This window comes from Mesoplodon mirus, assembly GCF_964341445.2.
Source record: "Mesoplodon mirus genome assembly, chromosome: 4".
Lineage (NCBI taxonomy): Eukaryota > Metazoa > Chordata > Mammalia > Artiodactyla > Ziphiidae > Mesoplodon > Mesoplodon mirus.
Window position 1 is genome coordinate 35,594,900 of NC_138979.1, and position 288,358 is coordinate 35,883,257.

A 288,358-nucleotide genomic window follows, 5' to 3' on the forward strand; every position below is an offset into this window, starting at 1 on the left:
ATGGTGCCGGAGGCTTGGAGAAAAGGAGCCCTTGGAGGCAAATCCTATAGAAGTTAGAGCTGACTGAAGTAGGAACGAAGGATGCATCAGGGGAAACGTCAGGTGAGCATGGTGTCTTAGGGGTGCGAGATTGCCGAGGGAGTGCTCTCACAGGAAAGATCTGTAAGGGAGCAAGGGATACAGGATAGGGAAGGGTGGAGAGCAGGGCAAGCCCGTGCCCCAGGGAAGGTGTAGCCCTCTCCTGATCCTCAGGGATCCTGCAGCCGAACCTACACCACAGAGTTGCCCTGTCTCCAGGCAACAGGACTGGGTTGTACGCACGTGACAGTCGTTGCTTCCACTGGATCTGGATGGCGGTGGAACCTCCTAAGCAGCTCTCATAAGCCAAAGGCAATGCTCCAGAGCAGGTCTCAGGTATAAGCCCTGGGCTGCCACACTCATGTAAGCTGGGAGATGGGGGTACATGTCAATAATGAGGGTCCGGACAGGGCTCCGGTACCAACAGCATCTACCACAACTGGCTTCTCAGGTGTGCCCCGCCCCACATGGGAAACAGGCTCAGCCAGTGGTGATAGTTTTCTGCCTGTCCAGAGTACTTCTTTGGAACAAAAATTTGCTTTATAAAACGTGTTCAAGGCTTCTGCCTCATAAGCAAAAATAAAAAAGCCCCTGGGAGGAGGTGTGACAGGAGTGGTTCTACTTGGTGAGGGGCTCTGTGTGCTTTGGCACACCCCCCTTCCTGGTTTTTCCTCTCATCCTGCACCCAGATCCCCAAGGAGCTGGGGATCAGATCATGCCAGATCCGTGATTTCACGCCTTCTTAGAGGTGCCAGATCCATCATTTCAAGTCAGGAGGCTTAGGAATTATGACTGCTGCAGCACTGGAGGTCTGAGCCAGTTAAAATCTCTGTCAGGAGGGTGAGGTGGTGTTAGACAGACTCTTTCTAGAAAGTTCCAAATCTTTGGGATTGGTCAAGGGAAAGCTATAGTCCCCCAAAGTGCTGCAAAGCTATAGTCCCCCAAAGTGCTGCAAAGAGTTGGGATTTGTTGACCCTTCTCAGGGCCAGAAAATTCTCCAGGCCCCAGACCCAAGGCTGATTTTCATGTGGTCTCCAGGGCTAGGAAGGTGCTGACCTTAGTTTTATGTGCATCTCATACTCTGATAAACCTGTACATATACACAGACATATATGTGCACATAGACTCTACAATGGAACATGAGCAAACCATAGGTACTCTAGGAAGAGTGGATTTACTAGTGCCTTTGAATTCATCCCCTTTACCCTTGACAAGAACCTTATCTTCTTCCCCTCAGAGGCACAAGGCCAGTGTAGAGAACACTGGAGCTGTGGTCGGGAAATGTGCTACCTGTCCAGGCTTGGCCACACACTGGGGGACTCCAGGTAAGTCACTTCACCTCTCTTAGCATCACTTTTCTCCATTATTTTGTGAAATATAAAAATCAGAAAGTTCTAAGAGGTCCTTCCACTTTAACTTCTGAGATTGTTTCTATACTTTGCTTGTATAACATAGAAACATCTTCCTAATCTAGAACCCAGCTCTGGAAGTCTCTCCTCATTTCCCCACAACCAGAACAAAAAAGGCCTCTGAGCATCCAACTGACATCAGATTTAAGCATATTGCATATAAGCAAATACTTATGTCTCATTTGAGACTATTGATTCTTTCTTTGCACATAGTTCTCACATGTTTGTCATCTAGTTTTCAAGGGTAAATTAGAGGCTATAATTAGAAAGGGACAGAATATCTCCAGAGAAAAGGGATACTAACAGCATGAAGGTGCTACAGAAAAACTGTAAAAGGCACAAAAGAAATAAAAGACACCGTAAGTCTGGTACAGTTTTGTTCATCTTGGTGGGGCCTGAAAGTATCACAGTATCATTGTACAGGGCTGTGTTCATGCTCATGAATCCAGGTTATCTATGAATTCACTTGTTCCTTAGATTCTGTTGATGGATGTATGGAAGTACAGGCTACATTTTAGAAAAATATTCACTCACCAAAGGGTTAAATTGTAAGAAAAGGAAAACAAAAACAGGCACCATATATTCCTTTAACGATTCACCCTTAGCTTCCTGAAAAATTCACACCTAGCACATCATCTCTGACAACTCTAGGAGTCCAAGGTTTTTTTCCCAGAATTGATTAATTTGAGCAAAAATAACAGAGTGCAAAGTACTCTGTACACTTTTTTGTTTAAAAATGTGATATCGGTTTTCTTACAAGTCGTCAAGAAGAGTTGTACACAAAAGCATTTTCTCCCATGCTGCATGGCATGTCACTCACCCTGCACCACAAAATGAGACCCACTTGTTTAGTCTACTTCCCTATGTGTCCCTTACTCTGTCAGACTGGCAATATTTGGGTTGGAAACACCACAAAGAAATACTTGAAAAATCTTTTTTCAAATATAAGTTCAATAAAAACATTTCTATGTATCAAGTTTTGCAAAACACACTTAACTTTGGGAGTTTGGATAGCCAATTAAGCATTTTTATCCCTTCTTTACCAAGACTCAGGCAAGAAATGTTCTATGGATGAGTGTGAAGAACCAAATTCCTTCAGATGCCACCATCTATGTCCAGTCAGCTTTAGGCTTAGAGAACAATTCAGTTCAATGCAGCAAAATGCAATATATATTAACTGACAATCTATTTTTGCCAGGTTATGTTCTAGGTCCTGGGAATACAACGGTGTGGTAAGATACAGCCCTGCCTGAAGGAGCAAATGAGATACTGTTTTCCACAATGGCTGCACCAACTTACATTCCCACCAACAGTGTAAGAGGGTTCCCTTTTCTCCACACCCTCTCCAGCATTTGTTATTTGTAGACTTTTTAATGATGGCCATTCTGACCAGCATGAGGTGATACCTCATTGTAGTTTTGACTTGCATTTCTCTAATAATTAGCGATGTCAAGCATCTTTTCATGTGCCTATTGGCCATCTGTATGTCTTCTGTGGAGAAATGTCTATTTAGGTCTTCTGCCCATTTTTTGATTGGGTTGTTTGTTTTTTTGTTGTTGAGTTGTATGAACTGTTTGTATATTTTGGAAATTAAGCCCTTGTCGGTCACATCATTTGCAAGTATTTCCTTCCAGTCTGTAAATTGTCTTTTCTTTTTGTTTATGGTTTCCTTTGCTGTGCAAAAGTTTGTAAGTTTGATTAGGTCCCATTTGTTTATTTTTGCTTTTATTTCTATTGCCTTGGGAGACTGACCTAAGAAAACATTGGTATGATTTATGTCAGATAATGTTTTGTCTGCCTGTATTTTTAATAATCCAAGCAAGAGCTCATGATGGCCTAACCTGGTACTAGTAGCAGTGGACGGATTTGAGACAGTTGTTAGAGACGTAGAATTGTTAAAACTTGGTGAATGACTTAAAGGGTAGAGAGGCCCTGCCATGGGCCGTGGGTGATGGCAGTGTCATTCGTGGACACTGGGAACATGAGGAAGAGGAGTATATTGCCTGGAGAGAGGCAGTGCAGAGATGATGGGTTCACCTGGAACATTTTGAGCTGGAAATGCCTCTGGGTCTAGAATCAGGAAGACAACCTGGGCTGGAGATTTAGATTTGTGACTCCTCAGCATATGGTTGATACTTGAAGCCATGGAAGTTGATAGTTTGGGTGAAAACAGGCAGCTAGCTAGCTCATTCCCCATCTATCCATACATCTGTTCATCAGGAAAGGAATTTCTAAATGTTCCCTAATGTGCATGTAGTATGTCTATAATTTCTCCTAACAGTGAAAATATCACACGTTTATTTCTTTTTCTCAAAAAACCAAAACCAAGGAGCAATCACTGGGAGCCACTTTTGATTTCTGCCTTTGTCTTCACCATTTGCTCTTATGGTTCAGTGGCTCTGGCCTGAAGGATGTTTTCTCAGCTCTGTTCTTTTGCTCTTTCATTGTGAATTTCCGCCTGAAAGACACACCCACCCCTGAATCCTCCAAGGCAAGTTTGACATTCAATCCGAGCCTGGGTCTCTGGTTTACCATCAAAGCAAGAGAGGGACTTATTCAGCCTTTCCCATGAAATTGCTAAATGCTATTTCATTAAATATGTGCCAGAGGGCCTCCCTGGTGGCGCAGTGGTTGGGAGTCCGCCTGCCGATGCAGGGGATGCGGGTTCGTGCCCCGGTCTGGGAGGATCCCATATGCCGCGGAGCGGCTGGGCCCGTGAGCCATGGCTGCTGAGCCTGCGCGTCCGGAGCCTGTGCTCCGCAACGGGAGAGGCCACAACAGTGAGAGGCCCGCATACCACAAAAAAAAAAAAAAAAAAAAAAAAAAAAAAAAATGTGCCAGAGCAGTGTATTTTTATTGTTTTTAAAAGCCAAGAAAGAAACCAAAAAAACTCCATGAAACAAGTATCCCCAAATTCATGTATGGTGTCAGGAAGATTGAGAACAAAATGACTAGTGTGCTGCAAAGCATAAATAAAGAAAATGGAAAAGAATTTTTCCTTTCAAAAAAGACCCCTGATATTGACAAGAAATGTCAGGTCAGGTAGAGACTTCTGATCCAAGATGATCTGAACTCAAATGTTTCACTCATCCTACCCATTCCCCACTGAAATCACTAAATGGATATTATATAAAATTCTATATGAATGCTGGAAACTGAGGAAGGGAATTATCCCCACAACTGAAACTCAGCGGGTTGATGAGGTACACTAGTAGCCATCGCTCTGGCGACAATGGCCCTCTTGATGAAGGAAGAGAGCTGTGCACTGTGAATGTCCTCCGTTCACCCGGCCAGGAAGCTAAGGAGACCATGGGTATCTTGTGGGAGACTCAGCATCACCTGATTCTTTACCACGTCTGGCCTGGGACCTCACAGGAATGGTCCCTCTGTAGGTGTATCTCCCTGTGTGGTACCCTCCTGGCTGCCTCTTGCTAGCCTCCTCCTCTGGCTTCCTCCTGGCTATGTAAACCAGAGACTATGGTTTTTAGAATGATCAGTTTAATGTATACAAGATGTGTCACCTTTCTGGTGAAGGCTCTGGGGAGCACTAACCCCTCCATCTTTGGAATCTCAAGAGTCACAAGAGCCTTTGAAGAACGGTCATTTTCTGAGCTGCATCCAGATGCATTGGGAGAGCCAAGAGGCAGAGGCAGTATAGCTGAGAGCAAGGCAGCCCCGCGTCCTCTCATTGTGGGCTCTCAGCTATTACCATTCCTGTGGCTTCACACTGACAGTTATAAATATGTACATATAGATCGAATAAATATATGTAGACTAAAATGGGATTAAATGGTAGGATAATACACCTCACTGAGATGAAAAGTATAGTAAGTGTTGGTGTTCAAGGGGACCAAGAAACAGAACTCCTCTGTCCAAATCTTGAACCAATGGAGCAATAATAACAAAGTGTAGGAAGACCACACATCACCTTTATTCCTGGGCTTTCCGTGTGCTCTCCACTGATGAGCAGCTCCCGAGAAGGGGAGCGGAGGGGCTGAGCTACATTTGCTCAGTTCTTCTTTCTAAACTCATCAGTCAGATTAAGTTCCCCCTGGACCCAGGGCTCATGAGCTAGAAGGTGTAAAGAGGGCAAGAAAGTCATACGAAAAGAGCTGCGTCTATATGGAGGAGGCATCCCAAGTGGAGAAGAAGTGTCCACCACACATACCCCAGCACTCTTTGGATTTTTCTTCCATTAATCTCTTGGGCTTAGTCATTAAGCCTATGGTCAACTGGAAGAAGACATTTCCCATCTTCATGAGGCTACTTCTGCCTTACCAACTACTACATTTTTGGATGTCCTCATTGACATGGTGGATTTTGCCCCTAGAAAGCTCTGAAATGAGTTGAAACTGTATAATAACTAAATGAACACCACTGTATTAGTTTCCTAGGGCTGTCGTAACAAATGACTACAACTGGGTGACTTAAAGCAACAGAAACTAGTTCCCTCACTATTCTGGAGCCCAGATGTCCAAAATAAAGGTGTCAGCAAGTCCGTGCTCCACCTGAAGGCTCTAGGGCAGAATCCTTCCTCGCCTCTTCCTTGGCTTCTGGGAGCATCACTCCAATCTTTCTCTGCTTTTCCCATGGAAGCTTTCCCATGCTTTCCCCATGGCCTTCTGCCCTGTGTCTGGCTCTGTGACAAATCCTCCTCTCCTTCCTTTTATAAAGGCACCAGTCATTGGATTTAGGGCCCACCCTAATCCAGGATGATCTCATCTTAACACCCCATCTGCAAAGACCTGATTTCCAAATTCACATTTTCAGGTACTGTAGGTTATGACTGGGACATATCTTTTTGGAGGCCATTAATCAATCCACTCCAGCCACCAATACTAAAGTTTACTATATATTCTATTTCCCACCTGAAATTAGGTCCAACGATGTTGTCCAACATAGCTTATCAGAGGTTCTACAACTGAGACCAAACAACATTAAGATACTCTAAGAACAACATACTAATATAAATATAGACATATAGACATATACAGAATATATAAAGAATTCTCACAAGTTAATAATAAGCAATTTAAAATGGTCAAAAGATGGAGTTCCCTGGTGGTCTAGTGGTTAAGACTCCACGCTTCCACTACAGGGGGTGTGGGTTGGATCCCTGGTCAGGGAACTAAGATCCCACATGCTGCGTGATGTGGCCAAAAAATATATAAATAAATAAATTAAATGGTCAAAAGATTTGAAGACACACTTCACATGACCAATAAGCATATGAGAAGGTGCTCAACATCATTAGTTATCATCAGGGACTGGCCCATGGGAGGCACCAAGGGGGCTTAGACTTACAGTGCTGTACACTAAACAAGAGATCTTCTAGTTGCCAGGGTAGCCACATTCCCAGAGACATTAACAACGGTGGGGCCTTGGACTAAGACACTGACCACCTAATTTGTAGCAAATGGGTTCTAGTTATCACTACTGAAAAAGAAACAGTGGATGCACATCCCTGGTCCAATCAACTGTGGCCAGTGGATAGGGTCATAATGTTCAGGGTAGCTGATGGGTCCCTCCACAGTGGGTAAAGTAGAAGTTATATGTGGGGCAGACACGCTAAAAGATCAATCTGACAGGTACAGAAATAGCACGGCCTTTAGAGTTGAGCTCTGTGATATTCATTCAGCAAGTCACTTGCCTTCTCTAAGTCTCAATTTCTTCACCTGCAAATAGGAACACTGCAACTTGCCTTAGTTTTTTTAATGAAGATTAAACTAGAAAATGCACATAAAGCAAATGACACAGCTGGCCCAGGAAGGTGGTCTTTCTTCCACCTCCATGGAGGTGAACATAACTCATTCTTCCTGCTCATGGGGTGGGAAATGGAGGTGGCTCCTGAGAGGAACACTTTAAGCCTGAATTACTCCAAGTCCAAAGGAATGTCCCCAAGAACCCTTGATCCCAGGACAATCCCAGGAACTGGAACAAGTTTTCCTAAAGGAGCCATAACATCCACTTTGATTCTTAGCCCCCTTCCCACGGTTTACCTCTGAGGCAGAGAACCTTTATGTCAACGGAACTTGGCTTGAGTTTGGGGGCTTCTTCTAGGCAGATAATTCCCCATGCACCTTTCTACTGGACACTTCATTAGGGCTTGCCCTCGAATACTCCCTTGATTCTATGTTCTGACATCTCTCTAATGCTCCTATTTCGGCCCTCTAGACTTGGCCTTGAGGTTAGTATTTGATCTCCTTCGCTGATCTCTTGTTATTTCTTACAGACTCGGCTTTTTATTCCCCCTTCCTGCTCTTTGTACTTTTACTTACACTGAGTAGGATCACATTTCCCTTGTCAGCCCATTGAGACCAACCCTTAGTGCCGCCCAAAGGCCAGATCTCAAGCTGGCCTTGCTCAGTACCCCCAAGGGGAGATTTGAACAAAACCCAGTTATCCACTGGGACCTAGACCATGCACATGGCCATGTGTGATCTCATAAGGACAGACACTGTGTGAGTCTCCTGGGACTCACTCCATTTGCCTCTATAGCAAAACAAGAGATGAGGCAAAAGTGAGGAGGGATCCCAACTTGAAGCTAAGCAGTGTCCATGCTAAGGGTCAAATACACCTAGCAATACCCATTGAATTGAAAGATGTGCCTGTCAGGAGTCCATTCGTTTGAGGGATGGAGAAATCTCAGAAGAACATATCCTCAAGGAAGAGGAAGCCACATAAATAAACTTGATCCATTTAAGAATATCTAGTACTTATTTATATTTAGAACTGTAGTAGATTAGTGTCCCTGCTTCCTCACCTTTGCCCACAGGTCTGGAGGTTGGCTACGGTAACTCGGTTCTGGTCCATGTCTTTCTCCAGTAGGCTAGCTTGGGCATGTTCTCCTTGTGAAGATGCAGGTGCAAGAGCACAGGTGGGAAGGCTGAGTGCTATTTCAAGTTTCCGTTTGTATCCAGCCTGCTACGATCTCACAGGCCAAACAAGTCACAAGCTGGACCCTGAGTCAGAGTGGGCACAGGAGGAGTTTGCAGCTGTGCACGACTGTCTTAAAAATCAATTCAACATTAAGAATAACCAAGGCCTTTTTGCCAACACAGTGTGACATGTTTATTGGGCTATTCACAAGTCAGCTAAAACACCATGAAGGGAAAAGACTGGATGCCATCAGTAATGTCAGGAAACAAAATATTTAGCAGTTCTTAGTTTCAAGTGTCGCATTCCATCACAGCTTGAGGAATATGGGCAATTCACTAACAAAACTGCAGTGGGTGCCATTTATTTTTAGCAACAACAAGCACAGACATTTATTTAACCAATGACTTTTAGGACAGTCAGCAAAAAAAAAAATGGTATTTTCATGTAGCTAAGACAAGAAAATCATTTATACAAATTAAATGGATACAAAATACATTATAAAGAGAACACACATACAAAAGTCATTAAGCTGGTCAAAGAGCAAGAATGCCATAGAACACCACACTGAGAGAACACTGGTGTGAATTCATTTCCGTTATGAAAGTACGTCCAAAGTTTGAGTTACACATTTACTGAGGTAAAGGCACAATCACTTCCACGTAATTAATGGGGAAGAATCCAGATTCCCCATGGAGAACTCCTTCATACCAGTTTTCATCTATCTGATTGGTTAATGTAATGATATCCCCTTCTTTAAATCCTAGTTCTCCTTGGTTTTCTGGCTCAAACTCATAGAGACCACGACAGCAGGGCTGGTCCATGGGAATGTGAGAACCTGTCCGCATCACATGGAGACAAAAAGCACAGGTTAACATGACAAATCACCCAGGGAGCATTGCAAAGGTGGAGAGTTGCAGAGACCATGACAGCAGGCCCCTGCCTTCCTTCCCAGGACAGGGCCGGCTCAACCCACCTCACAGGTGCTGTACTTGTGGCCTCTGCCCTCCTCAGCTCTCCCAGCTGCCCTAGATGACCTCCTGGGCCCATGGCTTTTCTCATCAGTTCTCCCAGCCAGAGAATTCAGGCCCAGCCCCTGTCCTTGAAGCAGCTACTTAGCTCTGCCTGGAGCCCAAGGGAGGTACAGAATTACAAGGCCCAACCCCTGCCCTCAGGGAGCTCATAGTTTCTTTCTGGAGACTGGAAAACACATGGGAAACATTTAAAAAACAAAGATGAGGTACTGTATCACCTATAGCTCAGAGAAGAAGGAAACAGGAAAGGCCTGGGTGGTCAGGGACATTTTCCTAGAGCTGGTGACCAGGAGCTGGAACATGGCAGGGCGTGCGACTGGAGAGGGATGAGGAGAATCTCTACAGACCAGCCTGCAGTCTTGGGATTGTTGTACTAAGCCAGAAGTTCTCAGAATAACATTTTTTAAATAATTGCTTTTTAATTTCAAAACTAAAACTAAACATGGTAAAAAGAGAGAAAAGACATGCAAAATTGAGAAAAGCTAGCTGTAAACCACTAATGAAGAGGTAACCAATGTTAAATTAACATTATGGCATAGAAGCTTCCAGATATCTTTATGAATATGTTTGTGTATGTATTTACATATAGCTCTTTTCATAAAAGAATTCCTATATGTATTACTGTGAACCTCTTTCCAGGTTACATTTAATTACTGACCAGTTGTCAACTGTTATCAGTATAACATAATTTCTTTAACCGATCTCCTATTATAGGATATTTAAAGGTCTTCCTTTCTTCCCTTTCCTCCCATCCTTCCCTCCTTCCTTCTTTCCTTTCTTTTTTTCTTCCTTCCTCTTTCTTTCTCCCTCTTCCATTCTCCATCCCTTCCTTTTCATTTTCCTGTTTGTTTTCTCTTGGCTTTCATTGATAACTCTTTGAAAAATATACTAATGTATGTGTATTTACAAATATGTACATTTAATTCCTGATGGTAAACGTCTAGAAGGAAATTGGCTGTTCATAGACATAAGTTTTTCCAAGACTTTCAAAATTTACTATCAATGTATTTTTTCTATGATTTTTTTGTCTTAAAAGTACTAGGAGCCCCTAATATATTATACACATTTATACTATAAATATTAACCTTATATCTGTCATGTTTGATACAAGCAGTATTCCCAGCTTATTATCTGTTTCTTTTTTTTTCTTTTATTTTGTTTTTGGAGTGTGTACTGGGGATGGGGCAGGGATGGGGGTTTCTGTTTTATTTTGGCATACATGCAGACATTTTACACAACATAAGCAGTCAAACTGATGAAACTTTTCATTCATGGTTTCCCTTCTACAATTATATATGAATATTCAACTAAATTTATCCGAGTAATTTTTTTTAATTAATTTTTAATGTTGAAAACGTTTTCTTTCAACCCGTTTGGATTTTTGCAAATAAAAGTATTATTTGCTTTTAATAATGTTTAAGCAGTTATCACAACACGATTTATTAAATAACCCATTCTTCTCCACTGACTTCAAATACTACTTTTATCTTTATCAATATCATACATTTAATTATCATGTGCACTTGGATCTATTTTAGGATCTTCTACTTTGCTCCACTGATCTGTTTCAGTAACTGTACTGTGCACACTATTTTAAATATTGTAGCTTTGAAGTAAAGGTTAGTAATTAGTAAAGCACGTTCCTCATTATTACTCTTCTACAGGCACATGTTGGAGATACTGCAGGTTTCGTTCCAGACCACTGCAATAAAGCAAACATCTCAATAAAGCAAGTCACCCAAATTTTTTGGTTTCCCAGTGCATATAAAAGTTATGTTTATGCTAAACTGTAGTGTGTTAAGTGTGCAGTAGCATTTTGTCTAAAAAAAACAATGTGTATACCTTAATTTAAAAATACTTTATTGCTAAAAAATGCTAACCATCATCTGAGCCTTCAGTGAGTCCTAATCTTTTTGCTGGTGGAGGGTCTTGCCTCGATGTTGGTGGCTGCTGACTGGTCAGGGTGGTGGCTGCTGAAGGCTGGGAGGCTGTGACAACTTCTAAAAGAAGACAACAGTGAAGTTTGCTGCATCAGTTGACTCTTCCTTTCACAAATGTTTTCTCTGTAGCAGGCAATGCTATTGGATAGCATTTTACCCACAGTAGAACTTCTGTCAAAATTGGAGTCAATCCTCTCAAACTCTGCTTCTGCTTTATCAACTAAGTTTTATAATATTCTAAATCTTTTATTGTCATTTCAACAGCCTTCACAGCATCTTCATCAGGAGTAGATTCCATCTCAAGAAACCAGAAACCACTTTCTTTGCTCATCCATAAGAAGCAACTCCTCATCTGTTAAAGTTTTATCATGAGATTGCAGTAATTCAGTCACATCTTCAGGCTCCACTTCTAATTCTAGTTCTCTTGCTATTTCCACCACATCTGCAATTACTTCCTCCTCTGAAGTCTTGAACCCCTCAAAGTCATTCGTGAGAGCTGGAATCAACTTCTTCTGATAATGTTGATATTTTGACCTCTTCCCATGAATCATGAATGTTCTTAATGGCATCTAGAATGATGCCATTCTGAGAATCCCTCTCAGAAGGTTTTCAATTTACTTTGCCCAGATCCATCAGAGGAATCACCATCTGTGGCAGCCATAGTCTTACAAAATGTGTTCTTAAATAATAAGACTTGAAAGTTGAAATTACTCCTTAATCCATGAGCTGCAGAATGGATGTTGTGTTAGCAGGCATGAAAACAACACTGATCTCATTGTACATCTCCATTAGAGCTCTTGGGTGACTGGGTGCATTGTCAATGAACAGTAATATTTTGAAAGGAATCATTTATTCTGAGCAGTAGGTCTCAACAGTGGGCTTAAAATATTCAGTCAACCATGTTGTAAACAGATGTGCTGTCATCCAGGCTTTGCTGTTCCATTTCTAGAGCACAGGCAGAGTAGATTTAGTATAATTCTGAAGGGATTTAAGATTTTCAGAATGGTAAGTGAGCTCTGGCTTCAACTGAAAGTCACCAGCAGCATTAGCCCCTACCAGTAGAGTCAACCTGTTCTTTGAAGCCAGGCATTGACTTCTCCTCTCTAGCTATGAAAGTCCTAGATGGCACCTTCCAATAGAAGGCCATTTCATCTACATTGAAGATCTGTTGTTTAGTGTAACCACCTTCACTAATGATCTTAGCTTGATCTTCTGGATAACCTGCTGCAGCTTCTACATCAGCACTTGCTGCTTCCCCTTGCACTTTTACATCACGGAGGCAGCTTCTTTCCTTAAACCACATGAACAACTTCTGCTAGCTTCAGACGTTTCTTCTGCAGCTTTCTCACCTCAGCCTTCACAGAATTGAAAAGAGTTAGGACCTTGCTCTGGATTAGGCTTTGGCTTAAGGGAATGTTGTGGCTGGTTTGATCTTCTCTCCAGATCACTGAAACTTTCTCCATATCAGCAATAAAGCTGTTTCACTTTCTTATCATTTGTGTGTTCACTGGAGTAGCACTTTTAATTTCCTTCAAGAACTTTTCCTTTGCATTCACATCTTGGCTCCTGTTTGGTGCAAGAGGCCTAGATTTTCACCTATCCTGGCTTTTGACATGCCTTCCTCACTAAGCTTAAGCAATTCTAGCTTTTGATTTAAAATAAGATGTGTGACCCTTCCTTTCACTTGAACACTCAGAGGCGATTGTAGGGTTATTAATTGGCCTAACTTCAATATTGTTGTGTCTTGGGGAATAGGGAGGGTGAGGAGAGGGAGAGAGATGGAGGAGTGGCAGGTTGGTGGAGCAGTCAGAACACAGACGTTTTTCAAGTTCATCACCTTACATGGGCACAATTTGTGTCCCCCCCCAAAACAATTACAATAATAACATCAAAGATCACACATCACACATCACCACAACAAATACAATAATAACGAAAAAGTTTGAATTATTGTGAGAATTACCCAAATGTAACCCAGAAACACAAAGTGAGCAGACACTGTTGGAAAAATGGTGTCCATAGACTTGCTCGATACAGGGTTGCCACAAACCTTCAATTTGTAAAGAATGCAATATCTGCAAAGTGCAATAAAACAAGGTATGCCTGTATTTAAAAATTTCCTATTCCCACAAAATCATTCAACCAGGTAAATTTTAGTATCAATGTATTGAGTTACCCTCATCTTGACTTTAACTGGATCATATTTTTTGAGTAATAATAAGATTAATGTTACAAGATTATTTTTAAATGAATGATCATTGCATGCCTTGAGGAAACCACACTTGTTTATGTGTTGTACATTTATCCTACGTCTAGACTGGGTTTGTTACTATTTTAGATTTTTACCTCTGTATTTTAAAATGAAATTACTTCCTTTTTATATTCTGGTCATGTTTTGGTATAAGTGCATTTATAAAATAAATTAAACTCTTTTCTCTATTCTCTAAAATTTTCAAACTTGAAGACTTGATTTTAAAATGCTCCTAATTATCTAGGCCTATGGATTTCTGAAGACAGAAGGCTTTCTAGGATAGCTTATGATAGTGGCTTAGTGTGTCTGGGAAGGACATATGGTCACCCCAGTCCAGTTCCCTACAGATCCTAAAGGGGACATGTGGCCCCAGTGGTTCCCATGGTTCCATGCAGAGGAGCCAAAGGTGAGAGCATGGGCAGGAGCTGAGGGGCTGCCCTGGCCAAGTGAGGTGATGCCCCTCGCAGAGGGGGTGGAGAGCAAGGACCACCGGTGAGTTCAGAGGGAGACCTGATTGTCCCAGTCAAGATGGAGGTAGAAGGAAGCTGAACCCCACCCCAGGAAAACCATACACTGCATCCACATGAGGCCACCACATGGACAGAGGCCACCACCAGTGGACGGAACAGGCCATCCAGGAGGAGACCAGGGAAGCCTGAACACCACAATAGCAGACACTTGTTCCTCTTTACATCACCCGAGCAGAGTGAGGTCTGCAAAGCGGGGAAGGCAGCACCCCAGAGCCAGACCAGGCCAGTTTCACGGGTTTTGGCCTTTAAGAGGAGGGCTTAATCCTTTCCCATGATTGAAATATCTGCACACGTGTGACCTCTGCCATCCTATGTTTTCCATTTCTATTTCCTTTTTCTATTATTATGAAACATTCTTATTTCTCTCCCTGTCCAGACTTCAACTGAGAGTTGAAACAAGTTCTGCTAGAGATTGTGTTCCTTCCTCACCAAGTCTTTTCCATCCAAGTAAAGAGAGAAGATAGATTTGGGTTGGTCAAATGAGAAGCCCCTTTGTCCTGGGGAAGGGCCGGGAGGTGGCAGCAAAATCACCGTGCAGCACCCCTTTCTCTGGGGGCAGTCCTCCCTCGGTGCCACCCCACTGCTAAGCTTCTGCGGACACTGTCCACCCCACGTGGGAGTGAGAGCCAACCCCCCGCTGGCATAAGGAGCGTTTCCCACCTACTGCCTTCCTGCTGCAGTGGTTCTCAACCTGGCGGCACATTAAAACGCCCACTGCCCAGGCTGACCCCAGACCAATTAAATCAGTAGCTCTGGCAATGGGACCCAGACAAGGGGGAAAGTTAAAAAAATTTCTCAGGTGTTTCCCATTTCCAAAGGAAGTTGCGAACCACCAGACTCACGGCCCTCTTTCCCTCCACTTCCTTTGACCAGAGCCCAGGAGTGTTAAGGAGCTCGTGGGGAAAGGGAAGAGCGTGGTGGCGGGTCGGCCGGGTCGGGGGAGGTTCTTCTTCCTCTGCAGGTGGGAAGCTCCTTCCCCGGTGGTGCTTCCAGGTAGCTCAGCATTTTAAAATCTGGGCCCCCTGCACTATTATCTCTAGAATCTACCTGATGTTTCTGGCATGTAGATGGCTCCTTCCATGACAGACGCCCCCATCCCACCCCAAGTCTGTATATTCCTCTTGTCATAATGATGGTAATTGGGAAGTAGAAGGATTTAAATAGGGGGCCCAGTTCATGATCTTGAATATGAACAGAATAACCTTCAATGATTTCAAAACATTGGGGAATTGTGCGTTTCCAAGCAGAACTTTCCATTTTCCTTTGGAAATACAGCTCCTTTCTGGGTGGGCAGGGGGGCTGGGAGCTGGGCACTGAAACCCTGCAGCAATTCAAGCCTCTGAGTCAAAGTCAATTTTATTAATGAATAACTGTTTCCATGTGGTCTATTAAAATGATTAGTATTCTTTTATCATTTCTCCCACTGTCAGTTTTTAACAGAGATGGAGTCAGGTGCCAAAGTACATGGTGGTCTTGGGAAGCATTTCCTTGAACACAAAATGTCAATGCTAGAAGGGTCTCTGGTGGTCTTCAGTGAACCCTCCTCTTTTTGAAGAAGAGGTCACAGCAGCCTGGCCCCAGAGCTAATGGCAAAGGTAGAAAGAGACACCAGGGCTCCAGACCCCAGCCCATGACCTACCCTCCTGATGTCACCTCCTATGTGATCTATGCCACTGCTAAGGGTTGCCAAGAAATTTCACAGGCTATCACACTGACTACAGGGCTAATTGTGTGTGTGTGTGTGTGTGTGTGTGTATTTTCCCCTCCCATTTACTTTGTAAGCTACCTACAATGACTAAAATAAATACTAAATGGCAGGCATGCACTTATCCCAACCGCCACCTATGTGTGCATACATGTGCAACCCCTGCACACATGCACTGAACAGATCCGGGGTAAGACACATCACTCACTTCTCACTTCATTTATTCCAGGCGAGGGACCATTGCCACACTGCAATTTGATTTCCTAAGAGCTGGGAAGTGACCAAGCACTCACATCACACTCCATCAGCAAATGAACCCAAAACATGGCATCTCTCCTGAGACGCCTGAGTGGAAAGCCCCTGGGCAAGAGTTCCCTGACTCAGGTAATAAGACACGAGCACCGGGCTCTCCCCCATCTCTGCGCTGCGTCCCCTCCACCCACTGAACACAGTTCTCAACAGTGCGGGCACCAGGCAGATCCACACCCACCAGAGCTTGGTCTGGCTATCCTGAACTACACCCTCAGCAGGACAATATTCTGCAATATCGTCCAATGCATTTGTCACGCTGGGTCGTTTTTGCCATCTGGGGCCCTCAACCCAAGTGGCCGTGGCTGCCCTTACTTTAGGGAGAAGGTGGAACCTGCAGACGAGCAATCAATGTTTAGCTGGTAAATTCCAAAATAATGCCATTTCAGTTGTGAAATGGTCTGAACGCCAAGGCTTTCAGGCTTTCATGCCAGAGCCAGGTAGGCTTTTATGAGATTTGAGAAGCGCGGGGGCGGGGAGACTTCTGCTTCCAAGGAAGCAGAGCTTGAAGAACTCCAGAGCATAGAGGTTTGTATTACAAGCTGTGGGGAGGGAAGGGCTGTTTCCTGCCACCCAGAGAAGAGATAGGAGCTCTTTCTGGAGTCAGGGAGGAGGCCTGGTGAGAGAAGAGGGCAGGGAAGAAGGCTGAACTGCTCCCTGGATTCCACCCTGGGTGGGGGGTCTTAGCCCCACTTCCCACTGGAACCATGGGGGAAGGCAGGCCCCCAAAGTGCTCTAGACTTGGGGGCACTGAGCACAGTGGAAATGGTGGGTGGTATAATTAAAGAGAGAGGGCGTCTGAGGGGGCCACCCTTGGCTCCCCACGAACTGTGAACATGTGTCAAGTCCTGGCAGGAAGTGAGGAAGTGCTGCAGGGGCAGCTGGACCAGAGATGGCCTGGGGGTGGGTACACAGGCTCCGAATGCAGAGATCCAGCAACCCAGAGGCAGAGACTCAGGCCCCGGACCCAGGCCTGGACCTGGAGTGACAAGTTATCTCAGCTGTGGAAGCAGTTAAGACCCCGACACGCTTCCCCACCTGCCACTGTGATGTTGCCTAAACTCCCCCTGCACCCAGGCAACACCTCGGGGTACAGAAGGAGGTAGGAGAGAACCTTGGAGGAAAACCAATAGTCCTTGCAGGAAATTTCAACCGAATGACTAGATTTAAATCCTGAATTGACAAAGCAATAAATGGATAGTCTGCACTTTCTATTGGAAGAGACTGCATTACCTTGAAATGGCAAGATTACATTTTTTTCCACCATTAGAAGAAATGGAAAAAAGATTAATTTTTTTTTTTTTTTTTTTTGGCCAACAGTAGAAATGGAAAAAAGATTAAGTTGTTTCCGCCATCAGTCTAAACGGAGGCTCATAAGCAAGTTCAGTTAAAAAGAAAGAAAGTTTGTGCCCATTTGCGTGATGGTGTGTGAATTTTCCCTCTCCACAAAAGACAAGTCAGTGTCACCACGGATGGAACCCAAAAGTGCAGGCAGAAAAGGTGACATGTCCTCAGTGGGACCTTTTCAAACTGGACTAGGCACAAACGTGGGCGAGGTGCCTGAGTGCCCAGCTTCCCTGGATCAGAAGCCGCACCTCTGCCCAGATCTTCCCGTAATAAAGGAGGGGTCCTACCCAGCACCCCATCTTTGTTGAACACCCACTCCCCCTTCCCCTTGGGTCTTGCTCCACCACCTCCATCTCTATGCTTTCTCGTGCTTGGTAGTTGGCACCTGAAACTGCTGAGAATTTGTGCACGTGAGCTCCTGGCAGCCGAAACCCCAACCCAGTCTTACTTGTTAAGGCACTAAAACAAAGATTATTTTAACAGCGAAAAGGGAGTGTCTCTGTTAAATATTTATTATTCAAGCTCTGTTCCACCCCATTTGGGGGAAGAAAAAAAAAAGAGAGACCTTACCACAAGAATTGTAAGGTGGCCAGTCAGTCAGTACTACATCAGCAACACATAATAGGTCAGGAAACCCTAAAAGAAATTTCAATTCCCTCTTGGCAATAATGTGGACCGGCTTCTAACAATATTGGGCCCCCTCTTGTTTTAACAGCAGGAAAATTCTTTGGATGCCCTTCCCCCAACCCCGCCTTTTGTTTCCCAAAGTCCCTGCTGCCAAGGGCTACTCACGTGTACAGAATTGCTGGGCACACTTTATTCTGGTAGTGATAGCCCCACAGTGAATTAATTCTGCAGTCCCAGTCAGCTATAGGGATGAAATACTAACCCTCCGTTTTTCAGTGAACACCATGTGCCAGGACAATATTCTAAGTGCCTGTTAGCAGATTTAATTCTCAGAGAAACCCTTTGATGAGGTACCATTATTTCCCCCAATTTGATGGATGGAGAAACCTAGGTTCAAAGCAATTAAGCAGCAGGGCTGATATCTGACCTCCATCTAGGTCCAGAGTCTGTGTTCTTGATCGCCACTTCATGCATCCACTCTGAAAATTATTGGCTGGTGAGTTTATGCCCACTCAGTTTCTGAGCCAACCCCAGCCAAGGGGATGGTCCATCACCTAGGTTGGAAAGAGCCTGTGGGTCCTCAGCTGGGCAGGCTCCGGGAGTTCCCGTGCCTTGGGATGCTCTTTATTTTTTTTTTTTGAGAAAAATATTGTTTAAAATCTTTTTTAATGAGGTATAATATATACAGATAAGTGCGCATATCATAAGTGTATAGTTTAATGAATTTTCACAAACTGAAACATCTGTGCAGCTAGCATCAAGATCAAGAAATAAAATTTTAGTAGCATCTTAGAGCTCAGTCATGTTCTTTCCTCCAATCAGTACTCCCCCAAAGGTAATCACTAGCCTGACTCCTAATGCTATACATTAGTTATGTCTGTTTTTTTAGTTTTATGTTAATGGAATCATACAGTATGCATTCTGGTGTCTCATTTGTTTCACTCAACGTTATGTCTGTGTGGAGTGTGACTAAGTTCTTCATCTTGTTTAATTTTGTATGTGTGTGTGTGTGTGTATCTTTTTGATGTATATAACAATACAGTTCAGTATTAGATCCATATAATCTATAAATAAAGACAACATTTTTGGGGGATGTGTGAGGAATGCTCTTTAGCAGCATCCTCCACCTAAATCCTTCTCTGATCCTGGAAGGCCTGCCCACAGCCCAGCTCACCCTGCCAATCACTTGAGGGATGTCCTTCAGGTACTTATTCTCTGTGCTGCTTCAAAGTGAGCAACTCAGGCTTCAATCAAAAAAATAATAATAACCAAACAAAAACAGGTGTCTACTCCAGGTGGTGGACGAGACACTAGAGTGGAGGTGGCATCAGCTAAGGCTGGCGTTTCTGCAGCCCGGCCATCTCCTGTGCTCCCTCCCTCTCTCTCTCTGCCATGTGCCAGGACCTGGGAGCCTGTTCTACAAGGCTGTGTTTCTCATCCTGACTTTGAAGGAGATAAAGGTGGAGGTAGGAGTGGTCCGTGGGGCAGGGGACATCCTTCTCTCCGTAGCACTAAAAATCACAGCTCTTTTGCTGTACTTGAACTTGGCTAATTTCCAGATCACCAAAGGAGCCCACTGTACTCTCTTCTTCTCTGCTGGCCCTGACTTTGTGGATTTCATTACCTGGAAGCATTTGGTCAGAGCATCCCAACTGAAAGGCAAGCTACAACCCCCACTCCTATTTTTTGGGTTGGGGTGGGGAAGGGGCTGGAGAGAGAAGGAAAATTCACACAACTGCTGTCCGCATGAGTGCCTATCAGGGTACAAGGTATGGAGTCTATGGAAGCTACTGACCTGAGGAGGGCTCTTTGTCTTTTAGTAAATGCCCCAGACGGCTGTGCCTTTTGAGTTTTTGTTCCTGCTTTTTATAGTTTTTCTCTTGCCTCCCTTGTAGTCAGGCTGCGACCTGTCACTTTTTCCTGCCGACAGTGGGCCTTCCGAAAGCAGTCCCCCAGGCCTTTCTAATCTGCTGCTTCCAGTCTGCTGTAGGCTGGGAAATCAGATAACCAATTATGTAACATTAACAGCTGCTGTGTCGTGGGCTCTTGCTCTGTAGCAAGTACCGCGCGTGCCCAGCACCTCTTATTTATGTGATCTAATTTAATCCTTAGAATAACCCCATGCAGTTGGGGTGATACTTCCTGTTCTTTTGATGACAGAATTTTGACCCAGAGGTGAGAGCTGGGATTTGGCCCTTCCTCTGACTCCAAAGCCCACTTAACAGTAAGGCAGGTGACACCTATCTTGGCTGGGTGAGCTTGTTTTCTGCTCACTTCCTGGTCTCAAGTCTGGAATGCAGAGGTATTTCCATGACTTCTGCTACCCAGGGGCAGTTAAGGAACAGAGAGGAAGGTACCTGAGAACAGGTGGAATCGGCAGTCACCCTGAGACTTACTATACCTGTACCATCTAACTAGAGAGTTCATCTCTTAATGTGTTGGGGCAAAAACACTAACTTGGAACTTTTGAGTCTATTTCTGGTTCACACTCATTCTCAAACACCGAGTGTGCACTCTGGGCCAGGCACCACACCAAACTTATTAGCCACTATCTCTCTTGAATTAGAACGAGCATATCTGGTTCAAGTTCCCTTCAAAAGGTGTCATTTTTTTTTTTCCGATCTACAATCTCAAGCTCTTGTAGCAAAAATTTTTTTGAAGCTAACACTTTTCCTTGAGCTGACCCAGACAAAGAATTGGTATATAACTCTGATAAATAGCACAAAACCCATTTTGTTCAACATCTGTAAGTACTATTTTTGTCCATTTGGGAAGAACATATGGGACAGAAACTTCAGATCCCTGGGTTCTAGCTCTGGGTTAGGTCACCTCTGGGCCCTGATTTCCTTACCTGAAAATTTTAAGTATTAATCTATGGTTAATGCTATGGACTGAATGCTTGTGTCCCCTCAATATTCAGATGTTGAAGTCCTAATCCCCAAAGTGGTGGTATTTGGAGGTGGGGACTTTAGGAGGTGACAAGGTCATGAGGGTGGAGCCCTCATGAATGGGGTTAGTGCCACCCTGTGTACAGACACAACGAGAAGACCGCCATCTGCAAACCAGGAAGAGGGCCCTCACCGGACACCGAATCTGCCGGCACCTTGATCTTGAACTTCCCAGACTTCAAAACTGTGAGAAATAAATGTTTGTTGTTTTAAGCCCCTCAGTCTAGTATTCATTATAGCAGTTCAAGCTAAGACAGTTAAGTAATAAACTAGTAAGTAAAGTCTAGTAAAACTCTATGAACTACCTTTCTAGAAATAAGAACTCTGTATTTATCCATAGGAGATGTGATTTATGAAAATGACTTGTCAATGGAACTCAAGCTTAATCATTAAAATCTATAAAAATAAGCATGTGTAATTTGTTTTTACCTTAATACCAATCCACCACTTACACAGGTTATATGAGATGGGTTTAACTAGTAAAGTTTGTGCCCACCCCCCTTACAAAGCTTCCCCTTGTGTACGGAGATGACTTTTGCAGATTTCTCAGAAGCCACGGCCCATTTACTTAACAAAGTTTCCTGGGAGGTGACTCCTCAACTACAGCCAGGTCCAGTGCTTGTGGGTTGCCTTTGCCACTCTGAACTAAGGAAAAAGGGAAAACAAATGACAGCCTTAATCAGAGGTGGCTTCCTGGCCACTGGCATGGGGATCAGCTTGCAGATGGTGTTTTGCTTGGCCTGCTCCTTGCTTTCTTTGTACAGTGTGGATTAGCTGACAATATTTTAAAAATAAGGAGATTGCACATAAATATATGATTTCTGGCTTCTCTTGGAAAATCATAAAGGCTGGCTATCCTAGGTCCACATTCTCAGGCAACAAGCAGCTGCTATTTGGACAGGGCAAGTGTTCTCCAGGTGGCTACAGATTCCTCTGCCTGTGGTGCTCCTGACTTGGAGGTCTGTTGTCAGACATCTTTCACTGGCCTGGCACTGTTTTCTTACACTTTCCTATGTCTCTCATTCCCATGATCTGGCATTAGGGTTTGCACCTGAGGCCACACCCACTCGACAAGTCCAGGAGGTATCACAAACAAGTCCAGGATTCAAACGAAAAGTCCTCTGGAATTGTGGTGCATGGCTGCCCTGTTTGTAATCCCTGGAAACTGACTTCTACTGGCTATTTTTTAAAACGTAAGTACATATATTACTATTTAGATAATGGTATTTTAAATTTTAGCTTAAAGATCAAGCATACCATTGTAGAATATATACTGAGATTTTAAAATATGCATTTGAGACAATATAACCATTTCAGCCAAGAAGTATTAAAATTCCTACAACTAAGTTAGAAATTATGTCCTACAGGCTTTTCAAAAACTCTTTTTACAGACTATTTAGAAGAGTTACAGGAAACCATTCCCTGCAGCAAGAAAACCTTTCTCTCTAAAGCTTCCTTGAGATGAAAAATAAAACAAGGACTCTTCCCCTTTCACACATCAATGGCTACTGATCAACAATAATAATCATAGTTCACATTTTAATTTTTAATAATATTTTTTAAAATACAGAAAATATAAAAATGTTCAATCTGCACTTTTCAAATTTTTAAGAATGCTGAGTACTCAGAAAAGATAAATATTGCAGCCACAGAATTTAGAGCTGGCAAAGAAACTTGGAATGTATTAAGTCCAATCACTTCATTTAGTAGAAATCAGTCCAGAGATGTTAAGAAACTCTTCCCAAAGTCACACAGCGAATAAGTGCCAGAGTCTGAATTCCAACATGGGACTCCTGTTTTTTGCTTATTTCTCTTTGTCTATAACTCTGACTCTGAACCACTACTGATAATATACAGAAATGGATGTTGGGGGAGGGCTGGTGGCAGGGGGAAAAAAAACCAAGAAAAAATTGGAAAGAACAGAAGACAAAAAATGAAAAATAAGCTGCTGACTGAGCAATCACCATTGTCACTGCTGTGTGAAATTTTAATTTCCTCTTTGGAAATTTAGGTTAAAAATACATCTATTTCTATTTGCAGAGTGCTCATCTTCTTTAAGTTTCACACTTCACACTTTACTTTCGAATAAATGTTTATTTTCTAATGTAATCCTAGAGATTTCACTCTGATGAGGGGAACGACTTAGGCTCTAAACATTATATCCAAGCCCCCTCAGAAGTGTGAAGGAATTTATAAAAGTCTCTTTGTACCTACAGGGAGTTAGAATGTCTTAATATAAGCCATTTGAGAGATTTATTTTGCCTCGCTCTGACATGCCTGTAGCACACATTTGGAAACCACATTTGTTCACTCATCTCAGCCTTCCACATTCTTAACGTCCATCTCAGTTTGGTCCATATCAGTCCTCAATTGTGATTATATAAAGCGGTGCCCTCTTTAAGAACAGCAGTGAAAATGAAAAACTTCACAAAGAAATGAGTTGATTAAAAAAATGTAAAAGATACCCTGTCTTCTAGTCTTTACATTTAGAATTCAGCAAGTGATAACTTACCCAGGGTAGGGAAGATACTTGAGCATAGGTCACAAGCTCCTATGCTATTTTCCTCAAAACCAAGGGTTTTCTGGGAACGACCCAGGCACGCATTTTAGCACGAAGACTTTTCTTGGCCTCCCTTTCTCTTTGGGGACACAGAGGCAGCACACGCTGCTGAGCCGTCATGACCCCACACTCAGGGGCTTGGACAGGCGGTGGTTTCTCCTAGCCAGGGCCTAAACTTGGATTTTTGTCTGCAATCCATCATTTCAAGATGTGATTTCCACCACCCCCCGCCCCTTCTCCATTTCTGGCTCACTTTATTCATTCTCCTAAGTACCTAGAAATGATATTATCAAAGATTCCATCTCAGTCCCAAAATGGATTCTGCCTAATTGATCTATGTCCTTTCATCTCCCTTTTTTTTTTTCTTTAGAAAGAAGAAATGATGAAGAAAATGTTCTTGGAATTCACTTCTGGCAGAGTCCTGTGAGCTTTGCTTTAAATTGTTAGTGAAATGCTTGACATTTTTCCTTCACTTTATAAACACTATGTGCAAATCATTCAGAATCCTAATGGAAGGTAATTTCCCATTAATGCAGGCTATAAAAATGCCATTTTCTTCTGAAACTGTGCCTTAGAAACAAACAGTACAAGATCTCTTCACACTTGCAAATTCTCCCCACAAATCAACGAAGCCCGATGCTGGAAATGGGGACGAACGCTACCACCAAGGGAACTTTCTAGAGGCAGCCTAGAAAAGGCAGAGGCATGTCATGGAGTTTGCCACAATGGAGAATCCAGTTGTGGACACTGAGCCTTCTTAAAAGCCATCTTTGGCACATCTGTGATCTCTAGCTGACCATCACCCTTCTAACAACTTAATCTGCCTAGGGACTGAGCTACTGGCCAAGAAGGAGGGGACATAAGCACTGACACGCACAGTCTGGATGAGGAAGCCAAGGAACTCACTGTCCTATCAGTGTTTTCTTCTTCCAAGTCAGATGCATACAACAGACTCCCTTTGCAACCACTTGCTGGCCCGATTCCCTCTGATCAAGAATCTTGGAAAGAAATCATTCCCGATGCTCTTGAACATTCGCTAACATTCCCCAGTATTCTTTCTTAAAGATATAAAATAAAAAATCTATAAGGTGAAGTGCCCAGACTCTGTGACCTCAGGGAAATCTCACTTAACCTCTCTGAGCCTCCACTTACTCATCTGTAAAATGGGCATAATAATGGTACTAGAAATGTGTCTGAAGTATTTAATACATGACCTGACCCCTAGTAAGGACTCAATACGTGTAACTGCTATATTGTTAAATTATTATTTATTACTGCTTTATTTTTTATCACTTCCTCGCAATATTCTTACGAGGATGAAATGAGTTATGTATATAAAGCATCAAATAATAATACCTGGCTTATTTTTGGTACTCAAGTGCTATGTCCTTATGCCCTTAAATGTTACTTTAATTAAAAGACTTTTTCATTTTTATTTTATGCCAGTCTGCGAGGTCAAATTCAGTATAGGTAGATGAAAACACCTTCATCAAAGGAAAACTGAGTTCTCTCTCATAGCAAATGAGAGCATGGTATCTTGGGAGCTTGACTGGAGGCCTCATCTCCAAGAACTACCCCCCTGTTTGGATGCAGGCTGTAAGGGCAGAGAAGGTGGGGTAGGGATTGAGTCCTGGGGTCCTGGGGTCTGCTGATTCTGCTTCATTCAGATATAATACAGGGAGGGAGGTGGGCTGGAGTTGGGACTCATTTTCAAAGTTTTTAGTTAGTTTGTTTATGTTCAGCTTCTTTCTAAACAGAAATTTTGAAATGGATTACAATGACATATGTATTCAGAATAGAGGTTTTACAAACCAGAAATAGAAAAGTAAAGCCATCTAAAGTAGGGAAACAACATATTTTCATCCAAACATGAGAAACCGTGAGTAAAGGTGGGAGGGGACTATTAAAAATGATACTAGAGCAACAGACATACACTGCAAACTAGGATGCATGGTCGCCCTCCACAAAGGGGAGGAGGAGCACATGCACTAGCTGTGGTCATTTTAATGACTGCTGTGCTTGAACTTCACATCTGGCATTGAGCTTCCTGGGGGCAGGGAGAATAGAGAATATAATGGGGTACACAATTTTCTTTAAAGAAGGAAGTACACCTATTCTTCAAAAGCCATCAATTTTCTCATTATGAAATACATTTCTGTTTACTCAAATATTCTTACTGAAATACAATTTAGAGAATATCTTGAAAACAAGAAAATATTGCCCATAATCCTACCATTTAGCCTGGTCTACATGCAGATATTGATTTACAAAGTTGTAATCATAGAACACTTATAACTCTGTGTCTTTCTTTTCAACTTAATATCAAACCATAAACATTTTTATGTTGCTACATAATTTCCATGTTAGTAAGGTTGAATAGCTGCATACTACCCCATTTGATATACCACTGCCTACTTAACCATTATCCTACTATTGACAAATATATATAAATAAATATTGGTCATTAGGCTGTTCCCACATAACTTTTTCTTCCTCTATATAGTGCTGTAATAGATAGAGGAATATGCTTTTGCTTAAATTATTTCTTTAGGATACATTTCCAGGAATGAAGCCACGGAGAGTATATAAACATTTTTCTTAATTTTGATAGATACTGCTAAGTTGATTTCCCAATGAGTCACCCCAGGGGTTGGCAGACTATGGCCTTCGGGCCAAGTAATGTTTTAATGGAACACAGCCATGCCCATCCATTTTCATATTGTCTACGGCTGCTTTCACACCAGAACAGAGTTGAGAAGTTGCAACAGAGACCATATAGCCCACGAAGTGGAAACTATTGGGCTGGCCAAAAAGTTCGTTCGTGTTTTTCGTAAGAAAACCCGAACGAACTTTTGGGCCAACCCAATATTTACGACCTGTCCCAGTACAAAAAGAGCTTGTTAACCCTGAGATTATCCTAATGTACGTTCCCGTACTGCCTGTACATGGTACCACATTCTAACAGAAATGAATTATGTGGGGTCAGACATTTTCTTCCACAACATATTTGTAGTAGATGTTCGTGCTAGAAACTGCAAGCTGGCCATCAAAACCCTCTCTTTCCTTCTTCACAGTAATATAATGTTAGGATGTGGCTCTCCAGCTAACCTCCCCCGCAACCTTTGCAGCTAGTTGTTGTCCTGTGACTAAGCTCTCCCCAGTGGGATGGCAGTGGAAGTGACGTGAACCACCTTTGGCTCATTTCCCTAAGAGGAAATCTCTAGCCCTGGACTTCCATTCTTAATTTCTATCTTGTTTGAACCATTGCTCTCTTGAGTTTCTGTATGACAGTAACTACTATTACCCTAACTACCATGCAAAACCTGGTACCAGAAGTGGGGTATTGTCATGATAAAAGCTAAAATTAGTGGCTCTGACTCAGTGGCCAGGTAGTGATGAAGAAGAAACAGATATAATCGGTGTGAAAGCCGGTGACCCTTGTTAGGGTGTGGAAAAACATATGGTAAAACTTTTGCCTATGATAACTTTCAAAGCATACCACATACCAGGAGCTCTAAAGGAAGGAACTGGAGAAAACAGAATATTAGTGGATGTTACCTCCCAGCCTTGGTACATCTAGCAAATTATTATAAGAAGGAGAAGAACTGCACAGTTTGCAAGCAAAGATAAAAGAGAAGAGAGAAAAATCAAGACGTTGGGTCCCAGCATATTAGAAAAGCTTCTGTACCCCAAGGAACAGAAGATAAGCAGGTTGTGCTCCAAATCATTCTCAGAGACTTCTCTCAACCCAGTGAAGGCACCTAGTTCCACAGCAAAGATTAATCTAAAAGTATTGCCTTCTCACTCAAGTCTGCTGTTTCAGATGGCCTCAAGGTAGCCTCAATAAGCTAAGAAAGGTTAGACAAGAAAGGAAAGAAGTAAGGCAGTCTTAAGAGCTATATCTAAGAAAGAAACGTGGATGTGATTACCCGCACATGGAACTGCCTGGGAGATACAGATCAGAAGCCATTCCGTTTTTGGAGGCACTGAATTGTGAAAGGAAGTGCGGGTCTAACCTGAAAACATCTGCATCTATTGAAACTTGAAGAACCTCAAGGCCCCCAAGCAGCAGTAAGCACAATTCTCACAGGAGGCAGGTTTCCAAAGGCCACTTCAGATGTGAAGTGAAGATATGGAAGCCATGAAGGACTTCTGAGAAGGCAAATCTAAGTACCTACGGGATAAAGGACAGGAGCGATTCCTCCTGCCACCTTCCAAGGGAGCAGAACCAGAGTCTAATCTTCTTTCACTGACATAGTCCTTGCCATTCCTGTCCAGCAGAATTCCATCATTTTTATAGACTAGTGCCTGCTTTGTATTTCCCGATGTAACTAGGTATGGCTGCCCAGCTAGAGACTGCACTTCCCAACTTGCTTTGCCACGACCTGTGGTCATTGGATCTGAGTTCTCATCCCTGGAATGTGAGTGTGTCATTCCTGCCTGGCTTAAGAGGAAATGTCTAGCCTCGCCTTCTGTTCTTTCTCCCCTTCCTTCTGGCTGGAGTGGCAACAACTAGCACAACTTGGAAGCCACAGGATGATGAAGATGGCAGAGCTACCATCAGCTGTGTCTCCTGAGTGACTCCACTGACGAGAACCACCCATCCTCTTGGAATATCCTCCCTGGATTGTTGCATGAGTGAGAAAATCTTATTTTGTTGAGCATTCGTTGTACTTTGGGTGTCTCTTCTTTTTTAAATAGAAACTAGTGTTACCCTAATACAATACAAAAGAACTTCCCAGAGAACTGTATCTGAGTATCCTCTTGATAATATTTTAATGAAATCAATTTTATTCAAATAACTTTGAATAAAACTTTACATCAAAATGTAAATTGAAAAGCAGTACTACATGCTATAAAGAGACTGTAACCGTGAGCATAATTATGATGAAAAATAGACAATTTTTTTAAATTCAAGGTAGGTACTTTTGCCTGCAGAAGACTTTTAGCCTGAGGCCTATCTTCTCTGTTAAAACTGGACATAAAAATATTCCAGCACAAAGCTGTAGCTTTATCTCCTTGAAATCAGAATAACTAAAAGAGAATTGAAAAAAAGAATAATTTTCTCATGATGTGATTCAAGGTTCTCTAGCTCTATATCCATTTAGCACCTAAAGCCATCTTGGGTAACAAACAGCAGAGAGATGCAGCCAGTGGGACGTATGACACTGAATGACTTGAAGTTTGCATTAATCCAGCAGACTGAGTGCAAGATCGCAGCCTTCCTTTCATGTATCGAATCACTAATGATTATAAAATAGGTATGTCTTTAATTCCAAACAATGAATGAACAAGAATGAACACTGTTGGTAGACCATAAATTATGAGGAATATAAGGAATATCTGAAAGATGGAAAGCAGCAGATGGAGGAAATGAAGCTCAAAATGGTTCCCAAAGAGAGATGCAACAAAAGTGGATTTGGAGGATGCCCAAAACTCAGAGTAAGCGGTATTGGGAGCTGGATGACTGGTTGGCATTCTGGGAAAAGAGCAGTTTGGTAAGTCCTCCCATCCTGGCTTTGTACCAAGTACCTGGGAGCCCAGGCGTCTGCCTCCAGGAAGGAGTATTGAGTGCAGGGACCTGAAAGAGTGCCATGAGGAATGTAACCAGCCAGACAACTAGAAACCAGTGCACCTCACCCAGTGGAGCATCCCTAATCCCTGAAAACCATGGAAAATAGGCAGCAGTAATAGCACTATGGGCAAACTAACATGGAATCTCAAATTAACAGTTATGCACAGAACCAAGAATCATCGTTTATCCATTAATGCTTGGCAAAAATTGAAGTCTAATGACACAGGTATGGGGAAGCATGTATTGCTCCATTCATGGTAGTGTACCCGTTTTAGCAGGTAATTTGGAAATATCTATGATCACTTAAATGCATTCACTCTAACTCAGTAATTTCATTTCCAAGAAAGACTTGCCCATCAGCATGTGGAGGCAGATAAAGGACATTCTTTTTAGCAAATAACTGGAAACAACCTTAATGTCCATTAATGGTGAAATGGTATATATAATGGAAAACTATGAAGCCATTAAAAACTAGTGGGCTAACATATATACAATGGAATATTAGTCAGCCATGAAAAAGAATGAAATAGTGTCATTTGCAGCAACATGGATGGACCTAGAGATTGTCATACTGAGTGAAGTAAGTCAGACAAAGACAAGTATCATATGATACCACGTATATGTGGAACCTAAAAAAAATGGTACAAATGAACTTTTTACAGAATAGAAATAGAGTCACAGATGTAGAAAACAAACTTATGGTTACCAGTGGGAAGAAGGCGGGGGAGGGATAAAATGGGAGATTGGGATTGACATATACACACTACTATATATAAAACAGATAACTAACAAGGACCTACTGTATAGCACAGGGAACTCTACTCAATACACTGTAATGACCTATATGGGAAAAGAATCTAAAAAACGGTGAGTGTATATATATGTATAACTGAATCACTCTGCTATACACCTGAAACTAACACAACATTGTAAATCAACTATACTCCAATAAAAATTATTTTAAAATAGTGGGATAGATCTATATGCATGACATGGAAATAACTCCAAGAAATAGTGATACATTTATAAAAGCTAACCACAGAACAATACATCTAGTATGATCTTGTATTTAAAAAACAGCAAAAAATCTAAAACGGTGTGTATATCGTGTATCTATCAAATGTGTGCACATAAATAGATATGACAGTGTTCATACCAAATTTTTAACAATGGCTACTCTTAGAGAGGGGCTTGGGATGGAGTGGGTGATCATAGGAAACTAGAGCATGATTTATACCACTTGAATTTTATTTTTCTCAGTTTGACCGTTTTATTTAGGAATATATTTGTGCCATTTGTCTAATTAAAAAATAATGATGCAGAACTTAAGGCAGTGCCTGCTATATAGCAGGTGCTCAACATATGCTAATTCAAACTTTTTTAAAATTAGTAAAATATTTGGAAAGTGTTAAAAATGTAAATATAAAGGATAATGTAGCATGATGTTTCTATGGCCAAGGTTTGACACATTAGAAGGCAATAAGTGAAGTGATGGAATTCTTCCTTGATATAGGTACTCGAAACAAGGAAGTAGGAAAAGGGGCATTACTAGAGGGAAAAGGGAATTCACCAAATAACCTAAGAGAGAAATCTGAGGTCTCAAGGTAATCACACAGAATACAGCAATAAGCAGTAAGCGAACGCTTCCAGCAGAGCTGTACTGAAGGGCACACAGCACCCACAGAATGGTCATCTCACCTGTTGTCTTTGCTGAAGAGGTGGTGGATACCCCATTGAGCTCACTAGGACTCCTTTTTATGGGCCGTGGCTTGTATTCTCGTTTGGGGATGTTGGATGCAGCCGATATTCTGTAATACAGATTTGAAGGTCAGTCAGACAGCTGATGAAGAAAGCAAAGCCTCCAAGCCTATGTTTGCTCTGCTGTGATAAGCCTACAAATTTAGGTCCTCGGTGATGGTCGTGAAGGGGGTGATTTTTACACATTGATTCGTGAGTAGCCCAAAGTGATAGCTTTGATATCCCGAATGTAGTTTTTCAACTATATGCAGATATACCTCATTTTATTGCACTTCACAGATATTGCGTTTTTTATAAATTGAAGGTTTGTGGCGATCCTGTGTACTATAGGTGCCATTCTTCCAAAAGCATTTGCTCACTTTGCATCTCTGTCACATTTTGGTAATTCTCAAAATATTTCAAACTTTTTCTTTATTATTATATCTGTTGTGGTGATCTGTGATCAGTGATTTTTGATGTTACTCTTGTAATTATTATGGGCCCCACAAACTGCGCCATGTAAGACGGCAATCTTAACTGATAAATGTGTGTGTTCTGACTGCTGCAGCTACCACCTCCAGCTGTTCCCCCATCTCTCTCTCTCTCTCCTCAGGCCTCCCTATTCCCTAAGACACAACAAAATAGAAATTAGGCCAATTAATAACCCTATAATGGCCTCTAAGTCTTCAAGTGAAACGGTCTCATATTGCTCACTTTAAATCAAAAGCTAGAAATGACTACGCTGAGTGAGGAAGGGATGTCCAAAGCCAAGATAGGCCAAAAGTTAGGCTTCTTGCACCAAACAGCCAAGTTGTGAATGCAAAGGAAATGTTCTTGAAGGAAATTAAAATTGCTATTCCAATGAACACACAAATGGTAAGAAGGTGAAACAGGCTTATTGCTGATATGGAGAAAGTTGTAGTGATCTGGGTAGAAGATCAAACCAGCTACAACATTCCCTTAAACCAAAGCCTAATCCAGAGCAAGGCCTTAACTCTCTTCAATTCAGCAAAGTCTGAGAGAGGTGAGGAAGCTGCAGAAGAAAGTTTGAAGCTAGCAGCTGTTGGTTCAGGAGGTTTAAGGAAAAAAGCCGTCTCCATAACATAAAAGTGCAAGGTGCTGATGTAGGAGCTGTAGCAAGTTATCCAGAAGATCAAGCTAAGATCATTAATGAAGGTGGTTACATTAAACAACCGATTTTCAATGTAGATGAAACAGCCTTCTATTGGAAGATGCCATCTAGGACTTTCATAGCTAGAGAGGAGAAGTCAATGTCTGGTTTCAAAGCTTCAAAGGACAGGCTGACTCTCTTGTTAGAGGCTAATGCAGCTGGTGACTTTCAGTTGAAGCCAATGCCCATTTACCATTCTGAAAATCCTAGGGCCCTTAAGAATTATGCTGAATCTACTCTGCCTGTGCTCCAGAAATGGAATAGCAAAGCCTGGATGATAACACATCTGTTCACAGCATGGTTGACTGAATATTTTAAGGCCACTGCTGAGACCTACTGCTCAGAAAAAAAGATTCCTTTCAAAATATTACTGCTCATTGACAATGCACCTGGTCATCCAAGAGCTCTGATGGAGATGTACAATGAGATCAGTGTTGTTTCATGCCTCCTAACTCAACATCCATTCTGCAGCCCATGGATCAAGGAGTGGTGTCGACTTTCAAATCTTATTCTCGAAAAAATACATTTTATAAGGCTCTAGCTGCCATAGACAGTGGTTCCTCTTATGGATCTGGGCAAAGTAAGCTGAAAGCCTTCTGGAAAGGACTCATCAGTCTAAATGCCATTAAGGACATTTATGTTTATGGGAAGAGGTCAGAATATCTACATTATCAGGAGTTTGGAAGAAGAATTCCAACCCTCATGTATGACTTTGAGGGATTCAAGACATCAGTGGAGGAAGTAACTGCAGATGTGGTGGAAACAGCAAGAGAACTAGAATTAGAAGTGGAACCTGAAGATGTGACTGAATTGCTGCAATCTCATGATAAAATTTTAACAGATGAGGAGTTGCTTCTTATGGATGAGCAAAGAAAGTGGTTTCTTGAGATGGAATCTACTCCTGGTGAAGATGCTGTGAAGATTGTTGGAACGGCAACAAAGGATTTAGAATATTATAAAACTTAGTTGATAAAGCAGCAGCAGGGCTTGAGAGGATTGACTCCAATTTTGAAAAAAGTTCTACTGTGGGTAAAATGCTATCCAATAGCATTGCCTGCTACAGAGAAAACATTTGTGAAAGGGAGAGTCAATCAATGCAGCAAACTTCACTGTTGTCTTCTTTTAGAAGCTGTCACAGCCTCCCAGCCTTCAGCAGCCACCACCCTGACCAGTCAGCAGCCATTAACATTGAAGCAAGACCCTCCACCAGCAAAAAAGATTAGGACTTGCTGAAGGCTCAGGTGATGGTTAGCTTTTTTTTAGCAATAAAGTATTTTTAAATTAGGGTATATACATTGGGTTTTTTTTAGACACAATGCTATTGCACACTTACCAGACTACAGTTTAGTGTAAACATAACTTTTATATGCACTAGGAAACCAAAAACTCTGTGTGACTCACTTTATTGCAATATTTGCTTTACTGTGGTAGTCTGGAACCAAATTCCCAATCTCTCCTAGGTATGCCTATATTTGTAAAGTATTTGTCTCTCATAAAGTCTCTGAGGCATCTAGCAAGTTACAGGGATGAACTGGGCACTCAACAACGTTAGCTTCCTTCTCTTTTTCCTCATATAAAGATAGAATTAAGAAAAGATGCTCATGTGAGCAGTAGATGAACTACCTGCCTACAAAAGTGGATAGTTCAGAGACTGTACACACCTTTTGTCTTCCCTCTATAATTACTGCATTGATTTAAGCAAAAATCCCTCCAGATTTATTCACTATAATCATCCTGTGTAAAACAATTTTCTGTTATCAAACCTGGTCAAAACTTAGGGTAGTTTTTTAACCCAGTATTTTAATTAATAGGTTTACCATGAACACTACATATATCACTAATTTTCAGAAAAGTAGAGGATACACTTATCAGTAAAGTCACAGGGAACCCAGCAATGTTTCTTTGACCATTCAGAGGGTATTTTTGACTCTTTCAATATCTTTCAGAGTCAATGTTATGAACACGGGCTGGTATTTGTGCTCGTGAAGTAAAAACACATCTTTTTTGAGACATTTTTGAATATCATCTCACTCCTCTCCACATCCCTAGATGTTGGGGAGGGAGTATATGCCATCCCACCCTCAGCTAAACTCTCATCAAGTCAGCAGTGAAGCCAGGACAGCTCTGTAAGGGCTGAATTCGAAGGCAAGTGAGCAACTTTGGTTGCCCTAAACACAGGTCATGAGTAAGGGCTTGAGTGAAAAGAAAAAGGAGAAAAGCTGCCAGATCCCTTTTCCCAGTTCTGTCCTATTGGCCAAAGCCATGTATTTATTATCTCAGTGCTATCCCACACCCAACCATGAAAGCCAGCTAAAGAAAATTCAAAACAGAATGGGGCAGTGGGAAGGGGAAGATGGAGAGAAAGAGAGAGAGACTGATTTCGATTGATTTTAACTCTGCAGCCCTAAGCTTATAATGAATGTGAAGGTTCTTACCGCATCTGTAGCTTGCTCTGTAGCTCCTGCAGAATCTCTGTGGACTGTTTGTGATAGTCTAAAGCTGCCTCTATAAACACGGCCAACTGGCTGACTTGTTCTACCTGCAGCAGAAGTGGAAAATTACTCCATGGAGGCCAGCGCCTGTGTAATGTTCAGAAAGAGAAGAGACCAGCAACAAAGACCCAGCTTTGCAGGGAAGCGTCCTGTCTGCCTGGGCTCTGGTCTATTTCATGTCATTTCATCACAAAGTAATGATCACATAGATCATGGTATAGAGCTATAAATGCTGGAAAAACATGTTCAAATTTATTTGTGATTATGAAGTTGATTTAACTCAATAAAAAAAGTCTACTTTTCCAATTAGATGATCTTCTCAGGAGATGTTTACGCTATAAAGTTCATGGATCTGAAAACGGAGAGATAAAGCTTTTCCAGTTACAACTGAAGCCAAGGTTTAGTAAATGAACTGCTTCCTTAGCGAAGTGTCTCTACGGGCACTTTCTAGCTAAGTCACATCAAGAAATTAAGTAAATTAAGCTGTTCTCGGATAAGAAGGGAAGCCAGGAAGCAGGGCACACACCAGGCCAAGACTTGCCAGCCCCCTATATGTTTTTGTTGCCCCCTATATGTTTTTGTTGCTATCAGCACAAAATCATTTCCCTGAAAAAAACAGCCCAAAGGAATAAACTAGAAAGACTCTGGCAGCTCTCTTTCCCATGAACCAAGACATTCATGAAATTAGTGACCAAATTACAGTGGATGTAAAAAAATAAAATGAAAAAGTTATGTTACATAAAAAAGCCTGGAAGGCCTGGGGATGCATAATTTGAGGAAGAGCCATCTCCAGTAGGGCACTGGAGCTCCATTCCCTGCTTCCCTACATGTTTGCGGGGCCGCTACAGAAAGAATGATTCATTAAACTGATTTCCACAAGCCTCAGAGGCAGGACCACTGGGTTGAGGTGATGGGACGGGGAGGGGGTGGGAGGCAGCGTGAATCCCGTGAACTCCAGAACCAGACAAAGGCACAAATCAAAATCAATCCCCCTCTTTCCTAAGCTTCCCCATAGTCTATGCATCACCTCCTTACTTCATTTGCTAATCAGCTTAGCGGAAAGTCTGCCTGTTTATTCACCCTTACACCCTCACCCTGCAAAACCAATCATGGACTCCTTTGCCTTCAAAGATCCAAGCTATTTTCATTTGCTATTATTGACTGCATTTTAGCTGTCTATACTTTCATTTTCCTTGCCCATGTACACCATTTTAAACACGGGTTCATGTTCATGTAAGATATACATGGACTTCCACTTGGGCCATACTGTGATCAGCGTCTGCACGATGAAATCCCACTGTATTACATTTACTTTACCACACTCTGTGGCTGGAAGAGCAACAAGCCTAGCCTTAAATTTCCAAAAACTCAATAAACAAAACAAAGACAGCCTGGCCCCTACAAAATCCTAAGGATTTCTTAAGTTTCACCTCTTTGGCTTTTACACATACTTTTAAATAAGTCCAGCACCACAGCCTAACAGGATCACAGTAGAATCTGCTATGGATTCCTTACAGTGTAAGAGCTGTGTGCTGGTTAAAATCTGCACCACACTTCTCTATCTTTAGTAAAGTTAATTTATATATTAGTACCCACTTCGAAATATGTTTGACATCTTATAATTTTTAAGGGAACAGTGAAAGGTAGTTGAATGAATATTCCTTGAAACACACGTGGTGTTGGGAGGGGGCATCGCCAGCTATCATCTCTGATGTGGCTAGAACACTAGATTATGTATTCCAGAGAGGCATTTGGATTCATTGGATGGCTGACTTTGGGAAGGAAATGGATCTTGGGGTCCCTTAAAACCTGGAAGACAACAGCAGTGCTGTACATCGCCTGCACATAGTAGGTGCTCAATGCAACTGCTGAAGAGGTGGTTATGAAGCTATAAGTCTCTTGTTGACAGTGAAGCCATGTGGTGCCCCAAGTGGATTATCTGCCTTTCCCTGCCAGAAAAATGGAAGCTTCCAGCTGTCCCCAGGCCATGAGCAGTGAGCTGTATGCAGGCGGCCTCTGCTTCCCAAACCCCAATGAGAATTCAATACCTGGACCGGCAGAATCAAGGTTGCAATAAACCCAGGCCTGGCAAGAGTCAAAACCTGTCCAGAAGGTAAAACATTTCTTCCACTGGCCACACCACTCAATTTGGCAAATTCATCTATTGAAGCAGGAAACGTCACCTGGGATGAGAAGAAAAACTTAATTCCACTGCCACCTGAGACCTGTGCTGCCACTTGGCTGGTGCCGTCTTGAGAGTAAAGTGTGACCTCACACCCCGGAAGGGTTCCCATGACACACACAGTGGAACAGAATTACCAGAGAATTAGCTCCGGTCTCTGAAAGTAAAGTGCACTTGCTGTTACAGATAAGGTCACACCCAGCTCAGACGCCTCAGGTGAGAAACTCGTGATGCAAACAGACTTCCCTATGGGGCTAGAGGTGAAGGAGGCAGAGACCAGACAAAGGCAATGCTGGCTGACAAAGGGGCGGGGTGAGGACTATGACACTACCTGGGAGGTACATGGAACCATGAAACCAGGAGCTTTTGGTAGACAGAAAAGTGGCCCCCAAACACGTCCAAGTCCTATTTCTCCAAATCTGTGAATATATTACTAGATGGCAAGAGGGCCTTTGCAGATGTGATTTATGTAAAGGATCTGGGATTAGGAGATTACCTGCATCATCTGGGTGGGCCCAATATAATTCCAGGGTCCTTTAAGAAGAAGGCAGGAGGGTTAGAGTAAGAAAAGGAGATGCGTCAGTGGAAGCAGAACCAGAGTGAGAGATTTGAAGATGCTTCACTCCTGGCTTTGAAGTGGAGGAAGAGGCTATGAACCAAGGGATGCAGGTGGCCTCTAGAAGTTGGAAAAGACAAATAAATGGGTTCTTCCCTACAGCCTCCAGAAGGAATTCAGCCCTGCCAATACCTTGATTTTAGGACTTCCAACCTCCAGTCTTTAAGATAATAGATTTGTGTTGTTTTAAGCCACAGATTTGTGATGATTCAGCAGCAATAGGACACTGCCATTTCAGAGCTGCTTTGGCCTATTCTCAAATGAAGCAAAATCTAACAATGGGACTAGCTCTGGTCAGGGACCCCTGTTTATGGGGGATGGGAGTTGTTACCTTGAGACTCATAGGAACCAAACTCATGGGGCTAATGAACCCACTGAGGCTGCTGGAAGTACCTTAGCCCTGGGGACGGGGGCAGAGACTAAGAGCGGGAGAAGTTCCCAAGAGCTGTGGAAAGCGTCCAGGGACACTTGGGTGGGATCTGAGCCACTGGGGGAGCCTGTGGACCAACAGCCATTGAGGGGGCTTGTGGAACTTTGGTTGTACCAAAGGAAGAATGGCTCAAAGGACTACATAGTAAAGGCCCTCTAAGATCAACTCTGCAACAGGGATATGGAAATTGGGGTGGCAGAGAAGGAGCAGGGCTGTGAAATCTCCTCAGACCCTCCAACAATCAGTTACCAAGGGACTGGTCGGTAGCCAGGTAAATGGGCACAGAGGCACACTCTGAAGACCACGGAGAGAACAGAGAGAACTTGACGTGAATAGGTAATGCCCCGCCCAGATCCTTGGAATATACAGTACACACAGCATGCATGAATGCAGAAATGTGCATCTCCCGGGACCTGGCAAGCTGTCCCCTTTCACAACTGAAATGACGTACTTCCAATGGAGGCCACCTTCGATGTGAATTGTGATAATCCAACTGATTTCTGGCTCTGTCATATCAAAGACTCCACTCTTTTTGGATTCCTCAGAGAAGCTGGAGGAAAATTTCTCAGGAATTTTGCAGTCTGGTCATAAACAGATGCCTTTTCCAATAAGGCAAAGGCCTTTATTTAGAGTTTCTGAGAAAGTTTGAGTCAGGCCATTAAATTCGTATTAAATTAATAACATGGATAATAATCCTCTACACTCTTATTCTCCACTTTATACTTCTAAAGAATTTCTTGCATGCAGGGTTTCATTTGCCTGACACTGTAACGGTGAAAGTGACTTTCTAGGGGCATATAGCTGAACAGAGGCAAAACCACAACCATATTTCAGGTCTTTCCCTCTTTGTCGGGAGTGCTTTCTTTCTACTAGTCCGATACTTCCTAAATGCCTTATTCGATATATCACAAGTCCCTCGATATGTCAATAATAAAATAATAATAATAGTGGTGTGGAAGAGTTCTATTGTCAAATAAGTTTGAGAAACTGCCTTGTGTATCCTCTTTTAGGAATCTCCCGGAGATTAATTTTTCATATATTCATATAAAGACTCTGAAAAGTCTTGTGATAAAGCAAACCTGTTTCATTTTGGTTAACCCAGGCTTTCCCAAACTTATTTGACCATAAAGACATCATTCACGCAACACACACTACATCCCATGGAATGAATTTTGGGAAACACCACTCTAGACCAATGGAAAGAACCCAGGAATCTGGAATCTAGTAATTCCACTTGTTCTGGGAGCCCATGGACAGAGGGAGGGTCCCCAGGCTGGGGATTTGTATCAGGAGAGCTTAGAGGATATTGCAGGTGCCTGGCCTCATCGGACTGAAATGGCATCTTCTGTGTGATATTTCTGGCCCCTGCCAACGTCCAAGACCTACATTCCATTATGTCGTGTTGTGAAGAATAAACTTCTCTGCGAAGACAGAAGAGGAGAGTGTTAACAGGCCTAGGGGTGATTTAGCATTCCCAAGAAATGGCAGTGGAGACGGGGAACCAACTGCTGAATATCCTGTACCCCCACCTCAGAGCTAACTGTCGGGGACACAGGGCCCCCTCCCCTAGGGGAGGGTTGCTCTGGGTGCCTCATCCCAGCCTGGCACAGCAGAAAGAATCAGCCCTAGACCTGCCCCTCTGGGCTCCTGGAAAATCTCATGGACCAAAACACCTCCTGGCTTGCATCTGCGTGTAGAATAGGAAGCTACTCAGCTCTGGACAAGAGGTGATGTGATGCTCAAGGGCTCCAATCCAGCACTTACTGACAAGACCCCCAAGGACGACAGCATGGTGCCAAAGGAGACTCTTCTCTTTGATTACCCCATCCCCAACTCTGCCAAAAATAGGTAGAAAAACAGATGCCACTTTCCCTTAGGAATGAATGTTGGAGTAAACAATTCAGGGCCTTCTCACCACCCCTTCCTTCTTTCCACGTGATAGGAGGAGGAGTGATCCGTCTGATTGATGAGATTAGGGGACCCTGACACTCAGGGCGACTGGACCCTGTGCTGGAAAGGCAAGAGGGGCCTGGCCCTGGGGTCTGTATTCTTGAAGAAAGTGGGTTTGTTTGTGAAGCAGCTTTTCTGCTCTGCACACCTCACTCTCCCTGAAGGTGGCTCTAAGATCTAGACGAGGTCTGGGGTAAGTAGTTGGAGGCCATTGTGGACCCAGACCCAAGCTGCCCACTCAATTTTCCAGACAGTCCTGTCCTCTAGGCAGGAGGCTGGTTTGTCATCCTTGTTTGGCTGCCCTGTTTGTCTCTCAGTTGGGAGAATGCAGATGTGAGGACAGATGAGCCACCACATCCTGGAAACCTCCAGAAAATCCCAGGAAGAGTTGCATGATCTGCATTTGGAGACCCGGGAAAGACCAAGCCTGTTAGTTCCAGTTGGAGTTCTCCTCACATCAGACAGATCTTTGGCAGACAGATTTTGTAGGCAGTATCTGGTGAAGCTTTTATCGTGTCTTAGCCAGGGCTATAGAACATGAGGGCTGGAGAAGATACTGCCTGTTCCCTGGAGAGCGAGACTTTGGGATTTGCATTGTTAGTGCCAGACAGAGTTGGGCAGGTGGCCCCAGAGCTTCAGACACGCCACCTCAGATGGTCTCCCTTCCTTCACACTACTCTGCTTTTCACTTTCTCTTTGGAGGGAACACTTGCAAGCCCTTTCCCCAGCCCAGCTTCACTCCTCCCGCTGTGGATGAGATCGAGGAATGTTCATTCATTAGTAGGATGGGTTCTCTGCTCTGCATGGCCAGAGGCCATGGGTCTCAGCCTGTGTCTGGGTGTGAGAGTCAGGCTGGCTCTGCACCGGGGAGGCTTTTGCCAATGAGGGTGCAATGAGCAGAGAGTGCAATCGGGACGTGGGTTGGCCATGCCAACCCCTCCAACACAGGTGACGAGGAGGCCGGTATCTTACAGTCATTGGGTATTCTCATCAGTTAAAAGGGCTTCCCCTTGATTCCAATCTGGTTTTTGTGTCAATGCCTCAATCAGTCCGAACCCAAAAGGATTATCAGTTCTGACGGATACCTCAAACCTGTAACCCACAATAAGAGAAGCATGTCCCACTTGTGTTTGGAGAAAGTGCCAGGGCCTCTGCTGCCTGCCACCATGTCCCTGAGGCCATGTGTTTGACAGAGTCTGTCCTCAAGAAGCAGGCATATACCTGGTCTCTAGCAGGTACCATGTCAGATGGAATGTCCAATCCATTGGGCAAAGGCAGGGCCTGCAGACCCACTGTGTTTAATCTGGGAATTAGACAGATCTCAGCCATCTTTAGTTCCTGGAAGAAAATTCAGCCATCACCAGCCATCCTGAAGCACAGCTCTTCATTCAGAGCTTCCTCACCATGAAAAAAAGCAGACATGGATACAAAAGTCTGAGTGATGAAGGATGGACATGAGGTTGACCCAGAGGGAGCAGGAAGTCAGGGTTCTGTGAGCTGCAGAGCCACTGGGCCTGGCCTGGTTGCTGGAGAAGGGCCAAGGACAGGCCTGAGGGTTCAAAGCATGCCTCATCCCACCATGTATTGCTTCTTTGTCTTTCCCCCAATAAGTCACACCCACTATTTATCCCCAAGCACCAGGCAGTTTCAGTATTAGCATGTCAGATCCAAGGGGAACTGGAGAACATTTTCTAGACCTTGCCTCACCAACAGGACTGCCAGACCACCTGGATATGGCCAGACACTGTCATGGGAAAAGACAAGGTTGTCCTTTTCTAGGTCTACTTGCTGTTACCCCAAGAAGAGAAAGAAGGCAGTCTTCTGGAGCTTCCATGATAACTTGTGAGTCTCCTCAACTATAAACCTGGGAGGGGCAAAGGTAAGAGCAGCCTCCCTATCATAAGTCACTCAGTAAATGGTAGCTTTCGTCACTGTCATCCTCATCTCACCACCATCAGTCTCCTTAGCACTGCCATTATTTTGAGAATCAGCAACCACAGCACGTAGGGTAACCACTACAGTTGAAAATGGCACTAGGATAGGTGGGAAGAGAAAGAGGTGGAGCCTATTTCCAAGGCAGCCTTTGAAAGTCCTCCACCGTTTCATTATTCTGATCTCCTCCCATCTCGATGGCCAGTTTCCATGGCTGCCAGTGAAGATGTGGACCCAGGCCCTAAAATGAGGGAGCAGCCCATGCTCCTCAGAGCTGAATGAAGGCACCCCCCACCCACCCCAGGAAACTTTAGGGGAAACACTGCAATTCATGCCTCTGCAGGGCCAACACCAGGACCTCCGTGGGGCTTGAGTTATAAGCTAGCTCTTACTTATCTCAGGGTGGGGTGGGCAGGGGTTAACTCATTTGTGACAAGCAGAACACTGTCAACAAATGGACAAATGACTGAGTTCTTATAAGGAAGGGATCATTTCTGATTTTGACTGATACTGAAGGGAAACTGAGGTCTCTTGAGTCAACTGCCAAGACCAGAGCAACTGAGACAGGCCTCCCTAATGGAGTACTTTGCAATAGCTCATCACAGAGCATGAATAAAGGTCATGAATAAAGCACGTGGGTTAGACAGCACGTCTGACACATGAGATTCAACCTCAGAGTTTAAATCTACCTCTAAAGTACCCAGGACTGGAAGGGCAATGTTTGCCGCAGCCTGATAAGGAATACATGCATCTGATACCTCACACTTCAAAAAATCAAATATGGCAATCCAAGACAAAACCAAACCAAATGGCCTATTGCTAGGGGATAATTTCAAGGAAATTTCTATTTTTAAGGGAAAACAAACAACAAAGAAAAACAGGGAAAACTGTTATACCTCTTCTCATTTCTCATAAGATGTAAAAGAAAAAAACCTGATAAGATATTTAAAGGAGAAACATAATAGAATGCACTTTTTGGTACTGAGGCTTAATGGACATGGGGATTTCACATTGTTTCCTCCAGGGTTAATGTCTTGTCAATAGTGGACATAATTCTCCCACAACACCATGGCAGATAAAAGGTGCTCAGTACATTTGGTTTGACTAGACTTGAAAGATGCAAGACCTCAAGGTACCTTTTAATCAATTATTAGAAGTAGAACACAGTGTTGCAGAAAAATAAACCCTCTGACTTGTTCCAACAGGTTTGAAAGCCCAACAAATAGGTCCGAAGCTAATGTTGGGCTGAGGTGGCTCGTGGCATCACAGAAGCTGGACTTAGGGTGGGAACTCTGAACGGGGCAGGTGGCCAAGGGCTCTTCCCATCAGGCAGTAAAAAATGCCAAATGACTTCTCATTGCCAAGGCAAAGAAGGGTGGCCTTCAGCCTTCACGGTGCCCAGTTGGGGGTTACCATCCTCTTTAGTTCCATTTAATCTAACTTTACTTGGACAAATAAAATAAGAGCTGGTGGCAGGAGTCACAGTATAATAGGATGTTAGCATTTCTGAGGGGTATGTGTCAAGACCTTCACAATCCCCAAGTTCACAAGCACCACTATGGTACAGCTGAAAAACTTAGGTCATGCTTTTATATCCCAAAGGTTCACTATGACAAGTAAAGGCATCAGAGAGCTGGGTGATGAATGAGGCTCTCCCACTAGCCAAGAGAGCTGCTCCTCCTCAAACATCTGCCTCACTGAGCGCTCTTCACAGTCTTAGCAAAACTGCAAATTACCACATGACTTGGGCTTTCTATTCTCCTGCAAAACCACCAATGCTATGGCCTCAAATACAAAGGCTGGTCTACGATGCACTTCACCTAAGACAATCCCACCTCCCCAGGGCCAACCCGAGCACATCTCTGAAGCAATTCTAGGATCAACAGGACTTCTCCAGATCTGAGATTTGAGTCAGGACTTGCTGGGTAGCTGAAGCTATTTCTTAGGCAGGAGATAATGGTTATGGAAAATTCTGGAAACTTTGTAACAACTAAGGCTCCAGAGCTTCTCAACATGCTGACCCTAGTCATACAGTCAATGTTTTCATTCACATTAAAGTCTTCTGTTTGGTTTAAATACTTACATCATTTTCTAAAAAATTAAACATGCTTCTTTCAGCCAACTCCTTTGACTCTTCAAATTTTTCTACTGCTTGTCTGACTTCTTCATCTGGTATCTTACCTACTCGCTTCTTTTTATAATCGTAATCCAGGCGGCGGCCTTCCAGCTTTTTCAGGTGGTGCTAAGAGACAAAGGGGTCCTTCAGAGAACTGTGATGCTCAAACACAGCATAAAGAAATATTCAGCATTTCTGTGAAAATAGTCATTGCTTTTTCTTGGCATAAATTCTAGGGGGCAGGATCCCACCTTACACTTCTTTTGCATGCACTCAGCATCTATTAGAGGCTCCCTCCACTGCCGGTCTACAAGGGATATTTGTGGAATGAATGAATGGGTAGATGGATGGATGGATGGATGGATAGATGGAAGACAGAATGAATGAGTGTCTATATGGAACATAAGGATGCAGTATCAGTATGCAGATTAATTTTCCAAGGTTCCCTATAGGACCCCTCACTTAGGCTCCATTAATGTCCAGATAATTTCCAGCCATATTAACTACACCCCAAAAAAGTATGTTTCTTTTGGTACTATTGTCAACTCCTCACTAAGAAGTAGATTATAAAAACACAAATTTCTAGTATCCTCTAGAATACTTATGAATCTTCCATAAAGTTCCCAAACAATTACAGAACAAGTTGAATAAATGCCCTCGATGAATGTGATACAGAGGACAGATGCTCACAGGCAACCTCTGAAATGATGGAATTTCTTTTTAAAAATATGATCTCTTTAACAAAGTAAAACAATTATAAATATTAGAGGTGTCCATTCGTGGAATACAGTGCCTTGCTTGGTAGTAAGTTCCCCATCACAGTTTGTGTTCAAGTAGAGGGATCCCATGTCAGAAATACTATAGAAGGGATAACCACACAGAGCAAGGGAGTTTATGACCATAACCCCTGGAAAACAGATATTTGATATTGAAAGTGTATGTGAAAACAGATTGTCCCACTGAAGCATGTGGGTAACTTGACTATTCTTTTTAGTGGGAAGCACTGGTTCTAACCTCCATAATGATTGGGTGAAAAGAGTACATGGGACAAAAAGTCAGAATCATCTCTCTTCTGACATGTTCTTCTGACTCTGGGCAAGTCTCTGAATCCCTCTGTGCCTCCACATATGTGGCTGTAAACGGGCACAGCCAGGCTTAGTCTGGCTACTTATGGGTGACGAAACATTTATAGAAGCCCTTTGAGACCACAAGACCTTTTACAGATATGTCAGTCATGTATTAAACGAACAGGCTCTCCACTCCAGATGTCCAAGATATATACAGCACAGCTGAGACTATGAAAAGCCTTCTGAATATTAGACGCTTAATTCTTTTTTTTTTTTTTTTTCGGTATGCGGGCCTCTCACCATTGTGGCCTCTCCCGTTGTGGGGCACAGGCTCTGGATGCACAGGCCCAGCGGCCATGGCTCACGGGCCCAGCCACTCCGCAGCATGCGGGATCTTCCCGGACCGGGGCACGAACCCGTGTCCCCTGCATCAGCAGGCGGACTCTCAACCACTGCGCCACCAGGGAAGCCCTAGACGCTTAATTCTTGATCATCTATAGGATTTAAGTTTAAATTTATACAGTTTCTCTATCAAACCAGAGTTGAAGAACAGGAGACACCATTTAGAAAATTATTTTTTTGCATAGGGAGAAACATTTAAGGATATGTGTATTTTGTACATTTCTCCCACTCATTGCTCAGGATCCACATTTGCTTCCATGACTAGCTACCCTACTGAACCAGGTCAAGTGGAAAAGCAATGTTGTCCAGTGGACTTTCTGTACAGCTTTCTTCAAGGTCAGCAACACAAGAAGAAATGGCATATTATGTATTTCAGCAAAGGAGGTATTTGGTTCTAAGGTTCTGCATTTGGGAAAGATGTTTTGGCATCCCCACAACACAGAATGTCTCTTCTCTAGAATCATCTGTTCAATAATAATCTGTGAGCACAAAGGCTGCGCTAGTCATGCGAAAGTGAACAAAACATGCCTCCTTACTCCAAAGCACTTGCTGCCAAACAATAGAAAAAGAGAAGCAGTGATGCTCACAGCACAGGAAGCACAGAAGGAGCACCTGATTAAGCCGGGGAGAGAACAAGAGCTTCCCAAAGGACCAAACATCTGAGCTGAGATCTGCAACGTGAGATGACTTAGCCAGGAGAAGGTGGAAAAGGAGAAAGACAAAGAATAAAAAGAGAGCACAAAGCAAAACATCCCCTGGGGACTGTAAGTAATTCATTGAGGCCAGGCAGAGAGTTCAAGTGGGAAGGGGTGAGCGATCAACCCATAGAGAGAAGGAGGGGCCAGGAATTAGGGACTACGGTGCTGGATCTTTACCCTCAAAGTCAGTGGGCAGCTACTGGGGGCTTGTACCTTAGGAAGACTCTGGCTGTGGTGTGGAGAGTGGACTGGAGGGGCCGAGATGTGAAGCTGGGAGTCAAGGGCTGCTGTGCTGATGTGTTTAAACGTTAACCCGAAGAAGCCTATAGAGAGAAAGGGGAAGAAGGGAGATTCCAGAGAGAGGATGCCGGTGTGGCAAAGGCCCTGAGGAGATGAGGATAATGGACTCTGGGGCCCAGTGGAGGACTGGCCTGAGGGGAAGAGGGCAATGGGAGTAAGGAGCTGAGGAGGGTGCTGGGGGGGACTGGGGGTGGTGGTCAGGTAGCAGAATGTTCTGGGAGTTCCTGAACGGTTGCTTTCATTTTTCTTTCAACCTTCCTGAATTCCCCTCCATAGCCTCTGGTTTTGGTATAAATTCTAAATGCCTATACGGGCATCCAGGACTTTGCATTAGGAAGCTCCGGAATAGGGCCCAAGTATTTGCATTTCTAACATGTGATGCTGATGCTGCTTAGGGACCACATCATGAGAATCTGGGCCTGAAGAAAGGAAAAGGGGACATCCCCAAGGCTTGGATGACTTCCAAGCTGGCCCAGGCTGCATTCAGATCACTCCTCAAGGCACCACCAGGAAGGTCTTCTGGGCAGCTTCTCAAGGGGGTGCCCAAAGAAGGTCTCGATGCAGCCTGCCCCTCCAGAGTAAGGTTCCTGGCAGGGTAGAAGTCTCAAGACTGTTTCTGCATATCTGCAAAAGCACCACCAAGCAAGTGGCATGTGATTACCTACAGGTCCCTGAAAGTTCCCATGTATGCTCTGGAGGGCCATTTTTAACATTTTCCAGATACAAAATGTTGATTCATAGGTACTGATTTCCTTAAAAAGTAATGGAAAATAATGATCACTAGTGCAACGTATCAAAAGACGCAGCTAGGGAGTGTTCTAATTTCATGTAGCTGTCCAGTAATAGCCAGGACATGGAAGCAACCTAAGTGTCCATCGACAGATGGATGGATAAAGAAGATGTGGCACATATATACAATGGAATATTACTCAGCCATAAAAAGAAATGAAATTGAGTTATTTGTAGTGAGATGGATGGACTTAGAGTCTGTCAAACAGAGTGAAGTCAGAAAGAGAAAAACAAATACCATATGCTAACACATATATATGGAATCTAAAAAAAAGTTCTGAAGAACCTAGGGGCAGGACAGGAATAAAGGCGTAGACGTCCATAGAGAATGGACTTGAGGACACAGGGAGGGGGAAGGGTAAGCTGGGGTGAAGTGAAAGAGTGGCATGGACTTATAAATACTACCAAATGTAAAATAGATAGCTAGTGGGAAGCAGCCACATAGCACAGGGAGATCAGCTTGGTGCTTTGTGACCACCTAGAGGGGTGTGGGATAGGGAGGGTGGGAGGGAGACACTAGAGGGAGGAGATATGGGGATATATGTATATGTATAGCTGATTCACTTTGTTATATAGCAGAAACTAACACATCATTGTAAAGCAATTATACTCCAATAAAGATGCTAAAAAAAAAAGATGCAGCTAATATGGTATGATTTTGATAATCAAAAATCCAATACATGGAATTCGCTGGCAGTCCAGTGGTTAGGACTCTGTGCTTTCACTGCCGGGTTCGATCCCTGGTCGGGGAATTAAGATCCCACAAGCCGTGGGGTGTGGCAAAAAAAAAAAGGTATTAAAAAATAAATAAAGGTTGCTTTAAAAAAAATCCAGTACAAAGTTATGCAGTCATTTTGTTATGCGAGAAATGACTGTAGAAATATGTATCTTGAGCTTGGCTTCTAGCTGGTTTCAATAAGGTACAAAATAAAGGCCTAATTGATCCTGGGACTCTTTCCCAATGAGCCAGGTAAACATAACTGAGTTATTTTTTTACCACCCACAATAAGATGATGCTTTCACTGAGTCGCTATAGAAATGTTCTAATGATTTTAAATAGTATAAACATCATACTAAATAGCAACAGGCAGATCAGATTTATGGCCTAGAAAACTTACCCCAATCTCTTTTAAATCTTTGTCTTGTAGTAACTGAAGTGGATCAATAAAAGTTTGCTTTACATTAATATCAAGAGAGTCTTTCACCTCAGCCATTAGCTTCATGGATTCGCCAACTTCTATCAATGCATTGCCTTCAACAGAAAATACAAATAAAAAACATTCTTTAGCAGACCTAACTCTAAGTTAACAGTGATATTTATTTAATTTTTTCCCAAAAGTTTGTGATGATCAATGGTGTGTAACAAGGTCCTCAACTCTGGGACCTTTGAATCTTGACCCAGAGAAAAGAAAATGTAAAAACGAGGAAGTCTTTCTAAATATTTTCCACATTTTCCTCACTACTTCTGCACTTTCTCCACCGCATAGAATAAAACTCTGAGGCTCAGACAGACTGAGGCACTTACCGTATCAGCCACTAGATGGGGTTAAAGTTTCTTTTTTTAAACTGGTAGTTTTGTGAACTGGCACCAAGGGTTCCTTAGAGGCGCAAGAACAAAATCCGTCTTTGTAAACAATAAAAGGATTCATTCATCAGGGATTAAGTATTAACCAATAAAGATTACAATAGAAATAAATGAACAAAACCTCATCTCAGCTTCTAGCTGCTAGGTCTTCTTGAGGCCACTCCTTGTATTCTTGAGATGGTTCTAAGTTTCCCTACCCTTTCTGATGTCAAAGAAAGTCTGGCAGTGTCACACAGGACAGCCTTTCAGCAGGGTGGGAAGGGTCTGCTCTTGCCGTGAGGTCCAGGCCAGCCATGCCAGACTTGAGCAGCGATGGGCAGCTTAGCTGGATTAAATCCTGGTATTCGGCACCAGCTAACCTGCAGTAATTTGCAAGCAGGCATCCTGGTAGCTGAGCACTATGAGGGTTGCAGGTTTTCTAGAAGACATCTCTGGGAAATGCTGCACTAAACTGAACTCTTTTTCCTGTAGTTGGGGTTTTCCAAATCAATCTCATAAAAAGTTAGAGCTTGCGGTCTCTCAACTCCCAGGCTTGAAGAAGACCTGAAATCCCAGCCCAAGAATTAGCATTTCTAGCTAATTTTGACCTTCAAGTTGTTTCACCTACAAGTCATAGGCATGTACAGTTTATTCATCTGTAAAACAGGGATAGCAATATCACCTCACCTCACTTTTTATTTTTTTTAAGAAACAGCCTAGATAGTGTATGTTATAGGACCTTGCAAAATGTAAGTGGAAACCATTACTCCAAACCACAGCTGACCGAGACTCCGTTTTGGCGTATGGGTAGCTTTGTTCCTCCTGGGAGGCTATGTCTCCTTAACTAACTCCCCAGAGTCTGGTTCTAACTCATTCTGAGATGGAAATGAGAACATCCTTTCCTGGCCTGGGGACTCTTTCCTGCCCAGCTGGTCAGAAATGGAGGATATGGCTTCTGACCCCACTGCTCACTCTGCCACCAGTGCCCACACCCCAGAATGTCAGTTAATTTAGCTTTGACGAAAACATTTCTAAATATGTTTCTTAGAAGGCGCCAAAGGTGCATTCTGAATATTAGCTGTCACCTCCATGGGTCTGATATCCCCTCTCCTTGCTCAAGATTCCAAATCCACGAGGACGTGGGACTCAGCCTCCACCGGTGGAGGTCTCTGCACTTGAGGAAGGTTCTGTGTGGCCCCAAGAAGAAAGCATCCGACAGCACAGTCTCTTCCTCAGAACAGCAAGCAACCCCTCTGTTCCTAGTGTCCTCCTGATGTCAGCTCTCTCTCACTGGGCACCTAGGAAGCTACCAAATTGTTTGCCCTTCAAATCCCCTGCCCTGTCACCTGACCAGACGCACTGCAGGACTGTCCATGGATGTCAGGGCCTGCCTGGCAGTCTCTCCTGTTCCCTCCACTGGTCAGCCTTCAGGACAAGGAATAGGCCATCTTGGCCCCATTCACCCAGGAAATAAAATAAAATTCACATTATACTGCTCTGAAGGATACTGTTACCCTCTGTGACTAACTAGTGTTTTAACATACAGGATTTTTTTTTTTTTAAGTTTTCAAAAGACTTTCCCCCCACTTTCCTAGATGAATGACTATGGCCTAATACCGGAATCCTCAATTTCCATATCTTGCTTTGCTACCACTACATGAGTAGCAAACGTGCCAAATTCTCCCAGAAGATTTAACATATCAAATTCGACTCATACCCAATATAATTTAAAGTAATCTCAATCAAAATTTAATAAATTTTTTGGGGATTCCCTGAGGGTCCAGTAGTTAGGACTCAGCGCTTTCACTACCAAGGGCTTGGGTTCAATCCCTGGTCGGGGAACTAAGATCCTACAAGCAAAAAAAAAAAATTTAATTAGTTTCTTGTTTTTTAGTAGAGGGGACTTAAAATGACTCTAAGTTTCATCTGGAAAAATAAAACAGATGAGTATGTCCATGAAATTTTTATAACATCTAGGGGAAATTTTAGTTAAATATATTAAAATATATTTTAAAATGACAATATTTAAAACAACATGACACTTGATCAAAACAGGGTACAGATCAAGAAAACAGAAGAGAAAGACCAGAAACAAACGTAAAATATATAAAATTTTATAACAAAAAAGTTATAGAAAATCAGCAGAGAAAGGTTGAACTTTTCAATAAAATGTTAGGGCAACTAGCTATGTATTTGTGAGAACACAAAATTAAAACCCTATTGCACAGTACTCATCCATTAAATTCAGGAGCTTGGGAATTTAAAGGTAAGAAAAGAAAACATATGTATGAAAATAAAGTATAAATAAACATTTACACAGCTTATTAGTGAAGCGGGGAGGAGCGGAAAAGTTTTTCTAAACATGATACCAAAGCCATAAACCATAAAAGAAGACCAATGAGCCCCACTAAATAAAAAGCAAAAATCTTGTTCCATTAAAATGACCTCCACCTACAACATCAGAAGGTATATGCCTACCTGGGGCAAAACTTCATCAACATATGAGACAGACAAAAAGCAAGTATCCTGACCACTGAAAAAGCTCATAAACCAGTAAGAAAAAAAAAAATGAACACCTTAATAGAAAAATAGGCAAAGGACACAAATATACAATTCACAAAGATGATGACAAATGTGAAAAAAAAAATCTACCTCACACATAATCCAAAAAATAAAGTTAAAACAGCCCCCAGATATCAGTTTTATTTGCTATAAATCAAATTATCAATTATTTAAAAGGAAACTAAAAAGATAATTCCCAGAGTTAGTATCTGTGCTGAGAAACACACTCTCATACCTTCCTGGCAGGAGTGTCAATATGGTATAACCTTTCTGGAGGGTCATTTGGGACTATGCTTCAAACACCTGAAAAATAGGGCATACTTTTTTTTTTTTCCTAGTCAAGCACTATGGGTTTATTTAGTAATGTAAAATCCAGTGATGATTAATTTTTCATAGCTGCCTACATATACAAATTTTCATGGCATGCAGATTGTCAAGAGAGCTCTTTAGGTTACAAAAGATACTTGTTACCAGATTTTTTCTGCTAAAATAATAACTTTAATGGAAGATATAAGACAAAAAAGATTAGATAAGATTTGGTACAGTATAAGACACCAGCAGGGTACAGTGCCAAATTAAGAACAGAAAAAATGTCTTTAGAAGATAGCAGGTTCTAATATGTATATGTATAACTGTTTCAATTTGTGTACACCTGAAACTAACACATATTGTAAATCAACCATACTCCAATAAAAATTTTTTTAAAAAAGGATAGTAGGTTCTAGCTATTTATCAAACTATATAAACTTATAAGTAAAGCCTTACCAAATTAGTGTACCAGAGGTACCAAATTAGTATACCAAAGGAGTGGGACTTAGAAAGACTGCATTTCTTTTTTGAAATTCAAAGCATCTCTAGGAACTAGAAAAGTTATTTTACAGATGACTACACTAAAATTTTAAACAACAACAAATGACCTACTAAGGCAACGTAAATATGTTTCAAGGCTAGAAAAACTATCCCCATACTTTCCTGACATCACTCTAAACATAAGAATCGTAGTATGCTAAAATCTCAAAGCTAATATATTAAACATATTTGATATTTGGGGCTTTCTGAAATTATTTTTAGAATTTTACTTTACAAGTGGGAAATGCACTATTAATTTTTTAATGACATTTTCCTCCTAGAGATAGAATTTAGACATTTATATCTTTTCAGAGCAAAAAAGTCATCAGGAGACTAGCATAGTACCAGCCTACAGATAATGGTTACACACGCATGTGTCTTTATTAGTCTCCAAACCATTAGGAATTTATTTCAAACAAGGTTCTCTAAGCCTTCATTACTTGTATGCAAAATCCAGAGAAAACCAGTTTATCAAATTACGATTTCGTGGTCACGATCTGGGAAAATGATACTCTTCCCTGTGAAGAAATACATGTCAGTGGTTGCAGAGGCAATTTAGACCTCTTTTATTGTCTGTTACCCAGGACAAACCTTTGCCAATATCTAATTACCCACGGAATCAAATTTAAATAAAATAAAGTATTAGAAGGTAGCCCATATGATGGGTATAAAGTAGACGATCTTAGCCTAAATTTATCTTTTGCTCCTCAGTAAAGCACACTGCCTCAGATATATGTTCCACAGATGATATGCTTTTTCTTAATCAGTGCAGAAATATAATTTGTACATCCTGAAAATATCTTTATCTGTCTATCCATGAAGAAAGCTTCCTCTTATTTGCCTCTGTCTTATTTTGAATATATAATTCAGAGGTTTACAAACTTCCAATGACTGTTTTTCAGCTTGTGTTTCATCAGGAAACATTTGAAAGGATGTTTTTATTTTCTAGATTTACTGTTTGAAACTCATTGCTGCTCAAGTTAGTAGTAGTGGGCAGTTTTCCTGTAGAGAGCAATTCCAAACACAATGAGTAGATTCCTGCTGGCTCTAATCAATAGGTTGTACCTCTTGCCCTTTCCCTGTATTTGACCACACACTATTCTGTTGTCCATGGCCTCAGGCAAATCAAATTGGTCCTTTCTTCCCACCCCTCCCAAAAGGCAAAAAACAGTTCAATGGCTAAGTTTTAAATAAGATTTATAACTGCCTGCAATAATCCTTTGAAGTTTTCTTACTAGAATATGAAATATGAGTTTTAGGAGAGTTTCTGATTTAGTTGAAGTGGGAGGGTGGGGGGGGGAATAACAAGCAATAGTCACACTATTTTTAAACAATATAACAATTCAGTGAAGATTATACATCAACTGATGTTCCCCTAAGTTTTCTCAGTTTTAAATGATTTTCTTTTTAATTGCTAGGGAACAGGTTTAGACACAGGAAATAAAATACAGGCCAGTCCATTATTTACATGTTCTTCATCTTGGCCATGAGGTCTTCCAAGCTTTCACCAGAATCTTCCACTGTTACTTCAGGTACAGAATCTTCTTGCTTTGGGGGAACTCTATATACCACTGTAATTCCTTCAGGTAAGTCAGGAATTGGACCTGAAGACTTTTCAGTTCCTATTCTGAAACCTCAGGTACCAACTCAATACCCCACACATTGTTGTCATGTATTATCTCTTCCTCTTCTTGAACAACCTTCTGTGTGGGCAGTGCTGCTACCTTTTTCTTATATTCTTCCTGTTGCTTAATACAATTTCTGTCATCACACTGAGGATTTGGCTTCATGGACATAGTAGGGAAAAAATCCTGCATTGCATTGTATCCAAGGTAAAAACTAACAGTACCAAAATTTAACAGAAACTTTAACACATTTTGTACCAAGATCCCAGCAACCACTCCCATAGTGGTAGGAAGACTGGCTGCACAAACACCTTCTCGTTTCAGAGTCTTCTCATCAATAGTTGCAGCAACTACAAGCAGTGGAGCACACGCAAAACAAGCAGATTCTCCAGGAATTATGAGCTGTATATGCCCTGAAACTGCATTTTCACTGACCCCAGACTCCATCCATGTTTGTCCAAGCTCATTACAAGCTGTATTTATTGTCACTCGAGCTTCAAAATTGTCCACACAGCTAAGAACTAGGTCAACAGGTTTTCCTTCTTCTAATCCACCATTACTTATTCTATTCATGAAACATTCAAAGCTTTCTACTGTGGTTATATTGTAGTTGTGTACTTCAAAAAGAACATCAGGATTAATGTTCCTCAAAGTATGTTCTGCTGCTTGAACTTTACTTAATCCTGCTTGATGAGGTTGGAAGAAAAGTCTATTTATATTGGCCAGTTCCACCTTGTCATAGTCAAAGAGTAGCAACTTACCAGTGCCACATCTTGTCAGCATTTCAGCAGTCACACTGCCAACTCCACCAACACCTACTATTGCTACAGCAAAGGCACGGATTTTCTCATAGTCACTTACAATTCCCATTCATTTCAATGCCATCAGGAGGCTGTAAGGGTTGGAATTCACCACTTCGGGGCTCATCTTTTCGATGCGGGCCCGACCGCCTCCTCCATCGCCGCCCCCCAGGGCCCGGCGACTTCTCTCCTGGGCCAGTTCCTGCTCCAGCTCCTCGACCCACTGCTGCAGCTGCTCCACAGACTCGGCCATGGCTGGGACCCTGGCCACTAGTGCTCCCAGCCCCGGTCATCGACGTCGCAGCCGCCCCATGCTGTTGGCCTGCTGGGCCTGTGAGGGGTATGTGAGGAGGCACCTTGCGGTGGTCTTCCTAGCCCACAACCCTGAGGAAGCCCTCCCAGCGCCTCCCGGACTGACAATCTCTGCTGCTCCTGTGGGCCTCCCAGACGGGCATACTCTTGACTCAGCAACTTCACTACCAGGAATTTCATCTAAGAACATAATCTTGGATATTCCCAAAGCTTTATCCATGAAAAAAGTGCCTATCGTAAATGCTATGTAATTTTTTTTTCACATAAAGAAGAAAAATCTAAATATCCTTAATGGGATTGATTGAAGAAACTGTGGATACATGGAATATTATGCAGCCTTTAAAAACAATATGGTAGAAGACTGTCTTATGACATGGACCATGCTATAGCCAGTGGGAATAAGCAGATTACAAAAGGGAATTAGGGTATGTATACTATAACCCCATTTTAATTTTTTTAAAGGTGTATGTGAATATATATAAGAATAAACAAAAGGTATAAAGGATATACAGCAAAGTGTGTAATTGGGCCCATCACTGGGTAGGTAACTATGGGTGATGCTGGCATTTTCCTTTATTTTCCTTGCCTATGTTTTCTAAACTTCCTGCAATAAACATGTATTACTTTTCTTTTAATTTTTATTTATTTATTTATATTTTGGCTGTGCCACTCGGCATGCAGGATCTTAGTTCCCCAACCAGGGATCACACCCGCGCCCCCTGCATTGGAAGCAGCAGGGTCTTAACCACTGGACCGCCAGGGAATTCCCGAACATATATTGCTTTGATAATATGAAAAAAATAACAAGCGTTGTTAAAATGAAGGTTTTGTGCATAACCTAAAATCGACAAAGGATGCATTCTCAGCTCTCCCAGGTGATGTGGGAATACTCACCAAAAGTGGAGCCTTCCCCGAGCTCCTTTCCGTATTTCAGCATGCAGTCGCCCAGCAAGCCTTCCGTCTGTGGGTACCCCGTGGTTTTCACCTGTCCTCGGATCTTCGACACAGTGTTCAGCATTCCTAGCTTAGCTCTGTATGCTTAAAAACATTATCATTTGTAATTCCTTAAAATGGCACGGCGGAGAGACAGGTACATAGCATGTAACAAACGGGGCTGGAGAAATCAAGGTCACCCTAGACAAAATGTCAGAGCCCTGAGACAGGAAGGTAACTTGTGTGACCAAGTTACTCGCATGGTTTTCTAGATTCTTAACCAGGGTGGGTGCTAAGGGCACTGTTGCACAAACATGATGAAAAATAGAAATTATGGCACACACTGTTGACTCCCAAATAATAGTAACTGGAGCTCTCATTACCCCACCCACCGCTTACCCACTGAGTCAGACACTGACATCTGGGCAGACAAATTTTCCTGGGGAACAATTGCAAACTAAGAATAGAATTGCTGAGGTGGATGTTGCAAACCAACTGGTGGTTAATAGCCCCCCACCCCCAAGAGTGTATCCAGACTGATGATATTTAACTTCATGGTACAGGGCCACTGCGCTGCACACTCCTGTCTAGGAAGCCTAACCAGTAGGAGACAGATGCCCACATGGAGAACCGGAGTCCATGTTGATGGTCCCTCAGGTGCAGCTCCACTCCTGGACCCAAGGGAAATGATAGGTGGCCACTAAGTACTTTCTCTGACTTAGGCCATGAGTGTTTACTAATCCCAGCTCTGTGTGACACACCATGCTAATTACTGGGACTCCAGAGAGACCTAAGACAGCCTCTGTCCTCAAGGAGCTCGCACTCTAGTTACTGGAAGGCAGAAAATATAAGATGTAATTATGCAAATAAAGTCTTATGTGGTGTACAGAAAGAAAAATATAACAATACACTGAATAAAGATGGAAAGATGCCCCCCAAAAGTGCAGAAATAGTGTAAGATGAAGAAGGGGGAATGCTTATTATGGTTTATAACCAACAGATAAAGAGTAGGCTGCTTTGACCAAAGAAGAAATTAATATAGGACAAATCAGGAAATACCTAGGGGGAAATGTGACTATGAACTGAACACCAAGCTAAGGATTTGGGAATTTATTCTGTAGGCTAGGTGGTGTTTGAGATAATTTTAGGTTGTAAAGGGGTAAATTTTTATTGTCTCTTATTTTAATAATTACATATTTATTTTAAAGTATTCTAGACTAGTGCTTCTCAAACTTTAATGTGCATGCAAAGCACCCAAGGATCCTGTTAAAATGCAGAGCCTGGTGCAGTCAGTCTGGGATGAGCCCACGTTTCTGCATTTCCCCCAGTCTCTCAGGGGATGCCGATCCTCCTGGGCCATGGACCACACTTCGAGTAGCAAAGCTTTAGACACTCACAGTGCCAGTCTTTTTGAATCTTGCCGACTTCATCCTTGAAGCACTTATCCTCCTGGTCCCCAGGCACACAGGCTTCACTCTCCCGCCACAGACACACACACACACACACACACACACACTCTGCTCCTCTTCCCCACTGTCAGGGCGGGATGTGGGATGCAGCAGTCCTGTGACTGAGGGCCACTAAATGGAATGAGAGGCTGCTAGGCCTCCCCTCCTCTTCTCCAGGAATAACCAGAGGTGTCTGGCCAAGTGGACACTTTCATTGTTGGCCAGTACCTCCCTCCCCCATTCCAGTGTCAGCTCATTGAGGGCAGGTTCCCTTCCAACTCAACTGTATATCCCAGGACCCAGGAAACCCCCTTGCCTAGAGGGAGCATTTGCTAAATATGTGTTGACTGATTCATCAGGAAAAGGGACTTGTGTGGTTCAATCACTGACGAGGCCCAGGAAAAGATATATAATTATGCTTTTTAAAACTATAATCAGCTGTACAGTTTTAAAGAATTCTATACCTGCCATCCTGCCTGGACATAATATTTTATTCAATGTATGTTTTTAAATTTATTTTCTAGATTTTCAGATGGTTGGATGTGTGCTGATTCCTACAGCTGAGGGAATCACGATAATTATGTGCAAATAATAAATTCATACAAAGTAAAGGCAGATTTGGAAAGCCACAGAATTCAAAGCTTGGACGCCCTCTATTGGTTTCTATAGTTTAGAACTTAGGAAAACTTCATCAAGGGATGCTGCTTCAATACCTAGCAGTGAAAGACCTCCTGTCCAGAAGCTGCGGTAACACTGGACCTTCTCATGTTCCTCATGTTTATCGTACCTCACTTCATCAGCATTTAAGCCATGAAGTGAAAGCCATTTCAAAGTCACAGGCACCGTTAGGACAGGATGGCAGAAATTTTAAAAAAAAAAGAAAAAAAAGAGGAAACAGCTGAATAAGAAAACACGGACAAAATATTTAGTGGGTTTCCGAAGCATCTCATAAAAAATGTCTTTGCTTAGCAGTGTCTTGCTGCTAAGACCAACACTCCACCCAAATAACGTCACTATAGTTCACAGAAGTGTCTGCTCTGTTTGTCATCAGCTAGGATTCACTGCAACTACCTTTAGTCACTCAACTTAAAAAAACTGAATTTCATTATTCGGACACAGAGGACATTGTTTCTAGATCACGTCAACCATATGCTCAGTAAACCTGGGTTATTAGAATCTGTGACAGCAAATGAACAATTGAATATTTCAAGACATTTTCTAACTTTACCTGGATTCGGCTGAAGATATTCTGTGGCTTTTGAAAGAATTTCTGCAACAGCTTTATTGGTAACATCTATTTTCTTAAAAAAAGAGAAACACATGAAGATATTGGTAAATGACAAACAGTGAATTCTACAGAAGAACAGAGAAATAAATTTGATCAATTTAATATATATAACACCCTTATAATGATTTTAATCCAAATGGACATTTTCAACATTTTTGGAAGAGGTAATATTTTCTTAACTTTTTGATTCTGGGACATCCTTCCAATAATTGCTCCTCCCAATGATGGTGGAGAAGACTAACTTCTTATTCAACATTAAAATGAATATTAATGTAATATTTAGGAAACTTGGACAAGTTATTATGCTCCACTAGATTATTGGTTGTGCGTGAAGGTCTCTCAAAACCAAGACTAGACATTTCTGAGCCAAACTTTCCTTATTTGCTGGGTGAACTTGAATTTCTGTACTTGTACAAGGATGCCATAATAAGGATTCATATGAGAAACTACCTCAGTAAGCCAACGACAAAAGAATCATCATCACTTGTATCAATATTATCACTGAAATACATATTCTTCTGTTCTGTGGGCAGAAGATGCTAACAACAAAGGTTTCTCTGCCAGGTTAAGACTGAATCTTTCCTTCCTCAAAACCATTCCTGGATACTCTGTTGGTTAACCAGAAAATGAATGTGAGACTTATACAATAAAAGTTAACTATGCACATTTCAATGGCTTTACTTTATACCATCAATAGCCCAAAAGAAAATGTTTTAAAGGAAAAGGAGATCCCATTCACAAGAGCAGCAATTAAAAAATAAGCAATAACGAGGAAGAAATATTGTGAGAAATGTACAATACATACTTGAAAAGCCGCATTCCTAGATGGGAAAATTCAGTTTTGGAAAGATGTAAATCCTCCCCCAATTAACATGTAAAAGTAACTCAAAGCCTATCACACTTCCAATTTTTTCTTTTTTTGGTTAAAACTTGGCAAATTAATAATAAAGTTAGATTCATACATCACACTACATGCAGAATTAAAAATATGGACCTAAAAACAAACTGTAAAAGTACTAAACTATGCAGGAGAATATTTTGAAATACTGGGGTGGAAAGGATATTCCAGGCATCACCAAAATCCAAGCATCATAGATGAAAAGACCAAAATTCTGACTCCATAAAATTTCAAATGGAACGGTGAAAAGACACAATACACGAACTTTGATAAAAGTGGTGAACAGAAACTAAAATGCAAAAAAAAAAAGGGTTAGTATCTATTATACTCCGTACTCCCATTAAAAAAAAAAAAAAAAAGCAACCGACTAGAAAGAAGGCAATCTACAAAAGAGGAGAAATACAAGTTGCTTATAAACATTGACAAAATATTCAGGAAAATTATAAATTAAAAGGAGATACTTTCCACTCACCAGACTGACCCCCCAAAAATCTTAATTGACTAGACCCCATATAAGGTATTATACAGGTGTGGAGTAATGGGCCCTTTCATATACAATAGGAGTGCTAAATGATACAATCTTTTTGAGATCAAGGTGAAGTACCTATTAATGTACCATCTAGCATACTTCCAGGGGCTTAGCATCTAGAAACATACCAATAAACTGCACGGAGGTAAAAAGATGTTTCTTAGAACATTTTACATAGTCATAAAAACTGAAAACAACTTAAATTACAATCATAAGAGGTTGGCTTGATAAATTGTGAAACATCCAAATAAGGAATACTCTTTAATCACAGAGGGAAAATACAAAGAAGATCTATAGGTACTGGGAAGACGTCCCCTGTGCATTGCTAAGGAAAAAAGCAAGCTGGGAGTGATGTCTAATACAAAAAAACTCTTTTTTGTCATTTGATCTATGATCTGTTCAGGGTCAGAAGCTTTCAACGAAGCACTCTCATCCAACCTGAAATTGTATTTGTTCCCCTTAGCTGAACGCTTAAATTTGGGGCCCCAGGAAGGTTTAACAAGACAGAACAGAAATGAAGAAATGAATCAAACCCATATTACTGATACACGTGTGCTAGCTGTGTGTGTGGGAATGTGCCTGTGTGTATGTGTACTTGACTTGGTAACGAGTTTTGTAAACTTTGAACTCTCTTCAGTATGTTCAACTGTTTATGAAGATCTTCGAAATGTTTAAGAAAATTTGATAACTTAATGTTTATATTTTATTAGAGTTACAAGAAATGTAAGTGCATAGGAAAATCCTGTTTTAGATTTGATGTTAAGTTTGAGGGACTCCTATGCACTGCATTTGTATTGCAGGAATTTGCATTAAGGGAATTTGCTTAATTATGTAACTAGTTTGTGACAAATGTATAAGGATTTCATCTGTTCAGCTTATGACTTAATGGAAACTAAAATGAAGATTAACTAAAAATGATCATCACTTTTACACTGGAATTACTAAATTTATAAATAAAATCCATATGTGCAGTTTAAGGCTTAAGAAGAACTAGGTTTTTTATCGTATAATATCGCTTATATGTGGAATCGAGAAAAATGGTACAGATGAACTTATTTGCAAAGCAGAAATAGAGTCACAGATGTAGAGAACAAACTTATGGTTACCAAGGGGGGAAGGGAGGGTGGGATGAACTGCGAGATTGGGATTGACATATATACACTACTACGTATAAAACAGATAGCTAATGAGAACCTGCCGTGTAGCACAGGGAACTCTACTCAGTGCTCTGTTGTGACCTAAATGGGAAGGAAATCCAAAAAAAGAGGGGATATATGTATACATATGACTGATTCACTTTGCTGTACAGCAGAAACTAACACAACATTGTAAAGCAACTATACTCCAATAAAAATTAATTTTAAAAAAAGAAAAAAAAACTAGGTTTTAGATTTATAACTTTATATATATTCAATATTAATTAAAACACAACGTAGAGTGGTCATTCCATGTATACAACCCTCTTTGGACATGAAAAGCCACCAGGTATCTAGGAGTCACCTCTGAGGGGTGAGGATGAGAGGAGGTAGAGGCGGGAATACTTTCTACTTAGACTCTTCTATTTCTTTGGGGAAAAAAATGCCAAGAAACAAATGGCCTAAAACTCACAGGCCTTGATGTACACATACTGGTGGTGCTTCCAGGACAGCCCAGGAATCAATACAAGGAATAAACCCTTTACAAATTAAAGAGGATGCCACTAAACATGCTGGCAAAAATAAGCAATCAAGTTGAACACTGAAAAAAATAACTCACGTAGTTTAAAAACAAAAAAACTAAAAACAAAACCTCCCTTCTAGAATAACTGGGGACATCGGGGGGTGGGTATGTGTGTTCAGGTTAAGAAAATGCAATGCAAATATCTCAGCAAACCATCAGGACAAACAGGGGAAAGCAGAGAGGTGAAAATTATTTTTGTAAAGCCTACCTGGTGTGAGGACTTCTTTGTTGGTAGATTAAATCTGGAATTTCCATCTGTGTTGGTACCCTACCCCTGAGGTGCCCAAAGCCTGTGCCACTGACGCTCCCAGACCTCAGCCCTTGGGTTAGAGAGCTGCTGGCAGCCCTGATTTCTGACACCTGTTTATAATAATCTTTTTTTTTTAATTTAAAGAATTGGGAGATTGGGATTGACATATATACACTAATAGGTATAAAATGGATAACTAATAAGAACCTGCTGTATAAAAAAATAAATTAAATAAAATTCAAAAAAAAAAGAATCCACATCTGTCATTATATTCTTCTTATTCCTTGTGTAGTTTGTGTTTTCCCTCTTCCCTCTCTTGCTCACACTTAGTAGAGGTGGTCTTTCAAAAAAAACAAACAAACAGTTCTTGGTTTTATTTATTGATTCTACCTTTTTGTTATTATTGTTTTATATTTTATTAATTTCTCATTTATCTGTATTGATTTCTTCCTTCCACCTAGAGTGATTTACTTTGCTGTTATTTTCCTAGCTTTTTTGCTTGAATGATTTATTCACTCTCTTCCAACATTTATTTTCTATTAAATGCATTGAAGACTTAGCCATATATCACGGGTTTTGACATATAGAGTTCTCATGACTAAGTGATCTTTAATTTTACTTTTCATTTCCTCTTGAAACAAGAATTATTTTCACATGTTCTTCCATTTCCAAACATCCAGAATTTGGCAACTATACCTTCCTTGTAATCCTTGTGTTCTATGATTTTACTTTGAGAAATTTGTTGAGTTTTTTTCCCATAGCCCAATAAATAATTGATTATTGAAATTGTTTTAAAGAAATTTGAAATGAATTCTCAATTTGAGGAATGCAGATATCTATATTATTTACAATCAAAGTTGTCATATTTTATGAAAATTCTCTATGAGCCTATCTATTATTTAATTATCTGTTATTTTATGAGAAAGGTATGCAAAATCTACTCTGATTTTTGTCAGTTCTCTATGCATTGACAGCTTTTACCTTACATATTCAGATGCCATGTTAAATGATGCATAATGGTTCATAACTGTTATAATTTCCTGATAGATTACATGATACATCTTTCTATAATTTTTTAAAACCTTCTTTTTCCTTTTAGTGGCCTCATATTTTACCTAATTCACCTCTTCTAGAAAGTCCTTAAAACTTCTTGACCTATTAAATATTTCCATGCTTTTCACTGCTGTAATAAAACAGATATAGACTTTCTTTTTGTATTTCTTCTGTCACTCATTCAGGTTTTGGGAGGGAAAGGAAGTAAACAAGAGGGGTCTCAGTCCAACAACCGAAACTAAAATTATTGAAATGTACTTTTAAACTTAACATCTCAACTGAATCATTTTATTAGTAATACAGTTACACAAATATCTTTATTTATCAAGAGATTTTTAAAGTAATTTTAGGTATGCCAATGATGTTTAAATGTTCTATGTTTTGCAATCTTCAGAAACTAACTTTTTCCAAAAGCAAAACAAATTAAGCTTTCTATCAAGGCCTTAACATTTCTAGAAAATTAATTGTGCTCACCCAGAAAATAAGAAGCTCCCTGGAGGACACTGTGGCCAGGTCCAGGGTATCCTGAAGACAGTAACCCCTACACCCCCAAGGCACAGTCTGGGGCTGGATTTCCTTCCCCAGAATATGCTGAAAGCTCTACTACCTGCTATAGCCTGTATCCTCCATGTTACACCTGAGGAAAGATGCTTTGCTTTCTCTCTGCTCTCTCTCACCTGGGGACTCTAATTATTAAAACTAGGCTATGTTTAAAGGTCCCAAAACAAAGGGGAAAGGACCTGAGGAAGCTGATAATTAGTGATGGTCCCACTTCTGCCTCCACCTAAACTACTTCACACAGTTGACCAGGAAGCTTGTTCAGGGACTGAGACTCTACAGTCTTCCTTTGTCATGTGTTAACAATCACGTCTGTAACGTGCTCATTGTATTTTTTAAATGCTTTCATACACATTAATTTTTCTGCATAATTCTCAAAACATCCACATGAGGCAAGCAGAGCACACATTATCATCCTTGTGTCACCCGTCAGGAAAGTCTGAAACCAGCTTATCCAAGTTGATTGACATGGCTGGTTCCAGTGGATAAAAATTACTTTTTATGCAGCTGCTGCAACACGTGGGAACAGGGTCAGAGTCTTCCACACATTAAATCAATATTTATATATTAGAAGAGCCTCCTCCCCGTAATACATTTCGACTCTCCAAGATATTAAATCACAATCACTTTGGCCTAAACTGTTTGCCAAGATGGACCATCTTTTGAGCATTCTGACTCTTGTCCACTAGAGGGAACCAGTTAGCCACATCCCATCTCCCAAGGTCCAGGGTCTTTATTTGGACCTTGAAGAATGAAAGAACTGCCTTTTGGATTCCATAATCCACACATGAATTCAAATATCCTAGATCCCCACTCTAATATCCTTTACAGTATAAGTATATCTCATCACAATGAAAGTCAAATTTATAATTTACATTAAAACGTTCTCTTACCCTTTCCATGTCAAGAAATTCATCATCTAGTTTCGTTCCTTCAACGCCACTTATTTTTTCACTAAACAGCTGTAGAAATAAACACAAGTAATTGTACTGTACAATCATTTGTTATCACAGTATTTTACCCAAATTATTACAAACAAAAACAAAAAAACTCAGGTTCAGCTTGTTGGATTTTTTTCAATTAAGTCCTTTAAGAAAATTGTTGGAAGGAGTAACCATAGCTAAGAACATGGGAAGATACACATTCCTCACTCATTCAACAGATATTTATTATGCACCTACTATATGTAAAACACATGGTAGTTGCTCTAGTAGAAACATAAATAAGATTAATCCTGGTCATCCAGGAGCCCACAGCTCAGCAAAAGAGTTCATATACCAACAGTCAACTAAAATACAAGGAGAGGGCTTCCCTGGTGGCACAGTGGTTAAGAATCCACCTGCCAATGTAGGGGACATGGGTTCGAGCCCTGGTCCGGGAAGATCCCACATGCTGTGGAGCAGCTAAGCCCGTGCGCCACAGCTACTGAGCCTGCGCTCTAGAGCCCACAAGCCACAACTACTGAGCCCGCAGGTCACAACTACTGAGCCCACACACCACAGCTACTGAAGCCCACACGCCTAGAACCCAGGCTCTGCAACAATAGAAGCCACCACAATGAGAAGCCCACACACCGCAACGAAGAGTAGCCCCCACTCGCTGCAACTAGAGAAAAGCCCGCGCGCAGCAACAAAGACCCAACGCAGCCAAAAATAAATAAATAAATTTATAAAATACAAGGGAGAAACAATAAGAATACAAAATAATAGTACAGAACACAAATTGTTGTAAACATCTTAAGTGATAAGCATTTCAGTGATTCATAGAAAGGATTCTGTGAACCTACAGTGTAAAGGGTAAGGGTGGGGATCATCCAGGACTTGTTTCCTAGAAGGCTTGGCATCTGAACTGGCTTTTTAAGGACAGGGGACATTTCAACAGGCAGGACTGAAGGAAGGCCTCTGGTGTGAGGCAGCATGAAACAAGACCCAGAGGCAGCAATTTGTAGGGCAGTTTCTCAACCTTGGCACTCTGATATTTAGATCGGATAATTCTTTGCTGAGGAGACTGTCCTGTGCATTGTAGGATATTTAAAAGCATCCCTGGCCTCTACCTACTAGAAACCAGCAGCACACACAACCCCACTGTGAAAACCAACAATGTCTCTGGACAGTTGAGAACTACTGGTATAGGACCAAGTGTGCTCAAGAAACAGCAAGAAATTTGGTTTAACGGTAATGAATGGTACTCAAGGGAGAATGAAGGAAAATAAAAGCTGAAAGGTAGGCAGAGGCCAGACCACACAGATTCTCAAATGCCAAGGTAAAGTGTATGATTGAGAAGTCCCTAGAGTTTCTTCATCAAACAATGCAGTTGGAAAACCTTTTAGAAAACCAACTTTGGCTCCAGTATGGGTTGGATTAGAAAACAAGGAGACTGGATGAGCAGTGGAAAATGTTGTCACTTTTTTTAGAAAAGTACACATCTACAGGATTTGTTTACACCTTTAAAATACTTATATGAATATAAAACTCAGTAGTAAAGGGAGGTGGGTACCACCAATTAATGGTAAAAAAAAAATTGTAGGTTGTTTTAAATGTTAAGTGTGGTTTTCTGCTACTACTTACACTACTTACCAAAAAAAGGCTACAACTCCCCATCTTCCCTGTTTCTATGTCTTTGCCATCCCTCCTAGACAGAGCTGGAGTCTATTTCCACCCTAATGAATCGAGCTGGGCACGTGACTTGTTTTGACCCATAAAAACAAGCCTAGGCTCGACAAGATCTTGAGTGCTTTCACTCGTTCTCTTGAAACCCTGCTGCCACCATGCGAACAAGCCTGAGATAATTTGCTAGGTGGTGAGAGACAAGTGGCCCCAACACCTTCCGTCAGGACAACCAGTTAATTCCCCAAACCAGAGCTCTTTAGTTTGACCTGCAGCTGACTGCAGACACTGTGAAAGCCCAGCCGATACCAGCTTAATCTGCTGACCCATGGAAGTATGGGTCATTTACATGCTCATTGTTCTAGACCACTAAATGTTGGAGCACTTTGTTACTCAACAGAAGCTGACAGATACACTAAGACAATAGTTTTTGTTCTCAGGCTCAGTATTGAAGTCAGAGAGGATTATTCTAATGCCTTGATACCAGGGGTAACCTTCAACAAGAACAATTGAGAATCCCATTGCCATACACCAAGCAGTGTTTGAAACAGATATCCATCAATTAAGTCCCCCAAATCTCTTTTCGTTCAGTAGTGAAATCATTTAAAATATTGGTTCTTAACTTTGGAGGTAATTTTCTGAAAATTACACAACCACACCCCAGGAAAAACCCTCCACATTCTGTTGCATGGTAAATTGCAAAAATGGCCGTAATGCTTTGCAGTTCCTCCCATCAAGATATGGATTTCATTTATCCACCCATAACTTGCTTTGGTCAATTGAACAGAATGTAAACAACCCTGTGTGAGTATTGACTTTGGACCTTATAGATACATTATAGCTATAAAGAGACTTGGTAGATACTTCTGCTCACTCTCTGAGGTCCACTGTGACCATCTCTATGTGAATAAGCCTTAGCTTGCCTGCTAGAGAATAAAGACCACTTGGAACAGAGATAGCCATCCCAGCTGAGCCATCCCAGAGCACCAAAACCACAGCTCACCTGACCACTGACCACCAAGAGGTCAGTGAGCCTGAGCCCAGCTAAGATCAGCCAGACCAACAGACCCACCCAGTAAATCCCAGCTCAAATTCCTGACCTACAGAGTTATGAACTAAATAATGGGTTTTGTTTTAAGTCAGTATGTTTGGGGGTGGTTTGTTACACAGCAAAACTGACTGATACAATTACCTGCAATTTCAGAGGGCTACTGGAAACACAGAAGCCCATGCATATATCCTTGTTTTAAAATATCCCTTTGAAAATCCTTCTAGTATTGAGAGTTAGACCTGAAACCTACTCAGCCTGAATCAGTTCTCACTGGTTCAGGTTATACTTGTTCTATTTTTAGAAATCAGAGTGTCCAATAGAAGGAGTGTTCCCACTTTTAAGAACAGAAACTAATGAGATTAATATTTGTTTCTTATTTGGAAGGAGACACCAATATGGGATTTTTTTCAACAGAAGTCATGGTTAAGAGTCATGATCATTCCTCTGTTTTTCCTGAATTCCCCAGTGATGTTCAGCTGTTTTGAAAAGTAAGTATAAATAGACGCATGGTATTAGCTCTTTAGACCACTTGACGATATTTAATTCTTCATCATTCAAGAAATATTGTTGAGCATCTACTATGTGATAGGGAGACATAAAGATGAGAAAGACAGGGGCGATCACTACAGGGCTCCTGACCTCATTCCAGAGTTACAGAAACTGCAGCCCTATTTCTTTTAAGTGTTGGAAGCTATATATAAATACTGAAGCTTCTACTTCTGGTCAAAATGACTAGATAAACTCAAGTATGATACATGGCCTATGCTCCCAATACATAGCAATGAAAGATTAAGTATCAAAAGAGAAAACCAAAAAGATAAGCAATGCTTAAAAAGAGAATAAAGTTTTTGTGCTGACAAGAAAAGGAACAGAAACATAATATGGTGAGCAGGGTTGAAGCCTCAGTCTTGCTGAGCTTCTTGTCTGCCACAGGCTCTGGCAGCCAGCAGTCTGGTTCCTTTTGGGTAAAAAGGGATCTAAAGTGTTCCATGAGACAAGAATCTGGAATCAAGCTCTGCTCAAAGCCAGGGGATGGGAAGGAAAAGGAGGCTGGAAAAAATATCCAGATGCAAACCACTGTCCGAGGCTAGTACGTTTGGGAATCTGCAGGCTCATGGAGACTGGAGAGCAAAGAACCAATCAAGTTACCACCTCCACCCCCCCCACCAGCTCTGTGGCTAGATTGAGATATCCCCAATATCACCATAGAACAGAAACCATAATTCAGCATCTGGGCCTTAGGAAGCGAGGTGGAAGAAATTACAACCCTTAGATAGAAGGGTGCACAGAGGGATTACAAGTGACAAAAAGACCCCCTCCCCAATTAAAAGTAAGCCTCTAAATCTAAATTCTAAGACACATGAATCAATATAACACCAAGTAAGAGAGCCAACAAAATCACAGATCACAACATGAATTTACTCCTGGTGAAAATAGTTTTATGAAACAATCTGACAAAGACTTTATATGTTTAGACATTACCAATAGGATAAATGAAGGAATAACTTCTATTAATAAAGAGCAAGTAATTACACAAAAGGAGGGGATTCTTAAATAGCTCTACAAAATTAGAAATCTTGGAAATAAAAAAATAGATAGTCATGAAAATGAAAAATTCAAGAGATGACATAAACTCCAGACTGGGCATAATCAGAGAGAGAACTGGTGAACTGGAAAATATGACTAAGGAAACTTATCAAAGAACAAAAAATTTTAAAGGACAAAGAAGTCTTACTTTTTAAATATGAAATGTCAATGAATATGGAGCATAAGTGAGAGGCTCCAAGATATACCTGATAGGCATTCCAGAAAAAATGACATCATATGAGAGAATCAATATTTTGATTTAATAGCTCTTTTTTTCCTACAATTAAAGGAAGATATGAGTCTACAGTTTGAAAGTGCACTCAAGTGCTAAGCAAGATAAATATTAACTCATACCTAGACACATCAAGATCTCAAGAATAAAAATTTCTAAAGCTACCACAGGGGGAAAAACAACCAACCAACCAAAGCAACAATAAAAATGACAGATTTCTCTCTGGCAAGAATAGACACCAGGATACAATGGAGGTAAAGCTTCAAAGTGCTGAGAAGAAATAAGTGAAAATCTAGAATTTTATGTCTCCCTAAACTGTTGTTTAATAAAGAGAACAAAATAAAGATATATACAGACTATCACAGTCACTAATAAAAGTAATGCTAAAATACTTCATCAAGGAAATAAAAATTGAACCAAAATGGAAAGTATGGATCACAAGAAACAATGGTGAGAACAGGAATTGAAAAACTCTGGTGGTAAATGTAACTATTGATTAAAAAACAAACAAGGAAAAGGTAAAATTAAATCCTTAAGCAATAATAACATAAGGATTGGGAAGGGTGTTCAGTGGATATTTTGAACAAGCTAAGGTTTGTCTGTATTCAGGAGGAGGTGGGAAATGGGCATAACTGTAACATTGTTATAATAATGTATGAGAAGTATCTGCTTTATATAATTAATGGTAACTACTAAAAGCATAAACCAATAATATACATATAATACTATGTAGGTTATAACATAGTATCCATACCAGCACATTTGGAAAATCAGTGTTTTCCAATCCAAAAGAAAACAAAGGCAAAGGATATGGAGGGGAACATAAAAGATGACCAGTGGAAACTACAAAATAAGACAGTAATCAGAAGTCCAAATAAACTAGTAATCATTATCTATGTAAATCAATTCAATTCAACCCATGAAAGGATAATTAATAGAGTAGATTTTTTTAAATCCAGCTATATAAAGTTTTTAAGAGACACACAGAAAGAGTGAAAATAGATACATTATACATACTAGGAAAATACTAATCAAACTAAACCTGGTCAACAATAATATCAAACAAAAAAGACTATAAGGCAAAGCATTAATAAGGATAGAGACTTAACCTAATAATAAAAGGAGCAATCCACCAAAATTCTGTTATAATATAATCCACCTAACAGCATAACTTCAGAAAAAAAAAAAAAAGTAAAACAAAAACTGAAAGAAATAACTGAAACTAACAAATCCACAATCATTATGGGGATTTTAACACAACTCTATCAGAAAACTGACAGATTAAAAAAAAAAACTTGGAAGGGATATAGATGGTTTGAATGATCAAATTAATAACCCTAATCAAATATGCACGAATACATATATCCCTCCGGTCAATAAACAGACAATGTATAGTCTCTGCAAGTATAGATAGAACATTAGAAACACTGACCATTTACTAGATCACAAATCAGTCAGTACCACAAAGAACATATTTTTAACCATAATGCAATTAAATTAGAAATCTACAATATAAATAACTATGTAGGTATAAAATTTTAGAATTCAGTCCTAAATTACGATGAGTTTAAAAGGAAACCCTAAGAGGAATTAGCAAAATAATAATAATAACAATAAAAATACTATATGTCAAAACCTGTGAGATGCAGCAAAAGCAGTGTTTAGAAAGCACTGTATTACTGTATTTTTTTTAATTCATTTTTTAAAAAATCCACCTCAGTGTTTCAAACTGACACATATCAGTCAATCTAATTCAACAAATATCTGAAAGTCTACCAACTAGGTCAATATGCTAGAGATACAAAGATCAATCAATGTACATTCCAGCCACTTACAGGCTCATTGAGAAGCAAAAGTAAATGGCCACAACACAATGAGATGCACATAATAGAGATGCAGAATTTGCTGTTCAAACCCAGATGGAAGAAAGCAAATTAAATGGATGAAAAGATGCCAAGAAATTTCCAGAAATGAGCCTAGAAGAATATATGGAGTGCACCAAGGAGACTAGAGAAGAAGTGGCATTTCTGGCAGAGAGAATAGCATAGGCAAAGGCATACCTTATTAAAAAAAAAAAAAAATATATATATATATATATATATATATATATATATATATATATATATGGGCTTCTCTGGTGGCGTAGTCGTTAAGAATCTGCCTGCCAATGCAGGGGACACGGGTTTGAGCCCTAGTCTGGGAAGATCCACATGCCGCGGAGCAACTAAGCCCATGCGCCACACTACTGAGCCGGCGCTATAGAGCCCGTGAGCCACAAGTACTGAACCCATGTGCCACAACTACTGAAGCCCGCATGCCTAGAGCCCGGGCTCTGCAACAAGAAGACACTGCAGTGAGAAGCCTGCACACCACAAGGAAGAGTAGCCCCCACTCGCTGCAACTAGAGAAAGCCCACGCACAGCAACGAAGACCCAAAGCAGCCAAAAATTAATTAATTAATTTATATATATATATATATATATATATATATATATATATATATATGAAGGCACTTAGGAAACAGCATAACAATACAATAAAGATAATGAACATGGAAATCTGACCCCAAATGAAAATGAACATACAATCATATAGGCAGAGGTCAGATTATGAGGCTGAATTTAATCCTGTGGGCAATGGATTTTTAAGCAGGTGAGTGATATGACTGGGTCTGCATTTCAGGAATATTACTTGAATGGTCCATGGGAGAATGCACTGCAGGGGAACCAGAAGGTGGACAAGGAGATCCACTGGGAGATAAGAAGGGACACACACAAGATGAAGAGGTCGACTGGGGAACAGTGTCTAAATTTCACTCTAAAACTCTCCTATCTTCTTCAACTTTAAACAGAAGTTGCCCTCACCTATTCAGCTTCTCCATGCCCAAACATTGCTTCTGACCTGGGCTTACTAGATGGAAGTTGCGAATCTAAAATACACATAGCTAAGGGAATGTGTCTCGTGTGGTCTTCCCCTGGTGAGAAAGAGGATTATGCTGCAAATTAGACCTATCCCAGGATTGCGTGTTGCTATAATCAGAGATAAATCTTCATTCACCATCTACTTCTTGGTAGGCTCCAATTTTGTCAATAACAGGAAAATAAAAACCATTTTCAAAGACTACAATCAAGCAGTGATGTAAAAGAAATTTATTTGGGGGACATGAAGCTTTTGCATTTGGCTTTTCATCTAGATGTGCTGGGGTTTTAGTGGTAAATGTTAACACAGCCTTGGCCTTATTCTTGTGCAAAAATCTGTTTTCAAAGAAACCTTGGCTTCTCTACCTTCTACCCTTTTATGAAGCAAGAAAGTAAACAGCAAGAAAGCCAGAACCTAGGAGAAAATGTAAAAAAGCAAATTTTATACCTCAGGATTTTAGAACGTGCTCTAGAACAGTATTTTCCAATATGTGTGCCACAAAACACTAGCTGCACAGGATATGAATAAAGGTCAGACAAAAGAACAGCTCCTTCACCATATAAGTTTGGAAACATGGGGATAAACAAAATTAAGCAGATTTCTTAACTAAAACACTTTTCGGAGACTTTAAAATGTAAATGGGCATTGCAGATTTCCAAGGGGGTGCATATAAGATAGAGCATTTCCCACCCTTATGTGGTCATGGGAGATGTCTCATACAAGGAAAAATCTCAGTGGAGATTTTGAGAAGTCCTGAACCAAAAATTTCACCTTCTCTACTAGCTCCTTTTTTTTTTTTTTCTTTCAACCACTTAGTAGCTATGCTCTGCTCTTATCAGCTTAGAAAATATGGCAATACTCAAGTATAAATATAAATAATTAAGGAGACTTGTAAGTTGTTAACATTAGGAGATGAGCACAAGGTATCTGTGAGCTCTCTGTACTAGTTTTGCAACGTTTCTGTAAGTTTAAAATTATTTCAAAATATAAAAATTTTTTAAATCTCTGAAGGCTTCAGAGAGCAACCAAGGCAATCAGGATCTGAGGGGCCAAAATCATGAAGAAGGGAAATGCACCGAGAAGAGCCATGCATTCACAGCTGCTTCTCCCCTTTGGGGAAATTCCTGCCTTGCAACACAGGATGTAAAAAATCTGAACAGAAAGCATTAGCCTAGAACCTGCAGCAGTCTCACTGGGCTGGGGAGAGGAAAATTGAAGTGTGCTGTAACCTAGGAAACCAGGATAGAAGAGGCCAAAATTCCAGGAAAATAAGGAAACATAAAGAAGTAAACCCGACAGGCTCTGTGCAATTTCCTCTCAAGACTTTGGATAATTCTTAAGCTGTATATGCACAGAGCAAGATGCTAAGCTACCAAAGAGGCTGCTAGAAGGCTAAAGATCTAAGCAGAGATTTCTGCATTATCACAGTGATCAAGAGACAAAATTAGAGTTCAGGATGCCCAATAACGAGGAACCTCAGTAAATGGGTTTTTGGTTCAAACCCTGAAGGCCTAAGGCCCAGGACTAACTGCAAGGTAGAAAGAGACATGCCCTCACAAAGCCTGATATGCAAACTTGAATCAGCACAATTCCTGTTTGCATCAAGATTCTTGACCTTAACCCTCATTATGTGCCAGAATAAAATTTCTCTCTGGAGGAAATCTTCACATATAGTATCTGCCATTAAAATAAAAAATCATCTAGCATGCCAGAAGACTGAACCAAACAACTGAAAATTAAGGAAAAAAAAATCCAATAGGCAATCCCAATACTGACATCAAAACTATCTTTAAGATAGCTATGATTAATAAACCCACAGCTAACATCATACTCAGTTGTCAAAAATGGAAAGCTATCCCTCTAAATTAGGAACAAGACAAGGATGCCCACTCTCTCCACTCTTATTCAACATGGTATTGAAGCCCTAACCAGAGCAATTAGGCAAAGAAAAGAAATAAAAGGCATCCATATTGGAAAGGAAGAAGTAAAACTGTCACAATTTGCAGATGGCATAATTTTATATACAGAAAACCCTAAAGATTTCACATAAAAACTATTAGAAATAATAAACAAACACAGTAAAGTTGCAGGGTATATTACCAACTTAAAAAAGACTGTTGCATTTCTATATGCTAACCACAAGCCAACAGAAAAAGAAATTAAGAAAACAATCCCAGGGGACCTTCAAGATGGCGGAGGAGTAAGATATGGAGATCACCTTCCTCCCCACAAACACATCAAAAATACATCTACATGTGGAACAACTCCTACAGAACACCTACTGAACGCTGGCAGAAGACCTCAGACTTCCCAACGCAGAGCACTGCCTAAATGAGCTCCAGAGACGGGCGCAAGCTGTGGCTATCAGCTTGGACCCAAGAGATGGGCATGAAACGCTAACACTGCTGCTGCAGCCACCAAGAATCCTGTGTGCAAGCATGGGTCACTATCCACACTCCCCACCGGAAGCCTGTGCAGCATGCCACTGCCAGGGTCCTGTGATCCAGGGACAACTTCCCCGGGAGAAAACACGGGGTGCCTCAGGCTGTTGCAACGTCCCAGCAGCCTCTACCACAACAGGCTCACCGTGCATTCCAATTATGACTACCGTACCCGTCCCTCCCCACAGCCTGAGTGAGCCAGAGCCCCCTAATCAGCCGCTGCTTTAACCCCCTCCAGTCTGGGCAGGAACAGATGCCTGAGGGAGACCTACACGCAGAGGTGGGGCCAAAACCAAAGCTGAACCCCGGGAGCTGTGTGAACAAAGAAGAGAAAGGGAAATCTCTCCCAGCAACCTCAGGAACAGCGGATTAAATCCCCACAATCAACAGCCTCAGGAGCAGCGGATTAAATCTCCACAATCAACTTGATGTACCCTGCATCTGTGGAATACCTGAATAGACAATGAATAGTCCCAAAATTGAGGCAGTGAACTTTGGGAGCAACTGTAGACTTGGGGTTTGCTGTCTGTGACTGATTTGTTTCTGATATTTATGTTTATCTTAGTTTAGTTTTTACTGCTTGTTATAATTGGTGGATTTGTTTACTGGTGTGGTTGCTCTCTTTTTTATTTATTTATTTTTTTATGTTAATTTTTTTCTTTCTTTTTTTCTCCCTTTTCTTCTGAGCTGTGTGGCTGAAAGGGTCTTGGTGCTCCGGCCTGGTGTCAGGCCTGAGCCTCTGAGGTGGGAGAGCTGAGTTCAGGACACTGGACCACCAGAGACCTCCCAGCCCCACGTAATATCAATAGGCTAGAGCTCTTCCAGATATCTGTCTCAACACTAAGACCCAGCTCCACCCAACGGCCAGCAGGCTCCAGTGCTGGACGCCCCATGCCAAACAACTAGTAAGACAGGAACACAACCTCACCCATTAGCAAAGAGGCTGTCTAAAATCATACTAAGTTCACAGACACCCCAAAACACACCACCGTATGCAGCCCTGCCCACCAGAAAGACAAGATCCAGCCCCACCCACCAGAACACAGGCACTAGTCCCCTCCACCAGGAAGCCAACACAAACCACTGAACCAACCTCACTCACTGGGGACAGACACCAAAAACAATGGGAACTATGAAACTGCAGCCTGCTAAGTGGAGACACCAAACACAGTAACTTAAGCAAAATGAGAAGACAGAGAAATTCACAGCAGATGAAGGAGCAAGGTAAAAAGTCACCAGACTAAACAAATGAGGAAATAGACAGTCTACCTGAAAAAGAACTCAGAGTAATGATAGTAAAGATGATCCAAAATCTTGGAAACAGAATGGAGAAAACAGAAGAAACATTTAACAAGGACCTTATAGAACTACAGAGCAAACAAACAATGATGAACAATCCAATGAATGAAATTAAAAATTCTCTAGAAGGAATCAGTAGCAGAATAACTGAGGCACAAGAACTGGTAAGTGACCTGGAAGATAAAATAGTGGAAATAACTACCACAGAGCAGAGTAAAGAAAAAAGAATGAAAAGAACTGAGGACAGTCTCAGAGACCTATGGGACAACATTAAACACAGCAACATTTGAATTATAGGGGTCCCAGAAGAAGAAGAGAAAAAGAAAGGGTCTGAGAAAATATTTGAAGAGACTACAGTTGAAAAGTTCCCTAAAATGGGAAAGGAAATAGTCAGTCAAGTCCAGGAAGCACAGAGAGACCCGTACAGAATAAATCCAAGGAGAAACATGTCAAGACACATATTAATCAAACTATCAAAAATTAAATACAAAGAAAAAATATTAAAAGCAGCAAGGGAAAAGCAACAAATAACATACAAGGGAATCCTCAAAAGGTTAACGGCTGATTTTTCAGCAGAAACTCTGCAAGCCAGAAGGGAGTGGCAGGACATATTTGAAGTGATGAAAGGGAAAAAGCTACAACCAAGATTACTCTACTGGCACAGATCTCATTCAGATTTGACGGAGAAATTAAAACCTTAACAGACAAGCAAAAGTTAAGAGAATTCAGCACCACCAAACCAGCTTTACAACAAATGCTAAAGGAACTTCTCTAGGCAGGAAACACAAGAGAAGGAAAAGACGTACAGTAACAAACCCAAACAATTAAGAAAATGGGAATAGGAACATACATATCAATAATTACCTTAAATGTAAATGGATTAAATGCTCCAACCAAAAGACACGGGCTTGCTGAATGGATACAAAAATAAGAGTCATATATATGCTGTCTACAAAGACCCACATCAGATCTAGGGCCACATACAGACTGAAAGTGAGGGGAAGGAAACAGGTATTCCATGCAAATGGAAATCAAAAGAAAGCTGGAGTACCAATTCTCATATCAGACAAAACAGAATTTAAAATAAAGGTTATTACAAGAGACAAAGAAGGACACTACATAATGATCAAGGGATCAATCCAAGAAGAAGATATAACAATTGTAAATATTTATGAACCCAACATAGGAGCACCTCAATACATAAGGCAAATGCTAACAGCCATAAAAGGGGAAATTGACAGTAACACAATAATAGTAGGGGTCTTTAACACCCCAGTTTCCCCAAAGGACAGATCATCCAAAATGAAAATAAATAAGGAAACACAAGCTTTAAATGATACATTAAACAAGATGGACTTAATTGATATTTATAGGACATTCCATCCAAAAACAACAGAATACACATTCTCCTCAAGTGCTCATGGAACATCCTCCAGGATAGATCATATCTTGGGTCACAAATCAAGCCTTGGCAAATTTAAGAAAATTGAAATAGTATCAAGTATCTTTTCCAACCACAATGTTATGAGATTAGATACCAATTACAGGAAAAAAACTGTAAAAATTACAAACACATGGAGATTAAACAATACGCTACTAAATAACCAAGAGATCACAGAAGAAATCAAAGAGGAAATCAAAGCATACCTAGAAACAAATGACAATGAAAACACAATGACACAAAAGCTATGGGATGCAGCAAAAGCAGTTCTGAGGGAAGTTTATAGCAATACAATCCTACCTCAAGAAACAAGAAACATCTCAAGTAAACAACCTAACCTTACATCTAAAGCATTTAGAGAAAGAAGAACAAAAAAACCCAAGTTAGCAGAAGGAAAGAAATCATGAAGATCAGATCAGAAATAAATGAAAAAGAAATGAAGGAAACGATAGCAAAGATCAATAAAACTAAAAGCTGGTTCTTTGAGAAGATAAACAAAATTGATAAACCATTAGCCAGACTCATCAAAAAAAAAAGGGAGAAGACTCAAATCAACAGAATTAGAAATGAAAAAGGAGAAGTTACAACTGACACTGCAGAAATGCAAAGGATCATGAGAGATTACTACAAGCAACTATATGCCAATAAAATGGACAACTTGGAAGAAATGGACAAATTCTTAGAAAAGCACTACCTTCCAAGACTGAATCAGGAAGAAACAGAAAATATAAACAGACCAATCACAAGCACTGAAATTGAGACTGTGATTAAAAATCTTCCAACAAACAAAAGCCCAGGACCAGATGTCTTCACAGGCGAATTCTATCAAACATTTAGAGAAGAGCTAACACCTATCCTTCTCCAACTCTTCCAAAATACAGTAGAGGGGGGAACACTCCCAAACTCATTCTACGAGGCCACCATCACCCTGATACCAAAACCAGACAAAGATGTCACAAAGAAAGAAAACTAGAGGTCAATATCACTAATGAACATAGATGCAAAAATCCTCAACAAAATACTAGCAAAAAAGAATCCAACAGCACATTAAAAGGATCATACACCATGATCAAGTGGGGTTTGTCTCAGGAATGCAAGGATTCTTCAATATACACAAATCAATCAATGTGATACAGCCTATTAACAAATTGGAGGATAAAACCCATATGATCATCTCAATAGGTGCAGAAAAAGCTTTTGACAAAATTCAACACTGATATATGATAAAAACTCTCCAGAAATTAGGCATAGAGGGAACCTACCTCAACATAGCAAAGGCCATATATGACAAACCCACAGCAAACATAATTCTCAATGGTGAAAAACTGAAACCATTTCCTCTAAGATCAGGAACAAGAAAAGGTTGCCCACTCTCACCACTATCATTCAACACAGTTTTGGAAGTTGTAGCTACAGCAATCAGAGAAGAAAAAGAAATAAAAGGAATCCAAATTGGAAAAGAAGAAGTAGAACTGTCAGTCTGCAGATAACATAATACTATACATAGAGAATCCTAAAGATGCCACCAGAAAACTATTAAAGCTAATCGATGAATTTGGTAAAGTAGCAGGATCCAAAATTAATGCACAGAAATCTCTTGCATTCTTATACACTAACGACAAAAAATCTGAAAGAGAAATTAAGGAAACACTTCCATTTACCACTGCAACAAGAAGAATAAAATACCTAGGGATAAACGTACCTAAGGAGACAAAAGACCTGTATGCAGAAAACTATGACCCTGATGAAAGAAATTAAAGACAATACAAACAGATGGAGAGATATACCATGTTCTTGGATTGGAAGAATCAACATTGTGAAAATGAGTATACTACCTAAAGCAATCTACAGATTCAATGCAATCCCTATCAAACTACCAATGGCATTCTTCACAGAACTAGAACAAAAAATTTCACAATTTGTATGGAAACACAAAAGACCTCGAATAGCCAAAGTAATCTTGACAAAGAAAAACGGAGCTGGAGGAATCAGACTCCCTGACTTCAGACTATACTACAAAGCTACAGTAATGAAGACAGTATGGTACTGGCACCAAAAGCAGAAATATAGATCAATGGAATAAGATAGAAAGACCAGAGATAAGCCCACACACATATGGTCACCTTATCTATGATAAAGGAAGAAAGAATATACAATAGAGAAAAGACAGCCCCTTCAATAAATGGTGCTGGGAAAACTGGACAGCTACATGTAAAAGAATGAAAGTAGAGCACTTCCTAACACCATACACAAAAATAAACTCTAAATAGATTAAAGACCTAAATGTAAGGCCAGAAACTTTAAAAGTCTTAAAGGAAAACATAGGCAGAACACTCTATGACATAAATCACAGCAAGATCCTTTTTGACCCACCTCCTAGAGAAATGGAAATTTAAAAAATAAACAGATGGGACCTAATGAAACGTAAAAGCTTTTGCACTGCAAAGGAAACCATAAACAAGATGAAAAGACAACCCTCCAAATGGGAGAAAATATCTGCAAATGAAGCAACTGATAAAGGATTAATCTCTAAAATATACAAGCAGCTCATGCAGCTCAATATCAACAAACAACATAATCCCAAAATGGATAGAAGACCTAAATAGACATTTCTCTAAAGAAGATATACAGACTGCCAAAAAACACATGAAAGGATGCTCAACATCACTAATCATTAGAGAAATGCAAATCAAAACTACAATGAGGTATCACCTCACACTGGTCAGAATGGCCATGATCAAAAAATCTACAAACTATAAATTCTGGAGAAGGTGTGGAGAAAATGGAACCCTCTTGCACTGTTGGTGGGAATGTAAATTGATACAGCCACTATGGAGAACAGTATGGAGGTTCCTTAAAAAAACAAAATTAGAACTATCATATGACCCAACAATCCCACTACTGGGCATATACCCTGAGAAAACCATAATTCAAAGAGTCATGTACCACAATGTTCACTGCAGCTCTGTTTACAATAGCCAGGACATGGAAGCAACCTAAGTGTCCATCGACAGATGAATGGATAAAGAAGATGTGGCACATATATACAATGGAATATTACTCAGCCATAAAAAGAAATGAAATTGAGTTATTTGTAGTGAGGTGGATGGACCTAGAGTCTGTCATACAGAATGAAGTAAGTCAGAAAGAGAAAAACAAATACCATATGCTAACACATATATATGGAATCTAAAAAAAAAAAAAGAAAGAAAGAAAAAAATGGTTCTGATGAACCTGGGGCAGGACAGATATTAAGGCGCAGACATAGAGAATGGACTTGAGGACATGGGGAAGAGGGGGAAAGGGTAAGCTGGGACAAAGTGAGAGAGTAGCATTGACATATAAACACTACCAAATGTAAAATAGACAGCCAGTGGGAAGCAGCTGCATAGCACAGAGAGATCAGCTCAGTGCTTTTTGACCACCTAGAGGGGTGGGATAGGGAGGGTGGGAGGGAGATGCAAGAGGGAGGGGATATGGGGATATATGCATACATATAGCTGATTCACTTTGTTATACAGCAGAAACTAACACAACATTGTAAAGCAATTATACTCCAGTAAAGATGTTAAAAAAAAAAATACACAGAAAACAATCCCATTTACAATCGCTACAACAAAAAATAAAATACCTAGGAATAAATTTAACCAAGGAGGTGAAAGATATGTACACTGAAGACTGTAAGACTTGAAGAAAGAAACTGAAGAAGACACAAATAAATGGAATGATATTCTGTACTCATGGATTGGAAGAATTAACACTGTTAAAATGTCCATATTACCTAAAGCAATCTACAGATTCAATGCAATCCCTATAAAAATCCCAAGGACATTTTTCACAGAAATAGAATGGAAATTTCTAAAATTTATATGGAATCACAAAAGACCCCAAATAGCCAAAGCAATACTGAGGAAAAAGAACAAAGCTGGAGGTATCACATGCCCTGATTTTAAACTATATTACAAAGCCACAGTAATCAAAACAGCATGGTACTGGCAGAAAAAGAGATACATAGATCAGTGGAACAGAATTGAGAGCCCAGAAATAAACCCATGCATATATAGACAACTAATATGAGACAAAGGAGCAAAGAGCATACAGTGGAGAAAAGATAATCATTTCAATAAATGGTGTTGGGAAAACTGGACAGCCACACAGACACGCAAAAAAGAAATTAAACCACTATTTCACACCATACACAAAAATGAACTCAAAATGGATTAAGGACTTTAATGTAAGACCTGAAACCATGAAACTCCTAGAAGAAAACATAGGCAATACACTCTTTGACACTGGCCTTAGCAATATATTTCTAGATATGACTCCTAAGGCAAGGGAAGCAAAAGCAAAAAATAAACAAATGGCACTACATTAAACTAAAAAGTTTCTGCACAGCCAAAGAAACCATCAAGAAAATGCTTGACTTAAATAATCTGATTTACTTTTGTAGAAAATTGGAGCAAACATGACAGAATAAAGATTGTTTTCAAGTAAACATGGAACATTTACCAAAACGGACCATATGCTGAATCATAAAGCACATCTCCAACAATTTCAAAGTCTAAAACCATTCAGAATATGTTCTCTGACCACAGTGATATTAATATGGAAATCAATACCTGAAAATTTCCCAAATATTTGGAAATTAAGCAACACATCTAAATAACCCGAATCAAAGATGAAATCATCATGGGTGTTAGAAAATATTTGTAAATAAATAATACCAAATATACAGATATATCTAAGTTTGTGTGATGTAACTACAGGTGTTCTCAGAGGAGAACAGCTCTATAAGTCATCAGTTCTCAAACTCTTTGATTTCAGAATTCCCTTATATTTTTAAAAACAATTTAGGACGCCTACCACATGCCATACATCAAAAACAATCCCTCATTGATCTTAAAATAAATGTCAAAGGTAAAACTAAAGATTCTATGATCTTAAAATAAACGTCAAAGGTAAAACTAAAGATTCTAAGCATGAACATAACCTTGGGATAAGAGATATCTCAACCAGTTCCCCAAATACTAACTATATATAAAGAAAAAGATTGATATGTCAAAATTCATTAAAAATAAGAGAAGACTGAGAGAGTGGAACATCAAGCCACAGAGTAGAAGATATTTTCAATACATTTATCTGACAAAAAAACACATTCAGATATTTAAAAGAATTCCTACATTAAAAGAAAAGCAACACACTCAATATTTTTTAGAATAGGCAAAAGCCTTGTGGAGGCAACTTCACAAAAAGGGGATATCCAAATAGATAAAAAGCATGTGGAAATATTTTCACCTCATTATCATCACAGAAATACAAATTAAACCTCAGCGAGATGCCACTACATCTCTACCAGAATGGCTAAAATTATTTTAAAACAACAATACAAATGCTTCCAGCAATTAATGGAGCAACTGGAACACTCATACACTGTTGGTGGGAGTATACATTGGTACAACTACTTTGGAAAACAGTTTGGCAGAATCTACTAAAACTGAATATATAAATAGCCATATCCTAAGACTCAGTAATTCCATTCCTAGGTAAACACCCAGCATAAATTCTTCATATGCACACCAAAATTCATGTACAAGTGGCATTATTTGTAATACCCCCAAACTGGTAACAACTCAAAGGTCTATTAGGAGTAGAATGAAAACTACATCATGGCTATTTCTATAATGCAATACTGTACGGCAATTTTAAAAGATACACCTGCCACATACAACAACATGGGTAGATTTCAGATATAACATTGAATGAAAGAAGCTCATGCTGTGTGATTCTAATTATATAAAGTTCAAAAATAAAAGTAAACATACTGTATTATTCCATTCACATAAAATTTAAAAACAGGAAAAACTAACCCATGATGACAGAAGTAAATGTAGTGGTTACCTTTAATTTGGGGTTACCAGAGAGACTTCCAGGGAGATGGTCATGTTCTACATTGGGAACTGGTTTTGTGGATGTGTTCACGTTGTTAAAATACATCAAGCTATGTACATATGACCTGTCAGTTCCCTGTATATATATTTTATTTCAATAAGAAAATGTTTAATTCACCCTCCCATGAGCCCTGCATTTAGTGTTGTCAATATTTGTATATATCATATTATCATGATTTATTTATCTACAAGGAAGCTTAACAAACAATGCTGGTCCACTTCTTCCTCCTTTGTCTGAATAGTAGAAATAAAGTTCATGTCTGATTATCCATGTCTTGAAGTCTCTGTTCAGTAGAACAGTGACTAAACCATACAAAATTAAATAATCTATATTCAAAAGAACAAAAAGCCTGGGGGGTATTATATGGTGACTGTGTTCCCTGTACCCTAAATGTTACTTCAAGTTTAATCATTACAGCAGCAGGTTGAAGAAATTAATTAATGTCAAGAAGAGAAAGTAGATAGATAAATACATATAGAAAATACTGCAGACATTGAATCAAGATGGTGGCTTGAATACACACATCTTTCTCTCCACTGTACCAAATACCTTTAAATAAAACTGAATATATATATATATGTGTGTGTGTGTGTGTGTATATATATATATATCAAGACAGAGAGAGAAAGAGAGAGAGGCGTATGACACATCCATAACAGTGCTGAAAAACAAAAAGGGTGCCAGCAGCAGATCAGAAATGGTGAGAAATTCCTAGAAGACAGAAAGCAGATGGGATCAGAGAACTGAAGAAATAGACCAATATAGACAAGGTAGAAAACTGCTCCCAAGATAAAAATTAATACAGAGAAATTCCAAATCTAAATAAAGTGAACATAGAAAGAACAGAGTGAGCCCCCAGGGACTCATCAGGAGACTTGATAAAATAACTATATAGAAAGCAACAAGGGGGCTTCCCTGGTGGCGCAGTGGTTGAGAGTCCACTGCCGATGCAGGCGACACAGGTTCATGCCCCAGTCCGGGAAGATCCCACATGCCGTGGAGCGGCTAGGCCAGTGAGCCATGGCCGCTGAGCCTGCGCGTCCGGAGGCTGGTGCTCCGCAACGGGAGAGGCCACAACAGTGAGAGGCCCGCGTACCGCAAAAAAAAAAAAAAAAAAAAAAAAGAAAGCAACAAGGATCAATGGAAACCCTCCAGCCCCATCCCTGTTCCCACATCTATTTCTGAGGGCAGGTTCTGCAGTTACTCTATTTTAGTTCAAACCGCTGCCCTACTGCTGATTAGAGAAGTAACTGGGCAAATCACTGAAGCTCTCTGTGCCTCCAATTCCTTATCTGCAAAACGTAGAGATATAAGGGCTATTAGATATACATGGGTTATAACCCATATATTAGGGTTAATACATGGAAAGCATTTAGAACAGCATCTGACACTGTTAAGCCCCATTAAATATTAAACATTAATATTATCAACTGACCAACAAGCAGCTAAGGTGTGTGTCCTGCACCCACACTCTAAAGAGAGTGAACTACTCTAATCAGATGGGCCCCAGAGTGGGTGTGAAAATCTCAGAGAAGCCAGAGAACCTTCCAAACATCCCAACAACCTCCCTGTCTTGTCCCCCATGGCCACTCACCCTATTGTAAAACCCACCAGTCCCCACACCCACCCGTACACCCACTCCTTTCAGTGTTTCCCTAAGACTCTTAGGGAAACAAAAAACCTAAGCAAGCTACCTACCTACTGAGCCAGGCCCAGTCCTTCATTCTCATTGACTGATAACCAGGAATCACAGAAATTTGAGGAAAACTAGGAGCATGAGAGCAAACATCAAAGACGAAACTTTAAAATGATCCAAAGAAAATAGAGATAATCAAGGTATAGAGGGGAACTTCTAGAAGTTCTCATTAATGCTCACAGATACACTTGAGAAGATACTGCATGCATAAAACAAGAAAAAGCTACAACGAAAAAGGAGCCATCAGAAGGGGAAAAAAGCTTAATAAAAAAGTGTGAGGGGCTTCCCTGGTGGCGCAGTGGTTGAGAGTCCGCCTGCCGATGCAGGGAACACGGGTTCGTGCCCCAGTCCGGGAGGATCCCACATGCTGTGGAGTGGCTGGGCCCATGAGCCATGGCCGCTGAGCCTGTGCGTCCGGAGCCTGTGCTCCATAAAGGGAGAGGCCACAGCAGTGAGAGGCCTGTGTACCGCAAAAAAAAAAAAAAAAAAAAAAAAAGTGTGAGCATTTCATGGACACAACTGAAATATGAATTGCTTATTGAGAAGACACAGTTGAGGAAATGTCCTAGAATCTACACACACACACACACACACACACGAATGAGAAGTAGAAAGAGGTTTGACCCAACCCTCTCTTGGCCCAGACACCCACCTTCTGGATGCCCCACCACTGCATCAGGAAGGCCTGCTGTCCTCAGGCCCAGCTTGGCCTTGGGCTTCCTGCAGGAGCTGATTTTGAATTGTGGATCCACTCTGGGAAAAGGGGTTACAAGTAGAGTAAATATTCCCAGCCTGCACAGAGGCGGACCCCTCTCAGCTCTCATGCCTGGAAATTGGAGGTTATTACTGACGGTGGGGACTAGTTGAATCTCTTCTACTTACTTTTTACACACCCTAGCTTTTTCTGAAAAAAGGATACCTGTGATTTGGCCAAGGTAGCCTCCTGCAGTTTGCACTATATCGGGCAGAACTTCCTCCAAGTTGGTGGCATGTGGGTGAAGACTTCTCTAATTTTCAGCACTAATGCTGGCTTCCATCCATTTTTATATTCCTCTGGCCATTTTCAATTAGGGTTGGTAGATGAGGTTAACATTTTTCCCCATAAACTTCTTTACGTTTCTTAAAAAGTTTGCCAACATGTACTCAAGTCAATAATTATTAGTTGCAGGCTTCTATGAATCTGACATTTTAAAAAATTTGATTCTTACTGGTATTATCTGTTTGATCCTTTCATAGCAAAATGTAAAATTTTCTTTGTAGAAGACCCTGCATGGTTAAGGCAGAGTCTTACAGGGAACGCAATTAATCATGAAAGTCACGCTCCTTCTGGGAAACTTTGTTCCCAGAACCCACTCGTGCATGCAGGACAGACAGGACAGCGTGGGAACCCAAGGTTTCACTGGGATTGGGAGGAGTTACTCTTTTCCTTTCTTCCATTGTGAGATTTGTTCTCTTGGGTACCCTTTTCATTGACCTAGGTAGGCAAAGATCTGCTAAGTGTCAAGTAGCTCAAGGCAAGTTACAAAAGATCAGATGAGAAAATGATAAAATGAGCTTTAAATTATAAGACCAAATTTAGCTAAGAAAATGTATTTCATTCTCCTTAAGCCATCCTACCCATCCTAGGAAAATTTCACCACCTTCAAAAGGAGGTAGGAAGTTGACACTGAGAATGTTTTATTCCTAATGCTCACCAATAAATACCAGTCTAAAGAGAGTTCTAACACAGATGATATACCTGAGTTTTTTAAATGAATAAGCAGGAACCCCTTGTTTTAAATAAAAAATTATAGAACCAAGGCTTGACCTGTGATAGCTTTTTTCTTTTATATAGATGGTACTTTATAAAATTGAAAAAAAAAGAAAAATACAGAATGTAAAATATTACCAAATCTTACTAAAATTTTGACTTAATTATAAAAATTAAGAAGCAATGGTTCCCCCTATTCCCTGTCCCTTTACAAAAGTGACAATAGGTTATACATATTTATCTGCAACCACCCCCAGAAAAGAGACCTTTGCATTCTGACCTCTAGGCACCAAGCTAAATATAGTATTTGGGTGTTAATCTATTCCCTCCTCGGTACTTTGGAGACATTGCAAATTCATTTTTTAATGCTGCTAAGGAAAGTCTGAGAGATGAATTTTTGGTAACTTTTTTCGGACTCATTTATTTTTAGGAGTCTTCATCTTAGAAAAAAATTTACTATCTACTTTATAAAGTCAAGTGTTTTTTCCTCATTCGTTTCTCTTGGTCTACATGGAGCCCCTGTAAGTTGGACAATCAGGTCAACAGGTCTGTGAATTTTTTTGAAATCTATAGACAGAAGCAAAGGACCAGAGTCTTTTGGTTTAAGTTAATAGGAGGAAGAGAGAGAGAAGAAGAGAGATACTGCTGCTCTGAGAAGTAATTGCACCCCCAAACTCAGGGCAGATCAAAGGTCAGAAAACCCAGGGACCAGAAGTAGGGCCCTAGGTATTAAGGGGACCCTCCTCAAGAGGATCCTAAAAAGGAAGTTTAGTGCCACCAGAAAGTTTTAAAGTACATTCATTGCACCAATCAAGCAAATGTTAACCAGAGAGGCCTGGGAGGAAATGAAGCACCTGTGAGGAAGTCAGCTCTGAATATCTACCAGGACCCAAGAAGAGTCACCTGCACAGTCACCAAACAAGTAGAAGCTTCCCTGACCCGCTTTCCCCTCCTCCCACCCCACACTCCAAACCCCAAGGGCCAGCTTCTCTAGGGCAGGCGACTCACTGAGAGAAAAATGCAAGCACAAACTGTCCTCGATGGCATGGCCTGCCTGAGTCCTGCCCCAGCTGGGGAAGGAAGAAGATTAACTCCAGTCACCACTCGAGTTGTGATAATCACGTGGACCTGGAAATTCCAATGGCTGGATTGAGGCTGTGTTACATGACTTAAGGCAGTAGTCTTCAAACTTGGGAACTTGTGGAGACTGCACGTGGACAGTTTTAAGGGATTCAGTTTCCAGATCCTCAACCTCTGTACGTACTCTTTCCCACCACTGATTTGCCTGAGAAGGCTCCCAAATCTGTAACCCACCTTCTGTCACTTTACAAAAGAAAAGCACAGCCCACATCTCACACTTCACTGGGTATTGGCCAGGGTGAGAAAACCTCTGATGAATCTTCAACCTCGCTCACTCCCTGGAATCAACACGGACATGTGCTCAAGGCTTTCACCTTCCAAAATGTAACCTTCCCTTCTTTCCCCACATTCCCCTCTGGCAACCTACTCTAGTCCGTACTTCTCAGGACCGCCTCGTAAAGGAGCCATACACACAGACTGTCTCCATTTTCTCACTTTCTTTCACTTCTCAAGCCATGTTGGGCCAGCACTGTTAGCTGCCTACTCAATACAATCTCCAAGTCTTGCTAATAGTACCCAGATTTTGCTCAGATGGCAAACCAGTCCAGGCAAGATCACTCTTCCAGAAGTGGTAGTCCCATCCCTTGTTTTCCTAGCATTCCTCACAACTACTGTAGTCATGTGACTCATTATGGCCAATGAGACCCAAGTAGAGGTCGGCTGGGGGCTGGGGATTTCTAGGATGGGTCCCTCTGAAATGACCATGAGGTATAAGGCTGCACAGCCAAGTTGAGACTGTAAAGAAAAGGCTTCAAGAACTGCAGAGAGGGGCTTCCCTGGTGGCACAGTCGTTGAGAGTCCGCCTGCTGATGCAGGGGACACAGGTTCATGCCCCAGTCCAGGAGGATCCCACATGCCATAGAGCGGCTGGGCCTGTGAGCCATGGCCGCTGAGCCTGCACGTCCAGAGCCTGTGCTCTGCAACGGGAGAGGCCACAACAGTGAGCAGCCCGCGTACCGCAAAAAAAAAAAAAAGTGCAGAGATACATTAAGCTGTTGAAGACACACTGACAGCCTCCTATCTCTGGACTTTGGGTTATATGAGTAAAATAAGCCCAGATCTGTATGCAGCTACAGTTACTTGCAGCCAGACTCATTCCTAATTGATGGACCTTATAACTGATACACCTTAACTGGCTCCATTCAAACTGCTCTCACCAATGACCTTTTAATTTCTAAATCCCCAAAATAAATCTTAGCTCTTCACTTACATGGGCTCTCTGGGCATGTTGACTCTATTGACCAACCTCTTTCTCAAAGTACCTCTTTTCTTGGCCTGTGGGACCTAAGTCTCTTCCCCTTCCTCCCTGGACACTCCTTAATTACCTTTGTAATTTCTTTTTCTCATCCCACACACAGTCCTCCCCTCCCCACCCCCAATTCATCAGCCACTAAGTCCTATCCATCCTATACATCCCAAATATCTCTTGATTCCATTTCCTTCTCTCCATTTCCATTAACACACCCTCAGTTCAGGCCACCATCATCTCACCCCTGAACTACTTTAAGTGCCTCCCAGATGGGCTCCTCCAATCCCTCCTCCACACTGCTGCCAGGGAGGTATCCAAAATGTCAAATGAATAATGTCATGCCCTACACTGATTCAGCAGCTCCCTGTTGCCTTTAAAATAAAACACATATTTGGGGCTTCCCTGGTGGCGCAGCGGTTGGGAGTCCGCCTGCCAATGCAGGGGACACGGGTTCGTGCCCTGGTCTGGGAGGATCCCACATGCCGCGGAGCGGCTGGGCCCGTGAGCCATGGCTGCTGAGCCTGCGTGTCCGGAGCCTGTGCTCCGCAACGGGAGAGGCCACAACAGTGAGAGGCCCGCGTATGGCAAAAAAAAAAAAAAAAAAAAAAAAAAAAAAGAATCCACCTGCCAATGCGGTGGATTCGAGCCCATGGGCTCGAGCCCTGGTCCGGGAAGATCCCACATGCTGCGGAGCAACTAAGCCCGTGCACCACAACTACTGAGCCTGTGCTCTAGAGGCTGCAAGCCACAACTACTGAAGCCCATGCACTTAAAGCCCATGCTCCGCAACAAGAGAAGCCATCACAATGAGAAGCCCGCGCACCACAACGAAGAGTGGCCCCTGCTTGCCGCAACTAGAGAAAGCCTGTGAGCAGCAATGAAGATCCAATGCAGCCAAAAATAAGTTAATTAATTAATTAATTATTTTAAAAAACCAACGCATACTCCTTAACACAGTGTACCACACCCTCTGTGATCTGGCCGCCTCATGGCTCTCCAGCCTCATTCTCTGCCACTCTTGATAAGCATTACACATGCCTCCATTCCTAAATTTTTAGCCCCTTGAAGCATCCTGTTCTTTCCAGCCTTGGTACATGCTATTCCCATTCCCTTGGAAGGCTTTTCCCATCGAGCTAACCCCTAATGATTGCTTCATGGCTCAGCTCAAGTGTCACTAGGATGTCCAGCCTGACCCTGAGACACAGTTGGGTGACACTCCTGCAGGTCCCCTTAACACAGCAAGTGCTAACACAGCACTTACCACGCTGCACTGTCCACCAGCCTCCTGCAGTGTCCTGTGAGATCCTTGGGAAAAGGATCTTGTCCACCCTACTCATGATGCCATCCCCAGCACTAGCACAGTGCATACCAAATAGCAGGCCTCCTGGCCCATAACTGCCCGCACAAAATGTACTGAAGGGTCACTGAAATAATTTGTGGACACGTTAAGGATATTGTTTGAATTTCTATTAGTGACACTTTTCTCCAATAAAAGTCCAGTAAAATTTGGTCCTGAATGATAGCAAGGAAATAATCATAATATCTCTAACCATGTGATATCCTGGCCTGTGATCTCCTGACCTTCAGTGAAGTTAAGAATTTAAAAAAAAATTCTCATCATACAGTTGCTATATGGCAATAACAGAAAAGAAAAGCATGATGATTAATTGAAGGAAAGCAAACCTGCTGTTTTAGTAACGTCAAGATAAGAAAAAAAAATTAGTAACTTATGATTTTGTCTGGGTCACTTTCCAAGAGTTATGTGGAATGTAATCTCAGAAAGTTTAAAAAAAAATCCTCCTATAAAAATAAAACAGCTGAACAGAAAGTTACACGTAAAAAGCATGAATCTATATGACTTCTCTTTGGAAATGGGAAGATACCTCTTTCATGAAAAAACAACAAAGAATACAGTATTTAGACTTTTGTAAGCCAATAGATCAGCAACTTGTAAGTGTTGAAGCTTATAGGAGAAAAGTCTGATTCACCCACTATGTTGCAAATAAAACCCTCCAGGGCCACAGAGGCTCAGTAGATCTCCCTAACTGTGCACACGATCCACTGTCACATCCTCTCATGCTGACCTTACTCGCTCTCCCATACTCCAACAAGAGCCAGACTTATGTGAAACTTCAAAACAGGTGGAGAAGAAATCACCTTATATAGTCTAATCCCTTTCTATAGCTGTCACATCCTTAGCCGTCACATCCTTTGGCCTCAGCTGTTTGGTTAAATTTAACATTGCTGAACACCCAATATGACCTTCCCCATTCATTGGAAGGTTTTGGTGATTGCTGGGGTAGTTGTTGCTTTTGCCAACACATGGGTCTCATGGAGGAGAATCCTCGCTGATTTCACATTCAGTTGGTTTTGGAGATCGGAGGCCACTGAGAGATAAGGATTACAGCAAAACAAAAACAAAGCGAAATAAACCCAAGTACTTGAGATCACACCAGATGCTTAAGTCAAGGTTGGGTCCGTATCTAGAGCTGAGGGCCAGATTTCATAAAAGCTCCCCAAGCCTGGCCACAAGGAACACAATAAAACTGCTAACGTGAATTCATTCACAATTCAAAAATTAAGGTGAGAAAGCCTCAGTGCTGCTTGTAATGGCTTGGGTCCACCACCCCTGCCCCCTTCAATACTGTTCCCTCATATAAGAAAAGCTGGTCTCGGGCAGGTTCCTGGGAGATGCAACTCAGGACCTTCTCCGTTCTTCTCCAAAGAGCCTCCACTCTCCTCCTGGGCGCCCACTCTGCGCTTCCTTAACAAACCCTCACACACAACCCTGCCCTCCCAAACTCTTCTCAGGATGTCTTAAAGTACTCACTTGTTTCCACAGTGTCATTTGAGCTCAAGGCTAAAGGACTAAAATCAAGTGAGACATCATTGATATTGTAGCAAATAAATAGTAACAATACAATGTACAGTTGGTCTATTTTGAGATGCTGATAAGGGGGAAAGAAAAGGTAAAAAGGAATGTTACATTGTTTTCCTTCCCATGAAAACTTTCATGACCTTGCTCAACACTTCACAATGATACTTCCTTTCTGGGCTTTGTCCCTGAAAAATTGTGTGTAAATCTGTTTTTCATAACTCAAAACATATTTTTAATTCACTTTTGAAGCTTGTTTACTTAAAGGCATCATCAAAGAATCCTTTAGCAAAATGAAAGGGTACTAATGATGTAAAGATCACCCTTATATCTATTTGTAATATAAATTCAACTTTGGGAATATCTGCTGTTCCCAAAATGTGGACCATCTCTATGGTTTAGGAAAAAAAGGTAACTATTTAGACTTTTTAAAAGTTTTTTCTTTTTTGCCCTTTTATTTCTTTGCTTTTTAAATTGGGGTATAGTTGATTTACAACAACTAGCACAAACAGTTGTGTACAACACAGTGATTCAAATGTTTTATAAGATTATACTCCATTTAAAGTTATTATAAAATATTGGCTATATTCCCTGTGCTGTACAATATATCTTCGAGGCTTATTTATTTTATCCATAGTAATAATATTTTTTTCAATTGTACTTGCTCTTGCCCACACAGACTTTTTCCTATAGTCACACTACAGTCCACTGTAGGAGGTTTTATTGGATACCTTTATCAGGAAAAGACCTTTCTGTGATCTCAAAGCAGATTTCAGAGCCTGCACATATTCTCTCCCTTCTTTGCCAAACTGAAATTATTGACTCAGAAAATTTAGTAATTTTGCTTTTTAAAAAGCAGGTATAATGACAAAGCAAGGAAAGAAAATCAATGGATCAAACTCAATTTCAGAACCAAATTAAGGCAGCAACATTAGTGTGATCACAAAGCATATGAAATGCCTAAGGCAGGTCCAAGAAACGTGCAGAAATGAGGACAGCAAAGGCCAGCGTCTTCCTCCACCAGCCCTGCAGCGAAGGGAAGGGAGGAGTGTGGACTGACTGCCCACATCACTTTTGTGGAAGACGTCATTTGAGGAGATTGTCCCTAAAAACCAACACTTTGGGATCTGCACTTCCAACTTACATCACGGTTGTGGAAGGTGCATTCTACTACAGGGCAAATACGGTAAGTCCCCTACATACAAACCTTCAAGTTGCAAACTTTCAAAGACGAACGTGCATCTGGTTGCAGCAAGGAACCTGTACCAGCAACGTCAGGTGTGAGTGACATTGCAGCTCGCCCTCCGTCTCCTATTGCTGACGATCCTTCAGCTCTACCATCTCCCACCTCCTCTCCCTCCTCCAGTCAGTAACTCTTCTTGCCTGTTCACTCGATGCTGGCCCCTGGATGCCAGCTCTTGTACTGTACTACTGTACTTTTCAAGCTGCTGTACTGTAAGAGTCAAAATGTTTTCTTTATTATTTGTGTTGTTTGTTTTTTATGTATTATTTGTGTGAAAAGTATTCTAAACCTATTACAGTACAGTACTATAGAGCCAATTGTGCTAGTTGGGTACCTAGGCTAACTTTGTTGGACTTACGAACAGATTGGACTTACGAACATGTTCTTGGAACGGAACTCGTTCATATGTAGGGGACTTACTGTAAGTAACACCTGGGATGAAAGTTGCAAGCACCTAATCAGGTCAAAAGAAGAGCTTTCTATTAGCAGCTTGTGCAGACTCCTCTCACTTTGAAAATGTTAGGGGTCCTCCAAGGTCTGGTTTCAACTCTTCCTTCATCTCTTCTCACTCCCCTGTATTCTCTCCTGGGAAATTACATACACTCTCAAAAGCTTCACTTACCACCAAGCACCCAAATTATTATCTTTAGCCCCAAATCACTGCCCTGAGTTCCAGATCCACATATCCAGCCGCTTCCTGAATGTCCCCATCCAAATGCCCCCTACTGAGCTCATCATGTCCCTCTTTCCCTCTGTACCTGCTCCTCCCTTGCCCACCTGTCCAGACAGCACCAACTTCCTAGGTGATAAGAGCAGAGGCTACAACAAAATCTCCCATGTTACGACTTCTGGCTTTGACCTCAAAAGTGCATATACATCCCAAACTAATTCAACTTGACTTCTGAAAATAAATCAGACACAAAACAAAGAGCAAACACTGCCCCAAAGCCTCCTTCCCTAGTCAGCAACACTGGCCTCCACTAGCCTCAGCTTGGACACAACCCCTGCTGAGGCCCTAGGACATCAGAAAGAGAGACCAGGGAGCTGACCAACACTCCACACTGACAAAGAATTGGCAATAGAATGAGCATTACAGTTTTCACATTATTGTAGGTTGTTCTAATCTGAACAGTTTGCTGCTGGTTATTTGTCTATTCACTCCCAGCCCCAGCGGCACCCTTCTGCATCTCCTCGGTCATGCCATGCCGAGGCTGGGACTCTGCAATCTACATTTCTCAGGCTTGCACGCCACTGGCTTCTAGTTATGTTCTGATGGTGGAACGAGGGAGGAGGGAAAAAAGGCTCTGTTACTGCTTTCAGCATCCACCTAGCAGCAGCAAAAAAGCTCCACCTCCTTCCTAGTCTTGGCACTTCTGGCAGCAGCTCTGGGGTGCCCCCTTGGGGATTCAAGGCACAGCTCTCACCACCCCCACAGGGCACAGCCCACCCCCCAACCCGTGGCAGTCCCTCCTCTGACCTCTTAGCTTTTGAGATCACAGTTCTTCCCTTTGTCCCCCAGGACCTAGAGGTAGCAGCTGCAATTACTTCAGCATCCACTTGTGTTCTTTCAGCCTCCCAATCCCTGTAGAGTCAGAAATCCCTCGTATTTGAAATACTTAGCATGATTTCTGTATCCTAAAGGGACTCTGAGTTATGATACAGAATTTCTTTTGTTGTGTGGTTTGTTTTCTTTTGTTATAGATTTTATATTTTGCTCACAAAATATCACTTTCCCATGGCAGAAGTCTCTACCTCTGGTTACCATTTATTCTGCCAAGGAGACTGCTTTCCAGAGCGGAAATGGAGGAACACATATCAGTAAGGGGAAACTGAAACCTCGGAAAGAGGCCAGCCAGACCTGCAGATAATTCTGGGCCCATGATCCATATAACTCAACTTTCAGATTCTCAATTCAACTTTATACCAAATATTTGGGAGGTTAAGCGAAACACAGGCCTGTTTTAAATGTTTGGTTTTTCTCTCTATGGACACAAATACATTTTAAGATCTGATGAAAAAGAATACTGCTGAACCCTCTCCCTCCTTGGGCCCCTTCCCCACAAGCCACCATCCTATGGAGTCCTGTCCATTCTACCTCCAGCTGCAGGAGCAGTCTAACTCGCCAGCACCTGTACCTGGGAAGACAGCAGCCTCCCACTCTTCCGGTACAGGATGCTGGGATAATTGCATGGAATTAATAATCAGTGTGGAAAATGACAAAGCTTACCTTCCCCCACAGACAAATTAATAACAGGTGGATTACACTGTTGGGAGAGAATTCTCCCCAGGTCTCTCTTGCTTCTGCATGTCTTGCAAGCAGAGGCTTTGCTCCTCCCTTTGTTCTAGACTCTTTTCAAGGATGTTTGTATAGTGACCAGTCTTAGAAGATATGATGTTTCTCTCCGGGGAAAAGAACAGGTTGTTTACTTTCCAGTAAAATAAAGAGGGTATCTCCCTTTGGAGCAAAGGTCAGGCAGACCTTTAATAAAAGGTTCAGGTTCTGAGATCTGCCCTTAATAAAAGGTTCAGGTTCCCTAGGCTCAGGGTTCCTCTCCTATAACACAATCTACTTCATGTACAGGAGTTACTCAGCCCTTTTCGCATCTATCCTGGGGACTTTGGACTTGGGAGCCCGCACAAGAAAATTCTGCTACTCTGGCTACTGCTATTTTTTGTGAGTAATAAAGTCATTTGTCTCAGACCCAAAAACCCTGTATCTTTTGCAGCATTCATGAAACTGAACAGGCTAACTTGTTAGCTTGCAAGTAGGGGAAAATTTTAGACCCTCTACAGCAGTGGTCCCCAACCATTTTGGCATCAGGAACCGGTTTCATGGAAGCCAATTTTTCCATGGACTGGTCGGGGTGGGGGGATGGTTCAGGCTGTAATGTGAGCGATGGGGAGTGATGGGGAGCAGCAGATGAAGCTTCGCTTGCTCGCCCGCTGCTCACCTCCTGCTGTGCGGCCCTGTCCCTAACAGGCTGCGGACCAGTACCAGTCTGTGGCCCAGGAGTTGGGGACCCCTGCTCTATAGTTCTTAGTATACATTACTGAATGTGAAAACAAAAACTATCAAGCTTTAGAAGATGAAGCTTCATAATCTGGAATGTCTTAAACAGAATACACAAAAGCATTTACCAGAGAGAAAAAAATAGATAAATTTGACTACATTAAAATGAAGAAATTCCATTCATCAACAGACACTATTAGGACAGTGAAGAAGATGTTCACAATAATAAATAATATTGACATACAACTGAAAAAGGCTTATATACAGAATGAATATATATCCTATAAATCAATAAGAAAGATACAGAAAATCCAACAGAAAAATTGGCAAAATAGTTGAGCAGACCCTTCACGAAAGAGGAAAGCCAAATGGCCAGTAAACATATAAAAAGGCACTCAACCTCAAAATCAGGGAAATACAAATTAAAATGAAAACCACCATGGAAAATCATTTTGGAAAACAGTTTGCCATTATTTAGTAATGTACACCATATGATCCAGCCATTCATAGCAGCATTATCAGTAACAGCCAAAAAACTAAAAACAACCCAGAAGTCCACCAACAGGAGAATGGATAAATAAATTAGGTATTCTATACCACAATAAAAATGAATGAACTACAGCTACACAGAACAACGTGCCCCCACTTGCCACAATTAGAGAAAGCCGCGAGCAGCAATGAAGACCCAACACAGCCAAAAATAAATAATAAATAAATAAATTTATTTTTAAAAAACCAGGTAAAAGTAATCCACTGTATTTAGGGATATTTAGGTTATACAATTATAAATAAAAGCAACACATGATTGCTACAAAAGGTAGGATAGTAATTACTTTTAGGGTGAGAGAGGAGTACATAACTCTGAAAAGCTCCATGGGGACAATGTTCTATTGTCTGGGGTGCTAGCAATGTTCTATTTCTTGTCCTTGATGGGACTACACTAGTGTTCAGTTTATAAATAAACCAACAATCTGTACACTTATGTTTTATACCCTTAAAAATTAGTAAACACAAACAAAAAAGACTGAGGAAACAATATCCAGGTCATGAAATTGAACACTGCCAGTAAACCAGAAGCTCCCACATACCCCTTTCCAACACAACCTCCTCCTTTCCCTCACTGGTTGTCACTATCCTGACTTTTACCCCCAAGTGTACATTATTAAATACTACGGTTTACCTCAGTCTGCTTTTGACTTTTACCTAAACGAAACCAATTGAATATTTGCATTTGAGTCTGAAAACTGTTCTTGATAAATCAACTAATTACTGTGATGCATATGCTGCTTTGAACATAATATCTTCGTAGTGAACTAAACATAGTTCAGTTGAAACAGAGATAACGTGCTAGAACTTTACAAGTGTGTGTGAAATCATGAGAACACCAACTCAGATTAAGCAAAAGAACATTATCCATGACATTAACTCAGTGGTGTTAATTTGAATTTTACTGGGTTAGTAGTTTTATCTGCATTTAATCTGAAATAAGTTTGGAGTTTATACTTGTCTTAAAGCTATAAGCATAAGTTTTAACACTTACTTTTACATTCATCCATATTTAAGTAATATAATAAAACTAGATTTAACTTAACACAAGGAGTCCCTTATAAAAAGGGGTCCTTAGTTCACACAGATTTGAGAAACCCTGCCTAGGAATTGGCTCCCATTCTTCCATCTCACCCTCCTGCCTGCACCCCAAGACAAAACCACAGCTTGCTACCTACAGCCAGGAACATTCAAGCAGAATGCTTTCCAAACCACCCATGTCATCTCTGTGAAGTATGTCGTATGTCAGGCACTCTGCCTGTTACCTTTGGAATTCATTCCATTTGTCATACAGGTGATCAAAGCCGGGGACCAAAATCAGGCATCAGCAACTAAGCAAAGTGTGAAAACAACTTATTTGGGCCAGGTGACAATTCTTTGAAATGCTAGTGACAATCATCCATAGCTCATACTTTGGCATTGCTACTGCTTAATTATGAACTCAAGCGCAGAAAGTCCTCACTCAGGACATTTGTTTCCTACTGCCACTGTAAAAAATTACCAAAAACTTAGGGGCTTAAAACAACACAGATTTATTTCCTTACAGTCCCACACTCAGGTAGCAGAAGTCTGACCTACCACAGTTGTGAACAGGAGGAATGCACTTCTCCTTTGCTTAAAGTTCAAGGGTTCAAAAGAGGCACACAAACACCTGACCTAAAAGTAATTTGTTTCTATGTGAATGAATCCTAAATTACTGTGGTATAAAAAGAAATACAGGAGGGGTGGGAGGGAGACGCAAGAGGGAGGGGATATGGGGATATATGTATATGTAGAGCTGATTCACTTTGTTATACCACAGAAACTAACAGAACATTGTAAAGCAATTATACTCCAATAAAGATGTTAAAAATAGTGAAAGAAAGAAAAAGAAAAGGAAATACAGGCACTTCCCTGGTAGTGCAATGGTTAAAAATCCACCTGCCAATGCAGGGGACTCAGGTTCAAGCCCTGGTCCGGGAACATCCCACATGCCACGGAGCAACTAAGCCCGTGAACCACAACTACTGAGCCCACGTGCCACAACTACTGAAGCCCGTGCGCCTAGAGCCCGTGCTCCACAACAAGAGAAGCCACCGCAATGAGAAGCCCGCGCACTGCAACAAAGAGTAGCCCTCGCGTGCCGCAACTAGAGAAAGCTGGCATGCGGCAACAGAGACCCAACGCAGCCAAAAATAAATAATAAATTACTTAATTAAAAAAGAAATACATATGGCTTTTATCCCTGGTTTCCCACACAGAGCTCTCCTAAGACCTTTGGGATTTTCTGAGTGATAGGAGTGTCCTTTGTCATTCTTTAGGAGTCCCTTTTGAGCACACCTGAGTCTATGCTGATGATGACTTAGGGTGGGGCCCCTAGATAGCCTCAGGATGGGGCTGGCCACCAGAAAGACCCAGTGAGTAGACGGTTGAAACTTACCATCCCACCCCCTTGATCTCCTGGGGAGGGCAGAGTGGCTGGAGGTAGAATCAATCATCAATGGTCGAGGACTTAATCAACTGTGACAGATGTGTAAACCACAGAGAGCAGAGTAGCGTGAAGTCAAGTGTACAGTAGAGTATGATGAAGGTGCTCTGGACAGGCAGGAAAGGCATCATAAAGGAAGTAGGATGACAATTTTGCCTCGGAGAATTCACAGCATTTGGAGGAGGTAAGAGGAAGGGAAAGGGTGTTCCCAGATGAAGGAAAGCATAAGCCAAGGCACCAAAAAGCAGATATTGAGCCTGTCTAGGGACAAAGGTGACACTTCCAATGTGGCTCGAGCATGGAGGGTCTGGAGCTCAAAGAGGGGTTGAATAAGATGATGAAAGCTCTGACACCATGTCATATTATTCCATGGTCTTTATTCCATAGTCATGATTGATCATGACTTTATTCCAGAATCATGATCTTTCAGAAAACAAATTTCCTTTTCATTTACCAAGTAACAAACACCCCACAAGTTTAATGTTCAAAACCTTGACCTAGTTCTATCTCAATTATACAATTTCCCAAAGACCCTTCCAACCCCATGCCTCCGAGTTCTAAGCTGTGGTTAATGGACCCCTAGTAGAAGGCAGAGCGGGGAAGACATCACCAGTGCATCCATTAGAGAAGTACAGATTCACAACAGGAAAGCACAACTGTTGTGCAACTTGAACTCTGATTAAGTCATTACACAGTGGCTGAAACCTGTCTGAAAAGGAGTATTTGGATTTGTCATGAGAACCAATGCTACGTAGACATGTTTTTAAAGGATTGTTTTCAAATTGCTCTAACGTTTAGAAGGAAAAGAGATATGACCTTTTTAAAATGTGAAAAGCGGAATAAAGACGCAGATGTAGAGAAGGGACTTGAGGACACAGGGGAGGAAGGGTAAGCTGGGACGAAGTGAGAGAGTGGCACTGACACATATACACTACCAAATGTAAAATAGATAGCTAGGGGGAAGCAGCTGCATAGCACAGGGAGATCAGCTCGTGCTTTGTGGCCACCTAGAGAGGTGGGATAGGGAGGGTGGGAGGGAGGCTCGGGAGGGAGGCTCAAGATGGAGGTGATAGGGGGATATATGTATGCATATAGCTGATTCACTTTGTTGTACAGCAGAAACTAACACAACATTGTAAAGCAATTATACTCCAATAAAGATATTTTTTTAATTAAATATTAAATAAAGGGGAAAAAATTTCATCCATTCATTAAAAACAATATTTATCAAGAAAAAAAATGTGAAAGGCAGGAAAAATGTTGCTAGTTGCTCCTTTATCTAGTTGATGAGGATTCTCTAAAGTGTTCTCTGCAGAATAACACCTTATCTGGAGGGAGTTGGTGGGGAGAGAGATGGAGGGAGGTGACAGCCAGGCCAAGGGGGGACACAAAGTGCTGATCACATTGTGACTCTGTGTGGGGGTGGGGAGGGCTGTGTGTGTGTGAGAGAGAAAGACAGAAAGAGAGAGACAGAGAGAGAAAGAGAAGGGGGATGGGCTGATGGAGGGAGGGAGGAAAGGAGGGGGAGGAAAGAAGAGAGGAGGAGGGGTGAAGGTCAGGGAGATGATGCTGGCGTCTGACTACACTGTTGGTGCCTCTTGTTTGGCTTCCCTCACAGAGCAGGAAGACAGAGGAGCTTTCTAAGTCTAAGCTGCAGGAAAGCCTTACGTGAGCAGCTTCCACAGAACCAGGAACAGATCTTCTGACACCAGTAAGAAGGAGAGCTCCTGCTTCCACGCTGCGGCTACTGCTCAAAAGCAAACTCTTTGGAACATAAGTACCTCTAGGTATTTCTGACCCTAGGAGTAGTTTAGAAATGAAAATTATTGGGATCTCAGAGAACACAAGGATTAGATTAATATTAGACATGTAGAATGGAAGCAACCTAAGTGTCCATTGACAGATGAATGGATAAAGAAGATGTGGCACATATATACAATGTAATATTGCTCAGCCATAAAAAGGAACGAAATTGAGTTATTTGTAGTGAGGTGGATGTCATACAGAGTGAAGTAAGTCAGAAAGAGAAAAACAAATACCATATGCTAACACATATATATGGAATCTAAAAAAATGGTTCTGAAGAACCTAGGGGCAGGACAGGAATAAAGATGCAGACGTAGAGAATGGACTTGAGGACACGGGGAGGGGGAAGGATAAGCTGGGAAGAAGTGAGAGAGTGGCATGGACATATATACCCTACCAAATGTAAAACATAGCTAGTGGGAAGCAGCTGCATAGCACAGGGAGATCAGCTCAGTGCTTTGTGACCACCCAGAGGGGTGGGATAGGGAGGGTGGGAGGGAGATGCAAGAGGATGGAGATATGGGGATATATGTATATGTATAGCTGATGCACTTTGTTATACAGCAGAAACTAACACACCACTGTAAAGCAATTATACTCCAATAAGGTGTTAAATAAATAAATAAACATATGTAGCGTTAAGAAAATAGGAATATTAAACACACTTTATTCAAGGTTTTTTGTTTGTTTGGTTGGTTGGTTTTTTTTGTGGTACGCGGGCCTCTCACTGTTGTGGCCTCTCCCATTGCAGAGCACAGGCTCCGGACACGCAGGCTCACTGGCCATGGCTCACGGGCCCAGCCGCTCCGCGGCATGTGGGATCTTCCCGGACCGGGGCACGAACCCGTGTCCCCTGCATCGGCAGGCGGACTCTCAACAACTGCGCCACCAGGGAAGCCCAAGGGTTTTTTTTTTTAGTCAGCTAAACTATATATCTCTAATTCTTACAATATTATGTAGCTAATGTCAATGCACCTGGGTTCCAGAAAGGCTACCTCACCCACAGTCCTACCAAGATACTGGCAATAAGAGTTCCTGAAGAGTTGTTTTTAATCTCCATTAATGGACAGAAGTAGGGATGGGCCAAGTCCCCTGAAGTGACAGGTGGCATTTATTCCCCTTGAGAGGACCCATCAGAGCCATCCTAGACCTCTCCATGGGACGCAGGTCTGAAGATCCCTATACCACATGCTTTTCCACGGGAAACTCCCACCGCAGTGAGTCTGTCTCACTGATAATGTGCAGAACCGCATGCCAAGTGATTATGCATCCAAGGGCCTGACTCCCTTAGGTCCAGCATTGGCCCAAGGGACAAACTCCCCTCTGACCCTGGACCCCTGCGAGCTTGCAGCTGTCCACACTAGGGCGCCATGCCATACCCGCCCTGTAGGGTCGGGGTGCTAGGAGGAAACCCCAGGAGGGATGGGAAAGGTCAGGAGGGTGGCTCCTCAGGAGCCGACGTGAGTTGGGCAGGGGAAAGGAGTACTGGGGGAGCAAACTGGGACATTTCACTGGGACCCTGGAGACTAAGCAGCTGGTGGGGATGCTCACAGTCCAAGAGGATAGGAGTCTCCAGACTTTGGGATTTTACGGGCAGTAAATACCAAAAATGGCAGTAGTAGTAATAATAACAATATAAAATATAATATTTATCATAAATTAGTTATCCAATCATAATTATATTATAAAATATTACAAAATATGTTACATTCAAATAAAATAATAGATATAAAATATAATAATGATATTATTGTTAATTTTATTATTTTTACCATATAACAAAGTGTTTTCAAGTTTTCATTTTCTTAGAAAGGGCACTTCTTTTTTATTGCTGTTTCATTTGAATAAGGACCTTTCAATACCAAAATTATAGGAAGAACATAATCTTGGAAATCAGGTAAATTCAGATTTGATAGAAACTCACATTGTTCTCTTGTGTGTCCTTATACTTTTATCACTTTGCTAAGGACCAGTGAACACTTTGAAGGAGGCCAGTAGTTCACACGTGGAGCTGGAGAGCTGGTGGGACTGGACACCAGGCACTCCTGCCAGCTCTATTTCTACCTGTCCTCCTGCAGGTAGCTCTGCAGAGGAGGTGCCTTCTACAAGAGCAAGGCCTAAGGCCCAGACACTGCGGTGCCAGCACCCACCAGCATCCCTTTCCTTCAGTCTGCTCTTCTGATTGGCCAGTTTCCTTTGGGGAAAGCCGAAATGCCATGCTCCTGCCTGGCGGTAGACATGCTCTAAGTAGTCCTTCCCAGAGCCAGAGAAAGGATTAACTGATTGCTTCCCTCTTCACTTTGGCTGCCAGCAAGCCCAACAACAAATTTGAGGATCAACAATAGCAACTCCACGGACCTTCTTATCTGTGTCTTTACATGTAAATAAATTCACGTAGACCTCCACAAGCCATGACTTTACCACAGCTATTTATATTTCCCTAATCACGATTCATTATTCTCTTTTACACTTTATATCTAAAATTTCTTGTAAACTGTTTCAAATCCTACGTGGTACAAGAGAATGTAAATAATATAAACCCCAAAAATGTTTAGGTTAAAATTATAAAAATTTGCTAAAGTAATTCACTGATGACTGAGGCAAGCATGATGTCTTTTACATAATAACCAAAGTGCAAAGCAAAAATCACTTATGCCACCAGATGAGGCATTAGGGCCCAAACTGGTATTAGCAAAGTTAATTTTTTTTCCCTGAAAGATAAAATATAGTGAGCCATCAGCTTAATTTAAAATTCACACAGCTTCTAAACAATAAGAGGCACTTTTCTTTTCCACGAACAAAGACGTTTTATTCATATGTGAATAAAGCAAAGATTCTTTCTATTCTATCTACATGAAGCAATTCTGCATTTCTATACAAAATGAGCTATTTTGCACCAGGCAGAGCCATATTACAGAACCGTTGTGCACTCTGGATGAAGTTGTCTGATTGCACATGCATTAATAACAAAAAGCACTTTGTATTATCAAATAAGAAAAAAAAATCCTTAAGCTTTCCATGACACTCTCTTCTGTTTTTCCTTCAACACAAACCCATACATTAATGCATTCACTTCTAACCTAGAACTGGGTGTGCTCCATAAGGATGGAGAAAGTGTGTGGGCCCATAGTGAAAGGACCAAATAAAAGAAACGTGAACCTCCATACCAAGTATTTTGGAGCGGTTTTTGGTTGAATTTTTTCCAAGGGTGCAATTTTAAATAGGTTTTGTGAAGTTCGGGGTGGGAGGCGGGGTCTGGGGAGGAATCTCCCCAAAGTGATTACAAACTCATTTAGACAGCAAAGGATAGTTTCTACTTATTTTAGGGTTAAATCCCTGAATTATTCATATTTCAGGATAATGAGGGAGGCATTATAAAAATAGCATATTCTTGGGCTTCCCTTGTGGCCCAGTGGTTGCGAGTCCACCTGCCGATGCAGGGGACACGGGTTCGTGCCCCAGTCCGGGAAGATCCCACATGCCGTGGAATGGCGGGGCCCGTGAGCCATGGCCGCTGAGCCTGCGTGTACGGAGCACATACGGAGCCTGTGCTCCGCAACGGGAGAAGCCACAACAGTGAGAGGCCCGCGTATCGCAAAAAAAGAAAAAAAAAAAAAAGCATATTCTTTCAAGAACTTTACTCTTTCTTCTCCAAAAGTTTAAACCATCTTCTTAAGAGTGTAAATATAGTTCTTAAATTTAACAGGAACCAACACTGACCAACCTGTTAAATTTAACAGGAACCAACATTTATCATACCAATAAAACTGGATTTGAAATATGAAGTCAACTTAAAAACAAAATTCTCCATTAATTACTCCCACTTTTGAGCAACAAAGTACTGAGAAGTTCTGATGTCCTGGGTGAATAGCTAGTAAGAAGTGAGACAGCAGAAAATATAAACTAATTTAAAGCTAGAATCCATAGGGATCATCTGGAAGCAAAACATGAATATCATCATAATAGTCCTTGCCATCCCCCGGCCCTCTACAGTGTTCATGGGAGGGATTTTACTCCAATAACAATATCTAATCTTAGTAGATGCAGGGCATACCTCCCCATTCTTCACCTCCAAAGCAGGTCAACCTTTATTTTCCTGTCTTCTTCACCCAAGACAAGGCTTGAGCAAAATGGCCTGTTCCATAGACAACTCCACTACCCTCATATTCTGTCCCACCCTTTCCTAAAAAAAATGTGTATTTCTTAAATGTGTGATTCTTTTAAAAAGCATACTAAAACACTCAGTGTGTATTTTAAAACATTCATTCCATAAAGGCTCACAAAATGCTTAATCCCCAGTAAGATGCTGGGAGAGGTGACTTTCCAATAGCCTGTCTCCTGCTCCTACCTTTGCCCCTCTGAAGTCCGTTCTCAAAGGAGCAACCAGAAAGATCTTGTTAAAATTTAAGTCCACCTTGCCCCTCCAATATTCCAGAACCCTGCAATGGCTCCTCTTTTCACTCAACGTAAAAGCTGAAGTCTTTGCAGCAACGCCCCACAGAAACAGCCTCTCATCCTCCATGACCATCCTTCTTCTCCCCCTCACTCATTCTGGGCCAGCCACTCTCCTCCCTGGTACTCAAACATCTCAGGCAGGCTTCTGCTCCAGGGCCTTTGCACAGGCTGTTCCCTCTGCCTAGCACACATTTCCAGCAGATATCTGCACAGCCAACTTCCTCGCCTCCAAGTCTTTGCTTAAATGTTACCTTCTCAATGAGATGTACACTGACCATCCTATTTAAAATTGCAACTGCCCCATGCCCTACCTCTACTGCCCCGATCCATCTTCCTTTTGTTCTACATTTTCTTTCTCTCCAAAGTCCCTGTCACTTTTGAACTTACCATGTAAATATACTTATCGGTTTTGTACACAGATACACCCCAAACACTTAGAAAAGTGTCTGGTACATAGTATGTACTCAATAAATATGTTTCAAATGAACAAATGAATACTTGAAAAGGTCCGAGATGAATCACTAAAAAGAAATTCAAACCAATGAAAGATATCAGTAAAGGTCGTTAGTTGAAAATAAGTATACACAAAAATAGATTTTCAAATTTCAATAACAGCCAGTCAGGAAAATTACATATTTTTAAGCAGGAGAATTATTTATATAAATAAAACCTGTTGGAACTTCCCTGGTTGTACACTGGGTAAGACTCTGCGCTCCAAAGCAGGGGGCCCAGGTTTGATCCCTGGTCAGGGAACTAGATCCCGCATGCATGCCACAACTAAGAAGTCAGCATGCCACAACTAAAGATCTTGTGTGCTCCAACTAAGACCCAGTGCAGCCAAAGTTAAATAAATTAAAAAGAAAAGGGGCTTCCCTGGTGGCGCAGTGGTTGAGAGTCCGCCTGCCGATGCAGGGGACGCGGGTTCGTGCCCCGGTCCGGGAGGATCCCGCATGCCGCGGAGCGGCTGTGCCGGTGAGCCGTGGCCGCTGGGCCTGCGCGTCCGGAGCCTGTGCTCCGCAATGAGAGAGGCCGCAGCGGTGAGAGGCCCGTGTACCGCAAAAAAAAAAAAAAAGAAAAAACTTATTATGGTAAACAAGTAAGAACAGAGCTGTGATGCTCCCCACCTGTCAGCCACTCCTAGAAGGAGAAGGAGAAGGGGCTTGAAAAGCCCCTTGATCTCTGAAGGAGAAGGGGCTTGAAAAGCCACACATTAAAAAACGCACAGGAGAAAAGAGCCAATTCACACCAGCAACAAAAAACATTAAGTACTTGGAATACTTAAGAAGAATTTGTTAGACCCATACTGAAATAAAACCTACAAAATACTTACTGAGGGACATAAAAGAATTCAAAAGTAAATGGCAAGATATGATAAATTCGTTAAGTGGGAGGATTCAAAATCCCAAACCAGCTGTTTTTCCACAGATAATTACATAACACAACCCCAACAACAATGCTTATGTCAATACTTTGAGTAAACCGACAAAGAGATCCTAAAACCCGTCTTGAAAATAAAAATGTAAAAAACAGAAAGTGCCCAAATCAATAGAAAGAGCAATGAACAAAATAGAAGGTTCAGAAATAGAACCAATATGCAGGATCTATTTTTACAATACAGGTAGCATTTAAGTTCAGTAGGAAGAAGCCAAATTATTTAGTAAACTCACTAATGATATTGATGACAATAAGAAAATTTTTTTAAAATTGCTGTAACTATAACTTCAAAAAAATTCCTGATGAACTCATAAATATTTTAAATATTTAAAAAATGAAATGATATAAATGAAGCCACCATAGGTAGGTGAATATTGGTGCAGTCTCAGTTAGAAGCCTTTCTAAACATGATTTCAAAATCAGAAACTATGATAAGAAAGACTAATAAAACTGACTACAATAAATAAATAAATCCTATTACATTAAAATAAAGAATTTCTTTTTGACAAAAGACACCATCCAGTCATTAGAGAGTAAAAAGACAAGCCAGAGAGTAGGAAGATATATGTGCATAACATATAACAGCAAAGAACCAGTACCCAGGATATATTTTAAAACTGCCACAAATAAATAAGAAAAAGAAAAATATTTTTAAATGGACACAGTACTTGAACAGGTATGTCACTAAAAAGGAAATTCAAGTGGCCAATGAATAAATTAAAATATTCAACCTCTTGGTCTCCAAGGAAACGTAAATTAAAACATCAATGAGTTATTACTACATATTTACCAGAGGGGCAAAAAATCTGAAAGTCTGACAATACCAAGTGCTGTCAAGGATGCGAACTATGTAACGAAGTTCTTAGAAATCAATAAAACACAAACACATAAGATGTTAAGCTCTATTCCTGAGCAGTATGGGAGACAGGTGTGCTGAGAACTAGGACCAACACAAAACTGAATCCAGGAAATAGGTGCAGTTAAGTGCAGCAGCCTCACCCTGTCTCCTACTGGGTGTTTCCTATCTACACTCACATTCCATGAAATGTGGTAACTGTCACAGACCTCACTCACTCTAGGTACCAGAACTGCTGGAGCTCTGAGGCAGCCCCAAGGAAGGTGCCAAAGGTTTCTTTTGTGATTATCATGTCCTGTAAATGATCCACACCTTTGGTCTGCAATTCTGCTTTCCATTTCCACACTGGTGAGGAAAATGCATCCTCCTCGGAGAAGGTGATTCCTGAACACCAAATTAGACCCTCAGAGAGAAGGCTGTAATTTAGATACACAGTTGTCACAGTCTAAAACCATAGCCACATCTTCTGATGACTTTAAGTCATTCTCCAGATCAGAAGTTTACATTATTCCTAGAGAGAAATCTGATCGTTATTAAATTTGTCTGAATGTGAAATAACTGCAATTAACATTATTGATAAAATACCTCTTTTCCTAATGAATCATCAGGTTTCTTTCCTCTCCTACAAACTGTCCAAAAGGAGGCTGGTAAGTCTTAAATGCAAGATAGGTTCTCATATGTCTAGAATAAGTAACTAAGATCTTGCAACCAAACAAGAAAATGAATAAATCGACCTTCAAATGTCTGTTCTCCTCGTGATATCAATAATCCCATTCTGAATTCCACCTTTACTTTCCCATTAAGGACCATAATAAGCAAAATGAATTAAAAAAAATTTGTAAGTCAGGAGGAGACAAAAATATTGGAGTAAAAAGTACTTTTATGATGCACTTTACAAATCTAAAATTGGAATTTACCTTAAGATACAGCCTTCATAATTTGGGTTGTTTATACAGGCATACCTTGGAGATATTGTGAGTTCAGTTCAAGACCACCACAATAAAGTGATGATCACAATAAAGTCACACAATTTTTTTTTGTTTTCCAGCACATACAAAAGCTATGTTTACACTATACTGTAGTGTACTAAGTATGCAATAGCATTATGTCTAAAAAAACAATGTACATATCAATTTAAAAATACTTTATTAACAAAAAATGTTAATTATCATCCAAGCCTTCAGCAAGTCATAATCATTTTGCTGGTAGAGGGTCTGCCTCAATGCTTATGGCTTCTGACTGGTCAGGGTGGTGGATGCTGAAGGTTGGGAGGCTGTGCCAACTTCTTAAAACAAGACAACAGTGAAGTTGCCACATCAACTGACTCTTCCCTTCATGAACAATTTCTCTGTAGCAGGCAATGCTGTTTGGTAACATTTTATCCACAGTAGAACTTCTTTCAAAATTGGAGTCAATCCTCTCAAACCCTTCCACTGCTTTATCAACTAAATTTATTTCTAAATTTTTTGTTGTCATGCCAACAATCTTCACAGCATCGTCATCAGGAGTAGCTTCCATCTCAAGAAACCTTTTTTTTTTCCTAATCCGTAAGAAGCAACTCCTCATCCATTCAAGTTTTATCAGGAGAGTTAAACAATTCAGTCCCATCTTCAGTCTCCACTTCTAATTCTAGTTCTCTTGCTATTTCCACCACATCTGCAGTTACTTCCTCCACTGAAGTCTTGAACCCCTCAAAGTCATTCATGAGGGATGGAATCCATTTCTTCCATACTCCTGTTAATGTTCTTATTTCTATCTCTTGCCATGAGTCACAAATATTCTTAATGGCCTCTAGAATGATGAGTCCTTTCCAGGTTTTCAAATGACTTTGACCAGATCCATCAGAGGAATCACCATCGATGGCAGCTGTAGCCTTTCAAAATGTGTTTCTTAAATAATGAGACTCGAAAATCTAAATGACTCCTTGATCCATGAGCTACAGAATAGATGCTGTAATAGCAGGCATGAAAACAACATGGATCTTGTTGTACATCATCAGAGCTCTTGGGAGACCATGTACCTTGTTGATGAGCAGTACTATTTTGAAAAGAATCTTTTCTTCTAAGCAGTAGGTCTCAACAGTGGGCTTAAAATATTCAGTGGGCTTAAAATGTTGTAAACAGTGGGCTTAAAATGTTGTGAACAGATGTGCTGTCATCTAGGCTTTGTTGTTTCATTTATAACACAGAGTATATTTGGCATAATTCTTAAGGGCCCTAGGATTTCCAGAATGGTGAATGAGCACTGGCTTCAACTTAAAGTCACCAGCTGCATTAGCCCCTAACAAAGCCTGTCCTTTGAAGCTTGGAAGCCAGGCATTGACTTCTCCTCTCTAGCTATCAAAGTCCTAGATGGCATCTTCTTCCAATAGAAGGCTGTTTCATCTACATTTAAGATCTGTTGTTTAGTGTAGCCACCTTCATTTATTATCTTAGTTAGATCTTCTGGGTAACTTGCTGTAGCTTCCACATCAGCACTTGCTGCTTCACCTTGCCCTTTTATGTTATGGAGGCCAGAGGAGCGGGAGAGAGATGGGTAACAGCAGGTCAGTAGAGAAGTCAGAACACAGAAATTTATTAAGTTCAGTCTTACATGGGCGCAGTTCATGCCACCTCAAAACACTTGCAATAGTAACATTAAAGATCACTGATCACAGGTCACCATAACAAATATAATAATACTTTAAAAGTTTGAAATATTGCTGGAATTACTAAAATGTGACACAAGACACAAAGTGAACAAATGCTGTTGGAAAAATGGCACCAGTAGACTTGCTTGACACAGGGCTGCCACAAACCTTTAATTTGTAAAAAAAACAAAAACAAAAAACAAAAAACCCAGTATCTGCTAAGTGCAATAAAGCAAGGTATGCCTCTACTGTTAAGTTTCACAGAATGTAAAAACTCAGGGTTTTTTTAGACAAATTTATTCAATTTACTTTCATAAAGTTGTTAACTGTGCCATAAACAGTGTTACAAGCTGGTGGCTTTCAAAAAATTGAATAGTTCCTGCCTGTTTTTGATAAGCAAACAACAACTTTGGAACACTGAATAAAAATCAGGTGGAAACAACAAAAAAAGGTGAATGGATAAAGAAGATGTGGTACATATATACAATGGAATATTATTCAGCTATTAAAAGGAATGCAGTTGGGTCATTTGTAGAGATGTGCATGGACCTAGACACTGTCATACAGAGTGAAGTAAGCCAGAAAGAGAAAAACAAATATCATATATTAATGCATATATGTGGAATCTAGAAAAACGGTACAGATGAACCTATTTGCAAAGCAGAAAAGGTAGTATTTTCTACTCTTAAGGTCATGAACAGCATAAACCAGTCCCAAAAAAGTTGTAAATCTCAGGAACAGAGAGAGGACAAAGAAAAATACTCCAAAATTTATGACTGTAACTTTTACCAAAGGATCTTTCTTAGCCTTCTAGAAAGCAGAGCCTGAGGCAAGGATTGAAGTGCTGACAGTTTATTCCAGAAGCACAAGCCCAGGACTGTGAAGGTGAGGAGAAAAAGGGAGTGAGGCAAGGAAAGATACTAAAGAGTGTGCAATAAAGCATGTGATCATGCTGACACTTTCAAAATAAGCCAGGAAGACAGCAGGTCACCTGGCAGGTGTGTCCACTTGGTACTTGGGACTTTCTCAGAAAGAGTTGCAAGAACAAACTGGACCTCAGAGTAGCCCATGTAAGGGAGGAAGAAAGGGAAATCCATCTGCCCAGCTCCCTCCTATTGGTTAAGGTTTACTACAGGGAGCCGACAACAGAACACTTCTGGGTTTCACCATCTAGGCCTTAGCGGCCACTCCACAGCCAGGCCCTATGCCCACTCTGTGGCGTTCCACCCAAGACCAAAAGTGGAGGGAGATTTAGCACTTGATAGGACTCGGCATGTGGGGCCCAAAGGATACGTCAGCCCAGGGCTTCACCTCTGAACTCCAGCCTGCCCTGACTGCTCAGCAAGTCTCAGCAACAGTGGCAGCTGTGTGCTCAGGGAGGAGAGGCTCAAAAGGAGGTGGCAGGGAGAGAATCTCATTAGATGCTCCAGGTTTGGGTTCAGTATAGAACCTTTCAAGAAATATAGCTCTGTCCAATTGCTTTAATGTACTCAGCAATCACTATCAGCAATTTCTGCCTCATTCATTCATTCATTCATTCATATGTACATAATGAGTGACTATCACGATCCAGTTCCCGTCTGTGCTAGGGCCCAACAAATCAATAAGACAATTCCAATCCTCACAGAGATCCAAATCTACTCAAGGAAACACGCATCATTCACTAAACAAGTATTTACTGAGTGCCTCGTTCGTGTGCTAGACACTCCTCTAGGCCTGGAGACTCAGTGATTAATAGTCAAGAAAATGACACAGAATGGTAAACAATGAGAATTGTACTAATTATAACCCTGAGTAAATGATTACTAGTGTTTTAACTAGTCGTCCTGCGACCCGAGTCAAGTATATGAAATCCCATCAGTACACAGGGGTTTAAGAGCAAACAAATAAACAACAATTATACAACACACCAGGGCTTGGGCACTAAATGAGGAGATCTGGATAAAATCCTGGAAAATGGAACCAGAATCCAGGAACCTAGCAAGTCCCTGACATTTTGCAAGATGTGTTATTTCAGGAAAAGGTGCCAGTCTGCTGAAAAAACTGACATGAAATTAGACAAGATCCCACTGAAAGGAATGGGGTAGGGAAGTCCACTTGCCTGCTGGTGTGGCAGCCACTTGCTATCAGTGAGGGGCCCGCTGAACGGATGCCAGCTCAGATAGAATCACTCTGGAGGAAGGACCCACATTCTGAGTCCAGGTCCCAATCTCCAACCAATTACCTGGAGCTTGACTACATTTTGGTTCCCACTATTTCGTAGGGGACTGCAGGTGGCCACAGTCCCTTATTTGGGGTGTGGGATAAAGAAATAAATCCCTGTGTTGAATATAATGATTGTAATAAGGTATAATGATAGTAATAACCTTTGCAGGCATTTTTATGTGCATATGTTTCATTTACTTTTTAAGCCTTATGAGAACCATACATATTGAACCTGTAACTATACTTTAAAACATTTAAGAGAAATTAATTAACAGACTATATAAATGGTATTGTTTGTGGGATTTAATTGGTTAAATTTATAAATTTAGCACTATTCAAAGAGCAAGTGAAATGAGTGCTTTTCATTTTAACCAAAAATTACTAGATTTCCAAATAAATTTACAAGAGTTCCAAGTTGTTCTTAAAAACTTACAGTAGAATCGGTTTTTACATTTATAACTTTAATGAATTAGATATTGGATAAAATACAGGCATACCTCAGCAATATTGCAGGTTCAGTTCCAGACCACTGCAATAAAGCATATCACAATAAAGCAAGTCACACAAATTTTTTGGCTTCCCAGTGCATACAGAAGTTATGTTTGCACTACACTGTAGTCTACGAAGTGTGCAATAGTATTGTCTAAAATTAATGTGCATATCTTAATTTAAAAATGCAAAGCAAAAAAACCCCACCCAATTAGTAACAATAGTTTCATGTGATGTGCAATAGTAACATCACAGATCACCACAACAAATATGATAATAATGAAAAAAACTGAAATATTTTAAAAATTATCAAAATGTGACACAGAGACATGAAGTAAGCAAATGCTGTTTAAAAAATGGTTCCGGTAGACTCGCTCAGTGCAGGGCTGCCACAAACCTTCAATTTGTAGAAAATGCAACGCCTACGAAGCACAATAAAATGAGGTATGCCTGTACTGGTAATCATAAATCTCTCTTTCTGAGCCCTCAGAAATCAAAAACCAAAGGGACAAGAAAGACACAATAGGCCAGGTAAGTACAAAATGCTATAAGAACACTGACAATGGAGCAACCAATTCTGGGGGGGAAGGTGGTTGTGCAAGAAACAGAGGCAAAAAATCCTAAAGCCGCAGGTGATGTTTCAACAGTTTTGAGAGAAGGAAAACAGCAGGTGAACAGTGGAGGGAGGCTCAAGGGAAGCATACATCAGCACAGAGGAGCATGGGCGTGGCCCACCGGGGTAAGCCAACAGGGCACGGGGTGGAACCTGCAAGTGGTTCTGAATGGCTAGAGCTGGGTCAGCATACACAGGTACGGGAGGGGTGGGCCTGACAGCAACGGGAACCAATAGAGGTTTATCCTGAGGGGCCTCTGAAGGATTTTTTTTTTTAACATCTTTATTGGAGTATAATTGCTTTACAATGGTGTGTTAGTTTCTGCTTTATCACAAAGTGAATCCGTTATACATATACATATGTCCCCATATCTCTTCCCTCTTGCATCTCCCTCCCTCCCACCCTCCCTATCCCACCCCTCTAGGTGGTCACAAAGCACGGAGCTGATCTCCCTGTGCTATGCGGCTGCTTCCCACTAGTTACCTATTTTACATTTGGTAGCGGGCATGACATAATCAGATTTGTGTTTTAGCAGATCCTTCTGGCAAGGTATGGAAGATGGCCTGGAGGGGGAGAAAAGGTGGGTGTATAAGCAAGGTATGCCCTCAGTGTACAGTGGTGGTGGGTACAGAGAAGAGTTAACAAGTCTTAAAGTATTCAGGAAGTAAAATCTACAGAATGTGGGCCCTGGAGAGATGGGGCTGTGGAGTGTGTGCCTAGCACAGTGCCAAGGAAGTAACTAAAGACAATCAATTGAACAACAAATTTGTTCAATGTGTCGAACAAATGATGAATAGAATAACAGCAACAATATCAAAACGCGTCGTTTACTGGAAGTTACTGGGTGTTGAGCCCTTTGCCAAGAGTTTTGCCTTTATTATCCAATTTCATCTTCACATCAATCCTTTAAGGCAGGTTATATTTATTGTCCTCATTTTGCAAATGAGGAAACCAAGACACAGGGACATTCAATTACTTGCCCAAGCTCACCCAGCTACTCGGAAGAGGAGGCAGGATTGAAACCTGGGTAATCAAGCTCCAGAATTCTTTGCCCAAAGGTGAAGGATGGTTTTACAGTTTCTAGCAATTGGAGTGATGAAAAGGTTTGAGTGGGGGAAAAAAAGTATAATTTCGGACAAAAATTTAAGATGTGTGTAGGGCTTCTAGATACAGATGTTTAGGAAAACTGTCAATAGCTCAAGAGAAATGTCAGGAAGCACAAACACAGATTTGGGAATTATCAATAGGAGGTCCCATGGATCATGAGAGTGGATGGGATCACGGAATATGAACAGAGTGAAAGGAGAAAGAGGACCAGGTGATCACTGATCACTCCTAGTGATCACTAATTTTAAAGAGATGGGAAGAGAAAGAGAAGCCGGAAAATAAAATAGAGTGGTCAGAGAGGTAAGAGTTCCACCAGCAGAGTGGTGTGGCAGGAACCACAGTAGAAGGCAGAAGTAGAAGCCTTCGAGAAGGAGGGAGTCAAAATGCACAATAAAGCAAAGTGGCCAAACAAGATAAAGACAGAAATGCCTGTTGTATTCTTTTTTTTTTTTTTTTTGCTGTACGTGGGCCTCTCACTGTTGTGGCCTCTCCCGTTGCGGAGCACAGGCTCCGGACGCGCAGGCTCAGCGGCCATGGCTCACGGGCCTAGCCGCTCCGCGGCATGTGGGATCTTCCCGGACCGGGGCACGAACCCGTGTCCCCTGCACCGGCAGGCGGACTCTCAACCACTGCGCCACCAGGGAAGCCCGCCTGTTGTATTCTTTTAAGAAGACGTGGGTAACCTTCAATTAACTGAAGCAGTTCCAGAGAGAGAATGAGAGAAAGGCAGATTACACTGGGTGGAGGGGGATAACGCGATAAGGAAGTAGAGGCAAAGGGTAGAGATACGCTTTGTAAAAGTCTAGCGGTGAAGGAAAGAAGGAGATGGGAGAGGCTTGAGGGAGACAGAGCCATGGGAAGGATTTGCAGAAGAGGCAACGCTGATTAAGACTTAGTCAGTAAAGGAGAGGTTGAAGATGGGGGGGAGAGGCTAGGATTGATGCCGTGAGGTCTCAGGATCGCAATGATTCTGGAAGAGCCACCACAAACAGTGGAAGAGGAAGCCATTTGGGGACATGATAAATGATTAGTGACTTCTCCTGAAGCCAAAGCCATACATTTGTAACATCAGCATAGTTATAAGATCTTTCCAGCAGTTCCTGGCAGCCCCTGGTAGGAGAGAAGACAGATGTCAGATTGCTCCAGAAACATATGAAAGACGAGGAAGTGACGGGTTTGCAGGGGTCTGTGAGAAAGGGGCTGTACCCTGCACGCGATCCGGGCAGGCAGGAAAGGAAGAGAAGCCATAATATATCCCAACGAGCTTCAGGAAAAGAGCAGGACCTGCCAGTACTGCTGAGCTACATCAGAAATAACAAGCTGAGTGGAAGTTTCCTACTGACCTGGAATCACAGCTAAGGTCCAAGCTGAAGATCAAAAACTCATAATATCCCACATTCAAAGTGACCAACAAGCTTTCACCCATGAACAAGCTTCCACTGCCCTGCACTTTCTTAGAGATGCCAACACTGGTCCTGCCCCCGACCCGTGCCAACTGCTCTCCCTCCCGCCTGAACACTCCCCAAATCAATAGAAGGAGAGGATGCAGGAGAGGAAGGTAGTAGCCGGCCTTGTGGGGAAAAGGGTCCTTCAGGGTGAGAGGGACATGCAACACCTAAGCCAGACGAGTTGGGTTCAAATCCCATATCTGCCACTGGTAAGCTATGTGACCTAGGGCAATATAGATCCACTCTGGTCCTCAGACTTCTCGTCTACAAAAGGGGGATAATAATACCTACTCCAAATGGTTGTTACAGGGATTAAATCAGTTAAATTATTTAACATGCTTAGAATTGTACTATGTAAGTATTAGCTATTTTTCTTATTTCTTCCCCTTCTCATGGGAAACCAATGCAGGTGCTTCCCCTTCCCCAAAGCCAAGTCACGGGGTCTCCCATGGGGACCACTTGCAACATTTGGAGATGCCTTCAAAGAAGGAACACTGCTCTCCTTGGCCCTCAGAGGGTGGGAAAGAGGACTCCAGTTAGTTCCCCTGTCTCAACAAGAAGTTGCAAGGCAGGGAACAGCAGGAGAGGAGCCATGGGGCTTTCCAGGAGCATCAGGGCTAAGTAAGGAACACAGCACCAGGAGAAGAGGGTAGGATTCTATACCACTGATGGCACCAAAGGGAGAAGACCCAGCTCACCCTGGAGGAGGGAGTCCTCCGCAGTCGGGGGGCTAGGGCAAAGCTGTTCACCCCAAGCAGAACCAGAGCAAGGCCAGGACCTCCCCCCAACACACACCACCTCTAGGTCGGAGACACAGAAGAACTCGGCCTCTGCAGCTGTCCCTCTTGCACCCAGCACCAGGGGAAGAAACCCCTAGAAGGAGGAGAGGGAAGAGATTCCTCAGAGCCTGAGCACAGCCCCTCCTGCACCCCAGCAGCCAGGATCCTGCCTCCTCCAGCCACACCGCAGGGAACAGGTTAGGTCACAGTTTCAGAAACGAAGGGTGCTGTAAACACGGAGACTGGCAGGGAAGCTTTGGCTCTAATCAAGGTATCCTGAGGGTCATAATCTGCAGAAGGAAAGTAGAATTTGCTCCCACACAGTGGAGAGCACTTATCAGCAAAAATAAAACCAGGTCTTACGTTTGTACAGAGCTAAGGCCTCTCCTTAAATAAGACAAATATGAAAGACCTTCAGCCGGCAGGTTCTCCATGGCCACCCTCACTCCACCTGCTCCACTGACTAAGCGCATCACAAACCAGCCCCACAGGGTGGAGGTTGCCGTTCCACTTGAGGCCCACAGCCTGGAATATCTGTGGTCAGCCTCAGGAGGTAGACCCAGCCTAAACCTGGCCCATGTGTTCAGTATACAAGATTGGGCTTCTGCCTCACTTTCTCAATTATGCTCTGATTTCACTCTGGAAAAGTCCAGATCATTTGGCTGATGCCCTGACAACTACCCTAGCTTTCTCCAACCCTCTCTCCCCGAGGACTAAACTCTTTCCTTGTTGGAACCTCCCCTGATGGGAGTTTCCATTCCTCTTCTTAGAACCATGGCGGCACTTCTCCCTCTCCTGCCCCCTACCACCACTATTACACCCCTGGAGTACTGCCAAGGCCAAAGTCACCACAGTCCACTAGAGTTACTGACCATGGCACTAACAGAGAATCCGACAATCTGGCCTGACCCCCAGTCTCCAGGCCCACCCCTCCCAACCTGTCCACTCCAGCAGTTCTGGGCTATAACAGTCAAGACCATGTCGGTATGACTACATTGGGAGAGGGAGGGCATTTACAAATTGGAGAGTAGATGCAACAGGATCAGAGGAATAGTTGGTTTCAGAGCAGAAGCTGATAGGATGGAATTTAAGATTTCAAGGTGAAGCAGTGAGTGATACCAGAGTCTCTAGTCTGGCTATGGGAATGGGTGGACACAGTGCGGGAAAGGAAGGCTGCCAGTGTGGAGAAGGGCCAAGAACTCATCTGCTTATCGGCTGACCCATCCAAAACAAAGCTGGCGTGTCACAGTGCCAAGGCTGGGAAAAGGATAATTTAATCTTGACTCAGAGGAGAAGGGACCATAAGGGTGTTCAAGTGCTTCTTTTTGTGTTCTTTTAACATTTTATTTTGGAAAATTTTGAACATATCACAAAAGTAGACAGAACATCATAATGAACCGCCAGTCAGCCATCACCCAGCTTCAACAATTGTTGAAAATTTTGCCCATCTTATTTCACTAGTATCCCCCTCCTGGTACACCCCCCGCCCCCCACTGTTGATTATTTTAAAGCAAATCCCAGACATCATATAATTTCATTTGCAAATAACTGAGTATGTATGTATCTCTAAGAAGTAAGTGCTCTTCATTGTTTTCAACATTACCAGAAATAATTTTCACACGTAAAAATACTTAACAATAATTCCTTAATACCATCTGACATCCTCTTGGTGATCATATTTCCTCAATAGACTTATGCCTCTTTACAGATGGTTTGTTTGAGATGGGAAGCAAATAAGGCCCACATGTTCATTGGATTGATTTGTCTCTGTCTTAGTTTGGTTTCCCCCAGAAACAGGTTCCAAGGCAAGGATTTAAGTGCAAACTGTTTATTTGGGAGGTTATAGCAGGAACACTAGTGGAAGAATAGGAAAATGAGCCAGGGAAGGGAAGAAAGCCAAAAAAGGGTACACACCACTGGGGACAAATAGAGCACGGCTCCTCTGGACAACTCTGGGAGACAGTGTGGGGCACCCCCGAGCGTTACCCCAGCCCTGAGATGGGGAGGAAGCTTGGGTATTTATCCACCTTCCCCATCCATCACTGGATGAGGACTGCTTCCAGGGGCATTAACTCTCCAGGCCATAAATTCTCTGGCACTCTGCTCTGCTTGCCATGCGTAATCCTACAGACAGAATGAAAGCCCTTGGGCAGAGGGTCACCAGAGCTCCCAGCAGGGTATCAACTGTAGCTGCTCCAGTCCACTAAAAGTTTCTTTCATCTACATTTCCTTCTCTGTCTTGTTCTTTGCCCTTCATTTACTGAAGAAGTGTGTCATCTGTCCTTTAGAATTTCCGCATTGTAGATTTGGTGGATTACATCCCCATGGTGTTATTTAACATGTTCTGCTATCTTCAACATTTACTGTGAATTAAATAGTTACAGACTGATCAGATCCCGATTCTATCTTTTAACAAGAAGACCTATGGGTGACGCCATGACCTTCCAGTTGCATCACATCAGGAGGTAAGGATCTCTAACAACTAAAGGTTTGTCTAGCTTTAAACAAATTTTCCTCCTCTTTCATTGGTTGGCTATGTTCCTTAATCCAGCATATTCCCAAGCAGGCCAACTTCTTCCAAATGCTGTGGAAGCTGAGCAAATATGAAGTAGACAAGTCAAGCTCTGTGTCATCCAAAGGCCTCGCTGGAAATTTTCAGGGAGGGTTTGTTTGTGACTTAGAACACACACCCAAATATGTCATTTATTCTCCCATTGCTCAGAGTGCGTTTCAAATACCAACCTCCATTTTTTTTTTTTTTTTTTTTTGCGGTATGCGGGCCTCTCACTGTTGTGGCCTCTCCCGTTGCTGAGCACAGGCTCCGGACGCACAGGCTCAGTGGCCATGGCTCACGGGCCTAGCTACTCCGCGGCATGTGGGATCTTCCCGGATCGGGGCACGAACCCGTGTCCCCTGCATCGGCAGGCGGACTCTCAACCACTGCGCCACCAGGGAAGCCCCCAACCTCCTTTTGAAACCAACTTCCATACCAAAACAGTGCAAGCACCACATGTATCTCTCTGACTTTGAATTCTGCATGTGTGGATCTGCTTACACTGTAAGCTTCAACAAATTCCAAAGTGGAGAGATGCTTAGACCCTCTCAATCTTACCTACACCATTTCATGAGAAAAGTCTGCCTTACTGCATTGTAAGGCACATAGAATGCACGCTAAAGAAAGAGGCTAAGGCTCTTGAAGAAATGCTAAAATTAAATTCAGAGAATGATGTAGCCCAAAGGAATGCTTCATACAATACTGAAAAGTTGAAAATCTTCAGTAATTGATGTCTGGTAAAGAACCTCATTGTAGTTTAATTATCCAAGGTCATTGCTACTTGCCTCCATCAAACCTTCTCCAGACCAGAGTCCATGTTGTCCATTCACTCATTCAAGAAACACTGACCGTTGGAGCTCAGGAAGGGTCCCAGGCTCCAGTGGGAAAGAGTTTCTCTTTATCTCCTCTGTGATGCCAGTTCCTTCAATGTCATCCCAGACTCACAATATTCCAGCCTATACATCTTCTTAAAAAGGCATCAGGGACAGTGATCTGTTTTTACTCAAAACACTCTGACACCAAATGTGTGGCTTTTTCTTCCACCCAACAACCAATTCCCTAATTCTCCAATACCAACTGAGTGTCCTACAATTCAGTTCTGACACTAATTACCTGGAGTTGGCATCAGACTCCACAGGTTTCAAGGCTCCATCCCACAAGACTGCCCTCACTTCAGATGCCAGACACAAGTATCGGGTCTCCAGTTACCCAGACGTCTGTCCCACTTGGCTACAAGGTTGGGGATTCCCACAATCTCCTCCTTAGGTTTGATAATTTGCTAGAAAAGCCGACAGAACTCAGGAGAGCACTTTACCATTAATAGTCTATTATAAAGATACAACTTAGGAACAGCCAAATTCAAGAGATGCACAGAGCAAGGAAGAGAAGCGGGGAGCAAGGAGCTCCCATGCCCTCTCAGGGCACACCACCTCCATGTGTTCACCAACTGGAAAGTTCTCTGAACCTCTTCTTTTAAGAGTCTTTACTGAGGTGTCATCAGGTAGGCATTATGGATTAAATCTTTGTCCATTGGTGGTTAACTCAATCCCCACTCCCTCTCCCCTCCCTGGAAGTCAGGGGGTAGGGCTAAAAGTTTCAACCCTCTATTTATGCCTTGTTCTTTCTGGTGACCAGCCCCCATCCTAAATCTATCCAGGAGCCCGGACTCAACAGTAATCTCATTAGCATATAAAAGACACTCATCACTTAGGAGGTGCTGAGGATTTGGGAAGCTGTGTGCCAGGAGCCAGAGACAAAGAACCAGGTGTCAGAGCACCCTCTCCTTCTTCACTATGCCTATGGTGGATATTTCAAAACCTATAAATGACATTTTCTACCCACTGCATTTACCAGAAAAAAAAAACAAACTCTTATCCCCAAGAGACCACCTGAGTGGCTTCCTCTCCACATGGAGGCCGAGCCATTCTGATGACTCCCAGTGTCCTTCTGGCCTTTATCCATCAGTGACCAGCATCTAAGAGTCACCTGGAACAGTGCAGTGTGTAGACAGCAAAGCCTCTGCTAATCAAGGTCCTCAGAAAATAACAACAACAAACCATCACAAAGCATTCATTAATGGGGCACAGCAGGAGGGAGGCAGCCTAGACCCACGGAGAAGGGGAGGCCAAATATCCAAGCGTGGCAATGTCTTGAGGGTCCCAACTTCGTCCTTCTCTCTGAAGTTAGTTCTTACACAAGGTCATCAGTCTCTTCCCAACGTCTTAGCTGACCTCTGTGGGCCAAACAATTCTGTCCCTGATGACCCCGTTCCCCCAGCCTGCCAAAAAATGCCCAGGCCCTGGAGATAGGTTCAGTTCCCTCTTACCTGTCCAGCTAGCTAGTCATCTCCTTTATCTCTAGATAATTCCCATTAGACTCCACTGACAACAGGTACAAACCTGTGCCACAGGCTGTTCTCTCTCAAATAGGCGTAATTCCCCTGCTTGACTTCACCTGGAAAGGGCACACTGGTTCAGCCTCTTCATTTTAAATAGAAGTGGAGGCCCATAGGGGTTAAGTGACTTTCCCAAGATCACCAAGCAGTGGCAGATTGAAATCTGAAACTGTTGTGCCCCAGTATTACTGGACCATTCAATATGAAAGGAAGCTTGTGTTTGTAGCTATGGAAGAATAATGCGGTTTGCAAATACATAAAGTTGCCCCTAGGCTATCAAACACTGGCTAAGGACTGAGTAATAGAACAGCTACTACTATGGGGGCACAAGGGAGAGTCTTCATCCCCATCAAAGGAAGCAGTAAACATCCTGGAAAAGCAAACTGGATGAAAGTGGAAAAAGGGATGGAGAGATGGAGGTAATGGTAGTTGACCCTGGATAATGGAAATTAAGTGGTTTTAGCCTTTTTCCCTTAGCTTTACTGTGATGCTTGAATTTTCTTCTCAAGTAGGTATTTATCATCCTAATTAGGGAAAGTAGACCAATAGGCCTGATTCCTAGAGTCACACTCAGAAGCCAGCCTCATTTCCTGGGAGTCATACAAGATATTATGCCTGCCTGGAGAATGCCATCAGAAGAAACAAAGCATTCCGTAAGCCATGAAACGTACCAGCTCTTTACAAGGCATCCCATCCACTAGCACAAACCATGCTGGACTCTCAGGGCACCGCATTCAACCCCGGTGCACAGTATTATAGCTTCAGAACTGGCCAGGATCTTTGTCAGAAAGTCAACTTCAGTCTTCTGTGTCAGGGGAGGCAGATAACTAACAGTGCCTAGATGCTCACTAAAGTCCCCATGAAAACTAAAAATAGCAATAGGTCTGGACAAGATAAGAGTGCATTTACCGTATACCAAAATCAGAAGGATCTTCCACTGATGGGAAGGAATTCAGGTATATAGTCACTGACAAGTGAACATCAGCCCCCAAACCAGAAGTGGCTGCAGTGTGAAACTGAGTACATTGTTCAGAGAACACACCCTTTCCATCACAGACATTGTAGATTTGTGTGCTTACCATACAGTTTTCTAGTAAGTAGCAATCCCATGACCTGCTCTAACAAATTCAGTATGTAGAACACCACAGTGTTCCCACACATGGAAGTCAGGGTCTTGAGGAAAAGGTGCCTTTTTCTAATTCACAAAGAGCACCATATAGGCTAGCAGTGACCTCATCAACACCCTAACTCCACTGGCTGCTCCTCCACAAAACTCTGAGGGATTCAATCCAAAGCACATAACCAGCCTGACACTGTTGGGAACCCCTTTCTGAAGAAGTCGAGTCCCTATGTCTCATCAATAACTTTCTTGCCTCATCCATCCTGAAGCAACAGCTTCTAGGGAGCAACCCGCAAGATGCAGAGATGACCAGACCAACTGCATTCCTGGGTGACCTTGGAATAGTGCCTGCAGGCAGGTATACATTTTCATGCAATGAAAGTTTGATCAGAGGTGGCCTCAGGCCCTGCAGGGCCAATGTCCATTTTATCACTTGTCAGAAAATGGACGGTGGGGGGAGAAGAAGCTATGTCAGCCAAAAACAGCTGCCCGAGATGTGTGACAGACCAGAACTGTCCCATTGGAGACACCGGCTCAGCCGCTGGCCTCAGTCGGTGAGGACAGGGAGGGCACTGTGAGTGAACAGTGTATCACATCCAGGAGCCAACACTAGGCTTATTCATGGGTAAGTAAATAGAAACACAACAGTCTGAGGCCTATGACCAGAATTTGAAGCATAGGAGAACAAAAATAGTTCCTCGAGGAATAAGAGCAAAGACCTTCTTGCACATAACTTTACTGCAGGGAAGAGTAAAAACTGCTTTGGGTCTGCGATAGGAAATGAGGGCACATTCCTCCAAAATAGGCCAAGTACAAAATAGAAGAGGCAAATGTATCCAACAGAATGAACTGAGTAAAGAAGAGACCACAGAGAAAATTAAAACACCATAGCCCAATTATAGGAAATTCGAGGCCGAGAGGAATGTGCTGAAAAACAGCATGAGGACACAATTAGACACAGCCCAAAGGTGGGACAGCTAGCCTGGTCATTTCAACAAACTGATGTCATGAGAGAAAAAAGAACAAAAAGAAAAAGATCAGGTGAAGGGAACTCTTCTAGATTATAAGAGATTTTAAAATGACCAAGCAATTCCACTCGTAGGTATATACCCAAAAGAACTGAAAAGGTACTCAATTATCTGTACACAGTATTGTTGTGTCCTGAATGTTTGTGTCTCCCCAGCCCCAAAATCCATATGTTGAAGCACCAACTCCCAATGTGATGGTTATTTAGAGGTGGGGTCTTTGGGAGGTAATTACGTTTAGGTAAGGAGGATGCATAAGGATTGGTATCCTTATAAAATGAAGAAGAGTCCAGAGCTCTCTCTTTCCCAAAGACATGTGGGAATAATTAGGGAAGTTTGCATATAGGCTGGGCATTGAATGATATAAAGAATCATTGTTAGGTGTGATAATGGTAGCATAGTTAAGGAGAAAAATGCCTTTATTTTTCAGATGTGCACACTGAAGTATTTGGGAACGAAATGTTATGATGTCTGTTAAAGTATTTCAGGAAAAAAGGAAGATGAAGCAAAGGCGGCAAAATGTTAACAATTGTGAGATGCAGGTGATGGGGTCGGGATATTAACTGTATTTTTCTCTTTAGTTTTCTGTATGTTTAAATTTTTTCATAATAAAGGTAAAAAAACCTCCCAATCAAAATCCCAGCAAGTTATTTTGTAGATATTGACAAACTGATTCTAAAGTTTTACATGGAGAGGCAAAAGATGCAGAATAGCCAAGACTGATACTGAAGAACAAAGTTGGAGGACTGAGGTTATCAGACTGTAAGGCTTACTATAAAGCTACAGTTAAATAAGACAGCACGATATTGGTGAAAGAATACACAAATAGATCAATGGAGCAGAATAGAGAGCTCACAAGTAGACTCCCATAAATATGGTCAAGTGATCTTTGACAAAGGAGCAAAGGCAGTACAATGGAGCAAAGATAATCTCTTCAACAAATGGTGCTCGAACAACTGGAATGACCAAAGGACTATAAAATTTGGAATCATCTAGATCCGCTTTCCAAATTGGGGCAACTCCAATCTACCTGGCAGCAGCTTTGAGAAATTTCTGAAAAACATAAAGCAGGCAAGAATGCCTGAAGCAAGGATGGATGGATCCCTCACTCACTGGTCAGACTGGCACACACAATGGGATAAATAAAGGGCCACAGGGTGGAAGTCCCACAGATGCCCCGAAAAGAGCACTCGTGGTAGTTACTAATGAAGGTGGTAGAGTGCCTTACCTAAACTTGGGGAAGACACACAAAGAGGAAAGGAACCATTGGCAAAGCAATTAAAGAAAACCCTGCCAGAGATTTCCTCCAGTTACATTCATTATTTACACAAATATTAAGTGCCTGTTACATGAATCTGGGGCTGGGAACACAGCAGCAAACAAAACACACTTGATGTCTAACTTCATGGTGGCTGCGCTATCCAATCCATACCCACTAGCTACATATGGCCATTTAAATTTTAATTTTAATGAATTAAAATTAAATAACATTTTAGAATTCTATCACAGTCGCATTAGCCACATTTCAAATGCTCAATAGCCATGTGTAGCTAGTGGTTATCAAATGCTCCCAGGAGCAGCCCTCAGCCAATGCTGGCAGGGCAGTTGGTAGATTAACGCCCCAGCCTCCTGCCTCTGGTTGGCATATCTCTGACGTGGCTTCCACGCTGTCTCTGAGAGTTCCCTGGCAAGCCTGAGCCCCAGGTGCCCTCAGAGGTCACTAATTTGGTAGCACACCTTTCACTGGCTTCCTTTTCTCCCCTGTCTCTCTTCCCCACTCCCCCACTGGTTTGCCCAGCATCACCTCAAAACCAACAACAACCAAAAAGCTGCCTCCCCACAAATCCCTGTTTCAAAGTCTGCTTATGGGAATCTTCAAACCAAGGAAACAATATACACAGTCCAGCTACGCTACCCCCCACCCCCAAACACTCTAACCACCAGAATATACTACCTACACTGTAAGTGAAGCGGCAAGGGTGTTCCTTCAGTGTTGACCCCAAATGTGCTCATCTTTGAAGGATCCTGAAAATATGCACCCAGCCCTTAAAACACAAATTACTAAGTGCAGACCTTCATGTATGCAGCATGGAAACATGTAGCATTGTGGAGGGGTTGAGGGAGAACTGAGAGACCTAAGTCATCACCCAAGCAGGCCTTCTGCTCCCCAGGGACCCAATAGTGGGTTCTCACATACGGACCTTATCAGGGTGAAGCTTGGCCAAATTCTGCTTTAAGGAGCAGAGTTTGATTTTCTGTCCCAGGCAGGAGGCCAGTGGAAAAATTTAACAGCTAGTGTTTATTGCATGTTTATTACATGCCGAGCCCTGTGCTAAGTACTTCAAATGCATTAGCTCATTTAATCCTCTGAGTCCACCATGTTGGAGCTGTTTTTCTCCCCATTGTACAGAAGAGGAAACTGAGGTTTACAGAAGGGAAGGGGCTTGCCTAAGATTACACCACTACTACACTGCTGCGCTGGGACTCCAACCAGGTCTCCCTGACTCTGAACACAAACTCTTCACCAACAGGTAACACACCTCCCTTCTAAATGATTATTATAATAAAATCACCATTTATTGAACCATATTATGTGCAAAGCACTTTAGATACGTAACTTCTTATCCTCACCACAACCCTCCAAGTTAGAATTGAGTCAGATACTATGTAAGCTTCATAAATACATTAGCCCATGGTTCTGATGAACCTAGGGGCAGGACAGGAATAAAGACACAGAGGCAGAGAATGGACTTGAGGACACGGGGGTGGGGGGGAAGGGTAAGCTGGGACGAAGTGAGAGAGTAGCATTGACATATATACACTACCAAATGTAAAATGTATGGCTACTGGGAAGCTGCTGCATAGCAAAGAGATCAGCTCGATGCTTTGTGACCACCTCGAGCGGTGGGATAGGGAGAGTGGGAGGGAGACGCAAGAGGGAGGGGATATGGGGATATATGTATACATATAGCTGATTCACTTTGTTATACAGCAGAAACTAACACAACATTGTAAAGCAATTATACTCCAATAAAGATGTTAAAAAAAAACAATAATAAATAAATACATTAGCCCTAGGAAGAGTTATCTCCATTTCACAGGTAAGAAGACTGAGGCACTAAGAAGCATTTCCCCAGGGACTTTCCTGGTGGCGCAGTGGTTAAGCATCCACCTGCCAATGCAGGGGACATGGGTTCGAGCCCTGGTCCGGGAAGATCCTGCATGCCACGGAGCAACTAAGCCCGTGTGCCACAACTACTGAGCCTGTGTTCCAGAGCTCATGTGCCACAACTACTGAAGCCTGCACGCCTAGAGCCCGTGCTCCACAACAAGAGAAGCCACCGCAATGAGAAGCCCGCGCACTGCAACAAAGAGTAGGCTGCACTCATTGCAACTAGAGAAAGCCCACGCGCAGCAATGAAGACCCAATGCAGCCATAAATAAATAAATAAATAAATAAATAAATAAACAAACAAACTTAAAAAAAAGAAAAATACTCAGGTTTTTTTTTAAAAAAAGAAGCATTTCCCCAGCAAGTGCCAGTGCAGAGAGCCAAGCCGGCTATATTCTCCTTCCTACCTGGGTGGGGCTCCTGGATTCCATCATGCTCTTCATCTTACCTGCGGAGAGACCCAGCTTCCTCCTCTGCAAACCCTGCTTGGTCAGTGCTTAGAGGTAACTACGACTGATCGAGAGCTCCTACCTGCTCAGAAGAAACCCAGCAGCAGTCCTCCCAAGGCTCTGCCCCTTCCCTAACCTGCAAGTTGTCCCAGGTCCTGTCTTCTCAGAGTGATGTCACCCCATCCCATTAGCTTTCGGCTAAATGGCTTGGCCCTCGCTCTCTGGTCCCATGCAATCTCCCCTGCCTCGTACCCACCTTTTCTCACTGCCCCAAATGCCCTCAAGAGATCTCAATGAACAAATCAGTAGCCTTATCAAAGAAAAAACATATCATGGAGACTACAGGGCTTTTCGTCCTTGGAGAAGTAAATTAAATAAATCCAGTAATATTTGTTCCTTAATCTACGCTGGTCTTCTGATATTACACTCCTTATTTTGATGATAAGCTTCCAAGAATTTTTCAATTATGGCAATTTCAGCTGATTTCCATTCCCAAAGAATCCCCATGTAAATCTACCAAGGAGAATAGATACACCACATTTCTTTAAAATATGCATGTTTGGCAACTCAAAAGGGTACCATCTGCTTCACATAATTTCTGCATGAAGTTTCTGAAAAGCCTGCACAACATATATGATCCACTCCTGCTGCAACAGGAGCCAAAACATTCCACTGCTATTGTACAAACCGACTCAGGTTAACTGTGGCTGAAATTGGCCATGGACCTTGCAACGATCCCCTTAGAACACGACTCACCAATTAAAATATACATATTTAATCAAAGTCATGCTAGAGAGGAAAGATAAACATGAAAATGACATCACCCTCAAGAATCATTTTTGAGCCCTGGGAAAAGCAAGTAGAGAACTGGCAAGAAAAGCAAATTGGGACTCTTTCAAAATGAAGCAAAGAAGAAGGCAAAATAAAGTCAGAATAATTAAAACAAGAAGGGAATGATGATGGGAGTGGAGGGAACTCAGCGAGGGGAGTAAGCACTGTTTCCCTGGTGAGGAATTACAATGCGGCACATGGCAAAATGCCTAACAACCTGTAAACAGAAAACACTATATCCCCATTGGAGTAAACACATCAAGGCCATTCCTCACCAGCACTGTAAACTCTGGAGAAAGGAGTTCGTTGGTGTGTAACAGACGGTGAGGCATTACCAGAAGTGACTTTGGGGTATGCAAGTCTCCTGAATTACAAAGTAAGAATGTATTCCAGAGCAAGTCCCTTCCCAGGTCACCAGGATGAATCAGAATTGTTAAGTGATTGGAGATCCTCCAAAAAACACACAACCCAATTGCAGATGCAGACAAAACGTTTTTTAGTGTTCTGTCCAGGGCTGCAGAAATGTTGCACACCAGCATACGTAAATTCCCTAGACTTACAGCTCAGAGCAGAGGTTGGCAAACATTTTCTGTAAAGGACCAGAGAGCAATATTACAGGCTTTGTGTTCTATGTTGTCTCTTGTCATAACTATTCAATTCTGCTTTACGCCACAGACAGCATGAACGAAAATGAGCTTGGGTGCGTGTTCCAATAAAACTTTATTTACGGACACTGAAATTTTAATCATATGTAATTATTGGGTGTCACAAAATAGAATTCTTTTGATTTTTTTCAGCCATTAAAAAATGTAAAAATCATTCTTAGCTCACAGGTTGTACAAAAAAAAAAAAAAAAAAGGTAATGGGCTATATTTGACCCACAGGCCAGTTTGCCAACTCCTGATTTACAGATTCTATTTAATAGAGGCTAAATAGGTGACATATGGTTCAAATGAATGATAAAGACACCTTGGATTTATTCGAAGATTGAAAATCATGAGGAAGAGACTGGAGGGTAGCACCAGATTTATCTCATGCAATGGTGACAAGTACTGTACTGCATTTGTCTCAGAATCACTCAAGGCCTGTCCTTGAGTCCTTACAAGACCATTTGCCAGCTATATGACCTTGAGCAAGTTTTACTTAACCTTGCCAGGCCTAATTTCCTCCCTTGTAAAAGGAGAAATAAGACTAGCACCTTCTTTTTTTCCAATAATCATTTTTTTAATTGAGGTATAGTTAATTTACAATGTTGTGTTAGCTTCAGGTGTACAGCAAAGTGATTCAGATGTGTGTGTGTGTGTATGTGTATTCTTTTTCAGATTCTTTTCCATTATAGGTTAGTACCTTCTTGGTAGCGGTATCAAGGAGATGAAATGAGATGCTGTCTCTAAAAATACTTTGCACAGTACCCAGCACTTCTACCAAATGCAGCTAATTAGCATTATGATTATACTCATGGAATGACTAGTTGATTGACTACAAAACATTTTTCCTGGATATGAAGATAACATTTCCTGGATGTGAAGAAGTCCCGACTCCTAATTTATGAAAGTCAAAGCTCAAAACAAAGTAGATGCCAGAGGCAAACATCAAACTAAGACAATAAAAGAATATTTTTAATTTTGGTGCAACACCCCAATGATTCAGCTATTAGGAGTCTGGAAACTTCCAATTTCTATAAAAGTTGTAAGCTTGAACTCATGAGAAAAGAATGTAAGCATAAACAGTCATTCAGTCACTCAACAAGCACTTCTAAAGATTTCCAGGACAGTCTGCCTGCCTGGGTTGTAGAAGTGGTAGCCACTGACCAAGCCTGCCTCTGCTTCTGCTTCCCGTCTCCATCCCTCACCCCATGACAGATGGAGTGGCCACCTGTGGATGGTGAAATAGCTTCTATCTCCCGATGCTCAACCCTGGCCCCAGTCAGCACCAAACAGACAGTCGCAGCAGCAGCAGCAGCAGCAGGTGACAAGGAGGTTGGTGGACGGCTGCCGGCCTGTGTGCTGGACTATGGTACAGGATATTGCTATTAAGGAGTCAGCAAAAAAAAAAGGATGAGAAAACTGAAAGGAGGGTGATGAAAGGTGTTGATGACCTAGACTTCTTCATTGCTGATGAAGCAACAGAAAAACCTTCAGATGCAAAAAAGTGGCCAATCCGCCATGGCCTTGTTGAAGAATGGGACTTGATGAAAAGATTTATGGATCAAATGATCTTTAAATATTTAAGAGCAGAACCTCAGGACCATTTTTTTTGACTGAACCTCTACTGAATACTCCAGAAAACAGGGAATATACTGCTGAAATAATGTTCTAGGCTCGTACATTTCTGCACAGGCCATCATTGCCTTAGCTGCATCCTGGACCTCAAGACAAGTAGGAAAACAATCTGTTGACTGGTACAATAATAGACAGTGGAAACAGTGTCACCCATGCCACCCCTGTGGCTGAAGGGTATGTGACTGGCAGCTGTGTTAAGCACATTCCAAACACAGGATGAAAAAGAACATATTTTATTCAGCAACTGCTGAGAGATGGAGAAGTAAGAATCCTTCAGAGCAATCCTTGGAAACTTTAAAGGAAACTTTAAACTATAGTTATGCCTGCCCAGATTCAGTGAAAGAATTTAACAAGTATGACACAGATGGAGCAAAGTGGATTAAACAGTATACTGGAATCAGTGCTATCTCAAAGAAAGAATTTTCCATTAGTGTTCATTATTGAGAAATTCCTGGGACCTGAAATTTTTTTTCATCTAGAGTTTGCTAATCCAGGCTTTACTCAACCTATCTCAGAAGTTGTAGATAAAGTAATTCACATCTGTCCTACTGATGTCAGACGTCCTCTCTACAAGAATATTGTCCTCTCTGGAGGCTCAACCATGTTCAGGGACATCGGACATCACTTGCAAAGAGATTTGAAAAGAACTATAGATGCCAGGCTGAAATTAAGTGAGGAACTGAGTGGTGGTAGATTGACACGAAAACCTATCAATGTACAAGTCATTACACCCAAAATGCAGCCACAGGCAATTTGGTTTGGAGGATCCATGCTGGCTTCCAAACCGGAATTCTACCATGTATGCCACACCAGAAAGGATTACGAAGAAATTGGGCTTAGCATTTGTCATCACTATTCAGTGTTTGGAATCATGTAAAATTGACTTCGTAGTTATTGGGGTTAGGGAGATGAGGAAGAAATCGTCTTTCTGATTGCCTTTTTTGCCTGGATGGCTGGTTTTGAGATTTTAAACTTGACTTGAAATAACAGGACCACACTCAATTACACAGGAATATTTTAGTAAGTTTATCAACATGGGAATGTAAAGGAGAGCCAAAATGATTAAATGTTTTTCTTCAGATTCAGTATTTGGATCGTATGTGTAACAAAAAGAAGCAGGTGTTCGTTCTTTCTGTGCCCTGATAGGTTCTATATTATTGAATTAGCCAAGATTTGATGGGGTTTATCGGTACACTATAAATGTACCGATAAATATACATAACGCTTGAATTGAACACTTCTAAGTGTAAGATGCAAGAGCTTGCTTATATTTCATACTTTTTATCCTCTGAGGGAAAAATTCATGGGAAAACTAGTATTTGAGGGAAAAAGTGACCAAGTAAAGGACAAATTCAAAAAGTAGCCTATGACACGTGGCAGAGACACACACACTCATGGGATTCCATTTATTAGGAAGTGCCTCCGTACCCTGTGCCCCCCAATGGTTTTCTTTGCAAGTGCTTTTGGAACTGAGAAGCTATTATCTTAGATTAACTGATACCTGCTAGTGCTTTCTGTTTAACTCTCATTCTGTTTCTTGCAGTAAAAACGAGACTGTTGGACCAGTATTGCAGTTCTATAGTGTCATTTCTTATTTTAAAAAGTAATCATTTAATTGGTCATTTTTGAAGCCTAACACCATTCTAATAAAGGCACAAATTTCTTTTGAATACTTGTTTCAAGTTCTTTTTAAGTTAATAAATCTATTTTCTTCAAACCTCTGCAACAGTTCTTTAAAATCCAACAACTGTAGCAAACTGACTTTTTATGTGTTCTAAACAAATAATTGTTAACTTTTAATATGTCGAGTGCTTTCATTTTGATAACTGGATCTCCACCTGATATTTTCATTTGTGTAACTCATTTGCAGTCTGAAAAGTTTTTTTTTTAGTTCCAGTCTCTCACATATCATGGAAAGTTAATTTTCATTGCATTTAAAAATATCTGGATCATGAAGAAAAAATGATGAAAATAAAACTAAATTACCTTTAAAATTTTTAATAAAACAGTAGACTTCTGTGTGAGAAGCAGCTTGCAATGTCTGGTAGAAGGGCCTAAAAAGTAACCAAAATGATTTCAGTACAACAAAGGTGACATTATTGATGTGTGTACACCCAGGGTTCAGGGAGCAGTGATGGCAAGCAATAGCTTTGGAGAAGAAGGAGGAAGAATAAAAGGAAGCTGGGTGAACTAGAGTTCTCCAGGCTCTGAAGATGGGGTAGAATTTTCCAGGCAGAAGTAACAGAACAGGCAAAGGACAGAATGAGCCCAAAGCTGCTGGAGAACGGAGGTTGAGCGTTGCTAGAAAGAGCTGAAACCATCACACACCAACTTAAAGAACTGAGAGTCTACCCTAGGCCTGTAGGGACTCCACGGCAAGGCCTGAAAGGGGAATGTCAAAGTCAAATTTATACTAGTGGCAACCAGGTACGGCGTTCACTTAGGCAAGAGCCATAAGCCCCCGTGGAACAGGGGAATGTGGTGGGGATGGAGAGGAAGGGGTGAATGGGAGAAATATTTAGGAGGCAGAATCTACACAGGACTTACTGACTGCATGTTGAGGCTGGGAGGAATGAAGAAGAGAGGAGAAACTGAAATAAGAAGCCATAAAAAATAGCCAAGAAGCAAGAAATGATGGTAGATTCCAAGAGAGATGGGTGGCACGGTCTGCTGGTCTACAATAATTGTCGGGGCAAAATGGATGTCAGCTTCAAAGCCAAGAACAGCCAGGGAACAGGGAGAGAAAAGCAAGCAAGGAAAACACGCACATCTTATGCATACTGTCAAGCATGTGCAAATAAGTGTGAGACAGTGGTCAACAGCCAAAGCAGCAGGCAGCATACATTGCTGTATCAGACATTCACTGGATACGTCCTACATGTTCCTTAGGTAGTTCCTGGACACTTGGTACACACAATAAAATACATATAAACAAACAGATTCAAATGTGACTTAATATTGCATTTTAACCAGCTATCTTTTTAAAGTAATTATGATGGCAAACAAAAATATTGCATACCTTTTCTCTTTATTCCACAGAGGAATTAGTTTATCAGACTCTGCATTAGTTAATTCATTCTTTTTTTTTTTTTTAATGATTTCTACCTCCATAGTGCTTAGGAATCATTTGGGTAGTGTATATATCTCACTTTAGTTATTTTTTTTTGTCTTTATTGAATTTTGTTACAATATTGCTTCTGTTTTATGTTTCGGTTTTTTGGCTGCGAGGCAAAGTGGGATCTTAGCTCCCTGACCAGGGATCGAACCCGCACCCCCTGCACTGGAAGGCAAAGTCTTAACCAGGGAAGTCTCAGTTAATTCATTCTTGGGCAATCACGTTCACCACACAGGAAGGCAAAACAAATGGAGGGTCCTTCATAATCGCTGAGGTCAAGCCCTCACTCTTAAGATGAGAAAGCTCTGTGACCTTGAGGCCGTCCCTTTACATCTCTGGGCCTCCTCTCATTTGATAACACTTGTGAATGAGACTTCAGGCCAAACACTGGGACACAGGGAGGAATTAGGTCCAGACACTTTTCAAGGGCTGTTCATCTTTTCTCATTTGCTAAAACGGTGAAAATAGCCACTACTTGAGCAGGTGGCTGTGAAGGTTACATACGTGTAAGTTCCTCCTTACAGTCTGTACAAACTAAAAATGTTCAATAAATGGAAACGCCCATGAAGAACCTCTAATATTGGTTTCATTATTGCCGTTTAGAGATGAGGAAACCAACGCCAAGAAGAGTGAAGTTACTCTCCCAGTCACACTTCTTGGCAAACGTGGGAAACCTAGTTTTCGCAAACCCAGATGCTACTCTTCCCAGTACTCCCTGCTACCTCCCCTGACAGTGAGTCTCCGGCCCCCCGATTAGTCAACACAGCCAGCTGGTGAGGATCGTAGCCGCCCCCCCATTTTGGCACAACCACTGTTCAAATACAGGCCTCCAGTCTCTGTACTTCCCAGTTCCTTCCACCAACAGCCATAGAGGTTCAGTTCCTGGAAGTTCAGCTGCAAGACATTGTGGAATGGAGTTAAATGAAAGGTACATTTAATATACCTGATTTAACAATGCCCACTCAGGCGGAAAAGGAAAAAAGACAAGAGAAATTCCTTTATTTTCTCAGTTGCCCCTACACCCTCTTCTCCTCCTTCAAAATAAACCTGGGCCTCCATCCACTGTCCCCCAGGAAAGAAATCCACCGCTTAAAATCAGGAAACATAAAAGTGAGTTATGGGCTCTGAGCTCCCAAGGGTCTAAGTCTTTGCTATTTATGGCCAAATCATGGAATCGTATAGGTCGTTTCGCTCTGAAGTTTCTGCATGACGTGCTGACTGTTAACACGACTCCTAGTCCTGGATGTCATGCCATCATATTGAGAACTCAACCCTTGAAGAGACATGACCACAAGGTTTAGACAATGATTCTGTCTTTTCTTGGAAAAAGCACTTGATCTAAGACATCAATTTGAATAGCATGGATCCAGGATAAATAAAATTCAAGGATGTTGTTTAACTTTGGTTAAGCAGATTTTACGAGTTATGTAAAATTTATCAAATTCTGTCATAAGATACATAACTTTTACCAGGGAAGAGCTCCCATCTGCCTTAGACTATTCTAGAAACTACCTATTCTTGCATCCTCTTCTCAAAATAGTCCCGAATAGGTCACTATGAGCAAAGGGCTCGCTCCCCCTCATTTCTTGCCCATGTTCCCCCACAGTCGTGTGAGGCTGCCCACTCACTTCAAAGCCTGCCTTCTACTGCTCTGCCCACTCAGCACTGTTGAATTCGTATCATGACTAGACAGCTCTCTGCCCTCACACCTGATCATTCCACAGTTCCCACATTACGCTGGCCAAGCTCCTTCGAAGAGAGCCTAACACAACAGCACATGGGCAGATGCTCAACTCGGTTCCATCCAATCTGCCTTCCAACAAGGTTTCCAGGAACAGTCCCAGACGAAAAGCCAAGAGCTGTCTCTACAGAAACCATATTTATCTCCTTAGCAAGTACTGGCAACACCACAGGCGACCAGGAATCATCCTCCTACTTTTCAAACCGGAGGAGATGTCAACCTGCCTATGAACCGTTTCAGCAATATGTGCTAGTCTAAGACGTTTAAAAAAAAGTCGCCAACCATTTGGCAATGGACCATGTTAATTCATCACACATGTTTCTTTTGGCCTGCAGAGGTTTTTTAAATTTTAAATTAATTGCCAATATTTCAAAACTAGGAAACTTCATTTAAAACATCTGGATTTTGCACATTCCTCCCCCCAAATCAAGAGCATCCAGGCCAACAACACGTTGGAGTTCAACAGAAGCAGCCATCCAGGTTCCAATCCTGACAACTTGCTGAATGTTCATTCAACATTAGCGGATGGTTCCATGCAGTGTTCAAAAGGCTTAGGATTCCATAAGGGACAACCAGGACAAGAAATGACCAGACAGTCATACCTGCTAAGAAGGGATTTTTATTTGGGTAGCTCAAAGGACTTCTGCTTCAGGAAAGATGGAGTAGATATACTTTTCTCTATTCCTCCCACTAACTACAACCAAAATCCTGGGCATTATATATAATACAAACCCAAGAAGGCCCTAACAGGTGGAAAGAAGGAGGCACACTGAGTAGGCACCTCAGGGCCCAAGAAATGACACAGTGGTGAGCTTCCTGAGTTTTCTTTTTCCCTCATACATCCAAGACTTGGAGCTGAAATAGCAGCAACCTGGAAATACCAACAGATGCAGGAAAATAAAAAAATAAGTAACCTCAATAAAGACCTGCTCTCTCCAGCCAAAGGATCATGCAAGGAGCAGTCTAGCAAGACAGAAATGTTTAGATAATACCCACTCTACTCCAGACACCACAGAAAGAACTGTGACCCCTACCCCCATCCACACTAGCAAAGGATGAGTGGAATGGGGGAACTGGCACCTCTGCCAGGTTATAATGAGGTGACCCCCCCCTCCAATTCTCTCTTCCCCTGGATGGTGCCAGAGAAAGTCAAGTAGGGAGCCAGGGAGCCAGGACTTTCATCCCCACCAGGTAGCAACAAGCTCCACCCTGCTCACACCTTCAATGTCAGTGGACAACATGTGGGGGAGCCTGGACCTCCACTCCCACAAGTAAGGCAGCCTCTCACCCTCCTTCCTGGGGTGTATCAGAGGAGGCCTCGTGGAGAATCAGGACTTCTACCACCATCCTGTGGTAATGAGGCCACCCCCTGCCATGGTGTGAGTTGAGGCCACATGGGAAACAGCTACAAGGCACTTCTACCTATCCCAGCCAGAGAGGTATCAGCGCAAGCCTACTGAGGTGCCAGAACTCCCACTCCCACACAGTAAGCAGTAAGGAGGCACAAACCCTGAATGTCAACAGTCTAAGTGAGAAACCTGGACATTTACCCCCACTTGGAAGTAACAAGGCAGTGCCACCACCTTCCCTTGCCAAGGCAGTGGGGAAGAAAGCCAGTAAAAACAGACAATTTAAATAAGATCCAGAGTCTCATAAAATAATACCTAAAATGCCAGAGTTTCAATTTAAAAAATCCTACCATCATGAGAGTATGGCCAAGATGGCGGAGTAGAAAGACCCTGAGCTTACCTCCTCCCACGGGCACACCAAAATTACAACTATTTACAGAGCAACTATGGATGAGAATGACCTGAAGACTAGCAAAAAAGGTTTTCCACAACTAAAGATGTAAAGAAGGAGCCACAGTGAGACAGATAGGAGGGGCAGAGACATGGTATAGTCAAGACTCACACCCCCAGCTAGGCAACCCACAAACAGGAGGATAATTATAACTGCAGAGGTTTTACCCTAGGAGTGAGGGGTCTGAGCCCCACATTGGGTTCCCCAGCCTGGGGGGCCTGCACTGGGAATACAAGCCCCAGAACAACTGGTTTGCATACAGAAGAGCCAGAGAGCTATAGGAAACAGACTCCACTCTTAAATGGCTCATGCAAAATTTCACATGTCCTGGGCCTCCCTGGTGGCGCAGTGGTTGAGAGTCCGCCTGCCGATGCAGGGGATACGGGTTCGTGCCCCGGTCTGGGAGGATCCCATATGCCGCGGAGCGGCTGGGCCCGTGAGCCATGGCCGCTGAGCCTGCGCATCCGGAGCCTGTGCTCCGCAACGGGAGAGGCCACAACAGTGAGAGGCCCGCGTACGGAAAAAAAAAAAAAAAAAAAAAAAAAAATTTCACATGTCCTGAGACCCAATGCAGAGGTAATAATTTGAAAGAAGCCTGGGTCAGACCCACTTTCTGACCTTGGAGAGCCTCCCAGAGAAGCAGGAGGCAACTAGGATTCCCCTTGGGGGCACAGATGCTGGCAAGCACCATGTTGGAGCCCTCCTTCTAGCCTATTAGCACTGGGGCTTACCCACCCACCAGCCAGCTGGTACCAGCCCCAGGACCCCCAGGACCCTCAGCTAGCCATGCCAGGACCTGGCCCCACCTACTGGCAGGACAGCAGCATCCACAAGAGGCAGGGCCTGGAAGCCAACCAGGCCAGAGGACAGTCCCACCTACAAGTGCACCCACAGTAGTCAGCCCTGTCTCAACAGAAGGGCCCACTCAGTCCACATAGAAGGCACTACTAGAGCATATAGCTTTGGTGGCCAGAAGGGAGTGTGCTACTAAGCCCCACAGGACATCTCCTACATAAGGCCATTTCTCTGGATCAGGAAAAATAACCAACCTACCTAATACGTAGAAATAAAAATAGTTAGGCAAAATGAGGTGACAGAGGAATATGTTCCAAATGAAGAAACAAGATAAAACCCCAGAAGAAGAACTAAGTGAAGTGGAGATAAGCAATCTACCCAATAAAGAGTTCAAGGTAATGATCATAAAGATGCCCAGTGAACTTGGGAGGAGAATGGATGAACACAGTGAGAAGTTTAACAAAGAGTTGGAAAATATAGAGAAGAACCAAACAAAGCTGAAGAATACAACAACTGAAATAAAAAATATACTAGAAATAATCAACAGATGAAATGATACAAAGGAGCGGATCACCAAACTGGCAGACAGAATAGTGGAAATCACCCAAGCTGAAAAGAAAAAAAAAAATTTTTTTTTAAATGAGGATAGTTTAAGAGACCTCTGAGACAATGTCAAGCATACTAACATTCACATTATAAGGGTCCCAAAAGGAGAAGAGAGAGAGAAAGGGACAGACAACTTATTTGAAGAGATAATAGCTGAAAAACGTCCCTAACCTGGGAAAGGAAACAGACATCCAGGTCCAGGAATCACAAAGAGTCCCAAACAAGATGAACCCAAACAGATCCACAGCAAGACACATTATAATTAAAATGGAAAAAATTAAAGACAGAAAGAATCTTAAAAGCAGCAAGGAAAAGCAACAAGTTACATAAAAGGGAACTCCCATAACACTTGTCAGCTACTTTGCAGCAGAAACTTTGCAAGCCAGAAGGGAGTAGCATAATATATTTAAAGTGATGAAAGGAAAAAACCTAAAACCAAGAATACTCTACCTGGCAAGGCTATCACTCAGATTTGAAGGAGATATAGAGAGCTTTACAGACAAGTAAAAGATAAAAGAGTTCAGCATCACTAAACTGGCTTTACAAGAAATGTTAAAGGGACTTCTCTAAGCAGAAAAGAAAAGACCACAACTAGAAATATGAAAATTATGAAAGGAAATATGTCAATGGTAAAGGCAAATATACAATAAAGGTAGTAGATCAGCCACGTAAAAAGATAGTAGGAAGGTTAAAAGACAAAAGTAGTAAAATCATCTATATCCACAATAAGTAGGTAAAAGATGAACAAAAAGATGTAAATGTGAAGTCATAAACATTAAATGTGGGGCGAGGGAGAGTAAAAATGCAGGGTTGTTAGAATGCATTCAAACTTAAGAGATCACCAACTTAAAATAATCATGTATATACATATATATATATATATATATATATATATATATGTTGTTATATATAAACCTCGGGGTAACCACAAACCAAAAATCTGTAATAAAAACACAAAAAAGAGAAAGGAATCCAGACATAACAATAGAACAGTTATCAAATCATAAGGGAAAAAAGCAAACGAAGAAGAAAGGAATGCAAAAGAACTACAAAAAAAACCCAGAAAACAATTAACAAAATGGCAGTAAGTACATACCTAATCAATAATTTCTTTAAATGTAAATGGACTAAATGTTCCAATCAAAAGATATAGAGTGGCTGAATAGATATAAAAATATAAACCATATATATATTGCCTACAAGAGACTCACTTCAGATCTAGAGACACACACAGCCTGAAAGTGAAGTGATGGAAAAAGTTACTCCATGAAAATGGAAATAAAAAAGAAAGCTGGGGAAGAAATACTTGGACCAAAATAGACTTTAAAACAAAGACTGTAACATGAGATAAAGAAGGACATTACAGAATGATAAAGGGATCAATTCAACAAGAAGATATAACACTTGTGTGTGTCTGTGTGTGTGTGTGTATCCCCAACAAAGAAGCAACTAAATACATAAAGCAAATATTAACAAACAAAAAGGGAGAAATTGATAGTAACACAATAATAGTAGGGGACTTTAACAACCCATTTACATCAATCACAGATCATCCAGACAGAAAATCAATAAGGAAACACTGCTCTTAAATGACACATTAGACTAGATGAACTTAAAGTAAACTTCACTGGAACTGGTAAAATGATGACACCAGTAGACTGCAGTAAGTTACATATATAGAATGTAATACCTAGAGCAGCAACCGACAATGCTATTCAAAGAGATACAGGTATCCCCCTACTTTTCAAAAGTTTGCTTTATGCCACTTTGCTTTTACAAAAGACCTACATTACTACCTATTTTCACTAATTGAAAGAAATCTGAAGAGGATTTTTACTTTTACGAAAAAAGGAGAAACGCAAAAAAAGTGTTCAGCATTTGTTTTGCAGCAAGCTGTTATAGAGGCAGCACACACCCAGAGAAGCAAGAGTGGCACCACTAAGCTCAATCCCTGGGAACTATACTCAGCATCTCAATATCAAGCTGAGCTTTGAACTGTATCTGTCAGCATATGTAGTTTATCTCAATTTAGTTTATGCATCTCTTAGCAAGATGTGTGCTAAGGTAATTGCATCTCTACTTTACTCCATTTTGGCTTATGAAAGGTTTCATAGGAACACTCTACTTTGGATAGTGGGAGAAACCTGTACACTCCAAAATGTTATACATAAATCAAAATAGAATTCTAAAAAAATTCAAGTAACACACAAGAAGGCAAGGAAAAAAAGACAAGAAACAAAAAACAAACAAACAAAAAAAAGGTAGCCTTTAGCCCTAACATATAATTACATTAAATGTAAATGGTCTAAAAACACCAATTAAAACACATATTGGTGGAGTGAATTACCATGACCCAACTATATGCTGTCCACAAGAAACTCACTTCAAGTAAAGCAATATATGCAGGTTAAAAGTAAAAGAATGAAAAAATACATATCATGCAAACATTAACCAAAAGAAAGCAGGATTAGCTATATTAATATCAGATAAAGTAGACTTCAGGGCACATAAAATGAGCAGAGACAGAGAGGGACATTAAATAATGATAATGAATTTAAAAGGGTAAATCTACCAAGTAGACATAGAAACCCTAAATGTGTATTTACCAAACACTTGAACTGCAAATTATGCAATGGGAAAACTGACAGCAGTGAAAGAAAATATGGACAATAGATATAATTATAGATAATTATATTTAGAGACTTCTCTCAACAATTAAAAGAACTAGACAGAAAACCAATAAGTATATTGAATTCAACAACACTATTGACCAACAGGATTTAATCAATATTTACAGAATACTCCACCCAACAACAGCATATACACACTATTTTCATGTGCCTTCAGAACATATAACAAAAGACCACATTTTGAGCCATAAAATAAACCTCACAAAATTTTTAAAAGTTAAAATCATATAGAATGTATTCTCTAATGACATTGGGATCAACCTAGAAATCAAAAACAGGGTTAAACAGGAAAAATTACAAACACTGTAAATAATCATGGATCAAAGAAAAGTCTCAAGAGAAGTCAAAATGTACACTGAATGAATGAAAATTAAAATACAACATATCAAAATTAGTGAAACACAACTAAAGCAGTGTTGAGAGGAAAATATATAGCATTCACTGCATACGTTAGAAAAGAGAAAACGTTTCCAATCAATAGTCTGCTTCCCTCAAGAACCTATAAAAAGGACAAAATAAACCCAAGCAAGTAAAAGGAAGGAAATAATAAAATAAGAGCAGAAATCAATGAAATTGAAAATGACAAAACATTGGGGAAAATGAAATAATGACCTGGTTCTTTGAAAAGATCAATATAACTGACAAACCTCTAGCAAGACTGACAAAGAAAAAGGGAGAAGGCATGAAATTACCAATATCAAAAGACAAAGAGACCCTATACACATGTAATAAGGGAACTGATGATAATGATTAATAGGGGAATACTATGAATAACTCTCCACACATAAGTCTGATAACCTAAATGAAATGGACCAATTCCTTAAAAAACACAAACTAACAAAACTCCCAAATGAGAAATCTCCAAGCCCAGATGTTTTCACTGGAAAGTTCTACTAAATGTCTAAAAAAGAATTAACATCAATTTTACATAATCTCTTCCAGAAAACAGAGGAGTAAGCACTTCCCAATTCATTTTATTAAAGTAGTATTACCTGATACTAAAACTAGACAAACACAGTACAAAAAATAAAGACCAATATCCCAAAAATATAGAAACAAAAATCCATGGCAAAACATTAGCAAATAGAATTAATTCATCAATATATAAGAAGAAATATACACCATGATCAAGTGGGTTTTATTCTAAGGACACCCAACTGGTTCAATTTTCAAAAATCAATTAATGTAATCCACCATATTAACAGGCTAAAGAAGAAAAAAAATCACATAATCATATAAACTGATGTAGAAAAAGCCTTTGACAAAATTCAACACCTATTCATGATTTAAAAAACACTCAGAAATAACAGAATTAGAGAACTTCCTCACATGTTAAAAAGCATCCACGAAAGATTTACAGCTAACGTTACTCTTAATAGTGAAAGACTGAAAGCCTTTCCATAAGGGTGGGGAACAAGGCAAGGATTCCACTGTCAACACTCATTCAAAATAATGCCGGAAGTTCTAGCCAGTGAAATAAGGCCAAAAAAAAAAAAGTAAATAAATGGCATATAAAATGTAAAGAAGGAACTAAAACTGTCCCTATTTACAGATGACATGAGCATTTACAAAAAATTTCCAAGGAATATACCAAAAACCAAACCAAAACAAACAACCCCCCCCCACAAAAAAAATCCCTCCCAGAACTAATAAATGAATTCAGCAAGATCACAAGTGTAAATTTAATGAAGCATGTATAGGACTTCTACGCTAAAGACTCAACATAGGAGTCATGTCAATGCTCTCTAAACTGATACACAGTTTTAGTGCAATTCCTATAAAAATTCCAGAAGTATTTTTTGTAGATATAGATACGATTATTCTATAATTTATATGGAAAGACAGAGGAGCTAGAATAGCTAAAACAAATTTTGAGAAAGAAGAATAATGTGGAAAGAATCAGTCTGATTTCAAGACATCATGTAGTGACAGTCAAGACTGGGTGCTATTGGCCAAGGGATAGATTAGTGGAATAGGATAGAGAAGGCATGAATAGATCCACACAAGTATGCCCAACTGATTTTGTCAAAGGTTCAAAAGCAATTCAATGGAGGAGGGATAACCTTTTCAACAAATGGTGCTGGGGTAAAAGAACACGCATAAACCAAAAAAAAAAAAAAAAATGACCTTCAACCTAAGTCATACCCTATAAAAAATTAACTCAAAATGGACAACAGGCTTAAATGTAAAACACAAAACTGTAGAACTTTTAGAAAAAAACATAGGAGAAAATCTTCAAGATCTTGGACTAGGCAGAGTTCTTAGATACCATAAACGTGATCCATAAAAGGAGAAATTCTCAAACTGCATTTCATCAAAATTTTAAAGTTTTGGTCTGTGAAAGAAGATGAAAAGACAATCTACAGACTGGGAGAAAATATCTGCAAACCATACATCCAAAAAGGAGGATACTCTAGGATATTATAAAGAATTCTCACAAGTCAACAGTTTAAAAAAAATTCCAATTTAAAAATGGGCTAAAGATGTGAACAGACATTTGACCTTAGAGGAGATACAGAAAGCAAATAAGTACATGAAAAGTTGTTAAACCATTAGCAATTAGTGAAATGCAAAGTAAGACACAATGACGTAACTCCATACATCTAATAGAATGGCTAGAATAAAAAATAGTGACAATAAATCCTAGAGAGGATGTGGAAAAGTTGGAACCCTCATACATTATTGTAGGAATATAAAATGATAGTTACTCTAGAAAAGAGGGAAAGTTTCCTAAAATACTAAACATGTAACTACCATGTGATCTAACAACTGCACTCCTAAGCATTCAACCCAGAGAAATGCAAAGTTATGTTCACATAAAACCTGTACATAAACATTTATAGCAGCTTTATTCCTAATAGCCAAACTGGAAACAATCCCGATGTCCTTCAACAGGTAAATGGTTAAACAAACTGATATCTGTAATAAAAAGGAGAAAACTACTGGACTTCCCTGGTAGCACAGTGGTTAAGAATCTACCTGCCAATGCAGGGGACACAGGTTTGAGCCCTGGTTTGGGAAGATCCCACAAGCCTCGGAGTAACTAAGCCCGTGTGCCACAACTACTGAGCCTGAGCTCTAGTGCCTGTGAGCCACAACTACTGAGCCCACACGCCACAACTACTGAAGCCCTCGTGCCTAGAGCCCATGCTCCGCAACAAGAGAAGCCACCACGATGAGAAGCCTGTGCACCGCAACAAAGAGTAGCTCCCGCTCACCACAACTAGAGAAAGCCTGCGTGCAGCAATGATGACCCAACGCACCCAAAAATAAAAAATAAATAAATAAATTTATTTTTTTAAAAAAGGAGCAAACTATTGATACATACAACAACCTGGATGAACTTCTACAGTATTACACTGAGATAAAAAATCCAAGCCAAAAGATTACAGACTATATGTTTCCATTTATATAACACTTATGAAATGACAAAATTATAGAAAGGAGAACAAATTAGTGGTTGTCAGGCATTACAGAGCGGGTGGGGGCAGAAGAGGAGTGGGCAAGGCCATAAAAGGGCAACATTCATGATCCTTATGGTGATGAATCTGTTCTGTATTGTGTAAATAAATGAGCTCAGCAAGGTCACAGGTGTAAATTTAACAAAGCATGTACAGGACATGTATGCTAAAAACTACAAAATCCTGATGAAATAAATCAAAGAGCAAAATACATGGAGAGATATACCATATCCATGTATCAGATAATGTAAATATAAATATCCTGGTTGTGATAATGTACTATAGTTTTGCAAGATGGAAAAATCTGGGCAAAGGGCATAAGGTATCTGCATCCTGTCTCACAATTGCATGTGAATCTGCAACTATCTCAAAATAAAAAAGTTTAATTTAAAAATACATGGGATTGGGCCTCCCTGGTGGCGCAGTGGTTGAGAATCCGCCTGCCGATGCAGGGGATACGGGTTCGTGCCCCGGTCTGGGAGGATCCCATATGCCGCGGAGCGGCTGGGCCCGTGAGCCATGGCCGCTGGGCCTGCGCATCCGGAGCCTGTGCTCCGCAACGGGAGAGGCCACAACAGTGAGAGGCCCACGTACCGCAAAAAGAAAAAAAAAAAAAAAAAAAAAAAAAAGAGGGCATATGCCTATTTGAATTGGGTAGTCAGGGAAGATTTCTCTGGCAAAGTGGCCTGTAATCTGTGCTATGATCTAAATGACAATAAGGAAACACTTTGCAAAGATCTAGAGGAAAGGCATCAAGGCTGAGGAAACAGCTCTGGCAAAGGCCCAAAGAAAAGAAGACCTTAGCACATCAAAGGAATAAAGAGAAGCCAGCGTGGCTGAACAGCAGCAGGAGAGGGAAGGGAGAGGCCAAGTTATGTGAGGCTTCACAGGCCAGAGGAGGAAGTTGGGGTTTTATTCTAAAAGCAACTGGAAGCCACTGAAGCACTGAAGACTTGTAATCAGTCTACATTACATTAACAGAATAACATAGTCTGAGATACATTTTTAGAACAGCATTCAGGTCACTGTGGGTAAATGGATTGTACCTGGTAGGAAGAAAGGTCTGGAAATTGGTGAGGAGGCTCTGGCAACCATGTGGGCAAGAGGTGATAGAACAAGGATAGTAGTAACAGAGCCAGAAAGAGGTAAAGTGAATGAGGGATACATTTTTAAAGTAGAAACAAGAGGAAGTACTTTCTGATGAATTAGGGATAAGAGAAAGAAAAAAATCAAAGATGAATCTCGTTTTTGTCTTATTTTATTTGAGCAGTTGAACAACTGACTGAAATAGAAACCACCAGCAGGAAAACAGGTTGGGGCGGTGAAAATTAAGAGTTCAGGTTTGGACATCTAATATTTGACAACCTTTTAAATATCCAAGGGGTGAGGTGATGTAGGCAGTTAAACTTATGAGTTTTTTATGGGTCTGTGTTCAGGAGGAGTGTCTGGGCTAGAAATATAATTTAGAGAGCAATCAACGTATAGATCATGTATAAATCCATGAGGCTGGACAAAACACCTTGGCAGAGTGCAAGGCTAAGAAAAAGGGGAATTACTCCAAGCCAGAGCCCTGGGGCACTCTAGGACTTAAGTTTTCAAGGGAGCCATTAAAGGAGATCTGAGGGAACAGGCACTGAAGCCAGAGGAAAACCACACAAGTGTAGAAGGAGTTGTAAGCAGAGAATGGTCCGCTGGGTCAAAGGCTGCTGAGAATCAGACGGGGAAGTGACCATCCAATTTGGCAACTTGGAGGTAGGTTACTCAGGTAAGGTGGTCTCAGACAGATGGAGAGGAAAGTCAACTGGAATGGGTTGAGAAGAGAATGGGAGATGAGAAAGTAGAAACGGAGCAACAAAAAACTTTCTCAGTACATTTTGCTGGGAAGGGGAGAGAAGAAATAGGATGGAGGTGAAGCGGGATCTCGGACCAACAAAGGATTTTTTTCCTTTCTTTTTTATCAGATAGGCGATACTGTTTTATCAGATAGGCGATACTGTTAGGGGAACCACTGACTGAAACCACCCGCCCTGGCCAGGCCCAATAGTAACCACTTGCATGAGTTATCTTACAACAGGAGGTCCTGGTAAGGAACATGGAACTAACAAGCCACCACCAACTGGAAGAATTCAGGAAAGGTCAAAAGGAGAGAGGAGACACCAGTCCATATGTCCTACCAACCTCCCAGAATCCTCCTCGCTGGAATCTATCTTGGCTGAGCAATGCGCTCACCACCAGGAAGGACCCTGAGTCAGAATGATTGGCCAGAGACAACCCAGAAACTACCCCATCACAATAAAACCCGAGATAGCGAGCCACGTGGCAGAGCGGTCCTCCCGGGTTCTCTTACCCTCTGCTCTCCACCCGGGCGCCCCTTCCCCATAAAGTCTCCAGCTTTGTCAGCACGTGTCTCCTCCAACAACTCATTTCTGAGGGTTAGACAAGAGCCCACTCTCGGGCCCTGGAAGGGGTCGCCCTTCCTGCAACAGTACTAGAGAGCATTCCATATGCCGATGGAAATGATCCAGGAAAGAAGAAAATATAGTGCATAAGAGACATACAACAGGAGCAAAATTCCTGAGAAAATGAGAGGAGACGGGGTTCAAAGCAGAGTGCAGAGACCAGCCAGGTGTACCCTGTCCTTGTTACACTGGGAGAAACAGAGGAGGACCCACGCATTAGCTGACAGGTCCCTCCAGACGTCTGAACTGTGGCCCATAAGGAAGAAAGAACACAGATGTGGATGAGGAGATATGACTCAGATATCAGGTTCATGAGTAGGGAGTACCCAAGTCATCCAGCCTGAAATAGCAACAGCTTCTACCACTGATGGATGATTCGATCAGGCAAAGCAAGCACTTGGTGACATCAGTGTTTGAGAAAGATTTAGTCAATGCCAGTGGGAAAGACACCACAATCCAATGAATTACAAAGTCAGAAGGAACAGCACTGGGCTCAGGAAGGTCACTGCTGCTGGTGCTGTGGTAAAAACATGTGGGGATGACCCTGGGAATTGCAAGGGAAGAGCTCATCCGGAAGGAATCTCACAGAAGAACTCGAATAGTTACAATTGCAACAATGCCTTCTCAATCATCCCCAGCGCTTCCTCCAGCCCCTTCCCCCCAACTCAATACTTTCCCAGGTTTCTAGTGAAAAAGAAAATCTAGCTATCCACGTTTGGCTGCTGTAGACTCTCCAGAATAAATTCACTTATTATTTAGCCAAATAAAATCGTGTATCAGTTCTGTTTATCAGCAGTTTTATTTTCTGGGTAAAGCATGCCAATGATAGCCTCCCCCAAATACACATGATACACGCCCCCACACACTTAACATGGGAAATATAATTTATAGTCAGTTTGTTAGTAAAGTTGAAAAATGAATCTGAAAAGAATAGTACACACACACACAAAAAAATCCCTGCTTTTAAATGCATTTTAAATCAAATTCCAAGTGATAGCCTCAATTACAGTTACTTTAGAGAAAAGGCATCAGTGGTAAGAAATGCTTGGATTATACTGTGTTCTTCAGATATTAAAAAAATTAAAACTAATTTAGTTTCAGCATCTACTCTAGCACCCTGAGTTAAAAATATATGGATAACACATAGATTTATGGAATAATTTATCAAGCAGTCTATGTGGAAAGGAGCAAGCATGTTTTAGCTTAATACATTTTCTGATGCATCTAAGTAAAAAAATTAATCATTATGGATTTTGCAAAGTGCATTTTTCTTTCTCTCTAATGAGAAAGTGAAACAAGATACATTCACTGCCTCCCTAGAGATTCTCATAATTTGCAAAGAATATCCTTCTCTGAAGTGTTTACCCCTAAAGGGTCAGCCTGTGCATTTAGTCATTACAGGGAGAATGTCTTGGCCCCTTATGACCACTCATCATTTTTCTGATTAATGCATCAAAAGAGAATGGGGGAAGGTTACAAAAAAAACTTTGTTAGGGGCTCCCCATTCCCTACTGTGTTCCTGGGTCACATGAAAGAGCACTGCTACATAAGGGCAAAAAGAAGTAAATTTAACATGAAGCCCACAAGTGTCATCACCATCTTGTGTCATCGCCAGTTGGTTAATTAGGGGAGAGAAGAATAAGAGGAAAGAATAAAACTAGGCTTTCATGGGATGGGGAATAAGCCTCCTAGAAGTCCATAAAGGGAATAAATCTGGCTATTAGCATAGCGTCCAGGTCAGCGCAAGCACAGATGTGGCCTAAGCATCCTACACCAACAATAAATGCGGTCAAGGAAATTATGATGAAATAGACATAATTAATACAAATCAATAAGTGGTGACATCATTATTGTAAGTTATATTTTTATTGGTCAGGCACAATGCTTAACAAGAAACCACAATGCCATCTCTAAGCTATTTGTGTTTATCTCTAATAACTCAAGCTGCATCCCTACCAGTAGAAAAGTAAACCACTCGATTAAGAACCCTTTTCAGGGACTTGCCTGGTGGCGTAGTGGTTAAGAATCCATCTGCCAATGCAGGGAACACGGGTTAGAGCCCTGGTCCGGGAAGATCCCACATGCCGCGGAGCAATGAAGCCCGTGCACCACAACTACTGAGTCTGCGCTCTAGAGCCCATGCGCCACAATTACGGAGCCCGTGTGCCACAACTACTGAAGCTCGAGCACCTACAGCCCATGCTCCACAAGAAGAGAAGCCACCGCAATGAGAAGCCCGCGCACTGCAATGAAGAGTAGCCCCCGCTTGCCGCTAGAGAAAGCCCACGTGCAGCAACGAAGACCCAATGCAGCCATAAATAAATAAATAAATAAAATTTTATTTAAAAAAAATACACCATTTAAAAAAAAAGAAAACTTTTCAAGAGAAAAAAGGTATTTAATTATGATCTTGGGACACTTGGGTTATAATCCCAAATGCTGAAGGAAAGGATTAATTAAATCTCGTTATTAACTCAACTTGTACTCTTCTCATTTTACTTGATTTCCTCCTCTTTCCTGTTAGTCTCCACAGGTTGCCAAAACGATGCAGAATCCCTGGGGTTTACAATTCTTCATTCTCTGTAAAGTAAGGGGACTTTTTTTTCCTGCAGAGATAGGTAAGGTATCAAGAAAGAAGGACAGGTAACCAGGAAGTTATAAGCTATTTTTACCTTGCCTATCATTGAGAAAAATCATCTCAATTTGTCATGGTACTGGTACCCTTATTTGTAAAAGGTCCACTTTATAATCTTTGTCTTTCTCTGAAATACTTTAAGTGAATTACTTAACAATTTCAGAACTGGGATATATTATATAGATATATATAGATAGATATGTATTTTCTTGAGATATAATTTATACCATACAATTCACAACTTAAAGTATACAATTCAATGGTTTTTAGTATATTCACAAAGTTGTGCAATCATCACCACAATCAATTTTAGAACAGAGACATGGCTTCTAAATCCTCTAATTCATTATACAGAGAGAAAACTAACATCCAGATGGGTTAAGTCACGCTCCCCAGGTCACAGAGCTAGTCAGTGGCAGAGCCAGTCCTGGATCCCTGGGAAGTATTAAGCCATTGACATCATCCAGACTCCCTTTCCCCTGCCTAGGAAAGTTCTTCGTGAATTAAAAACTGCTGTTAAAATGTTGTCTGAGAAGAACATCTGGCATTTTTTTTTATTGCGCTCCCTCTTATTATATTAAGCCTGGTCTAATTTCTAATATGACCAAATCTGTCATATTGCAAGATTTCTGAGAAAGACCCCTAGAACAGATAAAAATGTATCTATTGGGCACTTTGACCACAAAATGAAGCCCAGAGAGAATCTGTGATGTCTTTCTTTTCAAATAAAGTCACAAAGGATTTCAGCTCACGCAAAAAAAGGCTAAATTAGACCCTCTGTTCATTTCTTTTTTAATGAGCTGATTATGGGTAGTTAAACTAAATGACCTCATCACTAGCATATTATTTCACCAATCCCAATAACTTCCTGGGATTTCAACCACTCACTCTGGTTAGTGGTCAGAAACCAATTTCAATCATCCAAGGGCTGTGTCTTGCTCATCTCTGAGATTTGCTCCCATGAAGTCCATATCCAATAAAAGAATATTTTTCAAAAGAGGTTAGTTCCTTGCCAGTGCTAAGGAAGCTAGCATAGCAAGCCTAGCCAGCAAGTACGCTGACTGCCCTGACCACAGCTGCACTCGCCTCCAGGCTGCCCACCCCTCAGTACTGAGCTCACAGCAGCACTTGCTGACTGTTCCCACCTTTAAATGCGCCCACTTCTCTAGGTTTCCATGACACTCCTCTCTCCTGGGTTGTACTAGTTCTCTCCTTCCTGTGCTCCTCCACCCCAAAAGTTTCACTTATTTAATAAATATTTATTGAGTGGTTACTGTTTATCAAGTCCTGGCCTAAACATTGTCCCTAAATGTGGGTGCTCCCTTCAGTCTATGTGCAGCTCACTGTGCATTTTCTCATTTTTACTTGCACTTACATTTTTAAATCTCCATTTAGGCTGGAAATCCCCCCAAACTCTGTAGTTCCAATCTTGGCCTCATCCACTGGCTCCCAGGCCAATGACATCTGAATGTCTCACAAACCTCTCAAAGTGCCCAAACCCCACAGTGAATCCACCATCACCCTGGTAACCTAATTGGCCCCTCATCCAGGACTCCTTATCAACCCAATAGTACCACTGTGCCCCCAACTGGAAACTGAGCACCACCCAGTTTCTTCATGGAAGGGATGCAAGTGAGGGAACAGCACTGAGACTGACAGAAGAGAATCCTCCAATTCCAGCTGCATTTCAGGGACCAATTTGTGGAAGAAGCAGGATGAGACCTCATCTGAAATGTGAATTCTGAATGAAATCTGTAGAACAGATCCAGCAGTGCAGGTGTGGGATAGATTTTACAATGTGAGCTCTGCCATAGCTGGAAGAAACTGAAATCTTAGAATACAAATTTGCTTGTCAACAGACACACACACACACACACACACACACACACACCAACTCCATGCCGCCCTGCGGGTTTTCCTGTTTCCTCCGCTTAGAACGCCTATCCTTTCCACCCACACCCCCTACCACAATTCCTCCTCATACTTAATTCACAAATGACGCGACTCTTCCTCTGGGAAGCTCTCCCTGATGCCCCTATTGTATTATCTGGCATCCCCTGTGCGTGGAGGTGTGTCTAACACTATTTGTTTACGTGTCTGTCTCAGTGTCTCCCCACCAGACTGGCGGCTCTTTGCGAGCAGGAGCCTGGTGCCCAACCCCGGGCCGACACCAGGAAGACGGTGGGGAGAGGAAGGACGGCTGTGTAGCGTCCCAGCCCGGGAGCCGGACGCAGTCGGGCAGGGGCCATTTCGAGGCGCGTGCTGGGAGCGCTGCGGGGCGCGCTGCGGGGCCCAGCCGAGCGCCAAGTACACAGCATCCCAGGATCCGCCGACGCCCGCGCGGCCGCCCCCCAAGCGGCAGGACGTGCCCCGGGGGCTCCCAACTAAAAGGTGGGGGACTTGAGGGAGGCCCGGCCAGCACCGCACTCTCTGTGGTCCACCTCCCGGCGCGGGTTCGGTAGAGGCACCAAGAGGAGCCTCCAGGCCTCGGGACGCCCACTCTCTCTCCTGCGCCCGAGACCCCGCGGCCCGCCACCTCTGTGCTCTCCTCCCCAGAACCTCTCAGAATTACAGTGGCTCGGGGTGGAGCTGGGGGCCGGGGGCTGGGAAGGAGGAGGCGCCAAAGAGCGGAGGAGAAAGCAGGCGGCCCCTCACTCCACCCCCGCGCCTGCCTAGGCGGGAAGAAATGGAGCCCTAACAGAGGCCCCTAAGGGCGCCAGAGCCCCAAAGGCCCCGGAGCCTCGAAGGGTCCGCAGCTCCCCAGTCCCCCTCCCTCTCGCCTCTGTGCCTCCCTACCTGGCTGGCTTTGTGGAACTGCTTCTTCAGCCCCGCCACCGACATCTCGACGGCGCCCGGCCGGGGCTGGATGGTCTCTGGGCTCTGCCGGGCCACGCGGCCGCGACACGCTGGGGAAGCGGGCGCCGGGGCCGGTCCCCGCGCGGCTGGGCTCCGCCGGGCCAGCCTCCCACGGTCACGGCCACAGCCACAGCCGCTGTCACACTCGCACACACGCGCACACGCTGATGGCAACACTGCGTTCCAAAGCCCCTGCGCAGCCCATTGGCCAAGCCGCGGCGGTATGCAAATGAGGCCGCTGGGGCCGCCCACGCTTCATTGTTGCCTGGAGACCCGGGAAGACTGGAGCTGCTGGGAAAATGGGCCTGGGAGGCTGGGCGTGGGGTTGTCCTGGGGTCCGGAGAGCAGAGCCACACAGGGCTGCTTGCTGGGCGTAGGACGGGATGCATCTGGCATTACGATTGCCCTGGATGGGGAGAGAGAGAGATCACCTTCCTATGCTTCTGGGCCTTGGTGCGAAATCTGCTTTTGCTCATAGGCTATATCGCCTCCCTCAGGCGCATTTTCGGTAGGTTTCTGGTTTTTAAAAGGGACGCTCCGAAATACGCCTAAGTGGGGAGAAATGGAACGGGACCTGCAGTAGGAGGAGTTAGTCTGTGGGCGGCTGGTCTGTCTCTTCTTAACCCCACTAGGTGCTCTGGGTACAATCTGGTCCTCTAGGAGCCCAAGAGTTATTTTGTAATTTGTTAAATACCGCACTCGCCTCCATAGAGCGCTGAGCCCACTGTCAACTGTATTAAGAGCAGCTATCTCCAAGGAGCCTTAAACAGCGTGCTCTGTATCCAGGGGAATTCACCCGAGGACGAACCCAGCTTCCTCGGTAACTCCTACCAGTTGTGTCAGTTACAGAGTGTCCTTTTTCAGAGAGACCAGAGCGCCCATGTGCGCGGGGATCCAGCCAGGGGTCTGGAGCATCCCACTGATCTTCGTGTCAGAGCTGCGCCCAACAGGTCAGCATCTAAGCGGAATCTGGCCTCCAAAAGTCCTTAGGGCTCCCAAAAGACCTAGTACCCACTCTTAGCAACGCTTAACACTGAAAGATACAACCCTCTTCCTCCTCCAGTCTTCACCTAAAAGAAGCTCCTCTCTCTGGACCCTCAACAGATCCCATCTGGGATGACCAAGAGCCCCGGTTTACACCTGTTCCCTGGCGTCCACTCCTGGCATCCTGAATTTCTCCAGGATAAAAGTCACATGGGCTCTCCTTTGCCATTAGCTCCCAACTACTGTATCCCTGACTTCATCCTAGTGAGGATTGGGCTGATAACTACATCTCCCTGTGCCTCTGTTTCCTCACTTTCCCTTTAGAGGGTTCGAACAGGAGCATTCTTCCTCTGATATGGGAGAAAACAATGAACTTAGTGAAGAAGATAAAGGCGGCCATCCAGAGGGTTAATTAGTATGACTTGCATGAGTGCTGTGGGCGTGACTGGCCTACATACAGCTGACATCAGCCACAGATAGGTAACTAGAAGGTATGAGGGTGGTAACAGCTACGTCCGAATAGCATAGCAAGATGACCTGTTCACACAACAGGCTGAATGAACCCCACTCAACAGCAGGCTCTGCCCCAGGGGAACTGCTACTAAGGCAGGGGCAGCTGGGGGCCGGGCCATCTGGAAGGGGCTCACCTGCCTTCTTTCTCTGTGTCCAAGAGTAGTGTAAGTAGAACATGTTTGAAGGGACTTCTCCCTAAACTAATCTGACTCTGTGCCCTTTGGGAAAGGGGGTGATTTATTTAAAACTTTTTGGCCTTTTTTCCTTGGTTGATAGCATATTCCAATTCAGTTAATTTTGGTAATTTATCTCTTCATTTCATCAAGTATAGAATTGTAAGTGTATTCTCATCATTTTTTTAATATCAGAATCGTTCATATACGTTTTTCCTTCATAAAAGTATTTGTGATGTTTCTTAATTTTTTCTGTGATAAGACTCAGAGGTTTGCCAATTTTGTTGGTCGTTTAAAACAGTTCTTGGGACTTTCCTGGCAGTTTAGTGGTTAAGACTCGTGCTTCCACTGAAGGAGGCACAGGTTCCATCCCCGGTCAGGGAACTAAGATCCCGCATGCCATACAGTGCAGCCAAAATAAATAAATTAATTAATTAAAAATTTTTTAAGTTCTTGAGTTTATTCATCATTGCTATAGATTTTTTTTCTCTCATTAATTTCTATCTTTATTATACATTCCTTCCTTCTGTTTCATTCAGGAGATTGAAGTTATTCACAACAGAAACTGATCCTAAGCTGGAAAAGAATGTATTGGAGAAGGATTATCAGGCAGCGCAGAGGTTCAGGGGATGTAGGGAACCAGGTGGGGGGGATGAGCAGGAACTAGGAATCTTGAGTGGTCAGATCTCCAGCATGTCCAGGGGCAGCTTGTTGGGATGTGCTGGTTCCACCACATGTTCAGGCTGTGGCTACCAGAATGAAGGCTAAGCTGTTTCTGCTTCTTTCAGGCACTCACCTCAGATTCAAAGTTCCAGGGGGCAGCATATGATGAGCTAAGTCTAGATGTTATGCCCCGGCTCTAGAGTCTAAGATCCACACCATGGTGGATTGACCCAATATAGGAAGAAGCTTCAGATGCCAGGTAGCCAAAAAAAAGTATCTACAAACAACAGCAACACGAATGCCCACGAATGTTTATCTGGGAACTTTCAGCTGAAAGTGTTTTATTTATTTTTATACTTTCTTGTTTTATAATCAACACATGTAAAACTATGAATTATCCTCCTGAGTACGGCTTTGGTTTCACACTTTGTTTTCATCATGTAGTATAGTTCTTCTGATTGTGTTTTAAATAAATTTTTAATTGCAATTACAAAGAGGAAATAACTCTTTGATCCAAATGTTATTCAAGACAATTTTTAAAATCTTTTCTAGGTGGTTTGATTTCTATTATTTATGATATATGAAATTTGAGACTTGTGGTACTATTGTCAAATAACATGTCTTGAAGGTTTTTTTTAACATAGTCTATTATGTTTCATTTTATGAATGTACCACAGATGTTTGAAATAATGTGTATTCTCAGTTTCTAGGATACAGTTTTTCAGTTCATGGGTAACAGGAGCATGTGTTCTACCAAAGCTCCTAGCTCAGAGGGAGATTTCAAAGACGTGCTAGCTGAAGCCACATTGGCTAGTTCAAGGCTTGCCTTTTACATCACCATCACCCCTCCAGGACCCAAGGGCCCATAGCTCCTCAATCTGTTTAGGGAAGGAGTATACAGATGTCTTGGGCTATCTGACAGAGTTGTCTACATGGTATGAAACCAATGGGAGAGTCCTGAAGCACAAACAAGCATCACCCTAAACTGAAGGATCTTTGGGCACTTGGTGGTCTTCAAGGTAAATGACAAGAGGGATGCTGTGGTTGTCTCTGGCACTCTGGACAGATGACCCATGTTCTGGCAGAGGCTTGGGTGTTCTCCTATGTTCCCTTCCTTGTAGTCCTTGGCTCTCCCCTCCACTTTCCCTTCCCTGGTCCACAGAGTACTATGCTAATGTGCATTCACATCTGTCTGTCTTGTGGTCAGGCCAGCTTTTGAATCTAGTATTTGCAGCTCTTGTGTCTGGTCCTGGCATGAGTGTCACACTTCTCTGTGTGGGCAGGAGCAGAAGAGCCTTGGGCAGGGGACTGAGGGGGAGAGAAGCCTACTGATTAATGTCTCCGAATATTATCCCATCATGTATCTCATAAATCAAGTCTTCTGAGCTTATTGTTCAAATGCTCTGTGTCCTGATTTCTTCTACTTCACTTACCAGAGACTGAAAGTAGTCTACAGTCTCTTGTTACAATTATAATTATGTCTGTTGTGCCTTCATTTGGGAGTTTGCCTTTAAATATTTTAGGGCTGCCATATTTTGCCTGTGTTTGTGACTGCCATATCTTCCTTGTGGATTGGAATTTTATCCATATAAAATAACATATCTGTCCTACTTATGGATTTTTGCTTCTATTTTACTTTGTCACATGTAATTTTTTTGTATCCCTACATTTTGTTTGTATGTGCTTCATATGTCCTAATTGGTCCTTTTCCTCCTGTCTCTTCTTTTTTCCAGCTTTATTGAGATTAATTAACATATGTGTCATATTACATAAGTTTAAGGTGTACTGTGTGATTTGATACACATATATATTGCAAAATGATCACACAGTAGGGTTAGTTAACACCTCCATCACCTCATTTGTCTTTCTTTTTTCTTTTTCTTTCTTTTTTTTTTTTTTTGGTGACATGAGAACGTTTAAGATCTACTCTCTCAGAAACTTGAAGTATACATCCTTTACTTTTGACTTTTCATTTTGTTTGACATGTGCTCTTATAAAGAGAATAAAATTTAATTTTGTTTGTGGGCCAAAATATGTTTTCAATGTATTTTCCTAGAGAGATTTAAAGCATTCATATTTATTATGAAAAGGATATATTTGGTTCTAGTTTTGTCATTTTATGGCATGTTATCTGGGGTTTTATCCCCCCCTTCAAATAGCTCCTTCTATCACTAGTATCTGTTTGCTTCAAAGGTTTTCTTTGCTTTTTCTTCCCCTTTACTTTTGTGAGTTATGTACCCAATTTTTACCCACTAGCGGTTATCATTGTTCTATAAAATATTTGAACTTATATTGTCTATCAACATCAATAATTAAACATTGTAGGGAAGCCATAGCATGATTAGAATGAGCAGCGGCCAGGGCGCATGGACTAGGGCCACCTCGTCATCTCCTCAACTTAAAGCAGATCATGCTCTAGCCCCAGCCAGCTGAAAAGCCTCCAGCAAAGACCAGAGTGGGTCCAGTTTCCTTTGTCTGAAACAGAAAAAGAACCAGTTTGAGACTAGGATGCAGGGTGTTGGTTTTAAGCCAGGGAGGCAAAGATGGAGAGAAAACAAACAGAAATTTTGAGATAAAAGAATAGCAAAATTATTTTAAATTCAAAATAAAAGTTTTCACAAGTATATATTTCCCATGATACAATAACACCTAGAATTTGAAACTATCAAAAAGTAAAAAGGAGGAAATTTTACCTTTGGAATCACCACTGAAACAACTACTCTTAATATTTTGGCATATTTTTCTTTTACAGCCTTTTTCCTATGCAAAATTTAAACACAGCAGGGTCAGGACTATGCGTACTACTTTATTTTCTTTATTCTCTTAATTACATGAGCATTTTCTATACTGTCTAGTCTTCACACACATTATTTTCATGACAACTTAATAACCAATTATGTAGACATGTCAAATTATATTTGATCATTTTCTATTACTACTCATTTAAAGGATTTTTCCCCCAAATTTTTCATCACTTAAATAACGCTACATTAAACATCTTTTTCCATATTAGGATTTCTTTCTGTATTTAAGAATAGTTCCTTAGGGCCTCCCTGGTGGCGCAGTGGTTGAGAGTCCGCCTGCCGATGCAGGGGATGCGGGTTCGTGCCCCGGTCTGGGAGGATCCCATGTGCCGCGGAGCGGCTGGGCCCGTGAGCCGTGGCCGCTGGGCCTGCGCGTCCGGAGCCTGTGCTCCGCAACGGGAGAGGCCACAGCAGTGAGAGGCCCGCATACCGCAAAAAGAAAAAAAAAAAAAAAAAAAAAAAAAAAAAAAAGAATAGTTCCTTAGAATGGATTCCCAGATGTGAAATTAGTGCATCAAAGACTTGAACAGTTCTAAGTGCAAATTGCCATTTATGTAGCATAGTTATAATTGCTCCCACCCGCCATGGTCATTAGAGGAAAATCTTATAAAAAGGGAGGGGGTGTCAAAGAGACATGGATCGACATCTTCCATTTGCCTTGAATTCCATGACTTTAAGCCTGTGGCCTGATATAAGCTCCAGACTGCAGTTCTTGGCAGTCTTTGGAGAGCTGAGTTCAAATACTGACGTCTTAAATAATCCTAAAATGTTAGTTTAACCATGGCCTCTCAATTTCCAGCTTTACTCTTTTTTTTTTTTTTTTCTTGAAAAAAAGCTCTCACCCAGACTCCTTTCTGGGGAGGCACTCTGGGTTACTCATGCGTGAAAGGGTGGAGCTCTGGCCCATTATGTGGCATTTGTGCATTATGCCAAGTATTTAGATAGACCAGACCTAGAAGCATTCCTTCCCTCAATTTAAAATCTCCACATACCTGGTTGCGCAGAAAGTTGCGAGCATGGCTATTATTTTGCGTTCCTTGTAACTTCACAGGCCTTTTATTTTGCACATCTGGGAAAGATGTGTGCCCATCGATGAGGTAACAGAGCAGACATGATGAATCCCAGATGCTGAACATGGCAATTTGCCTCGAACTTGCAAGATCACAACTGGGAACAAATGTATAGATTTTCTTCACTTATTGTTTTACATGAAGCTGATGGAAAATCAATTGATGGGTTCCAGAAAAGGCCAGAGAAATCTTTCCATTTTAAAATGTAGAGGAAAAACACTGAAGTATTTTTGTGTGTTTAAAAATGAGGATTGGGTGAAGGGCTGCAATAAGCACACAGTGAAAGTAAATATAATTAACTGCTGAATTAATGTCTTTCATAGTTATACACAATGCATGACTCCATTGTTCTGCACTCTAAAAATGTTCAGTTAGAATTCTGGGTCATGGTGTAATGCTAATTAGAATTTGTTCATTGCATAGGTGCAGTTTTCATTTTCACATTTTACCCCAGAAGATTTACTTTTAAACAAATGCCAGGGATGAGGAATTAGTGAGTGGTGCCCTGATGGCTTTTGTAAACTACCGCTGCCACCTTGTGGTGCTTCTGAGAAGTGGCAGAGGTAAACCTTTAGGAACCACAAGTTTATCAGACAGTGGTTAGTTGCATGTCATTTACTTATAATTTCAAAGTTTTTTAAGAGCACACTAGCACCTCTATTCTTGTCACAGCAGCTCATCTGAATGGTGTTGAGTGCAAAATGTTGCTGCAGTTTGGATACCTTGAGGTCCTGGATCGCTTCTGGGACTTTGGCTAATCAAGGGTCCTCTTGCAGTTCTTACTGTGTTAAGAATCTCAAGAAGAGCTGTTCTGTCACTAAAACTTTAACCAGAGGGGTAGGAGGAGAATAAATAGAGAATGATGGTCATGGTATTAAAGGAGGAATTTCAAGAAAGAGGAAGTGGCCAATAGAGCCAGCAGTTACTAAGCAGCCCCCTGCATCCCAATTCTATCATTATCTATCCCCTTTTCCTCAATTTATTTTTTCCTCTTTACTCTAGATACCTGATATTTTAATAATACCTAATTCTTAATTTTGTATCATCCAACTCCACTCCCGGAATGAATAAAAAAGCTCTATGGCCGCACTGTTCAATAGAACTTTCCATGATGATGGAAATGTTCTCTCTCTGTGCTGTCCAGTACTGAGAACCACTGGCCAACTACGGCTATCAATCACTTAAAAGGTGGCAACTGTGGCTCTCAATTTCTACTTTATTTGGTTTTAATTAATTAAAACTTAAATAGCCACATGTGGCTAGTGGCTACTGTGTTGTGCAGAGCAGCTCTAGAAGGGAAAGAGATTATTCTACTCTATTTACTGCCGTGCTCCCAATACCAGAAGAGGACATGGAGGCCTAGAGCCACTCCAGAAACATATTCATTTAGTGAATAAATGACTATGAAGAGGGCAGATGAAGACGCAAAGTAGTGTATTAGATCTAGCAAGAAGTTGTGTGTTTGGGGGGCGGGGGTGATTAGGGAGGAGCTGTGGTCAAAGTAGATGGAGTTGAAAAGCTAAGGAAATGTTAGAGGTTGCTGTTCGTGTTGCGTATTCAAGGTGATGTGAGCAACGGTCCTGCCAGTACTGACTCCCATGGAATGGCGAGAGTCAGCTCTGCAGCCAGAGGATGGACTAAAGGCCAGGAATCCTGCCAGGATGGTCAGCAGAGGGAGGGACCACAAGAAACAGGGTTTTCCCATAGGCACATCTGGGCGGGCATCCACAGCAGTGCTGCCATGGAGGACAGGGAATTTCCACCTGGCTGTGTCCTTGTCCTTGAACCTGCAAGTTCCCCAGCTCGTTAAGTGGACCATGAGGTTGATAACAATGACCTGACAGGTGTGGTAGGACTCAGGGAAGCTTTGTCAAATGCATGAGACAGTCTCATTAGTATCATTATTACACACGGCTTATTCCTCTTCTGGTCACTGCTCAGAGTTGCATAGACGTCTGTGGGCCCTCACTGGCAGGAGATTCTGGTCCTAGACCCCAGCAGTCCAAGCTTGCACATATCCTCTACCCGTCTCTACTCCAGGCACCTACTGGGACTAATGCTCTAACTGTGTCCCCATTCCCCTTGGGAAAATGTCAAATTCCTTTTATAACATGTGCCAAATGAAGCACTGAAGGACGTTAAGACATCGATTCTCAGGACTTAGAGGTAATAATTATGGAATTGTAGATCACTGAATCATTCTAAGAAAACCCAAAAAGACACAGACATTCAATTTTAAGAAAACAATGCTTGCTGGGCTACTAAAAAGTGTGCTTTTCTCCACCCATTTTCCTATAAGCCCCCATTTTTCAGGGGATAAATCAATCCCCAATTGAATTCATATCCTCTTTCCACTGCCCTTGTGAGAAGAAACTGTGGTTCCCTTTAAGTGTAGGATTTGGTGCATTTACAAATGTAGCAGAAATGCCCATAGCATCTGGCATTTCAAGAATCTCCCACTCGTTCTGTATGTGCCTCTTGTAATCATACAAGAAAAGTTTACACAGTGTCTGTGTTGATTTGTATTAATATTTTTAAAGTTGGTTCATTGCTGTTATGATTACTGTCTATAGGGGGCAGCGAGGGACCTCAAAGTGAATCAGCAGAACAAACTACATATGGCCAAATGTGAGATTCCACAGCTCTCTAAAGCAGTGCTTCTCAATCTTTTAATGTCTACATGAATCCCCTGGGTATCTAGTTAGAATGCAGGCTCTGATTCCCTGGGTCTGCAGTAGGCCCCAAGGCCTAAGATTTTGCATATCTCACAAGCTCCCAGGTGATGCCAGTGCATCTTCTATGTGGTCCAGGGACCACACTTTGAGTAGCAAGGCTGTAAATGACAGTCTTATAGAGACCCCAGATGCAGCTTTTCTTATTTAACACATGCTCATTATATGAATAGCGGGCATGCACCATAAACAGTTCCTTGTGTTTAAGCGAACTGGATGGATGGAGAACAACTGAGTTGCAGGTATATGTCTTTCCCTTGGCCATGGGGGCAACATTTTCTCTCCTGTGGCTCAGCAACTCTGCTGGTAAACTTCAGAGGCTGGTATTATTTGTCATCACCTTGGCCCAAGTGGGTGTTGGATTCTGAAACTGATTTTGTCAGATTTTGTCCAAACCGTAGGATGTGCTCTCACCCCTGAAGCATGGAACCAGTGGCCTACAACCACCTTCTGTGGCCCGGGCCATTATCAGGCCCCTGGACATGCAAAGGGAAAAAAGGCACAGTGTATATGGTACATGCCACTGTGCACTCTCACGGCAAGCCTGTGAGATACATACAGTCTCTCATTCAAAGCTCAGAGAGATGTGTCCCCAACAAGAGGTGATTGATCCATCTCTCAAACTCAGGCCTCGGAAGTCCACCCACTGGCCTGGAGAGAATCAGGACTTTAATGTGTATGAATACTCCTTGCTCTAAAGTACACTTCAGTCAAGTTCATTCAGTTAACACACACGTATTGAGCACCTGCTATGCACCTGGCCTTGTGCTGGGGGCTGGACCAGCAGAGATGAATCCATTTGTCCTGTAGGAGCAGACATTTGAAACTTGTGAGTAGGTTTCCAAGGGGAGTCTCATGCAGCCTTAGGAGAAGCTGGAGTCGAGTGAGCTGACTGGTGTCTGTCCCAACCACTGGCCCCTCAAGGTGCTTTTCCCTGACCAGGGCAGTCATATGGCATTACATAGAGGCTGGATTCCTTTGTGCCCTAACATGACCCTTATTTCTATAGTAAGCTGTGACTTTATTCTCCTCCCTACCAGACTCTGAACTGGAAAACACAGCTTAGTAAGCACGTATTGTATTGGTTAGCACCATTCCATTCTCGTGACTTTTCCTTACTCCTGACCCTTATGCACCCTCTGCCCACCCAGGCTGGGGAACAAGAGAGCTGATGCAGCTGAAGTGATGGAGGACCATCAGGGGTACTGACACACACACTGCCACCCATCCTCTTCGTGGGCTGGAAGCTTACCTCAAGCAAGCTGCTGGAAGATGAAGCTTTGTCTGGCCCATCTCTGTACAGGCGCGTGCACACACACACACACACACACTGACTAGTACAGAACCAAATGAACTCTGTCACCCCACAAAATTTGAGAAGTAAATGAATGACTTAAGATCTCACCCGTGGGTTTGCAGATCATGAATGGATTGACGTTAAAGTTCATTCGTTTTAGGCAAAACTGACCAAAGCTGTTAGAAATCAGGATCCTGGTAACCTGTGGGAGGGGCAGTCAGGACTGGAAGGGGTCCCAGGGAGGCTTCTGGGGGCTGCTTGTGTTCCATTTCTCAGACTGGGTGCAGGGTACATGAGAGGGTTCACTTTGCTAAAATACATTAAGCTGTACTCGTAAAGTATGTGCACTCCTCTAGATGCACACACACAAAAATACACAAAGTTCATAACTTTGAAAGATTTTCACTACATAGAATAGCCATTTTAAAAACAGGAATTAAATCATAATGCTTAAATCAATGACAATGAACAAATGCCCTGCAATTTTCTCCTTTGCAGATTCATTGCTTCTTAAAAACAAAACAAATCACCAATTACCTAATCTTGGCCACCCCCATGCAATACATTTAAGGCTAGAAACTTCAAAAACAGCCCATCTCTTCTCTGTTTTCCATTCTGCTTTTGCTCTCCCCCCACTGATGCTTGTTGAACGACCTCACCTGATTTTTATATAGAAAATTGAGTCCATCTGGTGTTAGCTCCCTCCAGCCCCCTCCTGCCCACTTGAATGCAATCCTGGGAACCCACGTTTTCCTCCCCTGCTTCCCTCTGATGGTGAGGAAAAGGAGCCCCACCTCCTCTTCACCTCTCTGCAGCTCACTCCCCAGGAGTCTGGCCCTGACACACACCTCCAGGAGGGGGGCATCCCCTCCCCACAGGCAGCAAATGCTGGATGTTCCAGACTTGGCCCCAGCCCATTTGCAAGGTCTTCAGTTTCAGAAAAAGAGCCTGAGCTGCTTCCCCATCCCCCCCAGGACATTGGTAGAATCATCCCCTGAGATCTGAGTTTACCTTTTATACAGTCTTGACCCTTTGACTTTTGTCTTATATTTCCTGACTTCCAGACATATGCGGGGACTAATTTTAAGTGGCTTTGGAAGTTTAGATGTTCAGGCTTTTGCAAATAATTTAATTTCAGGCCTGAAACGCTCAAGTTTCTCTGAAAACCTAGAACCTTTTAAACTCTTTAAACTGGGTGCTTCAGCTGTACAGTCTGAGAGTTGGAGGCCCAGGCCTGGTCTTTCTGTCCTCCATAAAACCCAGATAAACTGTCTAGCAGGGAAGTACCAGGTGCCACCCAATCTGGGTTTAACCTGCTGGAGGGCTCTGTAGAAGCCCAATTTGCCTAAAAGCTAAAATATCCATTCCCTTAATGATACATTTCCCCAAAATTCATAGTTGTATGATCTATTTTAGTTCACATATGATAAAGTAGTCTCTAGCCCCTACAGCATCCAGGCGTTCCCATGGGCACCCAACCTGGGGAGTGGAGTGTAAGCTTGCTTCCTCAACTGGACATCTTCTTCAGGACACAACCTGCACAACTGCCCATGGCACCCCTGTCCACTCTTTTGGAGATATTTTAGGTAAATTTTGATATCTTTCTGCTTCCTCTACTTTTGATCATATCAGTAACTATTTTTTAGCCACTCCTTCTAAGGATACTTCAACTTTATTTTCATGTTTATAGTACATATTTAACAAATGCCCAGAATTTATACCCAAGGTATCAGATTTATCTCTTTGAAGTGTCTCAGTTCCACTTTACTCTTTAAAAATGGGTTTTACAGAACTTGGTACACCATAGGGAATTATTAATCAAATTATATAACATACAGAAGGTTTATGCCAAATTAGTGAGGCCTGCCCAGATGGTTAGAATGAAGAGGCAAGAGATATAACATCAGTGTACTCAGCTCCATTGCACTTTGTTTTTAAAGCTATATAAATAAATAAAAGGATTAGGCATCACAAAATACTAATTAATACATCCAACATATTTAAAATATATTTGTGGTTTTTCTCTCCTCCACTCTTTTCCTAGAGCCCATGCCTTGCAAGGCCAAGATAAATGAAAAGCATGCTCATAACACAACCCGAGTCTGGGAAGAAGGTAGACACTTTTTTTTTAAACATCTTCATTGGAGTATAATCGCTTTACAATGTTGTGTTAGTTTCTGCTGTATAACAACGTGAATCAGCTATACGTATACATATATCCCCATGTCTCCTCCCTCTTGCGTCTCCCTCCCACCCCTCTAGGTGGTCACAAAGCACCGAGCTGATCTCCCTGTGCTATGCGGCTGCTTCCCACTAGCAATCTATTTTACATTTGGTAGTGTATATATGTCCATGCCACTCTCCCACTTCGTCCCAGCTTACCCTTCCACCTCCCCATATCCTCAAGTCCATTCTCTACGTATGTGTCTTTACTCTTGTCCTGCCCCTTGGTTCTTCAGAACCTTTTTTTTTTTTTTAGATTCCATATATATATGTTAGCATACGGTATTTGTTTTTCTCCTTCAAGGCAGACACTCTTCAGGATAATAAAATACAGGAGATATGCCAACAGCACAAGATATCTGATATATTTTAGATAATCCACCTGGAGACCAGATGACCATAATGGCCTTTTTCCATCCAACCAGCAGGATGTGAGACTCCCTCCACCCTGTCTCCAGCAATGGGCAAGAGAGAAATCCACTCCAAAGGACTAATCCACAGACTGACAATGCACACCCAAGGCCATGGCCCAAAGCATCCATTTTAGGGAGAATATGAGGAATAAAAGGACTGGGGATGGGGAGTAGGGGATGGCAAGGAAGAGTTCCAAAGAAAACTGTTTCCGCTCATGCGCTGAGTAGTTATTACAGACTGAGGTCAAGCATGGAAGGTATACTGAGAAGACAAATAAACATGATTGTCCATAGAGGTCCCTTAAAACTCTATGGCCTACTGCTCCTAAGTGGTACATGGGCATGAACTGGGTAGACGAATCCCTACCACCCCTTTTTACTCCAAACAGATTGATTCTATCACTAGAACATAAGTTAAGAATTGACTGAAGGAGGTTTTCAGCTAAACAAAGCAGACATAACACATGTTTATCTCCACCTCTTCCCAAAATCACACAGAAGGACACTAAAAGAATTAGAAAGAGAACAAGAGAAGACATGACAGACTAGAGATGTCAACCAAATTTGGGGAAATTGAAAACAGTTGAATAAATGGTGCTGCCTTAGCTGAGCTCTGAGAACAAAAATCTGACTGCCTGCAGAGGAGATGAAACTGGTGAAAAACTGATTCCCAGTACAGAAGTCTGGAAAGTTTCAGAAATCAAGGCACAGGCACCTTCAAAGAGGAAGAATAGGGTGGGTTTGGCAGTGCAGGGCGGAAAGCAGAACTGTTTTAAACCTCTAAAAAGGAGGAGCTGGGCCCCCAGATTCCAAGCCCAGGCCACAAAGCCATGGGAATGACCCTGCCTCTCTTTGCAGAAAACAGGAGACTCATCCTCAGAGAAGGATGGGAGAGGGACCTCCAGAGAAGGACCAGAGAAACACTGGGAGTGGAGAAGTAAAAGTGGGTGAGGCCCTCCTTCCCCCACCCCACCCCCACTCAGTTCTGAGAATGCTGGCTCCAGGAGGGCTGTCTCTAAGGGAAAACCATGGAACTGATAGATTAGTTGGTGTGTTTGACTGCATAAGAGGACTGTTAGAGTTCTTTTAGAATGTTTGGGGCTGAATCAATGATAAATAAGTGCTATAAAACTAAGTGAACAAAAAATAAGGCAATTATTTAAAATGATATAATAAGGGAAATAAAATCATAACACAGGGACTTTCCTGGTGGTCCAGTGGGTAAGACTCTGCGCTCCCAATGCAGGGGGCCTGGGTTCAGTCGCTGGTTGGGGAAATAGATCCCACATGCATGCTGCAACTAAGAGTTTGCATGCTGCAACTAAGAAGTCTGCATGCCGCAACTAAGAAGCCCTCATGCCGCAGCTACAGAAGCCCACAGGCCGCAATGAAGATCCCGCGTGCCACAACTAAGACCCAGCACAGCCAAAATAAATAAATAAATAATTTTTAAAAATCATAGTAGTGGTATTATGATACCAGTACATGGTATAGCTGTGAACAATATTTGCATACTTATAATAATGACAATATAAAAGATTAATTTGACAAAAAACTATATAAATTAGGAAGACGGGGAGGGGCATGTATAGTGGTTTAGGAAACGTAATAGTATTTTAACAGTAGGAAGTCAATAGATGACTTCTAAAATTTAAAAAATCACAACTAGTAATATAAGCATGTTGTATAGAAATAACAAATTTTAAAAAGAGAGAAAGAGAAGAAAAGGCTGAAAGATTTAAAAGCATGTATTCTGAGTGGTGGAGATGGGGAGCAAAAATTGAGGTACAGGAAGCCTGGGGTAAAGGACTGCTTCCTTTCCTGTAAGGCATGGACTATCATTTGACTTCTAAAATTATGTACACGTACTGCTTTATAGTAAGAATTAAATTACATTTTTAAAAGGAATTTGTTGGACATTCTTTAGAATTAGGTGTGCGTGTGCTCTGGGTTGAGAGGGAATTAGACCACCTCTTTGCTCCCCTAATCACCAGCAGATGTGTGGATTTCTTCAGAGTCTGAGAGAGGGATGATAAGAGACCACAACATGGACAACAGCCTAGCAGCTGACCAGTGAGACTGATTTGCTTTACTGGCTGCTTCATTCTTCCCTCCAACCTAAAGGCCATAGATGTCTGGGATTATGGAACTGTGGTGCAGTGCCTGCTATGCCCATTTGAATTCCATAAAACTTAGTCAGGAGGTTCCTGCTTTGGCAGCTGAACAATGGTTTTCAGGGGTATAAGTATCCCCAGCACAAATGGTAATGTTGCTTGGAGGGGAAAAGAGATTTAAGTAGAAGCAACAATGATATCCGTGCTAGAGCTATTGGAAAGGCACCCAATTTGGAATGGATGTGTCAACTGAGGACTGGGATCACACCTTATTTTGCAACATAGAAGACACTTCCTATTCAGGCCTCCCAGAGGAGATGCTAGGGGAGGTGGCCTAGAAACTAGTGTGTACACCTTCGTTGTGTGGTGCAATTAGAGGGACGGCGAATTCATGGAAAAAATGGAGCTGGTCTTCCACATGTGCTGGTGCAGTGACTAGGCAGGCTTCTGGGGGGCTTAATTAGTGTGTGCATGGTATAGTTTTTCATCCTTTAGTTTTAACCCATGTATGTCTTTATTTTAAAGTAGGTTTCTTGTAGATAGCATATAGTTTTTTTTTTATTCAAGCTGACAATCTCTGACTTTTTTTTTTTTTTTTTTTTCGGTACCCGGGCCTCTCACTGCTGTGGCCTCTCCCCTCGCGGAGCACAGGCTCCGGACGCGCAGGCCCAGCGGCCATGGCTCACGGGCCCAGCCGCTCCGCGGCATGTGGGATCTTCCCGGACCGGGGCACGAACCCATGCCCCCTGCACTGGCAGGCGGACTCTCAACCACTGTGCCACCAGGGAAGCCCAATCTCTGACTTTTAATTGGAATGTTTAAAGCATTACATTTAATGTAATCATTAATATGGTTGGGTTTATATCTACCATCTTGCTATTTGTTTTCTATTTCTCCCATCTGTTCTTTGTTCCCCTTTTCCATTTTTCCTATTTTCTTTCATGTTAATTAGGTACTTTGAGGGATTCCATTTTGTTTCCACTATTGGCTTTAACTATAGCCTTTTGTTGTATTTTTTTAGTAGTTGCTTTTGGGTTATAATATTCACCTCTAACATGGTAGTCTACCTACAAATAAAATTATACTATTTTACTTATTATACATATTATACATGAAGCTTAAAAGAGTACACTTCTATTTCCCCCTCCTATCCTTTGTGTTATTTTTATCATACTTTTAAATTCTATGTATGTTATAAATACCACAATACATTATTATTGTATTTGCTTTAAATGGTCAATCATCTTTAAAACAAAATTTCAAATTAAAAAATGTATTTTATATTGACATATTTACCATTTCTAGGGCTCTTCCTTCTTTTGTATAGATCTCAGTATCAATTTGGTGTCATTTTCCTTCTGCCTAAATAACTTCCTTTTTTTTGCTCAGATATACTGGCAATGAATATCTCAGCTTTTTTGTGTGGAAAAGTTCTTATTCCACTTTCATTTGAAAGATATTTTCAAAGATATTTTTGAAAGATATCTTCACTAGGTATAAAATTCTAGGTTTACAGTTTTCTTTCAGTGCTTTAAAGATGCCATTCCATTGTCTTCTGGCTTGCATCTCTTCTGACCAGTAGTCTACAATATTTCCCTTTGTTCATTTGTATGCACCGTTCCTTTAATTTCTGTCTTGTGAATTTTTTTTCTCTGTATCTCTCATTTTCAGCAATTTGATTTTGATGTTCCTTACTGTGGTTTTCTCTGTTTGTTCTACTTGGGGTTTGCTGAGAGTATTAGTCAGCTTGGACTTCTATAACAAAATACTATAGACTGGATGGCTTCAACAACAGACATTTATTTCTCACACTTCTAGAGACTGGCAAGTCCAAGATCAAGGTGCTGGCAGATTCGGTTCCTGGGGAGAGCCTTCTTCCTGGCTGCAAGAGGCTGCCATTCTCACATGGCAGAGAGGGAGAGAGCTCTGATCTCTCTTCCTCTTTGTATAATGGCACTAATCTCATCATGGGGGACCCCCACCTTCATAACCTCATCTAAACTGAATTACCTCCCAAAGGCCCCACCTCCAAATGCCATCACATTGGGGGTTAAGGCTTCAGCATGTGAATCTGAGCGGGGTACACAAACATTCACTCAATAACAATGAGCTTTTTGGATGTGTGAGTTTATATTTTTTTAAAAAATTGGAAAACTTTCGGCTATTTTTTTAACCTAGTTTTATTAAATATTGCTTCTTTGGGATGTGTTTATAACAACTCCCAGAACATCTCATGTAAGGATTTAAAGCGGTCATATTAAAATACAGCTTCAATATAAAGTTTATCACAGTTTTACAGTATTCAAAAATGACAGACCTGCCTTAAAGAACAAAACAAAAACCAAAAAAGGACTATTACACCCAAAACATAAGAAAACAATTAAACAAACAAGTTTGGCATCTCCATACTTTATAGTATAAAACAGAGTATTAAATCTATTACTGGCAAACAGACACTGACTTATTACCTAGTTTGAAATGTGTCCCATTTAAACACACTATACAAGTTCACTATACAAAAGATTGATGGTCTTTTTGATGAAAGAAGTGCACCCTGAAAATTTTTGCCACTTTAGAATATTCAGCTCTTAAAGTCAAAAAAGTCCTTTTGCTTTTTTAAACTGAAGGCTGAATTCAGATTTTTTTGTTGTTTTGTCTCTTTTGTCAGCCTTCCTGGTTTAAAAACAATAGTGTCTATGGACGCCCACCAGGGGGCAGTGTAAGATTAGCCATTAAATCACGAACAGCTGCAAATATTGTGCATTCACCTTGTCGTGGTGGGTTCATCTCTGCAAACCTCTTCAGAATGTTGCTGACCATCATGGGAGCAGTAATAGAAGAGTTCTGCTGTCTGGGAATGTCTGCCTGCTGGGTGATACCTGAAGCCATGTCATAAATAATTGGAACTATAATACTAACAGGTTCTTGGGGAGGGACCGATGTTTTCTGAGTTAGCTGAAGAAAAAATAGCATTTTGGATTTCAGCACCACAGCAGGTGTCCCAGGAGGTGCAATTGGCGGTGCACTGGGAGGGATCGTCAGGCAAAACTGAACGTTCCATTTTAGCTGTGTTGCCTGGTCAGGAAACAACTCTAGCTTCATAATATGCACACAGTCCCTGAGGATGTGTGTAGGAGCTCCTAACAGCTTGGTGAAAGCTATTAATGTATTGGCTTTAAATGGCGGTCCTGCAACTCTTGTTTCAAAGAATTTCTCTAAAACTTGAAGTTCATCAGGTTTCCACTGTCCTGCATTTTCGGGTGTCACTTTTAGCTGAAGTGTTTGGTTGGTTTGGGGACTAAGGGCTACTCTGCATTTCAGCGCATCAGTCTTAAACATGATCACTCCGGGTTCATTGGAATTTATCAGCTGTAGCGTTTCTTGTTGAATAATTCTTTGAAGGTGTCGTCTCATGATGACGGATCCAAGGAATCTCTCAAGCGGAGAACAAAGGTAACTACCTGCTAGGCCGGGCACGAGGCCTGGCGTTGGAGAGGGCAGCAGTAAAATATTCAAGGCACTGTGAGTGAGGATGGTAGGGATGGAGGCCGCCCAGGAGCGCTGAGGTAGTTTACGAGGTGGAGGCATGTTTGTGGGCATCGTTTGGGAACTTGTTCCAGCTCGAGGGGAATGAGAAGCATCTGGAACTGGAGAATGTAGTGATGGGTTGGCTGGTGACATCCCAGGCATGCGTGTTGCTGGTGAGGGGCCAGACACTTGAGGAGACCCTGGCCAGTTCCCTGCTCGTCCACTTGGTGACACCATAGTGTATGGAGAACTAGGGTCCAGGGTTCCATGTGGACTAGCAAAACTGGCCCCTGGTCCTATTGAGATTCCATGCGAGGAAGGGGGAGGAGTTGGAACAAATGATGCTGGTGATGGGGCTCTCAAAGCCCCACTGGGGGAGCTGGCGGCATGCAGATTTCCTGGAGACTGTGTGTGCATCATAGAGGGAGACTGGTTAACTGTGCTGTGATAAGATGTAGGGGGCAAAGTTAGAGGATAAGCGCCTGATGATCCTGGCTGCTTTCGAAATGGCTGTTGCTGGGGTGGTGGCTGGAGTTGTGAGATTAAAGAATCCATCATATCTCCTCCAATGGGAGAAGGGGGATTATCATCCTCATTTACAGACCTTCTTTGAGCATCCTGATTGCTGTCAACAAACATATTCAGGAACGTCTTGAGTCCTGGTGCAGGATAAAAACCTTCAACCAACTTGCTATTATCAAAAAGACTATAGGCCCCATCGCGTATTGCCACAACGCCTCGACTCCGGCAGTATATATCAATGCAATACATGTTCCTGAAGGCCAGTCTGATGTGGGTGGATGACTGCGGCAGGATGGAGAAGCACTGGTAGGCAGTGTTGGTTCTCTGGGTCAAGCCCAACATCGGCACAGTGGGCAGTTTGTTGATGGCATTCAATGGAGCCTGAGTATCAAACAGTACCTGTAATAACTGAACCACATTTGGTGTTTTGTTGAACATTTCTTGAAGCTGATGGAGAATAGTATTGTGACAGTTACTGCATCCTGAGTTTAGACCAACAGTTCCCAAAGAAATGTGAAATTTCTGATGTATGGAATTCCACTGGATACTAATTGAACTTCCCTTGGTGGTTCCATAACACAAGATAAGTTTTCGGTAATTATAAACACAAACTTCTGAGAAAATGTTTAGATGAGTGGGTATGTCTGGTAGAGAACGTGCGAATTCCAACACACACTCATATAATCGTGCAATGCTATTCCAGTCATTAAGGAACATTTCAACCACTTTTCTACCACCAACAGGTTCAGACAACAGGTTTTCATACGTCAGATAAACATGCCGGGATGGTCCTTGCTCCCTGGTAGAAGTGCCATTAAGTGGACAATTTGCAAACACTAACTCTGCCACCCAGGTGCGGTTATTTCTACCTTGTAATCGGAAAGTGCAATCGAGAAGAGAGCGGTCCAAAGCCTTTTGGGTTTCCTCATTTACACCCTTACAGGGAGGAATTTTCAATAAGCGAATCGCGTGACTGAAGCCATCACCTTCCATTTGCACTCCTTGATGTGGAATCTCCAGATTGGACAGCTCCAACCGAAGTCCTACAAATGGCATATTTGTATCACACATAGCGACAAAGTGAGCTAGAACTTTATTGAAGGCACACATTTCTCCTGATCGTTTGGTTTTCTTGGTTTCTACTGGACACAGATCATCAGACAACTTGCGCTTGGCACTGCTTCTAGGCTGTTTCCCGTTTTTTGTACGAAAAACTAATTCCTGGATGTTTTCCTTGAACTGCTGCAGCAGGAGGGCCATGACAGGGCTGTCTTCACAATCTGTGGCATTCACAGACATGAAGTAGTACTTGTATGACAGCTGTGTGGGTTTATTGGGAACCTCCAACATCTCCACAACAATGTAGTATTGTGGAAGACGGGTAAGTTTAATGAACAGCTTATTCTTAGAAAGGTTTCCAATAGGATGGGTTGAATAATTGGACAGCTGCAATGTTTCACTGCTTATTGTAGGCAAGTGTTTTATAGATTGTTTGCAACGCTGTTGTCCAAGCCAAAACTTAAGTTGCTGAATCCAAGGAATGATCCGTTGCATATCATCATTCACAGACTTCTCCATGTCATCCAGTATGGCTTGGTCAAGTCCATAAAGCATCAACTGGAACGTTCCAGAATGCAAATCTACAAAAATGTGTAGACACTCCGAATTACCACAGGGCTCCAAGATGGGAACAACAAGAGCTGGAAGTGCAGTCTCTATGGAAGAATTTTCATTGGCATTGAAGCCTCTAAGAATGGCCTTCAGTTCCTGGAGCTTCTGATGAGCTCGTGCATGGACACTGTCAATCAGGAGTTTTTCTATTGATAAATGATCAATCTTCATGGCTCTTTCTACTAATTTGGAATCAGAAGCTGGCAAAGGAGGATCATGAAAAATCTGTAAAGGCTTGGAGACATCATTCTCATCAATTTGAATTGTAACTTTGTGAACAGATGCTGTCCCTGTTTTTCTCCCAAGAACCTGTTGATTCCAAACTGAGAGGGAGAGGCACTTTCCTGCATGATACCTTTCCACCTGTATGAGGTCTCCCCACCGCTCTCGGATTAACATTAGAGTTTGGGAATGTAGCACTTCTAACTGAAGTGATAAGCAGAAAGAATGCAGGCAGTTGTACATGTCCTGAAGAGGTTTCTCATCAGCAAAGAGCCTAGACTGTACCAGCTGATGGATAAAGTTGATCTGCATACTATGAACCAAGGCTCGCCCATCTCCTGTTTCCTTATCCTCAACTAGAAGTTCTAGCTTGAGAAGACGCCAGGGAACATCAGGGTCATCTCCCATCACAGTCAAGGTGGCTTCAAATTCTCCTTCAGCTCGAAACTTCACTCGGCCATTTGCAACTGTAAGATTTGCTAACTGAGGAGGAAGATCTGTGGTTACAAGACGATGTCTAAGAATCTGGTTCAGCTGGTGAAGTGTAGCTTGTTTCTCAATTTTGGTAATTGGGTCTGGAGGAATAATTTTATCCCTAATGCAGGTTGGCAGCCGTGGGTAAGACCCAGTAGTCAGTACATCAATAGCATATGGGATGGCAAAACTAGGCAGGCGGGCATGGACCAGAGCATCTCTAGCTAATGAGGCCAGGCGATCAGCAGTATCCACAAACAGGATGGCTTGCTGATCTAAGAAGCTCGAGATCATCGCACATTTTTCCACTTTGCCAGCATTATTAGTCCATTTTACTAAAGCTAATAATCGAACAAAGAGTTGGCATGTCCGGCTAGCAAACTGCACTATTTCTATTTTCCTTTCCACATCAGATTTCCTTGGCAGTAAGTCAGTCAGTACCATGAGCTCCGAGTAGGCCCGGTGCAGCAGAAATTCGATGAGGGTGCTTAGCCGGTAGCCAGGGCTAGCCGCCGCCGCAGCGGCCGCCGCCACGGCGGCTCCCGGAGGAGGAGGCGCCGGGGCTGACGCGGGGCCGCCGCTGCCCCCGCCGCCGCCTCCGGGCGGGACCAGCTGGTGGTTCTCCAGCTGCACTGGGGCCATGGCGGCGCAGGGCCGGGCTTGGCGCAGCGGCACAAGATGCGGCTCTCGAGCCTCCCTCCCGGGCGCTGGATCACCACGCCGAAGTGGGCGCAGGCGAAGTCGCCGCCGGCGCCGCCTACTACCGCCAGGCCGCCTCTGAACAGGAAGCCGTGCGCCGGCCGCAGAGGCCCGCCCCCACGTAACGTCAAGCCCGCCGGCTGCCGGGACTGGAGCAAGGGGCGGGGGTGAAAGGGGAGAGGGGAGGGGGGAGGGCGGGGAAGCGGGTGGGCGGCTCAGAGAAGCTGCGCCCTCGCAACCGATCAGAGGCAGTTCCACCAGGCAGCCGCAGCGTCCATGTTGACGGCCCAAAGCGCTTGGCTATTTTTTCTTGAAAAATGTTTATTGCCTTCCCCTTTTCTGGAACTCCAATCACACATTCCTCAGGCTTTTTCTCAATCCAGCTCTACCTAATCAGCCTTCTAACTAGAGTGATTTATTTTTTTTCTTAGAATAATTTAGTGAGCTTCTACACTATTATTTGTCAATATAATGGTGAATTTTTTATTTTTGTTTCTTTTTTAAAAATATTTTAATGATTTTTTCAGCTTTATTGAGACATAACTGACAAATAAAATAGTAAGATTACTTAAAGTGTACTATGTGATGATTTGATATACATATATATTGTGAAAGGATCCTCCCCATTGAGTTAATTAACACATCTATCCATCACCTCACACATTTACCTTTTTTTTTTTTTGATGAGAACATTTAGGTTCTATTTTCTTCGCAAATTTCATTTATACAATACAGTGTTCTAACCTATAGTCATTATGACATATACACATTAAATCCTCAAACCTTATTCATCTTCTAACTGAAAGTTTATGCCCTTTTACCAACCTCTCTCTATTCCTCCCAACGCTTGCAACCACTTTTCTGCTGTTTCCATGAGTTAAACTTTTTTCCCAGAGTCCACATGCAAGTAATGCCATGCAGTATTTGTCTTTCTCTGTCTGACTAATTTCACTCAGCATAATGCCCTCCAAGTTCATCCATGTTGTCACAAATGACAGGATTTCCTCCCTTTTTAAGGATAAATGATAGTTACATGTGTACACACAAACACACACACACACAATATTAATTCTTCCAATCCATGAGCACAGAGTATCTTCCCAATTATTTGTCTTTTGAATTCTTTCATCAATGTCTCACAATTCTCAGTGTAGAGAATTAATATTGTTTAAGTGTCCATACAACCCAAAGTGCCCAAAATGTTCTACAGGTTCAATGCAATCCCTATCAAACTCCCAATGACATTTTTCACAAAACTAGAAAAAACAATCCTAAAATTTTTAAGGACCCACAAAAGACCCCAAATAGCCAAAGCAATCTTTAGAAAGAAAAACAAAACTGGAGGCATCACACCTCCTAATTTCAAACATATTACAAAGCTATAGTAATCAAAACCATATAGTATTGGCAAACAAACAAACAAACAAAAAAGACACATAGATCAATGGAACAGAATAGAGAGCCAGAAATAAACCCACACCTATATGGTCAATTAAGTTATGACAAAAGAGCCAAGAATATAGAATGGGGAAAGGATAGTCTCTTCAATAAATTGTTCTGGGAAAACTGGATATCCACATGCAAAAAAATGAAGCTGGATCTCTATCTTATACCATACACAAAAATCAACTCAAATGGATTTAAGACTTGAACATAAGACCTAAAACAATAAAACTCCTAGAAGAAAACAAGGGGTAAGCTCCTTGACATCAATCTAGATAATGATTTTATTTTTGGACTTAATACCTAAAGCAAAGGCAACAAAATCAAAAATAAACAAGTGGGACTACAAACTAAAAAGCTTCTGCAGAGCAAAGGAAACCATCAACAACCTATAGAAGACAACCTATAGAATGGGAGAAAATATTTGCAAAGCACATATCCAATAAGAGATTAATATCCAAAATATACAAGGAACTAATACAATTCAATAGTAAAAACAAAAACAAATAACCCAATCAAAAAAATGGGCAGAGGAACTGAGTAGACACTTTTCCAAAGAAGACATTCAAACAGCCAACAGATACATGAAATGCAAATCAAAACCACAATGAAATATCACCTCACACCTGTTAGGATGTCTATTATCAAAAGACAAGAGAAAACAAATGCTGGTAAGGATGTGGAGAATATGGAACACTTGTACACAGTTGGTGTAAACATAAAGTGGTGCAGCCACTATGGAAAACAGTATAGAAGTTCCTCAAGGAATTAAAAATAGAACTATCATATGATCCAGCAATCCCACATCTCAGTAGACGCCAAAGGAAATGAAATCATTATCTTGAAGAGATATCTGAACTCTCACAACAGCCAAGATATGGAGACTACCCAAGTGTCCATCAACAGATGAATAGATTTAAAAATGAGTGGTATATACAGTTGGCTCTCCGTATCTGCAGGTTCTGCATCTGCCATACAGAGGGTCAACTGTACTATGACATTTTATATAAGGGACTTGAGCATCCAGATTTTGATATCTGCAGGGAGTCCCATGGATACTGAGGGACAACTGTACATTCAATGGATATTATTCATCCGTGAGAAAGAAGGAAATCCTGCCATTTGCAACAGCATGGATGGACCTTGAGGGCATTATGCTAAGTGAAATAAGTCAGACAGAGAAAGACAAATGCTGTATGATATCACTTATATTTAGAATCTAAAAAAAGCTGAACTCACAGAAACAGAGTAGAAAAGTGGTTACTAGGGACTGGGGGTAGAGGAAATGAGAGAGATATTGGTCAATAAGTACAAACTTCCAGTTATAAAATGACTAAATTCTGGGGAATCTAATGTACAACATGGTGATTATAGTTAATAATACTGTATTATACACTAAAGTTGCTAAGAGAGTAGATCTTAAATGTCCTCACCACAAAAAAAGTAATGGTAATTATGTGATGTGATGAAAGTTAGTTAACACTATGACAGTAATCATTTTGCAATATATATTGAATATATGTATCAAATCAACATTTTGTATACCTTAAACTTACACAATGTTATATGTCAGTTATATCTCAATAAAGCCTGAAAAAAATAAAATAAGAAGAAAAGGAAACAGATCACAGAAAGAGAAAGCTGAAAAGAAGGCTCAGGACCAGATTGAGGGTCCTGTAATCCCTCAACTTTAGTGAATTGTTCATGCTAATACAATTGCATCTAATGTAACCTAATCTGGGTGAACCCCACAGTACAGATTCTTTAGTACGTACTGCTTAGATAGGAGATTTGATCTATGGGGAAAAGCCAGTGAAGTAGAAATTGGAATTAGGCTCTTAACTGAGGAAATGAAAGTCTAGATGATCATTGAAATACCACTGGAGAAAGCTCTTCTGATTAAAACTACAGTGCTGGGCCAGCCACTCATGTGGTTGGTTGTGTGGACTATTCCCTCGGACTTAGATCACAGGGCTGTGAGCAGATGACTATGGGGGAGGGGCACTGACCCATGTGCCTCTGAGGACCGAAGACTGTGATGTCCCAAATGAAGAGTGAATGGAGCAGGGGTGCTGGTTTAATGCTCCTCTCTCACATGTATAACAGTTGCTAGTAGTCTGAGAGAAATGATGTAGACACCCAAATTTTAGGGTGGAATGGAAAATGTGGCATCTAGAAACGATTATAGTTGTTCTCAGAGATGGCACTGTTCTTTCCCCCACACCGTGTCAATTTCCTCTTGCCTCAGGAATTCCTGAAGCCCTACTTTTCCCACTTCAAGTGTTTTTTGCCATCTCCCTAAGAGTGATTTGGGCAGCGAAGACACATAGCCAATTGCCTTTCTATTAGGGATGCTCAATGTGCAGACGTGAACATGATGAAAATACCAAAATTCATGAAACCAGATTAGCGTGATCCCTGAGGAACACACGTGATCACCTTGCACGTTTGGGTAGATCATCCGTTTCCTCCTGCGAGTTTCTCTACCTCCCTGCTCAGCCTCCAGTAGTTTCTCAGGGTAACTTAGAGGACCCTGTTTGGCCTGCACAATCTAGAAGAATTTTGTTGACCATGGTTTGGGCAGCAATGTCCCAGCACAAGTTCAAGTTCTCCAAAAAGGTAACTTTCACAAAGTTTTATTAGCTAAACCCTTGCTCAATATGAAGTTTGCTCCCAATCCCCATACTTTTTCTAAATCCCTTAACAGTGAACCAGATCCCGTGAGCTGAACAACAAGCTAGGAGTGTTTAATTCACTTTGTTTTCTCCCTTAACATTCCATGGCGGGTGTACCATCAGACTCCCTGCAACATTTTGTTCTACCTACAATGTACAACCTGATAGGGTCTGGAAAATTCAGATGGGGTGAGGAGGATTCAGACAAATCTGATTAGCTGGGCAGGGAAAAGTCACTCTGTGAGCAACAACCATTGGCTTCTAGAGGATACCAGACCTCTCCAGAGAAAGGGAAAGGTCAGGTTCATATATTTCCTATCTTTCATATTGTAGTGCCTGGTACAATTCACTCCAATAGGGAGTATTCTCCTTTTAAGGCCCCTCAAGATACCCTGTACCAGGTAGATGCTGGTGTCTTAGTTTCATCTTCATGGGTCACATATCCATGGAAAGCTGGTTAGATAAGAGAGAAGACCCATTTTTCCAAACTTCAAGTATGTCATTCCTGCAGTAGATCCAAGATCTGAGGGACAGAGATTAGATTAGCATTCCAGGCATAAATAAGAGCATAAGCAAAGGCCCTGTGACAGGAGAGGGCACAGACCGGAAAGAAAATCAGGGTGCTGGACCGCAAAGGCAGAGGAAGTATGGGGTGGAAGAGGCTGGGGCAGTAGTTAGAATCAGACTACACAGGGCCTTGTAGGTCCTGTTAAAGATCTGGATCTGAATCCTAAAAATAATGAGAAATCATTGAAATTTTAATAAAGCAGGAAGCAGATGAGTGGCCTGATCACATTGGCTGCATCTGTGGAGGAGCTTTGGCATGGAGAACAGATTGGAAGGGCACTGGTGTGGAAGTAGCATTTCAGACGTGAGGCGCTGACTGGTTGAACCACGGTGGTTCGGGGAAGCAGAAAGAAGTGAACAGATTCCAGCGACATCCTCAGGCAAAAGGGACAAGACTTGGTGACGGACCAACTGCGGGGAAGGAGGTGTCAGCAATGACCTTCCTGCCTTGGAAGCTGCCAAGAACTCAGCTCAGCTTTCCTCCTTCTCTGCTGCCTCTTCTGGAACAGGCAGACCCCCCAGGGAAAAGCAGCGTCAAATGCTAAGTTGATCTTTCGGGTTTTCCTTTGCCTCCCAGATCTTAGCACTGTCCTTTTTCACTGCTTATTTTGGGTCTCTGAGGCCTCAAGAAGACTTTATATTTTGTCCCGTTTTTCTAGCTGTTCTCTGAGGGAGGCTTGGCCCGTCACTAGCTGAAATGGAAGAAACAGTCTCCAGTGGACCTCAGAGACGCTGATCTCTGCCCCGCCCCGTCCTGATCCCTCACAGGGTCACTGAGCTCTTGCCGTTGGGAGACCCAAGTTCTAGCCCAGACTCTACCACTGACTTTCCCTGTGACCTTGGGCATGCCCCTTCCCACTCTGGGCCTCACTTTTCTCATGCGGTGTCTACCTCACATGCTTGTGGTGTGAGGTAGAATGTAAGTATATCAGGATGTTTGTTCAAGGTGATGTGACTTGTGGTCTCTAAGACCCACCTGAGAGCCATGTCCTGTAGTTTCTGCCACCAACTACAACCTTGGGCACCCAGGCAGACCAGCAGTCACTCTGCACAGTCTGATATCCCTGGGGTCCCTCCCAACTTCACAGCAGCTAGCCTAGTTTTGCAGGGCCTGAAGCTTATGTAATTTGTTAGACCCTCTTAAAAAAGAATACTATAGAACAAACACAAAATCAGTTATAAGTGAATATTTTTTTAGAGTGGAAAAATAAATGTTAATGAATTCAAATTTAAGAGCTAATAAATACCTATATTAGTCAGGGTCCAGGCTGGAGGCAGAATCCACAAAGTAACTGGAGTAAGAAATGTTTAATATAAAGAATTATTCATTGGTTAAAAAAAAAAAAGATTCATTGGTAACAGGGGATTAACTTAAAGGGTAAACAGAACTCTAGAGGATATAGGACTAGTAGATAAATGGAGCAACCATAAACTCTAGGACTAAAAGTACCCAAGGAAGGAACAAATTTGGAAGAGCTCCCCACCCTCCCATCCCCCAGGGCTGAGATTCAGACCTTGATGGAAAGGGTATGGCTGTGGCCCATTGCTCGTGCAGAAGTTCGCTGAGGTGTCTCAGGCCAGGTCTGACAAGCAGTAAGCCACCTGCTAGGGTGTGGACTAGACTTACACAGGAGCTCCCTTCTGGGGTGCAAGCGGAACTTGCTGAAAAGCTTCTGCAGGGGAAACGCACTGGAAAGTTGCCCATCAGGCGAGATTTGTTGGCAATCCTCCAGTTGGGTGCCTGGGAGATGTGCCAGGAGCTGGCTGTGGTGCTGGCAGTAATTGCTGGAACCACCCGTTGGGGTGGCCCTGAAACTTGCATGGGGATAAGCACCATGGGGTGTGGCCAAAAGCCCCAGAAGCGAGAAGAGAAGCAGGAAAATCCAGAAGAAGAGAAGCGTCTTTGTCCTCCAGTGTCCCTTCAGCACCCTCCTCTGGCAAAGCTTGATATGATGCCAGCAGGCAATGGGGAAATGTTTACATGGCTCACCCCAGTATCACAAAGCGGAGCAAAGAAGCGTGGGTAGGAACTGAGAAGCAATAAAGTGATGACTGGCACAATCCAGGAAAATTACCTATTTCATCACCATCATCATCACTACCACCATAGTCATCATCCATTAATTGCTCGACATAACCTTATTACACATTTTTCTTACCCTTTCTGCCTTCATACTCTTTGACTTTGAATGCTTGCTCATATGAAACTTATTTTGTGACACTGTTTTCTATAGCAAGACTAGAAAAGTAATCCAGTATTTCTTCTAGCATGCTTGATGGAAATCTATTTTTTTAGTATTGATAGTTCAGAAATAGTAGCCTCCAACTTCAAAGGCTTTTGTTAATGCCCCTTCTGTAACTGCACTCCTGGCTCTTCAATAGCTTGGAGTGAGGGCCTAGGGTGTTACTGGCTGTTGAGTGGGGGACACGGGGGTGGCTTCCCAGCAGGGAAGGAGGAAGGGACAGGGCACATGTAGAGGATGGACACCCAGCTCGAGCAGCGCAGCCGAGCAGAGGTGTGCTGGGGTGGCTGCTTTCTCCACTTAGTCCTGGAGGGGAACCTGCTGATCCTGGGAAGGGGCCCCCAACAAGCTAGAGTCTTTGAGGCTTAAGCTTCATTAACTTGACCATCAGTCCACTTTTGCCACTACAGAATAACAAAACTGACTTCCTACCTGTCTTCAGAGGCCTTTGGATGGTTTCTGAAACTCTGCTTTAGCCTCAAAAGTTGTGGACATTATTCAAAGCACATTACTCTTACGGAAGAGTTTTAGAAACCAGGCAGCCTCTTGGGATAAATGTCCAGACCCCTCCCAAGGGGTTATTTTAGAAGCCGCAGCAGTCACGGAAACTCTAGCCAGTTATTTTTTTAAGGACAGTTATCATGAGTACTAAGGCATAGCAAGTAGAGTTATTTTTATCTTCTTTTATCAACTAAATCACTTCTTTCAAACATGAAATAACTTTTGAAACAGGGATGGCTGTGGTCAGAATCAATATTTCCCCCAAGATAAGCCTACTTCAGAGAACAGTGCATCTCCTCCAGTTTTACTGAGATCTAACAATCCCAGACAGGACGCACGCAGGAGGGCGACTAATGATTTTCCAGTTCCGGTCCTGCCCCTCCCTCTCCAACACCCCTCCAACATCCAACCTGTATTCTGGGCCACTCTTTCTTGGATGGAAAACTAGAAAGATTTGACATGTTGTTAACTATATTCTTGTTCATGGCTTTTACCCCAGATTTCTGTACATTCTTGAGTAGAAAAAAATACAGGCACTGGAAAGTTTAAGGCTATTTTTTCCCAGAGGTTATTCTTAGTGTGGGCTAGAGGATAGGCAGGTGGATGAGGGGAGAGCATTTATCCCATGAGGAGGGAAATTGAGGCCCCAGACAGGCTTACCTGCTTCAGCCATGTCTGCCCTCCATCTGGTATCCTTAGATGCCAGTTACACCCATCTCCCTAACCTTCTCTGCCATCTTATTTATATTCATCTCTATCACAAGAGAAAACTCAACTGTCACTCAGTATCCAGAAGCAATAATTTCTTTTATCTTTTTTTTTTTTTTTGCGGTACGCGGGCCTCTCACTGTTGCGGCCTCTCCCGTTGTGGAGCACAGGCTCCGGACACACAGGCTCAGCGGCCATGGCTCACAGGCCCAGCCGCTCGATGGCATGTGGGATCCTCCCGTACCGGGGCACGAGCTCGCGTCCCCTGCATCGGCAGGCGGACTCTCAACCACTGCGCCACCAGGGAAGCCCAGCAATAATTTTTTAATTGTATGGTTTTTCTAATGAGCAAAATAAAGATAGATGACAGATAGAAAATATTTGCAACTTATATCACAAAAAATGAACTTCAATACCTAATATAGCCAGACCCTAAAAATTCTACATACCAACATTATCCAAGCAGAAATATAGTAAAAACAAAAGATACTATTTGTAGCAGCCACTGAACCTTTGGAGTGCCAGAGAAAGGCTGGGGTGTAGGAACAGGTGGGAAAAATCTGTCTCCAAAATTCATATGTTGAAGTCCTAACCCCCAGTACCTCAGAATGTGACTGTGTTTGGAGATAGGGTCTTTAAAGAGGTAACTGGGGCCTCCCTGGTGGCGCAGTGGTTGAGAGTCCGCCTGCCGATGCAGGGGATACGGGTTCGTGCCCCGGTCTGGGAGGATCCCATATGCCGCGGAGCGGCTGGGCCCGTGAGCCATGGCCGCTGGGCCTGCGCGTCCGGAGCCTGTGCTCCGCAACGGGAGAGGCCACAACAGTGAGAGGCCCGCATACCGCAAAAAGAAAAAAAAAAAAAGAGGTAACTGGGTTATAATGAAGTCATGGGGGTGGGTCCTGATCCGATATGACTGGTGTCCTTATAAGTAGAGGAAATTTGGACACAGGCATTGCCCAAAAGGAAGACACAGGGAGAAGACAGCCACCGACAAAGCAAGGAGAGAGGCCTGAGAAGAAATCAACCCTGCTGATACCTTGACCTTGGATTTTCAACCTCCAGGACTGTGAGAAAATAAATTCCTGTTGTTTAAGCCCCTAGTCTATGGTACTTTGTTATAGCAGCCCTAGCAAACTAATAGAACCCTGGAGCAGCTCTGTTTGTGCTCAGAGAATCACAGAAGAGTCTGTCTCACTTTCTTTCTTCAGGATGCTCCCAATTGTTGGCTTTCTTCTTTCAGCCCAGCTTCCTGAAACATAGCTACTGAAGGTTTGGTGCCCCAGGGAAGGGCTCTGATTGGTCCAACAGGAGTCAAGTCTCTATCAATAGACCCATATTTGAGGCCAGGAGGGTGGTATAGAATGATTGGTTCAGGCAGTCTCCATTGATCAAAGGTTCTGCCTGCCACTGCCACTGGTCTTGCTAATTTAAAGCAAGCCAGAGTTCCTACCTGAAGCTCCCCACTCCCTGACCTTCCAAAGTATCGCCCTGAGGAGAGCCACTCACATGACAGATGAGGTAGACTCTAACCAGCGGACTCGGAAAATCCAGAAGGACCCTGGACCCTCTTTTAAAACATACATGTTCCTGGTAGTAGTTACATGTTGAATTAATTGTTATGCTATTAATTTCTTGGTTGCTTCCTTTTTTTTCTTTGTAGGTGACTTGAGCAGAGAGTCCTAGATATTGTGGAAAAGTTCAAACAATAGTTCTGAGAGGGAAGTGAGGGGAAAGAAACAAGTTTCATGGACTTAAAACTTTTGCTGGGGCAGCCTCTGCCCTTTGAGCTCTAAGAACTCTTCGTGTGAGATGTAGAGTCAACATAAATATGTGGACTTCTCATTTAGATGATACCTAATCTAGGGGGTCTTAGATCGGTAAACAAACTTGATGGATTCTCTGAAATTATTTATCTCTTAAGGTACCATAATTTCACTGTGTACCCCAAAAGAGAAAGTGAAAGAAAACTCACAAAATTCCAGCTTCTAGGTTCCACCATCAATTGAAAATTGGGTACAAAAGCACTATCTTCCCTGGATCACTGGCTTTTAGAAGTTTCTCAACTTCAAAGTTTTACTTGTAACAAGTAGCAGCCAAACCTCATGCTGTCTAGTCATCCACTAGGATGGAGTCGTGGGAAGAGGACTGGGAATGGATCAAGATGACGACAGGTGGTTGGACTTCCCTGGTGGTCCAGTGCTTAAGACTCCATGCTCCCAATGCAAGGGTCATGGGTTCAATCCCTGGTCAGGGAAGATCCCACATGCCATGTGGCATAGCCAAAAAATTGAAAATTAAAAAAAAATTTTAATAAAAAAAATAAAGACAAGAGGTGGTCAAGTTCCAGGAGAGCAACAGGACAGGTGATGGTGAAGCAAGCGGTGGAGGTTGCAGGGAGGGGGGTAGGCAGGGAGTTGGGTCAAAGGAACCAAGGCTAAGAATTTGAGGAACAATGGGCAGATACCCAAAGTACAAAAACTGGACCATAAGACTGGGCCAGTGTCTAGGCAAGGAACTTGGGTAACAGGCCTGGGGCCACAGCAGCAAGTCTGTCTGAGGATCCTGGATAGAGGCTGCTATGCCAGAGACTCCCTTCTGCATATGGCCCTGGCCAGATTGGGTGCCAATGGGATTTGGTAGTGTTTATAAAAATGTTTCCATGGTCCCCCATCTGCCTCTGAATCTCCTGGTTGGCTTATTCAAAATACAAATTACTTAGCTTCCCCTCATCCAGAGCCACCTCTTCCTACCAGATCAAACATAGGGCCAGTACTGAAGAAAGAGCCTTTTCATAACTCCCCACCATTATTTTTATATACCTTAATTTTTAGAACTTTACTGAAGTAGAGATCTGTGCCTTCAGAGAGGGGTAAATAGACATGACTAGATGGAAAGGGATTCTTGATACTGGAACAGCAGTCAGAAGCACTATTTTCCCAACTTAGTAGATCTGGAAAGTTTGGCCCATGAGCCCCTGTCTCATCACCTGACCTTGATGCTTCCAAGCTCCCCATTCCTACTGTCCCTACTCGAAAGCTCAGTATGACTCCCATATCCCAGAACGACAGACTTGAGACAGGAAGTCCTCAGGCTCCCCTCCCCCAATGGGTAGGGACTTAAAATAAGGTCACTGCTCCTGGAAGACTGGCTCAGGACAAGGCATTCCCACCAACCTTGGCTCTACCTCCAATATGGAACCCAGCTCACAGGGTGGGCTGCTTTGACCCCCATTTTTTAGTGTGTCTCTGCTAGTGCTTTGGGGAACTGAGGCTCTGGCCCTAATTGCTGACTGTTGGGTTTCATTTTGCCTCAACCATTTCTGGAGACTCTGCTTTGTGCCTGGTTGTATGTGCCCCTCAGACTCCATCCAATCAGCCCCATCTGAAGTGTCTGTCTAGTTCCAAACCTAGCACATGCTATAAGAGGTAGCGTGGATCTAAGGTGCAATCACAAGACCACAGATCTGTCTTGGTTCTGCTGTCACCCTTGGGAAGCCTTGGGTAAGTCAGTTCCCATTAGAATACATGGACAGCTGTGTAACTTTAGACCACCAGCCCATGATAACTGAGACAACAACTGTCAACCCCCAAATCTAAGATATTCCTGTGGGTGATCTATAGAACCTGTATGCAACAATGAATCAGCTCCCTCTCTGCTTTACTTTGATACCCCAAACAAAGCCTCACTCAGAGGTTCATTAAACTGCCATATTGAAACTTTAGAACCAGCCACATGAAAAAAAAAAAAAATCACTCCAGTTGCAAACATTAAGCATTTGAAGGAGACCAAATATACACTTACTCAATACAGCCAGGTCTCAGCTTCCCCATCTGTAAAACTAGGCTCAGTCCCCAGATCCCTCAGGATGACCCGCAGCTCCCAATGCCAGGAAAGTGCTTCAACAACATCAGGTGAGCTGTACAAATGAGAGGTAATTTGACAAGTCAGCCAGCACGGAGCAGCCAGTCAAGTCAATGCAAAGTGCTCTAATGCACTTAAAAGCCCAGAAGCAAGCCCAGGCTGAGTAATAATGGCCTAAACACCACCAGGGATTTCCCCAAGTCTAATTTCCAGGCCTGATGGCCATGGTGTTCCATCTCCATTGGGCTAATTAAGGCACAGCGGAGACAGAATCTGACAGAGAGGCTCACCCTGGCCTTGGTCTAGATTTATGGAGAAGAGAAGTTGCCAAGAAGGTAAATTAGACATCAACAGGGCTTCCCCCAGGATGTTGAGGTCTCAGGAGCATTAAGGCTGTGAGATTTAAAATGAATATAGATCAGTGCTATGCAGAGAGACCAGGAGGTGTGGGAGTTAGAGCAAGGTCTCTTCCATTTGCTAACCATGTGGTGCTGGTGTACTCCACTATTCCAGTCCTTCACTTCTTCATCTATAAACTATAGCTAATGTTACCTATCCCAAAAGGTTGTTGTAAAAAATGAAACATATGTAAAATGGGAGTATTGGGCCTGGCACAGAATGAGTGCCCAATAAATAGTAGCTATTTTTATATTATGTTATATTTGTCATGTTTTCTGCTATAGTGAAATATTCACACAAGACCTGAGAAGTGAAATACTATTTATCTTTCAGACCCAAAGACTCAGCCGAGCCCTGATTGGGACATATGTCCCTTTGGGGAAGATGTTTACATGGGATGTATCTGCCTAAGGGGGCTACTTTTTCTCTCAGCTTCTTCAAATACCAGTCACTTTAGCCAAATTTATACAATTTATCTCTCCCACAGAATTCCTTAATCTTAGCTCAAGATGCTCCCCCCTCCCATTTCTAACCCCTTTCCCACCAGTGCCATGAGCCACATTGGACCATCATACAGGAAAACCATAGCCTGTGCTCCCGACAAGTACAGAGGAATCCATACCTCTCTGCTAGTCATTCTTATCACTAACTTTCCAAAATCAGTTTATCTACATAATATCCCTGATTCTGAGCCAGGAATGTAGGTGCTAGCCATTAAAATTTTCAGCTCAATGGAGGAAGAGTAAAGAAATTTCTATTGAGTAGAGCTGTCCAACATATATACATATACATACATACATATATGCACACATACTTTGTGAGAGAGAAATTCAAAGGGCCAAAGTCTAAATCAAAGTCCACCAAGTTCATACATTAGAAGACATATTATTATTAAGAGTTTACTTCTCCCCAAAATTAATCTGTAGATTAATTCCAATCAAATTCCCAAAGGATATTTTTTGTTGAAATAGATGAGGTAATTATAAATTATATGTGGCAATGCAAAGGACCTAGAGCGGTCAAAGGAATCTTGAAACAGAAAGAAGCTTAAGGACACACACTACCTGATTTCAAAATGTACTATTAAAGCCACAGTAATCAGAAGAATGTGGTATTAATGTAGAACAGATAAATAGTTTAATGGCAGAGAATAGAGTCCTGAAATAGGCCCACACATATAACGACAATTGATTTTCAACAAAGGCACCAAGGCAATTCAATGGAGGAAAAGAAATTCTTTCAATAAGTAGGAGCTGAAACAATTAGATAAACATGTGGGAAAAAAATGAACCTTGACTCCTATTACACACCACACACAAAAATTAATTTGAGATGGATTATTGATTTAAACATAAAAGCTAAGACTACAAATTTTCTAGGATAAAAAACCAGGAGAATAGGCAGATATTCCTTATAAAAGACACATAAGAAATAAGAAATTTCTTATACAAGAAATTTTTGATAAACTGGATGGCATCAAAACCAAAATATTCTGCTTATCAAAAGACACCACTGAGAAAATTAAACTGAGAACCACCTGCTGGGGGAAAATAATCACAATACATATATCTGAAGAAAGACTTGTATTTAGAATATATAAGGAACTCCTACAAATCTACATCAAAAGACAAACAGTACAAGTAAAAATGGGCAAAAGACTTTGAACAGACATTTCACAAAAGAAGGTATACAAATGACCAATAAGCCCATGAAAAGATGCTCAGCATCATTTATCATCAGGGAAATGCAAGTTAAAACCATTATGAGATACCATCTCACATCCACTAGAAAGGTTACAATTAAAACAATTTACAACACCAAGTACTGACAAGAATGTGGAACAACTGGAACTCTCATGTACTGTTGGTATGAACTAATTTGCTGGTACACAATTACTTGGAAAATGGTTTGGCAGTTTCTTATAAAGTTAAATATACAACTATCCTATGACATGCTAGGTATTTACTTAAGAAAAATGAAAACATTTTTCCTAAAAGAGACTTATATAAGAATGTTTATAGCAACTTTATTCATAATAGTCAGAAACAACCAAGTGTCCATCAATAGGAGAATGAATAGACAATAGTAAAATATTGACATAATGAACTACTTTTTAGCACTAAAAATGTAACAACTGATACATGCAACAACATGTATGAATGAATGAATGTACATACATGATTTTGAGATTCATGGGTGAATCTCAAAAATATTATGTTTCATAAAAGAAGCCAGACAAAGAAGAGTACATACTGTATATTCCTTTTATATGAAGTTCAAGAACAGGTAAAATTAATTTGTGGTCGTAGAATTCAGAACAGTAGTTACCTGTGGGGGATAGGATTTACTAAAAGGGGGCATGAAGGAACTTTCTGGGCTGATGGAAATAGTTTATGTCTTGATTATAGTGATAGTTACATAATCACTGATCAAACTTCATCAGACTATATACTTAAGATCTATGCATTTTACCGTATGTAAATTTTACCTAAAAAGAAGAAAAAGACCTTTAAACATACATTTCATTCTAGTTAGTTGGTTTGCTTTTTCACAGTGGGATGTTAGTAATTCAGAAGCTGGAGCTAATGAGTGAATTCATTGAGGATAATGAAAGCCAAGTTTCTCACTGTTGAAAAAGGGCATTAGAAATATGGAAACAGGAAGACTACAATAAACCTTGGAGTGTTGGATTGGAATAGAGGAATCAGTATGAATGGTTTATAATATAAGGGTTTTTTTGGTTTTTTTTTTTTTACGTCTTTACTGGAGTATAATTGCTTTACAATGGTGTGTTACTTTCTGCTTTATAACAAAGTGAATCAGTTATACATATACATATGTTCCCATATCTCTTCCCTCTTGCGTCTCCCTCCCTCCCACCCTCCCTATCCCACCCCTCCAGGAGGTCACAAAGCACGGAGCTGATCTCCCTGTGCTATGCGGCTGCTTCCCGCTAGCTATCTACCTTACGTTTGGTAGTGTATATATATGTCCATGCCTCTCTCTCGCTTTGTCACAGCTTACCCTTCCCCCTCCCCATATCCTCAAGTGCATTCTCTAGTAGGTCTGTGTCTTTATTCCTGTCTTACCCCTAGGTTCTTCATGACACTTTTTTTCCTTAAATTCCATATATATGTGTTAGCATACGGTGTTTGTCTTTCTCTTTCTGACTTACTTCACTCTGTATGACAGACTCTAGGTCTATCCACCTCATTACAAATGTAAGGTTTTTATTTAGAGACTGATATATTTCCTAGCCCTGACAGCTGGGAGGGCCTCGAAACAATGACTCCAGTAGCAATGAACACACCCAGTGCCCAGATTTGATTTCTAAATGCTATTCTTCTCTAAAAGGAGAATGGCTCCTTGAAGAAAGGGTTGATTCCAGGAATGGGGCGGGGATAGTACAGTATGAACCTGAAACATCTCATCCCACCAAAAAATATGGATGTGTTAAAAAAAAATGGTGGGAACATGTCTGAAGGACACAGGAGCCTACTTGACAAGGCTCCCACTGGCTGAACCTTAAACAGTTTGGGAGTCCAATTAAATAATCATGAGGAAACAATTTGAGCATCAAATTGGGTGAATTCTAACCCACGGAATAAAATAAAGAATCCACAAATCCATTCTGACATAAATAAATATATGCTGATAACTCTTCCTTATGCATAGAAGAAATAATAAATGGAGGAATAATAGTTTTTAAATTATCAGTGAAGGCTAGAATTAGTGGGTGAAAGTTTGATGAGTAACAGGGTGTTTACATAATCTCAAAGTATCTCCCGTAACTACAAAGGGGATGATAGAACTTTACAGAGAAGAAACTTGGTGGACACCTTCTTAACCAAGTGATCAAAGTTAACATCACCAAAATTATGACAAACTGACATCAAGTCCCTCCTAATATGATACACAGACAATAACACAACATCACTCCTGGGGCATATCTGCCAAAAATTAAAAATTTAAATCTAATCAGAGGAAACACCAAACTAACCCAAATCAAGGGACATGCTATCAAATAACTGACCTGTAGTCTTCAAAAATGTCGAAATCACGAAAGGAAAACAAGCTCTAGGAACTGTTCCAGATTTAAGAGACTAACAATTCATGACGACTAAATGCAAAGAATAATTCTGGATTGGATTCTGAACCAGAAAAGAATAGCTATAAAAAGGAACGAAATTGGGTCATTTGTAGAGACATGGATGCATCTAGAGACTGTCATACAGAGTGAAGTAAATCAGAAAGAGAAAAACAAATATCATATATTAACTCATATATGAGGAATCTAGAAAATGGTACAGATGAACCAGTTTGCAGGGCAGAAACTGAGACACAGATGTAGAGAACAAACGTATGGACACCAAAGGGGAAAGCGGCAGGGGAATGGTGGTGGTGGTGTGATGAATTGGGAGATTGGGATTGACATGTATACACTGATGTGTATAAAATGGATGACTAATAAGAACCTGCTATAAAAATAAATAAATAAAATAAAATTGAAAAAAAAAAAGAAAGAAAGACAACCTGGCCCTGGGCAGGGGGCATGGACACCCACGTGCTTCTCTGGAAGAAGCACTGCAATGAGATACCACCACATGCCTGTTGGAACATCTAAAATTAAAAAGACTGATTGTGTCAAGTGTTTGTGAAGATGTGGAGGAACTTGAATTCATACACTGTTGGTGGGAATGTAAAATGGTACAACTATTTTGGAAAACAATTTTTCATTTCTTGAAAAATTAAACAAACACCTATACCATATGACTAGTCATTCCACTCCTAGGTATTTACCCAAGAGAAATGAAAGCATTCAATACTTGTACATGAATATTCATAGCAGCTTTATTTGTAATCACCCCAAACTAGAAACAACTCAAGTATCTATCAACAGATAAATGAATAAAAATGTTGTAGCATATCCAAAAAAAAAAAAAAGAATAGCTAAAAAGGACACAATTGGGACAATTGACAAAACTGAATATGGACCATGGGTTGACAGAGAGTATTGTATCAGTGTTAAACTTCCCAGTTGAGATCCTTGTATTGTGACTATGTAAGAGAATGTCCTGGTTCTTAGGAAATATACACTCAAGTATTTAAGGATAAGGGGGGCTGTCTTAGCCAGTTTGGGCTGCTATAACAGACAACTATAGACTGGGTGGCTTATAGACAACAGAAATTTATTTCTCACAGTTCTGGAGGCTAGCAAGTCCAAGATCAAGGTGCCAGCAGATCTGGTGTCTGGTGGGGACTCCCTGGTTCATAGATGGCCGTGTTCTCACTGTGTCCTCACATGGCAGAAGGAACAAGAGAACTCTCTGGGATCTCTTTTATTTAAGGGCACTAATCCTATTCAGGAGGGCTCTACCCTCATGACCTAATCACCTCTGAAAGGCCCCATCTCCAAATGCCATCACATTGGGGATTAGGTTTCAATGTATGAACTTGGGAGCAGGACACAAATATTCAGTCTATCACAAGGTCCAATGTCTGCTACTTACTCTCAGGTGGTTCAAATAATAACAATAGTATGCACTTATATATGATATATAGGTATGCGTATGTGTGTATGTGTACAGAGAGAGAGAGAGATTGATAAAGAAGCAAGTGGGGGAAAATATGCAAACAATTGGTGAATCTAGATAAAGGGTATACAGAAGTCCTTTGTACTGTTTTTGCAACTTTTCTAAAAGTTTGAAATTACTAGATCAAAATTAAGTTTTATGCATTCGTTATTTTGACTCTGTATTCTTTTTAAATATAGCAAGAATGAAGGTATTTTTATTCCTTTCCCAGACCTCAAAACTCATGGAAAAAAATAGAAGATGTGATCACTGATGAGGTGAAGCTGTCCAAATCTGAAATCTGGATGGAGACAAGAGATCAGGCTGAGAGCCAACACATGCTTCTCCAGCTGGGTGTCTAGGGAAGAAGAATCGGAGAGAAAATTGATAGTGCAGGACCTTTATCAGGGATTGCTCTTAAATCAATACCTCTGGAAGAAAGGGCATGGAAACAGGATTGGACAGAGAAAGGAAAAGAACTGTAATGCTATCTTGATAAGAGCCTCAGTCCTTCCCCTGGGGAATCTCTGGAGTTGGGATGGCCCTTGGGAAATGCCCCTGGTTTAGATGAGGGGGCTGGACCTTTATATCCCTGCATGAACCAGTCATGGGATGACAGCAAAGGAAGGAGAAGGAACCCAAGAGAAGTTACAGAAAAGGGGAGAGTTGATATAACATGATCTCAAGGGAGACCCGATTCAAATCAGGTGTGAGAATAGACTTAGAAAGACGTAGACATGCTTCTTCTGAACTAAGCAGGAAAGTGAAGATAAATCACTTTTAAATAGTAAGCAGGTAAATCAGCTTATTCATGGACATCTAAAAACCTAAGATATGTTTGAATTGAGATAAAATTATGCGCTGTTCCCAATCCCAGTTTATTTTATGATTTATGAACATAGATGAGTTTCTTTCATGTGCTGCAGAAGATACAATAAAAAGCTAGAGGTGATACTGGGCAGACCCCCTGGCATTTGTTGGTGGAAATGTGGGCTTGTCACAAGTCCAAGCTGGGCTCCTGGTCCAAACACCAAAAAGAATGAGCCTTTCCAACATCATGGTGCTGTGCAACTTGTCTTGGAATCTGGACAATGCAGTAGCCCAGCTCTTGTAGCATTCCCATGTGCCTTTGAACCTGGATCCAAGAGATTTGTAGCAGCCCACATGGACTGACAACAACATTCCTTATGTTTTATTAATAAATTTTTCTCGATTACTTTACGATATATGCAAGATTCTCAAAAGTGATTGATTTTATCAGAGCCAGCTAGCAACGAAAAGTATGACCAAGATGAACTACGTAACTCACTACAGGGACTACTTGAGTTTCCAAGTCTTTTCTTTTTGCTTTGTCTTGAAGGCTAGTTTTACAGTATGAATGCAGCTTCTCTCCCTCTTCCTTAGGAAGGTCCAGCTTCATGCTGTAGGGTACATATCCTATTTCAAGGAGTCGTGGATTATTGCCCCTTTTAAAAATCTTTCATGCAGTTTTTCTCTTATGACAGGGTTTTTCAACCTTGACACTATTGACATGTTGGGCTGGATAATTCTTTGTTGTGATGGAGAGTGGAAGAGGTTCTGTCCATTACAAGTTTAGCAGCATCCCTCGCTTCTATCAGAAGTACCCCAACTTCCCGCCAGTTGTGACAAAAATGTCTCTGGATGGTTCCAGATGTCCTCCCAGGGACAAAATTGCCTCTGGTTGAGAACCACTGTCTTAAACTGAAATATTAGAAAGGATTTCAAATATTTTATAACTGCTACACTTTATAGCCTGTCTGTTTACTCCCAATACAAGGCTTTTATAAAAACCTGGGTGAGGTGTAATCCCAACATCCAACTGTCTCCCCAGGCAACTGTCCACCTCTCTGTGTTTGTAAATTGCAGTGCCTCATTGATCCTTCTTTTCACAGAGTCCATTATCTCTTCATATTTTGACTCTAAGAGATGTTTGCTCAAATCATGTCTGGTAATTTAAAAGCATCATGGTCTCGGTAATTTAAAAGCTTCCTGCCAGCAGGCATTTCCCACTATTGACTGTGGTCTTCTGGAAAAAGTATGTTGCTTTTGCATGAGTATGGCTGGATCTCCGATTCTATTCCAAAGCTTCAAGTGTCATCTTGTCTACAAACAAAATAATCGAGCATTTAGAGTTTGTATTCATTTGTCTGCAATTTTAGTCCCTTGGAGATGCTGATCGGACAATACCTCATGATGCTGCTGCAGGACAGGAGCAGCAGCGGGCAGTAGACTTCTGGACTGAGAGTAACGGAAAGATTATTGTCCTATCTCTGCCTACTCCCTTCCATTCTGAATGGGTTTTCTTTTTTAAGTCATTGGCATACTTCCTAATTTCAGACAGGTTTTGTGGGTCTAGCAGTGTTTGGAAATCCATATTGTGTATTGCATATTAATAAACCATTTTTTTTCCTTTTCTTGGAATAACTTTGAAATCTGGAAATGCTTCCATGTGGTAGAAATTGGTCCTCCCGAGTTTGCTTAGAGAAGAAAAAAGAACATATGCTTAGTAGTTAATTTCCCTATAATACTAAGTAAATTTAGCAAAGGCCTTCCCTCTGAACCAGCTGTTTCTCTTTCCATTTCTTCTACAAGCAATCCACTCCTACGCATATATCTGGAGAGAACCATAATTTGAAAGGATGCATGCACCCCGATGTTCACTGCAGCACTGTTTACAACAGCCAAGACAAGGAAGAAACCTAAATGTCCATCCACAGAGGAATGGATAAAGAAGATTGCAGAGACGTGGGTGGACCTAGAAATTGTCATACAGAGTGAAGTAAGTCAGAAAGAGAAAAACAAATGTCATATAGTATCACTTATATGTGGAATCTAGAAAAAATGGTACAGATGAACTTATTTACAAAGCAGAGATAGAGTCACAGATGTAGAGAACAAACTTATGGTTACCAAGGGGGAAGGCGGGGGATGGGACGAATTGGGAGATTGGGATTGGCATACATACACCACTACGTATAAAATAGGTAACTAATGAGAACCTACTGTATAGCACAGGGAACTCTACTCAGTGCTCTGTGGTGACCTGGATGAGAAGGAAATCTAAATAAGAGTGGATATGTGTATACGTATAACTGATCCACTTTGCTGTACAACAGAAACTAACACAACATTGTAAAGCAACTACACTCCAATAAAACAAACAAACAAACAAACAAAAAACTCCATGACATGTTCTGTATGTTCCAGTCTTACAACAAGGTCATACATCTGAGCATTCTGTCCTTCTCTCTCTGGAAAATCGTTCAACTCATATATTCGCTACTCTGTCATTTGTTCAAATAAATTAATGAGAGAAAAGAAATGAAGACATGTATACAAATAACTAAGGCAGAGAGTAGAAAACAGTATGTGTATCATGCAAGACTTATCAGTTAAATATGCGGGTTCATTTATTTGGGGTTCAGGACTTTGTGAAGTCCTGAAATGTTTCTTACTATGATCGTCTGCCCTCAAAATATTAAGGCACAATTCAGTGTCTTCTGCTGTTATTGCTTATCTGAGGGTCACACTGAACCCTCAGAATAATTTCCTGTGGCAAAAAGATCATCGCTCTGCAGGCCCAGGGGACAGGGCAATCTCGGTAAGCTGCCTCCTTTGCTGCACACAAGCGGGCCCATCTTCACCCTGTGGCAGGTTACTGGTGGGGTTAAATGTACACTACTGACACAAAACACAAAGTACACAGAACAAAAAGTAAGTTTCATGACAGATGCCTCTGGCATCTTCTCAATATTTCTTCTCCAGTGGTGATTTTTCCTTCCCACCCTCGTTAGAGAAATCCACCATTAGTCAGTTCAAACACTAAAGAATTTTAACTGGAGTATGAGGGAATTCAGAAGGCCCAGAGCAGGCATGTTCCCTATGAGTGTAACAGCCATTCTTCTGGTCCTGTCCCTAAGTGTTTGGGTTCTTCTACTCTTCAGGGAAGGCCACAGAGATCTTTGAGAAGCACATTTTACATTAGTTTTATTCCTGACTGGGTTCGGGTTCACCTTTAGGGCAGAGAATGCTAATTGTCCCCTAATATCCATCCTCTCCTTCTTCCTTTTAGTAAGAGAACTTCCTGAGTTTTGAATGAACACTTGCCCAACAAGTTAGAGACAGCATCTCCCAGCTTTGTAGCTAGGTATAGACAGGTGTCTCAAGGTCACCAGAGAGTAAGTGGAAGAGCTAGGATTCAAGTCTACATAAACAAAGAATATAAGTCTATCTATTTTCTCACCCTGTCTCCCAAAAGTGAAAATGATGAAAATAAGGAGGCCGTTTGTGGATAAAGGAGAGAATTCTAGGAGAGCAGTTTGATTGTTCTCTTCCTTTCCAGAAGTGATATTGATGGCCACCATAGAAGGGCTGGGAGGGGCAGGTGTCATTTGCCAGAGAAGGTGAGCTGGGAGAAGAGCCAGTGCAGGGCATGATGGGAGTCTGCTATGCAAAGGTTTGGCAGGCAGCGCTGGGTATCCAGAGCAGGCAGGTTAAGGGGCGGGAGGGAACTGGACCCAGACAGCCACATCCAGTATGGCCATTCCTTTTTAGTTATTAGTTATCTATTTTATACATATCAGTATGGCCCTTCCTTGACCACATGCAGCAGCCTCGAGCTGGACTGAAGGAAATGGGTGGCTGTCTCAGACACAGAATCTCTGATATACCAGGTTTAAAAGAGCCCTTGCCAGATAATTAGTCCAACCTCTGGCTCACCATCTGCATCTCATCCCAGCACTTCTTGAGCATGTCCATCCGTACAGACCCTTTGTTGAGTACCTGTTCCCCTTTTGAAAGAAAACAATTCTGCAGAATTGTTAAAAAAAATAATACTTATTTCCATCCTACTGTGGACATACATCTGGCATTATGATTTTTAAAAATTCATATGTATAGGTCAGTAGTATATTTGTCTTTATTTGCAAGGCTGCTTTAAAATTCACAGATACATATCCCTTCTGGTGTTTGAATGTGAAAGTGTTTTTTCTTTAGATATTTTAAAAGGTGAGAGTCTGTGGCCCAAGAATTTTCACATGTAATGCTATCCTTCTAAATGGATTTATGGAAAGTTATCTCAGGACTTCTGCTTTTTTGCTGCTGTTAAAAGCTGCTGGCTACAATGTCTCTGCCTTGTGAAAAAATGTGGGGTTTTATTTTAAAATTAGATCCTAGGGTTAATTTAAAGATTATGCCAAGTGTATGTTCCAAATCCACTCATTCCATCTGACCTGCAGGAACACATCTGCTCTGTGTTCGCCCCACCCAACTTCTGACGGTGGCATACATCTGATTCCTTTGATTAAAGAGAGGAGTTTGTTAGGATGTCATGTACAGTATATCAAAGGAGATCAGGCACCCGTCTGCAAGTCAGATGACAAAAGGAGTGATCAGGACGGTACGGCTAAGCAGACATTGTGAAGAGTCAGCTAAGGGGAATGAGTCATAATTTGGAAAAGTGTTCGTTACCGGTGGTTTTGGTAATAATCACGCACAAGTCCCAGGGTCTGCGACATTAAGTGAAGCAAAGTAATTCCCCCAACATCCATCTGTCCCAAGCACAGAATTCCAACCAAACTGTAGAACCAGCATGGTAAGGGAGATTCCACAACATTTGGCAATAATTTCCCAAACTGGGATTTGTCCAGCTGTTCAGTCAATGGATCCAGATTAAGAAAGCGCCTTACCTTTAATCAAAGCATGATGAAAAGCTTTTGTTTCTGAATAGCAAGGCTGCCTAAGAACGTCATTTCCTTTTTATTTGAATCAAAATATACATTGTTTTCTGTATTTTTTTTTAACTTCTAGAGTAATTGGCCTCCACACTGGACCATCACTTGCACTCCCTGTATCTCTTGAGATGTAAGCTATCCATCTTGGTGCTGAGACACAGGAAGAGTTAATGCTTCCTGCATGGAGCTACTTGCCAGACTTTTAAGTTCTTACTGCTCAGCGTGTGATATACCCCAGCAGCACCAGCTTCCTGTGGACCATTGTTAGAAGTGCAGGATCCCAGGCCCCACCCCAGGCCTACTGAATCAGAACCAATGGTTCTGGCGGGTTGGACAGTGCATTCTTTTCCTTTCATGGCCTGATCATTCTTAAAAGAGGAAATGATGTCTTGTTATTTATTTAAAATACAAAGCAGGTACTTTGTAAACTGCTTCTGTGTTACACTCATTCTTCAAAACATATTTATGAAGTATAAACAACAAGGTCCTACTGTATAGGACAGGGAACTATATTCAATATCCTGTGATAAACCATAATGGAAAAGAATATTAAAAAAGAATGTCTTTATGTGTATAAGTGAGTCACTTTGCTGCACAGCAGAGATTGGCACAGCATTGGAAATCAATTACACTTCAAATTTTAAAAAAATTTTAAAAATACATTTATGAAGTGATGAGTATGTGTCAAACCCAGTTCCAAGAGCTAGGATAAAAGAGTGAATGGAAAAGGGTCTGTCCCCTTGGAATTTAAATTCTACTGCAATAGATGTATTTCTGAGAAAGCCCTTTTTCTCAGTCTTCACTGTGATGTGTGTCTTCACAGGTTTTTTTACACAAAGCCTATGTCTCTTCTGTTTTCAGGTGCTCCATCCATTAACAAACAGTGTCCCAGGTGGAGAGTGCCCAGTGTGCCTGGATTGTCCTCGGGCTCCTCAGGAGGCTCCATCTCCCTTTCACAAGCCTGAGGCTGAGGGCAGGTTTCCTGATCTTTGTTTTACACAGGTCTCTATCCCAGTTCCCCAGGCAATTCAAAGAGCCTCAACCCAGCAAGCCAGGAAGAAATTCCCCCTTGTGACTATGAATGTTATTTCAGAGGATAAGGAGGGGGAAAGTGGAACACAATTCTGGATTTTAAGTCCTGCCTGTGCATGAAGCCAAAAGGAAGCTTCAAGGAGAGATTTTAGCTGTCTCCTTCATCTCAGCCCTGGCATCCTCTGCTGAGGACAAAGGTCTTCCCTGCTTACCTGCCCAGTCTCTGGTGGGCGTAGCCATTCATGTGCTGCTGGGAACGCCAGAGGGCAAGACTCTTCTAGAGAAGCCTGGTTCATCCTGCTGGCAAAGCAATGAGTTAGGGGCTGTTGATGGGGAGGTCAGCCAAGGCTGGATCTCACTTAGCACTGGTTTACACTAAAAGGCATGGAGGAATTAGCTGTTAATCCAGCCCCGCAGAGCTGTATTTAGTACAGTATTTAGTACTGTATTTAGTACCTAGATTTTGACATGTTTAATTTTATCCAAAGTTCCTGAAGCTGAGGGAGATTTGTTTTTCTATTTGCATATCTTCATGGATATTTAATGAAATATGGGAAAGGAAGCCCATGTGCTTTTACTTTACTCTGTCATTTTCTACAAAAGTCAAGGGACTACCTTTATAGAAAAAATTAAACAAATATTGATGAAAAGCACTTCTTAACACTCTAAAGAGGTGGCTACCCTAAAACAAAAGCCAAAACTATGTCGAATGGCAAAAAGCTAGTAGCCCCTCTAAGCAAAGGAACAAAACAAAGATTCCCTATTTCCTTCCTTCATTCTTTTTTTTAATGTGGATTTTTCCAGTTTTATTGAGGTATAATTGGCAAATGCAATTTGTATGTATTTATGTACAACACATTGTATGTACACCTTAAACTTACACAATGATATGTCAATTATATCTCAATAAATCTGGGGGGAAAATGGATCTGATTAGATTCTCTAACTATATTTTATTCTTTTCTTCCTCCCCCCAGCAATTATTGAGTATCTACTCTGTGGAAGTAAATGAAGCCCAACCAAATGAAGAAAGCAAAGGCTATTTATTCTGAACTTGCTGTCGTAAGGGAGTCAACCACCATCACTTGCATTTTGGCAGAGACTCAAAGTCAGGCAGAGAAATGAGTAAGCTATACAGTGGGAAAACACAGAAGGCTTCAGGTGTGCCCTGATTGGAGGCTGTTGGCATGGGGGAGCTGGAGGTGGGCTAACTAGAAGCAGGGTATCCTATGTGATTGGTTAGGGGTGCATATTTGGCTTTCTCTGGTTGATCCTTAGGTGGAAACCAGGACAAAAATTAGGGGAACTCTTAGTTATTAATGTCCTGGACATTTGGGGCCAATAGAGAAGTTATTGTTTAGTTTCCTGGATTGTTGCTAGAGATAGCACTTGGCTTCCTGCAAGTCTGGTTTATAGCAGACCAGCTTCCTGGGCTAATTACTGTAGATAAAGGGTTTTACTTCCTGGGCAGGTTGTGGGTAAAAGTTCTGTTTTTATATTTGGTCATTGTCCATGTGTACATTCAGTCTCTCAACTATGTCCCAGATGCTAGGTACTGGGACACAAACTTATATAAAAATGATGTCTGCTCTCAAAGAGTTTACTGTCTAGTAGTTACTATTGTTATTAATTTATGAAGTTTCTTCTAGTGCAATAAGACATGAAAAAGAAATGAGTAAAGATTAGAATAAAAGTTTTACCTTATTATGTTCAGGTGGCTTAAGTGCAGTCTTTGGTACTAGCATATGGGATAAGGCATACTTTTAGGCCAGTGGGTTGATATTTGAGGCAAGAAGTAACTTATTTTGTCACTGAAATTATAGTATTTACAACATGACACAGACCTTCCACTTATTAGGCACACACAAGTCCAGGTGAGAACTGACCCTCGGGGGTTATTTATAATCTCTAAATACACCACAATCCCATGCACCTTAAACTGGCTCTGGGAGAGGAGCTCCATCTCATACATGGGAACAAGCAAGACATGCCACATCCGAAAGGGCAACCTACACAGGAATGAGGAACCCACAAAGATCATACCAAGGCAAACATCTTAAAGTCCTTCTTCATCTTCATTTTTAGGATATCATTAATATGCCACAGCTGTTGGTCTAAGACACCACTCCAAGAATTGCCTTCTTGAGGCAAAGCCCTGAGGAAGGCATAGAAGGAAGGATAGTCCATTCATTTCCCTCCTGTTCCCTGAAAAATCAGTATCTCACTCCCTCCTCTGCTCAGAAAAAAAGAAGGGCTCTCTCTTAAAAGAGGAACTGGCTTTGTTCTGTGAGGTATCAGATGGTGGAGATGGGAGCAGATTCTTGAGGCAGCCAGTATCTTATACAAGAAGGGACCATGTCACAACTGATCTATAACAGCATGAGCTGCCTCAGTGGTAATATGCTTTCCATCCAGGCACTGAAAACTGGGTAACCAAGCTTGCCAGGGACATGAGGGAGAATGTGGTAGACGATGTAGTAATGTCCTCAACACCCACTCCTTACCCACACCCCACTGTGTAGCAGCCATATTCTATGAATGCTCCAAGGATGAGTCCTTCTTGGTCTAAGTCAACCATGATGATCATAAATCTTTGCCATGACATTTATCTGAGCCAGTCAGCTCATAGCACTCTTCAATGAGCATGTGACCCAATTCAGGTCTCTGGGCCATAAGGTAAGGCACTTCTGAAAAATAAAAAATGCTTGCTTGCCTTTTTGAAAGCACTTTAGAAAAGGACACTCTCTGATCTTCTGGAGGGCATGCTGTGCATATGTGAAGCCAGGAATTTCTGCAGCCATTTTGCCACCATAAGGAAGACCAGCTTTAGGATGAAGCTTTCCAAGAGGATGAAGTCAGAGCATAGAGATGGTAAGAAACACCATCCTTATTTTCCTCACTAAGCCACTGGATCAAACCAGCCCAACTTCTGCTCTACAAGTTACAAAAACCAATAAATCCCTTTATTGTCTGAGCTATTTTGAGTTGGGTTTTCTATTTCTTGACCTTGAACAGAACTTATACAGAGGGGATTCCTTTCCTGGAAGAGAGACAGGCCCAGCTGACTTCTGAGGATGTTTCATACCTCCAAACATTTCCCAGACAAGATAAACATCCCCATCAAAGACTACTGCTGAGCAAACAAATTACATATTTAACTCTAAATTCAAGCTAAAATGGAAACCTAGACTCTAGGGGCATTAGGAATGCTTCCCCCTCAAATAAATACATATTGCATAAGGGACTGAATGGGGTCTGGGGAGCAGACAAAAGGAGGAAGAGGCTTGGCCAAGGCCTGTGATATTCAATACTTAACAATACGCTTAATTTGCCCAGTATTTGAGACTGTCATAGCAGTCCCCTATTTGCTTATAAATTTGCTTTTGTTTGGGAGCAGCAGCTCTGCTGTTTCTCAGACACATCAGCATCCCAGCCACAAATGGTGATTAAGGTCTCAGAAGGCCTATGGTCTACCTTTTCCCTAAATCCCTTAAGATGACTTCCCACTTCTGTAGGCAACATCCCCACGTGTATTTTACACATCAGGGTGCATGCCAGAGCCCTGAAATTGATTCAAAACATGTAAACTCTGGGATCCAAGATAACTATTTTTGAAATAAATGAAGACATGACTGTCCATGTGGATATTTTCCCTCTGTCTTGGCTCTTTTACCTTCTCTGGTTGAGAGGATGAGCTGAATCCTAAACCTGAATTTGAACCCAAGTGTGCTTGTTACTGTTCCAGAAACACCAGGTCATATTTCCTCCAGAGCATGGACAGAGAAGGTGAGGCTTGTTGTTTCTCTTACAAGAAGGAATTCGGGTCGGGGGGTGGCTGTGAGAATCCTGGGGTTATTAGAGGCCCCAGCAGTCACAGTAGGGGAGGTGTCAAGAAAACTTCTGTAAACTCTGGACTTCCTAAGTCCACACTTGCAAACAGGTACCAGAGTGGGGGAGCTCGGGAGTCTCCAGAAGATTCCTCTGAGATGGGAGTGCTTCTGCAGCAAGCTGAGGAGAGGGGTTGGCAAGCCTTTATCAGGCCTCAGCCAGTGAGCCCCTTGGTTCTGTCTAAGAGGGCACAGTGTAGAGGAGGTGCTCAGAACCCCTGGGATGCAGGCTTCAGTAGATGCCTTTCATTGTCCCCCAATCATGCATCCCTGCCTGACAGTCCCTGGAGGCTTTCCTTCATGCAGCCTCAGACTGGTGGGTGCTGAGACATTTACAGAGTTATTGACAGGTTGCCCCTGACACCCTAGGTAGAGGCCAGGACCCTTACTCCTGAAAGTGCGTTTTCAACTAAACCTCAGCTTCACCCCTCATCTTCCTCCCTATCTGGAATTTAGTGGCTTAGCATGATGCTTAGCACATTTTTTTTTCTTTTTTTTTCGGTACGCGGGCCTCTCACTGTTGTGGCCTCTCCCATTGCGGAGCACAGGCTCCGGACGTGCAGGCTCAGCGGCCATGGCTCACAGGCCCAGCCGCTCTGCGGCATGTGGGATCTTACCGGACTGGGGCACAAACCCGTGTCCCCTGCATAGGCAGGCGGACTCTCAACCACTGCGCCACCAGGGAAGCCAGCACACTTTTAAGGTCCCAAAAGTGCCAGCCATTATTGCTGTTATGTATCTGCCCTTGCAGTTGTACCAATACAAAACCTTTAAAGAATCCACTTCCACGTTGATGTTTTTTCCCACACATGTGGCTTTGACACCTGTCAATCATCTTCCACTCTCCTCACTCTCTCCCATAGACAGTAAATCACCAAAATGCAGCCTTGCAAAGGGGCCCAAAGACAGTGGTGTGAACCAGCCTCTCTCAAGGTTTCAGAGCTATTCCTACCCCTGGCCAACCGATACCCCTGTCTCTACCTGGTGACTCTGATGAAGGAGAAGTGCAATGTGTCCCTCTATGGCACCTCAACCTAGAGTTCTGTGCCTGTTCCCTTCTCATAAGGTCTATTCAGAGGCCATGACTTGTTCTCCTCCCCTGGAAGTTGCCATGCCCACAAGACTGCCTGCCTTTACTGCCAGCCCCTTCTCTGCTACAGGACCAGCTGAGCGATAAGAACTCTGAGGACCAGCTGACAAATGTGGGGAGGCAGGACCCGGTGAAAAGGGAAGGCTCTTTCTACACCTTCAGTTCCCTTGAGTGACCATGTGATGCCTTTGGTTAACGGGCAGGGAGGACACACTGCAGAGCAGAGAGGCTGCATCCCCAGCCAAAATGTAACTGTAACTAATGTGAACTCTGGAACATTGGCCACATAGCCTCTCCCAAGTACCCACATCAATGGAGGGCTACAGAGGCATGGATGATCCAGAATTGTGGATAATGGATAGAATTTCTGTGTGGTGGTAAGGTATGCTGCTGCTATGTTTGAAATTGTGTGTACCCTGGAAATTAGCTTCAGACATCACATTGGAGCTGAGTTTTGAAGTCTCCCTGTTTCCCATTCAGATCCTCCATTACCTCCCAGGCTAGGGATTGGAAGAAGGGAGTGGGCACTGATTCTTGTGTTTGACGATGTCTCCACCTGTATCTAGTTAGAGAAGTTGATTTAGTACCACAAAGCCTTAAATGGAGAAAATACTCTCCATACATGTCCTACAGGTGGGTTGGGGTGGGGGGAGTTGATAAATAATATTCCTTTTTTTTCTTTCCTAAATATGGAACCAATTGATAAATATAAGACATGTGAAGCAGATGGATAGAGATTTTAAGTCATCAGTTTTATTGTTAACAAGCTGATGAGAGAATGTGTCTTTACATTCATGGCCAAAAGGGCTTGCCAACACTCGCAGTACATACGCCCCCTCCATATCACCCCTGGACAGACCTTGGGAGCCCAGGCAGGGAAAATTCAGGTCAGTAATGGACACATCCTCACCCAGGAGGGCAGCCTGGTACCTGTCCCAGGTGAGAGGGAAGGAGAGTAACAGGCTGTTGATAGATCAGCTCCTCCAAATGGAGAAATGTAAACCAGCGTATGTCAGCTCTTTTCTAATCAGATAACTCACCGCACTCCCATGAAGAGAGTCAGGAGTGGGACTAGAGGTGAGGAGTGTCCCTCACTGATGTAAGTCCCTGCACCTGAAAACATGTGAAAGCTAGGTTTGCCCTGTAAACTGATATCCCTCCTCCCACAGAGAATCATTATGGCTCTTCCAATAAGAGCTGTTAACATGGTGAAAGTCGGGAGAGTCTGTAGTTGAATGCTATCATCTGGCATCCTATATGGGTACAAGCCACAGGCAGAAGAGCTGCAGTTACTCATGGCACATCTCACGGATGGAGAACTCGCCTCTTTCCTTTCATACCTTTCAGGTCCAAAGTCTTTACTCAGGGACCATGGCCTGGGGCAGCTATGGGTTGAACCTGGGTGGGGATCCTAGAGAGGGCCTGTGTCTATGAGTGTCTGCCTAGCAACCTCTCACAACATTTCACGAAACATGCAGGGAACCGTTTGCAATGCACCGCCTTCTGCCTGGATCCTGCCTGTCCCTACCCCTTGCATAATTTACTCCTCCGCATCCCATGGTCTGAGCTTATTGGCTCACTGGTCACTTTCTCAGGAAGGCTCTCTCCTAACACCCTCACCCCCACTCCTCAAGCCTTTACTGTCTACTCTCAAAGAACTATGTTCCTTTCCTTTGGAACATTTATTTGGGACGTGCTTTTGTGTTTGTTGGTGTGATTCTTTGGTCAATTTCTGTCAGCCCCAATAGACTATCAGCTTCGGGAGGATGGAGCCTGTGTCTGGTTTTGCCTCCTCCTGTATCCTTAGCACAGTGGCTGGTACATAGAAGGAGTTCAAATATTTGTGGGACAGTCGAATAAATGAAGAAGTGAATGATTTTACTACCACACTGGAGAACGAAGATTAAAACCAAGGTAATCCACTCTCCCCGTCTGTTAACACATGGCAAGACTTAAAGGAATCACATGGAGAAGCGATCAAGAACTTGAGCTCTCAAGGCGCTACTAGAAGCCTAATCCCACTTTTCAGTCATTATTAGTAGTGTGACCTTAAGCAAATTACATAACTTGGCTTCGGTTTCTTTTCCTATTATCAGAGGATAATAAGAGGGCCCACTTTATAAAGTTGTTGTGAGGACGAAACCACATGTAAAGTGGCTAAAACAGTGCCCAGCACTCAGTATATACTGGCGATGATTATTCCTCAAGGAGGGAAGGTTGGTGGGTGGGTTGAAGTTGAGACAGATCCAATAGAACATATGTTTTCTTCAGATAGAAGGTGAGGTTATCTGCTGGTGATGGGGTAAAGGATGAAGCAGATGCAGGTTTGAAATGGCTGTTACAAGATTGGGAAAGGGAGGTGACTGCAAGGCAAAGTTGAGGGTGCAGCTAAGGCGGAAAACTGTGAATTTAGAGCAGCACCAACCAGTGGAATTGAATAATTTCCCAAGCAGCTCTCAGCAGCCAGAGAGGAGGAGCAGGAAGAGGGGAGGGTTGGAATGATCCAGAATTAAAAGCAGGGCAGAGGCAGGATATTAGCAAGGAACAGGACCTGCTACATGCAAGAATTTATGATAAAGGTGACATTTCAAATAAGAGAGTGAAAGATTATTCAATAAACAATAGTGGGACTATTGGGTAACTCTTAGGAAAAGACAAAATCAGATTGTTGCCTAATATAACATATCAAAATAAACTAAATAATTAGAATTTTAATAAACTAAATAATTAGAGTTGAAGGTGGAAGGAAGTAAAGAAAGAAGGAAGAAAACAAAGTAAACTATAGGTGACAGTTTATACAACCTTGGCAAGAGGAAGGCTTTTCCAAACCCAACAACCAAATCAGAAGTCATAAATTAAAAGATTAATATGACTAGAGAAAATGTAAAGCCTCTATGCCAGAAAATTAATTCTTAGAGTTCAAACTGGGGAAAATATTTGCAATGTAATGAGCAAAAAAGTATTTGCGATTCAGTCAATATTATGACATAGTGTGAGTGTGTTTCGTGTTTGGTAATTGCAATCATTGTTGCTTTTGTTGTGGTCATCCATTTACAATGCTTGGTGTCAGTTTATTTATCTCTTGTAAAAATAAAATACAGTGTGTGTGTGTGAAAAAAAAAAAGTCTTTGGGATTCAATATATAAAGTATCCTTTCCAATCCATAAGAGATGAGGGCAGTAACAGAAAAACAGACAAAGGACTTGCATAGACATTCACCAAAGGAGAAGTGCAAATGGTTAATAAACATATGAAAAATCAAGAAAGTATTCATCAAAACAATCATATGTTAAATCTTTAGGGACAAGATAGCACGTGCAATCGATAATGTTAATTGGCCAAAATTTTCTGAAAAAAAATAAGTTAGGTTTTTACCTATGTCAGATATCAGACTAAATACAAGAGGAATTAAAGATTTAAATGTAGTGAAAAAATTAAAAAATGAATGGGAATAGAAAGTTATATTTTTATATTCTTGATAAGGAGAAAACCTTTCTTAATGTAATACCAAAGCTGACAATGTTGACTAAGTAAACATTTAAAACTCCTAAAAAAAAAGCTTAAAGCTGAAGGACAAGCAGGAATGAAGTCTTCATAACATGATAAGCAAGGGGCTAATAATATTATATCAAGAGCTCTTGAAAATTAATGAGAAAAAGCTGAACGTACCAAGTAGAAAACACCCAATGTCTGATACAAATAAGCATTCAATAAAATCAACAAATGACACAAACAGGCAATTTACATAAGAAGAGATTAAAAAGTGAAAAGATGTGTGGTTTACCCTTATTAAAAATCAAAGAAAGGGGTTAAACAATTAAACATTAAACTTTCTACTTTCAAATTGACAAAGATTTTTAAGGATTGATAATACCAAATTTGGGTGAGGTTGTGGGGAAATAGGCATTCTCATACTTTGTAGGTGTGAGGGTAAATTGAAACGACCTTCTGGAAGGCAGTTTGCCAATGTGTATCAAAGCCTTAAAAATGTGCACTCTAGGGCTTCCCTGGTGGCGCAGTGGTTGAGAGTCCGCCTGCCGATGCAGGGGACACGGGTTCGTGCCCCGATCCCGGAAGATCCCACATGCCGCGGAGCGGCTGGGCCCGCGAGCCATGGCCGCGGAGCCTGTGTGTCCGGAGCCTGTGCTCCGCAACGGGAGAGGCCACAGCAGTGAGAGGCCCGCGTACAGCAAAAAAAAAAAAAAAAAAAAAAAAAAAATGTGCACTCTATTTGACCAGCCACTATCTTCCTAGGAATTTATCCTAAGAAACTCATTATGTATGTGCACATAGTTTTGTTTATAGTGCCATTCACCACAGCTTTCTTTTATGGCTAACAGTTGTAAGCCACCTTAATGTCCAATAGAAGAACTGATTAAATAATTTTGGGCAGAACCTACAGATGTGAAGAGATTCATGATATACTTTTAAGCGGATAAAGTAAATTACACACAACTATGTATAAAATAGATAACTAATGAGACCCTACTGTATAACACAAGGAGCTCTACTCAGTGCTCTGTGGTGCCCTAAATGGGAAGGAAATCTAAAAAAGAGGCGATACATGTGTCCGTATGGCTGATTCACTTTGCTGTACAGCAGAAACTAACACAACATTGTAAAGCAACTATACTCCAATAAAAATTATTGAAAAAATAAAAATAAAGTAAATTACAAACAATATGTGTAATATATAAAGAGTCATCACCTCTGGGGATAAGCTTACAAGTCATTTTTATTTTCCCTTGGTGGCTTCTCTATATTGTCCAAATTTTCTTCATAACCAAATACTGATTTGTAATCAGAAGACAGTAAATGTTACTTTATTGGGGGACAAATGAGAAATAAGGGGGATAAAATATCATATTCTTAAATATTCCAGCTCTCTCAGATCTCTCAACCCTGTGGATACAAATGGGGACACATCAGCAAAAATCATTCCGGTTTCAGTGTCTCCTGACCCATCTCGGGCCATCTTCCTGGCTCCCTCAAAGCCTCGGCATGTTACTTCTTAAAGGAGGAGGAAGAGGAGTATCACTGGTGCTCTCCATCTTGAGCTCCATCCCCTCCTTCACGTGCGCTGCTGTGAAGCCACTTGAGGGCGCCTGGGACTGTGACAGTGTGACCAAAGGGACGTGCCCAGGCAGGATGCATGCTCCAGGACGCGATCTCCTGGAACTCCAAATAGCAAGCCCGAGTGCGGCCCAGGGTGCCTGGTATCCTCACACGCCGAGCCCCTGCCAGAGTGAGGAGAAGTCCTCCTCTCCCATTCTGGTCACATTTTGAACTTGGGCCCCATTATCCCCCAGAATCCCTCCACTACCCCCACCCCTACCCCGCCTCTCGCTTCTCGAAAACACTCCCTCTGCTCCTGCCTTCAGCCCTTCCCGTAATGAACCTCGCACAGAGTCCTGATCCAGTGCCATCAGAGCCTGCTGTTTCTGAGACACCTTGTCCTCCCTTACCAGAAATGATAGGGCAAATAAGCCCTAGGAAAAGTCACACGATTCTCCCAGCTTTTTTTTTTTTTTTTTTTTTGCGGTACGTGGGCCTCTCACTGTTGTGGCCTCTCCTGTTGCAGAACACAGGCTCCGGATGTGCAGGCTCAGCAGCCATGGCTCACGGGCCCAGCCGCTCCACGGCATGTGGGATCTTCCCGGACCGGGGCACGAACCCGTGTCCCCCGCATCAGCAGGCGGACTCTCAATCACTGCGCCACCAGGGAAGCCCTCTCCCAGCTTTAACAGTGGACAGAGGTTTACTGTGTTCCTGCCATGTGCAGAGCGTGTTGGAAATGAGTGTGAGCACACACCCAGGTTCTTCCACCACCTGGCTTGCATCCTAGCAGGGAGGGGTTTGTGTCACCAACATCTGACTAGGGAGAGACAGATTTTGTGGTGAATACCCACTTTCATAGCCTAAGATTCACCTGATAATTGCATTTTCTCATGCCGTCGGGCTTTGGCTATGTGCAGTCTCCTCACTTCAAGGAAGCTGTGCACTCCTCCGTGTGACCCCCAGGGTACCTTGTTGCTAACAGGTCTGAGTTTCCCCAGAGATCCCTGCACCAACTCTGCCAAGCACTGGAAAGGTGAAACCAAGATGGGACCCAGTACTCAGGAAAGCTGCCTTGTCTGCTGCAGAGAACACCCGCCACCGAACACGCTCGCCCACACGGCTTCGCTTTCTGCCACAGATGGTGAAACCTGTCCCACGTCTGCGGTGGGGATGAAACCTGGAGGGCGGGGCCTGGCACTGCCTGGTAATGAATGCCGGAGGTATTTGGTGAGTCTGGGAGCCCACGGATGGGTGGAGGTGGGGAAGGTCTCCAGTCAGTATTTAAGTGACAGGAAATTCCTATTGGTAGGATGACCTCATGCTGACGGTTCCGGGGAGCGCCTGCCCCAGGCTCAATCTGGGAAAGGCAGCGTCCTGTCCCGGGAGGGATGCCACTGCCAGAGGGGTCCTCCGAGGAGGGCACAGGGAGCGCCTTCAGAGTCGGAGGCTTAAGCCATATGCAGACTCCAGAGCCTGGATACAGCACAGTCAGGTCCTGCTAGACCAACCCCTTACTGTATCCCCTCGTATGGGCTTTTTGGGCTCTCCCACGGGTGCCTAGGAAAACCCGGACACCACACCACAGCGGGGAGGAGATTGCACCCGAGGTGGCTCTAATTAGACCAGAGGGCAGGGCATGTGCCTGTCGGGTGACAGCTGGAGGACCCTGGGCACGTGTCCGTAACCAAGACTCACTCCCAACCCTCACCCAGGACCGGTCATTCCTTGTTAACTCTGGAATCAGCGATCAGGACACACCCAGCGTACAAACTTCCCTTTGGAGACAAGATGGGCCAGAGGGAGAAGGAGTGGATAGTGGCTGGGACCAGGGCCGAGGGCAGGGTTGCACACTTCGGGCAAGTGACTCAGCCTGGGACGCACCATCAGTAGCAGAATCCAGAGCTCAGGGCTTTGAAATCGTCCTGGGGAGGCCAGGGGCTCCTGCGAGAGGCAGTAGCATCTCCAGCTTGCCCTCCAGGCCACAGGTGGCATGGGTAGTGTGTGACCCTCAGTGCTCAAGGGCAGAGGTCCACTGCAGTGAGCCTCTCCCTTCCCCCACCTCCAGCAGAGCAGACAAGGCCCCCAGGCACCAGACAGCATGGGTGCGCTGGGAGGTATGGAGGAGCAAAGAGCCGTCCTTTCTCTCTTTAAGCTTAAGGGGTCAGAGGGACTTCCCTGGTGGTCCCGTGGTAAAGAATCCATCTTGCAATGCAGGGGACACTGGTTGGATCCCTGGTCGGAGAACTAAGATCCCCCAAGCCGCGGGGCAACTAATCCCGGGGGCCTCAAGGAGAGAGCCTGCACACCCTTCAACTAGAGAGCAGCCCGTGCGCTGCAACAAAAGATCCCGCATGCCGCCACTAAGACCTGGCGCAGCCAGAAAATGAAAGACAAGGCTTCATTCCTTGTCTGTGATCTCTCCTGATGTGTGGTGTGAATGAACCCACAGACTGGAGACCGATGAATAGACTGATGGAATGACTGTAGTAGCTGCCTCTAGACCAGGTCTGGAGGGGTCCAGAAGCAGCCTCCCACCTCATCCAGTCCTTGACCCAGAGGTCAAGAGCAATTTCCCACCCCCAGCATGGGGTGAGGAGGGGATAGGTGAGCTCCAGAACCTGAGGTGCTCTTCTTCACCCAGAAGAGGGGAAGTGAAGGCCACCTGGCACAGTAGGGAGAGGTAGTAAGAGCACTCTTGCTTGCCCTCCCGAGGAACTCAGCTCAGAGCTTAACAGTCACAGAAAAATGGGAAATGGAGCATTATGTGTCCCAGACTATGGAAGGAGCCCTGTGGAGGACGATGCTTCAGCAGAGGCTTTGGGGGAGGGGACTTTCAAGCCTTCAGACTGTCTGTTCAGTACCTGCTCTTATTTATGGTTCTTGAGCTGTTTAGCCTGAGTGAGAAGCATAGGAGATATAACTCTTAGAAGATACAAGAACATTTGACAAGAAACACCTATTAAATGCCCCAGCCTTGAGGAAAAAGAGGGAAAGAAACGGGGACTGGAAACCTGGGCAAAGTGCCTGGAGAAGGCACTTGCCTGCACCCCTAGAGTGTCAGCTTCCTAAGGGTGGGGACTTTTTTTGTCTGCTTTGCTCACCACTGTGTCTCCAGCAACTAAAATAGTGCCTGACACATAGAAGACACACAATAGATATCTGTTGAATGAATAATGCAAGGGGTAAACCCCAAACCTGCCACTGCTCACCTCAGAGCAGAGTAACCACTTCGCTGGGAACCAGTCTCTGGTTCAGCCCTGCTCTCTGCTGGGTGTCAATCCTCATTCCCTCAGTCAATAAAACTCTACTGGTGACTTCCACGCAACAGGAATGGCAGGTGTTGGGGAGGACGTTGTGAATCAGATAGAATCTCTCCCCTCTGGGCATTCCCAGTCGGGTGTGGGGGGAGACAGACAGGAGACAGATGTCATCAGCAGGTGGCTGTGTGGGGAGAGGATGTGTGTGCATCACAGGGCGGACACAAGTGACAGGGTTGGGTGAGCCCAAGAAGACTGCACCCAGTGCCTGGGAGTAGGACTTTGAGTTCCAGGCAGATCCAGGCTTGAATCCCAGCTCCACCCTGGTCTAACACCGGGCAAGTTACTTAACCTAAGTTTTCGTTTCTTATCTACCAAATGGACATGATTTCCTCCTCATAGTTTTGTGTGAGGATGGAAATTGAGATAGTTCCTGTTAAATGATCAGCCCAGGGCCAGATTCTTCATACATGCTACTGATGGTATTATTATTATTATTAAGGTATTTAAGAGGAGGTGACATTTGAGCTGGGGCTTAAAGGAGGACAAGAAAAAAAAAAAAGAGTAGCTCTAGATGAGAATGAGTGAAGTTATGGTAACTGAGTTTGTCTCTAGAGGGTAGGAAAGCCAGGAGAACTGCATTCGTGGCCTCTGTTTGTCCTAGGAAGGAAACAGAAAATATCTGATGAGAAGAGTAGGATGGGGTTTGAGTGGGAAATAAATAGGAGACATTTGGAATAGCTGCCTTTGGGATGGGAGAGGAACCTAACAGGGAAAAGTATAAGAGTTGATGGGATCTGTCAAAAAATCCAGTTATAAGGCTGAAAATCTAATATTTTAATCGGTCGATCAACAATGTTCTGGCCAGGAGTGAGAACCAAGGAGGCAAATAATGGGGCTGGACTGAAATTGGAGCTGGTCAGCAGGTGCTGGAGAAGGGGACAGGACTAAGAGACAGAGAGAACTCCTGAGTGTGTTGTTTAAAGAGACTGACCAGTGATTCCAGGACCTGGCACAGAGCCTACCATGTAGAAGTCATCCCATAAATATCCACTGAATTCATGAAGGAAGGAAGGAATACATGAAACGAACCTATGTTCTAGTTTAGCAAAGAAAACAATTGAAGACAGATGTAGGAGACTCTGGTCATTGTCTTCTAAACCTATTTAACTACTGATAAAAGGACCTACTGTATCCTTGACCTCAGGGCAAGCATCATGGCTGGCCTACACTGTTTAAAGTAATCCTGTTCTCCTTTGTTTGGGCCAATGAGATATACAGGAACTTTGGACCACAGCCCTTCACAGTCAAAAGACATGGCTTTCTGTCTCTGCCCCTTTCTATCCTGGGCCACTGGTGACAAAATATGACATCTGGAGCTGCAGCAGCCCTGCTGCAACCCCAAGGAGATAATCAATGGACAAAAGCCAACACACTGAGGATGGGAGAGTACAAAAACAGGCAGAGGCCGGGTCTTCGATGGACTGGCTGAGCTGCTGTGCCAGTCCTGTGCCAGTCCTGGAACCACTTAGCTCCAGACTTCTTGTTAAGTGAACAGTAAATGCCACTGTGGATTAAGCCATTTGTGGTTTACTCTTTCTTTCAGCTGAACACATCCTAACTGACACAATGGGTAGATCCACCATTTGCACAATTCACATTGTGGTCTATGTGGAAGCACCCCAGGAATTCTACAGAGTGGCCTCTTGTCAATTGCAGAGGGCTGGTAGCCTGGGAAAGGGGTCTGAAGGTCTTGAGGACTTTGCAAAGTGGGTTTATAGGACGTGAAAAGACAAAAAGACAACACTTCAAGCTCCTAGGTTCCCAGGATGCTCTTCCCAGGGGACTTTTACCACCTCCACTCCTGTGTTTCCATCCCTCACTGACCATCTACAGGTTCTAAAGCTCAGCCAGCAGGAATTCAGGAAGCCAATCCTCCCCACCCCCACCCCGATCCCTTTGCCTAGAACCTGGGGTCTTCACTGGTGCTTCTCTTGGAGTCTCCATCCCTTGGCTTTGGGGAGGCACCCCTTTGACATCCTCTTCCACATGGAGAAGGGGAGGTATAGCCCATACATAATGAACTCCCCTTAAGGCCAGCAACCTTCTTGTGGATTCTCCTCTTGTGAGGTGGGGGAGTAGGTGGGTCTATGGAAGCAAGATTTGTCCTTGCACCTCCCAGCAAGCTTTGCAGATAGTGGCCACTCCTGCTGGAAGACCCCTGGATTCGCTCAAGGTTGAGTAGCTTACTGACTTAACTGCAATTCCAAGCCAACAGGAAAATCCCTCTCTCATCCTGTTACTGCCTTGATGATTCATCATCTATCCCTGTGGGTATATATTCAAATCCACACTGGCTACATGTTCAGCCTTTTCTCCCTGCTAGATTGGAAACCTTGCAAGTTGGAGGTGCAACTATACTACAAGTACCTGGAGCCAAATTTATCTTCTATATACATTTGCCTTGGGTCCTTTAATCCTACTTTAGAAAACTGATGCCCTGCTGATCACTTTAGCCCAACTTTTGAACTACTGCTGACTGTGTGTGTAGGGTGGAAAAGTACTTTTTGATTGTCTTAACTTTGTGAAGGACTAAACTCTCCAGAGACCTAGACAAGCCCAGATGAATAATGTGGTTCCAGTAGAAGCAACTGAAATCCTAACCACAGAGTAATTCTCCAAAGAGCTCCTGGATCTCACTCATTCCTTTCCTGTAGCATGTAGAAAGCTACTTTGTTGGCACAGACTGGCTGACCACTGCATCATCAAGACCCAGCACAGTGACGGGCAGCCACTAGGTCCTCAATAAACACTTAAAGAATGTATGAATATTGATATCAAGCTTATTTATCAGGGTCAGATTTTGTGGTTAAAATATTAAAATTCCTTGCTTTTCCTAGAGAATATATTAAGGACAGCTAATAGTGCTATGGATAGTGCAAGCTTTGACTAAGATAAAAGTTAATTATTTAAGTCCATATAAAGAACTACAAGCAAGTCAAGTAGAGCAGGAATTGAAATGCATCTTAAGGACATTTAAGATGGAGGTCAGTGGCGACCTGGGGGAGGGCAGTTTCAACAGATTGGTGAGAGGAAAGGTCAGATCGCTGAGGTCTGAGGGATGAATGAGGAAACAGACACGGAGAGAACACAGGATAGACATTTCTTTGAAGAAGCTTCGTCGTGAAGAGAGAAAGGGAAGAAGATTTCTTAAAAGTGCATCCAGCATTTTTCTACTACCCACTTTCCCCATTGCTCCCCTCTCTGGTACCTGAAACAACAGAAATAAAATCAGCTTATCAAAGTACACCCCGAAAAAAGCATCCTGAGCCAAGCTCCTCACATGAACCTCATGTCTAGAGCTTCAAGGGCTAGATGTTTGGCTAGGAGTCATGACTCTAGAACTACTGTGAGAAAGAGGGTGTCTTGGGTGCCTGCTTCAGAGGTGTCTTATTACACATTGTCTGGGCTATTTCTGAGAAACCCCTTCATTGCTTGAAAAAAAGCCTATGGAGTTTCTATAAAATTCATAAACTTACTCTGTTTTTCATTTAAAAATCCAGAGGGATTCCATATGGGAAGGAACAGTTTGGGGAATTCCTTCCCAATTGGCCACAGGTGTGCCCTAGTTCCTACCACCCCGCCCTGCCCCCATCTCCCCGGCAACATGAGTGGAGACATGGGGGAGGATTCTCTCTGGCCTCCCAGCCATCAGTGTGCTGAATATTCTGAGTGTGTCTGCTCTTCTGGCTGAAAAGAGGCTGCCAGGTGGGCAGGGATGCCAGGAGTCTGGGCTCTGGTCCTAGGGCAGCAGCATGCCTGCCAGGTGGAAACTCATCATCTCCTAAGACCAAATACAGAGGTACCCCCCAGAAGAAGGGGACGTGAGCACAATTTTGATCCCTCTAAGCCACACCTTCACTGGATTTTTGTATGGCTGTGGGCCATGCAGTTCTGCTTTAATTCCACAATGAACCAGGCTAAGGGTAGCCCAGATCAGCTGTGTTGACCTGAAGACTTTTTCCCCTCCACTTGTTTCACTTCTGTCCTTCAAGCTAAAGTTTCCTTGTCTTTGGATCAATGGCTACCTGTCAGAAGTATGTCTGGCAGTGAAAGCCACTCACAACATCTCCAATTAGAAGTATATATTTTTAAAGTCTCTAGTTGGTTAAACACTAATATGGAAGAGACACAAAGAGCACACTGCTAAGTGGACCCTCACTACTGGATATGTGAGATTTAATAGATTCATCACTTAAATCATTAAGTGCTCACCAAAATATGCCAAGTAGTGACAATTATCTTAGCCAGTCACTTTTCCTAATTCTTCCTGTCTGAATCCTTCCTGGAACAGCCCAGTTCTGAGCCTACAGAGTCCTCTGCTATGACTTCATCCTTGTGCTGAGAGATGGTGTAATAAAGTGGTCTTAAGATGCAGGTAGACCTGGGCTGAGTCCAAGCTCTGACACCCCAGAGTAGGTGTCCTTGGAAATCACTCCCCTCTCTGAGGTACAGTTAGCTCACAAGGGCAATGGAGATGACAGCATCTAGCTCAAGGCATCAGCTGGATGAAGTGAGATACCATCCACCAGGCACCTACCACAGTGCCTAGCATTTCAACAAGGGTGCTAAGTGAATGCAATTTCTCTCTAAGATGGAAGGGGCTCAGTCGGAGCTGCTGGACCACACATGAGGCAGGCTCAGGCGCACTTCTGCATTTGTGAGGCAGAGACAGCAGAATGGCACCACACAGGGCAGATGCATGTTTCTTGGAGGTGAGCAGCCAGCAGCTCCTCTCTGCTGGATCTCTGTGTGGTTTGCAAAGGGGTGAGACAGACAATGAGGCTCAGTAGGGGGAAAGGTGCAAGTGCTGTGCCTCTAGTGACTGAAGAAACTACACCTCAATTAGAAAGAACTGTCTGGAATGTAAAAAGGTCAGGAACTTTGGAGGGAAGGCAGTCATGTCATTTTGGAATTTATGCAATTGAAGCAAGGGCAGACTGGGTGGGGTAACGAGGCTTTGGAGACAGACAGAACTAGGCTGGCATCCCAGCATGACCACTTTCAGCAGAAAGCCATGGCAGGCCAGTTTCCTCATAGGGGAGGGTGGATAGTAAGACCCATCTTACAGAATCACTGTGAGATAGTGCAGATGGACACCTCACTCAGAACACCCATCGTGATCAGACAACATTAGGTCATGAATCTCTTAGGTCAGGAAAGCAAATGCCAAACACTTTGGAGAGAACATGGCTTAAACTATGGCTTTTACCTAAAAGGAACTATTTCTTCAAAAAAAGGAAATCTTGAACATTTTGAACAATCCATATGAACACAAAGATGGGGAGCTACATGGGAAGTTCACTCATTAGCTCAGCTGTTGAAAGCCCATGTACCTTAGATGGAAGGAGGTCACCTATCCAGGGAAAAATTGAATAGGCTTCATTTCTGCTTCTTTACCACCACCCCCATCTTCAAGGCAAACTCACCCCCACCCTGCTTCTCCATCCAACTGCCATTCCATCTCTTCTTGCTTGCTCAGTGATGCTTATGCAGCATCTACACTTGCTGTCTACACATCCCACCACTTAGTTCCTCCTCAATCACCTATGTTTGGCCACCCCCACTCCAATGAGACTGCCCTTGCCAGCATCACACAGGTACCCTCCAATTGCTTCAATCAGCAACCTCCTCATAATTCTTACCTTCCCTGGCTTGGGTACCATTTCCATTCAGTTTAGAAAACATTTATTTATACCTGCTCTATTTGGGCACAAAAAATGCTACAGCAGCCATGAATGTTAGTCAACCACTTCCTCTTAAAATTCTCTCTCTCTCTTTTTTTTTTTTTTTGGCTTTTATAATACTTTTCTTTCTTCCTCCTATATTGTTTGCTGGCTCATCTTCTCCAATCACTGTTTTCTGATCTGTACTTGGAAAGACACTGATGAAAGAAACTGAAGATGACACAATCAGATGGAAAGATTTGGATTGGAAGAATTAGTATTGTTAAAATGATCATACTACCCAAGACAATCTACAGAGTCAATGCAATCTCTATCAAAATGCCAATGGCATTTTTCACAGAACTAGAACAAATATTTTAAAATTTGTATAAAAACACAAAAGACCCCAAAGAGCCAAAGCAATCTTGAGAAAAACAGAGCTGGAGGAATAATACTCCCTGACTTCAGACTATACTACAAAGCTATAGTAATCAAAACAGTATGGTACTGGCACAAAAACAGACACAAATATCAATGAAAGAGAATAGAGAGCCCAGAAATAAACCCACGCATCTATGGTCAATTAATCCATGACAAAGGAGGCAAGAATATACAATGGAGAGAACACAGTATCTTCAATAAGTGATGTTGGGAAAACTGGACAGATACATGTAAAAGAATGAAATTAGAACATTCTCTAACACCATTACACAAGAATAAACTCAAAATGGATTAAAGACCTAAATGTAGGACTAGAAACCATAAAACTCCTAGAGGAAAACACAGGCAGAACATTCTTTGATATAAATCATAGCAATATTTTTTTATCTGTCTCCTAGAGTAAAGGGAATAAAGGCAAAAATAAACAAATGGGACCTAATTAAATGTAAAATCTTTTGCACAGCAAAGGAAATGATCAACAAAGCAAAAAGACAACCTACTAAATGGGAGAAAATATTTGCAAATGATATGACCTATAAAGGGTTAATATCCGACATATATAAATGGCTCATACAACTCAACACTGAAAATATAAACAACCCAAATTTTTAAATGGGCAGAAGAACTGAATAGACGTTTTTCCAAAGAGGAAATGCACATGGCCAACAGGCACATGAAAAAGGTGCTCAATATTGTTAATCATCAGGGAAATGCAAATCAAAACCACAATGAGCTACCACCTTACACCTGTCAGAATGGCCATCACAAAAAGAACACAAATAACAAATGTTGGCGAGGATGCAGAGAAAAAGGAACCCTCGTACCCTGTTGGTAGGAAAATGTAAATTGGTGCAGCCACTGTGGAAAACAGTATGAAGGTTTCTCAAAAAACTAAAAATAGAACTACAATATGACCCAGCAATTCCACTCCTGGGTATACATCCAAAAAAAACCAAAAACACTAATTCAAAAAGATACGTGTACCTCAGTGTTCATATCAGCATTATACAATTGCCAAGATATGGAAGCAACCTAAGTGTCCATCAACAGATGAATGGATAAAGAAGATGTGGTACATATATACACAATGGAATATGACTCAGCCAGAAAAAGAATGAAATTTTGCCATTTGCAACAATATGGATGGACTTCAAGGGCATTATGTTAAATGAAATAAATCAGACAAAGACAAATACTGTATGATATCACTTATATGTGGAATCTAAAAAATACAACAAACTAGTGAATATAACAAAAAAAGAAGTAGACTCACAGATATGGAAAACAAACTAGTGGTTACCAATGGGGAGAAGGAAGTGGGGGAGGGGCAATATAGCGGTGGGAGAGTAAGAGGTACAAACTATTAGGTATAAAATAAGCTACAAGAATATATTGTACAACATAGGGAATATAGCAAATATTTTATAGTAACTATAAATGGAGTATAACCTTTAAAAATTGTGAATCACTATATTGTACTATATTGTAACTTATATAATACTGTACATCACCTATACTCCCATTAAAAAAATTTTTTTAAATAAATAAATGGGGTTCCTTCTTGACTCCCTTCTCATTGCAATTGACAGGCTCTTTCCCAGAGATCTAATGATCAAATCCAGCTCCAATCTCTCTTCTCAGCTATTGATCCTCTTTTCCTGCTTCCAACTGACATTTTCAACGGGAGAGTTACAGGAACCTCAGATCCCACCTGTGCAAAGCAGACCTGTTTCATATGGCCTGGGAGCTCCCCCTGCCCACACTGGACCAGCACCATCAAGCCGCTCCCAGCCTGCCCATCCTTCTTTCTGTCCCTCCTTATCAGCTCCCTCCTGCCCAGGGCTTTCACCTCCTGGCCTCACTGTCTGGAACATGCTTCCTCCCTCTCAATCTGGTCCCTACTGTCCAATCTCTCAGGCCCCCAAATCATCTATTACATTGTTAGAAGTGCAGATTTCTTGCAACCCACCTCAGATATCCCGAATCAGAATCTTGGGAGAAATGTCCTGGAATTGTACATTTTTATGAAGCTCCCAAGTGTTTATGATGCACTCTCAAGTTGAGAGTCAAGTTGAGAAGGGCCAAAAAAAGAGAGGATATATTCTAGACACATTACAAGCGATAGTTGGCAGGATTTAATGATCGTCTGGATATGGAATGTGAGGGAGAAGGAAGAAAGAAGAACCCTTTGGAATTTGAAACCAGGAGAATGAAGTACCAGTAAGTGAACTATAGGAGCCCTGAACTGATTTTTGTGGGTAAGGTATTTCATTCCACTGTTACAGCTTCAGTTTAACATGCTAAGGAGACCCCAACAGGAAATGAATAAAAGCATTGCTGAGGTCTTTTCTGAAATTCATTATTTGCTTAAATTCAAAACTAGCTTTTATTCTTTTCCTCTACCTAATGTTGAAACCCAAATTGGAAACCCAAATGAAGGGATAATACAAATGATTTTCAAGTAGATGGGTCTGTGTCAGTGTTGACTAACAAAAGGGAAAAGTATTTGGAGTTAAATTAAAGCATGAGCTGAAAAAGAAGCTACTTAATTAGAGAAGGAGATGGTGCTGATACGTTTGAGCTCTATTTTCTAAAACAATTATCCTAATTTACGTTTTTGAATTGCAAAGGAAATAGTTACTCCTGAACTCCCACCTTCCACTTGCCAAAAATATTTAAGCCTTCTTGGAGAGTCTTTTGAAAATGGTCTCTTTTATTTACACAGTTGTTTATTTGTATTTTAAAATACAATTACAATGTATTAAGTTCTCTACAGAATCGATGCTGTGATCATTGAAATGCAAGATTAAGTTAATGAGAGAAAAAGTGTTGCCTAATTGTTCAAACTGTAAAGTTAATTCACTGAAATTCATATTAGTTGTCTTAACATGGCCTAGCAATGTAGAAAATTATAACTCAATCCAAGTTTTGCAGTTCCTAAAGAGAATTAGGGATGAACAAATAGTAACTGAACCGCTGACAATTAGAGATAACTCTATTGTACATAAGAAGCCAATGTAGAGTGTTTTATATTAACATTTGTATTTCAGGACCCATAGTTTTATAGATATGAAAGTATTTAAATTTGCTGTCACATTCCTTTATGGCCTTAAATCAGCAAAGCCCTGGCTTCTGCCATGACTGGAACCAAATGTTATTTTCTAAAGAAAAGAGCTGTGGGATCAGGGAAGTGTCAGGCAATTCATCAGGAGGAAGGAGGACAGATGCCAAGACAAGCCCTTGATGCGTTAGGGCATATTAGATACTTAACCCATTCCATAAAATAGAAAGGCTTTTTTTTTTTTTAATGGAGAAAACATCTCTGAAGTTAGGCTTTCTTCTCAGTATAAAGAGCATTTGGGGTCCTAAATTATAATTTAACAACTAGAGATAGAATGGCCTTTAGAGCTAGTGATCTAATGCAGCACCTTCCTTTGCAGATGAGAGTGTGGGACGGGGAGCCCTGAAACCTGGTCAGTGGCAGAGCTAGGAGCACTTCCCAGGCTCCCAGGTCCCTCCCTGAGGTGAGGCTGCCACATGGAGCCTTCCATATCTGTGCATACTTTTAAACTAAACAAAAGCACTGTTTCTAATTCACCAGGTTTCTAATGGACACCATCATAATTGACTTTACCATGTGCCCAAATCCTGGAATAAAATATAAATGGGACATTACACTCAATATAAAATTAATGTTTTTACTATGGAGAACAGTATGAAGGTTCCTTATAAAAGTAAAAATAGAGCTACCATATAATACATGCACCCCAGTGTTCATTTCAGCACTGTTTACAATAGCCAAGACATGGAAGCAACCTAAATGTCCATTGACAGAGTAATGGATAAGGAAGATGTGGTACATATATACAATGGAATATTACTCAGCCATAAAAAAGAATGAATTAATTCTATTTGCAGCAACATGGATGGACCTAGAGATTACCATACTGAGTGAAGTAAGTCAGACAGAGAAACAGAAATATCGCTTATATGATATATCACTTATATGTGGAATCTAAAAAGAAATGATACAAGTGAACTTATTTACAAAACAGAAACAGACTCACAGACTTAGAGAATGAATTTATGGTTACCGGGGGGATGAGTGGGGGAGAGGGATAGTTAGGGAGTTTGGGATTGACATGTACACACTGCTATATTTAAAATGGATAACCAACAAGGACCTACTGTATAGCACAGGGAACTCTGCTCAATATTGTGTAACAACCTAAATGGGGAAAGAATTTGAAAAAGAATAGATACAGGTACATGTATAATTGAATCACTTTGCTATACACCTGAAACTAACACAACACTGCTAATCAACTATACTCCAACATAAAATAAAGTTTTTTAAAAATAAAATAAAATTAATGTTTTTAAGTTAAAACAATTATCTCAGTATGGAGCAATTTTCATTTGGAAAATTTCTGTGGTGTATGTGGGTGTGGGTATACGGTGTTGTCACAACAGAGGTTTTGTTCAATTCAGTAAAGAAATATGAAGGACCTGCTGGGTGTAGGTCCCATTTTAGAGATAATGGAAGAAGGCAGAGGAATGTTATGGAACCAGCCTTCAAGGAGCACAACGTCTAAACAGAAGACAGACAGCCAAATACATAACACAGTGGGTTAAAGTATAGGATAGAGGGGATGGTGTGCTGGAGCCAGCTGGCAAGAGCCTTCTTGTCAGCAAGTACGCATCTTGTCCCAGCTCAGCTTTCAGCATCTTCACATTGATAGCCTGAAACTGACCAATGCTATAAAATCAGGGTTCTGGAGAGCCCACGGTTAAACACTTATCACTGCAACACTGGATAGAAGGTATCACAGAAAAGATGTGTTTTGGAGGATGAATAGGAATTTGAGGGAGATCCTTGGGTAAAAGAGGGTCAGGGGGAAGAAAAAAGTATTCCAGCCAGAAGAAATACATATATAGGGGCATCACTTGTTTAGGAAATATTGATACAAGTGGGTCAGTGGCTCTCAAACTTTAATGTGCACCAGTTTCACCTGTAGAGCATGTTAAAACAACTTGTTGCTGGGCTCTGACCCCAGAATTTCTGATTTAATAAACCTGAGGTAAGGCCCAAAGATTTGCCTTTCTAACCAGTTCTCAGCCAATGTTAATGCTGCTGGTCCAGAACCAAGGCAGATGATGGAAAACCCCGTGCATGCAAAAAAAACTTGGATTTTTCTCTAGTTCTTCACCTGTCAAAGTGTGATCTGGGGGCAGCAGCAGCAGCATTACCTGCGAGCTTGTTCTAAAGGCAGATTCTCAGGCCACCATTTCAGACCTGTTGAATCAGAATCTTCAGTATAACAAAATCATATGTGATTCATATGCATATAAATTCGATAAGCACTGCTCTACATAGCCCACTGATTCTCAATCCTGGCCCTAAATTGAATCACTTGGGGAGATTTCCAAAAATACTTATGCCCAGGCCCTACCTCCAGAGACTTTAATCTAATTGATTTAGGATCTGGCCTGGGCATGGGTATAGTTTAAAAGCTCCTTAGGGTATTCTAATGTGCAGCCATGGCTGTGAACCAATGCTCTAGCCGTAACCCTCAGGTGGGAGAAGGGTTCCTTGTCAGGGCAGCTGTTGTGAATATTCCATGATGAAAGTTTGAAAGAGCAGCCAAAAGGTGCAAAGTCATCACTAACTGCTGAGAATGTAACTGGGGAAGGGACAGACAGGTTACCCTCTTTCATGCCTCTCCCTGCTCGCCCCACAAACCTCAGTCTCTTTTTCACTCCTCTCTTCCTTTTGCTTAGCTTTGACCTCCTATTCTGTCTTCCTTCCTCTTTCTTATTCCCTTAACAATATATAATATTAATTAACATAAAAAATGAGCATATCATTTCAGTATGCAAAGTGTTTTAACATATATAATCTCATTAGATGATATGAAAAGAAGAGTGTTTTAAAACCGTAGTCTTTATCTAATAAGGTTACCTGGCCTTGATCTGTCGTTTAAATAACAGGTGAATTGAATGGTTTGGATTTTACTCTCTCTAAAACGAATACCAACTACTAATTGAAATGCTTTGTATTTGCATATGGCCCTTGACTGACACCCCCCCACACACACACACACCTTAGAACTTGACCCTAAACAGGGGAGTGAGTTTCTCACCTTATTGCATGGGACACATCTATGCAGCATGTATTCTGAGAGCACACTTAGCATGTACATATTAGATTCTGTAGTCTTCTCGGACAGTTTGGCCATTCCAAATGGCTTTGCCATCTAATAAAAGCCATTAGCTCTGAACTTCAAAAGCATTAGGCTAAGTGAAAGAAGCCAGACATAAAAGACCACCTATTGTAAAATTCCATTTGTATGAAATGCCTAGAAAAGGCAAATCTATAGAGACAGAAGGTAAATTAGCAGTTACCTGGGGGCTGGCAGGGGTGGGCGCAGAAGTAACTGCAAAAGGGCATTGAGGGGTTTTTTGGGGGGAGGGGGTGGCAATAGAAATGTTCTAAAATTAGACCACGGCTACAGTTGCACAATTCTATAAACATACCCGAAACTACTGAACTGTCCTGGCAAAATGGATGAATTCTACGATATGTAAATTATACTTCAATAAAGCGACTTAAAAAAATAACAACAATAACAAAACATTAGCATTAAGTATTTCTCCACCTTAAAATAAGTTTGTCCACTCTCATCCTCCTCTAATACTATTCAGTGAAGAGGAGGGAGCAAAACGGTTTTAATGCAGACTAACTGATTTAAGAAAAAATATATATTTACATTGCCCACTGTTTGATAGCATTTTTATTTGCCTCAAAGTACTGTTAGGCTTGGCAGGGCAAGGACAGGAGGGAAAAGAAAAAAAGGAGGAAAGTTTAAAAAGAAAAGAAATAAAAGCTATGTTACGTTGTTAAAAATAGCTGTCTGGGAAGCTTCTGGCCGGCAGAGGAAAGCAGAGCTGCGAGAAAGGGTTAACCCCGCGGGCGCCGACATCTGGCAGGAGTGAGGGCGTTGGCAGAGCCTGGTCCGCCCGTACCAGTCTGTACAGGGGAGCTGTCCCGCCCGCTGATTTATCATCCCCTAATGTCACGGGGATGGGATGTTGAAATTGTGGCTAGAATGTGAAATACGAAAAACATGAAGATTATGATTTAGCGTCTGGGGAAGATCAGCGTTAGCCTTTGGAGAACAGCTCGTAAATGGGAGACATCCTTGGCAATAGCCTGTGGTTTTCAAGACTCCAACTCTCAAGGAAAGCAAGCTCAGGAATTGGGCCGCCGGAGTGTTCTTCTCTTAGAGCAGACAGAGGCAGAGATGGAATTAAGAAAAAAGCCACTTCTGTGCCGACATGGAGACGGTGCCAGTGCTCACCAGGAGAACCAAAGTAAATTTTAATTAAACAGAGACCTGATGTTGAAGGATAAACAAGACAATGTGGGGTGTAAACAGCTTAAATCGGTGATTTGAATGACACCTGTGGGTGTCTAGACATGAGGTGCATCCTGATAATTTGTAGTCTCAGAAAAGATACAGATGAGTAGGACGATATCCCCAAATTTTGCTCATTAAAGGTAACAATAGCTTGAATTTTTAGGAGGTGCTAAATAAGAGAACTAAGTAGGGAAATGATGTTAACAGCTATCCATGGAGGAAAGGGTAATTTAGCAAAAGAAATACAAAACCACATGTGTGTAAATCTTGTATCAAAGATATGGAGAAACACTACTTTCTGTGACTTCTTTTTCCCCAACTAGATTTTAGATACTGTGTTGGAGCTTTTTTGCATTTCCACATGTCAGCACGCCCCCGTTTACAGGGGAAAATGCAGTTTCCACATTGTTTGTTGTTATAGAAATGAGCGTTGACAAGCGTTCCCTCAATGCTTACGGTGTGTTTTAATTACTTCCTGTCATATCGAATGCATCCACAATATGGATTTTAAGAATTGGCCTCAAGATATGGGTGTGCTACACTGAAAGTTAAATAGGAGAGTCTGACTACTAAGCCTTGAATATTCATTCATTTGTTCATTCATTTATTCATTCATCCAGAAAAAGCACAGCCACAGGCACTGTACAAAATGGCAAGTTGGACCCTGCCTTCATAAAGCACCCAGTCTGCCCAATGGAGTCATATGGAAAACTCTGTGTGTACTGGGGGCGGGGCAGGGGTTGTACTGAATCCATTTTGCAATAATAGAAAAAATAAATAATGATTTAGAGGGGTGGGATAGGGAGGGTGGGAGAGAGGGAGATGCAAGAGGGAAGAGATTTGGGGATATATATATATGTATAGCTGACTCACTTTGTTATAAAGCAGAAACTAACACACCATTGTAAAGCAATTATACTCCAATAAAGATGTTTAAAAAAATAAATAAGGATTTAAGGAGTTCTTTTTCTCTGGCAATATTGGGACATAGCCCAGAAATCAGTACTTCAGATAAATGAGGATAATCTCTCTTCAGAACCAATTAAAAATTATAAAAGAATTTTTGCTAGGAATCACCCTAAAATATAGAGCGCTCTCCCCTGCCTGCCTTGATCTCATTTGGTCATGCTGACCCTAAATTACAGTCACCTTGGCACAGAGAGCCAGGAGCCTGGGAGTTTCTTCGTTTGTTAATTTCACATCACAGTTTTACTTTCATTCCTGTGTGGCTTGGGGCAGGCTTGTTAACCTCTCTAATTGTGCTTCTTCCTCTGTAAAAGGAGGGGTGAATGTCACTAGATGTTCTTTTTTTTTCTTAAGGAATTTATTTATTTAATTGTCGCACCATGCACGGCATGCAGGATCTTAGTTCCCCGATCAGGGATCGAACCCGTGCCCCCTGCAGTAGAACCACAGAGTCTTAACCACTGGACCGCCCGGGAAGTCCTTTTTTTTTTTTTTTTTTAAACATGGGTTTTTGCTTTTTTTTTTAAAGAATTTATTTAATTGGCCACATTTTGCACGGCATGTGGGATCTTAGTTTCCCAGCCAGGGATCGAACCCGCGCCCCCTGCATTGGAAGCACGGAGTCTTAACCACTGGACTGCCAGGGAAGTCCTGAGGTTGCTTTAAATCTTACCTCTAGATGAATGGAGTATAACTGTACATTCACACACCTACCAATTGTGCTACTATTTCTAAGGCAGAGTGAAATTTCCCAAATTTCTAGAACACTGGCACAAAATACATTGTACTTTGCATCGATCCAAGTTCATTTTATTCTTAAAACTGGTATCAAGGCATTCAACAAACATTTACTGAGAAGGTACCTGTTCTGTTCCAGGCCCTAAACGGGTTGCTGGAAATAGAGTGGAAAAGCCTGTCCCCGCCAGGTTTAGTCCCTCCAGTACAGGAAGCTCGGCCAGGAGAATGTCAGAAGTGAGCCCTGAACAGCCTGCCGGCTTCATGACACTCCTCCTGGATTTGTATGTTTTGCCCTAGATAAAGAGCTAAAAACGCAGATGAAATCCCACCATTCTTTCCATGAAAAAAAAAAGAACACAGGGTTGATATTGCTCCTGTTCATACCCTCTCAAGATATTTTACAAAGGGTTGCTATTATTTTTCTATTGTAAATGCAATCCATGCTTCTTATAAAAAACTGGAAAAATACAACAAAGTAGAAAAAAGGAAAACAAATCAGCATTCGTTGCCCCACTTTCCAGTCAACCACTGGCAACATTTTGGCCTATTTCCTTAAGGTTTACAGTCAACAAACAGTTATTGAGACCCTATGCCAGGCACTGTGCTGAGTGCTAGGAATGGGAAAAGCGTGACCCGTTCACCCTCACAGAACTCACAGCCTAGGGAGAGAGACCCTGGAAGTGTGATGACCCGGAAGTACACACTGGAGGGACTTGACCTCAGGGCACTTCCTCAGACTCTGGGTGTAGGAAAGGGTTTCCAAAGGAAGAGATATTTGAGACCTGAAGAATCAAGAGGAGTCATCCAGGAGAGGGGAGAGGTGGCAATGGGAGGAAGGCATGAGTGAAATGTGGGGTTTAGGATGGTTGGAGGGCAGGGGGCAGGGGCCTCCAGGAGGAGGGGTGATAAGAGATGCTGCTGGGGAGGGAAGCCAGGCCCTGCCAGGCAGGGTGTTTTTATCAACCCAGTTGTTATTTTTCTGTAGCTACAAGATTGGGTCCTGCTTCTTTTTTTGTTCTTATTTTTAGACTTAATTCTATAGCATAATCATGTTTCACATTATTATAAACTATTTTTTTAATTCAGTTTTTTGGGGGTTTTGTTTGTTTGTTTAGTATTCAGAGAGTTGTGCAACCACAATCAATTTTATTTTTTAGTTTTATTTTTTGGCCGCGCTGTGCGGCATGCGGGATCTTAGTTCCCCGACCAGGGACTGAACCCGTGCCCCCTGCAATGGGAGCGCGGAGTCTTAACCACTGGACAGCCAGGGAAGTCCCTATTATAAACTATTTTAATGGATACATAATATTCCCCCAATGGATGAGGCATCATTTACCTAATTTTTTTTTTAAAAAAAAAAGCTTGTTTTTCTTTGCTTCACATTCCACTCCCTTTGTAGCTCTCCAAGGTCTCCAGATAATGACAAATCAGAAAACTCGAAGCAGGATAAATGTGTTAACGTTTTTTTGCTCCAAATCAGAATTTGAACCATCAGCCAGAACCCACCACCTGCATGACTCCTGGCAGCAGCTGTTTAGAGTCCCTTCCAGAAGTGAAATCAACATAGCTTTCATTCCCTCCTCTCAACAGCCCACTCCCACATCCAAAGAAAGATCAACTCACAGAATCCGTTTCTAGGTAGCACCGAGTCCCACCTTCCTCCCACCCCTGGGCTCTGAGCATTCCCACCTCCCTTCCCCTCCCTTCCCCTCCTCTGACGAAATCAAAGATTGAAATCAGTTGACAAAACATCAACCTTTTATTAAAGCAAAAGCTTTAGAAGAAAAAATAATCTCAGTCAAAAATAATGTACGAGGGACTTCCCTGGTGGCTCAGTGGTTGGGAGTCCACCTTCCAATGCAGGGGACACAGGATTGATCCCTGGTGGGGGAACTAGATCCCACATGCATGCCGCAATTAAGAGTTCTCATGCCACAACTAAGGAGCCCGCCTGCCGCAACTAAGACCTGGTGCAACGAAAAATAAATAAATAAAATAATTTTTTTTTTAAATGTGTACACCTTAAAAAAAATAATGTATGAAAAAACTCACTCCTTCATCTCTCTTAACCCCAAAGATGCCACAAGCACTCATTCATACATTTATTCATTCATTTATTCAACAAGTGCTTGTTTATTGTTTGTCTGCCCTCTGAGTATAGAGGTTGAAACCTATGTGGCCACTGCCGTGCAGACCTTACAGTTAAAGAAGGGTCTGACGTTCAACCAACAAATAAATATCAAGAAGCATTTTATGACCTACAGTGGTAGGTGCTATGAAGGAAAACATATGTGAAGGAAAAAGCATGGCAAGTTTTAGGAAATGGAAGGAGGCAATGTGGCCAGAGCATGGTGAGAGGGTGGGGGAAGGTGGTTAGATGAACAAAAGAGATTTTCTCCTTTTTTCATCTTTCTCCCTAACCACAACCATAGAACGTCTTATGCGAGATGGAGCATTTCTACCCATTTGGGCTTGTCTTCAGACAGGGTGGGCTTGGCATTGGGGTAGAGAAACAAGACATATAGCCTTCAATTCATTCCATTTCTTATTTCCTTTGGTTTTTGAGGCCCTGAGGGTCAGTAACCTTGTTATGAAGGCAGCCCTTAGGACAGTTAAAATACTAACACCACACATGAATGAAGTTCTGTTTATGTACCTGCCATTTATGTACAGCTCATTGATTTTCCTTCTGTTGATTGTTCTTAAAAGGTATCTGAAGATAGAATGTTTTCATGAGCCCAGATGTTAATATTAATGCTATATCCAACAGCCACAGATTCTCAGAGAAGTAAGCTTGCCTTTAGACTGTATTATTGATTTATTCTGCCCAACCGAATCAGTTGGAACTCTTTTGGTTACAAGTGATAGAAAACCCAACTCAAGTTGGCTTAAGCAAAAAGGGAATTTATTGGCTTATGTTACTGGATAGTCCTGGCGTAGGGCTAAGTGTCAGGCACAACTTAATGCAGGGGCCAACCAATATAATTAGTACTCAGCACAGCTCTGTTCTTCCAGTGTGTTGATTTTGTTCTCAGACAGTATCTCCCCTCGGGGTCAGAAGGCGGCCACTGCAGCTCATCTTGAAAGCCCACCACGAAAAGGGAGCTGAAGACCATCAGTGCCCACCCTGGGAGCTGGGAGCCGGCAGGGAGACCCACCCAAAACACAAAGGCTCAGAGTAGGGGAGGCATGGGCCCCACAGAAAGAAGCAAAATACTGGAATTTTTTTAATAGGAGAAAGGTAAATAGATCTAAGAGTCTCACCCCCCAAAAAATCACTATCAAAAACCTAACTTTTGATAGAACCCATTTATGCTCTTTGGTAGAAGAAAATCTCACAGAATAGCAGAGCTGGAAAGCAAACAAAGAAGTCATCTGGTTTGATCCTCTTTCTTTTGGCAGGATCAAATCCAGATCTTTCCAGGCGGATGAAAATGTGTAAATGTTTCCAATGAAAGAACCAAGTCTTGAGCCTGGGCATCTCATGATTCTCAACTCTAACACCACCCCCTCTTACCCCTCCTTCTCTCCATGCCTTCAACAGATGAAGAAGTGAATTCTATTCTCATTTTCTCCAGTATAAATTCTGCTCTTTACTGCTTCTAAGGCTTCAAATTCCACCATAACATGTCAGATTCACATCATTTTATCATTATGTCATCCGGCTTCCTTCCTATTTTTTTCTTTCATCTTAATTCAGGTTTTGTATCTGGAAAGCATTCCTGAATTTTATAGAGAGAATAAAGCGGATGCCACGTAAAATGTATTTTTTGCAGTAAATATTTTTCAGAAATGTGATTTTGCTCTCCTACCTTGTATAAGTTCCTAAACCTCTCTGAGCCTCCGTTTCCATATCTATAAAATGGGGATAATAATAATAATAAGCTTCATAGGGTTTTTTTGCAGGTGAGGATTAAAGCACTTAGAAGTCTGTATCTGGCATTTAGTAACTGTTCAACAAATGTTAGCTGCTGCTACTATCATTATATCATCATCATTATTTTATAGGGTCTTCTCCTCTTTGGGTATTTCATCCTTGTACAACCAGGCTTTTCTTCAGATGTTTCCTCATTCCCCACAGAACAAAAATCCAAACCGGACGCTCACTGTGTCTTGATCCTCCCTCTGGCCCGGCTTGACTTTAAGTTGCCATTTGATTTGGTTTTCTGTTCGATCTCAAAACTGGGAAGAGTTCAGCGGGCCAGGGACCTAAGTATATGGAGAGAAAGCAGGGATCCTTGCACCTGGATTCTCCACACAGGGCCCTGGTCTTGGTGCATAAACAGCTCTCCTCTCCTGCCGACACTGTGAGCCTGTCCTCGGACCCCAACCCTGGGCCTCGGCCAGCAGCTCCTACAACACCTCTGTGCCACCAGGGGCCTGAGGCTCAAGGAAGCCGCCCTTGCACGAAAACGGCCTTACTGCCTTTGCTCCAGATCTGCCTGCTGTGCCTCCAGGGGCTGCTGGCTGGACATTTGCTGTTTCGACAGTATATACTACCGCCCTCGCCTCCCCCCACTCTCCCAAGCCTCCAACTTAGTGCTGCTTCTAAACCTCAGGCCCCAGCCCCGGGTCTCCTCTCCTTCCCTGCAACTTTCTCCCCTTCAAACTAGAAGCCGTTCAGGACGCCCATGATCTGCTCTACTCCTCCCATGAGGTTTTGCTACTTTCTCAGGAATCTGAGTTACCGCTTTCTTTCATTCTGTACCATTTACTCTCAATCAGACAGAAATTCCTTGAAGTTTTCTGACATTTGCTTGGCACCCTTACCCAGCTTCTAGCATGAATGCAGACTTCCCCCATTTTTATGGATCTTCTATAACTTAATTTAGAGTTGTAAAGAAGGGCCATGTTACCCTAAAGACTGAGTGTCCCATTTTTTTTCTTGTTCAACCTTTCTTAAGTGAAGAATTTCAACTTTGAAACACAACTTCTTTTCCTGTTTGTAGTTGTGAGAGAGGGCAATATTGAACTTTTTTTTTTTTTTTGCAAAATGTTCAAATTGGAGCCTCAGTAAAATCCTGCTCTGACCACACCCAGGGGAAATGGAGAAGCAGTAATGAACACAACTGTCCCAGGGAAAAGAACACAGGAGGATGAAATGGGACTCGTTTCTCCTGGGTGATGCAGGGTCCGAGCAAGTCAGGGCTTCTGAAGGAGGCTGCCTTCAAGGGCTCTGACTTGCCTGCCCTGTGGGCCAAAGCCTGCTTTAGCCGCAAGTTTACTATGCAGAGACAGAAAAGGAAATTCATGAACAGAGATAATGTCATGTGTATGGCCACTGCCAAGAATGAGAGCCGGAATTTCTCTCTGGTCGGGCTTCTCCTCGGCCATTCCTTGTCACAAGGGTGGAGCCCAGCCAGGTGAACCAACCTGACCACCGCCCTGTGTGTGAGCCCGTGGCTGGCTTGTGGAAGCATGTCCTTGCAGGGCTCCTACGGTTCCTCCTCAGCCTGAATGAGGACGCCCACTGTCATCAAGCCAGGTTTGCAGGCAAAGTTCCTGTCCCATGCAGACACACAACTTGTAGCTTCCTTGGGAGGGTGGAGGGTGTGGGAAGTGACTCTCTCCAAACATTTTCATCTTATTTTCTCCTATGAAGCCCATCCAGGCAACCTGCATTGCATATGTTCTTTGAGGTCAAGAGGCTGGCAGGAAAAGGTTCTAGGAGGGCTACACAAGTAGGATGGAAGCACAGAGCATCACTTAGGGCTCATCACTTTGGCTTAGACTCAAGGCTGACTAGGACTGCTGACTATACCTTGCCTACTGTCAGGCAGGCAATGGAGGGGAGGAATGTTGGCTGAGGACTGTTTTTTTTTTTGGCCGCACCACACAGCATGTGGGATTTTAGTTCCCCAACCAGGGATCGAACCCACGCTGCCCCCCCCACCCGCAGTGGAAGTACAGAGTCTTAACCGCTGGACCGCCAGGGAAGTCCCGGCTGAGGGCTTTTGATGTGTGGGAACTTCCAAAGGACAAGGTTGAAGCCAACTAGCTGGGTGGCTCCAGGTGATTTTCTTTCACTCGCCCAGTCACAGTCTCAAGAGTAAAAGGGGACTGGACAAGACAATTTCTACAGCCCTTTATGGCTCTGACATTCTGAGATAGTACAGTGAAAATAAACTCAGGCAATTACCTAAAAGTCTCTGTTCCCAGAGGAAATGGGGAAAGCTGGAGCCTTTGGAAGTCCTCTTTCACCTGCTAGGGCCATAGCACAGTGCCTGGAAGTGATATAAATCTCTTCTCCCATCTGTGGGGGCCCTGATGGAGTGAGCACCTTGCTTATGGTGCTAGGCATGGCCATAAGGCTTGACATCGGCATGGAGTCCTGGGTGCCCTTTGCCTTGTACTGACAGGAAAGCTGAGGCTTACTTCAATTCAGGGACCATTCCTCACCTGCCACTATGTGTGAGGTACCATACGGAGGACACTGAGAAGTAGAAAATACATTCTCCACCCTCAAGGAGATTTCTAGCTAATCTGAGCTTCTTTAGTTACTCAACACTCCTCCTTTTCCTTGTTTACTTCCAGGTCTTTGCATATGATGTGCCCTCAGCCTAAAACACTCTCTCTTTATGCCTCTGTTGCTAGGCCTGCTGTCTGTAGCAATGCAGGTTGCATACTGCATAGTTCTAGATCTATGTATGCAGATGTAAATGGTGCCTTCAGAAATGTGCAGTGCATAGCCTGTACAACTGTACAGCATGGCTTTGACTGCCTTCTCCACCCCGTTTCTCCTATCTGGGGGTAGCTCATAGTCATCTCAGTTTTCAGCTTAGTCATTACATTTCCTTCTTTCTTTCTGCCCTTCCTCTTTTCCTCTTTCCCTCCATCCATTTCTCCCTGTCTCTCATAATTACTGAGCATCTACTATATGTCAGGACCTGTGCTAGGAGCTGGGTATATAGTTGTAACAAAACAGATAGGGTCCCTATTAAGCTTACATTCTTGTGAAGTATTTATATTTTTCTTCCTCCAGGAAGTCTTCCCTGACTGCACCCATGATTGCCTCGGGTGCCTACTGACTGACTGATGAATGGCTCTGACTGGGGAACCTTTTGCTCTAGAATACAGTGCCTCTGGTATGGAGAGAATCTGAGAAGCACAAGCGGGGTTGAAGAGACTAACCTGAAGCCCTGAACCCAGCTGGGCTGAAGCTCCATCCCTTCCAGATTCCTGTCCTTGGGAGCACCCTGGGGCATCCGTGAAGCTCAATAGTGAAGCCGCAATTAATATGAGGCCAAGAGCATGGCTTTTCCCTGCCAGGGAGGCCACAAAGTTCCAGAACATCTCAGGGAGGAACGGAGCACCATTCAGGCCTGTCTCCCGGGGCTGCAAAACAATCCTTAATGAATCCTCTGCAGGGGAGGGTGAAATCGCCTGCAAGGAGGCAGCTCAGCCTCAGGTGTTCTCCAGGAGGCTTAAAATAGTGGGGCTCCCTCCACAAACACCTTCCAACACTGTTTAGGATGGTGAATGCCAGGAAACTAATGAATCTGAGCTTAGTGAATTAATTGTTGATGAAATAATGTGAAAAGTGTGCTTACTGTTCATCAGTCTCTACAGAAATTAATTAGCCCTGCTTGGCAGCAAGCAGGATCAAATTTTCAATTTAATTGATGAATTTGGCCAAATTGTCTATGGGAAGCCCTGCCTGGAGGACCTTCCATGGCTGCTTCGTGTCCAGACAGGCCTTGCCTTTCATAGAAGACATGATTGCTTTAAAAGAGCCCCAACAAGAGGAGAGAGTGGTGGAGGAGGAAAGAGGTTGGATTGTGAAGCTCCAAGCAGACCCACGCCTCTCCAGGCTTCCTGTCTCAGCCTTCCCCAGTGAATCCTTCATCTGAGGAAGGTCTGTTAGCTGAATTGAGGGGTGATGATTCAGAGCAACAGGGCTAACCGTCAGGCACGGTCTGACTTCACATTTAATTATTCTGTGCTCTGTGTGCTAACTCAAATTGCAGGATGATATGAAAGAAAAATAAATCTAATGAGAAGTGTATTTTTTTGGGACTATTTTTAAATAGGGAGCAGAGAACTTCTCCGGCCTGGCGAGACCAATCTGAGGAACTGGCTGGCACGAGGCATGAATGAGAGCCTGTATGCCCGGTACTTGGGCACAGAACTGCTGGCTACTGAGGGTTCGGTCAGCTTTTGTTACCATGGGAGTCAGGCTCTCTCACTGCAGCCATTGCGAACAGGAATCCCCACCAGGCTTTCCCCGCTGAGCAGCAGAATCTGATGTAAACCTCTAAGAAGAGTGACTTGAGTGTCACCAGTCTCTGAAACATTTCTGAGAGAGAGCGAGTGATTGAGCATCTATGTGTGTACATGCTTCTTTCTGTTGCTAAAACACCAGTTTTCTCACGGAAAAGCCTGTGAACCACTGAGTTAAAACAGGAGCAGATGGTGCTTTGTGACCACCTAGAGGGGTGGGATAGGGAGGGTGGAAGGGAGGCTCAAGTGGGAGGGGATATGGGGATATATGTATGCATAGAGCTGACTCACTTTGCTATACAGCAGAAACTAACACAACATTGTAAAGCAATTATACTCCAATAAAGATGTTAAAAAAAAAAAAAAAAAACAGGAGCAGAGAGGGTAAGGGGATGTGTTCCAATCTAACTGAACACTTCTGGCCAGTCTCAGGAGTCAGGAGAGGACAAGAGCCCCCAGGGTCATTTCTACTACTTAGACTTACTCAGTAATTCAAGCGATAACTAAGCAGGACTATTCTAGGCATTGGGGATACAGCAGGGAACCAGGTAGTCAACACCATGCTCCCATGAAGCTTATTTTCTATTATGAGCACAGACACAAGCTATCAGCGTCTGGTTTCTGATTCTGCTAAAACTTAGACTTGCTAACATTTTATGATGGACCACTTCACTGAACTCTGAGTTCTATACTAGTTTCTGTTTTTAAAACAAAATGCACATTGCCTAGTAGACACGTACATTGTCACCTCCCTTGCGTGCATGACTGTTTAAATTCATACCTGTACTAATGCCCTCAAATTTAGTCCAAAAAGGTTGTGATCTTCTAAAGATAGCCAGAATCAGCAACCGTTTTAGGACACAGTAAGCCAGGGGAGGAAGTCTGTTTGCCCGTGACATTGGCTGTTTGGAGGTGACCTTGGGTCCCTGAGAGGCACACCCCTGTAGGTTTATCAGGCCGCATGGAAGGACTCACTCATGCACCAGATCCGCCACTATGGTCAGGAAGAGCATCTTAGAGGGAGAATGTTGGAGCCCGAGCAAGCGCCTACCTCCTCCCTGTAGGCATTTGCAGCTGCAACCAGACTACCCTTCCCTTTATGAATTTGTGATGTTCTTACCAGCTCACTCCGTGACCTCAGGCTGTGTCTGTCTGCCCTTTGTTTACCTCTGTTCTCAAACTGCCAGATATATAATTCCATGGTTCCCTCAGGTTGCTTCTTGGGAGAAGGTAGATTGCATAAACAAAGGTGTGTGGGGGGACAGCTCTAGCCCGAGAGCTAGGCAAAGCAGTCGGATGTGCTGGAAAACCAAGGCATGGTCTTCCTTCAGCCCAGCTCCCCTGCTAAACCGACAGTCACTGTTCCATAACAAATGTCCTTTGCTTTCTTATCCTCAAGTCACCTGAACCACTATTCCCCCATCTTCTCAGACTGAATGCCTTCCAGGTCCCGCTCACACGCTAGCCCAGCTCTTGAGGGCTGCCCGGATGGTGTTCTCTGGAAGTAATTTCTTCCTCTTCCTGGCCTCTCACTGCTCTTGAAATGCAGCCATTTGTGTATTATCTTGCCTGCAAATTTCAAAGTCCTCAAAGGAAAACCCCATGCATTCTTAACCAAATTGTCCCCTACAGTCTTCACACTGAAGAGGGACTCAGTATGTGTTTGTTTCTGTGTCTATTCCACCCTGGGAACATTTGAGGACAAATTACTGTTTATAGAAAATGGTGAGATTTAATGAAAGAGGTCTTAATGTTAAGTCCAATTGTGTTGAACATCCAAAATTTTTTCTTTGCTGAAAGCAAATAAGCAGAGTGATCCTCCTTGGCGTCCTACCACCCAGAAATGTGACTTAGTAAGATCTCTCAATCTTCCCTCTCTTTCATTCTTTCTGCAGTTTATATATTACTCTGCCATAGATAACACAGACAAGGGGGTTGGCATTGAGAGCCAGAAGACCAGGGTTCAAATCCCAGCTGTGCCTCTTACTAGCTGAGGGATCCTGCACAAGCCATTTAATCCACCTGAGCTTCAGTTTGCTCAGCTGTGAACTGGAAATAATAATATCTGTGTTGCCTACCTCCAGTGTGGATGTGAAAGTTAAATGAGATGGTATAGGTGCCAGTGCTTTAAAATGGTTTACCCCAGTGTGTTCACTGTGTGAAAATCACTAAGCCGCACAGATATAACATGTGTGTATCTATCATGCTCCAGTAAAAGTTCTTTATAAGGTAATACTTTGTACAGACATTTCCAATTGTTTATATACTGTGTACTGAGGAAAAAGATGAAAGAATGATTTAAAGTTGGCTGTAAGTCACTAACAGTCTTGAATCGATGTTGAGTTTGTAAGGGAACTAGCCATTTCAGTTCACTGAGACAACTTCACATTTTGTTAGTCATTACGTCATAATTCTCAGTGTTTTAGTTTTACCATAGTCAAATACAATAGAACCATCTTTTGGCAGTCTGGAGACTTGCATTTGAAGTAAAATTTAGGAGCTCTCTATGGAAAAATATATGATATAGTGAAGGATGAGTTCTCTCATTCATGTATATTTTATCTTTAAAATAATAACTGGGATATATGAACTATTATAATTGCTTGGTTTTTTGTTTGCTTGTTTGTTTGCTTACCACTTTATACTCAGTGCCTTGAAGAGTGCCCCCGTTTACTTAAGAACTAGGGAGTTCGTGGGACACAGGACTTCTGGTGTTAAAACCAAGAATGTCCAGGACAAACTGAGATGGTTGGTCACCCTACTGGCACATGGAAGATGCTCAGATGTTGGTGGAAGGAAGGAAGACAGGCAAGAAATTCAGGAAGAGTGCAGCATTAGTGGTGAGCATCGCTGCCTTCCAAGAAATTCAGGAATAAATTTTGGTACCACAAAACTCCCCTTTCCTTTAAGTTTTCTAAAAATGTACCTTATGCGTGCATATTGTAAATGTTTTAACACTCATATTTAAAAGCCACTATTCTGCACTTTAAACACCATTATGGGATAAAACGGCCTTCTACAAAATGGTTAATGTTTGGAATTGCATTGCTCAGACCACAGGCAGATGTAAAGATGTGGAACCTACAACTTTAGACACTATTGTCCTCATTCTTTCCTCCTGACTGCAGGATTTCATTCTAAAAAAGAACCATGGAAATGTTACTGTAGTCTTTATCACTGGACAATTAAATTCAAAATGCAGGATTAAGAGTGGGTGTTGTTTTCCTGGCCAGAGGCTTATAGGGCTGGAAGCGATCCCTCCAACCCCTTCTATTACCAATGGGAAAAGTCAGGCCAGAAGAAAGTTGGCAGCAGAGCCAGTCAGGGATGATCCTCCTGATTTCCTGTGCATCCCACTTCCCCACGTTGCCTTTTCCTTTTCCTTTGCTGCCCTTGGCCTCCTTGTCTTCATCTTATGGCATTTTTAATCAAATTACAAACTCAGATTTGAGGATTTCCTGTGCTTCCAGGGCATGTGCACCTACCTCCAGTCTAAACCCGGTTGCTCTTATCTGACTCTGCCTCCCAAAGATTTCCAAAAAATTAGATACTGTATAGGTCTAATGAGGGTGACTAAGAATAAGCAATATAAAAGCATTTCAGCCACTCATCTCCAATGAGCAGATATGGCATTATGTATTCTAATTTGGGGGTAAACACTAAAGAATGAGACCCTACAAACTGGCTGTCCTCTGACCCTGTGACTTTGACATGACTGTGGAAAGAGAAGCAAATTGAAGTGGAGTGAATATACAGGACAAGGGATGAGAACAGAGCAGAGAAGCCTGTGCTTTGTATAAGAGACCAGGAAGGTTAACACAGCAAACCTTAACTAGTCTCATCAAGATAGAAAGATAGTAAATGCAAAATAATGACATGAGTGATGAAACAGAGGACACCACTATATGGACTGAATGTTTGTGTCCCTTAAAAGTCCTATGTTGAAGCCCTAAACCCTAATGTATTGGTATTTGGAGGTAGGACCTTTAGGAGGTAATTAGGTTTAGATGAAGTCATGAGGGTGGGACCCGTCGATGTGATTAGTTTTCTTAATAAGAAGAGGAAGAGATACCCCAGAGCTCACTTTCTCTCTGCCATGTAAGGGCTCAACAAGAAGGCGGCTGTCTGCAAGCCAGAAAGAGGGCCCTCAACAGAAGCCAAATCCTGCCAGACCTTCAATCTCCAGAAGTCCAAATCTCAGTCTTCAGACCCCAGAACTGTGAGAAAATTAATTCCTGTTGTTTAAGCCACCCAGTCTATGGTATTTTGTTATGACAGCCCAAGCAGGCTAAAGCAACTACATTCACAACTCTCCTAACGGCCTGGCCTCTCAGCTCCTTAATCACTTGTTTCCTATAATGTTGACCTCCATCCTACCTAAACCATGTACTACCTGGACCAGGGACTCTCAACCTTGACTGCATATCAGACTCACCCAGGAAGCCTGGACTTTACCATAGCCCATTAGAATTAGAATATTTCTCAAGTTGGGACCTGTTATTTAAAAGTTCCCTTGGTGATTCCAATGTGCAGCCACAATCAAAATCCACTGAACTAAATACATTCAAGCACATTCAAATCAATAAAAAGAAAACCTCAGAAAATGGGGAAAGCATAAAAACAAGCAATTTACAGAAGAAATATAAATGGCTAATAAGTATGTGGGGAAATGGTTAACTTGCTAATGATCAGGGAAATGTAAACTTTTTTTTAAAAGATTGCTCTTGGGACTTCCCTGGTGGTGCAGTGGTTAAGAATCTGTCTGCCAATGCAGGAGACACGGGTTCAATCCCTGGTCCGGGAAGATCCCACATGCCGCAGAGCAACTAAGCCTGTGTACCACGACTACAGAAGCCTGCGTACTCTAGGGCCTGGGTGTCGCAACTACTGAGCCCGCATGCTGCAACTACTGAAGCCCATGCACCTAGAGCCCATGCTCTGCAACAAGAGAAGCCACCACAATGAGAAGCCTGTGCACTGCAACGAAGAGTAGCACCCGCTCACCACAACTAGAGAAAGCCCACATGCCACAACGAAGACCCAACACAGCCAAAAAAAATTTTTTTAATTAAAAAAATTTTTTGAAGTCTTTTAAAAAATTCAAAAAATAAAAGATTGCTCTTTTGGCAAAAATCTCAAAGACTGATAATATCCAATGTTAGTAAAAGCTTGGGCATATTCTCAGAAAATCTTCTAACATATCCTTAGATCCAGAAATTTCATTTCTGATTATGTCTCCTATGAAAACAACCACATAAGTACATAAGTATCTATACAAGAGTACATAAAGCCAGTCTTTATAGCACTATTTGTAATAGTGTAGAAATCCAATAATTATAGAATAGTTCGATAATTGGAGTACATCCTTACACGAAAAATTATTCAGCTACCAAAAGAATGGGGTAGAAGTATAATTATTGACATGGAAGGATATGAATCTATACACACATACATGTTATCAATCATATGGGGGAAATAAAGCAAATTTCAGAATAATATTTGTGGTATAATCTCACACTTGTTAAAAAATTATCACTACACATAGAGAGAGATACATATACATTTATACATACATAGAAGGCTGTCTTAAAGACCTTTCAACAGTAACTACCCTTAGGGGATTGGAAAGGAGTAAGGGGACTTCTGCGTTTTACTTTATATTTGTGGCTATTTTTACAATAAACACGTATGAACTATTTTTGTAATGTAAATAGTCTGATATGAGCTCAAATGGAAGCTTTATAATGAAAAGTTTCCTGTGCCAGAAGGTTGCGGCCATTTCAGGGCCATGTCTTTATCATCATTTACACTTAAAAATCTTTCAGGGAATCCCACAGCTAGGGGAAAGGGGCTGGGTTTTCAAGTTCTTTTTTAGAATTATTCTCCTCAGTTTTAGGAAAGACTGCTATGCCAGTGATTCATTGCTGGTACAGAAATAACACAACCTGGCTATTTTGCCATCAATGTTTCAGTTATGTGGATGTTAGGAGAGTCTTCCATTGTTAAAGGATGAGGATGAAAATGAGACTGTAAATGTGGTCAGCAGACGGGAAAAAAAACATATGAATAAAAAAACAAAACAAACAAACAAAAAAAACATATGAATATCACAGAGCTGGAGATCTGTGGTCAAAGCAAATCCAATGTCAGAAAAGATAAAGAAAATACAGAGATGATGCTGCATAGTAAATAGGTTTCATCTCACAAACAAACACAATTTATTGATTGTGATGTTTGGGAGTCAGGTCATGAAGCCCCTGAGGCTATATTGTGGCTCAACTGGAAAGTCCTCAAGATCAGTCGGTGATGTCTGCCATGGACCCAGGAAGGGAGAAGGGAGACACAGGTAGTGCAGTAATAACAGGAAAGGAGCACGAATTAAGAAATGCAGTGTTGATTTAACTTTTGCAACCTAGGGTTCATAACTATAATGAACAGAAATGAACGATTTCTACATGATCCGCACCATCTAGCATAATGGTGTAGACATGCAGATATTTGAGTTCTTGAAACAGCCATGTGCATCTTGAAGACACTGATCCGTGTTAAAATTCAATTTCAGTTCTCTTCATAAAGGGTTATTTGGAAGTTCTCATTAACCGGCTGATGAACACATTCATGGCTCTCTGTGCCACCTTAAGCAATAAATATTTATTTTTACTGAGTCCAAACTACAAAAGAAAGTAGATGATAGAAATAGTTTTCTCCAGAGAGGAGGGGATGGCGGTCTGGAATAGGTATGGAAAGTTCCCTTCAAAAACATTCTCCATAAGCTCTGCACCAGTTAGACTGATCTGGATGAAAATTCAGAAGTCCTTAGACAGAGTCAAACCTCATTCCAGACAATCCTTTGCTGATCTCAGTACCTAGAGAAGAGGCATTTTGACTGGGCAAAGAAGTAAGAAAGGATTCAGCCTATCACTTGGCAACTTCTGCCACCTCTTTTCTCCATTCCCTGCACTTGAAGCATGCCTTGTTTGCTGTTTCTTGACCCTGATGGATGTTCCTTGGTGCATTCACAGGCTCCCACATCCTGGCATGTGCTTTTCCTTCTGCCTAGAATTCTATTCTTTCTCTATTGACAACTTCTACTCACTCAACTTCTCAGCAAAGCCTTCCCTGATTCCCTCAAGCATGAAGGACCCGTTAGGAAGAACACTTACCTTGTTTTCCCCTAACAACTTTCCCACTGTTTCCCAGATCCTTTCTTTTCCTTTCTTTCCCTTAATCACTGAGACTCTAGCATTTATTTATTTATTTATTCATTCATTCATTCATTCATTCATTTGGCTGCGCCAGGTCTTAGGTGTGGCACACAGGATCTTTCGTTGCAGCATGCAGGCTTTCTAGTTGCGGCACGTGGGCTTAGTTGCCCCGCGGGATGTGGGGTCTTAGTTCCCCGACCAGGGGTCAAACCCATGTCCCCTGCACTGGAAGGCGGATTCTTAACCACTGGACCACCAGGGAAGTCCTTCCAGATCCTTTCTTGATGCCTCTGTTACGTCCCTCATCACAGGTGGATTAACACGAGTAGCTATGTGCAAGGAACACTTATCACCCTCTGGAGAGGGCAAGCCTCTCGATGGCAAGAGCATGTCTCCACCCTTGTATGCTTCCTGCACCTGCCTCCTCCTTATTATACTAAGTGTACGTTAGTGCAATAACCATAGACTTTCTTGATATGTGGGAACTCAAAAATATATCCTCAGCAAATGCAAGGGGCCTGCTACAGCTGGATTTCTCTGTAATCAAAGAAATTACAAGGGAAACATTTGCTAGATTTAACTGTGTGAAAAAATAATAATAAAAGCTTGGAAAATAAAACAGCATGGATTTTAAAAGAAAGCCATTTTAAAGTACATATGATACACTCAATTTTAAAAATAAAGACCTCTGTCAAATAAGTAGATATACAGCCAATTTGCATGGGAAATAAAAGCTTTGAAACAAGTAAGTAAGGTAACTCAGCGTAAGCACATAGCTATTAAAATTAGGACTGTAATGACTGATAGAATATCTTTATGAAGTGATATTGAGTGAAAAAATATATACATATATATATATAGTTTATGATACCATAGGTAGAATTTATGCATAAAGAACATATCATAAGGGTACATCCCCAAGAATAAGAATTTTTAAAGTGGTGTGTTGGAAGAATGAGATTATGGATAATTAATTCCTTTTCTTTATTACTGTTGGTTGTATAATAAATAAAATTGGGGAGGAGGGACACAAAGTGAACAATCTCACTGAACATATTATCAGTTTACCATGCCTGTGGTTTAGGCTCTTAATTGAGTGACATAAAGAAGGCACTTCTTTCTGCCTGGGGTCAGTTTCCTCTTAATTTTTTTGAATTTTATATCCGCATATATATTTTTATGTATTTATTTATATTATTATTTACTTGGTTGCGCTGGCTCCTTAGTTGTGGCATGCAAACTCAGTTGTGGCATCCATGTGGGATCTAGTTCCCTGACCAGGGATGGAACCCGGGCCCCCTGCATTGGGAGCACAGAGTCTTAACCACTCCGTCACCAGGGAAGTCCCTTGCATATATTTTTAAGAGATAAAAATCCTCTGAAAAAGGATTTCTACTTCCAGCAATGGTAGACTAGCTTGCTGCCAGCTGACCTTCCTGTCAAAATCAACTAGAAAAACTAGATAAATACGAAGGGAAATAAACCGTATTTGAAGTCATCTGAGATCTATGCAGGCAGCCGACCTGAGGGGCCAAGATCCTGGAGAGCAGGGAAGCACAGAGAGGTGAGCCTGCTGGAGGCACCACTTTTCTCCTAAGGGCATTTGTCAATTATAAGGCAGCAGCTGAGACAGTGGGATCCCAGCAGAAAGCTGTGAAGGGGCAGCTGAGAAGCCAAACAGAGCTTTCAGCAGTCTCAAAAGGCTATGGTGAAATGAACAGTTAGGGACCACCTGAGGTAAACACCCCAGGCTGGCTTTCATTTGGAGCCCCTGAAGGACTGTGGCTCTAGGAATTAAGGGAAAACCAGAGAGAGACTAGCACTCACGTAGACTAAAGCCCAGCTTTGCCTCATGGTAAGGGATATTAACATGCTTCTTCCAGTAGTAACTGATAGAAAAAGTGGACAAAAGATAAGCAATGATGTGGAAAGATCTTAATAAAGTTGATATGATTACAAGCGCACACACACTTTACCTAATAAATGCACTACTCTTTTTAAGTGTACATGGGAATATCTACCAAAATTGACCATATGATGCTGGGTCAAAAATTATGTCTCAAAAAATTTCAAAGTTTTGAAATTACACAGCATATGTTCCAAGATCACAGTACAATTACCTATACATCAATAACAAAATATAACTTTTAAAACCCCCAAATGTTTGGAAATTAAGTAATATACCTCTAAATAACCCATGGGTCAAAGAAGAAACCATAATGAAAATTGTAAAATATTTTGAATTAAATGATAATAAATATATGATATGACAATGTGTGGGATACAGCTAATACTAGGCTTAGAAGAAAATTTATGGCTTTAATACATATGTTAGAAAAGCAGAAGGTCAATTACCTGAGTGTTTTTCTTGGGAAGTTGGGAAAACCCAAATAAAGGAGAAGAAAGGAAATAATAAAGGTAAGAGCAGAAATTAATGAAATAAAGAGCAAAAGGACAGTTGAGTGGATCAACAAAGCCAAAAGCTGAGTCTATATAAAGAACAATAAATTGATAATCCCTTGGCAATACTAATCAAGAAGGAAAGAGAAAAAGCATAAATAACCAATAACAGGAATGAAAAAGGATACATCACTACAGTTCTCACAGGCATAAAACTTCTCAACAAGGGAATCTCTCAATCTAAATATATAAAATAATAATGCTAAATTACAATGCATTTTATAATAGCAATTTTAAAATGGTAGAATTACTTGCAGATTCCACCAGCTTTCTTTCCTATTTTAAGATGGGACCCTCTATAAATAAATTTTCATGATCTCATTAACCCTGGCTTGATAAAATACTCAGTACAACTCTCACAAGCATAGAATGTCTGGTAAACTTGGAATTTCAGCAGTTAGATATTAGGAAAGATAGAAAATCTCCAGAATTATATAATTTAGAAGCTTGAGATGCTCAAGAGAGTCTCTTACCTAGACCTCTCCTTTAAGGTGAAATATACATGAAAAAATTTGAGAAGAGAAGGTAGAACCCCGAACTTCCTCAATCACCAATTAAACTGTCAGTATAGCGTCATATGTATTTCTGGTGATAGCCTAAATGGCATTAAATCTTCATGTTGCTACATGATTTTGAACACCTCTGCAATTCAGAACACAAAAGGAAACACAATGTTTAGATTTATAACCATTTTAAGAGCACTCATCATGGTTATGTTCCCAAGTTTTTATTAACCACCTTGTGATTATGAATTACAACCTATTACTATGCTGTTAATCTAAATGTTTACCTTGCTGGGACAGCAAAGGCCTTTAGATCAGTAACCATCTCTCGAATGTTTTTAAACACTCGCCTTTTGTGTGAAAATGGCTGGACTAGCTCCCTTCTCACTTTGTGTTTTCCAGACCAGGGGCCTTGTTCTGAGGGAAACAATAAACAGATAAAATAGGTGAGCAGTATGGCAAGTTCAGGTCAAGAGCACTAGATTGAGAACCCAGGAACCAGGTTGTCATTCTAATGTGTAGTTAATTTAGTTCTAAATATAATGAACTGTGTGACTTTGGGTATGTCCCTTCCCCTAATGGGCCTCAGTTTCCCCATCTGAGAACTGATGTTGATGGTCCAGGTGATCTCTGAGGAAGGGGTCTACTTGGGCTAAGCAGCAGAGGCACATAGTCCGTTTATGGAGAAAGCAGCAGAGACTCATTCCCTAGGGCTGGCCCCAGGGAAAATGGGCTCCCCTTGTTGGCCCTGGACTTAGGGGGACAGATTGGAGAATACGAAAACAAGGCTCCTCTTCTTTGTGTTTAAACATCTTGCTGTGCAGGAATACCATCAAGTAATTCTAAAGCACCTCTCCCTTCCCCTTTCCTCCCTTCTCCCCCTGCCACCAGCCATTTATCTACTTGAGAATGCTAAGTCCAAGAAGTGAGGAGGGTGCCAGCTTGCCCTATAGTCTAAGAGGCGTTTGTGTAAGTCGAGGTACTCCAGAGAAATAGAACCAATAGGATGTGTATGTATACATATATAGAGAGATTTATTTTAAGGAACTGGCTCACAAAATTATGGAGACTGGCAAATCCAAAATCTTCAGGTTGGGCCAGCAAGCTAGAGACTCAGGGAAGAGCTGATGTTACAGCTCAAGTCCAAAGTTCTTCTGCTGGCAGAATTCCTTCTTGATCAGTGTAGGTCAGACTTTGTTCTAATAAGACCTTCAACTGATTGGATGAGGCCCACACACAGTGATTGGATGAGGCCCACACACGGTACGGAGGGCAATCTGATTTACTCAAAGTCCACTGATTTAACTGTGAATCTCATACAAAAGCTCCCTCACAGAAACATCCAGAACAATGTTTGACCAAATACCTGGGCACTGTGGCCCAGCCTAACTGATACATGAAATTAACCATCACAAGTCCATCCCTTGTCGACTCAGCACCCATACACATCTCCTTAAATGATAGTTAATCTCAGAACAAAGACAATAACAAGATCATACTTCCACCTAACATGACACCACTATCCTGTGAACAGCTGAAAACACACCAACCCTTTCCCCAGAAGAGGATGCAAACTCCTTGAATAATATTTACTCTTCTCCTTAATATCTTGTATCTTAAACACTGTGATGTAAAGTTAACCATACCTAATTTACACAGTGTTATATATCATTTATATCTCAGTAGATCTGGGGAAAATATTTTAAAACAGCCCTTAAATACTATGAGATAAAGTCAATACATCCATCTTATGTTACATGATACACACACACATATACATATGTTCATAACAAAATAAGGGAGAAATACTCATTTCTATAACTGGTTACCTGCTCATAGCTAGTTTTTATAACTACATTCTCCACTATGCATTCCATATGCCCTTTGCTTTTAGCAAGCACCTCAGCTGGTCATGATTCTTTACCTGGTGGGTAAAGAACCCTGAAGGGTCTGAGCCATTAGTGGTCCTACTTGGATTAGGTTTTCCACTGATCTTAATCACAGGGCATGGTAACACTAATAGATGCCCTAAGGCATCTCCTATATTCCAAACACTCTCTTCCTTACACCCATTGTGGAGTAGTTGTCCAATTTCTGTAGTTGTCCAATTTCCCCTTGATAGTCAGAATCAATCACCCCACCCAACGCAGTAACTCCCTTCTTCGCTTGTTGACTTAAAGCCATAAGGAGCCCAAAGTGGCTGGGTGGCACTCTCAACTTCCAGTCCAATGGAATCATCATGTCTCCTGGTGGAAGAATTCTTCCCTTGTAGAACAAAGACCTCTAGGCCAGCAGAGCACAGCATCATGGAGACAGGAAGCAAGTGGGTCACTAGGGGTAATAATGGTTCCTCTCCCATTTCCACCCCTGGATTCCTTGACCCACGAATCCTGGCTATCGAGAAACAATACCACATATCAGATGTTGATTCAGAGCATATACGGCCTCCTGGAGAACCCTGTCCCAACCCTGCAAGGTATCGCCACCTAACTGGTGCTATAACTTAGTTTGCAAAAAGCCATTCCACCATGCTATCAAGCCAACCGCTTCAGGATGGTGGGGAACATGATAAGACCAGCAAATCCAATGATCAAGAGCCCACTGTTACACCTCATTTGCTATGAAGTGAGTTCCTTGATCAGAAACAATACTGTGTGCAATACCATGACATTGGATAAGGCATCCTAAAAGTCCATGGGTGATAGTTTTGACAGAAGTACTGCATATAGGGAAGGCAAATCCATATCCGGAGTGTCTATTCCAGTGAGAACAAAATGCTACTGCCTACAAGACAATATCCAAACACACAAGGCCACTCCAACTCCAGCCCCTGCTTACTTCTCCAGCCTCATCTGTCATCACTGCCCCCCCCAAATTCCCTGATGGAGTCCCCAGAGACACTTCTTCTTTCCCAATTTTGCCATGATCTTTAATAACTCTGCATCTTCACCCACCCATCCATTGACTCATTTGTTCATAGATTCATTGAGTCATTAAGTATCCATTGGTGAGCAGGACAACAAGGTCTTTGCAGATATGTGTTAAATAAGTTAATACTCTAATGAGATGGCTGGTATGATAGGGAATGTAGTCAGTGCTAGGACAGGAGAAAAAAGTGCCTAATCCACAGGGTAGATGAAGACACCCTGAGGGTGAGACATTTCAATTGAGATCTGAAGAATGCATAGGCATCAGCCTGGTGAAAGAAGTCAGAAGGGTGTCCTGCCAGAGGGGGCAGAATATGTGAAATCCTGGGAGTGAGAGTTGCTGTGACAGAGCAACAGGAGGAGGGGGAGGAGGGGGAGGGGGAGGAGAGGAGGAGGAGGAAGGGGGGAGGGAAAGGAGGATGAAGGGGGAGGGGGAGGAGGGAGAGGAGGAGGAGGAGGAGGAGGGGAGGAGGGAGAGGAGGAGGAGGAGGAGGGGGAGGAGGAGGAAGGGGGAGGGAAAGGAGGAGGAAGGGGAGGGAAAGGAGGAGGAAGGGGGAGGGAAAGGAGGAGGAAGGGGGAGGGAAAGGAGGAGGAAGGGGGAGGGAAAGGAGGAGGAAGGGGGAGGAGGAGGGAGAGGGGGAGGAGGAGGGGGAGGAGGGGAGGAGGGAGAGGAGGAGGAGGGGGAGGAGGGGACGAGGGAGAGGAGGGGGAGGAGGGAGAGGAGGAGGAGGAGGGGGCAGGGAAAGGAGGAGGAAGGGGGAAGGGAAAGGAGGAGGAAGGGGGGAGGGAAAGGAGGAGGAAGGGGGAGGGAAAGGAGGAGGAAGGGGGGAGGGAAAGGAGGAGGAAGGGGGGAGGAGGGGGGGGAGGGAGAGGGAGGAGGAGGGGAATGGAACTGGGAGACACCCAGAGGCTGATGCAATATTCTGAGCAAGAGATGATGAAGGCTTAAGATACATGGATGGATTTTAGAGATATCTAGTAGAAGAAATAGAACTTGGTGAATGATTGGCTGTGGAGAGTTGAGAGAATGCAAGAATATTTCCAGGTTTCTGGCGTAGGCAACTAGGAAGAGAGTATCACTAGCTACTGAGATGTTCACTACTTATCCCCAGACCCTGGGAAATATTTGTTGACTAAATCAATGAGTCAATGGAAGAATGAGAATAGTTGGGAAGGAAGATGAGATGATGCCTTTGGTTTTGGATATGGTGGTTGTAAGACACCTGTGGGATATCTGAGTGGAGATGTCCAGAAGGTCATATTGCATATGCAGGTCTGAGCTCTAGAGAGAAGACTGGGCAGAGCCTCTGCACGTGCTATTCTGTCTGTAAAGTGGGAATAACAGTGTCTCCTCTGTCTCTGATCCCCACAAGAATCAAATGAGGGAAGAGGGCTTCCCTGGTGGCACAGTGGTTGAGAGTCCGCCTACCGATGCAGGGGACACGGGTTCATGCCCTGGTCCGGGAAGATCCCACATGCCACAGAGCAGCTGGGCCCGTGAGCCATGGCCGCTGAGCCTGCGCGTCCGGAGCCTGTGCTCCGCAACGGGAGAGGCCACAACAGTGAGAGGCCCGCGTACCGCAAAAAAAAAAAGAAAAAGAGGGAAGAAGTGGTGCTTGGAAGAAATCATATGCTGGAAGAAATCATATGCTGGAAGAAACGGTTTAGACTTGAAATCAGACAGACCCGGTTTTAATCTGTGCTTGTCCCTTTATAAGCTGTGTGTCCTTGGGTAAGTCACTTAATCTCTGAGCCTTGGGTTTTCATCCACAAAATGGAGTTGATACCACCCCTCCCTTCAGGTTACCTTGAAGCTTAGCTCGGCTAAGGATATGGAGCTCCCTTTATACCTGGTGCTGTGAAAGGGCTCAGTATGGCAGCCATCCCTGCTATTGTCTTTTTTTTTTTTTTTTTTTTTTTTGCGGTATGCGGGCCTCTCACTGTTGTGGCCTCTCCCGTTGCGGAGCACAGGCTCCAGACGCGCAGGCTCAGTGGCCATGGCTCACGGGCCTAGCCACTCCGCGGCATGTGGGATCTTCCTGGACCGGGGCACGAACCCATGTCCCCTGCATCGGCAGGCGGACTCTCAACCACTGTGCCACCAGGGAAGCCCAGCCTGCTATTGTCTTTTACATTGTGTTCGTAATGCCCTTAGTCCTTGTCATTTCTTTTTTTTTTAATTTAATTTATTTTATTTTATTGGCCACACCATGTGGCACGTGGGATCTTACTTCCCTGACCAGAGGTCAAACCCAGGCCCCCTGCAGTGGAAGCGTGGAGTCTTAACCACTGGACCACCAGGGAAGTCCCTAGTCCTTGTCATTTCTAATTACTTTGAGGAGGTGTGACTTTGAGTACCTCTTTCCTCCACCCACTCAAAAGGTCAGATGTGTACCTCTGTCTCATGGGTCTTCCCACCTTTCTCCCTCACAACTTAGTTCTATACCGTGGCTTCTCCATATAACTAGACCAAAAACATGGTAAAAGTCCATGTCAGTTTCATGTGGAATGTCAGCTTCCTGTGGCCAGCTCCACAGAACCAAAGGCATTCCAAGCTCAGGTTCTAAAGCCAGTAAGAACTACTTTCAAACACCCACCTTGCAGCTGGGTAACCTTGGGCACCTTGTTTAACCTCTCTGAACCTCTGGTTTCCTTATCTGTACAATTAGAATAATATTAGTGCCTGCCTCACAGACTTGCATGAAGGAACAAAGAAGGCTGTGGGAAAGCAGTTTATCAAGGAATCTCAGTGCACGGGGGTGAATGAATAAGATTGTTTTATTTATTGAAAACTTGCCATATTAGTCATGGTCTGTCAAACCCTCTTTTCCTATTGGATAATAGCACCCTTGATGATATTTCATTCTGGCTCTAATATAACTTCTTGGCTACTTTTTGTTCATCCATTTTTCTGTTATTGTTGCTTTGAAAACAGTCTTGTTTCATTTCTTAAGATTTAGTTTTGTTCAATGAAAGACGACAGATTCTGGATCCAGCTGCCTTGGTTGTAATCCAAACTCTACAATTACTAGCTGGGAACTTTGGGCAAGTTACTAAACCTCTCTGTGCCCCCATTTTCCTCATCTGTAAAATGGGAATAATGATAGTACCTACCTCATAGGATTGTTGCCACGGTTAAATGAAATCAAAGCCCTAGAAGAGTGCCAGGCACACAAAGTGTGTAAGTTTTGCTATTATTATACCCAACTCAAAGACCCTCCCCTTCTCTTCTCCAGGCAAGGCTAGATCTGTGGCTTTGTCTGTTTGAGTTCTGGGGTCTCTCTCATCAGCCTTCCCTCTCCATCTTTCCAAAATGAGACCAACATTGGGGCCTGGAGGAATAAGTAAAAGATAGCTATTGTCCCACTTGCCCCAGCCAGGGAGACCTTCTTTCCTACACAGCAGTAATACACTACACATGGGCTTGATGCCGGCAGGTGGTGCATTCAATAGGCCTACAAAGGAGGGCTCCCTCCCGGGCACCTCCCAGAGCCATTGATGATCCCTTTAGACTCTTGGCCTGTATATTCCTGCCCCAGCTCACAGCATCCTGTGACATACTTCTGATGTCCCATTCAGGAGTGGTCACTGGCTCCCAAACTCACCTACCCTCAGCCCCCAACTATTAAACCCATGGACCTGTGCAGAATCAATCTTATGTTTCACCTGGGACTGAAACTCCAAGCCCAGAGGCCAAGGAATGGGGAGGTAAGTCCTTCCCCCTCTCTACCCATAGCCCCCACCATGCAGCTCACCCCACGGGCCCTCTCCCACACCTGGGCACTGCTGTATCAGGCTGTGTCAAGGGCTCATTGGTTCCTGACTGAGCCAGGACTCCATCAAACCCACATCCCACCAATTTGACAAGGGTTTCCCTTGAAGCATCCCTCCCTTGGCTTCAAAGAGAGAAAAAGCCCTTTCCACTCCCCTGACAGGCTAAGTCTGTCCTCCTCCAGGCCTCCTCTTCTAGCCAGTGTTGAGAGGCTGGGGCTGGTAGGGTGATGACCACACTTTCTGCAGAGTTGGTTTCCCCAGCATCCCTATGCCACAGTTCTCCAACCCCAGAATGCAGGCTCCTTGATCCCTTTGTTTCTTAGCTGTAGGCTTTGGTTACCAATTCAGGCACATGATAATCACACCATCCTGTGAAATTTTTTTTTTTTAAAGAGAATTTGCACATTGCTCTCAAAATATATTTGAAAGAGTGAATAAAAAACAGGCATATTACAAACCAATATTATAAATATAATAATAAAGTTATAAACTAAGTGAAAATAACTAATGCAATAATAAAAATATGAAATTATTGTAAATATAATTTTATAAATAATATTTAAGGGACTTCCCTGGTGGTCCAGTGGTTAAGAATCTGCCTTCCAATGCAGGGGACGCGGGTTTGATCCCTAGTCAGGGAACTAAGATCCCACATGCTGCGGGGCAACTAAGCCCGAGCACTCTGGAGCCCGCGCTCCACAACTAGAGAGAAGCCAGTGCGCCACAACAAAGATCCCGCGTGCCGCAACTGAGACCTGATGCAACCAAATAAATAAATAAATAAATAAATATTTAAAAAATAATAATAATATTTAAATTAAAACCTTTTTATAATTAAATCAGAATGAGCCATATGAAACTGCTGCTTTTTGAAGGTCAAAAGCAGTCATGTGTTGGTAATTTCACGTGGATCAACCTAATGCTTAACTCTTTCTGTGGGCCAGGTATTGTTTCAAAAGCTTTACAAATAACCAGTTAATTCTAATGATGATCTTACGAGAAAAGAATTATCAAGGCCATGTTACAGCTGAGGAACCTGAGGCACAATTTCTTACTCAAGAAACCTGCCAAGGTCACACAGCTGGTAAGTGCCATAGCCTGAGTTTAAACCCAAGAAGGCTGACTCCGGATAGCATGCCCTTAACCACCACCCTACTCTTCAGAAGCAGTGATCTGATAAGCAGTTAGCTTCCAATGTAGGCCTTTGCCATTTTTATTCCAAAATCAGGGATGGATTATGGACCCAAACCCTGCCAGGCAGAGACCGTGAGCTCAGCAGGAAACAACACCCTCACGCAAAAGGAACAAGGCACAGTTCTCCCTGAGCAAACATAGTTAAGCAGACATGGCACCGTGTCTTTTCCTCCCAGCACATCTTTTCTACCTATCTCCTCCTGGTCAGTCTTCCCATCAGGAAAATGGGCACATGCAATGTGCACTCATGGCAATAGATGCAAGAACTAATTAGCGCCTGAAATGTGTGTCAAGATCCCCTGCTAGAGGTACTATAATAAGGGCAAAGTATTCTCACATAAATTCCAGTTTTGCATCCTGTGGCTCGTTCCTCTCTGGGCAGGAGGTGGTGCCCCATCTTGTTGAGATCTGATTTCTAAATGCAACCATGTGTTTTCTTTCATCCAAATGACTGTGCTCATCTCAGGAGCAGCCTTTAATTTTCTTCTTGGAACCAAGGACCATCCTTACTTACAGCAACAAAAGGTCCCTAGGACGGTGAGGTAAGATTTGAATTAAGATACCTTGGCATATTCCACTCCACAGCAATTAACGGGCAACAGGTTTTTAGCAGCACCCACTCTCTTTAAGAGCAGTTACTCTTTGCCTCGAGAATCCCTGAGTATCATGTTATCAACTTGTCCTGATTAAGCAGCCCCCAGAGGCTGGCTCTCTGCAAAGTGGGAAACCAGGTCGACGTCATAGTGAGGACCTCTGTCCTCTGAGGGTCCAGCCTGATGGAGAAGCTATGTGGTAATCAGGTCTTGATCTGCATCACTGACATCAAATATGGCCCAGGCTGCATGATTCAGAAGGGGCTAGCTATCCAGTTGGCCCATTATCCAGTTTGTTCCTTACTCTCACCTGCCTTTTGGCCACCGTTGTTCATTAGCATCTCTCCCAGGAGAAAAGAGAAAAGGAAAGAAGAGCCAACTTTTGCTTGTCCATTTGGCACCTTGTCAGCAACTCTGGTAAGTGTGTAATCTGATGGAACCGTGGTCCAAGACGAGAATTTGGATTCTTTCCCTCTCTCTACCCCTTGCCAGGCATGTGAACTCCTGTTAAGGCTTCAAGTCCCAGCCTTCTTGAAGGCCCCCAGGCAAAGTCAGAAGTTAGTCACTCGCTCCCTGGCTCCTGGAGCCCCTCTCCAGGGCTAGAGAACACTCCTAACATTGTGCAGTAATGATCAGGGCCCTCATCTGGCTGCCACTGGCCAGGAAGTTCCTCGAGGGTGGGGTGCGCTCTTTCATCAGCTTAAGTCCCACAGGTTCCGGGCCCAGCACTTGGCACAGGACGGGGATGTAAGAAATGTATGTTGAATGAACAAATAAACCCAGGAAGACCTTCTTTACTCTTTCCTCTCAAAATCAAGAGTTAATGACAGTTTTTTTTTGTTTGGGGGTGTTTCTAGATTTTGATTGGGGGGAGGGGTGCCCGTTTGTTATTTTTAAGAAAACAACATCCCAGAATTTCTAGAGAGGGGAAGGCCTTTTTTTTTTATACTCTTTTTTAAGTTAATTAATTTATTTTATTTATTTATTTATTTTTGGCTGTGTTGGGTCTTCGTTGCTGGGCGCAGGCTTTCTCTAATTGTGACGAGCGGGGGCTACTCTTCATTGTGGTGTGCAGGCTTCTCATTGCAGTGGCTTCTCTTGTTGCGGAGCATGGGCTCTAGGCACGTGAGCTTCACTAGTTGTGGCACATGGGCTCAGCAGTTGTGGCACATGGGCTCAGTAGTTGTGGCACACGGGCTCTAGAGCGCAGGTCAGTAGTTTCGGTGCATGGGCTTAGGGCTGCTCCGCAGCATGTGGGATCTTCCCGGACCAGGGCTCGAACCCATGTTCCCTGCATTGGCAGGCAGATTCTTAACCACTGCGCCACCAGGGAAGTCCCAGGAAGGCCTTTTTAACAGGCTGTTTCACGTCACTCATTCAGCAAATATTTGTTGACTATCCCTGATGTACCAAATGCTACTTTATATTATAGATCCTGGAGAAACAAAACAGACAAAGCCCCTGCCCTTGGGATACTTACATTCTAGTGATGGCATTCTTTCTCGGGTACTATATTGACTCTCTTCTCTAATTTCCTACCTTATATTCACCTCTCTGGTCCTTTTCCCTGAAGACAATGAACCATCTCAACAGTTTTCACCAAATAAGCAAAAATACGCAAGATACAATTACAAAATAAACACTTAGGTAAAACGGCAGGCACCCCTTTTTGCCCTCTTAGTGGCCCTCAAAATCCATGCTGCTAAGTAAGAAGCTTTTTAGGAGACCAGGTGTCAGAGGCAGGAGGCAGGAGGCAGGAGGCAATTTCACAGCACAGAGGCAAGTGGCAGGACAGTGTAGCCTTCCCCAAGGCCAGACACCTCCTTTGACACAATGGCAGCCAAAGACTCCTGGGCCACCCCGGGAAGGACTGTTCCCAGGAAGGATGCCTGTTCTGAGCAGGGAGGGAGAAGAGGAGACTAAACCACCTCCGGTTCTGCCTGAGTCAGGTCTTTCAGGGGAAGAATATTTAGCTTATCTAAAATGCTGTGAATTCCCACAGCCTCAGGCAGACCCATGTTCCAACGTAAGCAAAAAAACAAATTCTAAAGCCAAGTAAATGACTGGTGATGGTGGTGATGAGCCACGGGTATGTATTATCGCGACCACTGCTTTTCCCTGAGGATTCTCTCTGTGAGGGTAGGGGATCCACCCCACAACTGTAAGGTTCAGACCTTTTTTTTTTTTTTATAACTTTATTTATTTTTTTAACTTATTTTTATTTTTGGCTGTGTTGGGTCTTTGTTGCTGCGTGGGCTTTCTCTAGTTGTGGCCAGCAGGGGCTACTCTTTGTTGTGGTGCACGGGCTTCTCATTGCCGTGGCTTCTCTTGTTGCGGAGCACGGGCTCTAGGCGTTCAGGCTTCAGTAGTTGCGGCATGTGGGCTCAGTAGTTGTGGCTCGCGGGCTTAGTTGCTCCACGGCATGTGGGATCTTCCTGGACCAGGGCTAGACCCTGTGTCCCCTGTACTGGCAGAGGGATTCTTAACCACTGCGCCACCAGGGAAGCCCCCAGCCCATGTTTGAGCAACAGCTTTTAGAGCTTGGTACGCAAATGGTGACTGGCAGATGGATCTGTTCACACAGTCCCAGCGTGTACTGCTGACACCTAAAGGGAAAGAGATAGGTCATGGCTGAGGACGTTCCTCTGGTCTTGCCATTCTGACGATCGGCTTTAAAACAACCAGAGCTGTGATTTAAAAAATTCCCTGGCGGTCCAGTAAGTTGACTCCGCGCTTCCACTGCAGGGGGCATGGATTTGATCCCTGGTCGGGGAACTAAAATCCTGCATGCCGCGTGCTGCGGACAAAAAAATAAATACGTAAAATTAAAAGGAAGATCTTTGTGTGGACAAAAAGGCAATAGCTTTTTTTTCTTTTTCTGGATGAGTTGAAGTGATGATTGAAGTCGTTTTGGCTTTCCTGGTGTCTGGATGGAAAGAGAACATGTGTGTGACTCTGCCCAAAATGACAGCCTGCCTACAGGCTCTATCAACGGCCGGGGAACAGAGTCCTCATGCAGCATCAGTGAGTTCCACAGAGGCCGGGAGGTATGCAGGTAAAAGCGTAGGTCTGGGGTGGGGGGCACAGCTCTCCAAGGCCTGTTTCTGAGCAATTGGTGGGAACAACTGTTGAGAAATACTTCTACTTCTGCCCAACTATATTCGCCCAGGAGAACTACATACCATGACTTCTGTCTCAGAACAATATTTGCTGCTATTAGCCACCCAAGGGATTGTGTGCACATACGGGCTTCCTGATGAGGTCTTTTGGCTTCGTCTGGGGGGGTCTCTGTCCTTGTCTTGTGTCTGTCTCCCCCTGAATGACACTGTATGTGGGGGCCTGTTTCCTCTCAAACCCATAGACGTGTGCGTGTTTGGCTGTGAGCGAGTATGCAGGCACATTTACCCTTTACAGACCAGGAAGGGCTCTTGAAAGTCTGTCTCAGAGACTTTAGAAAATGTGGGCAAATTCCACACTCAGGGCATTCTATAGAGGGGAGGGGCAGGTGGGAGCCTTGAAGGCTTGCTGGTGGGGAGGGGCTCCTACAGGCACCCCAGGCCCCAGGAAAGCCAGACCCGGAGAGAGAACCCGGGGACTAGATAGTTTTCCCATAACAGACTGTCTTGCAGTTGCATTCAACATTATTCAAAATGACTCGGAGCTAAAGCTCTGCACTTGGGCAACAGAGGGCTGCTTGTCCACTGGGCAAGGTCTCTGACACACTGCTAGGTGCAGGAAAGGGCGTTTCTGCCACTCCGTGCTGTTCAGGTGCAGACGTTCCAGGCAGGCAGCCTTGGAATCAAGCTGACACGCATCCCACAGCATGACAACCACGGCGCGAGGTTCTCAGGAAGGGCTGAGTGTGTGCATTAGGTCACTGAGCTCTGTTACCATTTAACCAGCCTCAGCCTGCGTCGTGGTGACACACATCTGCTGACTGGACGGATCAGTGCATCGCACTGTAGGCTGACTGGTGGGCCATGCTTGAAAGACTCCTGGCATGTGCCCCTGCCTGCATTTTTCACTCTTGACTGAAAGCATATGCTCCGCACAATCAGGACAGTGTTAGCATGTGGGTCCGGGGCAGCTTCCTACACATCTGGCTGAGGCTGGCTGAATCACTTCCCCCGGGAGGGTGGCTTTCAGCCCTGTGACATCTGGAGAGTGGCAGGAAGTGTCTGGATTCATCCCAGAATGATTTTTATCTCCACATGCTTTTCCAATTTCATCAGGGTCTCTGTGCCACATTACGAATGACATGTCCACATGTGCCATAGGCAAGAATGACAGATAGAGAAAAATCATCTTTGACCCTTAAAAGTTGGTCATGTTTTATGAGGAGAGCTTGGGCACAAAAGGTATTTACAGCGAGAGCCCAGAGATGGCTTGAAATATACATCACTTACGTTTTAGGTTTGGAAATGAAAGCATCCTTCCCAAACGACTAGTTTATCAAAGCAATGAAAACAGCATTTTAATTTTTCTTTTTTGATTGAGGCATGACTTACATAGAAAAATGCACAAATATCTTCAAACCTTAAGTGTACACCTTTGATGACTTTTAAATTTTTATACATATACATATTCATGCAGCCACCACCCAGACCAAGGTTTAGAACATTCCCAACTCCCCAGAAGGCTCCCTTGTACCCTTCCCTGTCGATGGCCCACCCATGAAGGTCCCCACTGTTCTGGTCTCTATCACTACAGAGTAGTGAAAAGGGCATTTTTATTTTGGGCTCTTACAGGTTAATAGATATCTCACTATACACAAACAATAGAAATTTTGTAAATTGCCACAAACTTGCATAGAGGACCCAAGGTCAAGGTTCAGATAAAATGCTTTTGTAACACCCATATGTTACAGCATATAGGGGTCCTCCTATACCTGATATTTCACAACTGGGGAAGAACATATTCCCAGAGAAAAACTCCTTATCTTTACTGGGGAGAATTCTGGATTTGTTCTTGTTCCTGAAGCCTATCCGTATCTTGCAGCTGAGTTCACGCATTTGCAAATGTACAACCACATGCTTTCCGGTTCTCCCCTCTTTGAAGGACATCCAGGCCCCAGGCCGAGAGCCCGGGCTCTCAGACCTCGCTCTGCTCACACCCAACCAGGAATTAGGCCCTCGTTGCAGCTTGCTCCTCTCCAGAGAAAACGCTTAGTCAGACCCAAAGCTAGTCGCTGCAGGCCCCACACTGTCCTCAGGAAATACCAAGAGAAAAGGCTGCCGGAGAGAAGATTAAACCCCCTGAGTATTCCAATATCCCATTTCTAAATTCTGCAGCCATTGTCATTGGACTGAGTGGACATACCTGCCCACTTTGCCCGACAAGTTGCCCTCTCTTGGAAATAGCCATGGCTGCAAGCACCTGACCTCAGGTAGACTGGCCTCAGCAACCTGGATGCACCTTTTCTGGAGGGTTAGACTCTTTGCCACTCTACTTTTATTTTTAGATTTGAAGACAAGCACTTGGAAGGATTTTCATTTAAGTTTGGGGCAGGGGGTGCTGTGCTAGCCACAGGAAAGTGGCAGTGCTAATGGAAGAGGCCTAGCAAAGGAGTCCGGAACCAGGGGTGCTTCTGCCCAGGTATGACCCTGACCTGCGATGGGACCTGGACAGGCCACAGCCTCTCTGCCCCCAGCTCCCCGTCTGTATGATGCAGGCCATTGTACAAAGAGACTAATCCGAGCTGTCTTGCCTAGGGTAGGGGTGGGGGAGATCCGCTGGGAATGTGGCATCTAACAGTGTGGGTTTTTGTCTAAGTCTTAAGCTGTCCTTCAGCTTCTCTAACTGTAAGATGAGGGGTTGAGCTCCCTCACACTCCCACAAGGGCCTGTGTGTTCAACCATGCTGATGACAAGGAGGTTTTTCAGTTGCCCGAGAGAAAACATTCCTTCCACAGGAGCTCCAAGCAAAGGGTGTGTCTGATGGGTCACCCTTCCTGCACCTACAGGAAGACTTGGGTAAGGTGGGACTCTGTAGGTAGCTTCGAAGACCCCCAGGTAGGAGGGAGAGAACGTGCTTTTCCATGCATGAGGAGGGTGGACTTTTCCTTCTTGGTGGCCAAGTTCACTGTCCATGCGCTGCCAGCAGAGTGACTTTCCACAGACTTGTCGTGTTTTGAGAGCTGGTCCTTGGCTGGACTAGAACACATCCCTGGGAGAGAACACTCGTGGGTTTTCTTTGTTGCCGCATCGTGGGGCCCTCACTGTCAGACCAGGGCAGCCCTTGCAGACACTCCAGTCGACACAATGGTCTCTGGTCTGTGGGTGGAGTCCACCTTGTCCAGAAATCTGCTAAGAAGGTTCTTTTTCAGGACTTTAAAGGCAGGATGAATTACTGCATTTGGTCTTTTTTACCTATTGGGCTGGTCTCATCCAGGTACCTCCTACTACTAAGAATGGAGTTCATCTTGTAAAATATGCCAGATTCAGCTTCCAGAATAATTAATCATATACGTGTGTATGTGTTGCTGTAATGCAAATACCCTACAACATCAGGGGTTCTGTTGTTCGCATCCACTTCTGCACCACCGAGGCCCTCAGCCATATGTGAGAAAGAAAACTCTCTTACATGCTATTTGAAGCTTCTTCTGTCATTGTCTTGGATTTACCTCACCCACATGCCTTTTTCTGGGTCCTATGCCATGCCATATTCAACACGGATTGTATGGGAAGGTCTCCTTCCTTGCTGTTCATTGTTTTCAAATCAATAGTGATGGGCTCTCCCTCTCTTACCCACCGTTGCTCAGAGTTTACACGGTAAGCACATCTTCATCAACACAATTCATATAGCTCTGAGTAGACCAGTTCCTACTGGCTACTACACAGACCTGTGCTCATGCTATGAGTTCTGGCACATATAATACAAAATGCCCCCTGCATGGCTCTATCAGTGTTACATCTTTGGACCATGCACTTCTTGCCCATAAACTCTTTCTCCACCCAGCAGTCTGCATCTCTGATCATCACTGTGGCCATGAGGGAGCTTTTACAACATCTGGTTTTTTGGTTTTTTTTTTTTTTTTGGTGAAGGGAACTATTTCCAGGCTGAGAACAACTTAAAAATGTCTCCCCCACCGTGCAGATATCATCAACTTTACCAAGCTTCCTGTGGCAAGCTTTCCCAGGAATTTGTTGCTTAACCATTTCATACCACTCTATGTGGGCTGCAGTAAGATCACTGGGAGCTGGTTTGTCTCAGGACATCCCTCATTCACATGAACCCTCAGTGGTTGCAGGACAGTGACTTACACACACAACTGATGTTCAGTGGATGAATGAATGAGCTTGGCATCCTTTAACTTAAATCAAATCTCCATTGCAGACCTACTAATCTTTAATAAAATAAGCTTTGGTTCAAAAGAAGTCTGTGTCTGAAGTGAGGGGTTTTTACTGCAGAAAAAAAGTTTCCATCCTCTTTAACAATAGGGATATCGGTGCAGGGAGCTCTGGAATGAAGATATGTTCTTCCCACCTCTGAGATTCTTCAAATCTTTTTTTTTTTTTTTTTTTTTTGCCATGCCGAGAGGCATGTGGGATCCTAGTTCCCCGACCAGGGATCGAACCTGTGTCCCCTGCAGTGGAAGCGCAGGATACTAACCACTGGACCACCAGAGAAGTCTCTCAAATCATTTTTTATGAGGTGGGTTACCTATAAATAATGCCAATTTCTGTTACTTTTCTCCTCCTATTTCCTCCTCCTGAAACATCCTTTTACTCTATCCCCAACTCTGAGTGTCTGATTATGTCTATTATACAAGATCCACCCTCCAGGAAGCCCTCCTTGATCTCTCCAGACTCACTTTATTAAGGTATCTCTTTGGCTCTTACAGAGGTCTACCCTGATCCCAGCCCCGTGGATCTTTGCCCAGTCCCCTTACTTGATGCTACGTGGAAAACTCCTGGAGAAAAGGACCAGGCTCTCCCCCAACAGCATCACACATGGTACGCAGTCGGTGAATATGCAGGAATGAATGGTTCCAGTGGGAGTCCCTTTGTGCTGTTCATTTGTACAAGTGATTCAGATTAGCTTTGGGGAACAGAGATTTCAATTATTACAATCTTCTGTTTCCTCTTTTCCACGTTTGAAAGTCAAGCTGTGGAAAGTAACTCCCATATTCGATTATTAATCTTTAGATATACATATCATAAAATTTATCTTTACATGTTCATAGCTGGACTTTTTGTTACAGTCAAAAAATGGAAACCATCCAAATGCCCATCACTAATAGAATGGATAATAAATTGTGGAATTTCACACACAGGACAATTATAATGAGCAATCTACGACTGCATGCAACAATTTGGATGCATCGCATAACACTGAGTAAAAAAGCCAGACACAAAAGAGTGTAATTCCATTTATGTACAACAACAGGCAAAACTAATCTTTGCTGTTAGAGATAGTAACTGCCCTTGGAGGAGTAATGACTGGAAAGGAGCTCGAGGGAGGTTCTACGGTGCTTATAGTGAACTGTTTCTTGATTTGGGTACGACTGCACACGTTTTCAGCTTGTGACCATCTACTGAGTATTACATCTATCATATTGGTGCCTCTCTCTAAGCAGATCTCTGCCACATGCACTGTTTTTGGAGAGATTTTGGCCTGGATCCCTCTTTCCAGATAGATGTCAAGAATCAAAAGGTATCAGGAATCAAGCTCTACCAGAATAACAGTTTGTCTGTGTAATAGTTATCAACTGCTGTATAAAAAATTACCTTCCCCCCAAAACACAGTGGTTTAAAAGAGCAAACATTTATTATCTCATAGCTTGTGAGGGTCAGGAACTCGGGAGCAAGTTAGCTGGGTAGATCTGGCCTAGAATCTCACATGAGGTTTCAACTGAGATGTTGGCAGGACCTGCAGGCATCTGAAGGCTTAACTGGATCCTATAGGATCCAATTTCAACATGACTCATTCACATGGTCGTTGGCAGGAGGCCTCAGTCCCTTGCCATGTGGATCTCTCCATAGGGCTGCTTGAGGGTCCTCACAACATGGCAGCTGGCCTCCTCTAGAGCGAGTGAGAAGCAGTGTGAGGAAGAGCCATGATGTCTCTTATCACTTATCCTCAGAAGTCACATAACATCTTTCACATCACACTGTTTTCATTAGAAAAAAGTCACCAAGTCCAGGGGCTTCCCTGGTGGCATAGTGGTTAAGAATCCACCTGCCAATGCAGGAGACACAGGTTCAAGCCCTGTTCTGCGAAGATCCCACATGCCGCAGAGCAGCTAAGCCCACGCGCCACAGCTACTGAGCCTGCGCTCTAGAGCCCGTGAGCCACAACTACTGAACCCATGTGCCACAACTACTGAAGCCCGTGCACCTAGAGTCCGTGTTCCTCAACAAGAGAAGCCACCGCAATGAGAAGCCCATGCACCGCAACGAAGAGGAGCCCTGCTCGCCACAACTAGAGAAAGTCCGCATGAAGCAACGAAAACCCAACTCAGCCAAAAATAAATTAATTTAATTAATTAATTTTTTTAAAAGTCACCAAGTCCAGCCTACACACAGGAGAAGAGAATTAAGGTTCACCTCTTGAAGGGAAAAATATTTTTAAATTGTGGACATATTTTTGAAACCACCAAAGTCCACCCACTGACCAAAAATTATTTACATTCTTCCCATATGCAAAAGACACCCCCTTCCAAGGCCACCAAAAGTCTCATCCCATTTGAGGATCAGCTCAAAGCCCAGCATCCCATCATTAAAATCAAGTCCAGGTGCAGATGAAACTCCTCAGGTGTATATAGCTCCTTAAGTGCAGCTCCTTGAGTACAGTTCCTCTCGATCTGAACTAAATATACAGGTTATCTGCACCACCCAGAGAAACACACACTCAACATAAGATGATGTAACAGGCATAAGATAACCACTATTAATGCTTCTGTTCAAAAAGGCGTAAAACAGGAGGCACAATGAAGTCACTAGTAAGTAGCAGTTCTGAAATTCAGCTGGGCAAATTTTGGAAGTTCCTTGATTAGGATTCAATCCTGTTTCTGCTCAGAAGTGATTCTCATGGCTGTTGGCTCCACCTTCTGTGTTTTCCTTCCTTTTCCATGAAAGGTGACGTATGTTTGTAGCTGTGTAGTTTTCTCAGTTTGCTTCTCAATAGAATTCTGGGAGTTCAAAGGCCTCTATTCATTTTGTACTGTCTCTGTCCCTTTCTGTCCAAATGTGATTTTTTTTTTAACCAAAATGCCATGGAGGCAATACGATGGCTCCTGATCCTGAGATACAAGAGCCTCTCTCCTGAGACACAGGCCCTGAAGTGAATGTGCCACTATATTTCAAACTGGTGTCTGGCCACCATACCCCAACACGCCCTCTCTCAACTTGTCACTAACATACCCATGAAAACAGGGGAAAAAAGTTTTTTTCAATTCACACTGCTGAAAACTAACACCCCCTCCGCCTCCACCAAAAAACAAAGAAAAGAAAATATTGGTAGAAACTGATATTAAGACAAACAAAGCATAAATTGTATATACTCACATTAGTTTTCAGCTCATGGAATGATCTGGCTTCACTTCTCAAAACAGAGATCAACAGAAAAAAAGGAAGATATCTGTACCTTCCTTATCATGACCAGAAACCCAGGCAGCCCACCTCCTGGGCACTGCACTACAAGAGCCCTTCTGCCTGCCCTGCCCCACACCACCCAGTATAATCATCTCTACAGACCCACACAGAGAAGGGCAACCTTGGCAGAAAGAGGTCAGGCAAATGGTGACACATACTGTGTATCTCAAGATGCGGTCTCCACAAATGAGGCAGTGGAGACAAAAGGATCTGGGTAGCAGTGCATGCTGGGAATTGTAGTTTTTATGCTTTACAGTACTTCAGAGCCCAAGAACAGGGAAGTTATCATGAGCCTTAAAACCAACTTAAACAGAGAAATTTCTAAATAAAGTAAGAGTGAATACAAATGTGAACATCTTTTTCTTGAAGAGAATCAACATTTTGAAAAACAATAATAATAATCTGGATCTAAAACCCTGACTGAGTTTATAAATGAAAGAAACAGAAGCGAGGAAGACTGAAATACCAGTTAACTATTGACCCTAACAATGAAAGAAGCGTAAGTAAAACTTTAGGAAGACTTTAACAACTTACAAAAATTAAAAACTGAGTACATGTTCCAAAACCCTAGACTTCCGCCAGCGGAATTAATATACCTAGAAAAACTAAGAAAATGTTAAAGAAGAGTAATAAGGTATACCAGTGATTCTCAAACAAGTATGCATCAGAATCACCTGGAAAGCTTGTTAAAACATGGAGTACTAAACCCCACCCCAGGGGTTGTAATTCAGTAGATCTGGGTGAGAGCTGAAAATTGGCATTCCGAACAAGTTCCCAGGTGACACTGAAGGTTGACCACACTTTAAGAACCACTGAAAATGTATCATAAAATTACAACAATTCATGAATGGATAAACTAAATGCATATCCATACAATGGAAACTATAAAAAGGAACAAAATATTGATTTGTCCTACAACACTGATGAACCTTGAAAACATTATGCTAAGTGAAAGAAGCCAGACACAAAAGGCCATGTAGTGTATGATTTCATTTATATGAAACCTCTAGAACATGCAAATCCATAGAGACAGAAAGCAGATTAGTGGTTTTCAAGGACTGGAATAAGGGGGGAAATGAGGAGTGATGCTAATGGGTATGGGATTTCTTTGGGGGGTGATGAAATTGTTTAGGAATTAGATAGTGGTGATAGTTGTACAACCTTAAGAATATACTGAAAACTACTGCATTTTACATTTTAAAATGGTGAATTCTTGCCATCTGTGACATGAATGGACCTAGAGGGTATTATGCTAAGAGAAATAAGTCAGAGAAAGATAAATACCACTGATTTCACTTATATATCCAATCTAAAAAACAAAAGAACAAACATGCAAAACAGAAACGGACTTACAGATACAGGAAACAAACTAGTAGTTACTAGAGGGAGGGGGAGGGGGATAGGCAAAATGGGTGAAGGGGATTAAGAGGTACTAACTTCCAGTTATAAAATTAAAAAGTTGTGAAGATGTAATGTACAGCACAGGAAATATAATCAATAATATTGTAATAACTCTTTACAGTGACAGATGGTAACTAAATTCAAAGTGGTGATCATTTTGTAATATATAAAAATATCAAATCACTATGTTGTACACCTGAAACTAATATAATACTGTAAGTAAACTATACTTTATATATGTGCATGTGTGTGTGTTAAACTAAGATATATTTTGCCTGCTAAATTGGCAAAGAATAAAAAAACAATTTTTCAGTGGTTAGAGTCCAGACTTCTGGGAGGGGGGACGATCTGACAATGTACATCTCAAACCTTTAAAGTTTGAGACTCTGCAATATCACTTACATGAATTTATACTAAAGAAATAGTTAAGAGTGCATCCAAACAACTATCCACCGGGTGGTTGATCAGCAACCTTGTTTAAGATTTTGGAAATCAGAAAGGAGCTATGTGTTAAACAATAAAGGTTATGTTGAAAAATGGTCCATCTAGCAAATGAAATACTATTCAGCAATTAAAAATGATGTTGTAGGGACTTCTCTGGTGGCACAGTGGTTAAGAATCCACCTGCCAATGCAGGGGACATGGGTTTGAGCCCTGGTCCGGGAAGATCCCACATGCCGTGGAGCAACTAAGCCCGTGCGCCACAACTACTGGGCCTGTGATCTAGATCTCACGAGCCACAGCTACTGAAGCCCTCACACCTAGAGCCCGTGCTCCACAACAAGAGAAGCCACCTCAATGAGAAGCCCGCGCACCACAATGAAGAGTAGCCCCTGCTCGCTGCAACTAGAGAAAGCCCACGTGCAGCAACAAAGACCAAACACAGCCAAAAAAATAAATAAATAAATTTATTTTTTTAAATGATGTTGTAGAATTAATATTTATTGCCATGGAAAGATGTTCATAATAATCTATCAAGTGAAAAATACAGGTTACCAAATAGTATACACAGCAAAAACCAACTTTTGTTTTAAAAGCTGTGCATGTGATATAAAAGATCCAGAAAGCTGTATACCCAGCATTACAGAGGGTGCCTCTGGGTGAGGAGAATACCATGGATTTTTCTTCTTTTAAGCTATTTTTTCTGCAAGTACTGTAGAGTGCTTTTGTAATAAGGAAACAATTACTTTTCACTTTTTAAAGGAATGTAATGTAAAACTGAGGGGGACACTCCTTTGTCTGAGATGACACTCTCAGATGCATAGGAAATGGAAACCAGGAGCAATGCGTAAACTGCAGAATAAAATATGGATGGCCTTGGAGGCCCGACTCTTTCAGCTGTATTCCCACCATAGTATTCCTTCCATTGTATTTCTACAATATTCTTTCCCCTGTATTCCTACAATAATATTCTTTATGCTGTTTTCCTACCATAATAGCACATGATTCTGCTAACCAAAGGGGTCTGCTCTTGGGGACTTCCCTGGTAGTCCAGTGGTAAAGAATCCGCCTTCCACTGCAGGGGACACAGGTTCGATCCCTGGTCGGGAAACTACGATCCCACTTTCCACAGGGCAACTAAGCCCGTGCACCACAACTACTGAGCCCACTACCAAAACTAGAGAGCCAGCATGCCACAAGGAAGATCCCGTGTGCTGCAACTAAGACCCAACACAGCCAAAAATAAAATAAAATAAGTCATAAAAAGGGCTCTGCTCTTGAAAAAATTTGGCAACCTCAAGGAAAAGATGCTTCTTGAAGAATATCGTGTGTTCTTAGAGAAATTTTTATTTCCCTAAATATCTTATCTCAGAATTCAGAGACCCCCCAAATCACTGAGCAAAGGAGGAGGTAATGACATCAAATTAGAGCAGCTTAATGGACTCGTCTCCACTATCGATAATAACTAACATTTATTCAACACTTACTACTTGCCAGACTCCATTCCAAGCATTTCCCACGCACTGACTCATTTAATTCTCACCGCAACGCTATACACTAGGTACCACTATTAACCCCACCTTAGAATGGGAAACCGAGGCGCAGAGAGGTTAGGTAACTCGCCTAAGCTCACAAGATTCAAATCTAAGCATTCTGACTATAGCCTTGTCATACTTTTTAGGGTCTCTTTAACAACAAATCTATACTTCTGGGTCCAAAAAACATCTTGCCATCGTCATTTGGGAAAGCTTTCTTACCCTGTCACTGGGCTATCATTACTCTTTCTGAGGGAGTCAGGGTGGTCCTAGAGAAATGTCCTGTATCATCAATATCCATTTGCTCCTTCCTGATCCTAAAGATGTGGGGTTCCTTGGATCTCCTTTCCTGTTCCCCAACCCCACTGTCCCATGGGTTCACATCTGGAGAGCAAGACAAGGGTGAGCCACCACTGGGGCTTTTGGCATGATGGAGCCTCATGGCACTGTATCCTCGGGGGATTCAGAGTTTGCAGATCAAGTCCCAGTCTCTCCCACCAGATGCTACACACTGGGCGCATCCAGAGCCAGAACCTGTTAGAAGCCCCAAGGTGTGGGCAAGAGTCTGAATTTTCAGTTTTTTCTTGAAGTTTCAGGAAGTTATTTTATTGAGTGACAAATGGGGCAGGGAGCACAGGAGGAGTCCACCTTCGGTGCAAGGAATAAGGGGTGCCTTGTCCACAGAGAATTTAAAAACAATAACAGAACTAACTAAAAGTCTATCTGCTTTCTATTATCTCCATCGCCAACAATTCTAAACAATGTCAGTGATAAAAGACTCCAACCTGGTGGATTGGACCACTCCCCGCCGACCTCACCCACAAGCCTTGGTACACCACAGCTTTGATTCCTAGCTTTTCTGATGTTCTACCGTTTTATTTGTGAGGCTGACCATCAACCTCCAATACCCTCTCTCTTCACTGGGGTTCTTGGTACCCTAAGTAATGGGTGAGGAGGATGAGAGGCTTTATCTGGGAGGGAGGGAACAAGATGGCCTTTAAAGGCTGTGTCTGTCCGCTTCTTCTCCCCATGAAGGTGTCTGGGAAAGAGGAGTTGCGAAACCAGGCATGGGGCCCAACTCTGGCTTTTCCCCTGAGGGCAGACGTTGTCCCCAAACTTAGAGTCAGGCTCATGCTGGGAAAGGGAGTGTCTTTGAGACCCAGCCCTGATGTCCCAGCTTCTCTTAGACGTTCCCTGTGCCCCAAGGCAGAGTTAGTCACTTCCTTCTTGTGCTCCCACAGCACGTCGTACACCCCTTTGTTGGAGCGCTGGGCACACTGGAGCACTCATAGATCACCCCACTCTCCAGGCAGCTCCCTGAGGGCAGGAACTTACTTGTTCGTCTTTGTTCCCCAGTTCTGACGTAGCGACTGACACAGAGCAGATGCTCAAAAATGTCCAGTGGAACCAAAAATGGAATCACACCCTGTCCTTATTTTTCCCCATGAAACTTGTGTGCTATGGGTCCATGAGAAATATGGTCTGGGGTGAGGCATAATTCATTCATTCATTCATTCATTCATTCCACATACACTTGTGTATTCTTTTTTTTTTTTTTTTGCTTGTTTATTCTTATGTCATCATCATTATGCTTAGGTGTTGTTTTTCTTTACTGTCATTGATCTGAGTAATTTCATTTGTTAAAGACATTAATTTCCTAAGCTGATAGAGGAACAGCAATTCAATACAAAACGGGGACATTTCTGGAAAGAAATTCGAACATTGCAGATGGGAAGCTGACGCTGTTCATTCACCCTGTGGTGACAATGTTGACCTGCAGAAGGAGTGGAAGAGGAAGTGGAGATTGGGTCATCTTCCCCTGGGGGCAAATCTGATGAGAATTGCAGTGCCCTAGCCATCCAACCCAAGGCCTACCTGGGGATAAGGACTGTAAGGCCTCAGTGCAGTAAGGGAATTACTTACTAATAACGGGTGGGGATGAGCTGGGAGGAAAACGTGACAGGACTCGTTCAGTCTTGTACAGGCCACACCCAGTTTAGTCACAACTTCTGAACCCGAAGAATGTTAAAGGGACACAGTGGAGGTTGTACCTGGGGTTTAAAATTTTTTAATGTCCACCTGATCAATCCTCTACCAGGAAACGCCCCACACTGCAAGGATGGTCTTGAGAGAAGGATCTGTCCTGAAGAACATCCAATCTTTTGACTGAAAAGAACGAGTGGCTGATCTGATCTACTTCCTCCCCTTTAAGCAGAAGAATGTGTACACTCACTTCAATGAGAGCCATGTCAACAGCAATCACTGTGAAAAAAACCTTCTGCCAAGATGAAATTCAACCTTCGTGGGCATATGCTGTGGTGGCACTTTTAAAATATATTTTCTAGGCACCTGAAATGTAAAAGCATGTAAAATAAATAAAAGCCAATTAACACTAGCATCTGGGGAGATGCTGCTTGGGGAAAAGAGAATGGAATGTAGGGGAAATCCTTGGGAAGCACACAGCTGATAGCTTCAGCAGCACTTCCTGAGGCCTGGCTTTGACCTATTCGGAGAACCTTCCATGGCCTCTCAGGCAATATTAGCACAGGCAGGGTTTGCAAACCAAAGTCCCATGGGTCAAATTCCAGCTCACAGATGTGTTTCATTTGGCTTGAACAGTGTATTCATTTTTTAAAAGTTGAAATCTGTAAATAGGACGTGTGCTTTCTAGTTTACCACAGTCCTCACCACTCCCAATTGTCTTACATTGTCTTGTCCATAGCCAAGCCTCTGTGGGCACCTAGATCTGTGACCCCTATGCCCTAGACTCTGGTTCTCAAACTTGGCTACCCGCTGGAATAATCCAAGGGAGCTTTATAAAATACCCATGTCTGGGTCCTACCCTCAAAGATTCTGATTTAATTCACCTGGGGTACAGCCTGGCCAGTAGCTTTAAAAGCTCCCCAGGTGATCCCAATGTGCAGCAAAATTTGAGAACCAATGCCCTTAAGAAAGCAAACTGGCTGGAGAGCTCTCACCCCAGGACGTTTCCCACCAGGCACTGCTTATCTCCAAAGTAACTGGTTCCTTTTACCTAAGGCTGGGCTACCTGGTCAATAGAAGCACTTCCTCACCTAGACCCTTGAATTTAACCTTCTCTGAAGGGGCTCCAGGCCAAACTCCTCAGAAGATCCCTGATGACTTGGGAGATAATGATCCCTTTTGAAATAAGGAGTTAGGACCATTTTTCTAGAGCTTTTAATAGTTGGTGATTTAGCCACAGGCACATTCAGAATCAGCCAACTTCTATTTTTATTTTTTTTATTTTGGCCGCTCCACGCAGCTTGTGGAATCTCAGTTTCCTGACCAGGGACTGAACCTGGGCCACGGCAGTATAGAATCAGCCAACTTCTATTAGACATGAGGGACTTTGTCATTTGATTTGTCACTTTAGATTTATAACAACATCACAAAGAAGGTATTACTCTCCCATTTTATAGGTGGGCAAACTGTGATACCTAGCTCTAGGGCCATAAAAGCCCCATTTTGTAATTCAGGCTACAGTTGAATTTATGTCAATAAACATTCAGTGCCTGTTATGCCGTCTGCAGAGGGCTATATTCCAGAACAGCCCTAATGACTGTTAACAGCCAGCATTTGCTCTGATTGGTCAGTGTCTGTGCCACATTGGTTGGTAAACAGTTGAACTTAGAGTCAATGGACTTGTATTGGACACCAAGCACTTTGTCATATCACACCTGTTGCTGGATCCACAACAAAGGTGATTAAAATATGGTCCCAGTGCTTAAAGGCTCAAGCCTCAAGGGAGAAGTAGACACTGTGAAATACTTATAATAGGATCTACTACACAATAGAAGAGGGTGTAAACTGAGTGCTGTGAAAGCACCAAGAGGGAAGCAACTAGCTCTATTTGGAAACACCAAGGAAGGCTCCATAGAGCAAAAGATAGTTAGACCTGAATGTTGAAGGATGAGTAGGAGTTTCCCAGGCAGAGAGGGGATTAAGGGTGGAGGTACTTGCCAAGCAAAGGCATGGAGGCGCCCCACGCACACCATGTTTGGAAAACTTGGCTTTGAGTCAGGAAAAGAATTTCAGGTTCCCTTGCAAGTTAGTTTATCCTGCTTATCTATAAACCTAATGGTTCTGGAGGTCCTTAATTATTTTTTCAGTATTTTGGCCCATCAAGGTGAGTTGCAGATGAGTTTCCCAGCTGCAAAGACAGAGCTCACTGGTGTAACATCCTTCATCTGTTACCTAGCACCTTTCCCTTTTCAAATAGCATTCCAGAAATCTGAACGTGACCCTTAGCTTCAGCAGAAAGTAATCTCTTTTTCTCCCTTAGAGTCACGGGCACACAAGCGTTGCTAATTACCTTATGTTAGCTAATTCCATCAGCAGCGTTATTTTAAAAATCACAGGAAGAGAGAGAAATCAGAGAAAAGGAGCACACAATGTAAACACTAATACTTTGGAATGTTTGCTTAAAACCATCTTGGGACAGTTAGAACCTAAATTATCCCACTAATTACTACACATTAGTGTCTATAATTCCTCTTAGCCGTGTCTTTTAAAATCCACACTTCGTCCCTTAACTCTGGATGACTCTCAACGCTGTTCAATTCAGAAATTACGGCTTTTTAATATTCAAACATGAGTTATCTAGAGGCTTATTTGATCTAATTATGGTTCCACCTTCCAAAGTGAATGTATCATCAGAAGGAGAGCACTGTCCAAGATCAGCCAAAATGTCTGTGCATGAGCCTGAATTCTTTTCATGTGCATGTGTTTTAGCCCAGAGCAATGTACAGGACTTTGATATCTTCAATATTTTCAAGCTGGAAGATCTGTGCAAGATTAATTACAAACTTAGGGGCCTAATGTAGCTCAGCCCTTCATTATCATTAATGAAGCTTTTTCGTCTGTACCAAGAAGAGAGCTCTAATTGGGTTTATTTCATACAGTAGAAATACAAGTATCCCTCAGAAGTTTACTTTGCCAACCTATTTTGCCAAGTAAACCTGCTAATTCATGCAAACTGGAGGATCCACTGAGAATAAATAAATTTCATGACAGTAGCTGGTTGGGGGAAGCCCCAATGAAAATCCACTACATCACAACACACATTTCGTTCATTAATCTGTAAGTAGAACCTGGCCTTAATTATTCATGATAATAGCCCTTAATATGCTACTTCGCTGCAGTGTATTTGGTATCAGTAATGGAGGTCTCTATCCTTTAAGAACTTATTACAACTCTCTATTAAATCTTCACTGAGAGGTAGGGTAAGAGCCTGACCAGGGTTTTCATGGGAATGTCATGTTCGAAGCATAATAATCAGGCTTTGCTGTTCTGAAAAGACTTTCATCCTAAGGATCTCAAAGTGCTTTATGAGCCTTCATTAGTGCCAGGAATACCCTGAAGGCACCAGGGTTTTACTATCTTTGTTTTTTATAGGTGAAGAAACAAGACACAGGCTGGTGAAGTGACTTGCCCAAGGTCACAAAACAAATCAGCAGGACATCTTGGAGGGCACAGGCAGGTTTAGGCGGTGACTGTTTTTCTTCAGCCTTGCAAGAAACCAGTTGCGTGTCTTTTGAGCTAGAGGGTCATGGCCATGACTTTAAATGTTTGGGTGGCCCCCATCCACTCCAGCACATACAAGGCACAGAAGAGGACCTCAGTGCCTGCTGAAGGGAGGAATGAATGATAGTCTTACCGGTGCTTTCAATTCAAAAATTCCTTATTAGCTACTCAAACTCTTTTATATACAATTTCTCTCCCACTTTGTACAGCATGTGGAAGAGTCCTGTGAAGTATGCTAAATATGCCGCTATCTCTTTTACAGTTGCACTATGAAGAATTAAGTGTTTGTAGGTTTTTGTTCTTAGGAAGAGAGATTTCCATCTCCCATATTACAGGATTTTAATAAAGGTCCTTTGCTCAAGTTAGCTTCTGCTGTTATATTGGAGAGTTCTAGATAATTAAGTGGTAGGTTCTCCTCATAAATCCAGCTATTCTTTTCTAAACCCTCAAGCTTCAAGAAAACCAAGAGAGAGCTTTTAAAAAATTATTTTTTATTGCAAGTGACATCTATAATATGGGTCCCACTTTGAGGTTGGTGGGGGAGATCTTTTTTGTTTGTTTTGCTTTAAATGTGTGTATTTGATCCCAGCTCAGATTTACATTTAAAACATTTTAAAAGTGTACGCACTCCCAATTGTGTGGAATGTCAGGAAACGAGTTCATTCAGCGAGGAATGAGCTTTCAGCTCTGTCCTTTGTGACAGATTCCAGAGCGTCTCTACCTTAAGGCAGGCGGGTCACCAGGCCGCTTCTGTGACCCCCCCTAACCTGTACCAGGCTGCCGGCAAGCACTCCTGTCAGCTCTGTTTACTCTGGCAAGACTGATGGCATCCAGGTGGATTTCCCAACCCCCACGCCTCCTCACTCTACACCCCCACTCCCCCCGCTCAGGCCCACGAAGATGGTTGCATTTGCCAGCTGAATAGCTAGGCGGTGAGTTGCTGTGCAAAACTACAGTCTGTGAAAGCGGCTTTTCTCCTGAGTTAAACCAGGGCCTCCACCTGATTCCTCCGCCCTCCCCACCACCAGCCCCGGGCCCCGAACTCTGTCCTCTGGGTTTTAGGAAAATGTGCCTTTTGCTTGTTACTGCCCCTGCCTCTCCCTGGATAAAGTCACTTGCCTGGGAGGGCTGCACTGTTAGGTAGATAATCCTGTTAAGCATCTGGAGGGCCTGGTCAGGGGATGTTCAGCTCAAGAATGTCAGAAGTAGATGGAATGGTGCTGGAGGTGGGCTCCTGGCTCAGGGCTGAGGGTAAACAGGCTGCTTCCCTGCTGGACATCAGCCTCCAGTCTGCCAGCTCCCACTGGCCGGTGATAAGCTGCTGACCCTAAGGACTAACTGCTATGATGGCTATTACGTACCAACAAGTGTCGTTTGGGCCCCTTGGATGTGGCGCTAAACACTAGGGACTTACTATGAGTTAGACTCCATTCCCAGGTACTGTGTGCAGAGGTGGGGGAGAGGAGGGGTGGAGTTAAAGGACAAGAAAGCAAACGCTAAATAACATGTTACAGAATCCAGAAAGAGAATGATCCCTGGGGAGTGGAAGGATTCGAGATGGTGCTTAAAGGAACAAAAGGCACCAGGACATGGAGGAGAAAAGGGAGGGTGTTCCTGACAGGAGAAATGTCCTAAGCAAAGGTGCTCAGGCAGGAACTAATAAGCTGCATTCGGGGAACAATAACAGAGGAACATGGCTGGTGCCAGAGTTCGCACTGGAAAGTAATGGAAAAGCAAGCCTGCAGAGCCAGGGCGAGCCCGCGTGAAGAGGGCCTTGAGTGCCATGCAGAGGGGTTATTCAGCAGGCAAAAAGGAAAAAGTTCTGGAATGATTACCCAGGAAGGTAGGAGGTGACATGATCCAGGTGGTGTTCTAGAAAAATTAATCTGGCATCAGTGTGCAGCTGGAAAGAGAATGAAAGCAGGAAGCTGGTTGACTGTAGTAACTCACACACCATTTGATAAGGGCTGGGAGGTGGCTGCTTAACCTATTCACAGTCTAGAGCCTTCTTCAACCCCCACCCTCCACACCCTTCCATGGTTAGCTTCATTCATCCCTTAGGTCTTGGCTTAAAGGCCACGTCCTCCAGGGAGACTTCCCTGACCTACTTCCAATTAGGCAGAGTACCCCTGCTATATGTTCCCATAGAAGCCCACTTGCTTTGTCATAATTACCTCACTGTGTTGTATGTGTATGTGTGTGTGTGTGTGTGTGTGTGTTAGAAAAAATATATATAAAATTTGTCATCTTAACCATTTCTAAGTATACAGTACAGTAGTGTTAAGTATGTTCACATTTTCATGCAACTATCACCACCATTCATCTCCAGAACTCTTTTATCTTGCAAAACTGGAACTCTGTCCCCCAAGAAACAACTCCCCATTTCCTTCTCCCCTATCCCCTGGCAACCATCATCCTACTTTCTGTCTCTATGAATTGATCCCTCTTAGGTACCTCATATAACAAGTGGAATCATACAGTATTTGTCTTTTTGTGACTGGCTATTTCACTTAGCATAACGTCCTCAAGGTTCATGCATGTGGTAGCATATGACAGAATTTCCATCCCTTTTTAGGTGAAATATATTCCCTGGTATACATATCATATTTTGTTTATCTGTTCATCTGTTGATGTACATCTGCAGACTTTTAAAAAATACAATGAACTCTAAATAGAACAGAACAGAATAAAAATAGCAGAGTGTACTCTTGTAACAGGGGTAAGTACTGAGAGGGAGAGTCGCTTATCAGAACTCCAATGTAATGAGATGAGCAATACAGGAAATAAATTTATGTCATATGCCCAGAATTTAGTAATATGAAACAAATCCCTTCTTGATCTTGTGCGTAGTACAAGTGTTAAGGTGGGTGTTGCTGACTTTATGTACTGACTCTTCTCACCTTAAACCAGCACAGTGAGTGAATGAGGAGTGATAAAATGCTAGTTCTCCAGGCCACATTTCCCCAGGCATTCTTCACTCTGTGGCAGTATCTGTCTCAGAATACACACAGGCTGGCTGAGTAGGACCAGTCCGCTTGGCTGCATGATCCTAGAGGATCTCATACAACCAGACTGTAATCCTCTGTTCACTGGCCACCGGAATCTGGATTTAGCTCCCAGTATGAGCCTTAGAGCCCTTTCCCTCCCAATACCCTTCAGTTCTTTGCTCCCAGAAACTCATGTTAAACCCTAGACAGTTCTTCCTTTAGAGCAGGTCAATAGGGGTTTAAGGCAGCTGTCTGAAAAGCTTATACCTTGTAGCTACAGGTACACAAGTGTGGGGGAGGACACATATCGTACACACACACACTCACCCTGGGGCCGAGGAAGCAGAAAAGAGAGGCTGCAAGTATTCCTTGGTGACTATGGGATAGAAAGAAGACGATATGGGTAACCAACACCTCAAATCCTTTCCCCAGTCTTTGGCAGGGACACCACCCCCTGCCCTCCACGTTATCACTTTGTTCTGGCCATTACACAGACGTTTGGTGGACACAGCATGATGTAAGTCTGCACCGCAGTGCAGAGCCTCTGTGGGGAGGACCTCTGCTGACCTATGTCTAGTGCATTTGATTGCCCCCAGGCCCCAGGACTGCACTGGGCCAGGAGCAAAGTCATCAATAAACATCTCTGCCTGAGAGAACCAACCAAATCTGTATAAACAAGAACTGTGAGCTGGAAATAACTTTGTTCATACCGCCTGATTTTCAATACAGGTACTTTTCAATACAGGTAATAAAATAGAAATTCAAAATTAAAGAATCATATCTAATGCGTGCTTGCTGTAAGTGAACTATAAAATTGTTCTTGGAAATCAGAACACCTATTGAAATGTAGAGACACTGAAGACATGAAACTGATACTGAACTTCTAATATAAATTATACATTTGGAAGCAGGACTTAGTCAAAATTGAGTTAAGTTTACACTTTAAGCCCCTCTCCAACTCTAACCACATGACAATGATAGATAAAATGTAAAAACAGAATACTAAAAATGTATAATCATGCTCAAAAAGAAAATAAGCACTTCCACGGACTATATATTTATCAGAAATACAAGCTTACAAGTAGTAAGCAGTGGTACTTTTGATGGGTTCACAAGTACCCCATAAAAGATGGGGAACCAAAGCCAGGATCACTGCAGAACCACACAGATCCAAACACTGAGCAATGACATGGCTTTTCTCAGGTCCTGGATGCTAGGTGGAGCTTCTCTCACCTCCATAAGTATGTGGCTTTTTTAAGAGGTAGTAGTCTTTGTCTATTTTTTTTTCAGGCTTCTTTAATGGGTAAGGGAGCCCCACCTTAATCTCAGTTTTATACAGTGATACCGTATCTGGTCCCCACTCTTTTTAAATGAACAGTGAGTAGATGAATTCAATCCAGATGAAATGACAATAAAAGAGCTACCTGAAAATGATTTTAAGGTGACTGTTTCAGGGTCTTCAAAGAGCTAAATGAATGAGTAACATCCATAAAAGAATAAAATAAAAGAACAAAAAGTTATGAAACAAAATAGGCAGAAATGAAACACGAACAGGGGAATATGATAAAGAACTTATAATAAATCTTAGAATTGAAAAATATATTTATTAATGTAAAATATATTCTTCTATATTGAACACAAAAAGAAAAGTAGAATGTTGAGAGATAATACCAGGAAATTTACCCAAATTGAGCATAGAAAGATAAAGATAAATAACAAAGAGCAGTTCAGAAACCCAGGATAGAGAGGCTCCAGCATATGTTTAACAGAAGTCTGGAGTAAGAGAATAGAAAAAATGAGGAGAGCAATAGTTGAAGAAATGCTGGCTGAGAATTTATCCTTATATTGAAATGCACACCAAATATTGAGCAGGATAACTTAAAATAAATCATTCCTAGGCACATCTTTATGAAACTGAAAAAAAATCAGGGATAAAAAGAAAAAAATTATAGCTGTGTAAGAGGCAAGACAGATTCCCTGCAACAGAAAGATGTTAGATCAACAGTGAACCACTCATCAACAATATCAGAAGCCAGAAGACTTCTAATGGAATAAGCAACCACCCGTTCAGAATTCTTCACACAGCTAAACTACCATTTATGAGTCAGAGCAAAATAAAGGCTTTTTCAGATTTACAAAGTCTAAGGGTATGTGCCATTCACAATCCTCACGGGAAAGACCACCAAAGGACTTACTTCAGCAAGAAGAAAAGTGAACCCAAAGGGATGCAAGGTGGTATGAACAAAGAAACAGAGCCCAAAATAGGGAAAATGTATTGGTAGATTAACTGTTGACTGTAAGTTTGGGCCAGAAGTTACCTGAAGATGCATAAGATAAAGAGGAAATGTTGAAACATGAGCCAAAACAAAGAAATAATTCACCAGCATTAATAAGAAAGCAATTGGTCTGCCCTAGATTCTCTTTGTTCAGCCATTCAGCAGAGGAGGAAGGAGTAACTTGCAATCTATTGATTGCCTTATACTCCAGTCTTATTCCAAGAAAGACTTAGGTTAGCTAACCTTCAGCTATTCCTGGTCTATCCTTCATTTTCAGATCCAGGAACTTCCTAAGGGAGTCATTGGCAGCCTTTTGATTGAACCTTTGGCACTAGTCCCAGGGAGGGCTCTCCATGTTAAAATGAATCATGGGATGTGGGTTTTTTAAGCAATCCAGTCCCTCAAGTCTTCCAAACATAGTAAAGATTTTTAGAAAAACTCAAACTCAAAGGAAGAAGAAACATGGGACCTATGAAATAATTCTGCAGCACTAAAGAATATGTAAGACCCCAAGGGAAACTCTTCCTCCTCAAGTAGGTAAACTTGAAGATAAAGCTGCTTTATATTTCCAATGATGTAAAAGAATTCATTACATCAATCAATGAACAGGTCAGCATAAAAAGAATGCAACAAAATTATACCCATAACAGTTGAAATTTGGTCTTCATTAAAAGTAATAAAAGCAGAATGAAAACTAGAGAGAATCTATTCATTCAAATAGATGATAATGTCAAGAATGATACACCAAATACAGAATAAATCAATATAAAATATTTTAAATGAAACAAAAAAACACAAGAGATATTAAAAACAGAACACAGATCTGATAGCCAAACTATGAAAAAAATGTTCCTGATAAAGAATGAACAGCTGGTTAAGAATTGATTATCAAAGCTCAATTTGGATATATCAAAGCAGAATTTGGAGGGAAAAAAACCTGACATTGGAAATCAAGAGGACTCCCTGGATTATCCCAGATAGGAGCAATAAAAAGGAAACAATATTAACACACATCCTCATGTATTCTTAAACCTCAAAGGAAAGAATACACCTATTATCTGATAATCAGGAATCAGGTCTTTGTGAAATCTCCTACCCTGCAATGTGAGCTGGACCTAGGGACACTCTTCTAACAAAGTAGAGAGGAAGTAATGGGATGTCACTTCCAAGATTAGGTTACAAAAAGATTCTGGCTTCCACCTTGCTCACCATTTCTTGTTCTCTCTTGCTTGCTCTACCATGTTGTTGTAAGCAGCCCTATAGAAAGACCCAAGTAGCGAGAAACTGATAACTCTGGCAAACAGCCAGCCAGGATCTGGCGCCTGCCAAAAGTCACATGAGTGAGCTTGGAAGTTGATCTTTTGAGGTCTGCCAACAGCCACATGGGTAAGTGAGAAGCAAATGCTCTCCCAGCTAAGCCTTGGGATGACTGCAGCCGCAGCCACCACCTTGACTGCAGTCTTATTAGAGACACTGGGCCAGAGGTCCTAGCTAAGCCATGTCCTATGTCCTATGAGACAACAAATGTCTGTTATTTTAAGCCACTAAATTTTAGGATAATTTGTTACACGGCAATATATAATTATCATACCTATTGTCTGATTATATTTTATTTTTTTAATTAATTTATTTATTTTTGGCTACGTTGGGTCTTTGTTGCTGCACGTGAACTTTCTCTAGTTGCGGCGAGCAGGGGATACTCTTCGTTGCTGTGCGCGGGCTTCTCATTGCAGTGGCTTCTCTTGTTGTGGAGCACGGGCTCTAAGGATGTGGGCTTCAGTAGTTGTAGCACACGGGCTCAGTAGTTGTGGCACACGGGCTTAGTTGCTCCACGGCATGTGGGATCTTCCCAGACCAGGGATCGAACCTGTGTCCCCTGTATTGGCAGGCGGATTCTTAACCACTGCGCCACCAGGGAAGTCCTGTATTGTCTGATTATATTTTAGATTTTAGAAGAATGGGAAGAGGAAGAGAAAGAAGAGGGAAGTGCAAGAGGGCATAATTCTTTTTTCCATCAAAGGGAGTCAAAAGATACCAGCTTTGATTAAGTACAGAACAAAAAATTTATAAAATGTTTCAAGAAAATTATTACTAGGATTAACAATATGGGGATTGGCTTCCAAATAGCCAAAAGTATACAGAACATATTTTGTGTGTTGAAATAGCATGAAAATAGCAAAGAAACACTGAGAAAGCGTGAAATGAAATCTCTTAAGTCAGAGCAAGTATAGCAATTAGACCAGGCACCATTTTAGAGAACAAGGAATCTCAGGCTGGTTTAAAAAAGAGAATCTAACAATATTTACTTATTTGGTAAACAAATATATCTACTGAGCCCCTACTGGGATACCTGATGAACAAGCCTGATTCAATCTCACATTAAATACAAACAAGCAATTATAACACAGGATAGTAAATGCAACAATGAGGGAAGTAAAGGACATAAGAAAAGTTGATTGATGTAAGCTTTTCAACCTTAGTATTTTTAACCCCTTTTATTTTAGACAATCCACATATCAGCACCACTCTCCAAGCAGCCTTTCAAGATTCCCAAGTCCTAACCCTAAAGCACACACAAATAGAAATTACATTAGCTATAATCTCTGATCATAGTGTAGTAAAGTGATAAAGCATAAAGTTTAAGACCAAAAAAGAAGGCATTAATAAACTGGAAAGCCTTACATAACATCTGGCTCAAAGAAAAATACTAATAGTACAATAAGAGATGATCCAGAAAAAAATAATTATGGGTATATTGCATAAGAAAATATAGCAAATGTGGTTAATGATATATTCAGAGTTGAATTTGTAGCATGAAATGTTTTTTTTAAAGAATTTAACATTCAACTTAAAGTTCCAGATATAGAACACTAAAGGAATCCTAAGAAAAATTAGATTAAGAAAATAATAAAGATAAAACAAGGTGACTTGTTGAAGGAACAAATAAAATAGACAATATAGTGACAAATCTAATTAAGAGAAAAAAGGAAACAAAATTAGAATTGAGAAAATTGACATAACAATAGCTATATTTTAAATTATTATATAATTGCACACAATTATGTTATTTAATTTAAAAATAGCAACTAGATGGATATTTCCCCCTAAAAATAAATAAAATAATTAAAAGCAGAAGAAACAGAAAACTTGAGAAGAGTAATAAAGGAAAAAATAAACTATTAAAAAAAACCTCTCTACTCCTACCAGCAGATTTCAGGAATAAGGGAATACACAGGTGAATGCTGTCAAATCTTAGAGGAACATAATTTCCACGCTAAAAAAACTTTTCCATAGCACTGGGAAAAATGGGAAGCTACTAACTGATGTTACAAAACAAACATGTCCATGGATTCCAAACTTCTTTGACTTACATACACACAATTACAGGCCAATTTCCCTTACAAATAGAGATATGAAAACCTAAAATGGAATGGAACTCCAAAGGACATTAACTCTACCATTCAGTCCCTCTACAGTCATTCACTGAACACCTATTACTGGGCAAAGATGATACATCAAGCATTATGCTGAACCCTGGGAGATACTAAATCAGTAAGATATGGTCCTTGTCATCAAGGAGCAAAGAGTCTAATTGTGGGGGCAGGAGGGGAGATATAAAAACAATTAAAATGTGTTAAATGCAAAGGAAATCTATTCTCAGAGTACAGCATGGAATAGGGACATCTAGCCCAGTGTGGAAAAGGAAAACAGAGGGCCATCAGTAAAGACTTCTTGGAGGACAGTGAGCTTAAACCAAGCCTAAAGGAAGAGTAGGAATTAGCCAACAGGGAGGTGGGGGGAGCAGTGTTCCACCTCAGCCGGTGGGGTTATTCCAGGCAAAAGAGATAGGAGTGGAGGCATGGAGACAAGCTTGCTTATAAAAAACTACTATGCACCACAATGGTCTACAGGCCTAAGACGGTGCATATGGTTTTTCATACTGTATGTGTAGGGTCTAAACCAAAAGAGGCAGAGTGTGAAGTATAAACAACAGGAGGCTGAGGACAGAGACTGAGGAACATGAAAAATGCAGGTGGAGATAAAGGAGCCCATGAAGGACAGGGAAAATATCTGGTGAGAGAAGAATGAGGAGAACCAGGAGCATGAGATGCCATGGAACTCAGGGAAATTGTGGTCCACAGAGACTAATACAGCAGAGAGTGGTGTGGACAACTGAAGAATGCCCATCCGATGAGAAATCAAGGAAGCGAGCAGCAAGTGTAGCCTACTTTGAAAAGCTTGGACAAGAAGAAGAGAAAGAGTGGAGAAGGTGTGAGATCAAGGGAATGTTCTGGTTTTTTGTTTCTCAGGGTTGTTTCAGATATCTGCTGCTGCACACCAAACCACTCTAAAGGTTATGACTTAAAACAAGGACTTATTATTTCTCAGGATTCTATCAACTGATGCAGTAGCTCTTCTGCTGGTCTCTCCTTCGGTCACTCTCGGGCTATATTCAACTGGTGGGTCATGTGCTTGGGCTGGTTGGGACACTAGGCTTCTCTCTCCACATGGTCTCAGATCCTCTCTCCCAAACTGGTCAGTCACTCTACAGGGCCTCTTCCATATGGCCATTCTCTCCAGCAAGACAGTCTGGACTTCCTTACAACATGGTGGCTGGGCTCCAAAAGGGAATACAGTAAGTCCCCTACATACAAGCCTTTAAGTTGTGAACTTTCAAAGATGGGAACGTGCGTTCGCAGGTCCAATCACGTAAGTTAGTTCATGTGTCTGTCATACATTGTCACGTGCATGCATCTTCTACAACTGGTTGCGCATTTGTGTACTTTACTGTACAGTACTGTATAGAATGCAGTAATACAGTATCTTTACTTCAAGCCCAGGATGTCTGGAAGCAAGTGTAAAAGCAGCGGTGATACAGATGGTACTGCTAAGAAGTGCCATCTGTTGTACTGTACTTTTCAAGGTACTGTACTGTAAGATTAAAAATGTTTTCATTATTTTTTGTTTGTTTTTTACGTATTATTTGTGTGAAAAGTATTGTAAACCTATTACAGTACAGTACTACATAGCCGATTGTGTTAGTTGGGTACCTAGGCTAACTTTGTTGGACTTAATGAACAAATTGGGCTTACAAACCCGCTCTCAGAACAGAACTCGATCGTATGTAGGGGACTTATTGTAATCTAAGAGAGATAAGCTCACCGTTGCCAAGCCTCTACTTGCATCACACCTGCTAATGACCTTTTAGCCAAAGCAAACTACATGGTCAAGCCTAGAGTCCACGTGGGAGGGGACTACAAGAGGGTGTGAATACTGGGAGACTTGGAAGGACAAATCTATCGATATAACAGTTCACTGTAATGGCGTTTCTTTTCCCCTTAAAATGGGAGAGAGTTTAAAATGTTTATAGCCTGGGCCCAAAAGAACTAACTGAATGGGAGACATTGAAGATACAATAAAGAGAGATAATCACTAATAGAACCCCAGCGGGTGCACTTGGTGGGGGAAGGAAGAGGAACAGCATCCTCTGAGACTGGAGGAGGTGAGATTTAAAACAGGTGTTTAGGACTTCCCTGGCAGTCCAGTGGTTAGGATGCCACATTTCCACTGCAGGGAGCATGGGTTCCATCCCAGGTTGGAGAACTAAGATCTCACATGCTGCATGGTGCAGCCAAAAAAAGAGAGAAAAAGAGAAGAAACAATTAAAAAAATAAAATAAAACAGGTGTTTAAATATATTTTGGTTAAATCACTGAGGGGAAAAAAAGGGGAGTTGTCCACGGAAATGTGGCACTTGGGTAGAGACTTGTAACGCTTGTAACACCAACCCCACCATCATTTTGCTCCTCCATCAACGCTCAGTCTGCATGTTGAAGCTGAGGAGGCTGATTATAATATTGATCCAGGGGGGTTTTTTTAAAGAGGAATTTTATTTTATTTTATTTTATTTTTGGCCGGGCTGTGTGGCACGTGGGATCTTAGCTCCCTGACCAGGGATGGAACCCATGCACCCTGCAGTGGAAGCTCCGAGTCTTAACCACTGGACCACCAGAGAGGTCCCCTGACCCAGGTTTAGAATTTGGTTGTTGGATGCTGCAAAAGGATAGTGGTGCCATGGAATTATGGATTACTGGAGAGGGTAATTTGAATAATAGAAATGGGGTTTTTACTCCACAGGTAAGAGACAGAGGCCAGGAAGAGACTGATAGAGGAAATAGAAGAGTCAGGAAACTAGAGGTCTTTATAAGTTCAAAATACACTGAAGTGTGAACAAAGATGTGAGAAAGGGAAGAGAAATTGAAGGCCAAGGAGGTCCAAGAATCGTAGGGCCAGATTACTGGGTGGGCAGACCACATGAACACTGAAATCCAGGAATTAATGAAGGTCCAGTTAGGGTGGAAAGTTCTAGGCCAATCCCCAGGGTCAGCAGTGAACGATGGGAAGAGACCAGGAGGTGACAGTTCTGCTGAGGGGCTGCTCACAAGGACAGAGACTGGGTCTGTTGTGTCCTCAGGCACCAGTACAGTGCCTGACACATAGAAGGCATTCAGTATCAATAATTATTGTGCAATAAACAAATGACTTTAATCTACCTTCTTCACTTAACAGCTGAGAAAACTGAGGCTCCCAAAGCTACACAGCTAGTGTTCAGCTAGCCAATGCTTCCCACCTCCTTACAAAACCACACTAAATATGGATTTCCTTCTCAACCTTCCCAGAGGCAGCTCATAATTTTATTACTTTATTATCCCAAAACTACTGAAGCGGCATTTGTCATCCCTTGGGTGCTGGGATGGAATATCCTAAAGTTGAATGACTAAAGGGAGTGGCTAAAAACCTTCCCTGAGGCCTAGAGGGACTCACTTATTAGAAATACATCACACGCATTTTCAAGGCACATTCAAGGAAGCTGGTTCTGTAACCATATCCTCGCCAGTTTTCCAACATTTCATTGTTCTCTTGTCTTCAGGTGCTGTGGCCCCATCTTCTTCACTAAGATTCAGAAAATCAGGAAGTCACACACACGCACCATAGCTGTCCACCCACAGTCACCATAGATTTTTCCATAGACTCTACAGGCTTAAAGAAATTAATTAGCCTTCAGCTGAGTAGGTCTGGGCTGTTAAAGCCTTCCCGGCTCTTATCTTTAAAGAAAAATGAGAACATCTCCCCAAAAGGCTATTGTCCATTATGGAATCCAACTGAAGAAGAAGGAGGGTGGTGACATGTTCCTCTTTCCCACTGGACCAAAATTTCAAAGCTTCAAATGTGTGGTAAATCTAACCAAAGATAAAGATTTGCAGGTGTTTTTTGCATAAAAGCAAGCAGGGCAGATGTATCTGAAACGTGTTTCTAACCAAATGGGACATCTGCAATCCATTAGGGGTGTCCTGAAGAGAGAAAGTGAGAGGGGAGGTTCAGGCAGAAAGCCTGCTCTGCAGAAACACAAGCATGAGGACGTGTATGGACCCTCTGTCAGGATCTGAGGAGGCCGAGGTTCTATAACAGGTTACCTTTTCAGGGGTAAATTTACATCTCTACCCAGTAAACCAGTTCCTCTTTTTCCTTTCCTTCCATCACGTTATCTCTGAAATGTCAGTGCCTCCTCTTTACTCAAGTACACCTACATGTTTTAGTATTTAAGACTTGGCAGCCACCTCAGATAAAAAGAACATTCCCCTCTTGGAGCGTGTGGACCTTCCTTTCCCAGCACTCACGAGAGCAATCGGTGTCCTGACTCGGCTTCTTACATTCCCACAGAACAAAGCAAAATTGTCACCACGGCATTACTTGCAGGTTACTCACTGGCTGTTATGTGCTCTGTTTCAGACTCCCAAGAAAACCACTAACTTTTATTAGAAGGTGTGTAACAAAGGCTGTTGCAAAATACCCACAGCTGTGAAAATGATTCTGAGGTGTGTGAATCCCAGAATGGACGTTATGAAGGTCAGTAGATTTTAATATATAGGATCTATGCCCAGAGCTTGCTTTTGGTCTCCCTTTGAAGTCTTAGATTGAGCTTCAGTGGCTGGTCCAAACTGAGCATAACATGTAACTGGCATGCTCCTTACATGAGTTCCTTCATAAACATACAGGTCTATTTTCCTGTATAATGTCTCTTACTTACTGACTCACCTTTTGATAAACCATTAGTACCAGGGCATTTTGTTAATTACTAAACTCCTGGTAACAGACAAAACTGGCCTGTTAAAACTTGTGTTGTAACTTGAGGATTTAAAGCCACACCTCTGGGAAACGTCGGTATCAAAACTGATTTGGTGTCAGACACAAGGTGTTAGAAGCCACAGTTTGACAAAGTGGATTCCCAAGTGTAGTTGGCAATTACATTTTTAGAAGACTTCAATTATGCCATTTACAAGAAGGCACTTTTAAGAAGCTACAAGTCAGGAGTGTGTTTTTAAATCTCTTCATATATACATTTATAGGTAAGCCCATATTTAAGAAGCACCGACTGCATACAGAAGAGTACTGTTCTAGAACAGTAAAAGTCAACAGTCCCTACCCTCTGAATC

General features: G+C 42.3%; 2 protein-coding genes and 2 pseudogenes across 4 annotated transcripts; 1 reads left to right on the forward strand and 3 right to left on the reverse strand.

Moving 5' to 3' along the window:
• Positions 1 to 8,901: 8,901 nt before the first annotated feature.
• On the reverse strand, positions 8,902 to 152,753 carry SH3GL3 (SH3 domain containing GRB2 like 3, endophilin A3; the record flags this gene model as incomplete). The annotated part of the gene is made up of 9 exons (XM_082617474.1): positions 8,902 to 9,201; positions 30,888 to 30,997; positions 34,533 to 34,636; positions 43,783 to 43,941; positions 48,190 to 48,323; positions 55,678 to 55,821; positions 58,393 to 58,465; positions 64,353 to 64,421; positions 152,709 to 152,753. 9 exons carry the CDS (start codon positions 152,751 to 152,753, stop codon positions 8,996 to 8,998), a joined length of 1,044 nt encoding a protein of 347 aa, XP_082473600.1. The 3' UTR covers positions 8,902 to 8,995.
• Positions 53,344 to 54,748, reverse strand: LOC309802167 (ubiquitin-like modifier-activating enzyme 5; annotated as a pseudogene). Its single transcript has one exon. The product of its transcript is annotated as a ubiquitin-like modifier-activating enzyme 5 (transcript).
• LOC309802240 (actin-related protein 3-like) lies at positions 130,384 to 152,588 on the forward strand (annotated as a pseudogene). Its single transcript has 6 exons — positions 130,384 to 130,784; positions 130,928 to 131,483; positions 134,329 to 134,458; positions 136,610 to 136,737; positions 152,019 to 152,303; positions 152,375 to 152,588. The product of its transcript is annotated as an actin-related protein 3-like (transcript).
• A 17,405-nt stretch (positions 152,754 to 170,158) lies between the features above and the next one.
• On the reverse strand, positions 170,159 to 174,959 carry LOC309801944 (mediator of RNA polymerase II transcription subunit 14-like). The gene has a single exon (XM_082617076.1). The coding sequence runs from the start codon at positions 174,811 to 174,813 to the stop codon at positions 170,449 to 170,451; it is 4,365 nt and encodes a 1,454-aa protein (XP_082473202.1). The 5' UTR covers positions 174,814 to 174,959; the 3' UTR covers positions 170,159 to 170,448.
• Positions 174,960 to 288,358: the final 113,399 nt, after the last annotated feature.

Coding starts and splice junctions, on each gene's coding strand:
- LOC309801944 (XM_082617076.1), bottom strand. CDS start 174,813: ATGGCCCCAGTGCAGCTGGAGAACCACCAGCTGGTCCCGCCCGGAGGC.